The sequence below is a fragment of the Apteryx mantelli genome, chromosome 4 (assembly GCF_036417845.1).
Source record: "Apteryx mantelli isolate bAptMan1 chromosome 4, bAptMan1.hap1, whole genome shotgun sequence".
In the NCBI taxonomy this organism is placed as follows: Eukaryota; Metazoa; Chordata; class Aves; order Apterygiformes; family Apterygidae; genus Apteryx; species Apteryx mantelli.
The window spans coordinates 74,238,493-74,526,850 of NC_089981.1; the positions used below are offsets into that span (position 1 = coordinate 74,238,493).

The 288,358-nt window shown below is 38.0% G+C and overlaps 6 protein-coding genes and 1 long non-coding RNA gene across 19 annotated transcripts; 5 read left to right on the plus strand and 2 right to left on the minus strand.

The window, feature by feature from the left end:
* The first annotated feature begins 20,960 nt into the window (after positions 1-20,960).
* Positions 20,961-62,548, plus strand: BDKRB1 (bradykinin receptor B1). Of its 3 annotated transcripts, none has more exons than XM_013940726.2 (3): positions 20,969-21,030; positions 57,774-57,825; positions 60,606-62,548. In XM_013940726.2, exon 3 carries the CDS (start codon positions 60,616-60,618, stop codon positions 61,699-61,701), a length of 1,086 nt encoding a protein of 361 aa, XP_013796180.1. In that variant the 5' UTR covers positions 20,969-21,030; positions 57,774-57,825; positions 60,606-60,615; the 3' UTR covers positions 61,702-62,548. The 3 variants fall into 3 exon arrangements, 2 of the variants coding, with proteins under 2 accessions (XP_013796180.1, XP_013796181.1); XM_013940727.2 differs by lacking the exon at positions 20,969-21,030 and adding an exon at positions 55,344-56,187; XR_001292274.2 differs by lacking the exons at positions 57,774-57,825; positions 60,606-62,548 and adding an exon at positions 55,181-55,333 and having other exon boundaries at positions 20,961-21,030.
* BDKRB2 (bradykinin receptor B2) lies at positions 40,589-54,010 on the plus strand. The gene is made up of 2 exons (XM_013940725.2): positions 40,589-40,642; positions 51,123-54,010. Exon 2 carries the CDS (start codon positions 51,125-51,127, stop codon positions 52,268-52,270), a length of 1,146 nt encoding a protein of 381 aa, XP_013796179.1. The 5' UTR covers positions 40,589-40,642; positions 51,123-51,124; the 3' UTR covers positions 52,271-54,010.
* A 25,807-nt stretch (positions 62,549-88,355) lies between the features above and the next one.
* Positions 88,356-134,282, minus strand: ATG2B (autophagy related 2B). 5 transcript variants are annotated; one of them, XR_010883952.1, is made up of 43 exons: positions 134,121-134,282; positions 130,162-130,324; positions 127,752-127,904; positions 126,617-126,719; positions 125,165-125,327; positions 124,502-124,681; positions 123,069-123,165; positions 121,882-122,064; positions 121,079-121,233; positions 120,164-120,275; positions 119,745-120,006; positions 118,799-118,949; positions 118,195-118,287; positions 117,814-118,002; positions 116,884-117,157; positions 115,934-116,036; positions 115,205-115,397; positions 114,921-115,063; positions 113,819-113,976; positions 113,405-113,577; positions 112,902-113,052; positions 111,837-112,036; positions 110,854-110,934; positions 109,213-109,319; positions 108,805-108,897; positions 107,833-107,903; positions 106,741-106,817; positions 106,322-106,492; positions 105,683-105,824; positions 104,321-104,523; positions 103,105-103,331; positions 102,342-102,450; positions 100,592-100,786; positions 99,902-100,003; positions 98,245-98,323; positions 97,088-97,292; positions 96,043-96,112; positions 95,010-95,092; positions 94,364-94,485; positions 94,065-94,219; positions 92,898-93,047; positions 92,287-92,428; positions 91,978-92,062 (listed from the first exon to the last, which is right to left on the minus strand). XR_010883952.1 is itself a non-coding variant. In XM_067294935.1 (42 exons), the coding sequence occupies exons 1-42, from the start codon at positions 134,280-134,282 to the stop codon at positions 91,832-91,834; spliced, it is 6,231 nt and encodes a 2,076-aa protein (XP_067151036.1). In that variant the 3' UTR covers positions 88,356-91,831. The 5 variants fall into 5 exon arrangements, 4 of the variants coding, with proteins under 4 accessions (XP_067151036.1, XP_067151037.1, XP_067151035.1 ...); XM_067294935.1 differs by lacking the exon at positions 92,287-92,428 and having other exon boundaries at positions 88,356-92,062; positions 102,342-102,447; XM_067294936.1 differs by lacking the exon at positions 92,287-92,428 and having other exon boundaries at positions 88,356-92,062; positions 98,245-98,302.
* A 586-nt stretch (positions 134,283-134,868) lies between these two features.
* On the plus strand, positions 134,869-138,724 carry GSKIP (GSK3B interacting protein). Of its 3 annotated transcripts, none has more exons than XM_013940728.2 (3): positions 134,869-135,034; positions 135,946-136,204; positions 136,842-138,724. In XM_013940728.2, exons 2-3 carry the CDS (start codon positions 135,947-135,949, stop codon positions 137,001-137,003), a joined length of 420 nt encoding a protein of 139 aa, XP_013796182.1. In that variant the 5' UTR covers positions 134,869-135,034; position 135,946; the 3' UTR covers positions 137,004-138,724. The 3 variants fall into 3 exon arrangements, with proteins under 3 accessions (XP_013796182.1, XP_013796183.1, XP_067151039.1); XM_013940729.2 differs by having other exon boundaries at positions 134,869-135,013; XM_067294938.1 differs by lacking the exon at positions 134,869-135,034 and adding an exon at positions 135,047-135,065.
* A 994-nt stretch (positions 138,725-139,718) lies between these two features.
* Positions 139,719-166,336, plus strand: AK7 (adenylate kinase 7). Of its 2 annotated transcripts, XM_067294940.1 has the most exons (18): positions 139,719-139,798; positions 140,118-140,318; positions 141,387-141,495; positions 142,283-142,377; positions 143,123-143,233; positions 146,921-147,004; positions 147,602-147,690; positions 148,222-148,312; positions 150,715-150,792; positions 151,545-151,694; positions 153,258-153,386; positions 153,876-154,047; positions 155,557-155,685; positions 156,693-156,761; positions 158,576-158,773; positions 161,827-162,047; positions 164,613-164,771; positions 165,930-166,336. In XM_067294940.1, the coding sequence occupies exons 1-18, from the start codon at positions 139,721-139,723 to the stop codon at positions 165,978-165,980; spliced, it is 2,214 nt and encodes a 737-aa protein (XP_067151041.1). In that variant the 5' UTR covers positions 139,719-139,720; the 3' UTR covers positions 165,981-166,336. The 2 variants fall into 2 exon arrangements, with proteins under 2 accessions (XP_067151041.1, XP_067151042.1); XM_067294941.1 differs by lacking the exon at positions 161,827-162,047 and having other exon boundaries at positions 165,930-165,988.
* LOC136991761 (uncharacterized) lies at positions 160,094-168,235 on the minus strand. The gene is made up of 3 exons (XR_010883953.1): positions 168,183-168,235; positions 161,441-161,545; positions 160,094-160,211 (listed from the first exon to the last, which is right to left on the minus strand). It is a non-coding gene; the product is annotated as an uncharacterized lncRNA (long non-coding RNA).
* Positions 167,364-218,049, plus strand: PAPOLA (poly(A) polymerase alpha). 4 transcript variants are annotated; one of them, XR_001292275.2, is made up of 23 exons: positions 167,364-168,351; positions 178,820-178,990; positions 179,641-179,707; positions 181,271-181,352; positions 181,827-181,936; positions 183,851-183,904; positions 187,205-187,316; positions 188,670-188,759; positions 188,855-188,993; positions 190,496-190,568; positions 191,974-192,094; positions 193,055-193,139; positions 197,955-198,008; positions 198,804-198,923; positions 200,592-200,701; positions 204,802-204,923; positions 206,648-206,790; positions 208,135-208,235; positions 209,862-210,082; positions 210,479-210,544; positions 213,166-213,243; positions 215,380-215,590; positions 217,823-218,049. XR_001292275.2 is itself a non-coding variant. In XM_013940731.2 (22 exons), the coding sequence occupies exons 1-22, from the start codon at positions 168,344-168,346 to the stop codon at positions 215,473-215,475; spliced, it is 2,223 nt and encodes a 740-aa protein (XP_013796185.1). In that variant the 5' UTR covers positions 167,364-168,343; the 3' UTR covers positions 215,476-217,530. The 4 variants fall into 4 exon arrangements, 3 of the variants coding, with proteins under 3 accessions (XP_013796185.1, XP_013796187.1, XP_067151040.1); XM_013940731.2 differs by lacking the exon at positions 217,823-218,049 and having other exon boundaries at positions 215,380-217,530; XM_013940733.2 differs by lacking the exons at positions 215,380-215,590; positions 217,823-218,049 and adding an exon at positions 213,397-213,484.
* Positions 218,050-288,358: the final 70,309 nt, after the last annotated feature.

Sequence of the window (288,358 nt, forward strand, 5' to 3'; positions counted from 1 at the left end):
GAGAGCAATGTAGAAAGTTGTATCATCCAAGTATAATAAACAATGCATCCTTGAAGTCATACCTGCAGAGATAACGTACAAGACTAGTAGATTAACCTTTCTTGCAGAATTTCAAGCAAAAAGTCAGACATCTGATGCAAATAGTACTATCTGATCCATCAGACCCATAACATTTCTACAATATATACTCCACCCCATAAATTTATCTTTCTGTAAGGAAGATTGATGTAAATCAAAATAGCTTCAATTAATGGAGGATCTCCTCTTTATGACTTACTTAATTCCTTTTGATAATTGATTATACTTGCTTATTTTCTGCAAGTTAATTCTCATATCCCTAACTCATATCCCTAAGCAGATCTCTGTCCACCTTTCTTGGACGCAGATCACAGAGCCGTAGCCACAACTATCTTCCAGCTTTGGCATTGTAATTCATTCAGCACTAAGAACTCTCACTCACACACATTTCTGTTGCAATTGACTTTTTTAATAAATTACTCTTTCCTATCTAGTTGCATAGTGAATATGTAATAGTATAAACAGAAATCAGAGAAGTAACAGAAAAATAAAGCAGTTGCTCCACTGTAACTGGCCCTTCTGGTCAGCACCATCTAAACTAGACTATTGAAGCAATGGGAATGGAGGGACTTAAAGTAGGAAAAAAGTGTCATACTAACTCTACATTTTACTCCAAATCAGGAATTAAAATAATCTGCACTTTTCAATGTAGTTAAGGATGAATCTTAAAAGTCAGAATTTCAGTGGATCCATTTAAATATTAGTTTCCAGAACCATATAAATCCAGTTCCATTCCTGTAAAGCAGAGGAGAGGGGAGCTGTGGTTCTGAAATAAAGGATGAAAAGAGTTTCTGAAATACTGAGCTTACCTAAGCTTCAAATGGCCAGAACATCAGAAGATTACTACCTTAACATCTTATTTGCTATCCTAAATTAAAAGGATCCATAATCACTTATTTTGAAGCAAAACAAGCTATTTTGTCACAGAGAAATACATTCACAATACTAAATTAAGATGTAGCTTATTATTAATAATCAAGATGAAATAGTGTACTCAGCTTTTTCCCCAGTAATTTTGATTCAGTCAGAAAAAGTAGGAACTGACCCAAGAGCCAACTCTTTGAAAGACAAATTCAGGTCATTCAAACTTGCCCATCTGGAAGATTCTCTGAAATTAGTGCTTTGTGGATTCGGACTCATGGTCATCTTTTTCCCCAAATTTTTTTTGCAATAGCAAATGACATCACTGAACTTTTGTTTAGGTAGAACACGTGTGCAGCTCCTTTGCATGCTTAGGGCTATAATCAACAGAGAAGATATCAATCTGAGAAAGTTAATGTGGTTACCACATCAGCTACCTGCCCCTAATGCACGGGCGTATGAGCTGCTCAGTCATCTCATGAACCACTGAGCCTTTATATTCCATGGTTCCAGGCAGAAGCATCACTAATTTTGTTTTATGAGCTGCAGTAACTCAGGTTCTGACCAACAAGCAGCACAGATATACCTGCAGGACAGAGAACTGATGGGACAACACCATCTTCCCCAACTCAAACTAATTCATCTCTTTTCAGTCAGAGACCTAGAATAGGAAATACTGGATTTTTCTTTTCTTTAACCTCATCTCTTAATAGAGAAGAGGTGTATTTCAGATTCATTGTTGCTTTTGTTCCATTATATTTTGTCCATATGTTCCATTATATTTATATAATTTTGATTTTGTTCCATTGTTGATTTGCCCATTATATAGTTTTGAGATAGAAGTCAGAAAGGAGAAATACCTAGTTCTCTATACAGAAAGCTAAGAGTATATTTCTAGAATGAGCAGACCTCATGAATTTAAAATATATATTTAATAGCATTAACATTCAAATTAACATTTGCTTTCACACTGAAATTTGCAGACTCACTCTGAGGAAAGTTTGAGTCACTGCCTCTGCCAAGGGGCAAGAGGAAGCTTAAATTGCAAGTCACTGTCTGCAAGAGACAAAAATGATTGTGGCTTTTTGATCATGCAAAGCCTGGTCAGAAAGCCACTCTCAAACATACACAACTTGAACTTGCACTTTTTGTAACCAGCTGGTGCTCTATAGAACCAGGATGCTAGCTCCTATTTCTTAAAGCCACATATTCCCATGACACCAGAATATCAATACTAGATTAAAGTCTGAAGAGGGCTGAATATCTTTATACATGTACACAAGCTGCTCTAATGCTCTTTTTGGTTTTCAAGAGAAGGTTATGTCATCTACACAGACATGAGCACTAAGAATGAAAACTTCACCAGTCTTGCCTAAGGAAGAGGTTGATTGGTATGTTAATAGCTGCAACTAGATGAAAAAGCAAAGCCCAGTCTTGCAGTCTTTACTGAGAATGTGGTTTGAAATGGTAAAATTTGTGGTGGCACAACCAGCTGAAGATATGACCTCCCTTCACATTCCCATTGCCTTGCAGTGTAGTGTTAAGGCAATCAAAGGGACAGCAAATACTGTTTGGATGGTTCAAGTTGTGATACAGAGAGAGAATTAAAAAGATGCATCTATGTATGTTTTGTGGGGCCATTCAGGCAGATCTGTTCTGCTACAATGATTCAGGCAACCCACACACAGTTGTCCCTGAACAACCATGGGCAGCAGGGCTGTAGGGACAGGAACAAGCAGGAGGAGGTTTGGACAAGGTGGATGAGCAACTGTGTAAGCAACAGGACTGCCAAACACTTCACAATATGTCAAACCTAAGCCTCAGGCAGACCTGTCCCAGTCAGACAGGAGGACTGCGGAAGACACAGACCAGGGTCTGCTCATCACAAAATTTGGATTGGATTCAGCTTCTGTGCCATCTTGTTGGTAAGGGATTTTGCCTTAAAATGGCAGCCATGAATATATTCTGCTTTTTGTTCCCATGACATGCAGAGCCTTAGGCATAAAATGCTAATTTGAAAGATCCAAAATTTCATTAATACCATTAGCACATGGCTAAAATTATGATAATATAGAAAAAGGCACTTAAAGTCTCTCATATTCCTTAATAACCCAAAATAAGGATAGCAGTTAAAGGAAGTTATTATATACAGGACAATTAATTCCATCTCCAAATACCACTCACTTTATCTGTCATTTATTTCTCTGACCTTACTTGACTTAATGTTCTCTACTTGAGTGCTTCTCAATGAACTGAAGATAGATTTGCATACTCAGCTATACGAAAAATAAAATTGATGTTGTTTCACATTAATATTTTATTCTGTACTATTTTTTTTAAATCCTTGTTTTATTAGATGACGCCATCCCAGAAAAGGATGTTGTCGTAAGACTTAGAGGAATGGAGGGGAATGAGAAGGAAGATTCTCTGCCCCTGCTGCCAAACCCAAAGCAGACAACACAAAGCAGACATCCAGAGGAAAGACATCTAATCAGTGATCTCATGGAAGGAAAGGCTAGAAGAACATTTCAGCTGTTTTACATTCAGCCTTGTAGCAGAGGCCATTCAACAGGTACATCGTGTCTCTAGCGCAGCCAACAAGTTAAATGGACGATGAACATCAAACCGTTACAAGCAAGAGAAGTCTGTGCAATTAGATTTGTTCCAAGCTGATATATGCCATCCTCTTTCCTAAAACTGTGTTTTATAAAGCCTTTCAAAGGCTTGTGTACTGAGTCTAAAATAAACTTGAGTTCAAGGTGATATTATTAGCTAGTATTCTATCTCTATGGCTGTATCAAGCCACAAAAAGCAGTGTACTGGAACACAAACAACTGTCTGCACTCACACACATTGTTTTTTTTGTCTTCCAGTCACAGTGGGATATGCCAACATTTAGTGGCAGAGGCTTTTGTGAGCATGAAAACCAAGGGACCTTATTAAAAAGTGGGAAAAAAGCCTTTTTGTTACTGCCAGGAAATCTGTCTGGCCTCAAGTAGGGAGTAAGTCTGAACTCAAAAGTGGGGAGGATACTTGACAGAGATGAGGAGAGAGGGAAAAGATTAGAAATACTGCAGGGTCTGCATAGAGGAGAAACAAAATTCAGGTCCACAGAAAGCCTCCTTTGACTAAATTTGGCTGTTCATTATTGTAAAAATATCTTCAAAGCAGCCACTGCAACTGAATTTCCTGGAGATAAAATACACCATTTGAAGGCTCGCAAAGGTGTTGATTCTTAAGAATTCTTCTATCAGTTGAAGATGGGGGTAAATGCAGATCACTTGCCAATTCATAAATAATTCAAGAGGATTTTCATTCCTCCATGCTTCTTTCTGCCTTCAGCTCAGCATTAGGCTGGGTTTGTTATATTGCTATAGATCTCTCCTCCTTAGAAGGGTGAATCAGTTTATTAAACTGAGACCTACAGAAGCCAGGAGAATTCCTTCCCCTCCCCCCTCAGAAGCGCTTGGTAGGTTCCAGATACCCCAAGAGTACTTTGCAAATTGTGTAAGAGTGGTTCTGTGGCCATGATCCAGGTAATGCAACTACTCTCATTTGTACCAAGAACTGATTTTCTATCACTTCCAAAATCACCATAGCCTTAAAAAAAGAAAAGTCTACAAATTGTTGTGAAGACCTAGAAGAATAGAGATGATTTAGTGCAAACTATCTGGGGGAGAGAGGAAGCTAAGCAGAGAAGGCATCATAATGGTGTTTAGACAAATATCTTCATCTAGGAAGCAAACAACTATGCACTTTATTTTCAGAGCAATCTTCCAGGCTGTTCAGCTTCACCTCTGTTTTGCATGACAGAAGCTACAGCCAGTTTGGGAACAACTGTTCTGCTGAGGTTTTCAGTGGGATACCATGAAATCCCATATTAAATGATAGGGACATGACAATAACCGTACTTGGGGAAAAACATAAAATAATGGATACCATAGTGGCAGGTGTAACCTAAGAGAACCCTACTATCCCCAATGATAAAACTAACCTCCTTTAATAGTGCAAGATCAGGCCTGCAGCACTGTTCTTCCACCTCCCCAAGCTGACTTTTACTCCACTGGCAGTTCATTTCTCCCCAGGGAGTACAGACGTTGCTGTGAAAAGAAATCTGATCTTCAATTTCAGTAAAAAGGATTCCTCACTCCTTAAATAAGTGAAGAAAATATACCTGGACAGGAGACATCAGTGTTTGAGGAAGCAGTGGCAATAGTTAAAAACATTGTTACTTCTAAAGGCATCCCTTAAACCCAACAAAAATGCTGACAATCTGGTTAGCATCTACCACTCGTATCCAGGTCCTTATCATAGCTTACAAAACTCTTACAAATGTCCCCCATATATATTTTGTATCTAAATGCTTGTGTTTCCCTGTAACAGCTGGTACAACAGGTTATATTTTAACCTTTACCTTACAGAGAAGCCATTGTGCAAGATGACAGCATTTTTATAGTTAGAGGAAATGCTCTTATTTTAGTGATACTGAAAGATGCTTGAAAAAGAGTGTATTGTAGCCCCAGGTAATGTCAGACCACATTCCTCAGTTATAGTTTGAACTCTTCTAGAGCAGACAGCAGCTGAAATGGGAAATATAATATCTCAGAATGAACTTATTTTCTACTTGAAAGAGGATGCTGAAGAATTCACTTACAGCGCCTTTTAGTCTGTATGTTAGAACAGAAGTACTGATTTTTTTGCTCCAGTCAAGGTTGAAATTCAACTAATGAATTCTCCAACTGTTTCTCCTGGTATCTGAAGGAACAGAACACGTGCTTTATTACCATTACTCTTAATTTCAACATTATCAGCTAATGGAAGTGCACTCCAGGATCAGCCCAAAGTGCTTAGACATTGGTTCTAATTTTAGGTCAAGAAACCTAAGTCCTATTCAGCCTTACAAAGCTCAAAATAAACCAAAAGTCTTTGAAGAGTCATGTCCACAGGACCTCCAGAGATCATCTGGACAGTCTTCCTTCCTCACAACACAATAGATTGCACATTTTTCCCAGGAAGCCTTCATCGCCATAGGAAGAAGTACATCTATTTCAGTACTTCACTCTCCATAGTATTAGAAGAATTTTTCTAATGTCCAACCTAGATCTCCCTTGCTTCTATTTATATCCATGATTTATTGATAGTCTACAATAGGGAGACCTTCCCGTGTCTTTTTGCAGCATCTTCTTACTTATGTGTAATATAAGGCCTTATTTGTGAGGCTCTATTTTCCCCTCAGGCTTCTCCTCTTAAAACTGAAGAACTCCAGTTCCTTCAGTCTTGCTGAGCAGGCCATTTTTTCTAGATCCCTGGTCATTACCACTGCTTTTCTCTTGCTAGTTATTCAATTGATCCACATTTGTCTTGAAATGCAGCACACAGAACTAGACACTACTTTGCTTCAAGCTTTACCACTACCTGAATGATGAAATAATCCTTCTGTACATGCCTTTCAAGGTATACTTTCCTTATTATGCTCCTGGATATTCACATCAGAACGTGGTCATCTCATGTTTCCCTTGTAAACCACTATACTCTCTCTCTTTGTATTAAAAAGCGGCTTGCTAAACAGAAAAAATTGGCTGCCCAGCTGTAGCTCCCTATCCTTGTCGCTCCTTGAAAAGATGGGCTCTAATTCAGTCTGTGAAAATCAGTTTGAATAACGTGCCTTTCTTCCAACATACTGAGGGGTATTTCCCTGTTCTGCATTTTTTGCTAATGTGTATATGCATATGGTCTCTTTCATCAAAGTTATTACAAAGCATTGATTAGAACTGAGTGCAGAACAAAGCCCTGGAGAATCTGCTCAGCTCATCCTTCCATTTTGAGTGTGACCTGTTCATAACTCTTCAAAGTACATTATAGTAGTTTCATTCAGACAGATCATGTCTCCCTAGCTTGCTTATGAGAACATCACACAAGACAGTCAGAAGCCTTATAGTCAAGGACTACATTGCTACTTCTTTCTGCAGGATGTGCTACTTTGTCATAGAAGAAAATAAAATTGGTTCAAGGCAGGCCTTATCAAGGTTCTTGATAAATCCACACGGGCTATTCTTTTCCATAGATTATTAAGGAGATAGTCTTATTGAGCAAACCATACTCAAATTCACAGGGCAAAGGGAACCCTACTGTCTTCCAGAGGATCTTTATTTCCTGAGCCTTTCCTCCTTACTCTCAAGAATGTCACCTCTCAATCAGGAATAAATCTAACCCAAGACTTTAAAGGGAATACGCAGACTGAGAAACACTGTGCCTACAAGAAAAATCTGAGCACGATATTTCAGTTTGGATTGCATTCAGCTGATACTGCTCTTAGATAATTCAGTGGAAATGGGTGAGAGAGGAATTATCCTGATTTAGACTCATGTCAAAAAGATATACACCAGATTATACCGGATCTGGAAAGTATTAAGTTTTTTCTAATTAAACAGCACATCGACACTCATTTCCCCCACAAGAGAAACACAACTAGCTTAGTATCCCACAGTTATCAGTAGCTATCAGTGCTAAGAGCATTCCCACTGATTTCAGTAAAAGCTGTTGTATTAGCTTAAAAAAAGCTACCATGGAACTCATTAGGAACCATTCAGTTTCTATTTATATTTGACAGAATCATGTGAATGCTGAAACAGGGACACAGGAGGGAGAGAGGAAGAGGAGAAAGTTGAGAAATGCTGGAAAGAGCATGGAAGTCACCAGTGATAGGAGGAAAACTAAGCACTCAGAGTAAAGGCTGGGCCTGAGATGCCATCATGAAGAGCTGAAGAGAAATCAACCTTCAGAAAGGAACTCGAACTGCAACTCTGAAAAAAATGGAGGTAATGTCAGAGAACTAAGTAGAGAAACTGCAGTATTTAAAGTCATGAAAACTGGGGGGGATATATTGTATGTCAGTGTTTTATAACATCTTTACAAATGTCAAGAATCAGCTAAAGTTCCTTTAAATGTGCACAGGCAGCACGCTTCCTACATATGCTTAATACTCCAGGATTCTGTATGAGGTACTCAATTTACTTACAAAAAGCAATGGGAAGGAAAAGCAAGCAAAAATAAAGGAAAGAATGCCTCAGGAACGTTTCTTTTACCCAGAGGATTGGTTGAACTAATTTTCAAGGGGGAAAACATGCACACACCACAAAAAAAAAGGAAAAAAATAAAGTAACATGGTAAAGTAAGAGACTAAGAAAATTCCAGCTAAGAATCAGGTTTCAAGCCTGTTTGAGGGCTCTGATAGCTTCCTTTGTGAGCAAGGAGCTGGGCTTCCTGGCCTGCCTAATGCATTCCATCCTATGTGATACGTTGGTGCCTGGCCACTTCTACTGTCATCCAGAGAGTTCAGTGCTTTCTGAAGTTGTTTTCTCCATGTCAGGAGAATCCTAGGGACAGGGTAAGAAAGGAAGGGGAAGACATCTCTGCTACAGATCTTTATCACTGGTGAACTTCAGAGACAAGGAGCGTGCTTTCACCTGGAAAGCAAGAAGGCAGCACAAGAAAGACACCTCAAGCCCTGTCTCACTGGGGTGCATAAGCCCTGTGGTGGCCAGGGCAGCTTGGGCCCCTTCCACAACAAACGGCCTGGAGCAAGACAACAATTGTTCCTTCACAGTTAAACACACGTAGCCAAGGTCTTCCTTACCCACGCACTATCATCTGGGTACACACCTTGGTCAGTGCAGATTTTACCTTTAAGGCCCAAAAGCATTGAGAGCCAGCTATAATTGCACCACAGTGAGTCCCTGGCTTCTGATCGGAAGACAAATGGCCCTCCTTCAGCCCAGGTATTATCTAAGCCCTCCTCTAAATTTGGGAAGTAGAGGCAGATGGGCAGCAATCCCAGGTTGTTTAAACAAGCTATGACCAAGGAGGTATTAATAAGGCAGCCAAAGAGTTGTATTTGTTTTAGGATTACATTAGATTCAAATCCCTCATTTTGTGGGAGTGCTTCCATACCATCAGTAACAAGTATGAGGGTTATCATTCCTCCCACTATCCTTATCATTTGGAACGAATTCATTTTATGCAGGATTCCCTCAGGATGAATTCAGCCTTTTGGGGTAATACTTTCTCAGTTAGGGGTTAGCAATCTGGGAAATAATAAGCAGTACTACCAGTTTCAGTCCTGCCAGTAGGATTCATAGTTTTGGGCTTCGCTCACAGATCCTGTGAAAATTAGAATAGTATGTGTTGGCAGGGTGAGTCCAGACGGGTTACCCCTTAATGACTGGGATATATCCATCTCGAGCTAATACAGTGGTTTGCTCCCTTGATGTCCAAGGCCTCCCAAGCAAGTGGGCCCTGAGGTTTAGTAAGCATCATGGGTATGGTGCCTATATGTGGAAGTTCAACCTAGACAGATTGTCCTGGTTGTAAGGCTATGGGGTATGTCTTGGGAGGTGATGGTTGTGAGCCATAGGGTGCAGTGGGCATAAAGACTTGTGTTACTGGGCTCCCATAATGTCCTTGCCTGTTATTCAAACAGTAAATTGTTTCCCATACCGTTTTCCCCAATCTGGTTGATGTACTTCCAATATACATTTGAGCAGGCCATCGTCTTGCTCTATCAGACTGTTGGCCTGTGGGTAATAAGGTGTATGAAGCATCCATTGGGTCCCTTGCTCCTTTGCCCAATTCTGTACTACTGTGACAGTAAAATGACTACCGTTATCGCTTTGAACGTTCTCAGGCATTGGTAAGCTCAAGAACCACCCCAAAAGGCCCTTCAGTGTGTTTTCTCCATTTGCAGAGGAGCATGGATATACCTTTAGTAAGCCAGACATGACTTCTACTCTGGTTAGGATATATTTCCACCCCGTGGCTGTACGAGGTAGGGGCCCCATGTAATCAGTTTGCCAGGTGGACCACAGGGACTTCCCTGTTTTCAAGTGCAGCACTGGTTGGAAAGCTGCACTTCCTGCTTTCAATCTTAATCTACATTGCGGGCACTCGGTGCCTCCAGCTGCCATCTGGCATCTTAACTGGCCACACTGGGAATTTATACAGGGAATGGGTTTGGAAGATGATCCCTCTCTGTAATAGATCCTGTATTACACTGTGGACCCCTCTCCTGGCTGCAGCAGATAGAGGGTATTGGCACACACGAGTGATTTTAGAATCTGGCAGAGGAGGGGCAATCCTCAACAGCCTGATTGGCCTTGCTGTCCTCCTCCCAGCCTATCTGCTGGGGTCTCCCAAATGCCCAGGTACTACCATCTGGGAGTAACCACTGTCTGCCATTCAACACATCAAATCCCAAGACATTGTCCCTGCTCTCAGTGACAGCCCGCTAGCACAGCGTTGTTTGCTTCTCATCGGGGAGGCGCAGATAAGCTCTTGCTACCAGGCATACCTCGCTTCCACCGGTGTATCCAAGCAGTCGGACTTGGTGCCCCATGGCGACTCCTGCACTCTTTGCTGCCACCTTTGAGAGGGTGGACATCTGAGCCCCTGTGTCAATAAGGAACTTGGTTGGGATTTGATAAGTCTTTAACAGAAGGTAGCTGTGGGGTCCTTCCACAGGGTCCCACTGGAAGGCCTCTATTCTCCGGACAGAATACCTGTCTGGGGCCCACTAGTTTTTTGCTTCTACAGCCTTTAGCTCCTCCCACAGACGAGAGAAGGAGTTATTGGTGCACAGAGGTGTGGTGGGAGTAGTGCCCTCCTGTTTCCTTTCCCCTTTATCTGATCTTGTTTCCTGCCCTGCAGGGGACACATGCCAAAAGGCATCTATTAGATTAACAATTGTCCCTGTCATCTGCTGGTGTAAAGCAGCTCTAGGTATACCTAACTGCAGCGCCGTGTGCCATAGCCGATTTCTTCTTTCCCTTTCTGCCTGCAGGGTGGACTTCCCTTCCACCTCAACCGCGGTTCTGACCACTTTCCTTATCTGGTGAGTGCCAGGGCCCTCCAGGGGCAGGGCCAGGATGGTGGCATGGGCTCATCCCATCCCATTTCTTATCCATGGGTGACCACTCGGTGCAAGAGATCAGCCAACATGAGTATGCGGAGGGGCTGTTGCTGCTGCTGCAGGTCCTGAATTGTCCTATTATGCTGTCTGCCCTGTCAGGTGCGCTCCATCTCCTCCCACTGTCGAATTAAGTATGCCTTCAAGGTATGTGGCACCCCCCTTATCAATGGCTTTAGGTACCCCGGGTCCACTGGCTATGATATAGGCGAGTGGCCTAGCCATCCCCATTCCCCAATTGCTTGTAGACAGGTGGCCTCATTTACTGCCTCAGTCAATCCCATTAAGGTGTGGACAGGGATCACTAATGCCCCCCCCCCGCTCACAGGGATCAATTCCTCCTGCCCAAAAGGCAGCCTGGGAAGTCAGGGAATGAAGGTGACCCCCATCAGAGCAGGGTTGTCAGGAGGGCCTTCCGTGAGGAAAATTCCTGGTCCCCAGAATCCTTCTGCCTCCATCCTGTCCAACATTATCCTATCTCATCCCAGTTTGTTTATTCTTATTACTCACTCTGTCTCCATTTCTCCAGGTTTCCGACAGAATTTTTCCTGGAGACTTGCTAGCGACAAGGGGTCAAATGGGGTGGTACGAGTAGACTCCCGCTGGCTGCCTCTTTGGGGTTCTGTAGTGATTTCATGTTTTACTATGGTGACGGTCGAGTGAAGAGTTAACAGGACTGAAGTTTGTCAATTGATATGCAAAAGAACTGATATGCACAAGAACTGCTGTGCGCAAAGCTGTTGAACAGAGGAGTTAACAGGACTAAAGAAGTCTACCAACCGATATGCACAAGGATTGATATGTGCAAGGCTGCGGACCGTGAGTATTCCCCCCCCCTCCCCTTTTCCTGGGACACTGGGTTAGGGTAAGTCCTCGAGGTTGAGAGTCCTCTCACTAGGAGAGTGAACAAACTAGCTTTCAAGTAGGGATAAGCAGTGCTTCCAATTAATAGCGCAGTAATCAACGGTTTCAGGTTATCCTTTCTATATTAGTAACTGATGGTTTTGTGTTATCCTTTCTAAATTAGTAATCGCATTATTTTAATGGATGTTACTAATCCAAGAACTTGTGTGAGGAAATAAACTTTTTATTATTATTATTATATTACTGTCTCAGTCATTGCTATCGAACCTTCATAGCGTGACAGTGCGACATATGGGGGCTATCCTTTTTATCAACAGATCATCTTCCCTGTCTCCTTCCCCATTCTCCACAGGGGGAGGGGTGGGGGGTGTTTGATCATTATCTGGATCAAGCCAGGTGTCCCCATCCCAGGTTTCTGGGTCAGTGAGCACTTGGCATATTTTGACAGGGTCAAAAGTTTTAGACTGCCTTGTCAGCATCACCTCAAACATCTCCTCTACTGCCCTCCTTTTATCTTTTTCAACCTTCAATTGTTCATTGGTGCAATCGTTTTCTATCTGCAGTAGCAGACATCGCTGTTTTGGGGCCTGCATTTCATTTTGGAGGGTAGCTAGTTTTTTATCTCATTGTTCCCTGTAAGCATAAGCTGCCTCCAAACAAGCCCCCAGGATTTTTAGAATTACACCTTTATTTCAGCCATCCTTACTCTTACCCCTAGCTAAGTCTAGTTGCCTTTCCACATCCCCCCAATCATACCAATGATTGTGAACCCATTCGGGTGAGAACTGGGGGGATTCCTCCACTCCATGCCTCTGTAAGCAGGTTGCTATGAGGTCACTAGCCATCATCCTGCCAAATACGCCATATTGTTGCGGAGGAGGGGTAGGGGGATGATCATCATCATCTCTGGGTTTATTGCAAACAGATTTATTGAAGATGGCTATACAGTGTAGTCATAGCAAGAGAACCTTACTGCACCTTTGTTATTGCCCGAGTCTCAGTTTCTTACCACTCCAATGGTTTCTTGTCAGAGGTTCTCTCAACTCCCGGAGAGTAACCCTGAGAGGCATCCCAGCTCAAGGGGAGATTCACCGCTGTGCAGCCCGCTGTCATGCAGGAGAGCTCAGTGGGCTCCAGGCTGCAGCACTATTTATGGACACGGAGTTTGACTCATGGTCATACAATATTTGGTGTGGAGATGTACCTTTTTTTGCTGACCTCATGCTGTGTTGCAGAAAAGATACCCCTTTTTGCTGATCTCATGCCCATTTCTGGCCTCACCAATTGCAAACAGTATTGCCTAGTTCCTCCTGGTCAGCCCTGGGTGCTGTCAGTTATTGCGGTCAGCTGGGACCCAAGATCTTGGGGGGGGGGGGGGGTAAGTTGCACTCTACTACATCCAGCCTTCTCCTCTTAATCCCTACCAGTTGGTGGAGAGGAAAAAAAAAAAAAAAAGAGAGAGAGAGAGAGAAGAAAAAAAGCACAAAACCCACAAAAGCAACTATTTGGTTTGTATATCTAATTAATTCCCTAAAATAAATAAATAAAAAAAACCACCACACACACACAATATTTCAAGTAACATATAGGGGTACATTTTGTTTCCAGCTGTTTACAAAGAATATAGGATAAAATACTTTTCTGTGCCTACTCAGAGTACTGACTTTCAGGATAAAGGACTATAGTGTTTTATCACATGTGAAGGATATGGCTTAAAACTCCTGCTCTGCTGGCTCAGTCTTACTCTTAAGTCAGCCTAGCTGTGGAGATACTTGTAACAGAAACATTAAGGTTGGCATGAGTGAAGTATAAATGGAAAGACATGCTTGTGGAAGCAGCTCAGAAGTCAATAGACAGGGTACAGTTAACTGCCATAAAACTGGTAAACATTGAAGAATGCTGTGATCTTGGTACAAACAGCACAGAGATGACTCATCAGCTGAAGGCCTGTGCTTTGATAGCAAGGGGATAGCAACAAAGTTATAGCCCAATGGCAATGCTATTTACCTTCCTGTTATTCCAACAGGAAGACGAACTGTAGCCAGAAGATACCCAAAAAGAGAAAGCAAAAAAAAAAACAGGCAGTAACTTTGCCTTCTGACAGGTGAAGCAAACAGAGTTCTGAAATGAAAGATCATGCCATAATAACTGTTGACTCTTACATGTATAAATGGCATGTACAAACCTAGATCACCACTATCAAACAGGAGGAACCCAGAAGCTGCAGCAGAGGCTCAGTAGCCAGCCTCCATGTCACACATGTAATCCCAATCAGACTACTCCAGCACACATACCTAGCTATCTGAGTATGAGAGGACAGAGCCAGCTTACCTAGAAATAAAAACAATTTTCCCCTTCTCTACAATCTCACACAGAGTTTTGTTACACCACTTCATACAACCCAATGGACTTGTGTCCCTTTCCCTCCCTCCCCTCACCCAGAAGAAAGTAAACATGTGGAAGGAAGGAAGTCAAGTATGTTATTCCAGGGAATACCTAGCATTGAGAATACTGTTGGCATCCAAAAAAAGGGTTCATACATATTGCCAGCTGTAATAGGAATTAGTCGCTGCCAGTCATTTGGCACTATAAAAGAGTTAAAAAACAAAACAAACAAACAAACCAAAGACCGCACCCCCCCTCCAAAAAAAAAGGCAAGAGTTTTCACACTCAAATGCTAGCACTACTTGGAGCTATTATTCTTGAATTTAGTTACTATAGACATCAAATCTTTGCATTTCATAACTTTAGAGTGAGATATTTTAGATTTTGCTATATAATAGTGAACATAACTGTTTAACCCATTTTGCATCACTAATGCATTGCCCCAGGAAAGGTGTAAGCCATTCTCTAGTTCCCTGCATACAGCACCCAGGCCTGCCTGCAGTAATGAACAATTACTGTTCTTAAGCCGCTTGTCACCACCCTGCTACCAGAAATCATCTTCCCCTTCAATTTTCTCGTTCAAGAAAGTGCCCAGTCCTCCCATCCTCCACTCTTGATTTTAGCAGAAATCAGTAAGATACTTACAGGAAAGCATCTTTGTATCCATTTTCAACTCCTCCACTAAGCAAACAATATCGAAAATGCTATAAAAAAAAAATCAGATCCATCCCTTCCCCTACAATTCATGGTTTGTATTAACACTTGGTAGGTGTGTCAATAAACCCAATACAACAGATACCTCTAGGGGAGAGAGTAAAAACCCAAACAAACAAAAAAACCCAAACACACACGTACACCACACTTCACCTTGTGGGACAAGCATGGGGGAGAATCCCAATACCACATTTTGCACTGTAATTTCTCTCCATACTTAAAATAAAAAAAAGTCTCTCCTCTTATATAGGAAGTTCACAAGGTCATGAATTACTTTTTCACCAGGAGATATAATGTATTTTAAAGCAAAACAAGAATAAAAATGTCAATGTTTTTTCACCTGTAAAAGCCCAAAGAAATACATTCAGAGGCTAGCTTTAGCAGCTCCTGTCTGTAGTCTGTCTGTCTTGAACTGTAGCATATTTCATACTTCAAGCTTTTGACTGTGCCATTCAGATGCAGCTCCTAAGAAAGGGATAGTAAGAGTTGCCGCATTCTTTCATCACCTGATGGATCAGTGCATGGCACTGCAGAGAAGTTCAGGAGCTTGCACTGATCAGGAGGCAAATGGCCTCCTACTGTCCACCTGTCAGCTTTCAGCATAATTTCAAAGCCTCAGGAAGGGAATAAATACTTTCCTGCTAAGCAGCATTTCCTCTGCCTCCCACCAAGCAGTAACTACCAGGTAGTGCTATTTAATTCCTTGTAGTTGCAATGATTTGTGTTGATGGAAAAATTTGCTACCACAAATCTGGCAAAATGATGCTACAAAGGTAGACAACAGTACATACATACTGATAAGAGCAAAAGAAAAATAAATCAAGGAAAGGCACGTGGAAAATTTTACACAGACAAGTTGCCAGCTAATTTACAGTATATACTATAAGCATATCAACATCCCTTAAAGTGCAGATAAGTTTGTGTTATAATATTGCACCTAAATATGAATTTCCCTCAAGTTCAGCATGTATGGATCTGTATAATGAATGCCTGTAAGGATTGCCTTGGGGGAAACTGTGTTATCTTACCAGGGTTGTGGTTCATCGGATCTGGGGAGTCAGCAGAGCTTTCATATAAAAGATGCAAGACCCAGACATAAGCAGAATATATTGTCTCCTGAGGTCTATGGCCACTTCTGACTGAAAACCCATTAGCTTTTAAAATATAAACAGTCCAATCACCACAGCATCCCAACTGGAATCACAGCAGTCTGTTTTGGCAGGTTTTCATAGAAACATTACTTTTTGAGTTTGTGCAGGACTTTCTTCATTCCACCATTTAAGCATATGAGGAATAGACTCTCTCATCTACCCATCAACATCTGCAGGGAAAATAGGCTGAAAGGAGTCACAGAGGACATGAGTGTCTTCTCATCCTCCCCCCTGCCAAACTCTATTATACTCACTCCTGTGCCACATTGCTTCAGTCTTGTCTCTTCTCCTTGCAAACAGCAGATCACACAGCTACTCTCCCTACACTCATATTTGGGGCATTAGTAACCAGTGCTATTGGCTTATCATAACAATTCTTACAGATACTCCACATCAGTTATCTTAAACAGGTATTGTACAGTTGCACTGCATACACATACACCAAATAGACCATGATTCCTGTGTCCACATTATGCCTCTATTAATTAAACTGAATGGACCAGTACAAAGCAGCTAAAAATGAGCAGACTGGCTTCAATTCTCTGAGGAGTTCAGGGAAAGAGCAGCACACATTGGCCTTTTTCAACAAACACCAGTGTGACTGCAAATGTGCATGGAGATTAAAAGTCTCCTTACTCTACAGTTGAAAGTGAAATAGTGTTGAACTTCAGCAGTTAACTTGGGGGATGTTCAATCCAAAGTAAAAGACATGAGAAAAAGAATATTTTTACAACACACATCATAGCCTGTACACTTGCAGAGTTGGATACAGAGAGCGATGTACCTCCTTAGTTAAGTTCTGTTAGTGCTTCCTTGTAGGAAATACTGTCCAGGATACAGAGGAACTCATAAGTCTTAGAGTTTCTGATAAGACTGAAATAAATAAATAAATAAAATCTGATTTTAGTGAGAAAAAATATGTTTCCTTCCTGAATGGAGGAGGTCAATCTGAGGCACATCTGAAACTGTTTACAGGAAAGTTTCAGTAACTGTGAGGATAGCTGCACTGAAAGAAAAAAATGAAACAGTAATCTTTTTCCCAGTGCTAAGCGATTATAATCAATTCTGCCTACTGTCTCAAAAGAAAGGGGGGGGGGGGACATTTAACTCAAAACAGCAGAAAAGCACAACCTAAGCTGTAACATCCTGCTGTGATGTATGTCAGAGCTAATCCTTTGCACTAGCATGCAAGTGCACTCTCTTGAGAAGCTTGGCTTTTGGTCAGATAGAGCTGTTTAGGAAGGGGGAAAAGACATGCAATGCTAACACTGTTTCTGAATACTGTGAAAAGCTATAAAGTCACCAATCAGTAAGGAGATATGCCAGGCATTACTGTGGGGGTAAATCCACATAACAGGCGCTTGCTTGGGGAACCACAGGGGAAGGCGTTAGACTGCCAGCTCCTTGTGAAAATAATAAGCCCTTCGCTGTACGCATTACCAAATTGTGATCAATGCCAGGGAAGAAGCAGAGCCAAGAGTTACAATCACAACTATATTCCCTCCAATACTTCTGGGCAGACAGAAAAAACGCACTACTTCTGCATCTTAAAGATAGACATTCTCATCCCAATAGCATTGCCTGTTACAGCATGCACTGACTTATAAGAGATGTGGGAAAGCAGGATCCCTTGCCTCCTTGGTTCAATCTAGTTTCATTTGCTTGGGCTCATCCACTGCAGGTTCAGTCTCTGTCTACCCAAACAAAAACAGTTTTTCTCCTAAAAGAGCACCACAGCATGGAGTGCCTTTATGGAATTAACCTTTCCTCCGTATATCCTCACAAAGGGGTAGTTTGAGATTCATTCCACTACTTCCAAAGGTGAATGCTGCCCCTCTCACAGCACAGAGGAGGTTTAATTCTGACTGTGTACCTGTATGATATCATGTATAGAGGATCAGCTTTTAAAACAAAAGGGTGTTTCTCTGGTAAGTAAGCTGCAAACACTTCCAGCAGTATTGTCTTTGTTTCTCTGTTGATATTCTGTGCACCTGTAGTCACCTTTCATCTCATTAGAAGGCTTTTAAAATAAGACTGGGGTACAGACCTTATACACCTTCCTCTGAACGCTGATTAAGTCAACCTTTCCCCTCCCCCCCCCCCCAAAATGTACTAAGCTTCTTTAATTGTAGGAGGGAAAGAGTATGTCTATATGCATTAAAGAATAAGGATTTAAAATAAACAGAACACTCCTTTTTCAAATGACCAGAAATACTTTGAAGACAAAAAAACTGTTCTTATCATTCCAGAAAAATGTACTTGACCAAAAGGGAGGGTTGCTTACACTAGAAGGCACGCCAAGCAGCTTATACACAGACATGATGCATAAAACCTCACTGCTAGCAAAGAGCCATCTAAATACAATTTAAGAAGTTCACGCTCAGTCCAGGGCAAAGAAGAGGAACTTAATCAGTGTCCTATGTACAGGAGATACCTGTATTGCTTCAGTCACTGCTTTTAATGATTAAATCTTTGGCAAAACACTGAGTTTGGAAGGGAAATCAGATGCACAGACTTAGCTCCAAGTAAAGCTTTTGCCAGGAGTCTGACCAGTGCAGTGTGCACACACATGAGTACACTGAAACTTCAAGATCTGCTGGAACAGATGTTCTGCATCTGACCACAGCTTCTCTTACTTCCATAGTTAAGAGCATAAAGGCCAGCCCAGTTCAGAGGGGGATTCCTGCTCAAACACCAGCACTCAGAATTATAGGTCCTCCTCAAAACTCACAGAGGACTACCTCCTCCATTTGCTCAAACCAGGGATGCAAAGACAGCCAAAGATCTGTAAGTAAGGCAGGGAAAAACAAAATACACTTGAAAAAAAGGTCAGCAACTAATCAGCAATATTGCTAGGCAAGATTTTCTCCTCCAGTAAGTACTGGAGGAAGAACAGTCCTGAATAATTACCAAGGCAGCCTATTCCCCCATTTACTCTTTACTCACTTTTTGTTGTCCTGAATTAACAGAGTACGATATTCAGATATGTTCTCTGCCAGCTTCCTGGAGAAATGTTAACTGAGCAGCAATTCTCCCATGTAACCCAGCTCGAAGTGATTAAACCTTTCATGATTAGATATTATGGCTCTCAGCTGTGACCTCCTGCAGCCATCCAGACAAGCGTTCTCTCCAAAACTAAAATATGGTAGGGGAGAAAATGGGAAATTTCGCTCATCTGTTTGAGCCCAAGCTATTTCAGCTTTATGCTAAAATATTAAAGATTGTATGTTTTATCACCTTGATACTTAAATTTGAAGAGAATATTGATTGAAGTATTGCAAATGCCTGGATAATTGAACTGCAGATGAAGCTTGGCTTTTGCATTTATTACTTGCCTCACATCCCTGAACTAGTAATTGTTCATCCTTTGCAGGGTGAGGAACCTCTCTAAAGCTCTGGAGACGATCATATGCATTCATGTGACTGTAACCCCTTTCAGCAACAAGTGTCCATAGCAGGTTACCTACTTGCAACACCTGCTTCAGCACCCTGAAAAGACTGCAGAACATTCCTCAACTGCTCTTTGAGAAGCTGTTTGCATTCCTCAGGTTTAACTGAGTAGATCATGCCAGAGTTGGGTCTTATCACCCTACTACAAATGAGTTAGCAGAGTCCCTCCTACAAATAAGTAAAAGTCATTTAAAAATTAAAGCAGAATTTTGCTGCAAGGTATTTGCAAAATTGTGTTAATGCTTAGACTAGATTCATATTCAAACATGAAAGAAATCCCAGAGAGAGTTCTAAAATGTTTCCAACACACTAGGTTTTATTCAGGTAGAGAAGGATTAAAAAAAAAAAGAAAGAGAAAGGAAAGCATTAGGACCAATGATTTAACTAGTAGCAGTAAAGAAAGAAAATATACTGAGCAGCTATTACAACAGTTTCAGAAAAAGAAAAGGAAAATGACTGGAAAGCAAAGTAGTTATGCCTGTTGGGAAAGCTGAAAGTGAAAACACTGCTCTAGAACTACAGATGAAGAACCAATGGAAAGCAGGGGCCAAACACTTTTTCTAGTAGACACCACTGATCACGGTATAGAGCATTTATAACATGAATAGCTCCAAATGTTTTCTTGCATCTTTTATTTTCAGAATTAGTATTTTGAGTGTGTATCTGAGAGGAGAGTCTGTTCTCTGTTCGTTTCTCCTTTGAACGCAGATGTATCCCTTGTGTGGGATGCTGCAACCATGGCTGCCATTTCAGATTTCAGTTTAATTGAATAAATATTAGAGGAAAAACAGTGATTTCTCCTTTACAAACAGTGTAAAATGAGTTCTCTGTTTGTTATTTTCTCAAATCCAGAAAAAAATTATTGTGGTATAAAAAATGGCTCTGTTCTTTGGGTATAATTCTGTTTTATATAGGTATCTGGTCCAAGACCTTGGAGAAACTTTGGTCTTATTTAAGCGATACCTCAAACTCGTGTTAGTTCTCAGCAGACTGAGTGGACAGAGACTTCTGCCAAGGAAGAGCAACACTCTGTCTTGCAGAAATATAAACAGTAGATTTCTCACATGAAAGACAAATATTTAAGATTGTAAATGAGGTATTTGATCTGCGCTATTTTAAAGATCCAAGTCCCGCAAGAAGCTGACTCACTTAATTCTTGATAGTGTCTAACAACAGTAAAAAAATCACCATCACCAAAATAAGAATCAAGGTTCTGTGTGAGTGCTTGTATATGTTTCTGAAGGCTCTTGTGCAAACACACATGATTGTTTATATGCATACTGTGGCACATCAATATTTTAACTTGATTTGTATTATCACCCATAGTCAAACATCAGTGATCTTATACTGGATATAGCAAACAAGCTTTGCTTTTGAAATAAAGTATAGTAAGAGAGAAATCCAGGAACATGATGTCATCAACAGGGGGATGAGTCTGTTCTCTTCAGGGAGGGGCAGAAAAGCAGAAGTTAGACTCATTCATACAACAGAAAGGGCTTGGCTGTTCACTAGGAAGTATTGCACTTCACTCACTTGTACCTGCTCTGTGGTGTATTTGCAATCAAGGTATGTGTTTCTGCATCTCTTTAATATGAAAAGTTCTCTTTATTTAAATTCAGTACAGTTTGTTGCTTTTAGGAAAAAACTTCTTGAATTCTTAATATATTCCTCGTTCAGTTACAAAAGAGCTGATGTTATTAATATTCCAGGAACAAGAAGGAATAGAATAATTGCTGCTAATGTAGTTTTGTAACTTGGCAGGTTTTGCAGAGGTGTAGCATTTACAGAAAAATGCTTTATTTGAAGGTATCCAACATGCCAAAGACACAAGGCTTTTCACCTGCCCCAAGGACTATCCAGTGTAGGGGCTATCGAGGGCAATGATCTGTTCTGTCAGAAAGCTATTTAATCTCTTTCATTGCACCCTGGGCGCCCTGTCCTTTATCTCACAAAAGAACTGAAAGTGCAAACAGCTAACTTCGTTTTCAGTTCAGAAATTACCTATCAAGTAGTAGAGAAAAAACAGAGGCAATTCTTTCCTGTATTTCTGAGTATGTCTCATTTTCTCTGTGTTTATCATTTTGATTGTAAACTTTGTGGGGCAGGAAGTGTGCTTATATGTATACCTTACACTGCTAACCTGTCTTGTCTGTACTGACTGAATGACAAAGATGAAGCCTTTAAAATTATGTCTTATGTAACAAAGAAAAGTTTAGGCTGACCTTTAAACATCATTATCAGTTCCCTTCTAACATCTGTATCTAAATGACAAAGTACAGTAGGAACATGATTTATAAGATGTTGATAAAAATAAAGAAGACCTTAGAACTGGAATTGTAATTAGGATAATATAGCTGAAAGACCAAAGGCTGAAATATATGCTGTACAAATTTAGCCACTCATTTTCCATTACTCAGTATACTTAGCAGCAGTCTTATCATTATAATAATAAAAAGTTATACAGCAGTATGACATGAAAAGTGTTCAAATAGTTTGTCGTTAGAATCCCTGTTTTTATTTTATTGTAAGCAATCTTACAGACACCAACTCCTAAGATTATATTTTTATCTTGAACAGTTGCACATATTCTCTTAAAGAAGCTAGAAGACAGCTGGCTAGAAAGATATCTGTTTCTAGAGCAGACTGTCTAAGATGGAAGTATCAGGATATTGAGTAATATCAGTCATATGATTTTTATCTTGTCTGTTGTTCTCTGAAAATGTGCAAGAGTTGCAAATGTGCAAGAGCAGAGAGAGAAAAATTTGAAGAGAATCATCTTTGCATCTAAGAATCATTCATAGACTTCCAAATATATTTTTCTTCACAGTTGTTAGGTATGAATAGCACAAACACAAAGAGAAGAGACAAATGTACCTAACTATGTATTTGGAATATCCAAAACAGAGACACCTCCAGAAAATCTTTGTCAGGTTTTCTACTGAGCCCCATACATGCCAGAACAGGACTGAGGGAGTTAGTCAGAGTTACCTGAACATTTTGTACTGACAATCCCACTAACAAACTTTCTTAATGAGTTAGAGTTTCCTGAATTAAGGATATCATTCCACTGGGACATAGCTTTAAAAAATTCTCAGAGCTATGTAATACTTGAAGTCTTTTTTCAGGCAGAAGACAGGAGGAATTTAGGAAAAGTTTTAGGACACTGACTAGGAAGAGTCTAAATTTCACTGTTTAAGAATCAGTCAGTCAGTTAAGTCAGTCTCTGATGGTCTCTTTTTAATGGAAAGAAGGGGACAAAAGGCGCTTAGGAACCCAAATCCCACTGCTTTCAAAGTCACAGTAGGAATAAAAATCTTACTGCAAGTGCAGCAAAATTGGTCAAAGAATAGAGTTTTGGTTATAAAAGAAATGCCCTCTCAGTAACCAAGTCAGCAACAAAAGTACACCCAAATTCATTAGAAACATTAATCAATATAAAGTTTTTTAAAAAATGAAAATAAATATTTTCTGTCAAAATGTCATTTAGCTAAAAACTCAAATTTTCATTAAAAGTTACATATAAGCCAGCCTTGTTCCACTGTCACTCACGGTTTTTTTAAAAGCTCTATCTCAACCCTCTATACTTTTGAACATTTTCCTTGGTTTTCTAAAGGCTGATCTTTCTTCCTCCTTGCATTTAGCATACTTCAATTTTTACACACATAAGAGATGAAAAGTTTTATCTCTGCCTAGCTGATACATAACTGTAAACTAACACAGCACTAAATCTTTTCTTAGCCAAATTTTTATAACCAGAGGAACTCTAGGTTAACAGGCTGTTACTAAAGAATCAAATCCTACAGTGAAGTCTTTGGGTGCTGACTCACAAACACAGCTAACTGCAGCTAGATGGCGGAATCGGCTTCTGCCCTCAGCAAGGTACCCCTCTCTCTGAATTTGCTGATCCCCTGTATAGCCTGGTGTATTCAGTCAAACCACATCTGATTTTAGGGTACCTTGACACACACGAGGAGCAAAGAAGACTGCTGGGAGATAATAACCATTTCAGCCATTCCTTGTTAGACCCCAGCATTAATGAGGCTATGATTTCCTAGAGCAAACTCTTTGGCGACAATAGGGGTTTATAATACTGTTGCTCTTTCTCTGCTTCCCACTTCTCCCCCCACTCACTTGCAATGATGCTGCTTGTGCCAATGCACCATGTTGCAGATCAGGGAAAGGTTAAATGTAATGTGGAAAGAAAGTTTGCTTAAAGTGCACCTATTTTTTGAGTTCATGAATAGGGTGGTCATACAAACAGCTGCAGTGGCACCAGGAAAGGAGTTGCCACGATGCAAAAATGGTAACACATGGCAGGGGCAGACTGGGCAGAGATGAGACAGTAATATTTTAAACTGGTATTGCCACACAGGATTTCAAATTGTGAGACTAAAAGACACACAGCACAGCTACGAGAATATCCATCCCTTGGTGAACCTTGCACTGAGAAGTGGTGTAATTTGTCCATGCGGGTAAAGCAAAGCAGGAGACAAGCTTATGATCTCAATTGCACTCAGCTCTCAAGGAGCCATGCTGCTCTGTGCAGATGTTGGTATGCCGTTCCCCCTTTCCCTAGGTGAGGAGTTTTTAATAATATAGCACCACAAAGTGGCAGGCGGGCAAGCAGAGGGGTTAAGAGTGTGTGCAGCTGTTTGGTTAATTCAGCCACACAGGCTGCCTGCACTTACTCTGTCAGTGCCGAGTAAGCAAAGGAGAAAGGAACATTTAACAACTAACTGCCCTTGGGTAGTTCAGAAGGGAGCAAGACATCCTGCTTAGGCTGTTGTGGAACCAGACTAACACTGGCTGCTCTCTGTCTCTTACTGGCTCTGGTGCTTTTCAGGTCCAAGCCTGAAATCACACCAATCTAGCAAGCAACCAACCTGGCAAAAAAGTGAATACCATGCAGCATAAGGGTACAGTTTCTAACCAAACTCTGGGCAGTCTAAGCCTAAGTGCTTCCCAAGTGAACCATCCCACACCTCACCAATCCTTGACTGTATTTTTCCTTCTCCCTCACTGACTTTGACACTTGTACAAGATCCAGTCAGAGATCTAAACTCCCTGATTCAGCTTCCTGTGAGATCAGGTGAGAACCCATAAAAAGGAAACTGCAAGAACTGATGGCCAGGAATGGAGGGAAGAGAAAGCAACCCTGTACTGTGACAGCCCTCAGATAGGTAGGCATAACTGCAATGGGAAAACAAGGAGGATAGGAGCAATCCAGAAAGAATACTGTAAACAGCCTCTGCCTGCTTCTGTCTTCACACAGATGAAGACAAAGTTTCCTTGCACCCACTAGTGACCATCACAGTGGTGATATATCATTTGCTTAGCAGTAGTAGTAGTACACTGGGTCTGAGGATCCCAGGTCATGGTCCAATACCCCACTGTAAGCCCCAAACAACTGAGGAGTTAAATATTGGAGAACAGACACCAGTGGGATATGGACCAGACAAACACAGGAGTAATGTTGCCTGCTGAAAGCATGCTATCTTCATTCTGATGATAAGCAAACTCCAAAGCATTCAGACATTGCAGCAGAGTTGCTACATCAGAAATGTAGCTAAAATGCATGAGGTTTCTTGGCAGAGAAGGTGTTTCCTAAAAGTATGCATTCCCTTGGAGTGACAGATTTGACTTACTTCCCCTGCTGTGCTATTTACTCTCTTACCCCCCATATGTTAACTCCTCAACTGGATTCTACAAGGTTGGACTTGTTTTTGTGATCTCTCCAAACAAATCTGATCATTAAGGTTTGCAGACCCACCAGTGATGAGCTTTGCACATTAAGGTATGCAGATATGGTGATAGTGTTGCAAATAAAGGTAGGCTTCAGGTTATGGTTAATTCTAGAGAATGGAGCTGTCAAAGCACAGAAAACAGTTTCTCTCAATCACATTATCTGAGACAAGTAAACTCTGCAAAAGAGAGCGCAAACTACAGTTAGACAGCAAGGTCTTTTTGATATTCACACAACTGTACCTGTGTGTCAAGAGGCAGAACTAGCCATAGGTGTTTTTCCTTCTGCAGTTTTTCTGCTTTGGCAGAAGGGAGCACACTGGGGGCATGGTCTTTGGGACCTGCATCCTTGCGTCTCTGGAGGTGCTCTGTTTCTTTGCCATGGCTGTGTGATTTCCTATCAGCTAACCGACTCACTGAAAGGCTGCCGCACTGAAGTGCCATGGGGCACAAAATAAGGGCAGCAGGTTACCCTCCAGAAGGGTGATTTGAACCCTTTTCCCACACACATGCAGCAAAGCAACAGCCCAAGCCACTTCTTGATGCAAATGATAAACTACCTACAGATAAGGGGCAGGCCAGTAAACTGGAAGTGTTTCCTCAGGTCTTCTGAGCATTTTTACGAAAAAGCAACTGTGAAGTCTTCACAATTCAAAGGTAGAACCTGATTCTTAAACATGAAGTGAGAAGACAGAAACATCGCTGCATGTCACTCTGTTTTAGATCAGCTCCATAAGCACCTCTCATCTCCTTCTCCAGTAGTCTTCCCCTATCCCAGGCTATATTCTACACTTCCTGTATTATACTTGGCTTCTGCTTAGATTATAAGCTCTTTGAGGCAAAGCCTTTCTTTATGCTTGCACAACTTTTGCACGTTGAGCCTCACTGAAGCCTCTGGTCATCAGTGTAAGACAGACAGTATGGTAATACCTGCAGAGCTGTACTCCAGGTCCTAGCTGGTAGACTGGGACAAACAGCAAGCCAAGAAAACAGCCAACTGAAGGGAAATAAAAAGTGATAGAATTAACCACACAGGATAGATCCTCAGCTGAAGTGAACGGTCACAATGACATCAACATCAGCAGAGTAATAACTTATAGCAGATGAGGTCTTACAGATGTGTTAGTAGAGATGAGCAATTAGCTTACTGGTAATCTGCTTACTGATCATGATAGGGTAGCCACATCCTTTTCTAGCTTGAATCCTGGTCCAGGAACCAGAAGGCTGGACCTGTGAAATGCTTGTTTTCCTAGCTGTGAAATCAGGATGCAGACTGCTATATCACCGGAACACTTCTTTTACTCTGTTCCTAGCCAGGCAGGTCAGAAATCTATGCAGTGTTAAGGGTGTGCCCTTAACTATCATCACAGGTAAACTTTGCTGTGGGGTACAAAATAAGATCCAAGACAGATTTAACTTCTATAACTGTACAACTTGAGCTTGATGCTGAATTTCATCCAATAATTCTTACAACCAATATAACAAATGTCATCATGCTATTTATTATAATGGTCTGATCTTAAAAATCTGTGATATCTGAGCTCAAGGATAGAAGCTTTTTCCTTTACACTGAGCCATATAAATCAAACCCTTCAGACACGATGTTCGTACTCTGGAGAGCCCTTCCACATGTTCCTCGTGCAGGATCATGCTTTATCCTGCTCCAGTTAGCTCACAGATGGCTGTTCTCCTTGGCATCACCCAGAAAGTTGTGCTGCACAGTGCTGCCTGCTGCTTCCAGGGTTGGGCACTGGAAACACACAAACCACTTTCTCTCAGAGTAAACAGCAAAAGGGCAGGCACACAGTTTGTGGCACTAAAAGTGACCAGGAAATGTTTGCTTTGTGGAAGTTCTCTCTTCTCTCTCTCAATACACACATATACAGACACACGCAAAGATACAGATTTATCAGCATCTTGTCAGAGAAGTAAAATACATGTTCATCTGCACAATCATGCTATACATGGAGCCCTGTTCTACCCATTTTCATATTACCCCCTGAGATGGGGTGATCCAACAAGGGGCTTCCACCTTCTCTACTATCTACCACTTACTTTCTGGTCTCCACATTTTAACTTGTACAAAGAGATCAAAGATAATTTTCATCAGGCATTTCTGATGTCTCCATCTATTAGGATCAAGACTGCTTTGTTTGTTTATTTCTTCTCCTTTGCTTAGGCAAAGAAGGATTTTTTTTTTTCTATTCTAATCAATGCTGAAATTTCCAAGTCATGAGGATCTGGGACACGAGGACATGAGGATCTGCCTCATGGGCAGATAAACAAGCAAAAGCAGTTAGCTTCTCACAGGCCTTCATTCCTTGTAGAGATTTATAGTAAGTAACAGAGTCAAGTAATTAAGCTGGACTAGCAGTGGTTTAAAACTTAAGCGCTTTACAAACAGTCCTATTCTTGTTTTTTCTGGGTGAGTTTCAAGTTCATTTTCAAAGTGATACTATTCCAACCTGGTTAAATGAATCAAACATGAAGGTGGTTCCTGAATGGCTGGCATATTTTTCACAGATTTTAATTTATAATATATGCATTAAAAAAAATGGAGCATGTTCAGGAATGTTGCATAAGACAACTGTGTGCTCTCACCTTCTACTTACATCATTTCTTTGAAGAGACTTTTTTTTTTCATTAAAAGAGTCACCTTATAGCCAAGAAATCCCCACCAGCTGGCTCAGCAAAAGAAACATTTCCCAGAAGTAAAAGGAAGGAGAAGTAATAAAGTGAAGACAGTCTTCTGTAGGTGCTTCCTGCAATGTTTTAGAAACAGCCTTTTTCGGAAATGCAAGAAGGCAGCAATCTGTTTTCTTCCCCAACAGACTTAGTCTATAAATTGCCATGTGAAACATGAGCTCGTAACTGTACAGTTAAAGACATTTGAGATTTTATTGTGCTATACTTTGCATCATGTATCACTATAGATAGGTTTACTGCATAAGCAGTTTCCACCATATGTTTTTGTCTGTTTTAAAAGGAATTAAATGAAACATATGCATAAGTTTGGGGTTAGGATGAATGAATTCTGGTCAGATAACTAAAAAATTAAAGAAAGGCTTGACTTTAAATACCAGATTCAAACATTTAAAATTTTGGACTGCTTTGATGCTAAATAAAATAAGGATCAAAACTGTGTTAAAGATCTATGTTTTATAACAGTTTGAATGAAAATCCCAGGTAAAACTCTCATAACTTTGGTATATTCCTGACACAGAATATTCTTTGTTTTGTATCCTTTTGGGGAAATTAAAACCCTCTTCATTCCTTCTGTCCTTTCTCCCTTCCTTCCTTTTTTCCTTCCTAGTAGCAGCATTTCTCCTCTATTTGTTTTCCTTAGCAGCACTGTGTTTTGTTCCAGAACTCCTATCTGCTCATTTTCTCCTTGCTTGTTCCTGTCCTGACACTCTGCCACAAGCCTTTCTTCCTGCTACAGAAAACTGTCACATGCAATACTATACAGTGCTTTATGTTCTACCATCATTATAAAAGCCATGGTACACAAGTTCAAAGGTGACATGATTAACTTATATCAGGACATTTTTCAAAATTATCAAGGCTGGTCAGAAGACAGTGTTTTGGTTTCTCAAAAAAATTTGGAAGGGCAGAAGGAAGCAGTGAAATGTATAATTTAATTCCCATCAGGAATTAAAGAATCTTGAAATCTTTTCTGAAAACAAGAAACTAAAACACAGAAGTCACGCACAAAAGAAATCTGTCTGGGAATGGGTATCACAGAACAAGGACTTTGAATCAGACATCTTCCTCCTTAAGCAAGTGACTGAGGGATAAGTTGTAGAGAGTTGGTATCTTTCATTCTCTCCTTTTTGGAGCTGCTCCACTTTGTAAAGATAACTATTTAGTTGGCCAGACAGAGCAAGAGCGAATCAAGAACTTGAATCTGGGTTTCATGCTAAGCTGTTGCCTATTTGTCAGTATGTCTCCTCCTTTGTTGAGGATCAGAAATTACATCTTTAAAACCTTTCCTATTAAATTGCCCAAATCTTTTTTGAAAAATCTTTCTCATTAAAAAGATGAATCGGTTTCTCCAGAAAGTTTCAGTTTCAACAGTCATTTTAATAGGAAAAGAAAATCATCCTCCTCCAACATTTACTAAAAAATTTTTCTACATGGCTGCAATAGTATGTGGTGTGATGTACCAGCAAATGTGATCCATTAACCGTTATCACTGTACAGCAAACAGGCAGCAAAGCCACCCAGCAGCAACTCAACACCATTCAGTGACTGCTCAGTCTTTGAAGAGTCCTTGTTTTTTGTTAGCTTTGGGTACAATCATTCTTTGAAGGAGCTGTGGCATATACTAAGGGAGTCTATCTCTCTCACCATCTTTTTGTGTTGGCACTGAGATTCTGGAAAGAGCAGACTGCCATATCTTATTGGTGACCACCAGTGCTCAAAACCCACGGATACAGAGCAAAAAACAAATTGTCTGCAGAACACACTCCAGATCCCAGCAAGGCTCTGATATCTGTTGCCAGCAAAGGGGTGGTGACTAATTAACAGTTTAATTTCAAAACATTGGCAAAGCATGGGTGGGAAAAATAAAATCATAATCCAACCACTGAAGGCTGCAAATCAAACTTCTTTCATCACACCACTCTTCAGCTGGAGAGGTATCCTGAATCTTCCAGACCATTCAGTGCTGAAATCTGCATGAATGTTTGTACAATTCAGTTAATCACCAAATCCATACCAGCACGTATTCAAATTCTTTACTCGATTCTGCCAATAGGAATACAGTTAAATTCCACTTAAAAGCCATTGTCATTGGTGTTGTCCTAGGTTTTCACAAGAAAAACTAGACGGCATTTGGATATATACCCATTACCTGCTGTGGCTATCAAGGTAATTGCAACACAGTCTGAAGTCCACTATAATTACTCAGAAACACCTGATTTCAAATACATAGGTATATCTGTTTTTTGACAGTAAGGAGCCCTCCTCTCCAATGTACAGTCTGTAGTAATTTTTAATCCTGATTTCTGAAAACTGACCTCTTTCCCATTGCAAATGCTTACTATGTTGGCTAAGTCAGGAGCAAAGACATAAAAATAATATGAAATGACTGTTCCAGCTGCTCAAGGAACATTGTAACAGGCTGTTATGGTTATTAGCCTAGGTTATTAGCCTAGGAAGGGCAAGGAAAAATGGTTTTCTGAAGTTTATCATTGAAGAAGTCAAATAAGTTCTAGACTAGGCTTCTTCCTAAGAAGGGAGTTCACCAGTGGTTGCACTGCTATACCCTGCATTTAGGAACACTCAAGAGGGTATGAAATTAAAAAATAAAAATACCCAACTTTCTTAGTAAAGACCACCTGCTATTTAGGCAATAAGTATCTTATGCTTGTATTGCCTTCCATGACACAAATCAGTGATGCTGGAGCTCATTCACTAGGGTATTCCACGAGGAAAGCCAGGCTTTACAGGAGACTGAAATATGATTGAGTTTATAGGTTGATGTAGATTTTGGGATGGGTATACAGCTGTTGTCTAAGACTCTCTTAAGAAGAAGCCCATGTGGTAGAGATGCTAAACAGAATATCCTGGATAAATTCTATCATCTCCTCCAAATTTTACCTGCATTCTACCTAATGCTGTAATTTGAATTGAACATTATATAGTTAATTTCTAGCCTATTCTGCTGTCAGAGCCCAATAATGTACTATTTGGGCCCAGTAAAGCACATTTACTCAGTGAAGTTGTCCGTATACCCCTTTGGTGGAAGGCATTAAGGGAATGCCAGGCATTATTACTATTTTATAGAGAGGACACATGCCTGTGATGCCCTCAGAAGTCTGCCTGCACTAAGGAATCCTCTGCTTGCACAGAGCCATAAGTGTACAGCTGAGTAACAGAAAAAGTAGCTGTGGCTGAAACATTTCCAGCCACGTGGGGATGATTATTTGTAGTTGGGGACAGAGTATTACAGTTTCAAATATCCTTTAGTTGCTATAATGTGCAACAAAGCCTGAATCAACTCCAAAGTAAAATAATCAGTCGCCTGTATGATAAAAACTGATGAAAAAAGTGGCTATCAAGGAAATGACTACTAGAGTTTAGTCACAGCAACCAGTCAGCCATACATACTATGAGCTTCCAGTCTTTGCTATCAGGGACTTTCAGGCTTTCCTCATAAAGCCACAGTTGTGAAAGCCAGTGGTGAAAATGTGAAGCAAATACTGTGTTATTTTAGCTGCTCCTGATAGCAGTGTAAGCATGATAGTGGTCGGAGGCAATGGAGATGGCAAATCCCTACCCTTTCTCTAAATGGCTGCTACAATGTTCCCAAGGTGCTAGAACCAAAGTGCTTTCCGGGCACAGAGCCAGTTCATCTGAAAGGCAAATCTCTCCAAAAAGTATTTAATACACAAACAGAGCAACACTGGCAAATGCTGTTTGGCCATTAGACCTTTACATTCTGCCTAGTCATGAGAACTGTAAAGCTGCTACCCAGGGAAAAGGGGTGTATTTCAGCTAAGAGAAAGGAGTGGCTAAACTGAACTGAACAGGTCTGGTGCACTTAAAGAGTAACGTGACAAACACGGGAGTGTATCAGTGAGTGATTTTTTTTTAAGTGAAGTTTGTATACTACTGAACAACTCTACTGTGCTTCTACTATAACAAGGCAAATAAAGCAACTTCAGTTGCTACATCTTCTTGGGGAACATAATTGCTTCAAAACTTACATTTTTTCCTCCACATCTGTTGCTCTAATTATTAATATCGTCTAGTGCTTTCTGCAGGATATTCCTATTGTTCTCTGTAATGAAGATATCAAGCTATTCATGTCACTGGCATACTTCATCAGTGCTCTCCTATTCTTCATACTGAAATCAACTATGTAAATATTTAATTAAATGAACCCCAAGACCAGTTCTGAGAAACACCCCTAGTAACAGTTCCTCCAGCCCACCTCTCAAGAACTGCCTTTAACCAATTGAAAATTCATATATTTCTTTTCCAACTTAGCTATTTTCAACATGGCACTTGAGATAGTTCTGATCTATCTGGTTTTCAGGAAAGGCTTTTTTTTAAAGCGGGAAATGCTTACTTTAACAAAGAAATATAATCTAGCTGCACAAGCTACACTTGGTAAAATCACTAGCATTTTATTTCTTTATCACATTTATTTTATTTCTTATCACTGGCCTCCAGGTATTGTCTACCATTGTCTACATTGATGTATTGCATTGTTCATTGTCATCAGACCTGCCGTTTCACATGACATCAGATTTCTGCAAAGGATATTAACCAGGTCTCAAAACATTAGTGCATTAAGCTCTTTGAATTTTGCAGTGCTGATGCAGTAAACAAGTCCCTTGTCGTACAACAGAGCATTCCTGCAGGTCCTGCAGGGCTTAGGGAAGGGGCTGCAACCTCCTTTGTCTCTATTTCAACCTGGTAAATCTACATGTCACTTCACAAAAATCAGGAATTTTATAACCTCTCATTTGTTTTCTTAGTTCAGTTTAACTATGAAAGTTTTGATCATTCCACTTGAGGTTATTTTCAGTCATCAGACCTACAATATCCTCACCACGTCCTCAAGATAAAATAATACCATCCTTTGTTTTCTTTCTGATGCTTTGATGGAAAATTTTTTTTGCCTATACTATCTGGGAATATCTGGGTGTTTCTTCATGTACCTCTGAGCATATTGCATATACATATAGCAAATATTTAAGAAACATCTCACACAGCAATACAATTTCTAGCAGTATTTATCTATCTAATTACATGAGTGATCTCTTTCTCTCTCAGCCAGTCTAGCAGAATGGTTTTCACTGACAGCCTTCCTAAACACAAGCTGAATTCTTTTTATTTTTACATTCCTCCTTAGTTCACATCTGATAACAAAAAGACAAATGTTTTGTTTGTATCTCTTTTATAAGCAACATACACCATTCAATGTGTGTTTCACTCCTTACTACAATCTGATGTTTCTGTTATGCCTATAATATGTAACAATCTCCCATCCATCATCACAAATGTTACTTCCTCCATTTTATTAGGCTTGTGTAGTAGTATAAAACATTTGTTTCTTTCCAAGAATTAGACTCCAGTTAGATGGCGATTTGATTCTGCTTTAGTGACATGTTTCCCAGGAATGCTCTGTAGATGGACACTGTAAGCGCTGCAGCAGAGATAAGGAAGATGAAGGATTTCAGCCCTGGGACCAGACTTAGACTTTCCCAGCAGCCACTGTCACATGAGAGGGAGCCCTGTGTGGTTCCTGGTGGCAAAGCATGTTGGTCTCACTCTAAGCAATGTTTCTGTTTCTTCTCTCCTTATACAAATGGGCAGTTACATCACTATAGATGAGCAGACAGCGAGGTGGTTTGAGAACTGGCTGAAAGGCAGAGCTCGGAGAGTTGTGCTCAGTGGTGCAGTCTAGTTGGAGGCCTGTAGCTAGCGGTGTCCCCCAGGGGTCAGTACTGGGTCCAGCCCTGTTCAACTTATTCATCAATGACCTGGATGAAGGGACAGAGTGCACCCTCAGCAAGTTTGCTGATGATATGAAACTGGGAGGAGTGGCCAATACACCAGAGGGCTGTGCTGCCATTCAGAGGGACCTCAACAGGCTGGACAGATGGGCAGAGAGGAACCTCATGAAGTTCAACAAAGGCAAGTGTAAAGTCCTTCACCTAGGGAGGAATAACCCCATACACCAGTACAGGCTGGGGGCTGACCTGCCAGAAAGCAGCTCTGTGGTGAAGGACCTGGGAGTGCTGGTGGACACCAAGTTAAGCATGAGGCAGCAATGTGCCCTTGTGGCCAAGAAGGCCAATGGTATCCTGGGTTGCATTAGGAAGAGCATTGCCAGCAGGTCGAGGGAGGTGAGCCTCCCCCTCTACTCAGCCCTGGTGAGGCCACATCTGGAGTACTGTGTCCAGTTCTGGGCTCCCCAGTACAAGAGAGACATGGAGCTACTGCAGAGAGTACAGCAGAGGGCTGCTAAGATGATTAGGGGACTGGAGTATCTCTCTTATGAGGAAAGGCTGAGAGAGCTGGGCCTGTTCAGCCTGAAGAAGAGAACACTGAGAGGGGATCTCATCAATGTGTATAAGTATCTGAAGGGAGGGTGTCAAGAGGATGGGACCAGACTCTTTTCAGTGGTGCCCAGCAATAGGACGAGAGGCAATGGGCACAAATTGAAACACAAGAAGTTCCATCTGAACGTGATGAAAAACTTCTTTACTGTGAGGGTGACAGAGCACTGGAACAGGCTACCCAGAGAGGTTGTGGAGTCTCCTTCTTTGGAGATATTCAAAACCCGCCTGGACACGATCCTGTGCAATGTGCTCTAGGTGACCCTGCTTGAGCAGGGGGGCTGGACTAGATGATCTCCAGAGGTCCCTTCCAACCTCAACCCTTCTGTGATTCTGTGATATTTCCAAGACAACGCAATGGGGGAGATATCATCAAACTTAAGCAGCAAGCCAGCTAGGCTCAGGAATAAATTATATTAATATATGATCATTTCCACAGCAACAGAACTAATGTTGAGTGCAAGTTCTTTGGGGATGAAAAATGTGAGCAAAATATTATCTGATTATTGCCCTTATTGGCAGAAGCCCTTTTAGCTAACGATAGAAACTAGTGATCTTTGTGAGTCTTAGCAGACGATACCAAGCTTTGGGTTTATTTCACCCACACTACAAACCCAGTCCATTATTCTTTTTTACATCTTTCCACTTAGCAATAAGCAGGGCCCTAGACAGCACTCTCTCCAGCAGACATCTCTCCCTTACCCTCTACCTGTGTGACCTGCTAATGTGCAACGGCATCTGACCTACATCTGCCATCTCTTCCTCTCCATTTTCCTCAGCATCTCCTCTGCCTGTGCCTTTGAGAAAGGGAACCACTCAGCCTCAAAGCTGGTCTGAATGGGAATCTTAAACCAGTACATTTGGAGATGTGTCTCACCCTGGCATTGTTTGAAATGCCAGCCTAGCAAAGTGTAGCAGCTTTCCCACTTACATTATTGAGGCAAGCTAGCACTGCCTTCAAAGGTACCAAAGAACTTGAGAAACAGAGGAAACAAGGTTGATGCCACCTGCAGAGTTCAACCCTCTACTCTGCACCTTACCAAGTATGAAATACAACAACAACAAAAAAATCATTCTAGACAACACATTAAGATCAAGTGAGCAAGAAATCAAAGAACAGAAATCAGCCCTGGAAGCAGAGAGATGAATCCTAAGCTCAAGGATTTGCTACAGGCTGGTCAGCCTCGCCTCGACCCCTGGGAAGGTGATGGAGCAACTAATCCTGGAAACTAGACTCTTCTGCCCAGTGACAGGACAAGAGGCAATGGGCACATACTGCAGCACAGGAAATCCATTTGAACATAAGAAAACAATTCTTTACTGTGATGGTGGTTGAACACTGGAACAGGTTGCCCAGAGAGCTTGTGGAGTCTCCATCCATGGAGATATTAAAAACCCAACTGGACATGATCCTGGGCAACCTGCTCTAGGTGACCCTGCTTTGGGCGGGGGGTTGGATCAGATGACCTCCAGAGGTCCCTTCCAACCCCAACTATTCTTTGCTTCTGTGACTTGAACATTGCAACAAGTAATTCAGTATGCACTAGGAGAGAGAGAAGGAGCTAAAAGATTGACATTGTAAGTCTAGCAACTGTTGGTATTTTTGCAAATGGAAGAATCAGATTCATGCCCCTGCTTCAACAATTATTTAAGTATTTACACTCATTTGAAGTGGCTTCATCAAGAGAAAAGGTCTTGATGCACATTATTCAATGACCTTGTGGCTTCTTAATATCCTGGCACCTAGATCACTTGAGTTCCAGACCTTGCTCCGAGTTAGACAGAGCATAGACTTAGAAAGAAGTCTGTCACCTGCCCAGTGACTACAAAAAGATGAACAAATCTGGCTTGTGCCTGATTAACACTTAGAGTTAAGAGCTTCATATACTTCATTCCTTCCTAAGAGTATAGCATGTTGAGAAAGCTGGGGATGGAGAAAAAGTAACTCAGTAAATCAGAACAGCTTAAACCTTCTCAAAGGCATTTGAACTTGTCTGCAGCAGATCTGAAAATGTGCTGGGAGAGGAAGGATGGAAGTGACCATTTCTGTTTTCAGAATAGTTTGGTAGTTCTTGTATTTATCTTCCTTCTATGCTCACAAAATACAATGGTAAAAGTTGCTGAACAAGTACAGAAAGTTCTTCTACTGTGTTTGTTAATCCATTATGTATGAAAGAGAAATGAAAAGCTGCACAGCATTAACAAAAAGGAAATCTCTAGGAAAACAAAACACAAACCCAGTTATTCATGTCTAAATTTAAACACAGAGAAGTGTTGCAGTAACATATCACCATGTACAGGACATCTATGTATCATATTTTCATTTCTTGATGACTCCACAGTTACAGACTTCATGTAGTTTTACTGCCAAACACTTTCAGATTTTAGCAGCAGGTTTACTGTGAAAAAACCTGATGGATTCATCCTAATATTTCATTCCTTTGTCCAAACTGTATCTTGCCATGATGTGCCTCAAAACAGCCCTAGAAGTGCATTCAAAGGATTCTTGACTATTCTTGACTATTAATTTGCTTATACTCTCCCCTGTGGTTTAGGTCCCTTTTTATTTTAATGAAACCCTGATGCAGCCTCTCTCTGCAAGAGGAATGTTCTCACTCAGTTTATCACCAGTGGCAATGCTTTTTTGGAATACTTTTTGAGACTCAGGATTCCCATACAAGAAGGGTTACACTGCTCCAGAGAACAGCTCTATAAGCTAACACATACAACAGGACCACGACTAAATCTTTACAGTACCTTGCTAGTCATCAGCAAACCCAAACTCTTGTAGCTCTTGTGCTCATCACTAACTGGGAATAAATCATGTAGACTCATGACAGCTCATCTGAGAAATTTTCACATGAACAAGAGATCTGGAGGCTGAATCCACTTGCATTTGTAAATTACTCCCAGTGAAATTACTGCTAGTGAATAATACTATAATGCATCACATTTATAAGTATTACAATAGGAATGATATTTCATCAGAGCTGTGTGGCAGTACATTTCTAACTAAATATATGTTTTCTCTCCTCCATACTTCAGAGAAGGGGGAGGAAATATTTCAACAAGGAAAAAGATTAATTTTAAAAGTTATTTCTCACTAAATATTTCCAGCTTATATTGCTTTTGAGATAGTTATGAAAGGCTAAAATAAGGATGGGCTTTGAGTCAGCCCTGAGGAATAGAGTGTTCTCTGGAAGAGAAGGAAGGTGCTATAAACATGCAGATTTTTAAATGAATGTATAGAGGTACAATTTTTTTTCCTGTTATTTTGCCTATAAGTAATAACTTTTGTGAGAAGAAACACAAAACAGGAAAACCAAAAACCTTTGCCTTTAGCTCATCTGCTTTAGCTGTTGCCAAGATACCAGAGCTTTACATAGCATTCTCATCCTCCCAAGAGACAAGAAACAGGAATTATCCTTAAAAACAGCACTAAGCCAACTAAGCACTAGGCTCCAATATATTGAGCACTGCATCAGACTCTTATTAATTTCAAATACTGACCCAAGCCTTTTCTATTTTTCAAACACTTAAAAAGCAGAAGATCATATTTCAACCATTTCTTCTGGAACAAATCAGTAGCTTCTCTTTTTTAGCTCTTAAAACCTGGACTGTTTTAACAGGAGAATCTTTTACGTATCTTCATTTGCTATAATTCTGCATTTCATTTTACAGCTATAATGCTCTCTTTTATAGCCCCTATAATGCTCTATTAAAGCCAAAGATTTGCTAGTTTCACAGTGGAGTTACGCCCTCTACCCTCCAATCCTAATGCTAACATCAAGGGACAGAGGTGCTCCAGCAGTGTCTGGGCGTGTTTCAGACACTCCAGAGTATCTTGCTTGACTACAGAAGATGGCATCTCTCAGAGGTCCTGTATCATATACCAGCCCCATGCAGACATCTCAGATACCCTGCAGTTTCCAAAATGTCCATATTCAAGCCTCCCAAACACCTGGCTGTTGCTCACAGATTTTTTCTCTCCTCCTTATATATGCACTGAATATCAGTCCATCAGGATTTCTAGTGAGAAGAGAGGCAAAACTCCCCATCGCTACGCCTGACCAAGCTGTCCATTAACTTCTTAGATTTCTAATTAATTTTCTGTATGTCCTTCCTGCTTCATTGAATTAATCTCTCTGCTTAAGTCTTCCAGAGCTTTCTCTCTCTCTCTCTGGGCTTTTCTTTCTTTTCTAGCCACCTAAACAGATAACTGAAGTAAAGGTTGGAAAGGTATTTGGAACAGCACGTATTTTTATATTATAAAAATATATACCTTTTAATCATGGCTCCAAGAGCCCACTGAATCATACAGCAGTCTAGAAGCAGAAGACATAACCCAGCACATCTCAGCTGCCAGCATTGGCCCCTCAGCCGCTCACTGTGCAGACTCTGCTCTATTGGCACTCAGGTTCCCTCCTGCCCCCCACTGAAAATCTCAGCTACTACAAGTCAACTTTTCTCCATTTATTTCTATGATTTGGATGAGCTGATGTTGTGTTCTGACACATGAAAAAATGATTTTGGCAAAAACCAATTCCCACAGTGCTTTCAGCAAAATCTCCAGGAGCTGTCTAGGGAAACAGTGAACAAGGACTCCTTGTTACCCAGTGCCCAATTCTGCTTTCTTTTTTAGCATAAATCCAACTGAAAACTTGAATTCTTAGCATGAGAAGCACAAATTAAGGATTTTAGGATAATTCAGGTTGGAAGGGACCTTGGCACGTCTCTAGTCCAACCTCCCACTCAACGTGGGGTCAGCTCTCAGGGGAGCAGACCAGGTTACTCAGGGCTTTATCCAGTTGGATCTTTAAAACCACCAAGGATGCAAGCAAAGGGTAGAAGGTTAGACTATGACCTATTCAATTCTGCCTTGGAATCTGAGCCAGAAACTGTTACAAAGTCCATGCTTTGGGGGCTGGTGCACAATTATTATATGGAATACCATTGTTCAGATTCCCTTCCTGCCCCCACTTTTAAAAAATGATAAAGAAAGTTTATGAAAATCAAACATAAACAAACTCCAGTTTATTTTTAGTTCAAATAGATTGACACTGAATGGTTTAGTGGCTGGAGAAATTTGAAAATTCTGCCTCAAATGTTAAAAATTACTATTTCCCAGTTCAGATGAAATAGAATTATTGTACTAAAACTCTCTGCTCTTTCAGAATGGCAGCAACATCAAGCTTTGGTGACATTTGCATCATTTTGGACTGCATTGTTAGTAGAACAGTTTGTAAAGTATTGTTGGCATCAAATCAGAGAATGAACATGGACAGTGACCCAAACACCACCACCAAATCTGGAATAAATCTAAACTTGCAGTGTTCATAATGAGACTGGCATTTTTCCATGTACAATTATATTGTGTTCTGTACTTCCTTGTGGTCCAGTTCATATTTTCCTCCTCTTACCAGCTCTCATAGCAGTTCAGCAGTTCTGTTCTGCTCTTTTCCATCTCAGCTATAATTACTTTGCCCATAGATAATATCTTTTATTGGAAAAATTGTCACAGTTATTGAATGGGATATATAAACAGCTTTGAAAGACAATATCCCAAGTTAATTGGGTATATAAAGTATAAGATTTTACAGGAGGAGTATAATACTGGAAAGTCTAAATTGAGTGCTTCCCAGATTTCCTCTTGGGATTAATATATTATGCAAAGAGCCTTATTGCACTTGATTGGGTTAGTGCTCTTTCCACATCTTTCTTTGGGGGATTGCAGTAGACATTATCAGAATTGAGTGGCCTTCCTCTCCCTGTCCCTCAGGAAAATTTAGGAGCCTGTTCTTAGACTCACCATTATTGAAATAACTTCTTCAACAGAACAATTTTTTTTCCATTTTCCTTAACATAAGTGAAGTAAGTGCACTTAATGATTACTGCAGTATAATGGATGTCATTCCATGGTGCACTTCAAGATTACACATGAAAGGGTCTCTAAAAATTCCGCTTTTAAGAGGCAATAACTCTGCATCTTTTCTTTCTTGCTTACTTTTTTGACAAATTAGGGAACTGATTTGGGTTAAAAATAACCTGGTTTTTTTGCAAAGTTATTTTTATCCCAGCCAAGTTCCTGGATCTGGCTCAACATGAAGCCTCATGAATTTGAACAATGTAACTGCGAGGGCAGCCGCAGGGTGGAAAGGAACAGTGAAGGATGAATGAAGAACAGGAACCGTTCAAGCTAACATTACCACAAAAAGTATCCACTGATCTACAGCCTCAAATGTAGTAAAGCCAGGTAGAGATTTATTATACAAATTGGAAATTAAAAATGAAACTCATTGGCTCAGTAAAAAGCAGAGAAGAAATATTCCTTGTGATCACAGCAAGAGAAGAAACTGAAGGTAAGAAACATTTTACAAATGTTTCAGGCACTCCTCTAGCTCTCCAAAATAATGAATGCCCCCTCAGTAAAACAGGATTAAAAGGATATTCTGAGTAATTTTCAGAGTACATTTCAGAGGTATCACAAGAGCCACATAATGCTACCTTTTGATATTAAGTCCTAGTCAGAAAAAGATATAAATGAGACCCTTTCTAAAGGCAATGAGAGGGGTACAAACAGTCCCACTGGACTTGGATTAGATCGAAACAAGATACTGCACTGGGAACAGATGACAAAGGTGCTTTTTTGCAGAAGTAAAAGTTGAAAGAAAAGCAGGATGAAATAAAAGCTTTGAAAATAAGCCTTACAGATCAGGAGCAGCATTTATGAGAATGTTTTGCCTGTAATTTTGTTGACACCAAATTCCAAAAATAAGAGTCCACCACAGAAGACGACCTGAATCTTCCATCACACCTTTGGGTTCCTGCTGACCAAAGCTTCTAGTACGCTGTCCTGTCACACGGGCTTCAGTTGTGCTAGCCCTCTAGGTGTGGAATTAGAGGAGAAAATGTGCATTGAGAATATTTTGTTGTAACTTCATACTCAATGAAAAACAAAAACAGCTCCCTTTTCCCCACAAACACACATCCTGGAGCCAGAATTTCTAGAGCTCTTATGCTTTTTCTCCAAATAAAACCTATCTCTCCTTGGTCAGCGAATACCTGTCAAATGGTCACAAATCAGGCAATTTAAGGGAAGTTCTTTAGCCTCTTAACAATTTCTTTAGTCACTCAGTTCTGCATTGCAGGCTCCTGAGAAAGCAGAAGCCATATGTACATAGAGTCAGCAGGAAACAGGCTTTCTTGCTTGCACAGTGCTGCACAGAACCACCCTTACCTACATCAGCTTTTAAAGTTGTGTTATTTCTCATTTCACTCACAGCAGATCTGTCAGGCAGATACTTGTTTTTCTTCTTATGGCTTTGACAGCCTCTCTGTTTCATTTACTGTAGTTTTTTATATTAGCATGAAAGAAGCAAGGCTGCTAGACTAATAGGAACCACCAAGGGACACTTGCCTGCCTGAGCTGGGCTCAGAGATGTTCAGGAGGACGCATCCGCACAAAAATACATAGTATCAAAGCAGTCTTGGCTCAGCACAGGAAGAGGGATTTAGAGGACAGACTGTTGGACCTTGGCCTCCATGTTTTATTTATTTCTGTAGCTGATCTGTCTTATAACAATGCACCGTTTCTAAAGCCTGATGTGTCAGAAGTGAGCCGGTGCCCCTCTCAGTTTGCAGCCACTCACTTGAAATCCTATTTGTCCTCCTACCCTTTCTGCTCCTCTACCTTCAACAGCCAGCTGTACTGGCAAGCCAGCTATATGTATCTGAAAACACATTTGGCCACTGAAGGCGTACAAAATGAACCAGGTAAATATAAAGTACTATTAAGGATGCTACAGACTTCTGTTTAGGCTTCAGCCAGGCATCAGATCTAGCCTTCACAAGGCCATCTCCTGTTAAGAAATCCCTGAAATAAATGAAATACTAAACTGATGTCTAAGTAATCCTGAATGATCATATATCATAAAAACCCATCATGTGGAGTAGAAGGCAAACGGGGCCTCGGGATGCACAAATCACTGAAGAGGTTGTGCTTATGCTGGTAGCTTCCTTTCACAGCAGTATTGACAAGAAGCCCTGCAAAACCAGAGCTAGCATCTATTTCTGACATGGGTGTCACTTTGCTCAGGTTACAGTCACCTTTGTCACATATCCCAAACAGATAGCCACTTTTGGGACTGGGGATGAGCACAATCACAAGAGAGCATCATTTGCATCTTTACCTTTGCCGAGATGCCTAATGTGCTAAGAGAGCAGCTTCTCAGGCTGATTTATGATTGGTATTGTCTCACTCCTTGCCTGTCTCTACCTCTGCTTTCCTGGGCAGCTTGTTGGTTCATGTGTTAAAGTACCTGCTCTCTAGGCAGGCATTAGCTTTTGTTTTAAGCCTGTATCACTGAAATGATGTCCTGGTCCAGGCACCAGGCTGCTAAGCACTACCACAAAATAGGTAATAAGCAATTGTTCCCAGCATATGGGAGAGCAAGGAATAGATGTTTAGGGGAATAGAAGAGGCAAAAATGGACCCTATGCAATCTCACAAAGATTTTAGTTTCCTGGCAGAGGAGAGAAATCATAAAACCTTACCTGAAGTGGCCTTTATGAACCCTGACATTGAGTAATCATTAGGATTTTCCTTTTTATTTCAGGGAATACAAACAACCAGGAGGCAGGAGTAGCCCTCCACAATAGCATGTGTCCATGTGCTGTTGTCCAGATGATGCCATTTTATTTGAATAAATGCCATTCCTCTGAGTTCAATGCATGTATCCAATAAATGCTGAATTAAATTCATCCAGGAAAAAAAGGGAAATCAGATGTATCCTATAAAAACACAAAGATGATTGTAACTGTAATGGTTTCAGTGTAAAGACTCTAGAGGCCTTAGTGAGATGCCGGCAGCAAAACCCTATCCTGGCATGTCTGGCATTTTAAACAGTCAGAAGGAATAAATTGATGAGTAAGTCTCAACCTCTTTTTATCTCTGATAAAGTTCTCCCACAGACATGTCTCTTCTTTTACTTACCTGAAAGCTAAGAAGCAGTAATTTATGTACAAGATCATTTAGATGTTGTTTCATTAAGCAAACAAAGCTAGAATAGTAGTAAAAATATTTATATTTCAGGTTTTTCCATTAAAAAAGTTGTTCTCTACTACTTATGCTGATGCAGTTAAACAAGATCTAGAACAACTAAGAGCTCCCAAACACAAGTGTGTGGATATATATTGCTGCTGAACAAAACAGTCTTTGAGTTGGGCATCAAGGTTTCTGATGAGAGGAAAGCTTATTTTATTTTCTTGGGGGGCGGGGTGTCAAAATTTTTCTTGAATAAAATGGAATTAAGTCTTCCTTCATGCTGCCAAAAGTTTTCCGGTGGATGAGAAGAACACTTGCACTGCTCAGAGAAATACACATTTCTCAAGAGGCAGAACATCCAGAGTCTGTGATACACCAGCATAGTGGTTCCCTGCCCTAGCTCCAAGGACAAAGCATGATACTGGCTAATTGTCCCTGCCAAGAGAAAATGCGTATAAATGTACATAACTCTTAACTGTATCCAAGAAGATATGCATTTTTCTCCGCACAGTGCTGCTATACATGATCACAGTAAGTGGATGCCCAGCAGTCCCTGCACTGCACTCTATGTCTCTGTGGGGGCAGGCACAATTTTAAATTCCTCTGAGCAGCTTCAGCAGCACTCCCTTGCTCTAGGGAGAGATTTGGCAACAGATTGCACCAGCTGCTGAACTCTGGGGCCCCAGCATGCAGGAAGAGGTGCTAAGGATCACAGGCAGGATTACTTCCAAGTCCTATAAATGTGTTAGGGTTTTGTTAGAATGGATGTTTTTTTCTTAATTCAACTTTCCTAGTCAGAAATACTTGAGCATGTACCCAGTAGCACTTAAATGGTAACTGTAACGTAATAGGTACATGGTAGATTCATTTTGTATATAAACCAGTACACCAAGACCTGTAAAACACAGGCTCACTGCCTCAGATACATCCCAGTCACACCACACACTCTGCACATTTGCTGGAGAAAGAAAATGAATGGTTGTCTGGACTTCCAGAGTCCAGAGAAATCCTGGGGGAATGACCAAATCTTCAGATTCTTCCCAAACAGAATTTTAGGTCTTAAAATAGAGAAACTCAGACATGGAGGCCTCAGATCCATTGACTTAACTGTGTAGGGATAGGGGGACACTTACAAAAGACTCACTGCTGGATCGTGATCCCAAAAAGTATAAAGGAAACTGGAAAGTATTTATGACTGTATGAAATGCTGATTAACTAGGCAGGCTCATGACACTAGCAGCAGCTGGCAAGTGCTCACACCAAGATACATGACAGAATTGTAACTGTATGGCTGCTCTGCCTGTCAGGTGGATTTGAGCTGTGTCTACCCCCGCTGATGGCATAAGAAGGGTTATTTATCATAGGAGAGGGTAATTTAGACCTGGAGTCATGGAGACCTGCATTGACTCACTTCAGTCCTAAGATCCCAGCTGATATCATCAGTGTAATTCAACCACGCATATCAGGATGTGGCTATAATTTACAAAGTAGGAGAGAGTGTAAACTAGCAAACTCTGAAATATTACATCATGCTCATAATTCCAGTACTTTTGCAGTCTGAAGCACTGTTGCAGGCAAAGTCTTGGCTCAGGGAATTTTTATGCAATTTATTGCCAGTTAACACAAACTTCTGATCACTGATTTGGGTCCTGAGAAAAAAAAATAGCATAAACAATCAAACACTTAAAACACTTTTCCCCCCCTTCCCCAGGCTTAGCTTAAGCCAATCACCTCTCCTTTCCCCTTTCTTGTCTCAAATACTCTTGTTTTTGCCACAGGTTACACTCAGACCATCCTGATTCCTGACAGATTGTGCAGGAGGTTGGGGTCATGTGATAATGATTTCTGTGCTTATCAGTTTCTTTCTGCCACTCAATGCTTCCTACTGGTTTTCCTCTGCCTGTCTGGGCTTCTTGGTATCCCCGCTCCAGCATGGGTCCTCCACAGGCCACAATCCCTTCAGTTTACCTGCTCCAGTGTGGATCCTTCATGGGCAGCAGTCCTTTCAGGGGTGTCCTTGTCTCAGTGTGAGTCGCCCACAGGCCACAGTGTCTTCAGGGGTGTCCCTCCCTTGGCACAGAGAGCCTGCTTCCAAAAGCATGTCTCCAGCTGTGTTTCCAATGGTGTGCCTTCAGCAGCCCAGTTCCATGAGCATCTCCAGTCTCTCACGGCTGTCGCTCTTAAATCTGCCTGCACCAAGGCACCATGAACTCCCCACTAAGCTGCAGTGTTGGTGGGTGATGGGCTGCTCGCACCGGTCAGAGGCAGCTGGAAATGGTTGTGACTGGTTCCCTCAAAGGTCTGCACTGCAGCTCCCTGCCACTTAAACCCTGCAATTTATGCCCAATATATTCCACCCTCCACCTCTGCAATATACATATTTCAGAACTGTTTTAATACACATCCATTATAAACTCTACTTTCAATATCATCACAGTCTTAATGTACATTCATTATAAACTCTACCCGTAGTCCCTGCAAACCAGACTTTAGGGGTTAACATCATAACAATGTCTGCCTACAGTTATTAAAATTCTACTCTTTGACCCTGCAAACCACATCACAGGGGTTAACATAGTAACAATTTGAACATCCAGCTATTACAGACTCCACGCCCTGCCCCAAGGACTAAATTATCAGAGTTAATATTACAGCAATCTCAGCATATACTTATTACAAACTTCACACCTTGTTCCTGCAAAACACATAACCAAGAAGGACACAATGGCTTGAATATATTCACTACAAGCTCCATCTCTTGGTCCCGCAGACTAGATTATCAGAGTTAACATCGTAGTAATCTAAATATTTATTACATAGTTCAGGCCTTGTCCCTGTAAAATACATAACCAAGACCATCATAACAGTTTAAGTTATTTACTACACCTTAACATATGACCAAAAGATTAGCACAGGACAAGCAAAGACTAACACCACTATTGGAGGTACCAGTAAGTTCATGAGTCCAGTAGCTGCTGGGCTTCAGCCAGACTCAAAATGGGTTGTGAACAATATTCATTTGATGCAGTGTGGGCATTTCCCTATTTGGGGAGTAAAACCAAATGGATTAGCTTTCCTGGAGCTTGCTCCACATCCTACTAACAATTCTCTGACCTTTCCTTTGCGCTTGCATTCCATAGCTCACAACCCTAGATCTCTGTTGGGCTTTCTGTCCCACTTCATCATATCCTCCCCCTTTTCCTTCAAGAACATCCAGAAGTCCTAGCATGTAAGGCTATAGCATGGAGACTTTTCATCCTCCCCTGACACTTTTTCTGAAGTTGACCATACTACTGGACTCTTGGCATTATTCTTGGCCATGCTGCTAATCTCACACCTGTCTTCTGGCATGCTCCCCCCAGTATGATACATAGAGGTCACTCCTGGGTCAACAGGATGTCCCAGCAGCTTATCAGGCGATACCGGCAGGGCATAAATAACTGTGCCTAGCCATCAGAGCTTTTGGGCCATGGCATCAGTGATCACCACCTTGTCAGGGGCCCTCTCCCTGTGCTTATAAACACAGTCCATCAGCACAGACAACTGCAGTCGATTATCCCCTTCTTCCCAGTCCCCCCACAGGGGTATCTTTTTTGCAGCACTGGCAAGATCAGGCCATTGCTCCACATATCCCTCCATCAGTCGATCCCAAAGACCTTCTCCATTGTGTAGGGCAGTGTTTATAAGTGGTATAGGCCCCAAACTCCCCAGATCTTGGCTCTCCCAAGCCACAGACTTTAACTCGCTTGCTCTCGCCCCCCAGCACTTCTGTAGCCACTGCCAGGCCATCTCCCCGCGGCAGCGGCTCTAAGTGTCCCGCGTTTCTGTAATTTGCTCTAAGCAAAGGCCCGCCAAGTGGCCACGCTGGGGGAGCGGCAGGTCTGCTTAGCCACCATAACCAGGGCTGCCTGAAAGGACTGTTTTACCTCACCATCAGAGTGCTCAGTTTCCCGCCCCCCAGGTGTCAGGGAACCCCTCCAAGGCGGTCACCCTGGGCTCCATGGCTGCCCCACAGCAGCCCTGGCGGCTCAGCATGCTGCTTGCAATTTGACCACTTCAGTGCTACCAGCTGCTGACCAGGGGCCTCCTTTTTGCCCCCAGCACTTGTTAACACCTCTTCTAGCAGGCCACTGCTCTGACAGAGACCATCAGCCCGACTCCCTAACCCTGCTAAGCAGCCCGGGTCTCTGCACAGCCCCAGCGAAGCAGCTCGCTCTTCTCCAGCCACAGCCCCGCTGCAGCTCCCGTGTTGCCCATGGTGTGCCTTCAGCAGCGCATCCCCACGAGCGTCTCCAGCCCCTAGCAGCTGCCGCCTTTTCTTAAATTTGCCTGCGCCACGTGCCGCAGGCTCCTGCAGGGCTGCAGCGCTGGCTGGCAGTGGGCTGCTCGCGCCAGCCGGAGCCGGCTGCAACTGGCTGCAACCGGCGCAGGGCAGGTCATGGCCGCCTCCCACACAGGGCGCCAGGCAGCAGGGCCCCTGCCGCCCACATTCTGCCTGTTATACCCAACATTGGTACATAAAAAAAGTATTTTGGAACAGCAGAAAAGATGATGACTGTCAAGGTTTTCATGTCCTGGTGCAGGAGGAGGTAACTAATAGCAGGAGAGGTGAATGCCAGGCCGTTCAGTCTGCAACGGGAGTCGCCTCTCCTTCCTGAACAGTAATGACGGATTGCTTCAGCTGGGCAGTATCTAAATCAGAAATGTCACACAGACTCTTTTTAAGAGCCCAGTTTTACATGTTAGGCCTGCCTTGCACTGCACAGAAGGTATTTATAGAGCGTGTGTGAACAGGTCACCTTTAGTTTCACTGAATTTTGATAATAAGCTACTGGCAGTGAGACATCTCTCCTTTTTCTATATCATGTCTGTGTGAATCATAATTTATTCTGTAAGCACAGGGTTTAAACAAGTTTCCTGTGCTACTGAGAAGAACACCAAACACAGCATTTAAATACATTGTGTAAACTGGTCAGGAAATACTCCTTAGCGCATTTTACCTTATTCACTGCCCCACTTCTGCCAATGCTTTAGAGAAGAGCTGGAGCAAAGGACCAAGGAGGCAGGTCGCCAGGAACGCCACTGCACTGCACCGGCTCACATCCTGACTGCACCCCTGCATGCCGTAATAGAAAAAAAAAATGTTTTAAAGCATTGTCTTTCTAGGGATTTCCGTTCTAAAACAATAATCTAAAAGAGATGAATTGTAGGAAAAATATCGTAAATCACTGGCCAGTTTCTGAGCTATTTTCTGTAAAATTAATGTCTGGCTATTGTTTTTCTGTTAGTCATAATTATGAGGGAAAGGCATAGAAACTGCCAATTATGTCATAACCTTTATGACCACTCTTTGAATTACTAATGAATGGCTTTTAAATATGTACATATGTCCAACCCCAAAGCATAAAATAAAGCAATTTTACGTCTTGCTGCAAGTTCACATCATGCTACCAGCAGAAGAAACAACTTCTGTTAATTGCATCTCCCTACAGAACTTTTATTCTCAAATGTCCTTTTTTGATCATCCATCAGTATTTTGCTTCCTATGTGTATTTACAGCACAAAGGGCCAACAGACACAGAAAGAGAGAATTTAAACAGCTGTTTGTAATTTGATCCACATCTGGAGGATAATGAAGGATAAGGAGGTGATAAGGAACTGCCAATATGAGCTCATCAAGAATACAGTTGTACCAAACTCTTCCAATCTGGCCTAATGGATAAAGCGGAAACAATCGATGAGGCATATCTGGGTGCCAGTGAGGCTTCTGGTATTGTCCTATATTCCAGTGTGCTGAAATATGAACAAATAAAATCACAGAAAAATGCACTAGCTGTAGCTGCTCGGCCTGGAAGAGTACAGACAAAGATAAGATCTCTATCCAAGTCATTTACAACCTATAATAGTTACTCACAACTGGAAGATGAAAAGAGGATATACATTAGATTATTGCCGATGTTAAACAGTAAGCACTGAAGGTGGTGTTTGCTTCCCACACAGAACAAATAAATCCATGTGCACTAGACCTAAAAGCTTCAGACACCAGTGTCACCAAAAGCATAGGTCGCTGGAGGGGCATCTACACTATGTAATGCTGCATAATATGTAGGCTCTACCAACCCATTCTCCGATGCTTTTTGAAAACATTCAGAGATCAAAAGACACCTGTGTCTCAAGACTGAGGTGGTTCTAACAGTGATGAGATTAACAAAGAGGCAGGAAAGATGCTAGAGGATGGAGATTATTTCTGCTGTTAGAGATGGGCTTCAAAAGTTCTATTTTTGAAAGGATGAACTTGGAGAATGAGAACATTTTGATTGATGCCTAGTTTATGCAGATACTGTCCTTTGGCTGCTCAAGTTACGAAGAACTGGAAATGCACATTGCTGACATTTTGTTTTGTTCTCATTAATTAATTTTAAAGTTGGCTTATCTTTCAGGATTTTCAGTCCCACTTGCCCATTTTATTCAGTTGACCTGTCCTGCCTGACATGTATGTTATAAATTCTGTGGAATAGAGAGAGAGAGAGTCTCCTTTGTTATTGCCTTTACTGTACTTAGTGCAAAGTGGTCTTTATCTTTGCCTTTGATTCCCAAGCACTACAGGGCTTAATGAATAATAAATACACAAAATACGACCATCATTTAATTGTGCATCCAGCAGCCGAATGTCTATGTACATACCCAGCATTGATACATCTCAACCAGCAAATGCAGTAACCAGTATACAAATGAGAACTCCATCCTTCCAGGAATAACAAATGTGTCCCCTTTTACTGCCAATTTACCCTGAAGGTAACACCCTGAAGGTGAACACTCAGCTTCTGTTTCATCTCAATAACCCTTAAGCACATATCTAACATATAAGCCCTTAAATAGCTTCCTGTAAGACCCTAAGCTGTTCTGACCCGTACAGTTATTTACAGTGTAGCGCCAGGTTTTCAGATTGTGCTCTCACAGCCAAATTAGCCCACTGCAACCTGACTGCAAGACAAGTCCTTGCTTACATGATAGCCACCATCTTTACCAACCCAGCCACTGTGGATCTTGTTAAAACTAAGTGCCCTTACCGAGGTGGTACCATTCATAACCTCTGTGACTTGCCTGCAGAAAGAGATTGTAATGCATATACAGAAGTACACAAGTGATTTCAATGAGAAGTTGAGAAAGCCACACTGCTTGCAAATACAGGTTTTTGCTTCTGCAGCTTTCTCAGTGCAAACTAGAACTGTAAACTAAATGGCTGCTTTGATAGTCATAACATTTTGGGAAAATAGTGTTGTGTGAGGAGGAAACAGCACTGAATTCCACCAAATTCTTGCTTTACAAGACAGCATGTGAAATGTTGATGACATGCCACAAACCTATCACCTTACAAATAGCAACAGAGACTCAAAAGGTACAAAAGTCCTTTAGGAGACTATGACTGTTGATGCACAAAGATAAGAAAATAACCATCAACCTTCTCAAAAGATTAAAAAAAACCTTGCTGTAACTTGGTTCTAGGGAATAAAGGCCTGTAAATGTTCTCTTCCAGTTTCAGTTCTGTTTAATATAGACAGTATCTGCTGTTGCTTCAGCCCTCTGTTTCATCCCCTTGAAATTGGCCCACAGAGTCCATATTGGTTCACTCTGTCAAACCCTCTGCAAGCATACAGAGTGTCTATGAGAGAGCAAACCATGGAATTGTAAACCTGTTCAAAGTTAGGCTTTTGGGGGCAGCTTGTCTTATTGTATCTTCTGCAGCAAAAAGCTAGATGCAGCAATTTCATTTCACCTTTTTTTTCTCTGCACAGAAATGGTTTCCATCACAACAGAAAATGTTACTCAACTTTACAACATTATGACCACCCAGGAACTCAGAATCAATCTTGCAGATTTCCATAATACTTCAGGAGTGTATCAAATGAATGGATCTGAATGCATCAATTTGGACGCTTGGAACTGGCTACACACTTCACAGCCTGGATTCCTCTGGTTTATATTTATTCTGGGAGCAATAGAAAATGTCTTTGTCCTCAGCGTCCTGTGTTTTCACAAGAGTCGCTGCACAGTAGCTGAAATTTACTTAGCAAACATGTCACTTGCTGACCTAATGTTAGTCTGTGTTTTGCCTTTCTGGGCCATTAATATTTCTAATAAGTTTGAATGGCCTTTTGGCCTATTCCTGTGTAAAACTGTCAACGCAATTAGTTACATGAACTTTTATTCTAGCATTTATTTTCTGACACTAGTAAGCATCGACCGCTATCTGGCCTTGGTGAAAACCATGTCTCTTGGGCGGATGCGACGAACTGCCTGTGCCAAATGGAATTGTTTCATAGTCTGGATGTGTGCGTTGCTCATATGTTTGCCTACAATGATGTTCCGAAATTTACAGTATTTCAAAGAATACAACATCACGGCCTGTTCTCTCCAGTATCCAGCCACCTACTGGCAGCCTGCAAACAACTGCTTGCTTAATATTGTGGGCTTTGTGATCCCACTCTGTGTAACTACCTATTGCACCATTCAAATCATCAAAGCCTTACGAAGTAGTGAGTTACAAAAACTCAAGTTAATCCAGACAGAGAGGAGAGCCACTATGCTGGTCCTTGCTGTGCTTTTGCTGTTTATTATTTGCTGGCTTCCATTCCAGATCAGCACATTCATCGACACAGTGTCTCACCTAGCAGGCACTTTCAAATGCCTTGAAAACATCAATGAAATAGTGACCCAGGTAGCAACATACTGTGCCTTTAGCAACAGCTGCTTGAACCCAGTTCTGTATGCCATTGTAGGGAAGCACTTCCAGAGGAAGGCTGCGGAATTCTATAAGGACTTGTTCCCAAAGAGGTGCAGAAAATCACAGTCTGTGCAGATGGAAAACTCCCTGGACACTTTAAGAACTTCTTTTTCCAGTGAATGCCCAAGGAAAAAGTCTGTTTTCCCATTACCACGATAGCACAGTTCATTCATTACAGAAAAAAACTTCTAACATTTGAGCCTCCACTAATATCCATCTGCTTTGGCTCCTCAGCATAAATGTGTGGTAGCATTCATCATTTGTGGGGAACCAACAGTCTGATCTTAATGCAAACTCCATTTAGACACCTGCTTCTACTGCTATTGGACTTTTGTCATGGTCGCAGCATACATTGTGGCATATTTACATTTTCATGACTGAATTATATTGGCTGTCTTCATTGTTTGAAATGTTTATATTTCTAATGAACATAAGTGCCTGAATGCACATACAGTTCTCTGAATAGAGTCCCAGGATAGGAGCTATTGTCAGGATTGTGTGACTACTTATGGTACCCATACAGCTTGTATGACTACATTTTTGACAGAAGGGACTCATATTTAAATAAGTTTCTGGGACTCTTGTAGGAATATTATTCAAACTGATTTTTAGGAGTTGCCATCTTCCATGCCATTTCCTTTCTCTGCTGAGTCATCTAGAACAATTTTATTTGACTGACAAACTGTGCCTTTTTGCAACTGCTCTGCCTCTGCCAAGCAGAGGTTTATGTCAGCTTTTATGTATGGAATGTAACTTAATAAAGGTAGTGGAAGGAAGGCTGCAGCTAGCTTCCTGAAGCTAACTGAGTTTTCTTGGTAGCAGGAGAGTGTTTACCCCTTCTGCAAAGTTGCTGCATTTACTATGAAGAGCTCTCTTTGGGTGAGTGAATGTTGCTTACGTTCATACCCATACTTCAACTCAGAGCCTTGTTCTTTTAATACTGACAAATGATAATTAATGTTTGTAATGCTATTTAATGGAAACATAAATGCTCAGCACAAGTGGTATAACCTCACAAGAAGAAGAAATTGAGGATATGAAGGAAAGCATCATCTATCTGCCCTAGAAATCTAACTGAAGATAATAGGAGTTTTGAATGTTTGGAGTATGTAAGTGTAGCCTCTTTAGCCTCTCATATTGGCTAAGTTTTCTCTGTAGAATTAACTTGAGTGATATTAATAAAAAATACATCTTCCCAAATTAGACTGGATTTATAATCTAAATTATTTCTACACAGAAGATAAGCTGATAGTGCACCAAATTGTCAATATGCATTTTTACCTCTAGGAACCTTGTTCTAAACCTGACTTGGAGAAGATCTAACAACTACTGAAATTAACAGAGCCTTTCCTTTCTTTTCAAGGCACTGAAGACTAGAGCCTTAAAATTCCCAAGGGAAATAGAGTTTAGTGACATAATTAAACTATGACTGCTACTATGAGTGGTTTTTATCCATCAGAGCTTGAATGGAACAGTAAATCTAAAGGGAAAGTTGTATTAAATCTTAAAATATTTAAACCAAGAAAATACTTGAAAGTGTGCAAATGTGCTATGAAAACTGGGATTTAGATGATTGTAGATTATTTATAGTCAATTTCTATAGATTTTCTTTAATCATCCAATATAATTGTGTCATAAATACTTCTTTGTTCTTTCTATATATTGTCCAAGACACTTATAATAAAATACATCAAGGCTTTCTGTTATCTTCAGTGTTATCAGTATTGTCTTATACATGAGCATGCTGCTCGCTCAACCTTTAAATGAAAGGAATTCCATATTCGGTAGTTATTCGGGCAATGGAAGAAATGTTGAGTGTTTGGTACTGAGGAGTAAAATATTTAAGTGTTATGACATATCAAGAATATGACATTAATTTAAATCATGTAAATATATAGAGACACATTATTTTACTATATGGTAAGTATTTACGATAGAAAATAAACAACTTAAATGAAATTTGTTGACATTTTCTTCTTTAGCATGTATCCTTTCACTCTGGAATGACTGATCTGAAAAGCAACTGGTGCAGATAATTTCTTTCACTTCCTGTTGTACCATAGGAAAGTGAGCTGAAACAACAGAATTGTGTTTGTTGTGGACAGGACAGCATTGCTCTTTCTTAGTCAGGAGGTCTGTGGAAAAGTCAGAAACTCAATTCAAGTCTTCCAAATCCCCAAGCAGTACTATAGCCATTGGATCATTCTTTCTTTCCATTCTTCCATCAACACATTGTGGGTTTCTGGGCTATACTGGCACCTTCCACATTTTTCTGTTTCTGCCTCCATAAAATGTAGTTAATAGGGCTTGATTATTACTGCACTGCGATGCTACCAAGGTCAGCTCATTAGGAATTGTAAATCATTTCACTCGAGTTTAAGCTCTCCTTAGCAAACTCTGTCTACAGCAGATATAAAGAAATCTAGTCAAGCTAAACAAGGAACTTTATATCACAAGGTTGCATCAAAAAACGTTTTTTCCAGCTTCCAGAACAAATGGTTTGTCATAGCAAATAAGTGGGTTGATTTAGAGACCATGTCATTAAGGAAAATCAGTCTGTTAAATTCATGTTGTCCCCAAAAGATAATTTGTTCAGATCAGTGCACTAAAGGTTCCAATTTATGCTAAGAGGAATAGGATTTTTAATGGTTGGACTGTTGGACTGAGAACCAGAACTCCTGAGATGTTTTTGATTTCTACCATTTGTCTACTATGTAATGTGTTATGTCTGTCTTGATCAATCTATTTGGTTAATCTTTATTATCAGAGAGGCCCAGTGAGCATTTGTAAATCCCTATGCACCCTTAAAGAATGTGTATTTTTTACAGGAAAGTCAACACAGACAAGATGACTGAAGATCATATAAGCTTAAACCATAAACTAATGTGCTGTGAGTATCCCAGGTTGAAGGCAACAATATACAGAGGCATTTTAATTATGTATACACAGGAAAACCCTTTTAACTGTTCACTGTAATACAGATACTTTTAAACCTGATCCTGCACTTTCCTTTCATCTGTGCAAAGTGTAAAACATTACCAAATCATTCTATGCTTTTTGTGGGTTTAGATGAAGACCCAAGTTCACAGCATCACGGCATAGTTGGGGTTGGAAGGGAACTCTGAAGATCATCTGGTCCAACCACCCCTGCTCCAGTGGGGTCACCTAAAGCAGGTTGCCCAGGACCACAGCTGGTGGGTTTTGAATATCTCCAAGGATGGACACTCCACAACCTCTCTGGGCAACCTGTTCCAATGTTCAACAACCGTCATAGTGAAGAAGTATTTTCTTGTGTTCAAGTGGAATTTCCTTTATTTCAGTTTGCACCCATTGCCTCTCGTTCTGTCATTGGGCACCACTGAGAAGAGTCTGGCCGCTTCGTCTTTACACCTTCCAATCAGATATTTATAAACATTGATAAGTTGCAAAGAAATAGTGAATTAAACCCACTCTTTTATGAAGTTAAAGCTCATTATACAGACTTGTTCTAAGATCTTTATGAGTCAGGAGCTATAACTGAACCAATTCATTTCACAGTCTCTCCCAGATGAATAGATTCCCCATTTTGAATATCTCTCCACCTCTGAAAAAAGTTCTAAAGAAGACAATGAAAAATGGAAAAGAAGAGATTATTTTTGCAGAGAGGAGGAGGGAAGGGATTTACAAACCAACACTTTGATCCCATTTTGAAGGGATGAGTTTCATAAGACTGTGTTTTTTATGAGTTAGATTTGAGACACAGCTGCAGTTTGCAATTCAGAAAATGTGAATGAATGTGGATGTTGGCTGCTTTTAAAGATTCATGTCTAAGCAAGGCTGAATTCCAGACATCTTGTTATTGCTCAAATGTCCTTCTTTATGAAAAAATAACTTAAACACAGAAATGAACTAGCGTAAGCAAAAAGGAAGTTAGGGAAGGTCTGTGACGAAGATCTCCTGTTGCATTGCGCTTACCTTAGTGAGTCATAGTGTGGGCTGTGATGTTTAGAGATTGATCCTGTCTGGGTTATTAGGATCCCTCAGGTCACATGCGATTCAAAAAATAACATGTTTCAGGTCATCACCAAAAAAAAAAGGTTTGTAACATTTTTCAGAAATCAAGAAGTCAAAAATACTCATTTGTAACTTCATTTGAGAGGTATTTTTAATAATGCTTTGATTATTTAATAAAATGATATTTAATAAATGTTGAAATAAGATGTAATTTAAATTTAAAAAAAAAGCATGTATACATTTTAAATCTTCAAATCGTTTGTTTTTTTTGCGTTTTTTCAAAAATGATGGTGTTCAGTCAGAACAATTTTTCAAGTTTGTGTCAGTTTTGCCAGTATTTGCATTGACCTAACTTAGAATCTTTTCAAAGAAAGAAATAGGCTTGAGATAAAAGTATTTATCATGGTGACAGTGAAGTTCATAATACGATATCACAGTGAAGCCAACATGGTCATGTCATGGCTCACTTGTCAAACAAGAATGGACACTGTGAAATGAGAATTCAGAGAGATAGTGCATTCATTGGCTAAGTAGGCAATGGGAAGAATGTTTTAATGTAAGTAAATTACATTCCAGTCCCCTGATAATTTCCCACTGTTCTTTAACAAATAGTTGAAAAGTCCTATAGTTTACACATATGTACTTAAGAGAGATTTGGATTTCAAAATCTGGGAGACATCAGATCTGGTATTTTTTGTATATATTGCTCTAATCAGAGGACAGTCAGAATGAACAAAGATAAAACTGAGTTTTGAAAAAACTAGTCTCAGACTATAAGCTCCAAGAAGGTAATCAGACAAAACCAAGATTAATTATGGCTGCAGGTCTGAGAAAATACAGCAGTCATTGTGCACTACTGAGGAGTAATGTACACAGAGATTCATACACAGGACAGCAACAGCAGGGTGCAAAGGACATCAGTTTTCAAAGTTGGTGGAAAGGCTGGTTTTAGTGGGTACAAGCTTCAGCAGCCCTTCCCAAACACCTGTTTTGAGATTGCTGGACTATTATTCCTGTAATAAATAAGTACAAACTGATTTCCATTTTGCTCTGGTGAGCCTCAAGCACAAGCTTTGGCAACAGTACTACTCCTTGCACACCCTCGCTTCTCCTAGAGATGCCTCATGTGCTCTCCTCTTGTGGTGGGAGCTGAAGTGGTCTGCTTTAACCCCAGCTCCTCAGCGTGAGACACCACGTATGCAGGACCACCTTCACTTCAAAACTGTCACTGGCCCAGGCTGGTAGAGAGAAGAGCTCCCATCACTGCAGAAAGCTAGTACAAAGTTTGGTTTTGTGTGCATTGGCACTGAGAGGGTGATTCAGAGCTGCATGAAGTTGTCATTGTTGCAGATAATAGTTAACCACACAAAGGAACTTAGAATTGCCAAGGACCTTACTGCAGACCTTTAATTAATGGACATGTGAAGGGGAATGATATGGTATGTGGTTTATATAACTTCACCACAAGAATGAATTATTTCACATGCTTTGGAAATTACTACAGCTGACATTTGGAAAAGTAAGGGGAGGGGAAAAAAAACACTTAGGGCTTTCTTCCAAAATATAACATCATGCATGGCCAAGAAAATGCTCAGACAGCACTCAGAAAGTTGTGCCTCAGGATGCATATTTGAATTCCATTACTAACCACTGTCTTGCTGTTTACCAGCTGTTTCTGAACTTGAAGTTTCACCTGAACTACCAGGAAGGACAAGGAGTAGGTATGTCTATCTGTTTTTAATATTTTACCTTTATTAAAAGTATTTCACATACTTTTTATACAAAAAAATCTTTTGTTTTCTCAGTTCTCATATGCACAGTTTCTATGCACAGTGTTTCTCTTTCTCTTTCACTGCGCAACTGACTTTGAACTTCAGGATGAATTTTCTTAGTGTGCAAAAATATCACTGTATTATATTATTGATTAAATATTGATATGATTAAATATCACCATATTATGGTTCAATTTATTTAATTTCTGTATAGTAGAATATGCTGGTCTGATGATTATAAAATTTTCTCCTTCAAAGTAATTTTTGCTTTTAAGATTGTTCCCAAAGCTCAGACTATATCTGCTTAGTGTTTCCAAAACACATGATCCTAACAGGGAACTATGCCTTAATAGTAATAATGGTAACAGACTCATTGTACATGCAAATTTATCAGAACTGAGTTCAAAGTAGGCAAAAGAAGCATCATTATTTGCATAAAAGCTGACTACATTGTGCTAAGTACATCAACTGAAAACCATTCAAGCAGCTAATTGTCCATTAGCACTAAATACTTAAAAATACTTACAGAAGAAAATAGCCTTTGAAGAAGAAAGGACCTAAACAACTGAATATGCATTGCATTTGCTGTCAACAAGGCATCTGGAGCAGTAAGTTTAAAAAAGTATTGTGGCTTGTGGTAGTGCTAGGTCATTGGCTAATACACTTTTGAAAAGGCTTTCCCGATAATACAAACTCTACAGAAACTGCATGTACCTTGCAATTACTAACTGAATGGGAAGTCAGAATTGCCATCGGTCAAAATCTAAATTGTACTGGAAAGGAAATGTTCCTGAAGTTTTTAGATTAGCCCATGATGAATGAATTTGTGGCTCCAGCCCACAGACAACATAATGTGCACAAAATGACTGGCACAAACTGATACCAAGAAGCGATCTGAAAATGGGCAAGGATAATAAGCACTTCTTTTTCCTCCATATTTAGTAAAAGAAAAAGATTTGTTTACAGAAAGAAATGCTTCACTGGTACCTTTCTTCCACGTTATTTCTGACATATAATATTGTTAGAGATTTTTTTCCACTACTATCACACCTTAACCAGCCTCCTGCTATGACAAGGGTTAGATTCCTGCCCTCTCATAAATAGCCTTTCTGATGCTAATCAGTCATTTACTTTTTCTCTGGCTGTCTTCTCTGCAGTTTTAGATCCTCCAAAGTTCTCTTAGATTGCATGAGACCATCAGTAAACTAGCTAACATTCAGACTGTTGATGGGGAACATGTTAAAAGCCACAGAGCTGTGTTAACTTGAACTGTAACCCAGTTCCTGACAAGGCAGCCAGCTTGAGTTTATAAACTCAGCTAAAACTTTGCTGCTGACTTAATTCTACAATAGTGAAAAATGTTCTGTGTATTAGGTACCAAATTGCTTGAAGTGGAATATTACTACTCTAATTCCCAGAGGCCTCACAAAGATAAGTACATTAGGGACTGCAAGCTACTCAGACACAGATGTCACTAAGGTGGTACATATAAGTTAAAGGGATGAAGAACAGCCCTAAGTGCTCTCTTCAGAAACTCTATCCTTAGCTATCTCCATGGTGTAAAAATACAGAAGCAGAAAGAGCAATTTAAATAGCTGTAGCAGGAAGTTAACATCCAGGTTGGCTGATTGCAACATGCTGCTTTTTTAAGTGCATTCTTTTTTATAATTAACATGCTCCACTTGCATATGAAACACTGAAATGCTAAATGTCACCACAGGATCAGTAATGTCTTGCCTACCGTAACAGGTCCAAGACTAGATGCCTATAAAAACTAAGATCCAGATACTATGGTCATGCATGAGAGCACCAGGAGACTAAAGTCACAGTAGGAGGCAACTCTCTGGTAACTGAATGGAATTTCACAGGGGAATAATGTTTTACCGATGCTTTCATTACTGCACAAGCTCCCACTTAGCTACCAGATAGAAATAAAGGTATTGCCATTGCTAATGAAGGTCTAAATGCTATGGAGTCTGGGGCTGCCTCTCTCCAGCTGAACTCAGATGAAGTTTTTGAACAGGAGCTTCCTCCGTACAGACAGGAGAAGTGTGCTGTGAATTTAGAGCTGCGAAGGCCTTCCTTTCAGCTCAGTTTTATGCTGAATTTTAGGAACAGTCACAGGCAGAAGAGGGTGTTTTATTACTGCAACAACTGACATCTGAGGGCAATGAGCTGTCTAATCTAACAGTATTTTTGAACCCAAAGTTTGGGAAGAGAGGAACTGATAGAGAACAACAGAATGTGAAGTTAACCAAACAAATGATGCATACAGAGAATGAGCAGCATTCCCATCCCTAGGAAAACTAGCATCATCCTGCTAAAGTTATACTCAGCCCAGGAAATAAGAGTAAGAGAAAAGGCAGGGAAGGGTGCAGAGCTTGCTTTGTGTGACCAGCATGACTCCCACTGTTCTCAGGGAACTGGAATTCCACTCTGTTTCTGTCATTAGTCTGGGAGAGAAATGCAGATCAACTTATATTAAATTGGCACTTACCTTCCTCTGTGCCACTTTAAACAATGTCATTAAAGAGAGGAAATTTCATGGGATGTAGAGGAAGTTTCATTTTTGTCAGTATAGGGAACAGTTCTGACCTTTATATGCATGAATCATGGATATATCCAGCCTATAAAAATCAGTGAGCCATTAAATGTTTGCTACAGCACTGATAGGAGACAGTTTTTAGAATTCTATGCCTTATTTCAAAGAGGTCTCCTTTTCATTTCAGAATAAAGAAAATGGCTGAAAGTCATCTACTGAACATTCCCTCCTCAAACCAGAGTGAAAATGAGAGCGACTCAGTTATTTGCCCAGAGTTAGATGACTGGTGGAAAATCGTATACTCTATAGTACCCACATATATAGACACCATCTGTGTTATTGGCATGCTTGGAAATGCACTTGTTCTCTTCATTTATTCATTATACAAGGGCTCCCTAAAGATAGCTGAAATCTACCTTATTAACTTAGCTGTTGCTGACCTTATCTTCCTCATGTGCCTCCCTTTCTGGGCAGAGAACATCAGGAATGAATTTAACTGGCCATTTGGCAATTTCCTTTGTCGTAGCACCAGTGCAGCCACCAGCCTAAACATGTACACCAGCATTTACTCGCTCGTGGCAGTGAGCTTGGATCGCTATTTGACTTTTGTTCATACCTTGAGCAACAGAGCGATACGAAACAAAACTGTGGCTAAAGGGATCTGCTTGCTCATCTGGGTCTTTGGAATACTTGTCAGCATCCCAACCTTTGCATTTCGGACTGTGAAACACTTTCCCCAGTGGAATATCTCAGCATGCGCTTTAGACTTCCCCACCCCATTATGGATAACAGCTGAGCGTCTGGTATTCAACATAGTGGGATTTGCACTGCCGTCTACTGCAATCGTCTTCCTTAATTTTTGCATCATTCACTCCCTACGAGAAAACAGCAGAGAACAAAGAGCACTCAGAACAAAGAGTTGCAAGGACCACAGAGACACTAAAGCTACCATGTTGATCTTCATAGTGGTGCTGATGTTTCTTTTGTGTTGGACTCCTTTCCATCTTTTTACATTCCTTGATATATTATTCCAGATGGAAGTGGTCAAAGGCTGCATCTGGGAAGAACTGGTCAACTTTGGCCAGCAATTTACTTCTGCCCTGGCTATCACCAACAGTTGCATTAACCCTGTGATTTATGTCTTTGTTGGGAAATATTTCAGGCAAAAGGTTTTGCAAGTTTTTTCACAGTTTATTCCCTGTAGGTTTTCTTTGAGCTGGGTATCATTAAAAGAAAAGTCACCATATTTCAACTTGTTCCCAGTCAGGAGTAGCTTAACCTAATGATTCTCTGTTCCATATTAATTTTGATATTACAGCTTACTTTAAATGGCATTAAAATAAATATGAATTGCACTGATACGGCATTCAGACTAAGCTAATTATTTATTAAAATATATCACTTGACTGCTTATTTGTCCTTTGGTTTGCTTTTCTTTTTCTGTGCTACCCATACAAATGCATAACATGTGATACCAGAATGTCATAGCAAATAATCTAACCTGTCTCATCAATTTTCAGTGACTTGAAAAAAAACCTCTTTGACCAGGTGTCAGAAGTATGTTTTATTTACAGAAACCTGTAAACCGATTAAGCGTTCTACTGCATTGTGTCTATGACGACAACTACTGTATCACTGATAACACTATATATAAAATTGTGGTATACATATTTCAGGGCAAATATGAGATTAATCCTCAGCTGTCACTGCATTTGAGCAATTGTAGAACAGCTCCAGTTACTTTTAACAGTATTTTTCATGGTTTGTATTATTACTGTAACATATGGAATATTTGAAGAACTGTTTTTGCATTTTAAATATATTTGGTGAATGAATATTGTACAAGACAATGTAAAACAAAGAAAGTGTGCACAGGCTGTAAAAAAAAAAAAGCAAAACAACCCAATATCCTTCTCAAAATCTGACTTTTTGCGGGGGGTCCAGCAAAATGTTACTCACAACTCATCAAGTAGGCAAGGATTCTTTTCATTTTCTGTATATGAAAACACCAGAGATGGTCATTCATACTGTATTATTTTGGTATATTTTTCTTTTGAGGCAAATCCCACATTTATATACATTTATGTTCTTATGAATCAAAATTACTAAACTGCATAACATTTCATTTTACCATAGACTTGTTCTTTTTTATGTTCATTGGCTCTGCTGTCTTTTTCACTTTGGTTTTCAGTTCCTTCGGGCAAGAGCCCACATACTCTAATCACATAGTTCTGTGATTAGAAATCCTTACTGCTTCTAGGATATAAACTCTGTTATTATTAGTGGTAATAATAATGGGGATATAATAATAATATACCAGACAGGAGATGAAGAAGAAGGAAACTTCTTTTTCATCACAGTTACAGTTGTAGAATAGACTTAAGATAACTGAGATATCTCTTCCTATAACTGTAAAAGTATGTGCATATAAAGACAATATTATTATATTAAAAAGGGATATACTCATAGTGTCAATTCAAAGGAAAAAGGTCTGTTCACCCAGACAGATGCTGAGTGCAGAAAGGGGCATACAAGCACATCATTTTTATAACCGTTTATTTAATTAGTTATTATAAAGCCCATTCAGTCTTGTACACTGTATGTAACAGTGTACTGTAACACTGTACACTGTACTGTAATCACTGTAACACTGCTACATTTTCAGTGATTCTTTTTATTACTGCTATGTTCATTATGGAATTAATCTTTTTTTAATTATAAAAATTTGCTCATTCAACTCCCATTCCAATAAGCTTGGTGTTCATCTTTAATGATTCCCATTAAATTTTTGAATCTGAACACTGGAAACCTTTTGAAGAGTTAAAAGTCTGTCTTCCTACTATGCTGGGTTAAAAATGAAGGATGAGTTAAGGGATCAGGGAGGAAGAATCATTCATAAGTGTATTGTTTTCACTTCCTCTGTGAGAGGCTTTTTTCAAATAAATGTCAGGGCATTAGCAATCACAACAGTATGTGAAATCCAGTGAATCATCTGAGATTAAGAACTTGATTCCAGACTATTTTAGTTAGCATGTTGCTCACTGCACTTTTTCAATACATCCCTGACTGAAACCATTACTCAAAAAACTTCCAGAGATATTTTCTGAAAAGGAGCAAAAGCTGAAATTATGAAAAAAAACTGTATAAACAGAAGTGCCATTTTCTCACCATGCATGGGGACCTTAAAAGGGAAAAGCATCTTGTCTTCTCTGACTGACTGTTGTCCATATTAACTGAATGGAGAAACACTTCTTGAATGCTGTGATGCATTTAGGGCATAAGCTAATAGCCACTGAAATCAATAGAAAGCCTCCCATTTACTTCAGTTGGAATGTGACAAGGGTTTTCATGAAAGTGTTGTTTGTATTTCATATATGCCGCAACCATCAGAAAAAAATGTTTGTAAGTATGGCTTTAAACAGTATTTAACAGGGTATCACAAATCAGTGGATTTACTGTAAAATAGGAATGTAAACAAAGAGAAGTGTTTTTCATCCATAAAGCAAAAGCAAAAATTTATCAGCTTCTCTCATTAGGGATTGATTGGGCTGTGTTAATACAGAAAAATAGAGAATAAATGCAGTTTAGTCCACAACAAATGTAAAATTCTAAATTTAAGAAGAAATAATCTACTGCACAGAATCAGGATGCTGAGTGAGAGACTAATAGCAATTCAGCAGAAAAGTTGATTAGAAGTTGAATGCAACCCAAGAGTGCCATGTTGTTTCCGCCTTCAAGGTGTATATGACAAGAGGAAATGAACTTAAATGATAGCAAGGGAGACTGGGCATGACCGATTGCCTAGGGGAGAATCCAGAACCTCAGCAGTGGAGACCTCTGAGATCACATTAGTCAAGCATCATGAGGAATGATGTAAGCATAGTCGATCCTGCCTCAGCACAGGGGGATTTTCAGTTATGATATACATCCCTTCACTAACTCTTCCTCTTGTGGTTAATAAATAAAGGTTCCTTGTTTGCATATTCAGGGCTCCTTACCTATCATCTTTCATTCAATACTGAAACATCAGCTCTGATTGCTAGTCAACCAGTACTGCAAGACTCCATTGCCCACGGGTTGTTCTTTCCAAATAAGCACCCTTTTTATCTTCTCTCGTGCTATTCCTCACACTCCCCATGAACACTGGGAAGTTCTTATCAATAGAACATTCTACTGCTGCAATATTAAGCTTTTGTAGGCAAGATCCCAACACACTGAAAGCTTGCGGGTTATAATTTAACTTACTCTCCTCACCCACCTACACTGAGCTAGTGAAGTATGTTTTATGTTTCAGTCATAAGTTCTCTAGGGCTAGGACTACCTCTGTTCAGACCTTGCCTAACACAATGCAGTCTTAGTTTACAATACAGCCCTAATAGCACTAGAGTAATAAAATGGCATTTAGAATTCACTGAAATACATATCAAGAAATTATAGCCTGGACCTGAATTCACAGTATCAAAACTTTTTGATAAGCTGCTTCAACTTTATCAAACTTGAACTGTAGAGGTAGTTATCATACAACATTCTGCCTAAAAAAAAAAAAAGAAGAAAAAAAAATAGAAACACAAAAAGACAAAGCCAGCTAAAGCTGAAGCTAGAAGAGAAGACATTGATCATTAAGAGAGCTATAGCCACATGGGCTCGCAGCTTGCTAGGAGTCATCTTCATGGGAGGAGAGCTGTTTGTCATCCCTCTGAAAACCATACCAAATCAAGTCCAACTGGAGACTCTTAGATAGAAGAAAACAGCCTGCACTCAGTACAGACCTGCTGGAGCTTTCAGCAGCCTGATGCTCCCATCTTCACGGAGATGCTCAAACCTGCCACAGTTGTCTGGGACAGGGCTGCACAAGTAACCTGGTCCAGAGCAGCGGGACCTGTTTCACTGCCTGTGGGTGGCTTTGGGCTGAGGAGAGCAGACATCAGGGAACCTGCTTGCTAATGGTCCTAGGGAGCTTGTTGGTGCCAAACTGACAGCAGGAAAGGGGTGCTGCTTTGTCTGAAAGGAGCAGGAGACAGAAGCTGTGCTGGACCTCAGGACAAGAAATAGACTGGGGAAAGGGGCTGTGACTGGTATTTAACAGTGAAGAGGGAAACACCGGATTGGGAACTGGGAGTCAAGAAACAGAGGAAGAGCAGCGACCGAAGGGAAAGGAGAAAGTGGCTACCAGTGTCTCTGCTTGGCCAGTTCCCAGTGCAAGAGTAGGTGGAGGAGCAGAGAGGACCAGGTGGTCAAAAGAAAGAGCTGAGGGAGGAGAGGAGGCAGGACCTGGCTCTACCAAGAGACAGAGTAGGAATCAGCATGTGTGGGAAGGAGAAACGGCTTTGACAAGAAACTGGGAAAGAGCTGGGACCTGCTGGGCAAGGAAGACAGAGCAGATTGTGAAAGGGGGAAGGACAGACAGATGCCTCAGTATGAGACTTGGGAATATTTTATTCTCTTAAAAAAAAAACCTGCAGAAATCAGACACCAACTTCTTTAAAAGAATCTTGAGGTTGCCAAATCAAGCATTCAAGGGCCAAGAAATGTTTGACCTAAGGCTGTCCCTGCAATCTCAGTGTGGCCTCCTTCAGTACATCAGTTATAATTCAGTTTTATACGACCAAGCTTTGAATTTCCAACATTGCAGTTTAATCACTTTTGAGGTAGCTTTGTGTGACTCTGTCTTATGTGGGAGAGAAATGCACTTACATAAACCAAAAAGTACCCTCAAGAAACTAAACCATTTTGTCTTGCATATTATTAAATACAAACAATAGTATTGATAAGAGCAGAACCATATATCACATCATGAATTCTTACAGAAAGAAATCTTTGAAACAATATATAATTAAACTGAAGAACGTATTGCAGTGAGATGGCATAGAGACAAATGAGTCTAGTAATCATAACTGAAAGAATTAGAAGAGATTCTAAAATAATAGTAATTAGGAAGAATATTGTCATCAGCTGAAATGTAGGACTGAATCTCCACCTCTCCTTGTAGCACAGAAGGATGCCTGACAAACAGTAGAAACCACCCTTGGTCCCTGGCAAAAAGCGGTCAACCCAGAGAAGAGTAAGGCAGGGCTTTAGGACAGAAGGAGGTCAGCAGAACTGGAGATCCAACAAAATCCTACTCTTTCAACTCAGGAATAGCTGAAAACACGTGCTCTGAGGCTGGACCGTGCAAGAGTAATTAATTTTATTCTAAAGGGATTTGAAGCTTGAGGGCAAAACAAGCCCATCTGAAGAGCATGCCAGCTTATTTAGCTTATTTATTCTGTTGTTTTAGCTGGTCTGTTCTTGTGATTTTCAGCAGCTGCTGCTCATTGGTGAGCCTGTAACTTCACACATGCCTAGGAGTCAAATCCTGACTACAGTTCCCAGCCTACTGGGCTTGATGAGGTATTTCCCTCCTCTTTCCCTAACCCTAGTACAACAGAGAATTCTTACAACTAGCATGTTTATTTGTGATTGAGAATGACCATGTAGTCACAGAGTAACACGCCCTAATTTAATTACCTCCAGAACACATTGGATTGCAAATACACCTTCATACTAAACAGGAGAAAATGTTGGCAAAGCTCTGCTCCAGGGCAGGAGTGACCATCTCCCCTTTTCTTTGTTGCTGTTGCAAAAAAGGGATGCAGTCATGCTGGATGAGTTCACTCTACAGCTGCTCAAAACAAGCCAGGATTTGACCCTTCCATGACTTTCTTGTTGGTTGCTAAGCATGTCTGGAGCAAACCCGATTGCCTCTTGGGGACAACCCGTGGGCAGCAATGCCTCATCCTACCTTGTAAGGGTCTTCTTTAGAGCCTGGCCCTCAGCTTCAAGCATAGCAGAAGAATCTTGTCTGCACAGACTACTTTGGTTGTGCTGTTGTCACCAATATAATAACTGCCTTGTGCCATCATGTAGCATTAAATGATATAATTAAACTCCATAAAAAGGAATTGGTGAATTCAAAACTTCCTGCTTTTAAAGCATGTATGTGGCTCGTTGCAGTGAATGCTACAGGCAGAACATCCTATGAAGCCATAGCTCAAGAAAGTCCTCTTCTATCATCTTAGTCTTGTTCATTCCAGCAAAATCTTCACTGTCTTTTAGCTATATTTTCTTCTAGAACCTGAGGTTTATTTTCGATTATCACCCTAATTTACAGCTACAGCTGGCAGAGAGGTTCTCTTCTGGGAAGTAATTCAGACATGCAAAGGTTCACATTTGGTTTCATGCCTTGCTATTTATTTCTTTAAACTCTCACATAGCAAATCCCCAACCACATAGTAAGAATGAAACCAGCCATCTTACTTTCCCTCGGGAGGAGATGGGACCAGTCTCACATCCATCACACAAGACTAACTCCACAGGTGAACTGCAGGGTCCAGATCCTGAAAGAACTCTTCTAATTGTCATAGTGCCATTTTAATGTATGGACAAATGGACATGTCAGATGACTATGGAGTGAGAGGAGCTCATCATTCAGCACTTAGAGAAGGATAAGCAGAAATATTTAATCCATACCCTCAAGCACGCCTTGTCTGAGTGGCAGATTTTTTTCTGTGAATAAGAAGTTAGAGGCCCAAATCTCATATAAATGAAAGTAAGTTGAAGTTAATGGAGCTATACCTATTTGTACCAGCCAAAGGGCCAGCCCTGGGCAGAGATAGCAACTCTGAGTGCCTATATCATTATCCCTTTTCAAAGCTGCTACAATTCTTCCAAAGTCAAGGGAGTTACTTTGGTGTAAAGCCAGTGTAACAGAGGTGAGGCTTTATCTCTGTATCTTTTTCTTCTATGCTTTTTTTAGCTATACAGGTTCTGATAAAAATCCCTTTCATGTTGCAAAACTGCTAGTGCCCACTGTAGAAGTTATGGGGAGTAATGAGGATTTGCTTTTTGAGGGACGAATCATGAAGAGACCAGGATCAGTCTCTGATGGTAAACTCAGAAGCTCATTAATCTCAGTTTTGAGAAAGAGAGGTGACTTACAATAAAAATCCAAGATTTGATACTAAATTAAAAAAATGGAGAATCAGCTGAGACTTTCTTAAAAAAAGTAGGAACATTTTAAAGATCAGGCTGTCTGTTCTACAAAACATTAGTCAGTCCTCCAAGAGTCACAAGAAGCACTGAGCCTCTGAGTGAGGCCTGTTGCCAACTTTGCTTAACTCTTATCTGCTGGCTGGATACCAGCTTCCTGGCGTGGATGCCAGTAATTTATAATGCAAATCACACACAGCAAGAACATAAAATCTCTCTGACATTGCAAGTGTTAGTCAGACAATGAGTGAAAATGCGTTTGATGGGAATTAACTCTCTACAAATACCCTTATGTTTTAGGCACTGCTGCAGAAAAACAGAAATGTACTGGAAGACCCAAAATTATTTGTGGGATGAAGTTGAGATGTTCAAGAGTTTTGTCTCCTTCTGTCCTCAGGCGTTTGGATGTAAAAGGCTACAAAGCAACACTGGGTTGGCTAAATACAGAAATCTGTGACTGCGAGAAAACTGCTTTGTGTGGCATCATCAAATATATACCCAGGCAAACTTTCTTCTTCTTAGGGCTATGAGAGAAAAGGAATACCCTCTTTTTTGTTTGGCAGGTACTTCCCAACTGTTAAATAATAACCCAGCACTCTCAAGCAACCACCTGTAATGGCAGAGGCTGCCTTTGCCATATAAGCAGAAGAGACCATTTAACAATGGCAGAAAATTATTAACATGACAAACTGAATAGCAGGTGTATGTGAACATATGTAGGGTGCCATTTGCTAATAGTAGCAAAATCCCTACAGCCAGTCCTGGGGACCCTCCTCATAACTTGCCAATAAAGGAGTGAGAGAAGCAAATTCAAGCTAATGGGAAAATACCTACTAGAATCAAGCTTCAGGAAAGAAAAGGTCTCTCCTTTTATTAAGGGACTTCTAGCTGTGTATCCTAGAACTGAAGTTTTCACCTCCTAAACTTCAGGACAATTCTTTGCTGAATTGCCACTGCAGATCAAGAGTGACATTACAGGTGCTCAGTGAGGCAATAGAGACACGCACACACTTTCTTTGCACACAATCTTGTTCGCACCAAGGCTTAGTATCTTTTCTTAGGCCTCTACAGTACATTCACTTTAGTAGCCCAAAGAAACAAGTTAGTGGCCTAACTACCAATTGCGCAAACAGTATTTCAACTCCCCAGAACCACAGAGCAGCAGCTCAGAGCCTGGCAGTACCTACACAGCCCTTTGACCTTCAGCAACAGCTCTGCTACTTAAATCCAGTTTACAATGAAGGCTTCCTTCCAGTAGTATGGTCAAAGGTACTCAGATGACTAGGGCACAGGTGCGGAGTTTTCTGAGACAGTTTCAGTTCTCACCTCTGCTACAGACTTTGCTTAATCTTGGAGAAACCCATAGTTTCCATAATTATTTCTAAAATAGCCTTGCTAAACTGAACATCTGAGTGCTTTGATTTTCAGAGGCCTCTCAGGAACCTGCACTTCTCAGGTGCCAATAATTCATGTTACCTGCTCAAGGCACACTGCATTCAGGCAGCTTAGAAAACCCATTTGCCCTGGAAATCAACAGTGTCAGAAAGAATCCAAGGAGCGTGAAAGAAATAATATCAGGCAGAAAAGAGGCCAAGCTCTCACCGTAAGGGCAGATGGGATGGATGGAAACCTAGGATCTAACTGCAGATGTGTGCATTGTATGCTTCTGTAAGCTCTGTGTACAGCCTCGGTTAGCCCTTAAGAATATCAGCAAGGTCACCCCAGAGGTGGCCCCTAACTCAGCCAGTATAGCCAAAAAGGTACTTTGGTTTTGAGGCTCTGTGAACAGCACCATACACACATGACACAACAGTGTCAATGCAGCCAGTAACTTTCAGCTCACCATCAACATAATGAGGCTTACAAATTTCACAGGAGTCTTGTGACACCTAAAAATAAAATAGGCATATGATATTCAGATACTGCAATAACAGAATTATCAAGTACTTTATATAGACTATAAAAGCCAAGATCCTACTACCTCTTGTATATGGGCATACAGGACTTACTTTAACTGTGGAGTCCTTGACCAAGGCTTCCCCACAACATGTTTTGCTGGTTTGCTGATGTGTCTTCAGAGGTGGCTGTATTTCTATTGTTTTCCTTCTCATGCACTGGATGCAAAGCATTAATAGGTTTGCATTTATTAGTAAAATATTAGCCAAATAATAGAAACATTCATAGGTTTTACTGTGAAAATAATCATTTGCTTGGAACAGCAGGTCACAAAACTAGTTACTTTAAAATTAAAATCTTATCTCTAACCCTCCTGTCTTTCACTCTATAGCAAAAATCAAATATCCTTTAAGTATGCTGTACATTATCCAAATAATAACAAGTACTCTGAACAACACATGGTTTCCCTGAAAAACTACACAGAAGTATCACTAATCACTTTAAAAAGGGTAATCCACATAGCAAGCGTGTAAACCAAGGGTCTGGTTTCAGTAGAATAAAATTAGATGTGTGATTTTGGACCTGCACTGTTCTTCCTGCCTTGCTCTGCTCCCTCCCAGCTCTATTTCACTTCCCGGCATTCTACACAGCCCATCCTGTTTATTCTGATGAGACTTGAAGGGTCTGGAAGAGTTATTTTTGGATACTGTCCCAGGCTTTTAGGATAGTGATGTGAAACATAGCTCCTTCATGCACTGGGTTCTTTGTCTATTCTTTTTCAAATTATAACTGTTCAATTTAATATCAGTAGAGAGACCATGTCCCCTCATTTTAGTGAAGCACTTCCTTTTCCAGTTCAATATATTCTGCTCTCATGCGTGGGACAACACTGCATCAGGTCATGTCGTGGGAGACATACCCGGTCACAGGTGGCGGTGGCCAGCAGTGGTAGATGATGGCAGAGCTTTATGCCTTTCAGCAGGGCTCCTCGATCCAGCCCCACAACCTCTCTCCTAGCCCGTAATCAGAAGCATCATGCACAGCCAGCCACGTTTGGCACATGACAGGCCAGAGCAGGAGACACCCTGAAATTCTGCAGTAAGGTGCTAGTCTAGTGGCAGAGAGCTGGGAGCCAGGAACCTGTACAAAACAAATGTCACAGACTGGCCAAGACATCTTCCTCTTAGGAAACATGAGAAGTATCTTTCAGGACACCCAAAATGACTTCTTTTCATCACAAAAGCCAACCGGGAAATGTCTTTGTTTGCCCAAGGTTATTGTTATATGAAGTGACATTTTCTGTACATCTATCAAGAAACAAGAGAGTAAGATGCATGCAGTACTCTGAACTTTATCTGGTATGAGGAAAAAGGTTTAACAGCGCAGATGCTATGAGACCCACTTAGAGTAAGGTTAATGACATTTACTGAACGTTAGTGACAAACTTACTCCATAACGGTAGGTTACTGTCATCTATGTTGAGAAACAGGAATGTGTGTTGTCAGAAGCTGCCAGCAAAAACAACAGTTTGTATTAGAAAAAGTGCAATAGAAGTATTCAGCAGTTAGAATGTCTTAGTCACTCTAACTGAAGTAATTTTTGTACTTTTATGAAAGGTTTTGGTGTAACAATTTTTAAATATAGACACATCTTCCAAGTGTTTTAGAAATTCTCATTTCAAGGAAAATAGGTATCAGATTGCATATAGGGCAAATGGAACAATAAACAGTTCTTCTAATTAATATTCAGACACTTCTGGGACCATCGCATAGGTATGTGTGGAATGTTTATAAATACATACAAGGTGATAGATCCTTCTCCTTGATCCAGAGAACAAAAACATCAGTTTCACAGAACTGTCATTCCTTAACTGTTTTATTTTGTTACTGAGTTGCATGCTATACCTTAATAATGCATGCTATAAAGAACCAAATAATTGCTTTCCTTTTCCTTGGCTAATCTCTTATTTGTACAATTTTAAATATTATTAATGCGAAAGGTTATTTTTGAGAGATACTTTTCGTATTCAGCTCATCCAAATAAATTATTCAGTTCTATACTTATTTAGGTGATAGAACAAGCTACAGCATGAGGAAAAATCCTCTGGCACAGCAAGGAAACCAGATGATCAGCTACATCCAGAAATAAAGCAGCGGTGAAGATATAGAGCAGATTAATGAAATTCTTCATCATATGCTCCTAATTTTACACATGTAATCCCAAAGTTGCATATGCTGTAAGCACAGCACCTAGGAAGGTCAGATTTATTACTGACAACAAAGGTGACAGGGATCAAAATCATGCAGTTCAGTGTTTGAGCAACAGTATGTATATCATGGAAGGGAAGGCTGTGCCAGTTAAGTGAGTCTTAGCTTGGCTGTTGGTGGTGGGAAAATCACTCATGTCAACATGGGCTGCTCCATCTAACACTAGGTCAACCACTGTCTCCTTTGTGAAAGAAGCTAAGGAAATAAATGACAAGAGTCAGAAAACCAGAGATGTCTTCTCTTTTCAATCTGGGTACTGAAAGAGAGGGAAGGAAAAAGACTCTGTGGCCATAATTATATACAGTCATGTAATTAAAAATGACCATCACATCACAAACACATTAAGGGAGGTGAACAAAGGTTGCGCAGACAATGGAGGTTGTTGCATTTGCTTGCTTTGCACCATCTGATTTTGCAGTGTTAATTGCATTATTTTACTATATAAAGTTTCTGTAAGTATATATATATAAACACAGAGCTAAAACTATGATGCCTTTTAGTGATTCTTTAATTATCCATTTCTTTTTCTAAAAGAATATGGAGCAAAACTATAGTGCTATTTTAGACATATTTTCTAATTCATGAGGTTTTAGATACATCAAGTTACTGTTTGTAATAATCTAGCACATTAATTCTTCCTCCCTCCACATATACATTACAGTAAAAATACAACATTTTTCTTCTGGCAGATTTGCTTGCAGTAATTTCTAATGTTACTGACTGCAATTACTGTCTGATACTGAGTTATACGAAGATTTATTGGTTTGATTAGAGTTGTGCGAACTCTGTTTCTAGAGAGGCATTTTATTTTAAAAATACAGCTGTTTTTAGCTCATCAAATGTCTGTAGACTGAACACACTTTTTTTTAAGCGTTCGTTGTTTGCAATTATCTAGCAAATGATTTGTATTGCAGCATACTAAGGAATGGTTAGCCCTACAATCTTGCTACAAGTGGTTTCAGCTGATAATTTTTGCTGTGTGCCAAGGCCCCATCCAAGGTCCCTACTTTCATTTATCCTCTAGGACCAAGGAAACACTCCGACCTCCTAAGAACAGCCTCACACACACTTTTGATGGAAACAGTCTCCCCCAGGAGCACTCAGGACACTTCTTTGTTTCGTAGACAAAGTTTTGCTGACAAAAATATTTGTGAGAAGGGGATATAGTAAAGAAAAAGTGGCTCCTTTGCTCCCCACGAGACAGAGCTTTCCTGGATTAGCAGAAGTCCCTGAAGCTGCTCTGCCTCCATGGCTGTCGGACACTCTTGCCAAGTTTCATCTGCCTGACCTCCTTGAAAAAACAGTGCTCTCCTCTATCCTCCCTGGGTCTACAGGCAGGGAGATTAATTCAGAACTTTTATTCAAAGTCGGTTACTGCAGCAGCACATCTCCAGCTGGGGGAGACCTCCCCTATGCACTACTAAGAAAAATACACACACAGCACTGCATTGCATCCCAAAGTGCCCACAGCATGGTTTTACCAGCAGCTGTTATCCTGGACTATTAAATTATGCATGTTTGTTAGGGGGTTTTGTTCAAATGCATCTCTCTTCTGTTTCAAGAAGAGGCTATATCTCATTTTCTGCTTGCTGCTATGTACAGCTTACAGTGCTGTTTGCCAGGCATGTCTCAGAAAGACTAATGATGTTTACAGTGCTTCATACACATTTGACACACCATTTTTGTTATATTCATGTCTAGCATTTAGATCATCGCATCGGATGGCCTTCTCTGAGCAGAAAAAGAGAAATAATTACTAGTGAAATGACTGGTAAAGCATCATAAAGCCTCACAAATGGCTAATTTCTCTATCCCTTTTAAATTAATAGTTAAAATTTATACAATTATAATTATACAATTATAATTTATAATACATGTAACAGAATTACAAAATATATCGCAGTATGTCTCTTGTGATGGAGTCTGGGCCATTGCTGCAGAAGTCTGTGTGAGGAGCATTGATTCATATCAATTTTGGACCTATGTGAGCTGACGAGCTAACACCATACTGTGCGCACAGCCACACATGCTTTTCCTGGGAAGACTGTGGGAGCTGTATCACATGTCTCCCTCCTGCCCAACCCTCCTAAACATTAGCGCTGCCCAGTATAGCTCATGTTCACTGAATCAACTGGTGCAGCACCTCTGACATAGGTTCCCCAATCCCAATTCTTTGCACAGCTTCATACAAATTACAACACACAACATGTTATGGCAGTGACTCTACCAGCTGAGATTAGATACTACTAGTACAATACACCATAACACCACAGGACAAGCCAGGTCCCAAGCTACATACCTGCTGATGAAAACCATCACCAGAGCTGCCTGTCTCAGCAGTGAAACCACCAACAGATTATGTATGGAACACTCCATTAGCATTAATACACCTGAAGGAGAAATGAAGGGCCAGTAATGGCCACATGAAGCTGAAACTTGCTGAACTGTTCCAACCATTGACAGCTTCACTGTCCTTGAGGACCTACATCAGGAAAGGATATTGAAGCATCAGATGGCTCCTAACATGACCTAACTTGTTAGACAGTCCTTTTCAGAGAGGTAAACAAACCCCACCTGCTCAAACATCTCTCATTTGGGTTGGAAGAGGATTGAAGGCAAGACTAAGAAGTTTTGCTGAAAGGTAAGGGTTAAAATACAGAGGCAGTTGTTGGGGCTGGATAGAAACACACTAGGGAAACACAGGGTACATATTTTTCTTTAATACTAGAAGAAAAGCTCCTGCTCCTCCTTTTCTCTGGGTATTGCAGTTCCTTTCCTGTTCCAATCTATTTTGGTTGCTTCAATTGTTCTGGAGGACTTGGCCTAGTAAGCCAGTAAACACCTGCACTCCACCTCTAGAGATGAAAAACGTCTATATTGCCATCCTCTTTAACTCTTTTTCTGCCTCCTGAGAAACTTCTGGCATCACCCATGAATAGAGGACAGAGCTCTGTTAAAACACAGAAATAAAAATTCATAGCAGAGGTCTGTGATTCAAAGCACAGTGCATTATCTCACAGGTAGTTACTTACTAACCCTTTTAAAGGCATGCTAGTGCTTTTAACTGTCACATGCTGCCCAGTAAACTTACCTAATATTTGTGGATGTCCAGAGATCTTCAACAAATGGCCACCACATATCAAAGGCAGCAAGCATGAGACACTTTGGAGTTGCTTTATATGGGCTGATTAATGGCATGGAGTTTGTGTGGTCAAACTGGCATATCTGCAAAAAGTTAGTTTCACTCCTGATGGAAAACAGACACAATGATGTGTCGATGATGACACATTAAATCCTCTGTATCCAAAATACATCAAAGCTTCTGTGCGCGTGCAGATCAGTGGCACACCACCTATTTTTGTGGACAGGACTCAGGGCTGAAATACAAAAGCATGCATGGATTTTCAGTAAGGCAGATTTATCAGTGAGAGCAGCTTCAAATGCATGTGCTGGGCGTGTGAGCCAAGATCCTCTTCTCACTTGTTGGGAATACACCAGATCTCGTTCGCTGGGAAAGGGTTAATTCTGAATCACACAGTGCTGATCCAGTGTGGGTAAACTGTGCTCTTATTTATCAGAAATTGTGTGACTTTACCTTCTCTTATGCAGTTCTGGTAAGGTGATTGTATTTCATGCCCATTTCTTTCCATGGATGTGGCAGTCAAGATGATATTGCTCTGTGACAGCAAGATATTGTTCAACGTTGTGCTGAAATTCAACCAACTGAAGCAAGATGACTTGAATGAATTCCAAGTAACCAAGGATATTGCCTTCCCAAGAGTGAAGTGACAATGTTGTCAACTCCTTGGAAAAGGAGGAATACACATCATTCATCAGCAACATTTGAGCTGCTTCAGGGATGACATTAGTGTACCACAAATGAACCTCAGCAGAAAGCCTGTATTATATATATGAGATGTGCATCTGAGGCCTCAAGAGATGAGACAGAGAGAAGCAGAAAGAGTGAGTGCCTGAGTGTACATGAGAGAGGAGCCAGGGGGATTGAGAACTGCTAAGGACACACACAAGCTCACATGGTGACAAAAAAGGATCATTGTCCTTCCTGCAGATACACATGCAGAAATGCTGTTGCCAAGAGAGAGAGAGGTAAGAAGGCCTATCAACAGCTGAACATGCTCCAAAGGATATTTATGCAGAATTCTGCGGTAACCTAAACTGTTTAGTATGACTTTGGCTAAGTGCATATTTTGTGTAAGGCAAATGCTTCAGATTGTTTAGTTTAAATACTTCAAAGTATTTTCTCCCTGTTCACAGCTGGAAGATGAAGGAAATACACTTCCAAATACAGTGTTAGTAATCTGAGATTTCAGCATCCTGTTTTATAACAACTCTGTAGCTGCATGCAGATTGCTTCCAAACAGTGTGCACCAAAGGATAAAGTTTGTATTTAACCAATTCTTATATATGCACTGGGTCACAAGTAGAGACAAAAAAGTGAAAAAAATTAACCACAAATGGGCATATATGGCACCGTCACTGAGAGGGGGGTTTGAAGCCAACACTGCTTAGAATTTTTAGTTATACCACAAAGAGCAATTTCAATTGACAAAAGCTGAGAAAGGCACACTGCCAAAGTAGAGTACAGATGTTTTGTTAGTGTACTGTCCTAGGACACAGAGAACTCTGTTTCTGCTCTGTTGGGGTAGAGGAGGAGAGATGTGAGTCTGCCATGTCCTAGGCTTCTGTTCTAACCAGTGAGCTAGCAGGTAGAAGAGCCCTTTCCTTGGGCTCTCCCTTCTTGCTTTCTCTGGCTCTTTTTTATGAGCCATGCTCTGTGATCCAGCTACAGGTGTCCCGTGATTCCCAGCAGAATTTAAGACTGGTGTCTCCACCCAAAAGTTTGGCTCTGCCAAGGACTGAGTGATTCTGCCAGTCCAGTGACAGAGTTGCAATGTCTGTGGGATTTTAACAACAGAAGTTTAAGGACACATACAATTAGACAGTAAAGCAATGAAAATAACTGACAGTGGTGCATACATGTTGAGGAACCTAATTGCCTAACTGCCAATTTATTCTTGTTGTTAATCTGTTCTCTAGCCAATACAATTGTTTTAATTTTGTTCACCTCAGTAGTAGGTAACGCATAGTCCATTCAAGACAATTGGACCAGATCCTCAGATGGTGGCAAACAGCTTTGCTCAGGTCACTTATCTGGAATGTGTTTTGCACCATTTTGGGAGCTTTTGCTCTGTTACAGAATGAGCCTGAGGCTGAATGTCATATCATTTTTAAAGCATTCTTGGCAGAAGCACAAATTCACCAAAAAGCAAGGTAATATCACAATAACATTTCTTCCCAAGAGCTATTTTCCATTAAATGACTTCTCCAGGGACAGTCTCCTACAGACTCACCTCTAACTACAGATGCTGTAAGATGTAAGCATGGGTGACTACAAGGCTACAGGGGCAGTCTTCAAAACTATGGATCCCTTATCTGTAGTGCGGCTATTCTGGATTTACACTTATGTGAGTGAGGAGAACATGAAGCACATAGCTTGGATATTAACTGAAGAATTCTTGCTGCCTTGTCCTTTTGTGTACTACATTTTTAATATGTATCACCTTTGTTGCTTGGTTACTCTCAAACCTTCCAGTGAACTTTTTAAAAATACATTTATTGCTTTGCCTGAGGAGTCTCTACACAAAAAAAATCAGTCAAAGAACCAGTGCTTGGCATGGATGCTGGCTGTTTCAAGCACCATGCAGAACTCACTGACCTGCTCATCACTCCCCAAGCTCTTAGCTACCACATTTCCTGGGTAAGAACAACAGACAGACTCATGGCAAACCTGACTCCCTCCTGTCTAAAACTGCCTCAGAATGATTCCAAAGTGTATGTGATGATGAAAGACCAGTTATGCCTTCAAAATTGTTTATGTTTACATGAATAAGTAAATAAACCATGGAGCAGGAGCTCTGGGATTAAACACCATGAATCAGTGACAACACAATGCTGGGGGGGGACTTTCTCCTCCATTTCCACTGTAAGCTGCTGACAAGTCCACCAAAAGGTCTTTTAGAAGTGCATATGCAAGCATATGCAAATTATTCCAACATAATAACCTCTGCAAAACTCAACACTGCAAAATTGATGCAAGAAATAGATTTACTTGGTGTGAAACTGCTTTTGATAAGTGTTTTCACTATCTGCTAGATACAGGATGGTGGTAGCTATCTGACTAACTTCCATGTGACTCAAGTGTGCACAGGAGATGCTCCTCCAGGGGAGTGCCATCACAACTACTTTTACCTCCATGTGACATTGTGTGGATTGCAAGCCCTCGTCTAAATGCTGACCCAGTACTCTTGGATGGCCAGAAGCTGAGCACTGACCTCATGTTTGGAAGAGCTGGAAGTTTTTACATGTGGCATCAAGGTTAAGGCACCTTTGGGAACTGGAGAAGTAAGCTGTTGTGTAGAGAAAGCCTTTTTCTCACCTCATGGCTGAAGGGAACTAGGAGAGTTCTCTTTGGCAGGTGCAGAATCTCATCCTTAAAATACTCACAAAATGTGGGTTCATAAACAAAAGGATTGATTTACTGTCTGAAATATTTGAGAGTAAAAAGTTAAAGCTTGAGACTTCTGTATTATATGCTTAGTCTTGACTGAAGGGGGAGTGAGCATGGAGAGCAATAAAAAGAAATTTTATAAATAAAGAGCATTCTGTCCAGGAAAGGAAAGGTCCACGATGTAGAAAAAAAAATCACAGGAGCATAAAAGGATGGATGCTACATCATTTTTCTATTAAGTCACAGAGTGACACACATTGTATGCCACATAATTCTGAAACAAGCCAGGACCAGATCCCAGGTGGCACAAGTAGAAGTTGTTTGTTTGTTTTTTACTAGTGTATTGTTCTACTTTGCACCCATTAAAGATAGCGAATGAACAGAACTGTCTCATTTATAACTCATGGCATGTGGACAACCAGGACTTCTCTACCTTATATGCTTTGTCAGTGTAAATCAAAATCATCTCTCAGGAGTGTGCTCATAAGGTTAATAGTTTGGGCAGTCAAAATTCACTCATACTGGGTGTAGAAGAACAGCAACTGCTAAACCAACACATGTTCAGAGCTTGGGGTTATTACTGTTCCTTTTTCTGATGTTTTAGCACTTCTGATGCAGGCAAGCAGGATTCAATTCCCTGCTCGGTCACAAATTTTGTCCATAGCCTTGGCAAGACGGTCATCTTCAAAAATGACTGGCACCCTCCCTTCTGGATTCAGCATGCTTGCAGCAGGATGCCTCCTCTCCTGAGCTCCAGAGCCCAGGCCCTGAGCCTCCCCATGGGCTCCTGTCTGTGTTACATGATGAAGGACCTCCCTTAAAGGGAGCTGATGGGCCCCAGCACAGAGCCACATGCCTGAGGGTCATCCAGGGACGTAGCAGAGGTGACTGTTACTGAAGAGTTATTTGTGTTGTGGGGTATAACTGCAGCAGGGTAAAGTACAAAGAACAGGCGAGCTCTGCTCTGAACTGCAAGTTAAGATACATGTCATCAAGTGACATGTGCTTTGTTCAGCAAGTGCCAAAAATCACTACTGATACTCAGCCCTTCTTCCCTCGCTCCTCCACCCTTGCCCAGGCCATGAACAGAGACCAGACCCTCATGGCCTGCCCCAAAGACCATCTTTCCTAGTCTCCTGTAGTCCCCTAGAAGCTGTGCGTCCTGGCCTAGTTGACCAGACACCTCAAACGGAGCCTGTCTGGCTGCCTGGACCATAAGACAAAGAATACCTAGAAGATCTCATCCAAGACGGTTGTACCTCTACAACAAAAATATTCTACCTTAGAAACCAGCTAGAAACCCTTTGCCAAAGAAGAACCTGGATGAAAATCATGCTTGACTTCACCCATGTCTCTGGGAACCTGCTTCTCAGTGGCTGAGGAAATATGTTTGCCTTCCTAGGAACTAGCTGCAGTCTTATTTGACAGCTTTGAAGGGAGTAACGAGAGCCAGCAGACGCTTGTGTAGTGCTGGCAGGTAGGACGTGCTGGGTCTGGCTGGCGATCTCTCAGGTTCTGGTGCAGCTGGTTGCCAAGGAGGCTCAGGTTGTTTCAGAGTTCAACCAGGAATGTCGGAGCAGAGGCTGTGAGCAGCTGTAGGAAAGGCAAGTCGTCTAGCAGCATTTCAGGGATCACTGCTACCTTGTCCTATGCAGTTTTGCCTTCATTGTTTCAAGAGTGAGGCAAGCGCTGGAGCTTGGATAGGACGGTGCAGGGTTTCTCTCCACGATTTCTCCATGATTAGGGAGAAATACATGTACAGCATGCCCTGCTCATGGTGAGCAGTAATAATGAGGACTTTGCTGTATTGCTGGTAGATCACCAAAAATCTTGACTCCAGATTAAGAGTGCTCCAAAGCAGCACTCTCCTCCAGTCCCCATGATCACTTCTCAGTTAACACAGCAGATGTAGGCAGGAAATTGGGCTAGAGGAGTCATAGCAGGAGAGTATACACAGAGTTTTTGTACTCTAGACTAACAACTGGCTTGTTTCTTTTTAAGGGATGATGAACTATTGCTGGCTCTGTAACCGTGCAGTGGAGGTCATGTAAGATATGTAAAGTCTCAGCTGGAGGCACTCATTACAACTCAGGCACTCATCACACCTCAGGCACTCATCACACCTGTCTTTTTTCATATTTGGAGCAAAGAAGTTAGGACTGTCTGAAGGAATTACAGTCTAGAACAAGCGGTACAGAAAAGAGGAAGTAAAAGGGGCTTGGGTCATTAATCTGCAACTGAAGAGACTAGGTTAAGGTATTCTACAAATTTCTGGTATGATCTTGGCCAAACTCTTTAAAAACAGCTATAAAACTCCTGCTCAAGCACTGTCTGAAGAGGGTATTTGTTTAGGAATTTTTGCCAGTAGAAATGTAGCTAAATACCTCTCTGTTTTCAGGTACACCAAGAGTTGCCTGCAATCTGAAGAGGTTGACAACAGGTTTACATCTGTTTCTAATCTACCATTTTCCCATCAACCTCAGTGCTGATCATTACCTGGCATATGTCTGAATGTGTGGACCACAAAACATGCCTAAAGAGGCCTTCTTATGCAAAACTTCAATGCTCAGAGTACTCACATTCTCTTATCATCCCAAAACAGTAAGGCACTCGTTATTAGTGCGAGGGAAGCCATAATGGTGAGAGGAATTTTATTATTGCCATTTAACTTAAGGGAAGCTGAGGCAGAGAGAGATGAACTAAATCCTCAAAGCTTCTCAGGCCCATTACCATAAATGAAATACTCTGCCCCATGACTGGTGTTTCAAATCCTCATAAAACCCTTGGGGAGAGAGGGCACATGCACGCACGCACACACACACAGGAGGAAGAAACCTCTTAAACAAACTGTCTGAACTTAAGGGAGCACATGTGAACATCTGTTTTGGCAGTGCTGAAGCCTAGCTAGATTTTCTTTCTGGAAAGAAACTCCACAGAAGCAGCGAAGCTCTTGGCCAAGAAACAGTTGCTGAGCAACCTCTCCTGGTAGAAGTGAATTACTGCTTTTCTGGAAGAACTAGGGTTTAAAGTGTTTAACTCCTGCTAAGGTCACTGCAACAAAGTTTTGCTCTTTATCACCTTACCTTGCTGCCTGTGATAATCTTACTGAATTTACAAATACACTATAACAATTCATCTATTATACAGATTGATGAGTAAGATCTAAGAGCGTCTTTTCAAAAAATCTTGTATCTGAGAAGATGCATCATCCCCTTGCTTTAAGCAGTCTGTGACCTAGAACGTGTCATTAGTTGTCACATGTACTTCTGTGAATTTTATCTATTTGCATGGAATTTGAAGTCCCTTTTCAACCAAGTACTCAAGCACTTAAGCATATTCTCCCTTATTAGGAAAAACACTTAAGCATGCATATTACTTCAACTTCTGTTTAATTGTTCTGCTGAGCCTAACCATCATGCAAGATTGCCCAGAATTAAGCCTTATGGACACTTAAAAGCTTGAAATTTTAACTATGTAGAAATAATTATAGCATACAAAATGCACCTGCTAAATTAAATCTGGTTTAGTAAAGCAAATTGAGACCAGCTCTGCCCGTATTTTAATGTTACTATATCTTTGCACATATCCACACTATGCTTTGAGCTACTAGTAAAATCTGAAGTTTAGACCAATTAAACAGGTGTCACAAGTGACGTAAAAACTGCACCAATACCATCTCACCAACACAGTTCAGTATTACTTATCCCAGCACAAATACAGATGCAGCCAGAATAGAACACTACACCTTTCTCCAGATTAAGAACTGAAAAAAGAAACAGAAAGCACAGACTTGGTGTAATGTTTCCTTTTAGAGTAGGCATTGCCATGCAGGACTCCCCTGACAGCAAGACCACACCAGCTGTTCGGTGAACAACAGACTGTTCTCTCACTAGACAGAAAGCTGGTAAGCGGGAAAAATCTTTCCTCATCCTTTTCCACCATTTTCCCCGGCTGAATCTCCTCTGCAGGGAACTGTAGGGGAAGAGGAGGCATCCTCACAGCAGAAGGAAAAAAAGAAGCTGTGTCCTGAGTCATGCAGCTAAAAGGCTTCAAGCGGACGTGTTCCATTCATGGACAGTATAATGTCTCCTAAAGTTAACATGGTACTACATTGTCACAGTTTAAGTCATTTGACTGTAGTATAATTTTTCAATTGTCAAATACTCTTAATGCAGTTTTCAGGGTCTCTTCATTATAAATAATTATTTTTAGCATTGCAATAACAGGCTATTATCAAATATTCTTTGGGGGATCACAGGCCACGTAGAAATATATGTCCTTTCCAAACACGCCTTTAATCGTTTTCTCTGTTGAAAATATATTGTTGGTGGTTAATGTAACTTTTGTTATATTAAGATGCAAGATGTGTGACTCTTGGAAAACAGCACTCTTTAATTTGCTGTCATGGTCAATGCTCTCTGTGAACAGTTAATACTAAGACACTTGTTATTTACTTTTTTAGCAGCCACTTTATTTTTTGCAGTATATCCTACCAGTATGATCTGTTTCTTCTGAAGACTGTCTTAATCCTAGCAGTTCATCACGAACAAATGAGAAACTTCCCTTATGAAATCAGAAAGTTTGGGGAATTTATTGCTCCACCCCCAAAATATTTTCTTTAACCATTCCAGAAAGCACAATGCCTACTGATCTTTCACATGTATCTCAACTTGCTGGAATATTACTATCATAGTCATAATTACAATGCATGTAAGGATGTAAATTTGCCCAGCTAAAAATACATATGGTAATACCTAAAACAACGCTTAGCATCAATGACAGATCATGATTTGTCTGGCACCTTCTGTGTCCTGGGCCAGTAGAGCTTACATACACAGGCAGTTTTTAAGCCACAATAGATCTGCGGGATGAAGCTTCATGTATATAAGATAATGTAAGCTGCAGGTTTTTAAGTAGAGAAGAGCTATTCTGAAAATAAATTTCAACTTACATTTTTGCATTCTGGTGGCAGCTGACCCATTTTGAAACCACTTTCTAGAGAAATTTAGGATTTGGGAATGTCTTATGATTGCAAATTCTTCCTGCTTGAAGTCAAATACACTGGACTTGATCTTAGACAGAAAAGTGATCTGAGGAATGAAACAGCTTTCAGCAAAGAGAACAGATTCAGTCATGCAGAAGTCCCCTTGGAGACTAGCAATATTTTGTCAGCCACTCCCAGTTCTTTGCCTTACTCTGGACAGGTTCTTCAGTTTTCGAGCAGTAAAGGATTTGAAGGAGTCTTCTATTTCAGTTCTCCTCAAACTCTCACTTTACCCTTGTTATAAATGCATAGGGGAAAAAGTCCCTTTTCTCTTTTCTGCTATACACTCCTAGAGCTTTCTTCAGTAGCTAAGAACACCGGAGAAATGCAAGAGCAATAAAACATACTAATGCCAATGCATGGTAGGCCTGCCATCTCCCTAGCATGGATACCAGTGCAAGACCAGACTTCCAGCATCACATCATGCTTTAGCAGGCTAAAACCAGGATGTTTATTTTATGCATGCAATCCAGCAGACATACAAAAACTCAGAAGGCCAACAGATTTTTTTTGACAAAAATAAAACAAAACTAAAGAAAATGTTCCTTCAGAAGGGGCTGTACAGTGAAAACAAGGTTACTGAGCCGCTGTTCTGCTTAGATTTCTCTGAAGATCAGTTCAGACCTTCCCCAACTCACATCACAAGTGATTGAAATAATGTACCCTGTCTTAGTAAAGGACAGGGGGCAATCCAGCAAAGAGCTGGTTACTTGTGATCTGAAACCAGGAAGCTGCATAATCAGAAATCAGTTAAGATACTTATCTCTTCTGGAGAAAGGTACAGACTCTCAATCATTTGAGGTCCTTATAGCAAGACTGAAGTTTTTCTGAAGTCAAATACAGGCTCTGTGAATCACCACTTGAATAACAGGATGAAATGTAACAGCTATGATACATTTAAAGACAAATGAGCTGATCCAGTGGACCTACATGAATTTCTACTCTTAAAATGCAAGAACATTTTTTTTCCAAGTCTTCAATATTTAATCTGGAAAATCTACCTCTCCTTTTTTCCCATTTGCATGGCAAGCTTAAATCCAAGCAACTGCCCCTGTGATAGCTGTATTGATCAAGTAATACAGACAGAAGGGTGGTCATTTATCAGCAAAGCTCAGAGGTGGCAGAAATAAAAATACTGCTCATCTTTATTCATCATCCTTACTGATCTTTGCTGCATCTTCCTAAACAGCTGTTAAAAACTTATTCTAAGGCTTCACACTTAATAGGAAGCAGCATCAGTAAAAATTCAGGCAGAGGACAGCAAACAAAAATGGTTATGATGAAAATAGCATTTGAAAGCCTTCTCTCTTAATGTCAGTGTGGATCTTTGCATTAAGTGATAGGAGAAGCTTAAGGCAATGATGTAGAGACATTAACGGTTAATGTAGTGGGACATGCTCCTTTGTAATTGCCTTCTGTCATTTCTGCAGTGTCCATGGGATATTTCAGAGAGACAGGGCCCAGTTTATATTTCCATGTCACTGGATCTTCTCAAACTTAGAGGTCTTTTTTTTTTGAAAGAATTGTAAAACTACATTGCATTAACACAGAATTTACTTGGAGGGGCATCACCTCTGGTCTGAAAAAGAAAAAAGGAGCTACATGGTATTAAGTTACAGCTCTTCAGAAAGAGGAACAGTAAAAACACAAAGCAATGCTCTGAGACAATACTTCCAGTTGGTGTGAGTGAAATTCAGCTATCAAGTAAGAGGGTTTGCCTCCAATGAAATCGGTATAATTGCCCTTCCCCATTTACATCCACTGAATTTGGCCTGCTGACTATTTTAACAGAGGAAAATAAGTACTCAGAGGCAGAAGTGAAATAGTGTGAATAGCTAATGTTGCTCCCGGTTGATATGTCACACTGGTGGCTTCCCATAAACTGTCAGTTAGTCGGAGTGCCATCAGCTATGAAGTCTTAGTCTACTCTGCTCTTGGGACTAACCTGGAGACATCCAGGCAGGAACCTGCCTTGGTATCATGAAGGGAAATAGATCTTCTTTGACATTTTCCTGGGGTTGCAATTCCAGCTAGTTCCATCCTGTATGATCACCCTAGAGCGCATTTGAGCAAAATGAGGCCTGGTATTCTGACAGTGTGATAGAATTTGGGGTAAGACACAAGCTTGAATTATGTTAGACTAAAAATAAGTAATCAGACACACTTACCAGTAGTTTTTACAGAATCACTTTCTTAAAATTGACAGATGAGACCCAAAAGCCTGTGAAGCACAGACTGCAAATCAGAGGAACTTGTAAGTTCATCACTTTCAGTCTATGAAAGAAAGCATCTGGAACAAGTGAATTAACTTTTTCTAATTTTTCATACTTTTTTGTGATGATCAGTGACCAATTCCTAGCTGTTCCCTATTTCTTATCTGTGGTCCATATTTTCCCTCAAAATATGTTAAAATATCCTTGATCACTTTTAAGAGCAATGTTTAGAAAAGCTTAGAGTAAATTTGTTTACCTTGCTTGAAAACAGACAACAACAACAAAAAAAACCTTCCTGCTCTTTCATTCTGCTAATAAAGAACTTCCTTAAACTAAGATAAATTTAAGAGTTTTCAAATCCAAACAATGAAATTGAAAGTTAATTTACATGAGGTCTTACTAAAAAGGTCTTTCTCCATAAAAAAGCCACAGGGGAAGTCAGCTTCTATCTTAAATGAAGGGCTGCTGTTTGTCAGAATAGTTTTCTAAGCATTATATGGCTTATAAGTTTTATGTATGCACAGGTTATTTCAGACAGATCTAATTCATACCTCATTTTTCAGAAGCAAAACACAATAGAAAATTATTTACATCTGTCCTACCTCTTTCATCATTTGGGGATCTGGCATGGTCACTAGTGTTTAATACTACTGAGTCTGGCATTCTAAGATCTCTTTTCAGATTCTTGTAACTAAACGCCTGTGAAGCAGGCACCATAAAAGTAGCCCGATGGGAATTACGCATTTTGTATTCTCCACAGGGTTTAGAAGTTAATAAATCTCCACTGAATGTGGAGATAAAAAATAAATACTAATTATTTGCTAAAGGTGGCAGGGGCCTTATGAGAACAGTATGTGATCATATAGCTAAAGAGCATTTTGCTAATGCACAATGGGAGCAGATTAAAGTTATATAAGCAAAATTAATTTACTTCCTGGCTTGTGACCTCTGTGCATCTTTAAAGGTTTTTTTTGTTCTTGTTTCTTTCAAATATAGAACCTTCTGTTTCTTTTTTGAGGTACAGCCGTATAGTCAGGCAGGTAACAAGCTTTAACAACAACTTCTGCTGTTTTGGGAGGGTGTTTTCTGTACTAATTATATTCACAGGTAGAGAAAAACAACTCAAGGAATGGATTAAGATATTTATTCATGTATTGTTACAAATTTGCAGTTTTTCCATTAAACATATTTAACAGGACAACCTACTTGCATTGAGGCATTTCAGCATTTTAATAAGCTAAAATATACATGTTTGGTGCCATATAAATTATGGTCTAAAAATAACTTTCAAACACATATTGAGGGGACAAGAACTTTAAGCAAAATAACTCAAGTTGAAATAGTCAATTTCCTTCAACAGTGGTTTCTATTATTTCATAAGATTATAGTCTTTACACTAGCAAACTATGTACAAACAATACCACAAAACTACTGTAACTGCAAAAATGTAAAAAAATTACACAAACATGTACACAAAGAGCTGTTCTTCCTTTTGAGCTACCCTACTTTTAAGAAATCCAGTATAAATGCATGATTAGTATTTAGGTACTTAATTTTTAGTGTCTCATTTTTTAAATTGTAAACAAGATTCAGCACATAGAGCAACTTAAAACAGTTGTCATAAGCTTAAAACGTGAGGCCTGGAGACTATGTGCAATACAGATCCAAACTGAGTTAAATACCCACATCTTTTTTGAAAATGCTTATATTGCTGTGAGATTTAGGATATTTAAAAGTATTTAACTATTCTACAATGACTGCTGGATTTCACTGTTTTACAAATATGTACAGTTCTAAGTAAAGTTAATCATATTTGCAGATATACAGATCATGTTCAGTAAAAATGGAATTTTGCTTCTTCATCACAAAACAAAAAGCTGTTAAATGGTTAAGAAACCCTTCTTGGTGACTAAATTGAACAGCTGTAAATGAAAGCTAACAATGGATAATTGCAACTAGCCATTTAATGAGAAAAATAAAACAAAAGAGACACATCCATTAAGCATGTACGAACCCACTGGTGACTGACCTAAAGCTAATCATCAGGCAAATACAGAATATACTGCATTGCTAAGAAGTTGTGGTATTTAGGAACTGTCAACTGCTATTTGAAAGAAAATGGAAGCTGCCTTTAAATGGAAGTGATGATTTGTTGCTCTCGGTCACTGGTGAGATTTTTCTGAAGTGGGGCTTTTTTGTTTTTGTTTTAAAAGATGACTGTCTTCTTTCAGGTACTTCCAGGGCACTCGTCGCTACAATATTTGAAGTATCACAATGCTTAAGAAAATGCCAGATGACAGTTCTGAGCCTGTCTATCTGGAGAGTATCAGGCTAAGAAGTAGTAGCAGTAGTAGTATTGGTCAGTTCAACGTTACAGAATTAGCATGTTGAACATGAACTGTGCCTGTTCACACCCTCTCAAATTATGAAAAGTGCTAATACCTATAAGAGTTTATTTCAGTGGAAAATTCAAGTACAACAATTGTTTTGCAGATCTCCTCATGCTAAGAGAGACCTACAGCAATGTATCCATAGGCTTCCACAACACAGATATCTGTACTCACTGCAAATACGTCCAGAGGCAAACCTCATTCTGTATATTTTGTTAAGTACCTCAAAACTCTCACAGTATTGAGCAGAACATTTGATGAATCCCCTTTTCATACACAATATATACATCTCGATTTAAAACAAGCTGTTCCATACATGACACATTTTAAAAACAAGGTCCTAATGTAAAGGTTAAGGGGGTTTTGTTTTGTTTTTTTTAAACATTTCAAACACTGCAAGCTGATGTTACACCTGAAAAACAATGCAGAATTTATGTCCAAAAAATTAAGAAACTGCTTGTAAAAATAAAATGTTAGGAAAAAAATTAAAGTCAATTTCACTGAACAGGCTCAATAAAGTGCAAGAAGCAAATGCAAGGACTTAAATAGTGAAAAGTGAAGTTTAATGATTTGTACAATTTGTATGGTTGACTCTGAAAGACAGTCTATAAAAGTGTCTTACCTTGACAACATGCCTTTGTATAAAAATATCTTCTAACAGCAGTGCTGTACAATCAGATCATGACAAAATAGAAAATGAACTCTGAACTGCCACTTCTCCTTTTCAGCAATGTCAAAAAAGGTTTATATAGGAATTAAATATGCAGATTTATGCTATTACAATATACTCCAATTAACTGGACAAACTGGGCCAGCCGAAATGATGCAGTATGGTAACAGCAAATGAAAATGATGCATTGCTACTTACTTGCATTGGCTCATCACCACTTCTTGAGAAGGCATTCAGGAAGTGCCAAGTTACAAACCTGGAACTCACTCCTTTGTGAAATGCTCATCTTTTATCTCTTAATGTCAAGGAATAATTACTGGAGAGAAGTGTGAGCTGCAGAAAATATTGTTAAATCAGAAAATATTTCACGTCATTAAATCTGCAGGTATGTGTTCTCTCAATGGCATCTCCTTCTGCTTACAACACGATGCTTAACTGAGATAACCAGTTCTTCAGTGTACCACAACTAAGAAGATTCCAGTGAATGAAAATAAACCTTGTAGTACCACGTGCCACCTAATGCAAGAACTTGTTTGTAAAACTGGAATTTTGTTTTATGAAAAATAAAAATCAGACCGCAATAGCCTTTCCAGTAGAGGGGATACTTTCAAATTATTTAGTTACCCTCCAGCTAGATTCTTTGGTGTCCAGGAATAGCTATTTTAATATCAGGATGAGCAGGCAGTAACTCTGTCTCCATGTGCTCCTGTCGTTCTGTAATACTAGTCAGTGAAGTTTCTGCTGCCAGCAGGTATTTAAATTTAAAAACAAACAAAAAAACCCAACCTACCTCCTTATCACCCCTAGAGATTCAAGTCGGATTAAAAGCATCCAATGTCCCTCTTCGCAGTACAGATCTGGACATAGCGTATTTGAAGGGCTTTACTTATTACAAGCACAGGACCAGTACAAACTGATGTTTCAGCTAGTCACCAAAACTCTTAAGGTCTTGTAATTCAGAATGAATAAAAAAACTACAAAATAGCCTTTACTTTTTGTCCTCCAGATTTTGCTGGTACAAGGAAAGAAAGTTTAAGAATAAATTAACTCATAGCATAGCTAGTGCCTTTCATTGCTCAGAAACTGTGCAATGTCATTTGCTTAATAAAGCTCTGTGGCAATCCCGGTCAGAAATTAAACTGAAAACAATGTCAGTATCAACTTTGATTTTTGGAGGTTTTTTTCTTTTTACATCCTCTCACCCATCCCCAACCCAAATTAAATGACCCCAAATACTCATGGTCAAATAACTGACAATACAAAATTTAAATTACAAATATTTTGTGCTGTGAGAGCAGCATGAACAACACTTTGCAACAATGTGATCATTAAATAAAAGCAGATTATTAAAATATAGTCTTTATAGACTTCTAACTATGAAATTATGAAATAATTCTTTTTACTTTATTTAGGATTCTTCATTCTTAGAAAGAACTTTTGGCTACAGTAGTATGTAACTGGTAATTTTCTGAGGAATAGTTATTTTTAGCATATTAATCAGTGTAACTGAAGACAAAAGTGTTTTTACATATAATGAGTAGCTTAAACAAATTTAAGATACACTTCTCCCTTCTGTAGGATCTTCATCAAATGATGCTCTTTTCAGTAATTTGTGTAAACTTCTAAACCACATAAAGGATAATGCACATTACATTTTATTCACACTATAAAAAAGCACAATATACAGGTCATATCCTTTAAAGTGCAACACAATAGAACATTTCTGCAACATTCAGGTTCTTCAGAGACCCACAAAAGTAGGAATTTGATATTTAGGAACAAATTCTGTTCATTGGTGTATCAACACTGAATCTAAATTCTGAGGGTTATCAAGCTTGCCGTTGCTGTAAATGCCACGCTAAAAGCAATGCTTATGACCACTAAAGAATATTATCTGCTTTCATATTACATAGCCTTCATATCTCATGTCCAAAATGAAAGCTTTTATTGTTTTGTCAGTGAAGAGCATCTATAGAGCCCTTTATTAAAGACAGTTCTTTGATTATTCTGAAAAAAATATCTTTAAAGTATGCTTAGTTTCACCATACAGGCCACTGCTTCGGATGTTAAATCTACCATGAAAAATATGGTAAATGGAACAGAGCAAGCATGTCTCTGAGTTGGCAGCGCATGCTTTGCTATGTTTGGCACTATCTACCAAATGTATTGGTAACACACAGCATAAGCAAGTATCAATTTGTTTTTCACTTCATAAATATTTTTGGTTGGATGTTTTGCTATTAAACAGTTGAAAACCTTGTTTGTTCCTGAGATGAGCATAACAAAACAAAGGGAGCTCCATCAAAAGCTGCCAACAGGACATGACTTTCTGCATTTCCAGCCTTGCTACCTGTCTGCTGAGCCACATTTATAATCTCAGTCTTCCCCGAGGCGCCATTTCTGAGACTCTTCTTGACGCACATCTGGCCTGATCTGGTTTCTCATTCCACCTAAAACATTTGAGGTTGCCTCTGTTGCAACAATAAAAGGTTTCACCACAGTTGGTGGAATTTGGCGGAGGACTCCTCCTACTGCTCCAGTTACTCCTCTGTTTTCATGCTCACGAGCAGCAGTTTCATAGATGGTTTGGGCTGTGTCCGTAATCCCCTTTGAAAAATTAACAGAAGTTAGCCACACAGAAAAAACAAAACCAACCTCTCCTTTAAGGAGAGGCAACCTTTCCTTTTAATGGTAATTTAAATTGCTCAGCAATAATAACCTTTGCAATTTGTATCAGAAATGTACAATTATAATTGGATAAATCTAACTTAGTACTTCTAATGAAGCCTAAAATAACAGTTTTATGAACTTAAGGAAAAAAATTAACTCACGTAACTTCTGGTGGCACTCCTTGTGAGTAAGGGAAAAAGCTGTGGTCTATTGTGGCTATTCCAAAATGGCAGAGTTCATTGAAGACTCCCCACCTGAGATCTAACTTCCTAGTGTCAGGCGCAGCTAACTAAAACTACAATACTAAAAGTACAATACACACACAAGTTAGCACTCTAACTTTTAATACACTGTCATGATAAAGACACAGAACTTTCACTTATTTACATTAGTATTACGTTTAAGCTCTAACAACCACAAAATACAGCAGTAATTATAGTAAAGAATCGGTTTTACATATCTCAAAATAACAGCAAACCCACATACTGCTAAATTTTTGGATGCCTGGTAGCACCACGCACAACTAAAGAACACTAAAGTCCTATTCACTCTTATCTGCATAACATCTTGGCTTATTTCTGCTTCTTGGATTTTTCCATGCAAATTTTCCGTTGTTTTAAGATTACCTATGAAGACAGTCTTTCTAAAAAAAATAAACCCTTCTTCATTTGGTACTAAAAATTTCTTAGCTTAAGCTAACACTTGACATTTTATTTGCTTCCTTATGAGGTATAACTTAAGTTTGGTTAAGAACAATGACATTTGCACTCACCTCTTTTACTACACTATATGCTTTGGCCACACCTTCCCGTAGGTCTACTGGTTGATGAGCTAAACGATGGCGAGGGAATCGTTTGATCTTTTTTGTTTCAGTAAAACTTGGCCCTGGAGATACCATGTCATACGCAGTTTCTGCAGCTGCCTGAAGATAGAGAGCAGATGCAAAATAACAGTAGTTTTACTATAGCATCAGATCACATTTCTAAACTATTCATAGGGTGACATAATTGAAATAAAAGTACTGTTAATTCTACAAATAATATTGATTTACATCAGTTTGAGCCTTTGCACAAGAACTTCTGGGATGAGTACAACTGTAACTATACATTAAGTTCCACAGTGAATGAAACCATGAATGCTGTGCATCTTGATATTTTTTTCCCCTATAATTGCTAAAACTTCAAAGGCATCCTCTGATCCATATGAAAAGCTCAAGATAAAAATCAAAACATTTAAAGAATAGTATATTTTTCTTACAAATACATAAACAAATACGTAATTTCACTCACACCAATACCACAACTGTTTTTGACCATATTAGTTCAAATTTAAGCACACATACAGCGTTTGCAAAATTAGGTGGTAAAACTGTATTTTCATTAGGTATTTTACTTTAAAGAATATAAAGCTATCATCTCTTTAAATCAAGATTACTTCAGGATTAAAACCAGAAAGCTTTATAGACTTCTAGTGTATTATCATGATTACTATTGTTTTTAAGCACAGACAAGCCAATCTTATCAGAAAATTTTCAGAACCTATTACTGGAAAATACAAATGAGCCAAGAACTCGTCTTCCTTCATGTCAGTGACTTTTTTCAGTGCAGCTGAGTATTTTAATGTTAAACTGTACAGAAAAATATCTGTAATGAAAACAGTGACAATAAAATGGGGAAAACACAGACAAAAACATTATAAAAAAACATTTAACAGTCTGGATGTTGGGCAAGATTTTAAACACAATTTTCTAGACATTATATTTGATTCTCACCTCACAGACTGCCTGAAATTTTGCCGATTCTCTGGTTTCCTATTTGTATAGCATTCTTTACACAGGATCCCAAGTTTAAATGTAGCATTAAGATACTAGCTTAATATAAAGCACTTTACTACTAAAAGTTCTCATTTTATGTCTAATTCTAGAAGCAATATACTACACCTGTATAGTTTGAACCATTCTGTTTGTTAGCTCCAATGCTGCCATTGCAGTGGAGGTACCAAAAGAAGCCGCTCCTCTTTGAAAGCCCCTTACAATACGGCCATCCTTTCGGTACTGCTCTATTGGTAACCACACCAAGTCTTTCAGACCTTGAACTGCAAATGAACACAGAATGCCATATTTAGCAAGTTCTTTTGAATAACAGTATGCCTTGAGAAGAAGTAAAAATAAAAGTTGACTCTGTCAATTTTTTATAAAAAGTGCCACGTGTATCTGTATAGAAATAAGAATTAACTTACCTAACTGCACTAGTGAATGCATTGGCCCTACTCCTCCCAAAATTCCTGGTAGCTGGTTTTTTTTTATATCATTAATCCATTCACTGATGGCATAAGAGAACAATTTATCCACACCTAACAAACTGAAATAGAGTGATCAATATTTATAAAAAAGAATTCATTTAATTCTTTATTCATTGAAATCAAAAAAGTCATTTAAACAAAAGGGAAGCTGGTTTTGAGTGTCATATTCTGTTGCTCTTAGCTAATCCAACTGTTTCATGTGTATGTGCCTCATAAAAGAAGAGTTTAAGACTGCACGATGGCATACAGCTTCATAGGAAGCAACCATACAACTAAAATTAAGAGTTTAGCACCGAGATTAGCACATATATTACATACTGAAAACAGATGATTTTCTTGAACTCTGTACATTCACAGACATTTCTTAATTCCAGTTTTTGTCACATTCAAAGAACAAATGCCCATAAATTACATTAGGCCTATTCAAAATGAAATACTGGTTACAAAAATTATTAGAAAGTGTCTTGAATTTTGCAAGTGCACCTAATGAGAGATTTTGCATTTTGCTTGCTGTATTCAGTTATTCACCATAGACGGGCCCAATGTGCAGTACTGATGTTATTCTACAATTTGATAAACTTACCCATGTCTGTAACAAAGTCTCTTCAACTTTAATTCCGAACAGTTTAATTGAGCAAGCCCAATGAGAATCCCTGCTAATGTCCCCTGTAAATGAAATATTTTGTTATAAGAAGAGTTTATTCACTCTGGGCAGTCTGTAATTGGAAATAATTTCATCATCTCAAATCTTTTGCATGTATTTTTATTTGTCTAAACTGAACCCCTCCCAGTCTCCTACATGACACTAATTACAGCACTATGAATTATGTTACCTGAAAACTTGTAAAAGACAAAATCTGGCTTATTCAGCTACTCTAAGAAAAATCTTTCAGTACAGGAAGGTTTACTCAGAAGTATGAAGATGTAACAAGTCATGTAAACCTAGCTCTGGCATTTCTGTGCTCCAGGCATCATAAAGCAGCTATTTCATGCTACAATTTCTTTGGCAGCAATGCCAATTCAAGGAGTTCCCACCTCTACTTGTCCATATTTTTTTACTCTTGTGCTGTAAAAGGTTACAAACTTGGTTGTGCAAACAGAATATTTGACATCTGCTCTGCAAACTGGATTTAGTAACTAACCCGTATTAAAAATAAACACGAGAAATTTTTTGATCTGTACCAGATTCTGAAGCCCCTATATTGCTGAACTGCAGGTGAAGGAAACAGAAAGGAAAAAAAAAAAAAAAAAGGAATGCTTTATCCTGGCATTAAATGACAAAGAAAATGCAACACACAATTAAGGCATCAGGCAGTGATATCATCCTTTGAGAGTCATCACAGCTGTGCAAAAAGACTTCCAGCCAGTCACTGAGTTGATAAACATGACTTTCAAGTCTCATTTTGAGTACAAATTAATCATATCTGGAGGATCTGTCCCCGGGTTTCAAATTAAGAATGAAACAAGACTAAGCTTTATTGGAATTTTAAGAAAGAAATGCTCTGCATTTCTCAAGGGTACATCAATAATGAGTAGGGAACATAAAATATATCCCAACTCAGGGGGAAAAAAAAAAAATTTTTTTCCCCTCTACAATATCAGTATTATAAACAAACCTGATCCATTGATACATGTTTGCCATGGTAATCAAGCCGTATTGGAACTTCTGACGTAAACCGAAATTCTCTGGAATACACAAAAGAAATTTTATGATGAGGAATGTAAACAGGAAATAAATTGATCCTTTCAAAAATAAATTCATGGTTTCCTATCCTCCCATACCCTTTTCTGTAAACCACAGTTCCTCTAGCTACCACGCTAGTGTTTAAGTACTTTAGAGCAAGCGTAAAAAACAACGGCAAATTGAGCTTTCTTGGTTTATTAATTTCAGATCAAGGTTAGCATATATAATAAATGTAGCTGCCCTGCAAAAGTAGTACTATTCCTGTAGATGAACATCTTCCTTCAGTTTTTCTTAAGTGAAATCCATGTTGTGAAAAAGAAAAAAAAAAGAAGAAAAAAAAAAGAAAAAAGAAAAGGCTGAAGTATTTCTGTGGACAAAATTTAGCCCTGCAACTGGAACTTATTAAAAAATTCTGCTAGTGATATATGTGATAAAATAAAATCACAGTCATTCTCTCACAGTTTGGTTCTGCAGTGCTTACAAAAGTATCTGTTATAAGTATCTATCATTTGAATACATGAAAAAAATTTCTGCATAACAAGATGCAATCTCTACAGTCACTTTTTGGTCAGAAGTGTATTCAGAACTTTTCTTACCATACTTTAATTTCATAAGTTTTCCATGATATCATTTTTGTTCATATACTTTCATCGCTGGTTATATTAGATCTAATTTAGATTTTCAGATCCGCAGTACAAATACCGGTCTTTTTATTTATTTGTAAAACATCATACTTATTCTGTAGATAGGAGAGCTTTAATAGCATTTTATTCTCTTGTGCACAGTAGTGCACAAAAGTTAATAAATTCATTAGTTACCTTCCAGTGACACAAACAAGTATATTTGATTTCCATAATCAGTAAATAAACAAAAAGACACATCTTGTCCATACGTTCTGAATTGCTTATCATGACACTTTCTGAAAGCATTCAGCAGAATAGCTGTGCTTCTCTGGAAATCTTGCAACTAAAATTTACCTGAAAAATACTGGCTGATCACTGTACGATGTCATTTCTTGTAAGAAATGATGATCATCTCCATTAACCACATCCATAGAATCAATGCTACCATTTTCATTTGTTTGCTTGTGCAATGAGAAAGAAATGACTGGTCTTGGGTCCTTAAGGCTGCTGACATGTCTAGGCAAACTGCAGGTAACTTCAGCACCAGGAGACTTCTTAACTAAGATAAAAAGAAGTTATACACAATAAACAGCCTGATATCTTTCACAGCGATTACAAAAAAGCTGGATTTATAAAATTATCTTAGTATTATTAAGTTTTAATGCTAACTAATAGGAATTACTACCAGGACTATTAATAACATTCTCTTAGTGTGACAATATTTTAATTATTATTATTTATTATTACAAGAAGCTTAATTTGAGATTTATGGTAAAAAGCCACTGCTTTTTACTTAAAAGCCTTCATGAAATGTTCTGAAGTTCAAGAAAAATTCTGCCAGCTCTAATTATGCATTGGCATAAATAATCCACTTTAACAGGAGCATTGCAAAGTACTTCATAGCCTATGTATTTCAGGATGCTGTCTCAACAGAAGTAGGTAAAGTATAGGTGCTAACAAATTCACAGATATAATCAGTAGAGAAGTACACTTTTCAATATAAATACATTTTTTTCAAATCAAACTTGGTGCAGTTGAATGAAAGTACTGCTTTAACAAATTACGTATACTGTACTGCTTATTTATAAACTTGAGCTATATTCCTTCTCTAGGCATTACACTTAAATTAAAGCAATTAGACAAACATACCCCTTTATGCAAAAAGGCAGCAAATGTTTTTGTTCTACCTAATTATAGCTCCTAGTATTATATACACACATTCTGCAAATTTTTCAGAATTTCTCATTAAATAAGCTCCAATTTTGGTGAAACAAAATTTGCCACATCGTGTACCTGAATTCCAGGTGTTGAAGATCTTTGCCAGTATTAATAAAATACAAAACCATAAAACACTTCCAGAATCTCTGTGTTCTAACAAATAAATTATTAATGTTGAATTTTGATCACTAACTGCTATTATAAACGCACATGAGGTTCACCTACGTGCACTTATACATATGCACACATATTAAAGGAGAAAGAAGAAGCTCTCTCCTATTATCTCATCATACCTTCAGGATCTGGAGTCACTAAAAGTTCAACTTCTGTAGAGAGGCTAGTGAAAAAATCCTTCAGGAAAAACAAGGCATCCTAATGTCAAAAATACAATACAATCAGCTTAAAAAAAGAAATATCACCAAATTTCTAAAAAAAAATTACCCACAATTCCAAGTCTTATATTTCTATATGGATATGAGTCATAATGCATTTCTTTATTTTGATCCTTTCTGATCCTCTAACGATTGCAGAAGTCATTTAGGAATCTAGGACAGAAACTAGAAAGAACCTATTGGTCATTGCCCCCTGCTATATATGATCTGATTCGTAAGCTATTGAGCCGTCTTAAAACTTCAGCTTGTTTTTCCATCATCTCTGCTCCCATTTGGCCCAGTGTTTTAATGGCTATAAACTCACTCCTAATTTCCAACCAAAAGGTATTCAAGACCAGTTTATACTCATTTGTACTAATACTGCCAATGCAGACAAATCATTCCAGATCAGATCTCACCAGTGTTTCATTAAAAGTTATTAACACTTCTCTGCCACTACTTAATTTCTTGTCTGCTACATCCCATTTTCTTTTTTGACAGATGTATCACAGTGGTGCCTTATTCATTCTATGACTAATGATGTCTGGGCTTCTTTTTCCGTTTTTGGTTCCAACTGATAAGCGGACAGCTTAAGAAGCAATAACAAGAATTTTTAACATAAGTGCATGCAGCCCTGTGCTTCCAAGAAAAGTGTGGTTAGTTTTGCAGAAGTTACAAAGGTTACTTCTTTTTATGGTTTAAAACCCAAAGGATTTAGAAAAGTTATAAAGAGGGAACATGCATTGTCACAAGATGGCAGTATTTCCATGCTACTATTCTATATGAAATTATTACAAACCATACAGAGAAATATTTTCTAATAGTACAGTGAAAAGCTGGTATCTAATGTCTGTTGCAGGAAACAGGAGGTAGGTATAGTACTCCTAATTGTGCTTTTGAACACCACATCTCTTTGCAGAAAGTAAATGAAGCAAGAAATGTCTCTACAAAGAGTAATAATTGCACTTTAAATTTGAATGTCCAGGAATACCTAGTTTCCTTAACAATAAACAGAAAAAAAAAGAGAAAAGAAAAAAAAAAAATTGTTGCTTGAGTACACGAAAAATACTTTGCACAAAGTGCTTGCTAAAGAAACAAAGACAAACAATTTCTCCCATTTCTGCTCCTCAGGCCACTGCAGTCAATAGCAAGACCAAAAGCTTAACAGCATGGAATAGACACATGAAGTATAAGTGCCCCTGACTAAAATATTGCCAACAGCTTCTGGGTTAATGATTAACTTTTTTCAGTTAACACCACCAAAACCAATTCACTAACAAGCAAACCAAGATTGTTCAAGTATAAGCATATGCTTTGAAAAAGTTACCATTTCAATAAGTATAGAGGTCATCAGAAATCTCAGAAGATGAACTGGCATTTTTGAGAGAACAGCCAGCTCTATAGATATGCTTAGTTTAAAAAAAAAAAAAAAAAAGTCTAATCACTGTAATAGCTGGAGCACAAGGTAAGTTCTAACATGGACATAAACAAAGAGAAGCAAACAGAGATCCAAAGATACGTGTGGCTGATCATAAATAAAAAATGTCAAACCTAGAAAACAACCATTGGCACAACCTACCTGGTCAATATTGAGGCGAAGCGGCATTAGTGAAACACGTAAACAACATTCCTGTGGGGATCTGCCAGACTCTGGACGGACATGCAAAACTTTAACTGTTAACTGAAGAACATCAACAAGTTAAATAAAAAGTAGCAACATTCACAATCATTAAATCTCAGAACACTAGCTAGGACAAACCTTTACTGCAAACCCTCTGTCCTGCTAATAGGATTCCACTTGCCAATTACAAAGCTAGTGTTAAACTGAAGTAATCTTTAAGGATGTTATAAAAAGATCATTGAAATAAGAAAACTCTAAAAAGCAAAATTACTAAACTCTTTATAGAACGTGTATGACTATAGTATACTTTAAGACTACATTTCTATTGAAAAGTTTAAGCATACACATACAAACAGATGTGTTCCAAACCAAAACCAGAATACTAGCAAAGTATTCCTGCACATCTACATTTTAAAATTGACAGAATCTCAAAAACATTAATACCTGACATACTAATATTCAAACTGCCTTTTTAATTAATTTTAATATCTACTAGAAGTCCAGAAAATAACTAGCAAGGAGTAATATCACATCAATATTCCATGACTTCACGTTCCTTCTTCTGAAAGATCAAGAAATGCATACAACTCTCAACGATAGCATCCAATCACAATAAATACAGTAAATTAACATATTTCATAACTGTACCATGTTTGAATGTGCTTTTCTAGGCATCTCCTTACTACAGTAGAGATAGAGAAATTTATTCATTTGTGATGTAGCTAAGCGATCTCTAATCTCCAGGTCTTGAACAATAAAAACCTGCCGTGACACTGGCTGCTCCAATAGACTGGATTCACTTTCTGGCCCGCTTGAGGGGTATACCTCATGCTGGAATTTCACCTTTGTAAAAGAGAAGAAAAACAGCGTGATCAGCTTCAGTGATAAAACAAGCTTTAACAATACAATACTACTAAAAAAAAATATAGGGACTTTCAAGTTTATTCCATGATTTTAACTTTACAGGAATAATAATAAGGCTTCTGAAAAGTAATCAGATTTTTGCACACCAGTCCCTGTTTGTGGGCATACTCATATTGTGGGATGGAAATTCAAGCTAGAACAAAGAGTCAGTGTGAAATAGAGAGTCCATATTAGAATGAAAAGCAAAACCAGTTCTGCTTTTTTCCTCTCAATTTGGTTGCAACTTTTCTTCTTTCTTGCATCATGCTGAAGCCTGTACCAGGGAATCAAGCAATTCTTGAATCCTGCACCTAATATTCTTAAGAAAGTAATGTTTCTGTTCTCTACCAAATAGCCTTCTCATGTTGCTACTTGCAATCTTACTTTCCTTTTTCTTTATTCACATTAGCTCATAGAAATTCTAATACTTTAATTCTAAATAATTCTAAATTCTCCTTTTTTCCCCATCTCTTGATGCAATTCTCATTTCCAGAGACCTGTGTTTACCTACATATCATTCCCTGCCTTAACAACTTCCATAGCATTCTTGTCTGCAGTGTAATGGAATAGAGCACACATAGCAAACAGAACAGTGGCCTCCATTGGCCAGATACTAAGATCTTAAGAAATACTGTATTACTATGGAATTTTCACATGGAATATTAAACTCTTCTACCCTTTTTATCATAGTATCATTTCTGTCTAGAAAAAGCTAAAGAATTATCAAAATTTTCTGGCAATTTTTAACTGTTAATGGGCTGAATTTTAAGCTCTAAAAACATGTACAGAATATAAAAGGCATTTAGTTTTATGTAATCCCTTTCAAGTTTATATAAGTGATTGAGCAAATTTTATTTTAAAAAGGTTCTGTTACTGATCCATTAAATATGAAGACTGGTTAACCCCTTGTCAATATTCTGCACAGAGACAGAATCAACTTAGCTTCTATGCTAGATCTAAGCACAGGATTAAAAACCATCAGCAACATAATCATGCCCAAAGGACATTAAATAATGTTACTGGAAACCATAAAAATGACGATATTGTGAAATAACTGGGTATTATTTAATATCCAGTTATCAGCTGGCATACTGAATGTCTCAACAGATATACATCCCAGTTATTTTCCTAAATCAGTTTATTTCATAATAGCTGTATCAATTCAAAGTAGAACTAAAGTCACAAGAAAACAGAGAAGCAGTCGTAAAAAAAAGGTCAAACCAAAAAACCAAAAACAAAACCATTAAGAATATTATAATAAACATCCTTCCTCTTTAGAAAGATGTTTGTTCATCAGGTAAGCAATCCTGTTCTAGGAGAACAAATAAATTATTTGTTAAATCAATTTTAAATTCACCATCTTCAACATGATTGCTTAAATGCACATACTAATGAAAGCAAGTCTTTTCAATTCTAAAGGAAAGCTGATATCAAACTGATATATAAAGCTATTCACAAATGAAGAGTCATGGCTGAAGACTTTTCTATCATTCACCTTGCTTAACTGAATTTCCATTAGGAAGTCTGGGTTTCTTCCTCTTCCCCCATATACTGTACTCCGTCCATGCCTTGTTGGTGTATGAGAAGGAGAACTATGGGGACTACTGGAGGGAGAAAAACAAACATAAAGGTACATTTTCCTAGTTTAAATTTAAAGACAGCTCATTTGTAATTCTAACTGTAAAAGCATGCATGCTTCAGTGAATTTTGCTTAGTGTTATAATGGTTAAAAGAGAAAGCAGAAAATACTGAAAGTTGTGTTACTGTTAGCCAAAAAATACTTTTTCTCTGCTCAAGTTATGCATATTTGAGCAGAATTCTAGGTTTGTTTCCCACCAAATTAATTTTCATAAAACATTTCCTTAATTTTGACCATGATAACATTAATTCCTCTTTAGCTTACATAATATCTCAAAACGAGACTCCAGCTATTACGGTGATAGTCTCTTATGTCCCTTAAGCCCCGGTCTGCTAAGGAAAATTCTCAGAGAATACACTTCATTTTCAACATAACCTTAAAAAGCAAACATATTCCTTCATCCCCCAAAACACCAAAACCACTTCTGTTCATTCAGGTTAGGAGATGGGAAAAAAATATACTATGGTATCTAGAACTAAACTGAATGGAACATTCCTTGCGGAGAGGGAGGCATGGACGGAGGGAAGAATTATGAGGTTAATGTCACCACTCAATCTCAAATCCAAGGAAAATTAGGTATCTTACATGTCCTGATCTACAGAACTATCCAAACACTCACATGAAACTTTTAGCTGGAGATGATGGTGGCGCAGTTCCAAAATCCTTTCCACCGTAAAGATGCCAAATAAGAGATATTTCCTTCACGACATAGCGTACCAAAGGAACAGGAAAATGAAGGGGAGCTTTGCTTGTATCTGTTTTTTTAATAGGTTGGCTGAAATGATTTTCCTTTATGATAATTGCATCATTAACCATTACTTTTACTATTGGTTCTTCCTCTTTCACCTAGTGAAAAAAAAAAAATTTTGAGAAGTTAAAAGTTCTTTATCAGATGTGTAATTCAACATGAAAAGAAAACAAAACTATTCTGTACTCTGTCTTTTGAAATTAATACTTAAATACTGAAATTAATAATTAATATAGGCACAATACCTGTTCTCAGTTTAGGAATGAATCTTCTAAGGTAAGCTTAAGACAAATGCACATAAAAATAAACTAGAAACTGAAAAGAAGTTTAAAAAAAAATCATCTGAACTGCAAAAGAATTAGAAAATAACATAGTAGAGCCAGAGCTACCATATTAGCATTTTTGGAAGTAAACAAGCTCGAAGATAACCAGGCAAATATGGCTTCTCATCAGGAATCCAGAACTGCCTGTGTCTATTAAGAGGAAGGCAACTAGAGATATTATGAAGAACATGAACATCTGCTATTTTCAAAGAGTTTGCCTATAGTTCTCTCAATCTTTTCATGCAGTGGAGAAATGGTGGTGTAAAGTAACACATAAGCTTTTCTCTGAGCTTTGGTAAGGATCTCAGGCCCATAAAAGCAATGAAAGCTTAGATTATATGAGAAATGAATAAAAGATTAAAATATGTGCAAAGCTATTATTTTGATAAACACTGTATTTCTTCTTGCAACCTTTTCTAATTGTGCCATTATTACAGGTCAAAATGACAATATTAAACCGTGAATAAAATGTAGAAAAACTGCAAATATACTCTAAAGTAACAGTCACATCAGAGAAGAATTACATAATGCAGAGACAGAAAAATTATATATATTCTAAAATACCTACATTCATGCCTAATAATAACAATACATGAAGTACTTTCCAAATAGAAAGATTACTTTTCTGTTACTTTTCCCACTGATAAGAATATCACTAAGCAATCAAGAAAAAGCTATGAAATCTAAATGGTACACATCTTGCATAAGCTTTTCTCTAATTCAGTTTACATATGGGTATCACAGTAATTCTCAAAGCTTCTTACAGCGACAGAAACTTTGGGTGCAAAAAGAATGCAGAAGTCATCGCTTTCAGTGGGAACATCTCCCACTGTCTCACTTATCAGGTGATGAGTGAATGAAGCGTAAGTGGGACTTGACTCTTGTGAGACATTTCCACTTTCATCTGGAAACAGGAAGAGATCTGAACAAGACGGCTCCTGAGTTTGAGAGCTATCGTCCAAAACTCCTGGGAGATGAAGGAGCAAGGGAGGGGGAAAAAAAAAAAGTTTTAGTGAAAAAAATCTTTACAAAATATGAAAATAAGAACAAAATAACAGAATATTTAATGAAAATATGTTACTTAAAACTGATTACATCATAAAGAGAATATGCTTATTATATGCTGAATCAATTCCTACTATGAAGTACAGTTTTCAAAAATTTATCTATTGTATGATTGAAAGCAATTACAACAGTCGTAACTTGCTACTAGTAGAGATGAGCTGACAAAAACCAAGAAAAACTATTTGTAAAAAACCCCGCAGGTATAAAACAGCTTTTTGTGTCCAAGTTTCTCATTCATGTAGTAAGACCGCAATACTATAACTTTCAATACTACAGTGAAAACTCATCTTCCACCATTAGAAAGAGACTAGACATCAAAAAAAAAAAAAAAAAAAAAAAAAAAAAAAAAAAGAGATTATCACTGTTTGCAATTCAAAATTCATTTCCAATTTACTTTGGATTCAGCTCTAAACATGATGCAGAAGCTACAATCCTGTGATGAAATCAAATACCTTGTTCTTTCTGCTAATTAAAAGATTGCCTCAGCTCTAAATTCTTTCTGTGACTCAGCTGAACTGTTCCATCCTCCTGGATTACCTTCATATGCAGAATAGAGCTCTTCGATTCTTCCACACTGCAGCATGCCCTATCAATTTACACCTGGTGGTGACTCATTCTTAGAGAATTTTGGGTATTGACAGAGACCCACAAAGTCAAAATCCTTCCCTATTGTTTTCAGTATCTTGGTTATGCATATCTGACCAGAACCTTAAATTACTTTTGCAATATTATTACTACAGGTAAGAATCTCATACTTGTTAGTCAGAAGATTTCAAGACATTAAAGGTGTGCTCCCACTCTTGCTACAGTATCTCAACATATGCAAAACTTTCGATCTCACTTTCCTTTCTTAAAGGTTATATTAGTATTTGTCCAATGTACAGAAGATGTTAAGATAGCTGTGTAGGTATAGTCTTAATACTTAGTATTTTCTCATTTTTCTAATGCTTTCTTTCCCATCAATAGTTTTATTATTAACAGATACTAATATTTTTTACTTAACTTAATAAAGCTAAGGTATCCTTTTTTTAAGGGTACTTATGTCCCCAGAGGAGCCTTACCATTAGACTCTGGCTTCATGGGAGAAGCAGTCTGATGAGGCTCAATTTCTTCCATAGCATCACTCATCAAATCCCGTAAAATCTGTTGCTCTGATTCAGCAAGGACTGGTCCTTGGGAAGATGGTTGGCTAAAGGTATCTACCTATAAGATAAGAATTATACATAGTTACATCTTAAAGACAACTGCAATATGTTGAACATGATTTTGCTAAAATGGCTTGATACGCAACCATTAAAGTGCAAGGAGTAATACCCTAACTTTATAAACAACAAATTGAACTGAAAGTATGCACTAGGTGACCCATAAAATAGCTTAGAACATTGTGGTTCAGGGTATTTAGATCATCAGAATGCTTAACTAAGAGCACGTGGACAGCTCATGTATGTCTTAGAATTTCTTCTTTTAGATAAGAATGAAGTACAATAGGTAAACAGCACAAAATATTTTAAACACCAAGTACTGACCAAGGCAGAAAAAAAGGTAATATTTTACTCTCAAATATATTTTAAGCTATACACAATCAGTTCACTTCTTTGCAGCAATTCTCATATTATTTGGAAATAGAATCTGGACATCAGAGCTAAAATATTTGACTAGGAAATGTACAGTTAAGTTGACGGTATTTTGCCATTTTATACCTTCATTTTTGGCTTGCTGACTCCAGATTTAATCTCTGTCTTAGCAGGTGGATGTAAATCACCATAACTTGCAATATATTGTATAAGATTCATTAGTGCAGCACATGAATCAGAGCAGGTACGAATATGGATTACATCACTGGAACAGTGCAGCTCAAAACGTGGTTTAGTCTAGATAGCAACAATAACAAGACAGGAATATGTTTAAAACCAATCTGAGATTCAATAAAAATAGCAATATATACACAGATACTTTTAAATTAATTTATTTAACTAGTCAAAAGAGACTTTAAAAAAATAGTATAGGTAAACTGAACCCCCCTCCCCACTTGATTCTAAGCATAATAAAATCATTTTCAAATCACAATTTTGTCATGAAGATTTTACATTTTATTTTAATTGTGATTGCAGATACTTACTCTTTCCCCATCAGAACCAGATTTTACTGCTGTAATGGTTAATTCCAGCAGTCCCATATCCATAACACGAACATAATCTGAAAGTCAATGGGTAATTAAAAAAAAAAAAGAAAGATAAATACTTAAGAACAAACATAATCCTTACTGTATATTTTGGGTCATGAAACCATTAGAAATACTATGAGCAAAAAAGGTGGGTTTTTTGGTCAACACTTTCTATATTTCTGCATTTTTTTCTATTATCAGAATTACTCTTGGAGTTCAAGTTTCAGCTACTCAAAATAAGAACAGAAATCTTCAGTCCAATGTATCACTCTCATGGCCACCACCTGGGTACAGTGGAATCTTTAATGCATTTATCTTCATCCTATCCATATGAAATAGAGAAACATAGCAACACAGAAGTTCAGTGACTAAGCATCCTAGGAATGTTTTAGTTGAAGGGCCACTTGGACATTTGTACATTGTACAAACTCTTCAGTGCCATGAGTAACTTATTTCCCCTCTTCCATATTTAAACAAAGTAGGCACATCTTTACACTGTCCTTCACTAAGGATCTCTTATCTAAGCAAAATATACACATTTGTCACCACAGGGTTTACTTATTTCTACAATATAATTGTTAAATATCAGTTCAAGTTCCTTAATCTTAAAAGGTGTTACTATATGAATGAGAGCAAAACAGTTGATATCTTTCTGAAAAGGGTACCCAGAATTCCACGCCACGTAACACTCTCCAGGTTAAACCATTCAGAACTCATTCTATGAGATCTCTTTTCTATGGAGATTTCTCTCTGTCTCAACTCAAGATTTTCAAAAATGCACTTTTTTCAATCACCCAACACGCAGCTGTGGTAACAACATGAAGGACTGTCAGGTTTCTGTTTTCTGACATGCTGCTGCATCTACAAATCAAAACTGCAATACTTACATGTTTTCACCAACATTACATTACTCATTCATATTCAACTTCTGCTTATTATTTTCTTTAATAAGCTTCATATATATACTGAGTATTCTGGCAATTTTGCTTCTTTAGGCTCTGTAAGAAATTCAACAATGGATCACAGTTACATCTACAACATCCTTACCTCTATGAAGGTTCACCATAACAGTGTTGCACTTGTCAGACAGATGCAAAGCAGCTTCATCTAAAATTATCCTTAAAAAGAAAAAAAAAAATGAGAGAGAGAGAGAGAAACAGACAGACAAAGAGAAACAAACATGTTAAGGAAACAATGTGCAACTTACTAGGCAAAATAGAAAATATTTAGCTGATTTAGAAAAAATATTTTAAAATTCATGCATTACATGTACATGTATTACAATTACATATTTATATTATATATATTTAAAAGCTTTTGGGAATATATGTATTTATATTTGCTATATATTTAAATACATTTCAAACATATTTTAAATTCAAGCTCTTCACGTTAACCTTTCATAACTCCCAAATCTGTAAGATAATTGTAGAGTATGGATCTAACTATCTTAACTACAATCACTAAATAAATTTTATTTGCATTTTAATTTATCCATTTGATCCTTATTTGAGTAACAAATAATGGTTTTGGTATATAGAATCAGACTAACTTTTTTTTTTTTAAACAAAATAGCAGAGACATTTGTTTTCAATATACAAGGCCATCTATAAGGTTTTAGCAATAGAAACAAACAATTTGGGAAATGTTTCAAATCAGTACAGGTATAACAGAATGAATATTTAACTGAAATTTTAAGAAAAATTACATGCAATATTTCCTTATTTAATATACTATCTCAATATAGTATAGATGTCCTCTAGTATAGGACATCTTACAACTGTATTAAAGGCTGCAGAGTTGCTAGTTGTTACTAAAAGCAATCCAACATCAAAGCAATCCAATAATAATGTATTTAACCTAATAAAATAGAAAGATTACACATAAACAAAATACATTTCAAAGAGTCAAACAAATTTGATCATTTACACAATGTGTTTGATTTCTAAATTAAAAAAGTAGACAGGCATTACAAGTTTTACAGGAGCTTCCCTGTTCCACAAGCACTTAAAATTGTACCTGAGAGTAGAAGAGGATTTATCTACTGCAACACTGCTGGAAATGCTGAAAGTTTCAACAGTAAGTAGAGATCTGACTGGCAAAAACAAGGGCCTAAAAACAAGCAGGGTCAGGGGAGAAAAAAAAAAAAAGAAATTTTTATATATCTATATCTATCTATTTATATATATCAGTATTTTGTGCATATTTCAGAAGTGCAAAAAAAGTCTTAGAGGTTGCCTACTTAGAATTCCCCAACCCTAGGCTAGTGCTTATCCTACTTTAAATAACATAGTTTCCTTACAGTTTAAGGTAAGTACTTTTCCCAAACAAGCCTAAATAAATATTCACAATATGCAAACTGGAGCATTCCTAAAGAATAAATACATGGTTGCAGTATCAAGTGTTATACGCTCGGATTTTATTTACCTGTAATCAAGAGCACAACTCCACAGATGTACATGAAAAGTTGTAATTGTAGCTGGAGGATTATATCCCAAAACAGGCTCATCAGAAATATTCAGAAAATATAAAATCTAAAAGTCACAAACATATTATTATAATCCTTCAGTATGTGTTAATCTAACAAGCAATTATAAATTATAAAAAAGAAATTCCTTAACATCAAAATGCTTGATTGGTAGGTATTTAAAGGTGCTTCCAAGTATGTGAATACAGGAAAGCATCAAATGTAAACGGCAAAAAATACAAGAGCCAAACAGCATACTCAGAAAAATATGGAAAGGACCTAGCCACAGAACCTTAAGTGGCTAACTATTTCTAAAGCATTTCACAAACACAGTCTCATTCATCATTCTTTGCCATCATTATGGTAGTGTTAAGAATATTTTCTTTGTCTATCAGTAGCCTACTTTGTATAAAATAAATTCCTATTCCTCTTTACTTTTTCTTTGAGAAACATCATCTTTAAATCTCTCTCAACTCAGTTACAGTGCAAAAAATAAAAGTTTGTCTTTAACCATTATCCCAAGCATAGCGCATACCAACACTGTTAGTCTTTTCAATCCTCTCCTCTATCTAATCCTTTGACTAATTTTTTTTTTTTCCCCAAAGAGATACCCAAATGCATTTCAGGCAAGGTTCTCAACTCAGCTTGAGAGAAAATTCACTCTGCAATAGCAATACAATATGTAAAGTAGGCTATGAAAAGACATAAGAACACCATGCAGAGAAGAAAGGAGTGACACTGCTGAGCCCAAAGCGCTAGGTTCCCATAGCTCAGCTCCACACAGACATACTATAAAAATGTATGTAAAAACATGCATACCATATATATTGGAGCAGGACAGCTTGAATGACAGGGTTTACAGTCTGTAATTCAGCATGGTGTACACGCAAATACACACAACTATATTGCTACTCTGCTAATGGCATGTCTTAACTCATACACCTCTATCCACAGCTTCCAGTTCTAGGTTCTCTAGTCCTGCCTGCTACACTATACCTCTGAAGAGAGTTATATTGATGTGTGTGGATTAAGTCTGAGATTTTCATTACAAACTTTTCTGTAATCAGCTGCTTATTAATTCCCCAAAGTCTTCTTTTCCATTAATGCTATACTCACAATCTAAAACAGGAAACTGATGGGGAGAAACTAGGACTTGAGGAATGAAGTAAGCAGATGGGAGAAATGCAGAAATAGAGAAACCCCATCAAAGCTGCAAGTGGTTGTTTTAAGTCAAGGGTTATCTAAGTACTTGGATAAAGAGAAGGGCAAGAAAACAATGAGCATTAGGCTATGGAGATTTCCTATCTGAACTCAACTTTTTAAACTTCCTCAAGTGGCCCTGGCAGAGATTTAGGATGATGAGATGAACTGCAGCAAATGAATACACAAATTAAAATCGGAGAACAAATCTACAGTCTATCAGTGCTATCCAAGAGAGACAAGAAAAAAAAAAAAAAGTAAAAAATAACACTTACAAGAACAGAGTAGGATAATGGCTAACGCCAAGATTTTTCACTATGTTAAGTTTGATATTTAAAGCAAATATCAAAGCAATGACACTGAAGTTAAAGATGTAGTTGAGAAAACTGTAGCAACCTGACCTGTTCGTGCCAGCTTAAACCTGAAGGCAGTACTCTGTGCTGAAGGGTAGCTCCTCTTAGTCCAACAGCAACTAGAAATTCCTGTACAAGAAAGTTGCACAAATTAACTTACATTAAATACATATAACTATTTGAGATCTAGAATATGAAACAGTCTTGCTTCTGTTCCAGAATCTCCCAACTGTCTAGAAATGAAGAAAGGACTGTGCCAGGTTTAGAAACTCGGAAGACAGCCTTTCCTGAACAAAAACTCTGGCTAATACAGTCTGTTACTTGTTGTAACAGGAGAGTTTAGAAATGACGACCAGTTTTGTGGTGGTGGTAGGAAGGTCATCTGTTCACTCATGCTGGGATTCTCCAGGAATTACCAGGAGTACAGACCTAACATAGTCCTTTATTATGCTGTTCAAACCTGAGTTCATTGAGCCACTAAAATGCTGTGTTAGTCTGCAGATTCCTTCTCTAGACAACTCCACTAATCCATTTGTCACCACTAAGCCAGCTAACAGCTCATCTTTTAGCCACGCTAATGAATGCTACTGTCAAAGCCAAACGAACCACTCTTATTGCCAGAGTGCAGCTCCAAGTAAGGAAACAAAGGCTGTGCATTTATGACACTACCAGTGAGTTGAACAAAAAGCTTTTAACTCTTTATTCCTGCCTGGTTTGGCACCAGATTAAAACTCAGCTGAACAAAAACAAGTTTGAGTGAGAAAAAGGCCAACCGGCCAACAAGTACATTCATTAAAGAAATAAAATGTGATCAACATAGTGAAGCATTGAAAGAGTTAGTAAGTTATGCTGATACTTCCAATCCATCCAAAAGAATCTGATTTTAATAGCAAATTATAGTTTAAGAAAGAGAGTAGCTCTGATTTCATGGTTTCTTTACCTACGATCTTTGTAACTCCACACTTAGTGTTTCCAGACAAACTGAGATAAGCCCAAACAAATTATAAAAGCAAAAATTTGAAAACACAAACCTTTGTATTGCTCTCTAATTTATCTGACTGTATTTTGACTGCAACAGTCAGCATATTCAAACAGTCCGCTCCCACACCATCCGAAGTAGTCCTACTAAGACCATCTTCTTCGGAAAAACAAATGGTTGGTTCTAACCAATGGGGACGTATTGTGCTGGGCAGTCGTACTTCAGATGAAGGGACAATCCCATCTACCAAACCTGCAGAGAGATTTTAGCATGAATTACCTAGTGCTTCAAAGCTGTTAGCAATTTAAGAAATGCTAAGGACAATCCTTTTCATTCTTAATGTCTCTAAAATGATTTTCATTACCACCAATTAATGTTAGTCATGCACACTTACAACTACAAATTGGGAAGGGGAGGTTACAGGTGATCTCATATTTAGAACCACAGTTCTACACAAAATGTTGAATGTAACTTTATTTTTTTACTTTTCTAACAAAAGTTGAAACAAAGGACAGGGGTCTTCCCTAGGTTACATAGAGAGTTAGTAGTATGTCTCTTTTTTTTCATTTTATGAGATGGTGCAAGATTAACCTCTAAACACACAATAATTAAGCCCCACACAAAGTCCACTGACTACCACTGAATCAAAAACATTTGAAGAGAAAAAAGTTTTGAAGTTTAACTATGGTAGAATCATCAGCCATACAGACTACATAGCTTAGAATCTTCACCTGCTGACTACAATTAGCAGCCTGAATTTCACTGCTGCAGACTATGCTGCACCATTTTAAATCAAATAACCACTAAGATATAAGAAGTGAGTACTTTTGCAACAGAGAGCAGACCATAGCTAAATTGTCAGAGGACCACAAAATCTTTAAAGACCAGCAGTTGCCAGGGTTACAGACCTGCAAATTTAAGTTGAAGAGTTAACTAAGAAAACATAGTTATCAAATAAGTTGTATTACTGTAGCATATAGGGGCATTAGCCATGAACTACAGCTCTATTGTGCCAAATGATGTACTATCAGAACAAAAAGACAGCATTTCTCCTAAAGAACTGCAATCTTATCTCATCTCAAATTCATCCTGAAAGCCATCTTAATCCTGTCCCTACCTTGATGATATAAATTGAGGCTGCTAGAATGAAGACAAATGTAGTGTCTATCTTCAAAGCCTTCGTATTTAGTCACACTGAAAAGTGAACCACTGTTGAATTCTAACCAGAATTCACCGTATTTTCCTTCCAGTATATTTCCATCATCTTTCTGAAGGAAGAATAGGAAAGACAAAATGATTATTTGCTGAGTTTGTGCAATTAAAGATAGTCTAAAATAACATGACATTCACTACCAAACACATATTTCCCTGCTTGTGTTTATTCTCATGTTAAACAAAGTAAGCAGAATTGCTAAAATATTAATTATGTGGCATTATAGTCTAATTACATTATAGTACAGTAGTATCAAGATTACAGAATTATTCTAATGTTCTTGTAAACATTTGCTCCCTCCAAAAAACAGTATATACACCATGAAGGGGTCCCACAGCCAAAACAACAGTATAATTTTGACACACTATGCTTGATTTTGCATATTATTTTCAGCCCCAGTATCTCACCTTTACATCTGTGAATATTGAAACTAATCCATGAGTAACATTTAACAGAACAGAGAGAAAGCTTTGTGAGTTCTTATTCTGAGAGTCAAGCTTTTTCCTTCTGCGTGAACGATAGTTTGGATCAACTGTGGAATAATACTGTAGTGTTTCCTCCTCAGATCCACTCTCATCATCTATTAGATAAAATGGCAAACACAACTTTGTTACCAGTGCACATATTATGCCAATAACTCACTGTTTTTTCCATCTGTAATATGATTCAATTTCAAACTTATATTTTAATTAATACAACAGTCTTGGAATACGTAAATTCTTTCTTATAAATTTGCAAATTCTTTCCACTATCAGCTTAATCGTTTCAGTCAATTATGCTTTGTACCACTATAATTCTAGATGATTTATTAAGTGTATTACCATAATGAACTGCAGATTTAAACTGACTAAAGCTGTCTTTACTGAAAGTATTGATGAGCTGGCTGGCCACAGATAGTCCAACACCATAAGAAAGGTTTTCAAAAGTTTCTACAGGAGATGGAGCTGTGGGTTCCCACAACAATAAATCATTGCTGATCCTAGAAAGAAATACATTATTATTATTACATAAAATATATGATTATATTCCCATTTAATGCATGGTCAATCAAGCAGTATTTCCATCACAGATTTCATATATTACAGGTAAACAAGGAAGAGAAAAGATTCAAGAGCACGAGAAAGAATAACATATTAATGAATAAAAGCACTAAATAATGAAATTTTTTTTATCCATAATTATGATATGCACAAAGTCCAGCATTTGACACTGCCATAAAACTCCTCTATTAGTAGGTGCATATTATCTCAGTAGGTTGGGGAAAAAAAAAAAGTATCTATTGCATCAGTTTTCAAGCAAAATGGCAGAAAACATTCTAGTTTTTTTTTTATTTCAAGTGAGTGTCAGCTTTGTCACCTTTTTCAACTACATCTCTGTATATATGTGTATGAAAGATATATATATGTATATGCGCCTATCTATCTGTATGTATGATTTGATACGAAATATGAAGTAGAATTTGATATGAAACATCTTTCATATAGCTAATTTATAACTTGTAGTCTTACTGTTTTAGATAAAGAATCAATGAGTAAAAGAAAGGAAAAAAAATGAATCCAACCATTTTTGAAGTATGATGACCTATTTATAAAGGAAAATTCACGTAGATAAGAGCAAACTAAACATTGTATACAAAGGTCTGAATAGGTGCTTTCTCCGAAAGCAATGGACTATTTAACTTTCTCCTCTGTTCATGAAATCTGCCAAAGTGCCTTTTGCAGCTGGCTGATAAAGCACAGATCAGATCTAAGTTAGTATGAGAGATATTACTGAGTCTTATAATTTATACAGCACTTTATATTCTTAGAAAACTACACTAATGAGTTACTGCTACAGCTACTCATTCAATAGCTTTTATCAACAATGAATACAGAACTAGAAGTACATACAGGTCATGATAACCAAGCAAAGAATCATACTTGCCTATTGTAAAGTTTTTCATAAAAGCTTTTGTTTGGTAATGTTAAGTGAATGTTTGGTAACATGAGTTCCAGTACATAATGAGAATTGCTAATTGTTTTATCCTGAAACTCAGTCATTTCAACTACATCTCCTGGCATCACCATCTGAAAGGGGAAAAAAGAAAAAAAGAAAAAAAAAAACTTAAGTAAAAAATATTTTGGGGTCAGACGATGCATATAAGGTAGGGAGAATATATTGATTCAATCTACAATGAGCCCAAAAGCAGTAAGAGAACTTTACAGTACCTCTTCATTTTCAAACATGACCCTACGAGAAGAAAAAGGAGAAGGCTCTGGTCTTCTAAAATCACACACATCCTTCAAAGAATGAGACCCTCCTTCTTCTTCCTCCTGAAAGTTACCATCTCCTTCTTCCTCCTCTGCTGCTATCCTTTCCAGGATCGAGTGCACAGCTAGAGGGTTTATTTTCAATACAATCCTGATATTGGAGAAATTATGCAGAATAAGCCATTAGAGAATTTTTATACATGGTACACTGCTACATCTCCTCTATCTTTACCAGCTAGCCAGTAAATACATGCATAAAGCCAGCCAAAGACCTGGGAGACATAACATCTTTTATTAGACAAAGTGATACCATCATGAAAAAACAAACAAACAAATGAATACTTTTAGGCACAAAGGGACATGGAAAAAGAATTGCCAGGCCAGAAAGTTAAGTCTCCAAAAGCAGACTAAATAAAAAGTTTCAAGTCTATAATCACCTACCTACCTTTCACAAAAATTTCCCTCAAACCTGCCCAAAAACCATTATCCATTAAAACGGTCTTGCATTATTACAAATGGGGAGGTTTCACCAATTCTTGGATTCTTTTCAATAAATGCACATTCTTTCTTTGCCATTGATTTTTAAAACATTTATGCCATAGGTTGCATTAAAATTAGAAAAATAACAGTACTACACACAGCTTCCCCCCCCCCAATCTATGATGAAAAAATGGAACATTACTTTACCGAGGCCAGTCAAAGTTGTCTGATGATGTCATATCTCCATCTATGCCACCAGATACTTGAAAAAACTTTATCGGTGCCTCTGCTTTATCTTCTTCAAATGAACCTGAGTAAAAAAGGATAACAGAAAAAATTATCAGAAGAAAGAGCTGCTAACTTCATGTTTCCCATTCCTCAGGGTGGAGTTCAACAAGCTAATTGTAAACACTGCTAGTAAGATACTTATATTGTGAATTTTGTTTTCTTTTACAATAAAAATAGATATTTAATTTTTAGAAATCAAAATGCTTTCACACTATCTTCTAGCTAGCAGGAGTTAGAAAACCAGATGTTTCTAATGCATAGATATCTGCATTTACATTTATAGCATCACTACATTATGTCAGATACTTGAAAACTACAAGAAATGGGAAACAAATCAACACAGGTGGTCTCAAATACAGACCAGTCTGACAGATTTATTACTTTGAAAGTTATTAGAGGCATAAAAATATTAAAGTTTTCTACACGACAGTCATTTAGGAAATCATTATTCAGTTTATTTCTAGACTAGAATGGGATTGCTAATTTGCATAATTGTAATCTCTCCCTATAATCTATAAAATATATATCTAACACTGTGACAGAAATTCCAGAGACATTCTAAATCAAAACAAACTGGTATAACAATAACAGAAAAAAAACAGAAATATTAACTCAAGTTTCAAAAACAAGAAAGCAAGCACTACACCTATATACATTAACCTAATCTCCCTGGAGTATTACTTTGACTTATGTTGATATTAAGTACAGAACGCTAAACTGCGGCAAGAGAGATCTATGCTCCAAAACGCAAATGGAAAGAGATTCCCTCAAGAGGAAAGACATTTCAATGAATTCATATGAGAAGACTTCTGTCTCAACTAAGTAATCGCTGGGAAAAACCAAAAAGAATATAACTTTAATATTCTTACCAGTTAGCTCTTTAAAGGTGAGTTCTAATTTAACTTGTTCTGGAGTTGACCCTCCTATAAACTCAGTCTTAAATTCCATATCTGTAAATTCAAGATGAAGAATCTCCTTCTGAAGTGATTTCTTAAACCAAGGTCCTCTTTCCTGATCTGATCGTAAGTCAGGTATCGGGAAGCGAACAGAGAGATTTAATGCTGGGGCAGTGACTTGAACTGAAACTCTACAGTTTGCAGGAGTATGTGAATCATCCAGAAAAACTTCAGTAAATGCTTTATGCTGGGGGGGGGGGGGGGGGGGGAAGAAAGAGAAAATAGCATTAAAAATTACTATGGGGAAAGCTTTTGACAATAAAAAAGGTTCATTTTTCACATGTCGAAACACAGATACTAGGACCAATTATTTTTATTTTTTAGGATACAATTCTATTATTGGTACTGTTAAGATTTTATTTAGTTAAATGTTAAGTATTTAAAAGAAAGGCTAGAAATCTTTCAAAAGTGGCTATCTCCGATTCTGTGCTTCTTTCTCAAATTAGAGAGTAGGAGCACCAAACAATACTCAGCAGCAGTTATGCACTAACATGTCTTAGATGAAAAAAATCTTATTGCTGAGAAGCCAGGAACTACTACCATGAGTATTTTCCTTTCTCAGTAAGTCATGGCTTCCAGCTCCTGTCACTGATATGTGTCATTCAAAAACCTCCCTGACTGTAGCTTATTGCTGACTGTCTTTGAAAAGAATCAAACTTTCAGGATAAAGCCATACTGATAATTTTTCATGTTTTATAAAATTTTTAAATAAAGAACATTCACTGATGTCTGAAATCTATCTAAAGTAAGTTTTAGAGACCAGTTTTTCCTGTCATCAATCAATGATACTTCCTACCTGCAAAAATTCTGCATGCATATTAACCAATTTCATTTCTAACTTACCAGACTAATGTGTTTGTTGTAAGAAGTGTACATATGAGATGCCATCATCTCCACCGTAGTTAGTTTCTGTGGTTGAAGTAAAGAATTTAATCTGTCTACAATACTAATATCCAGTTCACAAAACACTGGGCTTAACTTTATTTGTAACTCTGCTTTTTGTGGAACAGAACTTAGTCTCCCTTGACTTCCCTGAAAAAAAAAAGGGGGGGGGGGGAATAAGGAAAAAAAGCAGTGAAATCCTCAAAAACAATATAGTGAAATAAATTTTAAGAACGATTGTTAAGGGCTTTCAGTTTTACAGAAAGTTATCTCTTCCATTAGTATCAACAAAATTACATAGGATGCTACACAGAAACTTAGTGTTTTTATCTCCCACCTTACCTGAGGTCCTCTGTTATCTGAGTGCTTATAATGAAGCTGAAGGCATGGCATAGCATGAGAATCATTTTCTTCTTCAGAATGAAATGTCAGCAGCTATAGAATAAAATAGAGATAAAAAGAATTAATGGGTAAGGAGGAAGTAGTAGCCACAGGCAAAGACATTTATGACATTTTACCTAGACTAGACAGAAGGTAATCGTACAGTCAAGTTAAACAACAGAGCCCTGGTCCAACTGCTAGTCAGTCTAATTGGTCAGCCATTTTACTGGACCACTCTGATCATCGAAAGTGTTGGAACTGTAATCATCACCTGGAGAAATCTTTCCATTGTTTAACTCCATGGGTTTGTTTTTAGAAAATATTTAGTCTAATACGACACTGTGTTAAGTGTATTTACAACAGAAGTACACTATTTAAGTTTGACACTGTTTGTGTCAGGTAATGATACCAGCCTGGTTCACTATCTGAGCCTGCAATCAAAATATTAAGTCGCATCTTAAAACCATATGGTTACTGAAGCTCATAACTATTTAAAAGTCTTAGCATTTTCAACTATACAATTAAAATTTATTTTCTGGAAAACTCTCCTGTATTTTTTACATACCTCTGTATAGTGAGGCTGAATGGAATGAGAGTCAGTAGAGAAAAGGCATTCCAGGAACTCCATTTCCCCAATGGATAAATCAGTACTAAAACTTCGAGAGGCAGACCTTTGTCTTTGCTCATAAGAGACTTTGATGCCAGTACCTATAAATCTGTCACAAAAAGTAAAAATTTAAATAAAATTGCTACAATTTCTTCAATAATAATAATAAAAAAAAGATTTTCTAATTATAGTAGATTCTAGCACTGGCAACAAAGATAAAGGAACACACTAATGAGGTATATTCAACAACAGACAGTGTAGAGGAATTTATAGTCTACTTTATACATCTAACTTCAGGTGCAATTCACCTAAAGCTGGGCATCTAACATTCTTATATGAACCATGAAAGAGTCAAATTCCTCAAAAAATCTAGATTATATGCATAAAGTAAAAAAGATATATGCCCCTGTAAATATGCTATAGCATGCACTGTACTGGGACAGCACAAACTCCTGGAAAAACTTTTTCCTATCTTTTTTTAATCTTTCTCACGCTTACTTCATATCCCTACTGATACCCTATTTTGCATTAAATAAAAACCTAAGCTCCTCCAGAAAGAAACCCTTTTGTTGCCATAAAAATGGTCCTATAAAATACAGATATTTCTAAAGAAATCCTTCACTTTATGGTCCTGAGTCTGCAGATTTGTGTGGTCAAAACTGCCCTGATTTGATCCATCTATACTAGAAAGACTTAGGCTGAGTTTTATGCTTATCCATTTTTCTTTTCTAAAACAGTTTTGGTCAGCAAGTTTCAAAATTCAAGACTTCTGAAATTAACAAAAAAGTCTAATGCAGTTCAAAGTATTAAGTGACACAATTCCAATGGAAATGAACTTAATTTATTCAAGCTTATTCAAAAGATATTTTTTCTTTATTAGATTTATTAAGAAGCAAAGTTATACCTAAGGTGATCATGAGAACAAGCTTCTGCAAATACTTCTCGGAAGGACAGAAAATCTTCTGTTGAAAACTTAACTGGCTCAATCTTTTCTATTCGGGTAAAGAAATCCCGAGCCATTGGTGTCAATGGGTTAAGATTCAGTGAACTTTCAGGTGGGGGTAAAGGGTCAATATGAAGTACAGACACTGAGAAAGTTCCCACTGCCAGTCTAAAAAGAAGCTCAGGCCTGGATTCATCCACTGAAACAGATCTGGATGGAATAGCTGAAATACAAAATTAAGTTCAAGTAATTTTTCAGTAATAACACATATATAACATCATCTCACTTGTGATTTTCATTTCTTTTCACCAAGTTGTTGAACAACAATTTATTTCCAGAATTATCTAGGGATCACAACGCAAAACAGCATTTTAACTTACACGTCCTTCTTAAGGAAGCCTGGTGAACCATGTTGGCTGTAAGTGAAGAACCTCTTGGTGGTTGTAGTTCTTGTTTGTTACGATCAAGAAAATCACCCCAAGTTGACTGAAGCTAAAAGAAAAATATGTATGATCTTAAATTTGCAAAATAGATGTTTACAAACATGAGCTCTAACATAAAAATAAGGTAAAAAAACAAAACAAAGACAACAGCACGTGAACAATCAACAGCATGCCATTTCATGGCATGTTACCACTGAATTACATGATGTAGACATGCTTTACTTTGGGCTACATTGTAATTCTATGATAACCTTACGCACATATTTTTAAAGCAAAATAAAGTTGCTCTCTCAGTAGGGATGGGCTCTCTTGTTTCTCTGTGGAAAGCACAACTGTTCTACAGTTTTCATTAAGCAAAACACTTGGCACATAATAGATTTGGGAAAGATGGAGATGTTAACAGAATAACTTTTTGTTGTTTGAGGGATAAAGTAATACACAATTTTGTACTTTTTAGTGTCACTCACTTTGTAGTCTTTATTAAGAAATCCCCAAACGTCAAACATGCAGCTATAGAAAAAGTCAAAGGTTCTTTCATAAATATGCTATATAAGCATCAAGGCATTTGAAAACAAATGCATTCTACTTCTTGTCTTGGTAGCCAAACAGATAAGAAACTTTCCAACGCAGTATTCCCTTGCAACTATGGAAATGATCAGCTACAAACACCTGTAAACCCTTAGGGCAGTTATAGAATGATTTTAGACCTATAAATACACATAGAAAGATGCTAGACAACACAATTGTTGCAGAATTTTGCAATAGCTCTTGATATTGCAAAGGATACTTGTGCAACAGTTTCAGAGAAAAATGCTTATTCCAAAAAGGTTTTAAATGTACTTAATACTATACCACTGTAGTGCTCAGTGGAGATCCTGCTGGTGTAGTTGTATATGTACTGGTTAGAGACAAGTCTAGATCCATAGTTGGAGGGTCTCCAAGAGGTGGAAGGGAGGAAAGGCTGTGAGACATGTCCATTTCAGCCATTGAGAAGAAAACTTCTTCTTCTAATGAGAACCATAGATATCAAAATGTGAGTTGTTTTCTAAAGAAAAACATTAACTACAGTTTTAACATAAATTTATTTGTAACTTCAGAAATCTAATTGCTGGACAGAACACTAATCAGCTAAATTTATTATTTTCACTAGTTCCAAGTTCTCTCACACCAAAGCTGGCAGTATGTAAGAATATGAATACAAAAACACTAAAAACCTATTAGATACTAAAAACTTATCAAATGCTCCATTTTCATGTTCAAGTTGGCATAAATTCATATACTCGCCATTTTCACGTAAAGATCAGTAAAGAAATTACGGAAACAAGAATATAAAAAGCAGAGCAATAAAACTATCATTCTATATTTAATTTTCTTAATCATGCATTCAAAAAGATGTTATTGCATGTGTATTTACCCTGCTGTACATTAACATACAGGTTACTGAACAGTTTTAACAAAACACTGAATCTAGTCTAAACTGATACCTAAAGTAGGCCTTACATTTTTATTTAGAAGTTTAATTAATGTCAGATAATGGATTATTCTATGTCAAACTTCTTTTGATACTTTAGTCAGAAAGATTAAAAGCTGAACAATCAATTTGTACAGTCTTAACAACAGGTTGTTTGTTATGCTGCATCATCTTTGATACTTGCCACGACTTGAAGGCGTTCTGGCAGTCTCTGTCTCGTAGAAGCTTTGCTCAGATGATGCTCCTGCAGATAAAGACTCTTTTCTTAAATAACGTTTCAACTCCATCTGAATCCGATACTCATCTTCCTGTTGCATTGGTCGGTTCTTCCTATCTTTATTTGACAATTCTATCCTGCTTAGGCTCTCTGAATTCAAAAAAAGGACACAAAACCCACTGTTATTTCCTTACCAATATCACATGGAAATTCAACAATGAATCTAAAATATAACCACCTACAAAAAATGTATATGAACATTGTATATATCCATCTCCTTTGTTGTTTTAGAGATTACTCTCTCTGTAACATTACTTCTAAGTCTCAAGAGAATCTTTTAAGGTCATCTACGCAGATGTATTTACAAATGACATCAGCATATATTTCTTTTCTAGGCTGGCTTTAGAGACTAGTGGACACAATTTCGAGAAGGTGTTTCTAATAAGAAATTATCAAAATTCCAGGCTCTAACATGACACAAAATGGGAAAATGTTTTAACACTCTTCCAGTTATATTAAAACTATGAACAAAACTGGTAAAACAAATAGATTAGCATCCTTAGAAGAATATCAAGCATCTACCTTAGGACATGACAAATATTTTCAAAAAATATTAACTATCTATCCAAATAATGAATGTTATTACGCTAGGTAACAAGAAAAAATACACCTCATCCTGCAGTAGTAACTACAGCTGGTGATTATTTAGAAAATATGGACAAACTCACTCAATCACTATTTTATATGTTTTCTGTGCCTTTCTCAACAGCACAAGGCAGAGAAGAAACTAGACTGCTAGGCCTCTCTGGTCAAACAGAAGCTACAAGAATCAAAATTGTTTTGACCTCCTGACCTTTTCCAACTTCCCTTTCCTCATTTTTTCTATCTCTTGTCCTATTCTATGTTCACTTTCCAAGCCTTTTTTACTACCTAGATTTTCATTACAAACATGTACAGTGTGCAAGTGAAACTAGTAACTGGCTGATAGCCCAAATCAGAGCAGCTGCAAAGTATTTTGCTAAAAGCAGATATAAATTAATAGTAAATTTACCACAACAAATATTTTTTTTCCTATTCAAAGAACTTGTTTGCCTGCAAATTTTCTTTGCAGTTCACCTAAATACTTATTTAATATTTAGAGAATGTGCACTTGCCTGGTCCAGCAATAGCTGCTACCATGTCCAAGAGAAGATGTACCTGCCTTGGTGACAGAAATAGATGCACAGAATCTATTTGTCCATCTACATCCAACTTTAAAAAAGAAAAAAAAATATATTTTCATGAACACTTAAAGAAATTTTCTTTAAAACTCTCCAATCAACAATTAGTTGCTGGTGTACAGCTTCACTGATATAAAGCAGCTGAATCCCTAATCTTTCCTTTTTCACTGTTTCTGTTATCTGTTCTAAGCTTCTTTTACATGAACTACAGATTTTGTTATTGTAAAGGATACAACCATTCCTGCAATATCCTCACCTTCTTCTAAACACCAACAGCTTGAAATTTAACTGTATATTGCTTCCAATTTGGAGATTTTGGTAGCTTGGCAGGATAACTGCAGATAAGCCACTGATAGTTAATTTGCTTATACTAAATACACAGTTGCCTAAAAGGAAAATTGAAGATGACCACTATGCTGCTAGCAGTTTTGATTCTTTAATAATTCCAGAAGTAAGCAACAGTATAAAGTCAGTATTATATACTAAATACAAAATATTGAAATCAGCACCCTCTGAAGGAGGCCTTAAAATTTGCAAGGATTCTCTTCAGAACTTTCTTCTTAAACAGTGGAATGTTTATAGAAGTCTAATCATTTTGATACGGTATACAAAAAAGCAAACCACTTTTCATCCTTTAAGAGCAGTTTAAGCTAAATTTATCTTAAGGACTTGAACAGATTTTTTTTTTCAATAGTAGAGTCCTGTATGCCCAGATGTTCATCCATTCATAATTATTACTCATGAAAAAACAGGCATGCTGGGGAATGCATTTATATGAAAATTAGTTTTTGCATATATCATATATAGACCTTAAGGGAATGTTTATCTAAAAAGGGAAAAGTAAATGCCCAATTAGTTATGTGCACATTGTCTCCTACTGTCTTTTCCTTTCTTTAGGAAAAGTGGAAGGAGAATCAAATTATTTAAGTGTATCATACTTGACACGAATTGATACACTGTCTTTTGCAGTTTATATGCTTGCAACACATATTCTAATCAAAGGTGTTCCAAAACAGTTTACTTTCCAGATCTAAAAAAGGTTAACTTCTCCATTTATTTATAAGTACGCAAATCCCCTGCCCATGATGTACTTGTTAACAGAGGAAATTTGTACACTTTTTCCTACATTTTGTGCTATTTCCTAGGAATTCCATAACCTTGTACAGCCAGTGTAAAGACGTCTTAACACATACATATTTGTTTTGAATGCAGAGAATCTTTAGTTTTCCTAGAAAACTAGGAAATTTAATAATAAAATATCTGTCCCCTTAAGAATATTAAAGCTTTTTCTTTACGCAGTTAAAAAAAAAAAAAAAATCCTACATGACTGTATTAATTTAGTTAAAGGCCGGGAAAGGATGACTAACCTTAGCTCCAGGAAGTACTTCATTTTGCTTTAATGTTAGGCTCAACTCCATTCTGCCAATCAGCTTACTGATCTGTACAGGGTCGGAAGGAGTAATTTCTGGCAAGTTTCGTGTTAATTGTGGATGGGGCTCATAAGTGATCTTTGGGTTCCAGCTAGGTGAAAGCTTTGGTTCAGTTGCCTTAAAATGTTAAGGAGAAAGGAATAAGAATGCATTCCATTTCTTGTCAAGAAACTTAAAACATACATTTCAAATAAGTTTATCACAGAAATGATAGTTTTACTCAAATATAAATTTGACAGGAATACTAAGAAACAGATTAATAACCATGAAAGAAGCAAGGCACATACAATCTGAAAGATCAGGCCTTTGCAAAAAAGTGATGCAAGTTTCCACAGAACACTGAATTATAGAGGACTTCCATGCATTAAAGTTGCAATCAGATTCCAGTACAATACATCTTAAGTTTAGGTCAGTCCTAAAGTCACCATTTCTTCCCTCTCCGCCTCAAAATCAACAGGAACTGATTATGAAAAGTTATCAAACACAGATCTAACTATAAGTTCAATTCCTGTATCCTTCACCATGAGCCTAATATATGTGTGTAACAATATATTCTATCGCTGATCACTTTACATTCTTACACAACGTATTTAGTTTTACCAGCTGTGTAGCTGAACACACTGGGGAGGACTTTGCTGATGCAGGAAACTCATCCCAGAAGAAAGAGACACCTGAGAGTTGCAGTAACTTGTGAGCAAAGGCTGTGGGCTGATGCACATTAATTCCAGAGCATTCATCAGCAGTTTCATCGCAGTACATAGTTCTGGGAGACAAAAGCAAGGAAATAAAGATGGCAGGAACAGCATGCAAATTTTTACCTTTATTGTGACATTTGGCTTCTGATCTAAGTTTTTACATGCTCTTTTTCTTCAGACTGTTTATAATGCCATTGACTGTCCTGAAAGGAGAAACCACCAGTCTCTGGGAATGGGTGGAAATCTTGATTTTTTACAGGACACCATATGACAATTGCAATATGCCACCAGTGTGAATACACCCCAGTTCTTATGTCTAATTTGATCACGAACTGAAGGAGTCTGACCTACACTACTATTCATGTTTCCATTAGGACATACACAACTCTTGCTTCAGAATGTAAGTTTTTGGAAAATCTACCATCTAATATTTTTATGATGCTTAAAAGCACCACTTCAACACTGTCAAAATGAAATATTTTTACATTAGAATACTGAGGAATAGCATAAACAGTTAAATCTGAAAAAGATTCAAGTCTCCACATAATAGGATTTACAGGAGAAAAACACATCTACTTTTCCATAAATAAAATATATTAAACATCTGAAAAACAACATGCTATTTAACAGCTTGTTTCAGTCTAGTTTTTAAAGTACAGAAAGGGAGAAAGGTTTTGGGAAGGAATTTCCATAAGAAAATTAAGTTTTTCTTCTCTCCTGAACTGAACACACAGCTTGAAACTTATAAATGTTTACTTAAAAACAAATATATTTCATTAGTATTGCTCAGTAAGAATCAGTTTTATTTATCCGTAGCACATTGAAAACAAAAGTATGTTTACACTATCCCATCGGTAAAAGGAATACTTTAAGAACACGTACAGTGTTGAAGTTCAAAGTATTTACAGAATATACACAGGCTCTTCTGGAAGCTCACGGAAGACCTAAAATCCTACAGTTTTTAATTTTTCAGGACTGTTCAAGTGTGTTCAAGGTATACAAGAGGAATTTCTAAGATATTAAATGCCTTTTGAGTAAGGGGTGGCCTGATTTGGCAATAATATTTACTGGCTTTTGAATATTTGAGAATTTGTGTTCATTAACCATCTTTGGAAAATCTGGAACTCTTCTGAAGAACCTGATGATTAAATATCTTTAACTTAAACTTTTTAAGTGGAAGTTGAAGGGAGACAGTGTTCACTGGCATCATAAGAAAAGGAAGTCTTAAGGGGGATGCTCAAGAGCTAGGGTCTAATTATATATTAAGAATGTGTGTCAATGTGTATAATCCATATATTGTACATAAAGAGGCAAAAATGCCCTAAAAAAAGATAATAATTCTAAAAGAAACATTTACCTTTCAATTCGGATTTCAAGTGCAGTTCCACTTTTAGAGTTTTCCGGCACATGTTCAATTCGCAAAACAGTATCTAAAAATGTAACTTTCACTCTTCTTAGAACTTAATGAGGAAACAGAAAGATACCGCACAGGCAGTAAAGTCAAGTTACTCAGTGATGACTTCCATAAACAAAATGAAAGATTGTTTTCAGTTGGGGGAGATCTCAAAATGTATTTCAGTGGAAATTTCAGTAGAAATTTATATTCAGTGGAAACAGTTAAGTTTAATAGCATAACAAGACTTCAAATGACAACGTAAGTTCCTATTAAATGTCTACTATGTATATCCATACCATTCAACGGAGCTTTCATGCATAGATATTCGAGGAAGTCAAAGCTCAGATTAAGTTGTTTATACAGCACCGTGTGAATGATCCTCAGAGAAAGTACCTGCTTCATTGTGTCACCATGTCCAAGTTCATAAACTTTGGTGTAACATCACATTGCTTTGGCTGGCTACTTCTATTTCTAGATCTGATTTTAAATGTTTTCCTTAGTTCAGATATTTCAGCACTATGCTCCCCATCACATCATGCGGTATTGAGCCTTTAGTTTATTCCACTTAAATTAAACAAAACCAACAAAACAAGATGAACCATTAAGTTGCTAAAGTGCATCTAATAATACGGTGAGATTATTAAGAAGCATATGTCATAGCAGGTCAGCTTTGTGTAAAAACAGCCCCAAAACCTGTTGTTTTCCTCTTAACAGCATCACCAATAAGAACAGTCTAAGTTTACATGATGAACTAAATTGGCACAGCCAAAACTATGGCATCTTGCCAGCCATTCAAACACAGATGTATCTGGATTTCTTCTGGTGTAAACATATGCCAATTTGGCTCCAAAGAAGGTTTCATTCTGTACACCGAGGAAAGAATATTTCTATTTTTATACATATGTGGGCTTTTTTCCCCCCTTTGAAAACAGGAACAATTATCCTGCCTTCCTGTTTAAATTTTACAAGGCATGGTAACAAATGAAAATTTGTGAGAGAAGTTATGGCAAATGAGATCCAATTTTGTAAGACTGAGGCACAGTATAAGCAGATTTAATTTAACATGTTCATTCAAGCCTGCACAATAAACTCATACCTGTTTCAATAGTTTCTGCAAATTTCTCAAGTCCTTCAAAAGGCTGGGACCCTTCTCCTTGTTCATCTGTCAATTTTTGGCTAAGACACTCTTTTGCGAGTTGCATACTACTGGTCATAAAACTTGACCAATACATAGGCTCAGACCCAGATGCTGTAGAATGAGAGAAGTCTTAATATATTTGACTGTGAGCATTTAAAAAAATAAAGACAAAATCAACTAAATAATACATTTGGCACATTTAGAAAAGAGTTTCAACAGCTAAATAAGAAATCATACATAAAAATGATTTTAGTTACATTGTCTCTTTATAGGCTCAACGATTATGAAATAGCTTTAATCTGCTTAGACTGTATTGATAAGATTCTGATATTTGAAAATTCAGTACAAACAAAATAAAAACAGGGTTCAGCATAACCAACCTTCAGCACTTAAATGAAGTGCTTAAAGGCTTACATGAATCCATTTCTAAAGATACTTTAATTACACCAGTAAGATTTTGCAGGCAAAATCAGAGAAGTGAAATCAAAGAAATAACTTTGTTTTTTAAGAGTTATTTTAAGGTGTCTTATTCCCTTTGAAATAAATCCTAGACTGGGAAAGAATAAGCAAGATGTTAGATGTGCTCTTACTAAGGAACACACCTTAACTAAACCTAACTTAGATCTTAAGTAAAACACGTTTTAAATATCTAACAGTGATCTGAGGTAATAACTTTAAAACAATTCATTAGCAATATGAGAGCACAACACATATTAAGATGGACACATTTTTTCTCTGCATGACTTTTAAAGCAGTCTACCACCCTAACTTTAAATTCTAGTCTAAACTAACAAAGTTTTATATTTTTATGATTCAGTTAAATGGTAGAGATCAAGTTTACATTTATTAGCTGCCAGATTAACTTAATTGAAAGTACACTCCTATACAAAGCCTATTGTGAGTCCATACTATAAATCTAGAAAGGAAGAGGTAATCAGCTTCAAATATAACACTCTGGTACAAACAAACAAAAGTAAGACTAGCACAAATACAGAAGTTTCAAATAGACTAAAAGTTTCAATTTATCATTCAGGTCTAGAAACATCTATGTGGCTATAAAAGCTTGATAAAATCAGCATTGTATTTTTTCTACTGTATTACACAGCACTTTGATGCAAAGACAACTACATGGATGCAAGTGAATAAATAAAGCTTTCTTCTAATAGGGGAAGAACAGGGGAAAGCATGATCAATGAAAAGTACTACCTGAAACTCTAAGAAATGGTGGTAACATTTACAAGTGGAATAAGTAGCATGACAAGCTAATAAACAAACATGCAGATTTCCAACTCCTTTTTGCTTCAACAACAAACTGTAGGTCACTCTACCTATTCAATCATTGATACCACCACTCTTTGAAAAGAATAATCTTACATCAGAAAGCAAGTTTGCTCAAGATTCAGTTCCAGTTAAACAAATAAGAATGAAGTGCAGAGTAAATATAAGCAACTGTGATTTTATTAGAACTACTTAAAAATTACTTGAAAAGGGAAGGAAGATAGGATTTATGCAATTTTTCACATCTTTATAACGTATTAAAAACAAAATATTTTCTTCCATTATCTCTACACTATAAAAAAGAAAACAAATCTAAGTCCTTTAGACATCCATTCAAAAATTTCCACCCATTAAGAATAACCTAAGGTCCCATATGTGATATAATAATACATCTTAACAGAATATTCGAAGGTTTGATAGTGAAAATTTACCACCAGAACAGTCTAATCTAGATCAGCATTATATGGACGCAAACAAGCTAGAAGAGCTCAGACAATCCTCTCAACATTATTATCAAAGGTAATAAGTATTTACTGTACTTAAAAGCCATCATTTTAGAACATGGGAGCAATTAAAATGTAATAGGTGTTGTCCAAATATACAAAAAGATGTACCTTCTACCCTAAAGTTGCTGAAGAAAACCAAAACCTCACTACAACTCCCCTCATAATCTCACATTATTGTGTTATCCTACAGCCATATAACAGCCAAGGGCCACAGCTACTAACACTGACTTAACAGCATTTGGCATTCTATACCCACAAAACCTGGCTAACAAAAACTTCCTTCCACACAAAACTTTAAAGTATTATTTTCACTTCAATATGTCTGAAACAGTTTGGAAGAAGAGATACCGTAGCAGGAATTTTATAAACTTTTTAAGTTATTTAGTAGAACACCACCCAACTGAGGAACACTTGAGTGTTTTTTCGTTTTTTTGTTTTGTTTTGTTTTTTTACATTCTCTGCTGATGTACATAAGTTAAAGGATACTTTAAATAAGGCAGAAGAACTATCTAAAGCAAGCATAGCCTTTTACCTTTGAAAAACCGTAAAGAATCTCCCTATGAAAAATGAAAAAATAAGCATACCAAGCCTTGGTCTTGGCCTGAAGACCATCTCTAATCCTTTCACTTCTAAAGCACAGTTATCCTGCAGCAATGACCCCCATGGAACAGATAAAGAAATCGACTGGATAAAGCCATCTGTGACTTCCAGAGGTGCATCTGCAGACTCCAGGATTTCATTCAGACACTAAAAGAAGAGAATCAAAAAAGTCACTTACATAATTTTGAGTACTATAATAACAAATGGAACATACAGAAGACATCAGAAAAGGAATTACACTCAGAGAATCAATAAACTGGTCATTTCTCAGTATTTTGATTCTGTCATAATTTGTTTCATACTAATTACTGAGCTTTTAATATAATACAGATTCATCTGTGGATAGCTGTATAATCTGTCCTTTTGCAGTATATCAAATTCTATTATCTTACTGTAATAAATACCGCAGTAGTGGCACAAGCCAATCTATCCTTTTCCTGGTTCTTGAAGAAAGTTGAAAACGGCTGACAGAGTAAAAATGCAAGAAGTACCTGGTTTCTGTGGCAAAAGTATTTCACTGGATGTAATGTAATGCTCATTTTACATTTCTCTGTGACAATAGAATCAAATAATCCCTTTTCACTGTATTTCATGCATGCCATTTCTAAATCAGATTTTAATGACTTCAAAGTAATAAGCTTTGAAGTGCTGAATGACTTCAGCACTAATAAGAAAAAGTAAAAATCAGAACTCAGTTGCCAGACCAGTATTCTATAGACACTGTTCCAATACTAGAACTCTTTACAGTAACATTATAAATAAAGCTACAAACAATCAAGTTGCTCTAAGAAACACACAGTGTGAAGTGAAATGGATGAGAAAAATGGAACACTGGTTCTGAAGAGGTAATGTAGAATTTTTTTTAATTTTATTTATTTATACATTTTCCAGAACCTTTTTAGTTCTGGAAAAGATTCTCAGAAAAGATTCTATTTTTGCACTGTATTGTTTTCACAACAACTTCACAGAGTCCAAGCAGCCCATTTTCCAAGCAAACGTATTCTTCCTATTAAAAGATCATATACTTGGAAAAAAAAAATCCCTGTAATTTGTGTTCCTAATCAAAAGTTCAATAATTTCCATTTCAACTAAATAAGAACTTTCTATGCTGTTCAAACAACATAAAATCAATCGCATACCAAATTTGGTGAGTGTAATTTTGTAATGTAGACAAGACCCTGATCAAGACTGGTTTTGATATTAGGAACTAGTGCTCAATAAGCAAGAAGTATGGTTTTGACTTTACCATTTTGATTAGAGCCACTAATTTTACTTGAAAAAACTCATAACTTCAACAACAAAAGTTTAAAAAATATCAATTTAAAAGTTATTTTACAAGTCATTTATAATTATTTTTAAAAATTTATTACAATTATAAGGAATCTTTTAAAAAGAAAATGAAGAAGAAAATTTTAGAAACAGAGGAAAATGCAACTCTTCTGTCTCCAGTTATAATTGTCCCATCATGTTAACGTGTAGCTCTTGCTTAGAGTCTTAATAACTTTGCTTTTAGTATTTTTTTTTATTGTACGTTTGTCTTTTCTAGTTTCTGTTCCAAAGTCCATACAAGCAATATAAATGACACTATCCTTAAAGAAACAGAATCTGAAACAGCTTCATGATAAAATTATTTGAGAATGAAATAACAGACTAAGATTCAGTGACATTTAAACTGTATTTTGATTTAAGTGTAATAATTACAGATATGGCAATAGCATCTGATAAGGCAAAAAAAATGACAGCAAGAAAACTGGGATATTAGAAAATATCATAGATTTATTTAAATTACTTTAACCTCTACAAATTAATTTTTCTTTAAAAGGAAGTAAGTTGATTCTCAAAACTGATTTTTAATAAATCTGAATAAATCAGACCTCTTTTTGCCACCAACATACATGGAAATAGAAATTTAACTATTTTACTGTATTTCTTACTATTTTAAAATAAAAACTTACTGTCTAAAAGCAAAAGTTTCAAATGTTCTATAGCTAAATTAATTCAAAGACAATCCTGCCGTCACTATAAAGTAATGATTAGAGCATTCTAAGTGAAATTTTAAAACTGAGGCACTGTCTTCACATCAGGACTTGTTCCCACATCTTTGACTGAAAGCCTCCAGTTGGAATCACAGTAATATTGTCAATAGTACCTACAGTACTATTTGATGTACACTGAAATTCAAACACAAACATCATGGGTTACATTTTGTTTTTTTTAAATAGTTCAGGTCCCAGAAGACAAAGAGGTTACATGTGAATACCTGAGGCCATTAAAGTATCTCTATAATCTGTAAACACATGTACAACACTGGCTAAAATATCTACAATACTCTGATGAACAAAGATGAACAAAGTATCCACAGAATGAATAAGATAATGTGCAAAACTATAGCCATCCTGGTGATTCATATAAAATAAGCTTACAATGACTAGGGGAAAAAAAAAGGAGCTGTAATACTTCCGCAACATCTGCTTTTGCAATCTGTCATATGTGAGAAAGTCACGTGCAAAGAGTTTCTAACGAGTCATAAATTGTTTACAAGCCAGAGAGAAAAATGCTGATCTCCAAATAGGGAAGGTAACCTAAGCAGTACTGTATATACATTTAATCACTGAGTATACATATTTAACTTCATTTAGTACTGTTCATAACTGCTACTGTTCCAGAGTGTTTACATTTTAAATAATGCCAGTTTGTTTAGTGAAAATTGCTCTGATATCCACTAGAGGGCACTGCAATTCTATTAAAGCATAACAGCCTTTCTTGCTTCCCTTACAGAAAATAAGCTGCAGAGCCAGGGGAACACGCAGACACACATACAATGTTGAGTATTTCTGCAAATGTCTTTCCACTGCCACTCTCAAATACGTTTTCAAAGAAACAACTGGTAAAACATTATTTGCAAATATCAGATATTCACATGTATTTTAAAATCTACGCAGCATAGCCTCATACCAGAATACAGTATAGTAAAAAACGCGTTCTGAAAATAGTTTGTAAAGCAGTAAGCTTGTATAGCTAGTTAATCATCTCTGCTACCCGGGAAGTCAATGACTGACACATACAAGTACATACAGCTCCTTATGACTGTAGCTCGCCTGGCAGGTAGAATTCAATAACATTGGTAATTCAGTCAAAAAAACCTTACAAAATACTTACAAACATGGACACAACTCCTTGGATTACTACAACAGACTACCTGTATGTACCTGTAAATGTGTGTGTATATATATACATATATATACACACACATATGTATATACACATATATAAAAGCATACAGTTTGGGACTGAAAAAAACTTCAATTGGTTCAAAATGCGACAGTCCACCTTCTATGCAAACTCCAGTTAAGCTGCAGCTTTCCACGTCTTGTCAACAAGTACTTTCATCATTTCAAGACTAGGGCAAAACATTTAGAAATCTATGTGAACCACGTTCAGCATAACACTATTCAAAAGAATCAACATGGCTCTAGGCTGAAGAATAAACATACTCAGGGTAAGGATAACTTTATGCTTTTATCATCTGTATTAGCCATCAGTAAACATGCTTCCCAGATACTACAGCAGCAATTTCTAGTAGTCCTGGCAATAGCAGCTCTTTTTTCTCCCTGAAACATCAGTAGTTCTTACCTTTTAGTTAAAGGGCAATATGCATTTTTGTTTCCTTTTCTTGTATTTCTCAGAATTAAAAATAACAACAAAGTCAAAATGTGGCTAGAAAAAAAAAACTTATCTGCAATAAATGCCCAGTTTTAATTTTTCCACTGTGCTCACATAACAGAGACGAGTTCCCTGGATAAAATGCTAATTACGGCTTTAACTTTTTTGCATAAAGGAGGCTGGGTAATGAAAATAAAGTGGGTGGCAGCCGGGGGCAGGGAATCAGCTGGTCCCTCAGACGCAGCAGGAGCCGAGGGGGTGAAGCGCCAGCATCTCTTACCCACTTATCCAGCGGGACCTGCGCCAAGGAGCCGGTGCCCTGGTACAGATCCAGGCTGAGCTGCTCCAGGCTGAGCTTCTCCTGCAAGAAGTGGCCCAGGTACCGCTGCAGCAGGTACCTGCAGGCCCTCTTCTTGATGGACTCCGAGAACGGCCACGGCATGGCGGCGGCGCGCCGGGGGCCGCGGGCCGGCGGCGGGCCGGGGCCGGGCTGGCCCCTGCGGCGGGCGAAGCAGGGGAGGTGAGCGGCAGCCGCCGGGCCCAGCTCAGGGCCGGCTACCGCGGGGGCTTCCCGGCCGGCAGCGAGGCGGCGCCCCCGCCGCCGCTCACACGCCGCCTCCCCTCAGGGCGAAGAGCCGGTGACAGGTAGCGCCATCCTCACTCGGCCACCGTCGCCGCCATCTTCTCGGCGCCCCGCGGGCGCGGAGGGGCCGCCGCGGCCGCGCTGTGCCAGAGGGAGGGGCAAGGGCGGGCGGGCGCGCGCGAGGGCCCCGTCGCCGCCGGCGCGCGCAGGAGCAGCCTGTTTGTCTCCTTCCTCCCGCCGCCGAGCGCCGTCACCGGCACCGTGACGTCCGAGCGGAAGTGGCCTCCGGGCGGAGGAGGCGGGGGCGGAAGTGGCCTCAGCGGGTGGGCGGAGGGAAGGGTGGCGCCGCGGCGGGGGTCGCCTCAGCTGCTGGGCGGCGCCACGGCGGAGGGAGGAGGCGGCGGGGGGGGACCGCGGGGCTCGCCGGGGGAGCGGGGCTGTCCCTGGCTGCCCGCAGGACTGGGCGGGGCCGCTTCCGGAGCTGATCGAAGTCTGGCGGCGGGGCTTTGGCTGCCGTCGCCGCGGCTGGTAGGCCGTGCCGCCGCGGGGCCGGCGTGCGCCCTGTCTCTTCTGGTGGTAATTAAATCGAGGTGATTCACTTCGAGTTGGAGGTTAGGCAGCTCTGCAACCAGCCTTCCTGCGGTATTCGGTTTCTCTGGAATTCGTTGTGTGGGTGCGGGGTGGGTTAGTTAGCAAGTGATGAGTTTCACGCTGTAGAGTGACTTGCGCGTTGTGGATCGTTCGCGTTCGCTGCTGGCAGCAGTACTGAGCTACCGAGGCGCTGAGGGCAGCGTCGTTAGTGGCTTTCCGCGCTGGCCTGAGCCTGGGTTCCCCATGGCCGTAAGTTACCTCGGACCTCAGGCAGCGTCGATACCCGAGAGGCTCACGTTGGGACCACTGTGGTAACTCTTACAGAGCCTGTCCCTTTCTGTTAACGGTTGCGTACGAAAGGTAGCTATATACGCTTCTGAAATGTGTTGACAATTGTGTATGAGAGAATTGTTCTTTAGTGAGGGTAAACAAAAGACTGTTGTTCCTAATCTGTCCTTATAATGTGTGATAACCCATTAGATTAGTTCACAAACTCATGTATACAGTCTTTTTTAAATTCACCAGTAATAGCTTTTTGTTTTCAACAGCTATTGAATTCAGTTTTTTCAGGTATAACTTGTTTTCCTAATGCATTCTGGATCAGCAAAGTGCAGAATTAATTACTACTGAATCATAATAGATTCTTATACAACAGAAGGCGAGTTGCTTGTGCATGAAGAACACACAGACTTCTGTGATACTGCTTTTATGTGCTGATGTCACCTTCTTAAACTGTTGTTCTGAACGTTTTGGTGTAGACTTCTCTGGACTGTCATCCTATGAGTCTCAAAGATCACTGTGTCCATATTTTCCTTTGTTTTGGACAATGATAAAACATGAGATATATCTTAAATAGACATATTTATAGTGTTAATGTTGTATATAGAGTGTAGTGGTAATATAAATCTAAAAAAGATGTTTCTATATGCAGAATGGAGACTGATTACAATCCTATGGAGATGCCCAATAATATGGGCTTTGAAGAGGATTCTGATTATAGAGACTTCGAAGGAACAGATGTGAAAGATATGAGACTAGAAGCAGAAGCTGTTGTGAATGATGTTCTATTTGCTGTCAGCAACATGTTTGTCTCAAAAACCCTTCCATGTGCAGAGGATGTGGCATATATCAATGTGGAGACCAGGGAAAGGAACAAATACTGCCTGGAGCTCACAGAAGCAGGACTTAGGGTAAAATAATTTGTGTACAATTTGTAAAGTCTCTTTGTTTTACAGTAATCATTGTTCAAAAGGCTTTTAGAAAAATACTTAAGTGGCACCAAAGCAGCCTGTGTATTTCTCTTGTACTTTTATGAAAACCTGTTCCACATGTATTCTCCTAGAAAGTGGAACTTTAACTAGTTATTTCAAACAAAGCAAGAGGGGAGGAGGCTGGAAAACCAGGTATTTATTTGAAGTACTCACAAGATGAAGACTGAAGCTGCTAGCAGACAAATGTGTTGCAGGCAACTTCAGTATTTGGGTTTCTCGGCTACCTAAATAAGTCAGTGATACTCTATGTATGTAACTCCTTTTTGCACCATTTATATTACTTGTACAGATACTTGGATGTTAGATTTCTTTTCAAAGGTCAAAATGATAGACTTTACTAATATCTGAGTTTTGGACAAAAAGGATTTGAAACTGCCTAAATACTATATTATTATTATTAAGCCCCATAGTAGAAAGCACAGATTGCAATTTAATTCAAGTATCTTTTGTCCTTACATTACTGTACTACCCTGACTGGCAAAGTTAAACTTTGTGATTTCTCTGTGACAAGGTGATCTTAATCACAAGGATGTAACCATTGGTTTCTTTGTTGCAGGTAGTAGCTTATGCTTTTGATCAGACCGATGACAGTTTGCAAACTCCATACCATGAAACTGTCTACTCCTTATTGGACTCTCTCAGCCCTGCATATCGAGAGTTTTTCGGAAATGCATTACTGCGAAGACTAGAAGCTTTGAAGAAGGATAGTCAGTCATGATTCATCCTGAAGTGAGGAAGTTTTAATGCTAAAAGGAATCTTTAGTATAAGGTACTGAAGTCTTTCTTACAAATATAGTCACAAACATCTCTTAAGCTTTGTTTCTTGCATTAATATCTAATTCATTGTAGTATTGATACATAATACTTTGCTTCAGTGGGTTTGTTAGCTCAAAAGGCCGTAAAAGTCACTCAGTAAATTGTAAAAACTTTCTTGTTTTCTTTCTGTTGTAAGTAAAAAACTTATTTCCTAAAACATTCAGAAAATGTGGTCTCTTTTCGAAGTATTATTATCCAAAATTCTTGAAAGTGTCTTAGTGAGAACTCTTTAGGGACTGAATGTTGTGTGTGCAAGTAGTCATCTTTCTTTTTGTGCTTGCTGATTATTTTCAAATCTGCATTTTAAAATAGAAGTTAACTACTTGCTTTACCCAATTAATGGGAACTACTTTTCTGCACAGAATAGAATTTCAGCGTGTTTTGCTGTGCATAAATTGGAAAATTGTTTGCTTCAGTAACAAGAAGGATGATTCTTGAACACTTGAGTGTTGCTTATATAGTGATGGTGAGTTAAAAACAAGTCTCACTATTACTTGATCTGTCCTTGTCTGTGACAACTAGAAAACTCCAAATAGTAACAAGATGTACTGTTAATATATGAATGTATTGTCTGAATTGCAAATGAACTAAGCACAGAAGTAAATTAGGGTTTAAGGGGCTACATTTTCTTAAAGATGATGATATATATGTATGTACGCATGCTATATTTTAACTGTTGGGAGGCTTGGAAGACATTTTAGCCTGTTTACTATTCTGAATGTGTGTTTACATGATGTACAGGATATACCCAAGAGTATTTTTGCTTCAGCCTTTACTTTCTATAATACAGTTCTTCAGCACTCCCATGCTTTCCCCTTTTCTCCCTCCAATGTACAGCATTCTCTTCTAATGAATACTAAGTAAACACTGTAATGTTAATTGTGTTGTATTGGTTTGCAACCAAAGGCTGTATGAAATTTATATGACTAATACCAAACTGGAAGATGTAACTTGTATTTTCTACTTAAAATTGGTACAAATCTCGTTATAAATCTATTGTACTGCTTTAACTTTTCAAGTGTGTATTGACTGGTAGACATTTTAAAAATTACAGTTGGCTAGCAATACCAGTACTATTGAACTAACATTCTGTGATGGTCATACTTTTTGTATTCTTGTATTATTCAGTATTTGTGCATCTTTATTTAAATAATTCTGCTTTTATTCTGTGCTCTTAGCTCCCTGGATTTGTGCTTAGAGGTGGATCATCAGCTCTTGTAAACTCACAAGTTCTACTGACTTCAGTGGAGCTATATTGATTTATACCAGCTGAGGGTTAGTCATGTTATTTGGAGAAGTCGAATAGAGCGTTTATAATAGCTTTGGGATAGTGATATTATAACTATGACTGGCAGGACAACTTGTAGTCAGAGCTTCTGTTTTCTAGAGCTTAATTTAATATTTATTTCATTATCTTTTTAGGTTGAAATTCCTATGTTAATCTTCTGTCCTAGAGTGTGCTTTCATGCTCTATAATTGTTCATAGGCTCTCTTTTGCACACAGGTCTGTGGCACGTGGTTAGTCCTCTGTGAGGAGAATGTACTTTACCGAATTTATATTTGAATATTTTCCCTTGCAACTAATTTACTTGTTCAATTTCAATGACTAAAGCATTAAATAAATGCACCAGTGTGTTGTAGTTTTCTTGGGGGGAGGGGAGTGAACAAACCAAGGTCTATATCTCCATAAACACAGCTTCAATATCAGCTAATTAACAAGTATTTGAAAAGCATCTTTGGCTGCAGACTCACAACTACTGAAACTTCATGGTAGAAAATAAGGTAGGTAATTGTAAAGAGGGAATTGGAGAGGAAACATCAGATGTATAGGTGGAAAAATGTCAAAGGTAATGATATGTTGCTGGAATTTTTTTGAGACACTTTTAAAATGCTGTGTCATTTCAAGCGCTTATTATAAACCTTAGCCGAGAAATGATTTCAAAACGTGTTTTGTAGATGTTAACAGACAACAGAAGTTTTTTCTGATATAATACACTGCAGGGTAACTAGCTCAAAAGTGGGAAAGCCATGTCATCCTACAATTTCTCATTCTGGGTTTACTAGTATGAAGAAAATACACTTATATGTAGGAATTGCTGCCTCTGTGGAGCTTCTTTAAAGTGCTGACAACCAGACATATTCTATTGATCTCCTTAGACTGTGATTTGTTTTCATGATCTGAACCAGCTGCTCAGCTTGATTTAGCTGTTAATCCATAAATTGCACCTTTCCTGATGATAAGATTATGCATTATTACTAGAAGAAAAACCATCAAAACATGTTATTGGTTATTAGGTAATCGATCACTGGTAATTTGCTAAAAAGCCTAGACGCCTGCCTTTCACTCGTGATTGATCTCGACTCAGCTGAGGAGGAGGAGGAGGATGAAGCGGCCGCGCAGACCGCGCATCTGCTCCGCGCGGGGCGGAGGCGGCAGCGGCGCAGCACGCACCCGCCTGTTGCTGCTGCCGCGCTTAGGTCCAAACCCGCGTTTGCTGCCCCCGTGAGCGCGAGCAGCTTGGCGGCGGCGGCGGCGGGGCCCTGCGGCGGGGCGGGGCGGGCGGCGCCGCTCGGGCCCGGCCCGGTCGCTTAGCGACGGCCGCGTCCCCGGCGCGGGCCATGGCGGCGGCGCCCGCGCGCAGCCAGCGCGTCTTCCTCAACCACCTGGACTCGTACTGCGGCCGCGGCGTCGGCGAGGTGGCGGCGGCGCCCGCTCCCCGCCTCGGGGGCTGCGGGGCGAGGGCGGGGGGGCCCGGCGCGGCCCGGCTGCGCCTGGGGGCGGCGGGAGCGGTGCGGCCGCGGGGGGGGCGCGGCGGCGGCCGGGTGGTGCCGCGGAGAAGGCCCAGCCGGGGGCGAGGAGCGGGGCCGCAAACCGGGTCGGACACCGCTGCTGGAGCCTCAGCAGCAGCAGGAGGCTCGGGGCGAGCGGGCGGCGTGTCCGCGCCTCCCCGGGGCCGAGGGGTCCGCGCGTGGCTCGGCGCACACGAGCGCACAGAGCGCGTCTCGTGTGTTGCAGTACTTATCCAAATGTGTCGTTGGGGCATCGCTTGAAGACGTGGGAGAGGAGGAGGAGGAGGAGGAGGATGAAAATGCGTCCGATGCCGAGGTTCCTAACTTGAAAGGAGGCCAAAGGCCAAAGGAGGGAGTCTACCAAATAGTGGGAACGCTTTCCAAAGCAGGGAGCAATAAACCGTCTTTTGCAGAGGAAACCTATGCAGTAAGTGATAGTCTTATTATTTCAGGTCACCATCGGACAACATCAGAAATACTGCAAGTCATTTAAAATGACCCGTGTTAATGGTCTCTTGTTGCTGCAGGAAGCTTTATACATGTATTTTATTACCTCTGCTTCCTGCACAGTCATCTACTCCCTGTTGGGTCTGATCCAGCAAATGTTAAAATTAAGGGACTCCATGGACTTAAAATAGATTAAAAAATTGACCAGTTTGGACAGGACATCATCTACCCCATGAGCCGCAAGCCTGCTTTCTTTTTCCCTAAAAACACACACATCAGGTATCTCTCTCATCTCTCCTATGTATTTTAGCATCATTTTAAGCATATTGGTGCTGGGACCAAATTCAGTATCTTCCCTTCCTAACTACACTGAAAACACTACTTTCACTAGTGACTAATTGTTCTGAATACCTACGTCTTTGTACAAAGATACATTCAAAGTTTAGTTAACTAAAGGGGGAATCTCTTCAAACATTTGAAAATTTTGATATGAACTTCTATATAGCTGAGTTGTTCAATCAGAAAATCATGGCTAGTAGTATTTAATCTTAATTGCTGCTCTCATGCAGAGCATTTGTTGGAGGGACGCAGACAACATCCTATCATACTGCATATCATACTTTTGTTGAATGAAGATTATTTTTTATTTTGCAAAGAAGCTGACATTTTTCTGACCTTCTCCATTCTGCCAGCTGATCGATGTTAAAAATACCTACAAAAAACATGGATATCTTTTTGATACTCACAATTGCTCTGAAGATATAAATCCTAAAATTCCACTTAAAATTTTATCTCTTTTTGAACTATATTAATGTATGTTGTAGATTAGATGTTTCAATATTAAACTTATACATCGGCCTTACTTTTATCTGACTGACATAGTTCGATATCAGTCTTATAAATTATTCTAACATCCTCTTCAGAAGTCTACGTGTGAGAAAACTACGTTCTATCAGTAAGTTAAACTTAAAAAGAAAAGGAATTTTGTATAAATTTTCTTTTTTTCTTTCTTTTTTTAATGAAGGATTCTAACTGTTTTTTTCCACAGGTCTCTTCTCGAAAAGAACTTTTAAGTCACTTGCTTGAGTGCGAGGTCATTTTATATAATATCACTGAGGATGCAAATCAAATTGAAGAAGCAACATGGGCTGCCTCTGGTTAGTACAGCCATCAGCTGAATAGAAAGTTGGTTGCTATACAGCCATCAGAATTTACTGTAGATGTATAATGAAATAATCTGGTATTTATAGTTTAATATAAAACAAGGTTCCTTGATGGAGATATGCTGCATGAATTTTTCAATTACTTAGCAAGGGACCTTGGAAGGCACTCTAGAATACATAAGTTTGAGAAGCTGTCATAGAATGGTCCAACACTCTTAAGTGACATATCTGTGTAGGCAGTTATTTCCATTAATAACTATCCACTGCCATCTTATCTATATGAATCAGAAAGTGGGTAGAAAATTTGCTCCTGTGATATTCAAATAATGTTTCAATATTTTATATTTTAACTATATTTTGACTCAAAACTGCAGTGAAAACCAGTGTTAATAAACTATTTTCCTCTAAACTAAAATAAGGAGACTTTCTCTAGAGTTCTGTGGTTTATTCTGTTTCGATGGAAAAAAAACCAAAATGCTTATTTTCTTTCAGTATCTCAGCAGTCAATAGAGATGAATCATTTCCTGGTATAGATTGTTTTCTTTTTTCCCCTCCTGTTAATGTAATTCTTTATTGGCATATCATTATTTGTTTATTTATTTTCTTTATTTACTTATTACATTCATTTTATACCAAGCCAAGTAAGGAGTATTTGATTAAAAAGTGGATATCATGTAGAAGATTATAATATAGCTGCCTATATGGGACCTTTATATAAAGCAAAAATACTGTTTGAGTAATACAGTTTACAATAAAAATATCCTTTTCTTTTATTAAACAGCACTACGTACAGAGATGCAGCATTTTGAGACACTGAAGATATTCATCCTCATTTCAACAGTAATGAGCTGGGCAAAAAGCAAACCCCTTGACCCAGTAAGCAATAAAAAAACACTTCTTTTTCACTGAATGCTTTCTATTAAATGTATGCAATTAAACTGTTTCAGTATGCATCTCCATACTAGCAAATAAGGTTCAGCAAGTCTGTTTTACTTGTGGTCCTTGCACCTGAACCACTGCTTGCTGCCAAAATTGATAAATTTACTCCACTAGTCAGAGAGCTTCAGGCACTGGACCACAAAGAGTGGGGAGGCTTACGTGCAAACATCAGGGACTGTTTGGCAAGAGACAAGACCTATGCTAACCACAATATGTGCTGTCTTTCAGTCATACAAAATCCTGAATTTACTGTATTTTTAGTGAAATACATACTTTAACCAGTGTATATATGGATAAATGCATATATCTGTATATATAGATGTGGGATTATCACCAGGAATCATGTGGTGATTCCTGTACATCACTTTGTAGCATGTTATTGCAATTCTTGAATTTAAAGTATTATGTAAATTGTGCACGTAAATGTTATCTGTAGCCATTTTCAAAGTTTTTCATGTTTATATAATGCTATATGTAATATAAACTTCCATGTTTTTTAAAATATAAGAAGTTCTTTAAAAAGTTTGCTGAGAAAATATCAAACTATTGATGTTTTCAAAATGATAAAGTATTAAGAATTTCAAATTAAAAAAAAACAGAATTTTGTTTAACTTTTTAACCATTTTGGCCTTTAAAAATTGTTGTTTAAGGGATGCATAACATTCATGTTTTTCCTTCCTAGGAGGATTCAGAAATTGCTTTTACTGATGAAGATTATCGCAGAAGAAAATCTCATCCTAACTTTATGGATCACATAAATGCTGAAAAACTTGTTCTCAAACTTGGAAAAATTGTATGTAAAGGATTTGCTTAAGTACAGGTTGTTGGGTCTTTTTACTTAGTTCATTATCTTAATAACAGAAGTTACCAACAATTTTAATAAATTTTAAGGGTATGTTATTCTCTTGATGAATGCAAATAACACGTTATTAATATCGAGTACAAAGAAGGCAATAATGTCTTCTGAAACATAAGTGTCCACATAATGCAAATCTCTACCTTCCAAATTCTGTCTTTTTTCCTTAGGTAGTGATTAAATGATGCTTACCTCATTTAAAAAAAAAAAAAAAAAATTGTTTCAGTAGTTGTATCAGAGAAAACTGAAGTTGGAGCCTGTTTGGGGAAAGAAGGCTCAAGGATGAAAGAACGTAGAGGAAAGTGATATTAGCATAGTTTTAAAGAAAAGTGGCATCTGTCTTGAAATATTAGCATGTTATGTGTCTCATTGAAATACTTAGATGATGTTCTGGCAAATACTTTCGTAATTTGGGCTGCACCTAGCATGTTCCTGGATAGATCAAGCGCATGGAGCAGAGAGCTTGTTGATTTTAATCCACCCTTGTAAATCATTTTAAAATTGTGACCAAAGAGCTGACCCAGAATAACTAGAGTGAATATTATCACTTTATATGTGTTTTATATTCATTTCCTTCACCTTCATTTGTCTCTGCCTGATTAGACTATTAATCTTCTTAGAGAACAGACCTCTGTGCATTTAGGAGTTATTATTAAATAAATAACAACAGTGGCTCAGATCCTGCTTCACGGCTTGAGAAAATTGGCACTGTTGTCTCTAGAGTCTGTGGAGGTTAGGAAGGAGAACTGGAGACAAGGAAATATGCTGTGTAATGAAGGCATTTGGTTACTCTCTTTGTGTGCTAGCAGTCTTCCATAGTGAGGTGTAGGTAAAAATGAGATAATTCAGCATCCATAACAGAAATTTATATGACTAATTATACAGGAAAAGAGAAGATTATTTTTGCTCTGAATTGAATATACAAATTGTTGTCTTATGCCCTGCTGAGGAAAGAGCACTAGAAATTGTATTCTGTTCTTACATGGGTTTAACAGTACAGAACACCAGCAAAATTTGTATTACAACTTGAAAAAAAAAGAGTGGTAAACTACTGTTACTTTTCCTGCACTAACGTGGAGGTTGAAGATTGTGGAATAACTCATACTTGTAATATTAGAAACATGAAAATTGCAACAAGGTCCACTGAACTTGGTAATGAGTTCTGCTGCCAATAGCACATAGAGGAACCATTGGCTCAATTTGTTTGAGTATGCTTAAGTACTGAATCACTACATAACCAAGCTAATAAAGGTATTCATATACAATTAGCTTTTAAATGTTTGCAGTTGCTGAATGTCTGTTAAGAAGACAATGTACTACTACAGATTGTTCCACTAAGTACTGCCATTTGAGTATTTTGAAGATATGCCTCTTGTAGGCCTTCCAGATAGAGCCCTTTTTCCTCCAGGGCCTGCATCAACGGGTATCGTTGACCCTGGTTAGTTCCTGGAAGTATTTTGGAACAGGAAGTCTCTTAAGCATCTGTTCTCAGCAGATCAGAATTATCACACTCCGTTGATAGCTGAAGATTTCTGGATTACAGTTCTTACTAATACCTAAATTCAGTGGCATCTGGAGAATGTGCCATTTATGAAAGAAAGGTCCTTGATTGGCAGTGTAACCACTGTCCTGCAAAGAGCTCAGCAGAAAATGCTAGGATTCAGCAGCCAGGTCAGTCATACAGACAAGATCTTGCCCCTAAGAATGGAAGGGTTTCTTAGCCCTTTCCTTACCTCCATTTGGAGCGCGTTCCAACAGCTTAGGCAAGACTTCACCCCTCTCAGTTAGGATATCTCCCACCTATATTTTTCTTTAAATTCAGCAGGAGTTGTGAGCTGAAATTCTTTGCTTTTACCACAACCTTTACCTGTGTGGCTGGGGATCCAGGCTGTGTAGCTTTTCTCTGGGAGAAGCCACTGTCTGCAAGGTCCTGCTGAACTCAAAACTCTGCAGGAACATTACCCCAGATAGAACATCTCTCCATTTCCCAGCTGTGTGTTCAGTGCTGCCCCAGTTCCTGAGTCCGTGAGTTTTGACCTATTTCCCACCTCAATCATTTTACTAGGGAAAAAAAAAAAACCACCAAAACTCCAAAACTTATTATAATGGCTAGAATGTGACATCTAGTGGCTTTAATGAATATTACACAGAAGCTTGAAGGTCTTTACCAATGACCTGGACCTGTGTTGAAAGTTTGTGTTTCAGTGAGCTATAGCAGAGGATGCCAAACTGGTTTGTATTCCGCAAATGGCACAAAACTTACTGCAAAGGCATATGCTAGGAAAATCCTGCTTGTTACCTTCTCTTTAGAGGAGATGGCAAATGGCCTCTCCTGTGCTTTCACAAGAGGCAGTTTTTTCCTTCCAGGAGATGGAACTTACAGCATGTCTCCTCCTGGGGCATGTGTATAGTCCACAAAGCTGGGAGTTGCTGCTCTCTGGGTACAACCAGTTACTTTCTGTCATAGTATCACACAAGAAAACTAAGTTCTGGAACCCTTTTGCCAACTGTGATCTCTTGTGATTTTAATCTGTTTTACACAATTACTAAAAAACTGTTGCATTCAACTGAGTTGAGATGCAGTTTTTATTACAAAGTTTAATTTTGTAGGTAGATGCATAAAAACGCATACACAGATACAAATACATTGCTGTATAACATGACATCCCTTCATATAATACTTTGCTTCCATAATCAAAGATTGGCTGACAGAGTTCTTAGTTTTAAGTTTCTGAAATACTTTAAAGATGATATCAAAAGATGCTTCTTCTTTTTTTTTTTTCTTCACAAAAAATAGATATCAAATCTGGGCATTTACTGCCTCTTGTGGTAAATGCAGGTTAATTAGTGTTATGTAGATAAGATATTATCTAGGATCTTTACAACATGAAAATTGCTTAATGATTTTGTTTCAGTTTTAAATATTTCAGAATGACTGGTCCTAATTTAAAAGATTCACTTCAAAGTTTTCATCATTAAGCTGATTTTAAAAGTGTTTATATTCTATGTACAGCCATCTTCAACACTGATCTAAGCGGTAACATTTTACATAAACACGAGAGACAAATTTATGACAGGATTTGCATAATGATCAGCAAAAAATTTGGAGGTTGATCATGATCTGTGTTTAGGAAGACACTGATACAGTCCACTTATTTTGTTTAAAATTATATCTCAAAATGAATGTAAAGTGATTATAAAAGTATGAACCAGCATTTCCCACATCTTCAGAAAGTCAAATACAAGTATAATGGCAATAAAGAAAAGCTTCAAGGGTTTTCAGAATTATTTTCCCTGAAATTAGAATATTGAAGCACAAGTTATCCTGTATGCTTCATTGAATTACATAACTTATTTCCAATTTCTCAACTCTTAAGATTTTTTTAGAATATCTGTTCAAATGTAGACAGATCAGTTCTGATAGCAACATTCCTTTTGAGGAAATATTAGTAATATGACATATAACTAAAAGTTATGTAAAATTTGATCTGGCTTCAATCCTTAAGTGATATAATTTAAGCACTTCCTATATAGGACTCGAGTACTGAAGTTTCAGGGTAAGCCACTGTCCGATTTACAATACCATATTTTTATAAAAACTTTCTTGTTGATTTTATTTCACAGAACAAACATAAATTTTCAACTTATGTTGTTGCTTCAGGACTTCTTTATGGAGCTGGAGAAGGAATCTTGCATTACTTTTTTAAGGTAGACATCCAAGATAATTTTGAAGGTTAATTTAATTTCTAAGGGTAAACTGCAATGGAATGGAATGCATTTCTAATAGCTTTGGTATCATAAACTTAATGCTTCTATGAACAGAACTGATAATTTGTTCCCTTAGAAATGTGTTCTAGCTGTAGTGAAAGTTATTTCCACTTTTTTTGATCTAAACTCTTTTTAGTTTTTCCCTAGTTTTTGAACAGTATCCCAGTATGCACTGTGTAGTTAGAATATGTCTGCTATATTAATGGTCTGCAAGAACTGGGAAAAATGTCTGTCTTTTCAATATTGTATTCTTTTTTTTTTCCCAAGCATTTTTTTTATTTGGGATACAAAGTACTAAAAACAACCTTTTTTCAAGACCAAGGAGTATTGTTTAAAAAAAGATTCTTGTTTTTATCAGCTGTCAGTCAGCGTTTCTCAGAACTGTTTTCTTTACTACAGCTTCCATTAATCATTCAAGAAACTGAATATTAAAATCCTGAATACTTAGGTTTGCCAAGCACACAAATATTCCTTTTTTTCAGCTCTAGTTAAAAGTAATCTTTTCCTTCTCACTTCATACCCCATTTGTATTTTCAGATGGCTTGGCTTAGTGAGACTCCTGCAATACCTGTTTTTGGAGATGGAAACAATATTATTCCAACCATTCATGTTCTTGATTTAGCAGCGTAAGTAGATAAAGTTTCACCTGAAAAATGATTGATTCCCAGCTAGGTAACAAAACTAAATCTGCCAGGAGAGCAGTGAGGCTTTTAGATAACGGGTTTTTAAAACACTATTTGATTCTTCTGGTTGAGTCAAAGAGAGATTTCAGTTTCTTTAGTACTAGGTAGGCCTCCTGGAAATTTTATCTGACTTGCACTGGTGCTGTGCTTTTAAGAAATTACTAGCAATACTGAAACTAGAACATAGTATCAGTTAACTGGTGCAGAAGTTGATCATGGGCTCTGCAGTAGCTTAATTAATATTTTCTAAAGATGTTGCTTTTTATTCTCGGGACTTTTGGCCAAGCAGAATATCTAGTTGTGCTTCTTATGACGGAAAATATATATGAAAATGTCATGTTCTGAAAAGTTCTCCAAGACCCTACGTATCCTTTGTCTTTGGACTGTTTCTGAAACATGTTTAATGATAAAAGCCCAATCTGCCAATCTGCTTCCCTAACTATTGTTACTTTGACTGTACTTGCTATGTTTTAGGGTGTTACAAAACATAGCAGACCATAGGCCAAAGACTCACTACATAGTTGCAGTAGATGAATCTATGCACACTCTTAAAGAATTAATAAAGGTAAGAGATTTAATTATTTTTTCAGATATTTGTAAGGTTTTGAAAGCTATACATAGTAGATGTCTCTGGGCCTTCCTGAATTATCCTGTATAACAAATGATAGAAAAAATATTTTGAAATTCTGTAAGACTCTGTCCTTTAAACAAAATGCATTATTTGGACCTGATTCTGCAAAGCTTTTGGCTTTTGGCAAAAGTCTCGGTAACTTCAGTAGAAGAGTTACCTAAGAAAGCTCTGCTGAATTAGATATTGTTATGGGATTCACAGTACTGCAATTAGATGTTCAAAGTCTTTTAAAATGTTTTTCCCTTGATTTGGTAGGAAGATATTCAGATTATTTCTGAACTTTATTTCAAGATGCTTGGAAAAACAAAATATCTTCCAATTTGTTTAAGTGACCATAAAGCAATTAGTCAACATTCCTTTGGAAGAAACAAAGGTCAAAATATTCAGTGCAGTTGTGGTCAACCATAAGAACACAAAAAAAATATATAATATGCACCTGTTACATAAAAATAAGCATAAAAGAGGCTAAAAATATTAAATCCTTAGAGGAGGGTAGAGGCTATTGAAAGTTACATTATTAGAAGTGCAGGGCTTGCATGCTACCCATAAAGGAAAGCTTGAGAAAGAGAAAATGAAAATTGCCATGGTTAAACTGTAGGCTGAGTGAAACAAGGTGGCAGCCTTCAAAAAGTTGTACTTATGTCCGGATGAAGAAAATAGAAAGGATCATAAAACCTGGCAGGAAACCTGGCAGGAACAAAACCTGGCAGGAAACAAAAAAATGAAGATTAACTGTCAAAAAAGAATCAAACTGAATAGTCTGTCTTCAAACACTTCAGGAACCAGTAGCCTGCCAGAAAATCTATAAGGCCAGTAGATGGTTATGGTATAAAAGAAGCACTTAGAAAAGAAGAGGCGATAGCAGAGATGCTTTGTATTAATGTGTGTGGATAAGAATTTGGAAACATCTTGATGTTTCAGGATCTCTTTATGGTTGACTCATCAGAGGATCTGTATAAAACTGAAGTGACTGTAAAAAAGGTTATAGAATGAATTGACAAAGTGAACACTAACAAATCACTAGAATCTCATGGTATTCACCAAAGAGTTATGAAATAACTTAATTGCTAATTCGCGTGTACAACCTCCTGCTTAGCATTGTCCTGGCACTTGAAGACTGATGCATGATAAATTTGATGCCAATATAAGAAAGATTCCTGAAAGGTTTGGGGAATTACAGGCCAGTATGCGTAATACCACTGGCCAATAACCGGGTACGTTATTAGAAACAGTAATAAGTAAATGCATTAAAGGACACCCAGATACAATTGATCTGTTTGGGAAGAGTCAATGTGGCTTTTGTTAAGGAAAAACCTACTTTGGAAACCTACTGAAGTTCTTTGAAGTGACCAGCAAATATGAACAAGGATGAGTGAGCTGATGTAATCTACTTGAATTTCTCAAAGGCTTTCAAAACAGTGCTTCACCAAAAGCAGCTGAGAAGCTGCTGGGCACCCTAGGAAAAGAGAGTGGGTCTTTTCATGAGTATGTGATTGTTTAAAAGATATGAAATAGAGGGCAGTAGTAAATGGACATTTCTTGTAGTGACAGGAAGTTATCAGTAGAGAGTTCTGCGGAGAGCTACCTTGGCTGGGAGCTGTACCAGCCCAGGGGAAGACTGGAGAAGTACGTGGGAGAGAAATAGCTTGAGAGTTACTAAGTACACAGCAGCCATTTCTAGTTTAGGAATTTTCTGAGATGAAAATAGCTAAAGGCTAGGAGAGTATTAGGAAGGAGTATCATATGTGCTTTTTGTGTTCTTACTTTTGTTTAGACATCCACTAACAGCCACTATTGGAGACAGAACCCTGGGATATTTGTAGATTTGATCTGGTCCTGTAAAGCCATTCTTATGTTTTTATGAAATCTAGTCATTTTTTTTAGAGTTATTGTTAAAGGGCTGTAGGAATAACTAACAACTTATCTATCTACAGATGCAATGAAAATACTAATATGGAGAGTTATTGGTGTTGTTCCATTGACCTTGAAACCTATCCTGATTCTCAACAGAATTAAATGTTTCAAGAATCTGAAATGGAAGTGCTGGGAAATAAAATAGGTCTCTGCTTAGATCTTAGCAGTAGGAAGTCATATATGGATTTAAGAGCTTTGGAACACTTGGGGGTTTTAATACAGAGGGCTTGATATATAGCAAAACAGAGGTATTTAATACTAATATTAAAGTTAATATCGTAATGTTGGTGTTCCAAATCAGTATACTGATTTTTCAGGTATAGTGTAAAGTAAAATTTAAAACACAGATATTTCCAGAAATCCTGTTCACTTTTTTCAAAGAATCTGAATTTATGTATGTATTATACTTTTTTTCTTGATAGTGTATCAGCAAAAATGCTGGACCTGGAAAAATTGAGATGATTCCAAGAGAAAATGCATTCTTGAGCAAAGAGTTAACAGTTAGTATTTTTTTTTCTTTTATTACTTAAGGAAGGGATATAATCTTAAAGTATGGTAACATGAAATGTATTATTTCCTTATTTATTTCAGTACAAAAATATAACCCTAAAACATGGCTAAAAAAGTATCTACAGTATGTTTAAACTTACAAAATAAATAAACTGAAAGTTTAACCATCCTAGAACAGAGAATTTTGTGGAGTTACAGCCTGATTTAGAAAAGCAGAGAAACATTGATGTCACTGCTGCATTGAGCATACAGGAGCACTCTTACAAAACCTACACAAAATCATAAAAACAAACAAAAATTTTAATAATGAGGTGCTACTAAGGCTGATGAACACAACACATGTAAATTATGTTATATTCATGTATTTATCTGGAATAAACTGTTCACGGAGGCAGAAGAAAGAGACTCCTGCCAGTTTTAAGATGATACTTGATAGATTTATGAAAAAGATTGTTTCCTGCAATAATATGGAACCTCTGTATAGTGCAGAATAATTGCTCAGTGGTTACTATTCCAATAGTTGATGAGAATACTTAAATATAAATGCACATTGAAAGATCTTTAAATTTTTAAAAAAGCTTAGCATTTCTGGTTTGCTTTGTGCAAAAACCTTCTTCTCCTATGCTTTTATTCTTTCTGTTCTCTCCAGTCCATCCCAGTCTTCAGTTTAAGGTAACCAACATTGCCCTTTTAACATGCATAGCTTAAGTCTGTAAAACAAAATGTACTTTTGCTCCTTCAGCAATCACATTTGGATATGTTGCTTGTGAACCTACGAATGGAGGCTATGTTTCTGAAAGACAATTTCAACATTAAGTGGGTAGCTCAGAGAGGATTGGTGGAGAACATTGAAGAAATCCTCAAAGAATACAAGGAAAGTCGAGGATTACTGGTAATGGTTTGGCATATGCTATTTTAAAGTGTTTTCCTCTTTTTCAAACAGAAGTGATTATATAAACATATACTTTTACTTCTTTAAGTGACAACACTTGGGAGACTGATAGAGAAGCAAAGTAAGTGGACATATAAACTGAAAATTACATTGAAGTTTAAAGAGAATACTAGTTAAAACTGTCAGCTACAATTTTCTTTCTGTTTGGCCTAAAACTGAAACCCTGTAAGTGAAAATAAGCTTTCCAATGGAGAAGCTGCTGCTCTGGAACTAGTTTCTGTATGCAATATACATGACATCCCTGGTATATTTTGTTTTTAAAATGCAATAAGTATATCTTTTTATTTAAGCTTTTTTATATAATAGATTCAGTAGTTAGGAGAGTATTTTGTGTCCCTCGTTATACTTAGTGAATCAAGATATTCAACTGCCATATAACTGTCATTTTACCCCCCTCCATTTTGTAATGACCTGAACAACTCTGCTGTTTTCTGTTACCTGAATACAGAACTTCTAAATATTTAGCTGTATAGGGAAATAGTTATTTAAAGTTACAGAAAAATGCTTGCATTCATACAACTGTTGTTTGCCTTTGGTATGATAAAGCTGTTTAGTGTCTAAATCTTGTTAAAACTTTGATGGGTTCAGGAAGTGTAAAACAAAATACAACTTATATTGTTTGTTGAAAGTCATTCACTGAAAGTATCTGCATACATCAGAAAGGATTTTCAGGTCTGAGTTTGGGTTAAACTGCTCTATCTGTGTGTGTATGTGTGTATGTATGTAATTCAAAAAGTTCAACACAAACTATAGGCATGCCAAGCAGGAGGCAGAAGGCTGGCTAGACCTTTGTTTGCTAGACCACCACTCTATCGAAGTTTCAGAGTTTGCACTGTCAGACTTCCTGAATTAGGATAGCAAGTTTATCATGTATGGTTTTGAGTTACGTTGTTGCATGATATATTTACTAAATATATACATAGTGGTTACAGTTATTCAACCTCTGTCAGGATAATAGGCTGAATCTTTGTTAAACAGAAAGTGGAGAAATCGTTAGTAACTTGGAATTATGATGGGGCTGAAATTTTTAAAGTTAAAATAACCACTGTGATGACCCCGACTCTGCCTGAGTTGGGGAATGGAGCTATTGCATTTGCATAGTAAAATATCTGCCACGTCATTCCAAAATCCACTGCAGCTTGAGGTTTAAGATGTCTTATTTTGTTCTGTTTATGGAGTTATGTTTTGTCCCTTTTGATCATTCATACCCTAATAGCGCCACCATAAGTTAGTCTGTGAGTTTAGTAAGTAGAACTACACTATTTCTTCAAAGGTGAAATTGTACCATTAAGTTAAATAACTGTGTAACTCAAAGTCAGTGGAAGATATAGGAGATATTCAAGGACATGATAAATACTTAGTGTAAAATAAACTAAAATGTATTTTCAGCTTTAATTATTTAAGGATAATTATTCCTATTAGTTATAGGGAAAAGAATGTTCCTTTTAAATAAAATGATCCATTTTGTTTGAATGATGTTAAATTTTTATCTTTCTTTTGCAGCCTTTCAAAATTTACATTCACGGTCCTCCTGGAGTTGGGAAATCTACCATTGCTGAAAACCTCTGCAAGCACTACAAGCTACATCACATTAAAATAAAAGATGTGATTTCTGAAGCAATAGCAAACCTGGTGTGTTGCTAACTGTTTTCTAGTATTGTTATTATTTTAGTGTCTGTGATTTTAAAATGTTGGGCATTATTTTAAAATTAATTAGAATTCCATGATTTAGCAGTTTAAGAATGACCATAGGAAACAACCATATCCAACACAATGTATTGAGAAGTGAGAATACACTAATTATTTTGTAAGTTTGGGTATGGCTGTTGACATAACTCGCTTTCTCAGTTTTCTGACCTAAAAAAAAACTAAATAGTTTTAGTAATCTACTTTAGAATGGAAAGATCTTTTGACATACTATCACCTCTGGGGGATGCGCTCAGGTCTTTTTAGTGATTGCAAGTTGCTCACTACTTTACTGTACAGGAACATATTTGAAATTAAGATATAGAATGGAGTGGGGTTTTTTTGTTGGGGGGGGAGTGGTCCTTTTATTATATCTGTGTATAAAATGAAACTCAGCCATAATATTTCTGAGTCTGTTCATATTGTTGTCTTCAGGAGAAAATTGTGGCTCCCAAAGAAGTAGAAGCAGACGATGTGGAAGAAGAGGGAGATGATGATGAAGAGGAGGGTGAAAATGTAGAAGAAGCACAAGAGTTATTAGATGGAATCAAAGAAAGCATGGAGCAGAATGGGAGTAGGAAACACCAAGTACTAAAATGGGATTTAGGTAACTAGTGCAACCCTATACAAATAGCAAATAATGCAACAAATTTGTCCCTTGGAACTTGTAGATCCTTTTAAAAGCAAGAATCATGCCTACTCCATTTGTATTTACCTTATTAAAAATTCAAATACAATTGTGAAATTATACAACTATATTGAAATGTGTGTGGCTGTACATGTATAAAAAATATCTTAATCAATTCAGCTATTAAAAGCTATATATTTAAATACTGTGGTGGTTTTTTAATGGTAGATGTTTTATCTGTCTACTTTTTTGTACATTTTATATAATTATTTTTAAACTATAAATTGACAAATAAGTAACAACTGAGTATTCAGAATCTTTAGATTCTTGTCCAGTTCTTTTTCTAAATTACATCATCTTCTCATAACTAAGAACACAATTAATGTAATATGAAGTAAAAAGTTAGTGAAATATTTCTTAATCATAACTGCAAAGCAGAAAAATATTCCAGTGAGAAAAGCAGTTAGTATGCAGTCATATGAGATTGTTTTTAAATTCTTTATACCTCATTTTGGACATCTCCAATGAGTAAATAGCAATTATTCAAGAATCGTAAAGTCTGCAGATTGAAAAAGTGCCATAAAAATTGCCATTACTCAAAAGTACTACTTATCCTCTATGTATGAACCAAAGTCATGGGTTTTTGACTTAGTCTTAACATTTTCATTGAGGGATACCCCTTAAAATGCATTCTATCACTACAGTTTTACCTGATCAGGATCAGATGTATCTGCAAAGCAGTGTACTTGTAACTCATCCAAAGATTTCAGTAATGAGATCTATGGCAACATCTTTTCTGCATGCTTTGCTTTATTGTTTAAAATAATAATGTCTTTTGAAATTGTAAAGTACTTTGATGATTACAATGTTTTATAAATATTTAATTAAGACTTTCAAAAGCTGAAGAATAATAAAGTAGGAAACTGGAGTCAATGGTTACAAGAGGAGGAAAAATCAGGGCAGACCAAGCTTTTTTTGTCACACATTTGCTCAACAATGTAGGCCAAATTAATAGACCACCTCGTACCTCAGTCTATTCATCTGAAAGTGAAACCTGTAAATCCTATTTCACATTTGTGTTGCAAGGCTATTCTTAAGTCTTATTGTTTATTGTAGATATAAAACATGATTGCTTTGTCACATTTTTTTTCTCTCTCTATAAATGCCTCCTTGCTTCTTCTATTAAAATCTGAAGAAAGTTTAAAAATGCTTGGGACCCTATTGCGTTATTCTAAAATATCTAGTTCAGTTTTTAGTATCCTTAGAGTTCTAATATTTATGTCCTTGTAAACACTAATAAGTTTAATTTATACCTACACACTACGTAGATCTCTGGCAACATGTAACATACAAATAGTTACTCAAAATGTATAATTATTTTTAGAGCCTAAATAAAAGCTTCTCTGATAAATTAATGAAAAGGTTAGTAAAATTTCAGATATCTCTTTTCTATAAACCATGTACCTATTAACTGTCTTTGTGTTTTAGGTCATCTAGATGATCAGTATGTTATTAAATTCACAAAGGATAAGCTTAAAACTATGCCTTGTAGAAATCAGGGATATGTTTTGGATGGGTTCCCAGAAACCTATGACCAGGCAAAAGATCTTTTTAATTGTAAGTACTGCTGGTCTTGTTTTTGCTACTGTTAATGTTGTCATTATCATTATATTTCTCATTGCCATATTAGTTGTTTATCAACACGGCAATAATTGCTGTGCATGACACACAAAATACTTGTTCTCACAAGCTGCTCAAAATTTAAAAAGGATTGCAACAAATGTTTTTTTTAATTTAAGCAAGATATTTTTCAGGCTATCTTTGCTGGCAAAGTAATAAGTAAATGTATGAATATGGCAGACACTGTATTGTTTTGTGTTGGACTACTCCACCTAAGCATGCTTCTAAGGCAGAATTTATTCATGATATGCAAGGGCTGCTTAACAAGGAGATCCAGCCAGTATGCCGATGCACATTCTGTGTGGGTATCTCAGCTTCAGTGGATAGGAGTTCAGTGGAGCTCTGCAACACACACAGTCAGTAATTTAGTCTTCAGACTCTGAGCAAGCGTTGTCTATGCATTAGGACCAAGTATTATCTACATATGTAAATTACAGCATGAGGTTTAAAGAAAACAAAAATCAGTCCTGTTTATCTTAATATGTTAGGTTGTAAATTACCATGTTCAGCTGATGCTCTTCAGGCACCTGAGCTGACTATTCAGCTGGAGAAGAGCAGACTGCTTGGAGGCAGAAACCATTTTAACCATACTTCTGCAAACTGTTTCTACTCTGTATTCGGAGCCCTGACTCTGTCTTTAGCAGAAGAATTTATGGGACAGGAGGAGAGACCAGGGTCAGAACAATGCTACGGACACATTTTTAAATTGCATATGTATGCATATACTTCTGCTGTATAGGTGAATAAATATTAGTGTCCCATAGGAGAATTTTGTGGTGACTGGCAGCATTAATGACCTCTCTAAATCAGGGTCCAGTTTAGATTAATTACAAAACAGTATAATTTGAACATATGCAAAATTATATTTGTGCTGGGCACCTTTTTAGCAAATGCAATGATATTATTGATTCAAATGACAATGTCAATTTATTCTTTTGTTTTAGTGGAAGATGAAGATGAGGAAGAGGAAATTAAAGGCAAAATACCTAAATGTGATAAATTAATCACACCTGGTAAGTTTGACAGATTTTTATAAACAGAGGAGTTTTCAAATTATTGCTACCACCAACGAGAAGTCTGAAATACCGCTCCATCTGTTCACATTTTATTTAACATAAAAGAAATATCTAATTCATGTTATGCTGCTGCCCTTTTATTTGAAAGTGAACAATTAGTCAAAAGGAGGGTTTTGGTTTGGTTTGTGGGTGCCTTTTTTTCTTGCTTTCTTTTTGTGAAGATGGCACATCAAATGCTTGCTTATAACAATAGTAGTGGCTGCCTTTGTTGTGATTACAGCAACTATTAATGGAACAAACATGAGCCCCTGAACTTGGCATATTAAAAAGACATGTTTATCTTTAGCCCTTTTTAGAGTTCCTTGTACTTCTTAATATGATATCTTGAAAGACGTTACCAAATTGATTTTAATACATCAGTTAAACTGGGAATTAAAAAAGGATGGGTTTGATCTATGCAGAAATTACTGCTTCCTGGTGTTTTCACTCTTTTTGATTTCTTTGGAAGTTTTGATTATGTTTGAACAATACATTTGGCATATTTTGCATTATAAGATGCATACACTTAAGCATTGTAAAGGTTGAATTTCTAAAATGCTTAGTGTTCTTTGCAGCATGGTAATTTAACGGCTTCAGTGGAAGTGAAGAAAATCCAGAACTTTCTGAAAAATTCCTTAGTGAATGGGACTTATAGCACTTATGTGAATGGGACAAAGGTTTGATTCAAAAAGACAACTTCTAATAAGATTTTGACCACTTATGAATTTCTGGAGTAAATAATTTCTTTTGTTCATAAACAGTGGCACTTTTAGTCAGCATTTTGAAGTAGAAAATGTGAATTATTATAATGGGTTGCAGAAATACCACTTTGTCTCCCATAACAGACTTCAGGCATGGGATCTGTTTTAAGAAGACACCTTCTCAACCTTGGAGAAAACTTGTTTTAGAAAACTGAATGAGCTGAAAATAATTTTTTTCTTTTTCTTTTTTCTTTTTTTTTGGGGGGGGCATTTTGGGGGGCGAGGGCTGTCTGTAATTGAGTCTGTAAATTTCTCACTGGCGTCAGAAGAATGATTTCCTGATTATTTTTTTTTCCTGTTAAATTAACAGGTTTCAATAGCATTAATGATATTAGACAGAAACACAAGGAAAATATTGTTACAAAATTATATGAGTTAATATTTAACAAAGCACAAATTCTTTTGATTTTTTTGAGTTGATAAAATAGAGCAAGATTAAGCCTAATTAAACTATAAATATGAGACTTTTGAAGTATAGTAGGGAGATACAGTTTTTACGTATCCTTGAAAGCTTTCTGTTGTTCCTTTCTACCAGCGTACTACAAATATAACTGATGCTAAATTTTATGGCATGTGGCATAGTGTGCTTAAAGCACTGTTTGAATTTATTTTAATTTACTTTAATTCAACAGAGATACCTTTGTTTATAAGATTAAAAATCATAGTATAGGGTGATCAAATTTTTGACAAATGAGTTGTTAAATTTTCCAGTGTCACTTGCTACTTTGGCTGCACTAAAGAAGAAGAGTCTTGCTGATACTGCTGAGAAAGAATTTGGTGAAACTGGAACATGCAACTCCTTTCTGGACATGTCTCCTCTTAATAAATACTGGTGGTTTGCTCTAAATGGAGACGTTGAATATAAGGCATTTTGTAATGAACTTCTGTATAAAGATATATACAATTTACATCTACTTATGTTAATTTATGGTTTAAAATAGGTAATAAGGAGGAAAAATAATAGTATATGGCACAGAAATTAATTCTCAGAAAATATGTTCTTCTTCACAGAATTTGTTATTTCTTTGACTGCACCTGATGAATTCCTTAAAAACAGAATAATGAATCTCCCGGAGAGTGTTGTTGCTGGAACTCATTATACTCAGGACCAGTTCCTGAGATCTCTTAATCTCTTCAGAGAGTTAAACACAGAAGATGAGACTGTTCTCAACTATTTTGATGAACTTGAAATACATCCTCAGATTATTGGTATGAAATAATTTTTAAAAATTACATACGCTCTTTAGAAATAATGTAGTAAATGTACATACATATGCAATATTTCTAATTAATAATATTAATATTGATATTAATTAATAATAAATATTCAATAAGCATTTAAGAATATCTGCAGAAATATCTGTATGCCCTTAAAAATTCTGAGTCATTCTCATTGGTTCAAACAGTTAACCTGTTTTAAAAATTTGCATTTTAATTGTAGGCTAAATAACCAAAATGATTTTCTGACATAGGTTGCAGACTTCTGCACTGGCATCCTTCTGTATTGTTGTGATAGTATATTTCATGGTATTTCAATGTTGAAATTGCTTATACTTTTTTAATTTAGATTTATCCTCAGGTGCCATGATACTATGTGGGAAATTTGTAATAGATGAAGTACGAAAGAAAATGATTAGTGACTTAGGGCAGAAGTTTTGTACTGCTCCTGTTTTGTACTATACCTCTATGTAGGAAAAAATTTCTTTCTTACGCATTCTCCAAGAAATCCTGATCTGTCTGTTCATTCAAAACAGTCTGTACATTCAAGACAATGAGAACAGGGTGACAGCACTCTTTAGAAAATTCTTTTTAGGCTATGGAGAGGAGGGAAAAAAAAAAAAGGAAAGAAGGGGAGAACAGGGGGAAAACCCTGGAACTAGAATCAAATTGGAGATATTAAGAATGTCCCTGTTTGAGATGGGTTATGAGAAGTTAATTATGGAACAGCCTGAATGATAATTGAGTTTCTCTTCTTCTTTATGTAATGCCAGTCATTATAGAGATTATCTTGAGAATAATACCGTACTTGTGTTGTAAGGAAATATACTTGTGGACAAAAATGGTGTGTTAATATGATGATTTTAGGTTTAGAATTCTTCCTAAATTACGCTTCTGTCTTTCCCCTTCCAAGTATCTAGGTGCATATTATACCTCTGCCGAGTGATTTTTATATTCTGTCCTGCTTATTCTCTCATGCAGTTTTCCACTAAATTCTATTTTACCATCTTTCAATTTACAGAAGGAAGGAGATGATAGGATGTAAATATTAGTTTGGCTCTGCTCTCTTCAGCTGATGCTATTGTTTTTCGTATCGGATTTAATACCAGATTTAAACAGAGACTTGACTGTTTTCTCAGTCATATCCTGAAGGAAGTTGGCTGGGTTTACTGACTTCAGCAGGGATTGGTTGAAGAATTGTGCTTGATTCTTTAAATATTGATTTGAATTAATCAAAACTTACTTCCATATTAATTTGGGAAAATCATAACATATGGTCATATGAATTGCTTTTTTATTATTTTTTCTGAGTCTGAAATACAATTAGTACAAAGAAGTGGGCTTCAAGATTCTGGAAACCCTTATTTTCTATAGTGACTCACTACATGAATTCTGTAAGTCAGTTTTCTTTGTGTCTTGTTTTTCTCATCTGCAAATCGAAAACAGTCACACAAGCATGTTAGATCATCTACAAAAAGGCATGTTAAAATTATAATGGTACTTTGCTTTGAAAATTTAATTTATGAACTCCTTTTTTGGTGGTGGTTCCTCTCGATTAGGATCAGTGCTAACCCTATTTTTATTTAAAGACATTTATCTTTGTAGATATGCAATTAATTATGATTACTGTAACATTTGCATTGAAATCTTGCTCGGCCATCTGAGAAAAGACTGCAGTCTTTGAGAGCTCAAATTCAGTGCAGACAGAGTTCTAAGTACCTTAAATGATTAGAAAATAGTCATTTAAAGTATTTCTAAGAACTCATTAGTGCAAAATAGTTTGCAATGTAATTCATATATCCAGTTGCAGCTAAAATTACAGAAATAATGGACTGCTTGACATAGAAAATTTAAAATTATTTTAATTTGGAATACTTCAGGAATGTAATTCCTGATTTTTTGATAGAAGAAACTAAAAAAGAAACTTTATCATGTAGAGTTATGTTATCTTCCTGCCTTGGATAATTAGCAGATTTTGGACCTCAGGTCCAAATCACAACTGCATCATCTCCTGGAACAATGGCATTAGTAATGGACTCCTACGTTCTGTCAGAATTAGTGCTTAGAAAGACATGAGAAGCATCCTTTGCCAATGGCTTTCAAAATAACTTCATAAAGCAGAGGAATGTATACTAAGGACTATTAGATTCTAGTCTAAATTCTGTATTCTAGTTGTTCTGCTTTTTCCTCTTTCTCTGCTTGCTCTCCTTAGCCATTTCTGTGCCTTTACACCCCCAATCCCTTACCATCTTTACCTCTGTATTTTTAATCTCTGTATGCCTGAAATTCCCTCTTTTCTTCCTTTCCATGTACATTTCTATACCCCTTCTGCCAGATGCCTCCACACGAAATACACACAGAGCCCAGAAAGCCCTGGAGACAGTCTCCATTTTTCTGAGTGTTTTTGCAAGTCTGATCCCCAAATAGCCTCCAAAGTTAAAAGCGAGAAGTAATGAAATGAAAGAGATCTTGCTCAGACCCTATGCCCCTAGGTGAAGCTACAGATTGGCTTTGTAGGTATAACATAGTAAGAGTTTAACTAGAGATAGGTCTACATTCAAAAACAGTGTATGAATGAACTTTGGAGAGTTTGTTGCCAAATTCTATCAGTCTGTTGTGCAACCTGTGGGGCAGAGAGGGTGGGATTCAGAAGCTTACAGTTTCGTAAGTTTGGATGATCTGACATAAGACTGGCTGAAGTAACATCTCAGATGCTTCGATGACCTCATTTTCAAGTTTCAAAACTTAGGCAAGCTGCAACTGCTGAGCAAAACAGTTTAAAAAAATCATTTAAATACATTTCTCTGTAACATCATCTTGAAAAGACAAATTATTTTAGCTGAAACTATTAAAGAAACTCAGGCATAGAAAATTTATTTTATACAGCAAAAAATTGGCAGTTATAGACACTTGAAAACAACACCTTATAATGGAAAATTCAAACAACGTGGACACCATATATTGTTAGGTCTTGCAGTTGTTCACCGATGATAACTGATACTTGACAAAAGCCCTGAAAATTTCTCTCTTGTATTGTTTAAAAGATGTAGCCAAATTTGAAGATCCTGAGAACAGAATTATTGTAAAAGATATCATTAAAGAAATTGGGGAACCTCGGAATTATGGTTTGACAGATGAAGAAAAGGAAAAATTAGAACGCAAAGCAGCTGAGGAACGTCTTGCCAAAGAAGCTGAAGAAGCAGCTGAGCGAGAGCGTAAAGAAGCTGAGGAAAGGGCTGAAAGGAAGGAAAAATGGGAAGAGTGGGTAGGTTAATACATATTTCTGGGAAACCATTATTATTTGTGTGATTTAAAAAGTAGAAGCAAAGGGGCTTCCAGCAATCTGTTAGGCTTGGAAATGTGGCATATGCTGCTATACTTGGAAAATGTGGCATATACTCTCTAGTTCCTTATATCGTACTTCGAATTTGGCTCACAATACCTTTATGATGAGGCCCTAATTAAAGAACATAGTCTTTATTCAATTACAGACATAGTATTGTTTGCATGTTTATATCAGCATATGTTTAAACTAACTTTTCTGATCCTCCTTTTCTTATTGCTGTGTTATAGCTCTTTTATTTTACCATTTATAAATATCTGCTATAATCCACTGTAAATTTTTTACAGTGATGACTTTCCATAACCAATCTTCTAGGAATTTTGCACTTTGTTCACTTTATTTCTATGGAGCTGACAAAGTCTTATTTATCATCCTTATTACTTCATTGAGAAATATTCAGGATGTTAGGTATGCACAGTGCTTAAACCCTAGTCTATGAAAGTAGACTAGATCAGTGAGATGTCTGACTTTGTCCTCTGTTTCTAACAAAGGCTGTATCATCTGTTGAGAGGAATGATTAAAAAAAAAAAAAGTTTAAAGGTTTCCATATAAATTCCAGTAGTTAGAGGCTGGAAAATGCCCTGAAGCATGTGAATGATATTTCTTCTGGTATTCCTGGGTTGGTCTTTAAATATGTACTATTATAATTTGATATATTTTCTATATATAGTTGTCAAATAATTTATAGAAAGTCTAAATTCAAGTAAGAGGTGCTTTTGCTCATATTTCCTTGACATACTCCATCCTCTGTTTTAGCAAATTGTCTTTAGCCATTGAAGATGCCTTTCAAAAAAAGACTTTTAACTCCACATTGTCTGATCACTATTCCAGTTTGCACTGGAGCTCTCTGCACTCCCAGCCTGCAGGAGAAACAAGGTTAAGAGCTAAGCAGGTTTTTAGTGAGGAATACCTGATGCAGTCTGAAGGATGCTTTCTGTTTGCTAATACTTTAATAAATACTTAGTATTTAGGGTACCTCACTTCACGGGATTTGCACCTGATGCTTTTTTTTTGTATTTACTTTGCCACACTTAAGGGCATTTTAGGTAAATAACCTGAAACGCACACTACAGTAACTTCCTTGCTCTCACCCAAAGTCAGGCTGCTTCCCCAGAAGGCAGCTCTTCTGTTGTCTCCTTTTAGAGATATTTAAAACAAATTGATCATTCTGAGGAGGAACTCTTTTCTTACATTTGAATGTGCATACCCTGCACATAATACCCTGAAATTGCTCACTTTTAAACAAGCTTTTATGTTGCTCTGCTGTGGGCTTGTAAATACAAGAGTTAAGTTTTCTTTGTTATCTCTATGCTTATTTTCAGCTTCATTCAAGATTAAATAGCATTTTGTGCTCTCCAGAAAGATTGTCTGAAAGGCTAGCAAGGATAGTTAACACATTTTTATCTACATTCAATTCAAAGCCATCTGACTTTAAGGAAAGCAAACTGCACATTATTTGAAGCTAAAGTAGGTGTTTAGATAAAATGTGCACTTAAATAGGCAGGTACTCAGGAAATCTAAGCAACTATTCATTTACCCTTGAGATTGTAGATTAGCTACAGTCTCTGGGTAGAGTGACCAAAGACCAGATGATTTATTGAATATCGCTCCTGGATTGAATGAATCAGGTAAATCAGTTTTATTGGAACATGGCTTTTGTATCATCCTTGAGTACAGAAGAGCAGTCTTCAGAGTTTTCTTCAGAGTCTCTTCTGCTTGTTGTATCTATCTATGACTCAGGCTACTGTTGAATACAATGAGAGAAGAGAGTACAATAAATGTTTGAGTAATCTTCTGGCTAAAACTATTGCAAGTACAGATGCTATTAAGTGCTATTAAATAGAAGGCTAACTCAAGGATTTTTTTTCCCCTACTTTCTGAGTGTAATCATTGTATTGGATTTGACCAGAATACAAGAATAATTTTAGCTGATGTAAACAGATGTAATTCACTGGCTTTTTAGTGTATTGAGCTCTCCTCCCCTCAAAAACAACATAAATGAAAGCCTAAAAAAAGAGAATTTTGAGGCATTTTGCAGTTATTTAGAGAGTCAAGGCTCTTCTCAGAATTAAAACACTCTCCTGCCCCCAGTTCAAAGAACCGTCAAGAAATTATCTGCATTTGCAATAACAGTAATTTTTGAAGTGATACATACTAGTGTTTTCCAGTAATTTTGCCAAATATCTTATAGAAATAGGAGCATGTAAAACAGAATAACCTTTCCTTTAGGTGTTAAAGAGAGTAATAAAATAATTTTACTAGATACATTATTTCAGCTTTCATCATGCTCAGTTCACTTTCCTCAGCATGCCCTATGATCCAAATTTAAAAAGGAGTTCATAATTGTGCTGTTAAATGTGGGTTTTAAAGATTTATCCGTGGTTTCTAACTCCTATTATTTCTCTAGGCCACCATTATTATTTAGTCAAGTGCTATTTGGTAAATGCTATACATTTTCTTCTTTATTCTTTTGTTCATTATTTGTAGAACAAACGTCTGGCGGAAGTGAAGAGACAAGAAGAAGAGTTACTGGAGGCCCAGTCCGTTCCATTACGAAACTATTTAATGAAACATGTCATGCCCACACTTACGCAAGGTTTGAATGAATGCTGTAAGATCAGGCCAGATGATCCAGTCGATTTTCTGGTAAGGTGATTACATTTTTTTTTCTTAAATATCTTTGAAAAAGCTTAATGGAAATATTCACTTAGACCCAAAGAATCTTTGATAACATAAGGACTTAGATTCTTTTTCTCATTTTCATAATTACAGTTCATTAGTGGTTAGTACCTACAATTCAGGAGAGCAATAATTACTGTTAAAATCAAAGAATACTGTAGCTACTCTTTATGAGATGGTTTGACACTTTGTTACCACTAAGGGGATCATCTAATTTTACTATGCAGTAACAGGAGAGAAGAATTACTATTAGAACTGGTCCTGGTGTGTGAGCTCTCTCCCTGCCCTTCTTATGTACCCTGCCAATTCTGCAGTGACATAGGGGCCTGCAGAAAGAGGGACATCAGTTTCCACACTGCTTATACAGTTCTAGGCACAACACTACCTGTAATCGTAATGATCAAAGAAAGTTCTTTCATAATCCCTTTCACAATACACAGATAAGCTCAAGAGTAAATCCATAGAATTGCAGAGTAATTCAGGTTGCAAGGTACCTCAAGTTTAGTTCAACCTTCTGCTCAAAGCAGGGTCTACAGTGAATTCAGATGAAAACTTGGCCACCATTATTACTGTACTGCTATTCTTACTCAGTTTCCTAGGAAATATATTAACAAGTAATCTGTGTTATAATGAAAAGAAACATTTTTATTAGCTAAACAAAAGCTTAAAATGAATGCATCAGTATTATGTGCCATTTTAAGCAGGAAGAAATGTTTAATTGTTTTAACATTGATGACTGATGAGTGATAACTACCTGTAGTGGTAGGAGGATAAGATCTTCCCTATTGATTACATAACTTGTAAGAACTCTATTATCTACTCTTTTGGGTCCAGAAATCAGGCCCTAGGGTACTCCCACCTAGGATTTTCCATGGAGTGCAAATGCTGTCCTATTAGCCCATGGTAGAGATGGGGTCACTGCTGCCAAGGGGGAGAACATGGTAGGTAGTAGTTGTGGGGAAGAGGTTTCGCTAACGTCTCTGTCAGAGATTACATCTTAGAGCCATTTAATATTTTCTGTGATTTTGTTTAAAGCAATGTTATCCACTGTTTTTGTTAGTTTGTGTGCATTTTTAAATTGGGCACTTGAAAAGATATGTAACTTTGAAAATCTTCTGTTTATAGGCAGAGTATCTCTTCAAGAACAATCCTGAAATCGAATCAGATAAACAGTAAATCCTGACAGCTGTAGATACTGTGAAATAGAAAGGCAGAACATTCCTAATGCATTTTACCATAAAAATACTTAGTTTTTGAAATGTTTTTGTTTAGGCTTATTATATAATCTTCATTTTTATTTCTCATACTGTATTACTATGTTGTATTCGTTCTTTAATGTTTCTTCTACAAGAGCAGTGTTTACTACACATCTTAATACATTTGTGCATCTGTATGTCATTTATTTATTTGAAACTGTGATCCATAAGAATCCATTATGTCTCCAAAACTTTCTTCCTGGTTTATTTCAGTTACACCATCTAGCTAAGCAGGATATTCTTGCCCTGATCCATAGTGGAAGTAGGCAACTTGACTGAGAAAAACTTTTCCTCCAAAAAAGAAAGGTTGTTTTTACTGAAAATGGAAATAAATAGAAGCAGCAAGTTCTCTTACTTCCTTTGCTCATTAAACGAGAGGCTTACATCACTAAGAACACGTTCAGTCCTGCAGCAGTTTCAACAAAAATAAGCAAATGAGAATTTTTTACAGGGCATCTTCTCTTTGCCCATCAGCTAACAACAGACAAAAAGCCATGATGCAACACAGGCCTCTTGTGTTGTACTAATGACTGGCTGGATGAATGTTTTCCCAGTAAAATCCGTAAATCTTAAGTTTTTCTTTGGTACCGTAGAAATTGGTGCAATTCTCATGACATTTACTATTTCTTCATCATTCAAGTTTAATACATGTTTTTCATAGATTCTTGAAAAAGCATCTGGAGTTTCTAGCTTGGTCACAGGGACTTTTCCAACTACAGTTTGGCTGCCATTCCCTTTTCTTATTGATTTCATACGCCTTTCAGAGAAACTGCTGGTAAAACTATGCTGACTGAGCTGAAACCGATATTATATTTGGTGTAAAACGAATATGTAAATACAGTATTTTGCCAAAACAAAAAGCAAGGACTGTTGGGAAGAGGAGGGAAAAAAACCCTAAAAAAATGGTGACAAAAACATTTTAGCTATTTTTTTAATATAAGAATTATTAATGCTCTGTGTGCTTACCTAGACATTTCACTATTTTTACAGAAAACTAGTCTCATCTTGGCTGTCTTTACAGTCATACAGCCATGTCTTTGATGAGAGCCAGGAACAGCACTCAGAACCATCACCTCTTATTGTTTTAAAAAAAAGGGGGGGGGGAGATCTACAATTGTTATATGCTGTCAAGCCACGTTACCGTTTATCTTATGAGCCATTGGGAGATGAATTTGTAATTTGAAAGACTTATTTTTCGATACAAAGACAAAAAAAATAGGACATCTTAAAAAAAGGGAGACAAAATAGTTTTTTTGCTATAATACATTTACTTTTCTAAGAAGAGATTTTCTTGCAGAAACATGTGAAGAGCTGGTGATTTTTCCCTTTAACTTCTTCTGAAAGCTATGCCATCGATTGCAGGCAGAGCTTCTGAAAACTGTTACTAGAAAAGCGTGTTTTTGCTCTGTGCGGGCGGTGAAAGCGAAAACACGTCTGACGGAGGTGAATACGAACAGAGAGATGCAAACCCTAGTACTGCAGCTCAGCGCAAAGCAGCGGGGGCCACCAGGCCGCTCCGGCCCGCTTCAGCGCGGTGCCGCCGCCCGGGCCGCGAGCGCTCTACAGAGCTTTTTGCTGCTCGTTGGGGTAACGAGGAGTCGTGTTCCCCCCCGCCGCATTAGTTTCCATGGCAATTAAAGGCCGCGCTTACGCCCGCCTGGAAACCCCCCGGTGCCCGTGCAGGTGGTGAGCTAGGCCGAATCCCTGCGGGAGCCCGAGCAGCAGCCCCGCGCCCCCCTCAGCCCCAGCCGCCTCCGGCCTTGCCCGGCGCGAACCCGACAGCGCCAGAGCCAGGCGCCGCCTCGTCTCGCCGGGCGCATGCGCCGCCGCGCAGCCGTTAGTGCTTTGTTTTCAAACCCGGGCTCGCTCCCCCCAGCCGGAACTACGGCTCCCAGGATGCTCCCCGGCCTCGTGGCCGCTGGGCATGCGCGGGCGAGCTAGCGTGCGCGGCGTGCGGGGGTGGCCGCGCCGCTGCGTAAGTCCCCCCCTGTTCTAGAAGGTTGCTGTGGTAGCGCCCGGGCGCCATGTTAGAAGGCCGGAGGGGAAGAGGAAAGTGAAGCGGCGGCGGCCGGGCCTAGCGAACGGCTCTCTCTTCCCTCTAAGGTCCGACCCTGGCTCGTACCATGATCACGATCCCCGCTTCCTGGCGGGAGGAGTGACCGGTCCGGAGGCAGCAGCGGTGGGGGAGGACGAAGAAGAAGAGGAGGAGGGAGAAGGGGAAGACGCGGTGGTGGTGGCGGTGGCGGCGGCGGCGGCGGAGGAGGAGGAGGAGCCGGAGAGACGATGCCGTTGTAAGTTGGAAACCTTGTAGAGCGTCTTAAAAGCCTCTGCCTTGTTACTCCTTAGCGCTCCCCTCGTAGCGCCCTGTGCTCCCTCTTCGCTGGGGCCCTTTCTCCTCGCTCTCGCCCTTCCCCCTCTCTCGTGCTTCCCCCCCCCCGGCCTTGGGCTCTTCCGGTGCCGCAGTGTGAGGGGCTGTGGGGCCGCTGCTCGCCGCCCAGTCCGCGAGGAGCGGCTTTCTTTCTTCTTCCCTCATAGCTGCGACCTCAGAAGGAGATACTGAGGTGCCTCGTACGTTATTGTTGTTGTCGCTTTCTCCTTCGCTGTCTTTTAGCAGCGAGCGCGAGGGGCTGCGCGGCCGCGGTGCGGATATCCGTGTTGGCGGAGCGGGGGCAGACTTGGCCCCAGCGCGAACTCGAGCCGTATCAAGCGGGAAGGTACCGCATATCTATCTTCGTCTTGCCTTCCACCTGGCCGCAAAAGATGAAGCTTCCCCCCCCCCCCTTCTCTCAAAGATGTCGCCGAACCCTCTCCCCCAGTTGCTGTGTGAACGGCTTTTCCTCGTTCCGTGGGGGGAGAGGCGCGGGGGCCGGTTCTAACATGCGATCCGAGCTGAGTCTGCTGTCTTTGCAAGATTCAGTCAGCCAGTCCTCGGTGACTCCGAAATGCCAAGCCGCTTAGCGGCCCTCGCTTCCAGCCCGTGCGAGGAGCGCCCCCTGGCCGGTAGTAACGAATGGCGGTCGCCGTTCCCCCGCACCGCCATTCGCCGCCGGGAAGCTGGGGGGCTTTTCCTCTGAAAAAGTAGGCCTTGTCCTTTTGACCTGCCGTGCTGTAACCGCTCTCGTAGTCTTGAGGGACGAAGCGGGACGTAACTTAATCTCTGTTTCTTCGCTGGTCGTTTTTTTATTCTTAACGTTTGGAAGGTCCAGATTGAGACAACAGAACTTCCCAGTCCCTCAGTTCCATAATTCATAATGTTTGTACTTTATCTTAAATTAAGTCGAGAAAACCAGCGATGGACAGGTGGTTAAGTGGCTATTAGGAATAAGATGTGTTGTTGTTCTAGGCCTTTTGGGGTATTCAAGGAGAAATACAAAAACTTGGAGTTACTGTGTTAACTATAGTTTTAAATACGTAGGGTTTATGTAAAGAACAGCCCTGTTTTCCTGTTGTGCTTGTTTTATAGAGTCTAAAAACACTTTTGTATTAGTCATGGTGCAAATAAGACAAACAGTTCAGCTGAGTGGGGAAAATATAGAGTGGATGAGCGCAGAAGGAAAAATAGTTATGCTGAGGCTTTGTAACGAGATTGCAGTGTCTTTATAGATAAGTTTTGCTGCTGTTCATTATAACAGTGAAAAATTCCCAGAACCTTAACTATGGAGTTGGCTAGGCTTTTTTGCTCCAGGAAGATGGGAGGGTGTTTATACTTTCTGCTTTCATTCTTGCTTATTTTGTTGTAACTACATAAATACCAAATGCTTAATAATAATATTTCAAATCTGGGCTACTTTTAATGAATGAATTGGACTACTAGTTGCCTTCAACTTTGAAGAGCTTAAGAATGACTTTGAAATTTTTCTTGCTGTAGGAATTCATGATAAACTTTAAAAACTCTAATAATATTACTTAAGTGTATTGGCATTATTCTAAAATATTGCTTTTTTCAGCACAAACACTAATTAGCAGCCATACTGATAGAAAAGGTTATTCTAATGAGGAAAGTGGTAAAGTTTTCTCAAATTCTGCGTTTGTTCTATTGTTTGTGCATTTGTGGGGTGGTTGACTTCATATTACTCAGTCAAGGCTTTAAAGCAAGCATTGCAATGCTAGTAATATTTTATTCCTTGTCTGTGAAGTGGTACCTCTGATTTAAGTTTAGTGAGTATTTAATGTTTAGAATATTTAAAAACTTAGTGCTTTTCTGGCTTCCTTCCACTCAATGCTTTTTGATGTTAATCTTCTGACTGGAGGGTGGAACAACCTTATTCATGTTGTCACTGCCACAACTTTCAGGATGAGGAGCAAAATATATCTGTACTTTTTTCCCCTTGTCTTTTGGGGGAGCCTTTAGAATTCGTTTTTTTAGGGTAGTGTCTACAATTGACAGGCCTACTCAGAGCTCATCTCACACCCAACCAGAGATTAGAATCATCACTCTCTACTTCAAAAGTATTATTTCAGAGTTCTCAAGAAGCAGTTCTGTGTATCAAGTATAGCAGTTCTGATGCTGTGTATGTGTGCGTGTGTGAGAGTGTGTGTATTTTTCTTAGCAGTATGGTACAAAACTATAAAAACAGGGACACTGTTTTTTACAAGGCACTTAAATAGCAAGAGAATAAACTCAGGTTCTGGTGATGCTGATAGCTGGCATTTGCATAAGCCTTTTAATGTTTAATAAAAATATTTGTTTTCTAGGATTTATATGGGCATTTTTTATGATTCTTAGTAACCTCTTGTGAAGAGGTAGCAGCTGCTTAAAGGAAAAGCCTTTAACTTTTAATTGTTTAAAAAACTTATTGGAAATGAAAGTAGTTATTCCCTCTGTTGTAAAAATATATACCAGTGAACTGTTAGGTAAAGAACACTTGTTCCTGTGCATTGTCTGAAACATAACAGTAAAATGCCAGGGAGCAATGAAGCTTACTAAGCTGTTAATATGTTTCAGCTAGGGCTACACTGTATGCAGAAAGGTTACTGACTCAATGAAGCAGCAGCTATGTTTTTGTGAATTGATGAGGCACCCTTTTTACATAACTTGGGTCTTCTGACCCTCCATGTAGAGAAATAACAATAAGAATCTGTTTCTTGTTAAACTGCTGTTAAACATTATTATGCAGCTTGTCAGCTGAACTTCTGTATCTGCTGAAATCACTGCAAAAGACTTCTCTTTATCAAAAGTGGAAGAATGCATGGAGTCATATATGTGAACCGTTAAAACTGCCATAAGTGCTATAAAAGTTTAAGTACTGTCGGTATTGATTACTTCCACATTAGAATTTTGGAGTGTTGTTAGTGAAGTTTCTCAAGCTTTACTGTAGACAGTCTTATCCTCACGTCTGTTTGGAAGTAAGACTTTGTTTTATTTCACTGAGCTTTGTTTTAGACAAATACAAAAATTGTTGTTTTGTTGGCTTTTAATTAGTGATTGTTAATTTGTATGTCAGAAGAAAGATGAGGCTAAACATGGGACTGGGAGTGAATTAAGTGCATGTTTCTGAACAGACTGAGCTCAGGTTTTTACAGACTACATTTTAGAAGGAATTAAATATACTGAAGGAATTAAATATATTCATAACTCTACAAAGGGACTGAACCTGCTTCAGAAGAACTTAATTTAAAAGGCAAAGTCTTAATTTAAAGGGATAACTGTATTAATCAAGAAGAAAACAAAACCTGTACTGAGGATTAATTTTTGAGATGTAGTACAGAGGAACTGCACTGCAAGTATGTAGTTTCTGCAGTAGCTTTCTGTCTGCTAATGTCACTCCAAAAAAAGACCAAGTTGATACTTATTAACATGGAGGTACTGCAAAGAACTTGTAAAACCCACATGTTTGTTGAGCAAAATTCACCTCTGAGGCAAATTAATCTCTTTGCAATGAAATGCTTCATCTGATTTTAAGTTCTCTGTTTAATATTTCTAATATCTTTTGAAACCTCTACTTCTTTTCTTAAATTGCTACCTATGAAATATTTTGTCTCCAAAATAATAGTAGACCTTATTTTGATTCAAGTGCTGCAGAGTTCAGTAGAAGTTTCTGCTATTTAAACTTGAGCAACTTCTTCTGAAACTGTTGTTTGCAAGAATGTTATGAGTGGTGTGTGTTTCTGGACAGGCTGTTTTCACTCTTCTATTGTGCAAAGACTGTCCCAAACTGAAAAGCTAGAGAGAACTCAAGAATGAATTAAAGGTTAATGGAATCTGTATGAAAGTTCTTCCTTCCACTATAGTTCAGAACCTCTTCTTCCGTATTTTTGTTGCTTGTCATTGCTTCAATACCCATGTTCAAATCTTTTTTCGGATATCTTCAAAACCTCATTCTGAAAGCTTCTTCATAGGTGATCTAAACGATCCAGCAGTTTTCTGCTAGATATTCAAACTTTTTATTCAGGAAGGACAGCTGGGTTGTCTTAACCACTTAAAATAATGTTCCCCTTTAATTTGCACAGACCTCATTCAGATTTCCTGTCTATATTTCTTTCGTATAGGGTGAGGGCATCACCATTAAGCCAGAAACTTTCATCTTTATGTAAAATTGCCAAACTCAGCCCTTACTGGAAGAGACTTAAAAATGTAGACAAGATGCTTCTTCTGAAATCTGACATAGTAGAGCTTGAGCTATGCGAATTTAGCTCCAATTGATCAACTAGATGGTGTGTTTATCAGTTTTGCTTCAGGGATCTGAATGTCTTACACAAGTGAAAAAGAAAGACTGGATTTATCGATATAGTCAATGGAGGCAAATGTATAGTCACTTCCCTTTGAAGGAGTGTACATGCCTGGAAACTTTTCAGCCCTCTTATGTGTCTTTATTTATTTCTTCCCCTTTTGCACGCTGTTGTGAAACACCTTTACCAATGGCTACACTGCCACAGTTTATTCTTAATTCCATATGTATTGATAACCATATTAGGAGGTACGCCCTACCAAAACTTGGGATTCTGAAGGAAAAAGATCTTTTAGCTATACTGCTGTTAACATAATACAGACTAGAATTTCATGTGCAGTGTTTATATGAAAAGTTACGTTATAGGTGCATTTCATTAAGAATTGAGATTAATTCATGTTTGAGATGAAATTTTGGATCATAACATTTCAGAATTAAGCCACTATAGCTGTCACCCAATTTGCAGATGGTTTAAACTATCAGCCTATGCTCCTCAGTTCTCAAGGATAAATCTGAGCAACAACAATAGCATGTTAAATTTAATTGTACATCTTTTTATGCAACTTTTGTTTTATTCTGAGCTATTGATAGACAGCTCATATTCACAGGAGAGAAAGTTCAAGATCTTAATGCATATATTTGGATGACTAGAACCAAACAGGAAAAAAAGCCCCAAACTGTTTCTTATTCTTCTTGGTGTTTAAAAAAAAAAAAAAAAAGCCTAGTCTAAAATAATTAAAAAAAGGCTTAAGCATGCTTTAAGTTGCCTATCAGACCCTGACAAGGTCTACTAAATCTGTCGCTGCTGTTGTTAGGATTGACTAATTGGAATGGGATTTTCTGTTGCTGTTTAATGTTCTTTGCTTTTTGTTAATGCTTAACTACAATGACTAACAAATTTTACCCCCCCCCCCCCTTTTAGGGCTTTGACTTCTCTATCCTTTTAGCTATAACTAGCATTGGCACTTACCTGTTGGTTCCCTCTGAATAAATTTGGTAATTTAAACCAAGGTATTCCAAAGGTGGTGGTATAGTGTGTTACAGGTTAAAACTAAAATGTCCACATACCCTTTCAAGGGGAGAGATTTTGGAGTAGAGGGTGATCTTTATGGTTTCATAAACAAGTAAAACATCAGAATGCTGTATGTGATCATCAGTGTTTTCTGGCTAAAATGTGAGATGTAAATGCAATGTTAAAGGTGGAAGATGGAATGCAATGTTAAAGTTAGTTTTCAATGATTTATTTTTCACTTAAAAAGCAGATAGCAAAAACTCTACTTGAAATTTCTTGGCTTTATGTGAGACTGTGCGGGGGAAGAGGATATACCTGTAAATACTTGCTTGCTCTGCAGTAATTTTGAAGATTTACTGCCACTTAAATGCATGAATATTGGGTACTTAGCACTTAGTTTATTTACTCCTTAAGTGAGTTAATATTAACTTTCTTTGCCTAGTATCATTTGTTTCTATAACTTAACAAAGGCATTCTTCAAGTAGCTTTCAGTGTGCTAAGTAAAACTTAGAATAGGCTGAACTTCAGTGGATGTAAACATTTGAGCTTCAGTTTAAATGTTTTTAGCCTAAAATATGTTAGTATTGAAAAGGATGTAGGTAATGTTGAAGTGTAAGCTTCGTTGCATCTACTGGACTTCTAAAGTCTTCTAGAAGGCAGTTATCCTGAGACTGTTACATACTGTTCTGCTAAAAATGTCCTTATTTAATGTTTCTCAGAGATAAAAACATCAGTGGTTAGAGAAAAATGCTACATAGTATATATTATGGAGGGCAGATTCACAGCTATAACAGCTCTGGAAAATAAGAGATTTTTTTTCCACTACATTCTAGAGGAGTGTCTACGAATACTAGAGTTCGTTCTTGTGAGTTTGGTAAGAGTATAAATCTGTCTAAAAGGGTTTGTGTGATGAGTATTAATCTATGCAGTGCCTAGATGCAAGTAATTTATCCAGCTTGAGAACAAAAAAGTAGAGACAGCACTGCCTAGATTTGTATGTGTACTTATGATTTATATTTTTGCTCTTTGCAGATGGCTAAACCATTTTCTGTGTCTTTAGATTGATCCATTACTGTCTCTGCTGCTAAATCTTGAAAAAGGCTAGTACCTAATGTCCAAAAGACTTAATTTGATCACCAACTGGAGTGCACAGACTTCTTGAACCTCATGCCTTGTGTTGGTTGTGTATTATTTGCATGAAGAATATGCTCCTGTGGGATTGTTCCATTATACATGTACACAAAGTCACTTAATGATATTCATAGTTCTGTTACATATCATTATCAATCAGTTAATGTTGAATGTAGGGTAGGAGATGTTTGGACCTACTGCCCAACTGTCTGTTGGTACAGGGACACCAGAGGTATCTGACTCCTAAGCTGGACTAATCTTGTGCAAAACAGAAGCAGAAAGTTTGAAAAGGGATGCTCTCCTTAGTCTTAAGAACTTGTAGTATTGAATCCTGAGCCTTGAAATGCAGGTGAAACCTTTGTGTAGGGCAGTCCTTTGTTGCTGACAGCATCCTAGTTTCATTTTTATAAAATACATTAACATAAAAGCAGTAACTAAATGTTTTTTGTGTATAACAGTCCCCAGAGATGTACATTGACTAGTTTGTTTGAAGCTGTCCTTTCTGTGAATGGTTTCAAAACTTGTTACACACCCCATGACTGTGATCTGATGCTGTAGAGGCTTGAAGATACTGCTGGTTTAAGGAAATCATGTCCACATGTTGCTTTGCTAAGACAAACCTGCACATCGGGCTTCCAAGGTTTTGCTGTGAACCAGATCAGGGAAGCAATCTAATGTTGGCTGTTCTTTATGTATTGTAATTTTGGGAGCAAGCAAAAGGATTTTTTTTTTCCTTTAAGTTGCTGGTTCTCTAAAAGGTTAATGGTGTGGGCCTACAAGCAGATATCAGTAAAACTGAAGAGGACTGAGTAGGAAGGAACAGGTAAAAGACAAAGGGCTTGGTCAGCAATACTGACTTCAGGAGTCTGCTTCACTGGGTCAGGGCTTGAGTGATGTTTTAGAAATCTAGAAACAACTTCTATCAAGCTGAATTTTGTTTACTATTTCAAGGAAGCCTGTTATCTGTGTCAAATTTGATATAGTTTCTAGTTATGGATATGTGAAACTTACAGTGAAACCATTTGGGAACTTTTACAGAAATAAAGCTAAAATAATGATTGCTTTAGCTTATTGCTTTAAAATTATGTAACCTGGAAAACCTTAATTTGAAAAAAAAAATTAACAATAGTTAAATTTACAGTTTCCCCCCTCTTCTACCTATCTACTTTATGGTATAAATAAACATCCCTTGGATATGATAAATATTTTTAAATGTAGTAAGACGTTGTTTTATGACTGCTTTTTTGTAACAGCTAAGTGTCTAAAGTTCACTGCTTGAGCTGCAGTTTGTGTTGCTGTTCCTAAAAATAATTTTTGAAAAAAGAAAAATTGTATTTAATAGTTTTCTTTGCCATTAATTAGTCTCTGTTCTATACAATTCGTCTGAACAGCTTTTTTAAATGCTTTCACTCACACATCAAGTCCTAAAGTTTATACGATTTGTTCAGTTACTGTCAACTTCTTCATTAGCTGATAAAACCTCCCCTTAAGCTGAAGGAAGCTGTGTCAAATCATGTTCTCAGAAATGATTAATTGGGTTTTGATTTTATGTACAGTGGTTTTCTTTATTTTTTTTATTTTTTATTTATTTATTTATTTTTTTTAGAAACTCTTTCCTGCTTTGCTTTTTTCACTTTTGTTAATGGGTAGTTGCACAGGGACAAATAGGCTTGAACTTTCTTGGTAAGAAGCTTGCATTGCTGCTGAGTTCTTGATTGCAAATTTTATATGTATATTTTAAGATTCAGTCCTCATGGAAATGAAGAATTAAATCCTGAGGAGGAAAATTTCAGAAAAACTTTCCCTATGGAAGTGAAAATAAAGCTGTGCTGTAGGATTCTCCTCCTTCCCCCAAATATGTAGTCAGGCTGAAAAATTGATTCTTTTCTAGTATGGTAGAAATGGACTTCTTGCATAAATGTGAAGGACTAATAACAACAGTAGTGTTTATGCTTACAAGGAATGAAACCTTTACATAAGCTATCAACTTGAATTTTTCATGCATGAGAATCTTTTAGCCACTAGTTCTATGAAAATTGAAGGAGACTAAACTGATGTTTTACCTTTTGCCCTAGTAAAATGAATAATTGCATTCAGAAAGAGACATTAACACCACTTTTTCTGGTTTTACCTGAATTAAAAATATTAAAGATATTAATTACGTCTGGTATGAAATATAATCATTACTTCATGCTGATGAATGGGAACAATCTTATGTAGGAAGATTATAACTTTTAAGTACTGAAGATTAAAATTTTTACATAAATATTGCCTCAACTTTCAGGTAATGCTTGTTTCTGAATTGCTTGCTTCTGTTGTCTGAAAGGTTTTTGAATAGCTGTTGCTATAACAGTCACATTTGAGTTGCTTATTTTGATGAGAGGTCATAATGTTTCTGTTGGTATCTCAAGAGTTGGTTAACTTATCTAAGTTGCTTTCATATTTTTTATGAAAAGAAGTTTTTCAATATGCTTAAGAACAGTGGTTTGTCTATTTTAAAAATCAAGGGTGGGAGACTAACATTCCTAGTTTAGAGAAAAGTTGTCAAAATAGATCAGCAAAACTTGTGCTTAATGCTGAAATAACCCATAGAACTATTTTAATACTGATTTGTGTAGTGCATTTTTCTACATCTGTGAAATATATCACTAGCAAGACTGAATGTTCTTAAAGGTAAAATTTGTCTAGTTTACATGTTAAAATTAAGTATATCATTTGTTCTAAAATGCTGAATATGTTTAAAAATGGTTTTTAATAGCTAACTACTTTTGCTGTTATCAATTCACAAAAGTTTTAATTAAGAGATATAGACGCAGTAATCACTGAATCCAGACACTTTATATTATACAGGAGCGTGTTCAGTTTTGAAATATTCGGCCTACTAGCCTTAAAGCTGAAGTGGTTCTGAAAATAAGGCTGTGTTCAATTATGAAGATCAGAGATGTATACCTGTTATTAAAAACCATATGATTGTTCGTGTACCCAAGATGCTGATGTAGGAAACCTATAATTAGGTTCATAGTATGATGCTACCTTCACATCTGTGTTTCTGCTAAATTTCTTTTGCTTACTTTCCTGCCCTCTCCTACCACCTTCAAATATGGGAGAATTGACCTATTATTCTTATGCTTGAGGTGTGGCTCCATAAGTACTTGTCTAGCTTGAAAAGTGCAAAACAAGAGGTCTAATAATTGGACTGTGTCTTAATGAACTATGTCGTTGCAGACTTAACCCATTGCAATGGGTTGACTTTACTCTAGGTTTATTTTCCTTTTTAGAGAAATACTTATATATGAATTAAAATGTCATGTTAAGGAAAAAATGCAATTTATAAAATAGTTTCCAGATGCAGTAAACCTACCTAAGATAGGCTAAAGATACCTAACGTGAACTATTCCTTGAACTTAAATGATGGTAGGGACACTGCTTGCATCTGTGGTACTTGTGCAAGGCAAAGTCTAAGAAACAAAGTCTGAAATTCCTTCCCCCTGCCCCCTCATCCCCCATATAGCAAGAATATATCTAATGATGGCATGCATGTGAATTGTTAAAGCAAGTTTGCAGCTTGGATTGAGCTGATGTTTTTCCTCCACCATTCTGATACACAAGCCCACAAAGAAGTCAGCTTAAAGGTAACTGTATGGTGCTGTTGAGCTCAAAATGTGCTAAAGCCTCCTTATGTCTGTGAATGTTTTGAGAGTTAAGTCAGCTGATGTAAAAAATCATGCATCATAGTGACTTCTCACCTTGCAACCAATTTTTAGAGATGGAGGAAAAGTAATTCTGTTGCTGTCGTTAGTATGAAGAGTTAACACAAATTGGTCTGGGATGTGGCTGCTAAAAGTAGGCTTATTTTTTTTCCGGGCTATGTGTTTCTATCTGCTAATCTGATGGGAATAAATAAAGTTATATTTTGTTTCTCTTGGTAACTCTATCCACCTTTATTAGTCCTGTTACAACCCAGGGATCACAAACACAGCAGCTACAGAAGCATTATGGCATTACCTCACCGATCAGTTTAGCTGCCCCCAAGGAGTTTGACTGCATGCTCACCCAGAAATTAATTGAAACCCTAAAACCCTATGGTGTATTTGAAGAGGAAGAGGAACTGCAACGCAGGTGAGTAAACGTTCTAATGCTGATTTTCTCATATCTTGAGGTTCATGTAGCTGATTACTTAACCTCAAGCATGTTTGTTCTTTCAAGTGTTTTTTTAAAATGGCTAGTGAGATATGAAACTTGAACCTTATTCCCTTAACAGGAATACCTCAAAATGTAGAATGGATCAAATCTTTAAATTTAGGAGGCTGGCTTGCATGATTTCTTTTTTCTTTTTTTTCTTTTTTCCTTCCCCCCCCCCCCCTTCAAAACTACTTAGTTGTAGTGACCCTTGCTTTTAGGGATTTTTCCTTATTCTTAAGCTTTCTAGAATTTTTTGCTTTCAGTACTGCTTCTCAGTATTCTTTCAGGTCCATGCATTTTATGAATACAGGTTTTGTTTTGAAAATGAATAGAATTCATATACCTAAAATATGAGCAGGCCTTGCGTGCCTGTATTTTTTTCTGAGCTTAAATGACTTGAACATCTTTAGGTAAAGGGGAAAGTAGCGGGAATGTTGTAAGAGTGACTGTGTGTGTGTATATATATAATGAGCTATAATTATATCTGTAATGTTATTCTAGTCGACTCATAATGCTGATCAACATCTGGTAAATAACACTAGTTTGCTATAACCTCATTATATGTGATTCTGATGTTTTATCAATAGGATTCTAATTCTGGGGAAATTAAATAACCTGGTAAAGGAATGGATACGAGAAATCAGTGAAAGCAAGGTATGGATGTATTTTACATAAAAATACTCATGTTAAGACTTTTGTAGAAAGATAATTATAATCCTAGTTTAAACATGATGCATCTTAGATTTGGGAAGATCTGTTCAAACTGGAAAAACAAATGCAACTGTTATGTGACTTCTTTTATTTCCAGGCAACATTGTCCATTTAGAGTTGTTATGCGGTTAAACTAATAAATATTGGGAAAATTTGTGGGAGTTGTAATACTTATTTTTCAATACTTCTCTCATCTCCCTAGGTAGAAATACCATTTTTGTAAGTATATTTATGTATAATCCTGCGTTAATAGTATGCCTGCTTTGGCTATGTGAACCAGTGCTAGATCTTAAAATGTATTTCTTGCAGCTTTGAGATATATAGGGTCTTTTTCTTCACTTTGAATATTCAGTTTTAGATGTTCTTATCCTGTAATGTTGCTTTGTTAGACTGTAATAATGATAGTATCGTATTGGATTAAAAAAAAAAATTTTTTTTTCATTGAAATCAAGCCAGGTTATATAGGTCTCTTCCTCCTTCCCCCCCCCCTTTTTTCTTCTTTTCCTAGAGGAATACAAACTTGTAAAAGTTAAGATGGAAGTGGCTTTTTTAGCCCCCCACCCCCCAAAAAGTATTTTGCTTTGAGTATGTTCAAGTTTATATTTCTTCTGTATACTTCTCTTGTGAAATAGGCATTTATACATTTTTCAAAGCTATTTAAGAAAGCTGTATACATGTAGGTTCTTGAAAGTAAAATAGCAAGAGGAACTTGCCTGGTATAAGATCTGAAGCCACTTAAGTTCCTACAGTATATATCATGGAATAACAGATTATCAGTTTAATTACATCTTTTACTGAATGACTGTTAATATAGAGCTTCAAACTGTAATGTATCGCATCCTGTTTTAAAAGGGTAACTGTCTTTGGCCGCACTGCTGTAGGTTCAGGAGTTCTTTAAAGATAAAAATGTAGGAATTTTAGTAACCTTACACTAATAAAGATACCTAAACAATTCTATGAAAGAATAAGCACCTCTCTGAAAACCAAACTTTTATCTAAAGGAGCATAGTATCTTGTAAGTGTCTTTGGTTCAAAGTCGTTTAATAAACACTGATATGATAAATAGTATTTTTCTGTAGATTTAAAATGGAATCCATCATTAATTTCTCAGTCAGTTTAAAAGCCTGAGTACTGAGCAAAATGTTTAATGTCCATAGTATCTCTAAAGTGTTGCTCCTGAATAGTAGAACCATTAGAACAAATACCAAATTTGAGGCAGTAATGCGTAATGTAGCCGTAATATTACAAATAGTTCCCAAGTGGCAAACATGCTTCTCTTTCCTTTAAATACTACTTATATCAGTGACCTTAAAAACCTTAAACCTTAAAGCTGTTCATCAAAGACAGTATATTTATACAAAGAGCAGACTCCTACTCAGAATGGTGTTAATTTTTCTAACTTAATATCAATTTTCTAAAATGTTTTTGGTTTTCGTTTTCTCAAAAGTTGTGTGTTTCATTATACTTTGCTAAGGTGAAATAACCAGCTTTATTTGCTCCATTTAGAATCTTCCACAGTCTGTAATAGAAAATGTTGGAGGAAAAATTTTTACCTTTGGATCGTATAGATTAGGGGTTCATACAAAAGGTAAAATTTACTTTTATTATAAGAACTCTAATGATATATCTGTAAATGCCATGCTTAACTAACAAAATCTTGCTTTGATTTTTGAGGTATTGTTAGATTTTTACGTCAAACATCTCTGTTCTTCCTTCGTTCTAAATAAAACTGTTTGTGTCATGTTATGTTTGCAAAATAGATAGCAAATGAAAATTAATTTTAAATAGAGAAAGGTGTATACTTGGCTTCTCAGGTTTTGTTGAAAATTGTTATAAATGTTTAACAGCTGAAGGAAGAATGTGTGTATATATATGTCCAGTATGCTTAATGGCTATGAAAATATTTTTCATTTGGTTTGGCTTGGAATGACTTTTCATTGGACATAACTGTAGGAAGAGCAAATAATTTTTTCTGTTTGATTGCAAAAACATTTCTGACTATTGCTGGCATTTTATGTCTGTGAAGTGTGAATAACCTAATTGTGCTGATAAACACTTTTAGGTGCTGATATCGATGCCCTGTGTGTTGCACCAAGACATGTTGAAAGAAGTGATTTTTTCACGTCATTTTATGAAAAACTGAAACAACAAGAAGAAGTAAAAGATCTGAGGGTATGCGAATTGTCTGATACAGCTGAAGTAATGATGCTTAAACATTCATAGTGGAAAAATGATGCATTAAAATAGGCAAAAATAACTTTTACTGCTAAGGCTTGCACCGAGTTGTCAGTTAACCTAGAGCAAGGCCTATCACCATATTTGAAAATAAATTGAGATTCTTCTAAGTCTTCTCTGTTCCTGCTTACTAGATAACACCAGTTCCAAAATCTGGATGGCAGAATAATCTCTTAAGTATGCATTAGCGCTGGTAGATTTCGGCTCGCTGTCTGTAGCAGCAGACAGATGTAAATGCAAGTGTTTGGTCCTGATCCTTTTCAAGATAACTTGTGTGTTTTTAATTAAGGTTTTAAAAACAGTAGGATAACAAAATACTGTATAATTTTATGCTTATATAAACCAGTACTGTGATACTAACAAAACATTCTATTTTGGCTGTCAACTGTGCATCTGAAAATGAAGGTAACCTTTTTTATTTTTTGCAAGTGTCTCATTATTGCATGCTTGTACAAGATGTTTAACATGTAAAGATGAAATTTTCCCTCTTAAGAGTGGAAGAGATGCTGGTATACAGTATTCTGTTTTCATTATAACTGAATGACAAGCCTTTCTAGGTCAGCTAGTGAGAAATTTAAACTCAGCATTAGCTTGGAATAAAGTTTCTCTTCTTTTCTTTCTTTTTAGATGAAGGTTATTACTGGCAAATGTTAAACTCTAGTTTGGTTTAGTCCTGTTTTGTCACAAAATAAATAGACTCTCTCTGCAGCATTCTCTCGCTCTATGTATTCCCTAGCTGGTAACAGTGTAGTGCAAGCATCTGGTCATGATGCTACATGCACTGAAGCAATTGTGTTGAATGCATCAGAACCTTTTTATAAAGTAATTTTCAGTTTTCTAATCCTACTATAACCTTTTTTGGTGATGAGTCAAGCTTATGTAGTTGATGTAGCACAAAGGTAGATTAGAACATGCACGCTATTGAATCTGCAGTGATGCCAATAACCTTTAGGTCAGGGTGTTATAACATTTTAAATCATGCCAGCTAAGTCTAAGAAAACTTGTCTACCTCCATCTTTGGGGAACCTGGACTTTCAACATGAGTTGCTTTAGTGAGTGAATTTGGGAGACTTGCTAGCTTCGTATCTTGTTTAGGATCCACCCTGTCAACCAGTAGGCTAAGATTAAATGTGTAGGGGAGCATTGTTTTCTCTTTTCAAGAACTGGAAGACACTCTTAACCTCTGGCAGTTCCTAGATTTTCTTACTGGGAAAGTATATAAGGCTGTCATAATGCTCTCTGCTCTTACAAAAGCAGTGTTCTGCAGATTTGGCATGTTCAGGTGCTCAGTTGAGAAAGGTTACAGGCTTAACATCAATTAATGAGCGTGTTTAGGAAAGATGCTGGAACTTTGGGAACTGGTGACTTGCAGCTGGATTAGATGAAGTCAGAGTGCATAGTCGTCATACAGTTGTCTCCTTGTTAGTTGTCCAAAAAAATACTCACTGTGGAAACAATAGAAATAAGAGGCCTCTAGAATACCCACAGGTTGGCCTCGGAGTATTCAGAAATGCTATGGGGAGTAAAAGATGTCTGATGATGTCCTACAGTGACAGAGGAGGAGAGTTGGACCTTGAGGTAATATTGTCAGAGCTAGTCAGTATGAGTTTGGGCTATAATTAACATCTAGGCAGCTGTAACGCATAGTACATAAAAGCATAGAAATTAAGTCCTTACTGCATAAATCTTCAATGGTGAAGAAAAACATCGGTGAGGAAAAAAAACTGAGCTCAAAAAATAGGAAAGCATCAACACAAACAGTGTTTCATTGTGATTGTTTAGACCTGCTAAGCTATTGCTTGTAAATGTTATTCTCTATGCTGAAAATAAAATGTAACTTTTTTTCCCCAGGCTGTTGAAGAAGCTTTTGTCCCAGTTATTAAACTTTGTTTTGATGGAATAGAGGTAAAGATCTCTTTATTTTGTTTTGGTAGAACATGGTTGAAACAAAGCTTTCAAGATCTCAGTCACTTTAATGGCGTTTACATTAGTGAATATTACATAAGTCACAATCCTAAGTTCATATTTACATCCTTTTGACGAGTTGTATTTATCTGCAGTTGTGTAATTTAAAGTGAGACTTCAAGTATATCAAGACAGACTTGTTTCAGTCTTAAAGTTGTGCATAGAATATTTTTTTTGTTCTTTTTTAGGCACTGTTACCCACTTGTGGTGATTATTTATCATTTAATAGAAATTACATTCAGAAGTCCTGAATAATGCGAACATTGGTACTTTGTAGGGTAGGTCAGTAAACTAATGTGGCTTAAATCATTTTTGGCTGTTAATGACTAACTCTCCAGACCTTAAATTCAGATTTGCTTCAAAACTTTGTATTACAGGAAGTTCAGATCTTTGTTCAGGTCTCAAAAATCTGCTGCTGAAGGGAAGCTGGGTAGTCCCTTCATCCTGACCTTTTCAGACTTCTGTTTAGGTCTGACCAAAGCCACTGTTCTGGTCTGTCAGTTTCTCTCCAGTTTATCTGTTGCCTGGTGGTCAAGCTCTCCCGGAGTGGATGTGTTCATGCTGCTTAATGGAGAAGGCAGGAAAGGAGAGAAGAATGCCAAAGTTGTTTTGTTAGCACATTTCCCTTGGAAAATTGCAAGGTTCTTTGTTCTGTGGGTGTCTGCATACAGTTACTGTTCAGCAGTGAATTTAATCAGGATTTTTCAATTTCCAAAATTATACAAAATAAACTCACTTAACTTGAGTTTTTTACTTTTAAAGTTTTTTCAAACTAGTGGTTAAGAAAATATGAACGCTGCTTTCAAAAGATACTCTGTTAATCTTCTTTTTCAGACCATTTTATAATCAACCTGTCAGCTTCTCTTGGTGACGAGACAAAACATACTTGCTCTTCACACACACAGTTATCATTCTTACCTGGTTTATGTTAACCACTGGCTGGTGGATTTAAGGAAACTACTTCACAGTGGGAAAGAATTTTCAGGTTAATCTTCTGACATGTGATAGTTTGCACAGTAGCCATACTTAGCTGTAGTTTTTACTCAAGACTGCAGTTTCTTCTCTCTCAGTTTGAGTTGCATCTCTGCCTTGCAATTGTAACAGTCCTTAGTGAGGGCACTGGCAACATTTGTTTTGAGTCTCAGCAAGGAGATGATTGCCCCTCTCTCCTCCCCCTTTTCTAGCTTTACTTATTTGTATTTTCTTTGATATTTATTGCTGCTTAAGCAGGAAGATGTGTTTGCTCCAAATTAGAGAGAGATGGTACTATATAGTAAGCTAGCCTGTGAATTTGCATACGTGTCAGCCACTTTATTACTGTCCATGTACAGTTGGGTATTAGGAACTCCAGTTATTCTGGAGTATTTATTAATTGTTTACAGAGCTTAGGTATTCATTCTAAATATTGAAACTTGCTGTAGATACCTTCTTTTTAATTCATTTGCATTAAAGCCACGGTGTTTATGTAGGTTTTTTTGTTGTTGTTGTTTAATGGAATTCAAAATTCAAGCCTAAACAGGGAAACAAAAAGACTCTCTGCTATAGGAGTAGTAGTATCTTGTTCCAGTATAGTAATTTATCATGGGCCCTGGTGGCTTAGGTTTAGGACTGGAGACTTAACCTATGCTGCTGACAAAGCATGAAAGAATTCTAGTCTCTAACACTGACTTATCCCAACACTTGCAGCTGTTGTTAGATCATGGTTTCTGATGATTGTGTCTATGCCCAGCTTTTAAGTACTAAAAGGTGGAGAGTGTGTTTGTGTGGTTTAGTGTTTTCTTAATCCAGGCAAGAGGTGCCATGTGTTATTCTATAAAGAAAACACTAATTAGAGGAAAAGGGCTTTAGCTTAGTGGTGATTCTGTCAGTTAAACTTAGAAGTTTCTTCCACTACCAGTTTCTCCTATATGATTTTGTGTTCTTGTTTAAAATTGAATTTGTTTTTTTGTAGAAGACTGAGCTTTTTCAAAAAATGACAAAGATGGGCTGATTTGAAAAATCCTTTTATTGTCAGTAAACTTTAAATCTTTAGAGATGCTTGTTTTTCTAGAGGTCAGAATAGGATTTCAAGCTGAAGCTCATTTTGAACTTAATTACACTGAAAGCAGTATTTTCAGCTTAATTAGAAACTTCTTCTTTTAGTGTACCTTCTTGTTAAGAACAGCTGTTACAAACTTTAAAATCTGCAGTGCCCTGAATACTTTAGAGTACTTCTCCAAATAAGTTTGTTTGCTTTCAATCATTTTAAGAGATGGGTACAATGTTTTAAGTATTTACTAAAAATTCTTAATTTTAAAGTATCTTTAGCTTCATTTTTATATGTATACGTTATGTCACTAGGATGGTTTTGTTCTTGGTGCAGTAGCACTAGCTATTTCATCTTGTAGGTGAAGCAGTATCAGTCTATGATGATTAAAAACCTAATATGATGAAGGTGGCTTGTTGCCTAACAGACCAAAGGCTGATTTGCTCTTTACATGCTCGTCATACTGACTGATATCTGATCTCAGACTGTAACAGCAAACTGACTTCCCCAGTATGCGTATGCCCTTTTTGCATAGGGAACAGCGTAAACTTCTGCTTCTGTACTGGATAGTCTCTTAGATGCTCTTGATTTAGAAAAGCTGTGATGATGAGTTACTGCAGAAGTAACAGCAAAGAAAGTGGGCTTTATTTCACCACTTAAAATTTTATACACTTGCTCAGTAGATTGCTGGGTTTTCAGAAATTTGTTTTCTGTATTTAAATATCTAGAGTTTTCATACTGTTTATATATAGAGATAATTAGTTGCATGTGTGCTTTACAATGTTAGATGGAAAAGGTCTCTACCACTCTTTCTGTATTTCAGTGGTTGTTTTGAGAATATTTAAACTAGCTTATGCATTCATCTCTTATTCTGACAATATAGTAGGCTTTTGCATCCTGAACCTAGAAGTGGTGCTTGTCCATAAAGAATTTTTATTACACTAATAAGAATGGACATAGTTTTTATATATGGTGTGGTTCCTTGCTGATCATAACCCAGTATATATTTCATTCTCTTGGAAGAGGCATCATAAGATAGGTGAAGCATCTGAAAGTGTTCCTTTTAATGTCTGGGAAGGGAGTCGGAGCATGTTGCTTAAAAAGAGACCAACTGTATTAGAAATAGTACTGGTTTTACAATTAGTAAACCTGATTAAAATCAGTTATAGAACAGTAACTTGACAGAAGAAAAATCAACTTTTTTTTTTTTTTAGATTGATATTTTGTTCGCAAGATTAGCACTGCAAACTATTCCTGAGGACTTAGACCTCCGAGATGATAGTCTGCTTAAAAATTTAGATATTAGATGCATACGAAGTCTTAACGGTATGTATGTACAGTTTTGCATATAAACTTCTTTGTCAAGTCTTTCAATAAGTACCCTAGATCATTTGATACAGGGGTTTGGTGGTGGACTTTACTGAAAATATAGTGACTTGGTATCTGGAACTGTAGTTATAGCCAGCTTTATATATCACTTTGGAGAGAGAGGTTTTTTTCCTGTTGCTCAAATTTTTATAAAGTTTCTTCTTTTAACTGGGTGAATTCAGTAAATTGGGTGATTCAGTGCCCTCTAGAAACTAATGGGACTGTGGGACTTGTGTGGAGCATTATCTGCTTTAAAGATGTACGTATGTTTTATCATTTGTGTATGTTTTAATATGTATAAACAATTATGGGATTATTTCAGTGATAAATTGGAGATATCAAAACACTGCCAGGTTCAGGCCAGCTCTTTAATATTTGTGAGCTTGTATAACTGTTTTCTATAATACTGAAACTTTAAAAATTTGTTACCAATGTGGGGGAGGGCAGGGGCTTCAGAGTATATGCAACTCAGGGGGAGCTCAAGATATCATTAGCTTCTGTTATGAGCTGAAATTTTGATTATCTCAAGTGATATTGGACATGCATAAACTAAATTTGATAAGAGTGGGGGGAAGACTACCACAGCAACTTCCATTTTGTTGTGAAATTAATATTTGTGCAGTCTTTAGAATTCATATTTGCCTTTCACTTTTGTGTAGCTTCTTTGAAAGGAATTCCTGGTCTTAGAGCTGGTTGTAAGAAAATAGCAGTATCTGCAACCATTTATTAACCCAATTCTTGATTAAAAATCTGTCAAGCAGGTAACATTGTCATCTATAATGTTGTTCTTAAGCCTTGCAATATCCCATCAAAATAATGATATAATTTATATATTTAAAGACTGTTCTTGTTAGACTATTCTTTTTACAAATTAAAACAAAGCTTTGATTTATGACTTCCAGGTTTTCTGTAGGTCCATGAAGGCTCATAAGCTTTAATTGGCTGCATGTTCTGTGATGTACTGCATCAAGTTCCATAGCAGTAGAATTTAGAAATTGTCCTTTTCTAAAACAGCTTGTGCTGTATCTCAGTAGTTTATTAATAACAGAAAACTGGGTAGCAATGTAAAGTCATAGCTGTAAATATGTGAATTGTCCTCCTGAGTGCTTCTGTAAAACAGGTTAGCGGGGAGGGGACACAAAGACAACAACAAAAACGTGAAAATGTTTTCAAATTCAAAACAACAGTCATCAAAATACAAAGTGAGTTTCCAAGATGTTGATCAAAAGTTTGATGGCTTTGAAGGTGGGGGGAGGGCAAGGGAGTGAAAAACTTGAGGTGGTAAGGATAATAGATGCTTTCTTTTGGCAGGTTGCCGGGTAACCGATGAAATTCTGCATCTAGTACCAAACATTGACAACTTCAGGTTAACACTGAGAGCTATCAAACTGTGGGCAAAACGTAAGCAGTTTTATTCCAGAATTTTTGAAGCTTTCATTAACCTTTATGGTTACTGATAACTCTCTCCTTTTGTCTTTTTCCTTCTCAATCCACAGGCCACAACATCTATTCCAATATACTAGGTTTCCTTGGTGGTGTTTCCTGGGCTATGCTAGTAGCAAGAACTTGCCAGCTTTATCCAAATGCAATAGCATCAACTCTTGTACATAAATTTTTCTTGGTATTTTCTAAATGGTATGTTGTTTTTTTTTAATTTAGATTACACTAAAATAAAATTGTTTTGTAGACACTAAATTTTAGTCCTGTTTTTATGGTATTTTTTCAGCTGTTATCAGGTTAAGTTGGTAGTTGAACATTGTCTACTCTTGGTGCCAGAGCTTGGGGCTTTTCAATAAAAGTCATTCAACATGCTTGGTTCTTGAAGTATCCAAAACAACAATACTCAGTTTTTAATTAGAATGCTCTTAAATACTTGTTGAAATGCAACCTTATGTTTCAGATAAGCCCCTTATATAGTGCTAAATAAGAGCATATGCCCAAAAAGTTAGTCATTTAGCACTCAGATACTTGGATGATTGGAAATGGAGGTATGTCAGCATCTGTTTTAGGCACATAGCTTAAATGCAGTTCAGGAGGACCAGAGGCAGAAGTCTGTTTTCTTTATTTTCTCAGTGTGGAAAGAGAGAGGGGAAAGTGTTTCTGGATTAAATGTGGTTTCATACTCGTGAGCTATTTCACTCAGATTATTTGAATAACTTTGGAAACAGTGGGAGCATTCCAGGTAAATGTGGAGTGAACTGGAAAAATGTACTTTGCAGATTACCACTGAATACTATTTTCCTTAGATCGTCTCTGGACACCTATATTCTTCATGAGGTGTTGACAGGTTTTTAGAATCTTTGCACCAAGTTTTTGCTTTTCTTCAAGTACAGTATCTTCCTTCTTACAATTAAGATAATTACTGCAGTTTCACTGAGTCTTAAATCGATTGACTTTATAGCCTTCTTTGAGGGCCAAAGTGTTTATTAGTATCTTACAAAACAAAGCTATTATAGGAAAGTTGGTTGCAAATGCCATTTAATGTATTCCTTATACTGTTGTCAGTTTTGTATGAGATTTCTACAAATTCATAATTGTGCGAACCATACAAACACCAAAAGATTGAACTGACTTTATATAAGAAATACTTCTATAGGAAGATAACCTTTCATTCATGGGAGTGGAGGCATCTTGAAGAATGGAAGTGTTGCTTTTTTTTGTTCATTTGTTTCATTCAGCATGATTTCTTTTCATGATTTGCATTGGAAAAAAAATTTAATTTAGTGCATGTGCTTTGTAATGATGCTGGCTGTTGCTTCTGTAGTTTGACCATGAGACAGCTAGCATGAAGGTAGATGCAATGTTAATCTTCATAAAGGAATTTGTCTTTGTTAGGTGTGTAATTCAGGAGTCTATAGGAGTTTGCTTTAGTTGCCTAAACCACTGGTGATAAAGTTTCGACTCCAAGACATCAGAACATTGAATTTACTTTGCCTTTGAGAAGTTAATTATAGCCGTATTACAGTTCTGGACTACAGATTATTTGAAGGATTACAGCTAGAGCAGCTTAGTCTTGAGGAAATGATACTTTACCATAAGTGCCGAGTGAAGAAGGGTCACATTCAAAAAGTATTGTTTGTTGAACATAAATGGTTTTATCCAATAGTCTTATTCAGTGCTACAATCTTTTTAAACAGGGAATGGCCAAATCCAGTGCTATTGAAACAGCCAGAAGAATGCAATCTTAATTTGCCTGTATGGGACCCAAGGGTTAGTGTATTATTTTTTCCCCTATAAGTGACACTGTACAATAAATTCAGTTGCTTAAAGATTCCCAGGTGAACTTGGGTTTATTAAACTTAATATTTTGATACTATGTTTTCTTTATAGTAACCTCTAATTCCCCTGAGTGTGGAACAAATTTAGCTTAATTCTGTAAACTGGCCACTTAAAGCACACTTACTGAAAAATGTACTTTTTACTTCAACTTTTGCAATAAGTGAGCTTAATAGATACTCAGATTAATTAGGTATATGCCTTAAAGCAATACACTCTTGAAAAATTGCTTCTTTATAACAGTTCACTTACTGTCTGACTTGCAATCTGTTATTTTGTAAGTGTATTGAATTTGCTGCAATACAAAAGTCTCAACTGAATATGGCTCAGTTCTATATGGTTGTTTGTATAGTAATGTATCTTTTCATCTTGGACCAAAGAAGATCATAACTTGATTTGTAAGTTGTTTTGTATAGTATTTATAATATTGACATCACTGTCTTTGTAGCACTTCCTTGGATGTGAATGCCATTCAAGCAGACAAAATAACAGCCTCCAGCAGGCACATGGTTCATATCCTCAGGTTTCAATAGGGCATAGTGTCAATGGCTCTGTTTTGTTGATTTTAGTACTTGGTGCTCAGCTAATCTTTTTTGAGGGATGAATGCAAGCACCAGAGACTGAGTTGCACAAGCTTTGTTTTTTTTCAAATCTGCTTTTCTGGTTGACGGAAATCTACATTTAAATAATGTGAGACAAAGATGAAAACAGTATTCTTAAGTCACGCTGTTATCCTTGGGATAAGAGTTTGAAGTCAGTGTATGATGTGAACTGTTTGTGCTGTAGTAGCTAAACAAAATGTGATAAGTTAAGGACAAGGTTTCATCCTTAACTTTCACTTATGGCCTATGAAAGACAAAATTATTACCCTAATGTTATTTAAATGTAACTTTTTCCCTGTGCTGTTCCCTCATTGTTTCCCATATGCTGTTTTAATAAAGGATATGTTAATGCAAGTGCTGCTTTCCTCAGGTTTCCCAGAGCCTCTCATGTTAGACTGGCTCGTCGTTTTCAGTTGTGTTACAGGACTAAAGCAAAAACATGTTTCACAGGGTCTCAAGACAGCTATTTCTCTGAAGGTGCTCATGTGGTGATAAGGTATCCTTGTTTTGATGTGCTCAGAAGCTAATTTCTATTAAAGAGAGAAATTGTCCTGTTCAGTTGGTATTTCTAAATCCAGAGATACCAGCATCTTGAGCTTGATATAATGCTAAATTTACTTGATCTTCAAACTAAGATGTCATTAGAACTTGAGACTCACTTTAGCAAAGGGAGAAATCCAAATTTATTAACTCATGTGTGTGCTTGAAGAAAACTGATTGGCTGTTGTTATATATAGGTAAATCCCAGTGATAGGTACCATCTTATGCCTATAATTACACCAGCATACCCACAGCAGAACTCTACCTACAATGTGTCCGTTTCTACACGGATGGTCATGGTTGAGGAATTTAAACAAGGTAAGTATTATCTTATGCTCTCTATATTAATGTATTCAAAAGGATTTAAAGTAGTTCTATTGTGGATACCCTTGTTTTGAGGGGGGAGGTGGGAGGATGTTAAGTAACTTTTTGACTTGAGAATACTTTCTAAAGCAGGTAGAACTTAGCCAATCTGTTATGCTTCTTTTAGCTGTAAGTACCAAATTCCCTAGAGGACTGCTGTAAGTTTGTCATTTACTCCTATAAATTGAGGATAACTTATTAGAATCCCTTGTGCTCTGAAAATGAGAGCTACAACTGAAAATCTTTTTTTCTTTAGTCTTCTTCTACTGGCTTTAGATTCTGTTTTGCCACATGGAAGACTAGTGTAATAGTCCCATTTGATGCCAGGTACTAGTCCTAATATATGACAATCGGCTTGCTCAGAGATAAGTGCTCCAGACTCGTTCAAGTAAACTACTTAATAGTTACAATAGATGTGAGAAGACATTGTCAAAGCAAGGAGAGGACTTGATACAGAGAGCAACTACTATAAGCTCTCAGAGACAATGTAGTAGCTCATTGTCTCATTTCCTTGCCCTGTCATACAATGCCTTACACCAGAGATGATTCAAGTACTGTAAGAAAAATCTCTACCTTCTTTGGACTGAGCAGGTTTACTCTATGGTGTACCTAAAAGGTTAAATTGAGTTGTGCTGCACTGCAGAGCAAAATTTTATTAAATCATCAATCTGATCAGTTAACTTAAGCTTCTAAACAAATTATTTTATTGAAGTTCTTTTTAATAATTAATAATATGATCTGAGTAACTAATGACCACTTTAAGAAAAAAGGTAAGAATGGAATATAAACCTTGTTGATAAACTCTTTTGAGGAAGGGGGAGAATAATGTGTAATAATCTTAGTTCATAAGCTGTTTTACTCTGGATAATAAGCTGTATTTAAAAAAAAAAGTTTAAATTTTTTTTTATAATTTAGGTCTTGCTATCACAGATGAAATTTTGCTGAGTAAGGCAGAGTGGTCCAAACTTTTTGAAGCTCCAAACTTCTTTCAAAAGTACAAGTATGTATTTTATGGCATGGCAGAATGTTTAAGTTTTATTAGTTAAAATATCTAACGATGCTCTGTGGCACAGGAATTTACGTTCACGTCCATTAGACTTCCAGAAAAATGTTGTGAGGATTTTTTTATATAGAGAAGGAGTGAGCACTTTTGTCCTTTCTCTTAGAAAATTAGTAGGTTCATCAGATACTTGTCTTCAGTGTGTAACTCAGAAACCTGTTAGTCTGTGACTAGATATCTAGAATGTCACTAGTTAACTCTAAATTGGTATGCTACCAATATAATTGAAGGCCTGTCAGCTGGTTTGACTAACAGAAATGTTTTTTATTGGTGTCAGTAAGCATTCTAAAAATGGGTCTTACCTCCCAGGAAACAAGATATTAAAAGAACTAACTCTGCAGGTCAATATTTAAGATGAATACCTACTTGAAACTGTGTGCTTTCTTCTGTCAATATAGTCAACAGTTCACTCTGATAATAAAACATACTTTTTACAGCTGTGTTGACTAACTGCCAGATGTACTAGTTATTACTAGATTTTTTTCATTAAAGCTTAAGGCTTTCGGCTCTTTATTAATACTTTACGCCTAGCTTCTTTAATTTTGTAATGTCTCTGCATTAAGGTAAATGCTCTCAAGTTCATACTTCTTACGTATTTTAGGGTTTCTAGTATTATGCTTGTGGGGCAGAAGCTTGTTAAATGTATATATTGACTTGCTGAAAGTTGTATTTTTATAATAAATATGGATTATTAAAATATGGACTACATCTTCTTTGCCCTCAGTTGAAATTTTGGAGACCCATTTTTCTTGAATCAAGATCGAGTATATTTTACACTTGTTTCTGTGTTGGGTGGTTGGTTGGTTATGTACTAATCTAAACAAGATTGAAATATACAGTTCCCCCATTAAAAAAGACTGCTGACCTTCATAATGTGTCTGTGTTTTGTTTCTATACCTTTTGCATGATAAAAGCTTTAAAACATTTGGATGGCTTTTATGTTGTACCTTGGAGATTAAATTTGAAAACTCTTAAAAGGGCACCTTAAAATTGTTCATTCCCCCCCCCCCCCCGAAGTTAAAAGTGGGCTGCAGACAAATCAGTTTCTGCTCAAGAGGCTGCTAATACCTTCCCTACTACATTTTCTTTCAAGTTTTGAAAGAAACAATAGGAAGCATTAAATGTCATTTGAAATAATCTCCATTTTAATGTAGTTTTATGCGTACCAGCTTTAGCCGTTTCATCAGTACAGCAATAAAAGCTTCTTTTGCCAGCATTGAATATCCAGGTTTTGTACATTTTGCTTTTGTTTTTTTCAACTGTAGAATGGTATTATGGAGCCTGCTAATTATTTAAAATAAACAAGATTTCATCTGTTACGCCTTAGTAAGTCAATTTAAAAGTTTGGTTAATAACTTTCCACATAATAAAATAATTATATGCAGTCATCAGTATGGAATAAATGTGGCTCTTCGTGGTCAAATATCCATCTGAGAGTTAGGTGTTTTTCTCTTCCCTGTCTTCTTCCCTCTCCCCCATTCACCCTGGTGTTTAAATTATAGGTATCATGAACTTGTTTGTGCTGAGATACAAAGCAGTGTATAGTGCTCTACCAGATAAGAAAAAATCCAATCCTTGCTCTGAGACATTTACCTTTTTTAAAACATTTCTCCCCGAATGCATTGCTTTAGTATTCTGTATCAGTGTTAATGGCAATTAACTTCACTAAACATCCATGATGATCATAAATGCTTTTGCTTTGTTAGCCCAGTTTAAAATAAGCAGACTTCAAAGATGTGTGACTAAAGAAATCTGGAGGCTACTGCATGCCTGCATGGCTGGAACAGATTAGAAAGAGGGAAATCTGTGGGTGTGTTTTTCCTTTTAAATGTCAACAATTATTTGAAGTTAGGAAGTTGCAGTATGTGCCATCTGCACTTCATGTGGTTTTAGATTTTCAGATGGGGGGAAATGGGCAACAAAGGACATACGCTCATACACTTGCTGGGTATAGCATTTTGCAAGAAAATGGCAAGAATAATTTCAGACTGATAGAACATCAGCATGCAGTGTTACATAAGACTGAAGTGGCTAGAGCTTTTTTAAAACCAAGTGAAATGTGGTTATCAGAAAAAAAAACATTCCATTAAATGAATTGTAGCATATTGATTCTTTTTTGTAAAGATAAATATCCTACTGAAAAGATGTAAATAGAATCTAAACATACCTTTTACCAGGTATTTTAAACAGTTGCCTGAATATGACTTTAACTAAAGCAGTGGTTAACTTAAAGTAGGAAGCCTGGAAAGCCTTATGAAGAAAACCTGGAATAAATGTGTCCAGGTGTTCTCAGTTTTGAGTAATATCTTCCTTTATGCCCTCTTTAAAAATACTTCGGGTTTTTGTAGGTACAGTTGTTAATAGCGTAAGGTAATTCCCAAATAGCTGCATTCAGTTTTTTTCATAAAAACTTAATGATGATAGGGAGTGTGAGGTGGGAGGGAAGAAGCACTGGGTTTCTAAAAAAGAATGCTATATACCTCAAAATGATACCATGCATCTCAAAGTAATGATAATCACAGTTAGGAAGTAGAACCTTAACAATAGGAGGTTTTCCCTGTCTTTATGATAAAGTAATGGATACTACTGAATTGGACATACTCTCTGTCTATAAAATTGGAATTAAAGACTCAGTAAAAAATCTTGTCTCTGTAGAACTTAGTGGTGGGGTTTTGGACCCTAAAAAAGAAGTGTCTTAAATTTAACATCAATTTAATGCTCTTACTGAAAATGCAATAGACTTCCAGTCACTAATTCCCCCGTAGCACTGTTTCGTAAATTCTTGTGTGTGGCGGAGTGCCATCATACCTTTTTTCCTTTTCTTTTTCAATTTATATGCCATAACTAGCAGTACCTGAGCAAAAATGGAAAATCAATTAAATTCATAAATATGACTTATTTACTTTGTCTAGGCATTAATAAAGCATTGAAGCATCCTTCACCAACTAGTTGAGGCTTAGACTTTGGAGTTGTTCTCTAGTAGTGTTTGTTTGAAAGAGCTGCTTTTGACATGTAACTGGAAAATGAGTTTCTCCAAATACTTGCAGATTTGTCTGGTTTCAGTTCATGCGTGGTTAAAAACAACAGCAAACTTAAGTTGCCTTTCCCACTGAATGAAACACATTTTGCATGTGTGTGGTACATATGATGTAGGAATCTTATGGCTAACAGTTGCATATCTAGTGCTCATTAGAAGAAGTTGATGTTAGAAATGAGTGACTTCTTGCACAGTTAGAGTTTGAGGAAAAGGACCTTTTTCTCTCTTTCAAGGTTCTTGCATCGTTGCTGAATTCCAACTGAATTGGCAGAATATGTGCGTGTTTCCAGAGAGATATAATATTCTGGAAAAATCTGTTATACTTCTGCTTTATCTCATTTTTCTAAGCAATACTTCTGAGATTTTAGGAGTATAAATAATTCAGTGATCATGTATTACAAGTAACTAAAAGGAGCATATTTTAAATAAGATGATAGGAAAAACTTAACATTTTATTATGCATTTAATACTGTCAAAATAGAAAAATCAATGGATAATATGCCATATTTAGAAGGGGGATAAAAAGTCTCTTCAGATATCTTCTTTCTGCTCCTTGTTAGCTCCTTTACTTTAGCTGACTTAATTCAAATGAGTATAGCACTTAAACATTCTTTTCTTCCCCCTACTTCTACATTAAAAAAAAAAAAGTGGAAATGTATAGTTACCAATTTGATCAGTTGATTTTGATTTACTGTTACAATTTGAAGGCCTGTAGCATCAGAAGACCCTTTTTGCATCTTAGTATTTCACTATCATAGGCCTCCTTGCTTTCCTTTCCCTGAAGTCAATGTACTAAGGTTTAATCCCTGGTGTTATCGGTCTTACTAATTAAATCCTATTCTGAAAAGACCTAAATAAACCATTATTTTTAGGCATAGTTATTATTATTATAGATGTTAAAATGATGTTAAAATTGACTTCCCAGCTAAACTTCTGAAAAATCCTGGCTATAGGCATGTAGTAAGTTTCTTTCCAAGATTATGAACTCAAGTTTAAAAAAAAAAAACAAAACTGATCCCTGTAGTCATCTCCCATTCCACCATCCTTGGACTCCTTTGTTTAAAATAACATTCCAATTTTGTATACCATTTGTTTGGGATTTATTTGCAGTGGATAATACACTAATTATCCTAGAATATAATTGAAAGCTTCAGGATTATCATCAGAGGAAATATTCCTTGTGAAGTTTCAGACAAGCGTCTAAACACTGTTTTAAAATGTGGGTATTCAATTTTTGTAAACTACAATTAATACTATTATTTTTGACTTTGGTAAATGAATATATGTTAACCGCTCATCTAACTCTTCAGAAATAATGTTGTGACTAAGAGAAATGACATCTGTACAGGTGCTTGTGAACAGTTTTTTTTTACTTGCAATGAATCTCTGCAGTAGGCAGCTAAAGCCCTGTTCTCATTAGGTTTTGAAATTTCTGTACTGTTGTTCAACTGCTGTTGTTACCCCCCCACCCACTAGTATTAAAGTGTAGTTGCTAGTGTCCCTCATCTGAAACATCTTGAGGTCTGTTAGTCACGTGCTTGGGGACTGTTTAACAACCCCTTTGTCTACTTAATTACTTAATTTTATTATAGGGTATGTACTTAAGCTAATAATCTGTGGTTTGCAATGTAGAAGTTATTGAGAAGTTTTAATATTAAACTTTGAATGTCTAGTTTTAGAAGCATAAATAGAATAGCATATTGTCTTTATCTCCAAAGGCATTATATTGTACTTCTAGCAAGCGCACCGACAGAAAAACAGCGACTAGAATGGTGAGTATAATGCTTGCTATTTAAAAACAGACAAAAAAACCTGTCAACCTGGAGGCAAGGGACTGTATAATATACCCTTTAACAAAACAAAGTGGAGCTTCAGTGTATCCAAATTAAGTGGATGAAGAGATACTTTTTCTGAAAAACAGTAAAAATGAAGAACTGGGGAGAGAAAGCTGTTGATTGCATTGTGTTCTTCACAGCACTATCATGTTCACTTTAAACTTCTTAGTTCCTTAAGTCTTATGCACCTTTTTTTGGTAAGAAAGACAGTTTGAGTAGGTATGTTTTCAATCTCTAGAACCATTGTTTCTCAAAAAAAAAAAAAAAAAAGCCTCTTTTCCCTGTTTCCACTCTCCTCCTCATTTTTTTTAAGGCAGTTCTAAGATTGTCAGGTATTGGGAATTTCGCCTTTTAATGTTCGTCACCTAAAGCCAGAAGAATATTGGAGAAATAGGTGGGAGTGTTTTGTTGACTGGCTAGTCAGGAGTTGATGGAAGAGATTTTTTCTCCTTCTTACTGATGCATGATCTCTTGCTATTGAACTTTATTTGTAAAACCAGGCTGTTAAGAGTTAATCAGGGAATTCTTAAGCTTCCTTTGCATTAGTTTTTTTTAACGAGTTCACTTGGTTTATTGATTTGAATTAATCTGTCTTGTATAGTGTGCTAGTTCATTTTCTCAAGTATTAGCATAAGCAGAATGCTGAGGATTTTATCCTCCTTGATACATGAAGTTAGATACTTCTGTTATTTCGTATTAACAAAAACTTGCTGTTAAATGACATTTATGCAGGGTGGGCTTGGTGGAATCAAAAATTCGTATTCTAGTTGGAAACTTGGAGAAGAATGAATTCATTACACTGGCTCATGTGAATCCACAGTCATTCCCAGCACCCAAGGAGAATCCTGACAAGTAAGCAAAATTACTGTTTTCTCTTGTAGTAGTTGAAGGACTTAGCTAAAATACAAATTCATTAATCAATAAAATAAAAGTTTTTATAAAACTTTGAGTAGATGAATTTTTAATGACAGTATCTAATGGTGTATAGTTTTAAGCTGTTCTAAAGTACTTTGTTCTGTGTAAAAAATGTTTCTAAGCCAGAAAAGTTCTAATGAGATAATATGCAATTAGAACAGTGTTAGCAAAAATATAACGTTTTGCCAATAATACCAACTCTTTGGTAGCTACTGGTACTGGACTACTGCTGTTTGAGGACCTAGTATCTGATGGTAACATTTTTATTACAAGGCAGTACTGAGAACATCAGGCACAGTGTTGAATGATTTAACTAGACTTAATATTATTAAATAATGGTAGTTGGGAGGCATATCACTTAAACTTGGTAATGACTAATGGTAGAATTCCTGGGGATCTGGAAACAGTGGAGAGAACACCAGGCACCTCAAATTGTCTGATATGCTAATGGTTTCTGGACTCTCTGTTTTCTAGACTGTTTGGAGGTGTGTGTCCTAAAAACTCTCCCTTCGAGACTTTATTTTCTGGATTGAATGTTTTAATGAACTTGTGAGAAATCATGTTTTTGTATGAGGTGTAAGAAGGAGGAAGAATTTCTGTTGGGAATATGTAAAAAGCCTTGTTCACATTCCACACAGCCTGTTCCAGACATGAGCTAGGTGGATGTGACTGTATGCTGCTCTTTTCTTTTTTTAAAGTTAAGTGCATAAATTGCATATATGTTCCAAGTAACAGTGGACAACGCAGGCAGGACATCTTCACCATTTTAGTGGGTAAAGAGGAAGTTAAAATCATGTTCATGTTGCTGTGCTTGCATAATCAAGGATTTTGATTAGCACTTGTTTCAGAGGACTGTTGCTGGCAATGTTTTTAATGAAAAGTTACTTTCCAAATGTAAATAGTGTAGATACCTTCACCTGCCTGCCTAAATTTGTTCTTTAATTGATTGATAAATTGGCTTGTTCTGAAATAGTCTTAGAGGGAAAAGATTTTTAAATGTTAAATGTCATGAGCTGCTATGGTAATAGAATCTTTTCATTAGACTCTTTGATAGAATATAATAGTTCATTTTCCATGTATGTTGCGTGAAGATGAGCTTTTAAGGGGAGGCTGTTCTTACCTGAAAACTGCAATTTGCGGTCAGACTTAAAGCTAAAAAATTTGGAGGTTGAAGACAAGCTTAGGTGGAAAAAATCAAAATTGTTTTGTCAATGGATGGATTAGATCCTGATTTATTTCAGGGTCAGGTGTTGAAAATCCATCTCCTGACAAACCTACTTCCTTTCAGTTGTAATGGCTAGTTGTACTCCTAAAAGGGAGAGAATCTGCATAGAAGCACACATGAATGAAGTCACTAACTGATAATTGTAGTTCTTTATGTTTGTTGGAAATAGTTTGTTAGTGTTTCATAACTTTTCTGTATTTCAAATAAAAAGTGAATGCCATTAAGTCAGCTTTGGCTTCTGTTTTTCTATGCCTAGCTCCCCACTAGCTAGTGCTAGTGGAACTAAAACGTAAAACTATTGTCTATTGCAGCAAATACCTTACTAGATTATTCAGTTCTTTGGTCAGAATTACATGACTGTCTTATATAAAACTTTTCAGGGAAGAATACCGTACAATGTGGGTGATTGGATTGGTGTTCAAGAAAACTGAAAATTCTGAAAACTTAAGTGTCGATCTTACTTACGACATTCAGTCTTTTACAGACACAGGTGAGTTTTGGTTTTTAGATGTTTAGATATTAATAAATTTTTTGAATGATATCACTTGTCTGTTTCATAATCTAGTCTCTGTCTGAGCAGTAGAATTGTACCTGGACAAAGACTAGCAAGATTTGGTGAAGGAGTTTAGGGTGTTATTTACTTGAAATACAGTTTTACTGACCTTTAATGCTTCTAGACACTTCAAGTTAAACAGTTTTAATGAAAACAAACTGGAAATTATTGAAGTAATACACACAAGTCTTTCAAATCTCACTCTAAATGGTAAATTATAGTGTGATCTTTGTTATTAAATAGGTAATTTTGTTATATGCAATCAACCTAGCCTAATCTCCTTTTGACAATATGTTTTAGTCTAATTATTTTTACATTTGGTGAAATTTCAAATCTAGTGGATAAAAGTTAGGTATCTAGTAGATTTAGAATGAAATGCTTTTTAATCTATGACAGTTAATTCAGTAAAGGGTTTTCATACTAACTTGTAAGTTAATTCAGTAGCTTGTACTTGGTGTTGTTGGGTGTGAAAGTAAAACCTTGGGTGTTGTGTTTTTTTGGTTTTTTTTTTCTCTCTTTCTCTCTCAATTTGTTCCCTTTTGATTTGCCAAAATCATTTAGAATATGCATAAGAAATTTGGAAGCAAAGAATTGGTAACAGCTGGAGGCTAAGACTAAGAAAGGATTAATATTTGCAATATTTTTTAAAAACAATAGTTAATGCTTAAGTATTACATGCTTAGGAAGTTAAGGGAGTAGGTTCAGGTACTACCTAATGTACCCTGTCTCTAGATTTCTAAGACTCAGTGAGTCTGAAAGTGAGGAAACTGTACATTTCTTATATGTTATGCTGAATATGGTTGTTTGTTTGTTTTTAACAGTGCCAAGATTTGAAAGAGCTTTGTCTCATATAGCTGCCTTTTTTCATTCAAGGGGATATTTTCCTGAGATAGCTGGAATAGCCCATTTCATTAAACGTGGTGAAAGTGAACTTACACACATCCTAATTTTTGAGAATTTGCTTGAGGATTAGCAAGTGGTTTAACTGTATGGCTGCCGCGTTGGGGAACGGGAGGGGGGAGAAGGGGACCTATGTATTACAGTTTTTTTCAGTTTTTTAACAGTTTATAAATTGATTTTGATAATGTACTTGACAGACTACAAATTTTTATATGAAAATCGTGCTACAACTTTCACTTAAAATTTTGAATCTGATTTACTTATACTAGCTTCAAATCAGAAATTTATCTAAATATACGCAATTTTAAATGGAGTAACATTTCACCAAAATAATCTTAATATATAGATATATAGGTATATGACATAAAGATTTCTGTTTAATTTGTAAACAAAATTCCAAAGCAGCCAAGTGTCAAACAATTTCTATTTTTTTGTCATTTCAGATTAAAGTAGTTATTCTTTCATTGTTTTTAATCACATAGTAATATGGTTTTAGTTGTGTATTTTAGTAAGTAACTATTTGAATTAAGATTTTTTTTTCCTCTCATTTGTACTGACAGATGAAAAGACTTAATTTGAATGATCATGATGTTCAAAGGTTATGTTCTTGTAAGCCTTGTAAACAGGGTGGGATTTTTATATCTTAATGATGCTGATTCCACATGCTTTTAACAAAAAATGTTCATTATTGAAATAGTTGAGTCTTTAGGCTTTAATGAAGACTAATTTGAGAAGGATCTCAGATGAAGAAAATGTCAGTTAAGAACTCCAGCAGTCATTTTCTTGCTGCATTTTTTCCATTGCCATTGAGTTTTGCATAAACTTTAGGGAAGAGATGCTTTCCAATGTGCAATAGAACTTTCCAGTTCAGAGATTGTTTTTGTGGACCTTCTCACTTACATCTGTGAGAGATAACTGGTTAATTATATATCTAGCTTGAAAACTTAAGGATTCAATTTTTGAATCTGAAATTAACTGCAGTAAATACTTAAGGTTTTCACAAGTATCCTGCAGCTCTTTTATTCCTCCTCCTTGCTGTTGGATTATAGGAAAAGGCTCAGATTTTTCTGCATCTTCTGAATTCCTAAATCAGCTTCTGCCTTCTGTTTCCAGTGTAGCTTAATTGTCTGCCCCCCCGCCCGGCTCCAGTGCAGAATCCTTCAAGCTTAGGCTTGCTACCTTAAGTTACCGACTGGTCATTTTATATGTGTAGTTGACTTGCAGACAGAAGTAATTATTCTGAAAATGTGTCTATATATACAGTTAGTTGAGCCCTTGCTGCTCTTACCCTCTCCCTATTACTTTTTTCCTACTCCTACATTAAATCTCAGCCCTTCAATAAGTATGCATATCAAATGTGTTGATGGAGATAAAGAAATACTGAATATGGTGCCTAAAGAAGAATTAAAATTTAAATATGAAATTTTCAAACATTATCTTCTGAAGTTCACTAAGTTCTTTCTCCTTCTCCTCCTGCCCAGTTCTATTTAGAATGCAGGTGACCTGTGTGATAAAAATGGGACTATCTGCATTTTAGAAAAAACTAAGAGTTGCTTAAGAAGTGAATTTATACCAGAAAGTTAGCTTTGTTCAGGGAGTTTTAATGACCAATACATACATTCATTGTGTAGCTAGTTACTGTACTTTCTAAAATCAATGACCTGAATATTTCTCTTTTTCATACCTTGTGACTGTTTTAAGAGACTCATTCTGAAAACGAGATCTGATATGCTTGGAACAACTACAGGGGTGATAGACAATTACTTTTTGCAGCTCTGATAAGAAATTCCTAATGTTAACTTTGCTCTTCCTAGAGCTTAAAATTACATTGTATTTTCAGCAAATGTGTTGTGTTGCTTTGGTTTGAGTCATTCACTTGTGGTTAGTTAACCTGTGCAATGGTGCTGGACCTTGAGAACTTGAACAGATTAACATAATTACGTTCTGGGGGAGCTCTGTCATAATTGTAGTGGTTAAAGAAAGCTGCATTCATCCAGCTTTCTAGTAAAAAGAAGAGTTGGAAATTGAGCATTTGTTTATTCATGACATATTATCTTGAAACTTCAAGATTTATAGACACTTTCTAAAGCTCTAGGGGGTACTGTTTGTTTTGTTTTTTTTTCCCGCCTCCATTCACTGGCTTAGTTTTGCAGTATGACTGCTTGAGCAGAAAATGTGTTTGCTCTGTCTTTGGAGTAGATCCTAAGATTCTATCAGAACTAGCTGAAGTGTTTTCAAGAATGAAATTAGAGTGAAATAGCATGCTTTTTAGCAGGAGGAAAAAGGGGACGAAAACCTCTTCACCTCCTATTTGTTCGATGAGATTTCTCCCTCTGTTTACAGAATAAACAGTGAATAAGGGAGATATCTCTTTGTTTTTAAGATCTGCAGAACGCTTTTGTTATTCATACATCTGCCACAGCTTTGTTTGATGTTGTATAGCAAGTCAGCGCAAAAGACGACCAAGTAACTTTTCATGTTTAAATGGCTTTACTTTAAACTCAAAATGTCAGCTTGCGGTGCTGTTTCTTTTCCAGCACTAACCATGTTGACTCACTAGAAGCAAGTGTTCTGAAGTGATGAAGAGAAACAGTAGACATAATTAAAAAAAAAAAAAAAAAACTTAAATCACTTCTGTGTAGAGACTTAATGATATCTAAGTTGCCAGAATAATTTGTAATATATTAGCTGGCACATTCAACTTCTGAATTAGAACCCATTTGTGTAGGAGCTGCATAGAAAAAAACTGAATCTACAGTGAAGGAAATTGTTTTATGTAAATACTGTAATTCTTATGAGGAAATCTTACTTCTGTCTCTAGTCTACTCAAGATGAAATGAGGAACTAGCTTCAGCTCTGATACTGTTAAGACCTTTTAACAATATAGTTGAGAGAAAACTGCATGTTTTCATGAAGTTTTCTTGGAAAAGAAATAGTGTTTCCAAGTAATATAGTGGTGGTTGTGCTATCAGTGCTTGGAGAGTAGACAATTCACTATTTTCCTCCAGAATGAGGAAAAACTATGCTTGTTCCTGAGAGTGATAAATATTCTGAAGTGCAAATCATTTCTTCCTGCACTAGTAAGTGCACTTTGCAAAGTGCTTCAGTGATGTCTTAATGTTCTCCTAATTGTGTAGTTTATAGGCAAGCAATAAACAGCAAGATGTTTGAGATGGATATGAAGATTGCTGCAAGGCATGTGAAACGTAAGCAACTTCACCAACTGCTACCTAATCACGTGCTTCAGAAGAAGAAAAAGGTAAACTTTAATAATATTTGAGAGCACTAAAAATGCCATTGAGTAATGATTCCACTGTTATTTGATTTGTAAATCAAAAAAATAGAAACATTTTGAAAACTTAGCTTTACCTGTATAAGCAATATGATCTCATAGACTATGGTATATATGTACCAGATGTGCTAAATGTAATGCTGGATTTCCCAGAGCGTCAACACCACGGAGTTTAATATCATCTTTGGTCCTATTTTATTCACTCTAAGATCACTTGCTGAAATTTATCATCTTCTGTTGGCATTCCTAAACTAAATGGATTTAAATCAATTTAAGAATGAGATTTTAAAGCTGTCTTGTTATTGTATCATGGAAGTCACCTAAAGGAAGCATCTGTAACAATACCAATGTAATTATCAGTCAAGCAAGTCTTGTTATCTTCAAATTTTTCCTCTTAAGTTACTCTTGTTCAGATTTTTCTGTAGGTTTCCTAAAGATAAAATCTCATGTCATTGAATAGAAGCGAAGCAGGATGTTGGACTTGTTGCTACCTTCTGTGTCTAAGACAATGATCTGTTGCTTTAACTGAAGCTGAATATTTTGAGGATAATTTGACTGAAAGTGTTCTCCAACCTGCAGTGTGGCAGTTTTCAGAATTATCTATCCTTTTAGTTAAAAAAAGTAAAAGATTTAAGTGACAGCTGACGTCTGAAAATTGCTTATTGCCCATCCAGAGTTTTTTCGCTCAACATGTGGCATACCTGTGCAACCATACACGAGAAAAACAGAAAAATTTTTTAATAAGGCTGTTTGATTGGATGTGATTTACTTTCAGTGGGGACAGGAGAGAGGGAGTAGAGTCTTGGATTTAACAATTTGGTCTTTATTTAGAAGTTCCTACCTATTTATATCAACTTAATCTGAAAGCTACGCCACCATTATATATTCTGTTTTAGGTATATCTGAATAACATGCTTTATTATTAAAGCTGTTTTAAAGAGTGTTGAAAGCTTTTTTTAAAGATTAGAAAATCTTCTATCGAAACCAACTATAAACTTATTCAGCACATTTCAGAGAATAATGCAAATATTTAGTAACACATCTCTTTAAGCAGTACTATGCCATAGGAGGGTTTTTCTCCTCCGCTAATGTTCTGATTATTCAACTGTGTATGTTCAAATTGGCCTCTAAATTCTCTGTATTAACTGTGATCTTTCAAAATCTAACCTTTGGTGTATTTCAGTATTACTTTGAAGTTAATAACAGCAGTATCTCTCAGCTCAGAAAAGCAAAGAAACTTGAATAAAGGTGAAAATGCAGTCACTAAATACAAGAAAAAACAGTCTTATGGTTTTGAACATCATTGATGTTTCAGATAAATTTTGACCTTAATTGCAAACATGAAAATGTAAATGCTTGTACATTTAACAGGACAGTTGATTATTTGTATAAAAAAAGATTTGAAAATTATCCATTCCTATTTTGCATACTTGTTCATTTTGAAATGCTCCTATTTTCAAGTTTCTTCTAAAAATGTACTTACATAAGCACATTTTAGGCGCAATTACATGCTTAGGTTGTGGTGGAAGCTCATTATGGTTAAATTTTGGGTGTCTCCCCGCCCCCCCCCCCCCCCAATAAATGAAACAGCTAACACTTAGTGTAACTGAAATATTCTTTCATTTGCGTCTCAGTTGATTTTTAAGCCCTTAATGAGATTAACAAACAATTTTTTGTCTTGTGGATTACAGCATTCAACAGAAGGAGTCAGGTTGACAGCTCTGAATGACAGCAGCCTAGACTTGTCTATGGACAGTGATAACAGCACGTCTGTGCCTTCGCCTACTAGTGCTATGAAGACGAGTCCATTGAACAGTTCAGGAAGTTCTCAGGGGTAATGATGACTTTCAGTCTTAATTTTAATGTTGCTTTCTGTTCCTGAATATTACTTGTGTTAAAAGCATAGAAAGTACTGTGTGCGTGAGATAATGCTGTTACATCAAGGTGTAAATGTACGACTCAAACTTGCAGACATTTGTATTTCCAGTTTGAACACTAGAGCAGGACTAACGGGGGGTAGGGTAGGGAGCATGGTGTTGGACTTCAGATGAGGAGTTACAAGGCTGGGTAAAGACAGGAGCTTAAAATCAGGTGAAATAAAAACTTTGTGGGGACTGCAGTAGGAGGCTGTGAGAGGTAGTGAGCAGAAAAATGAGGTGTGAAAGATGGAGAGTTGCATAAGTTTTGGATGAAAATGTGAGACAGGGAAGTATAGGCTTTCTGCCTCAAATCAGTAGTGCTGCTGCTATTACTGATGGTAACTGCAAATTAAGCTTAGGAACATAATTTTCCGTTATATTTTCAAAGTGTACATATTAATATTTATCTTAATCCTAACTTTCTGGTTTTTAAGTATTTATCAAAACTTCAATTTGCTTATGTATATTGTATTTCTAAGCTCTCTTCCTCTATGATTCTCATGTTCCTCTATTTGATAAACAAAGAAGTCAATAACATCAGTTTCCTGCAGCTGTTCGGTAGTGGATGTGTATTATTAGATGTGTAGGATAAAATACTTAAGTAGTGAACTTATCTTATTCCTTTTGATCCATGCTCTTTCAGTTAGTCTTTCTTGGTAAATGGTTTCCAACACTTGGAAAGCTCTAACCATGCTATTAAAATAAGTCTGTATAATTATTAAGCATGATATCTAGGATATCACATTTGAAGTGAAACTTGACATGGATTGTTTTTAAAGACTTAATACTTCTCTGATTTTGTCATGTGAAATTCCAGTTCTTTACTCAGGACTAAAGTTAAAGTAGTAATGGTGTGTGTAAATTAAAAACAAACTTTTTATTCTAGTCCTTCTACAGTGGTTTTGTTCCATTCTTCAAGAAAACTAACTGCTGCATTTCCCTCTGCACCTGATTTGTGCAGACATTACCTCAGTTTTTGCCTTTTTTAATGCAATTTCATACTGGTTTAAAAAGCTTTCTCTGAAGTGATTCAGACTAAATACGTGGAGTGTTTTTCATAGTGCAAGTTTGATGGTAATTTGCCAAATGCTCTATTGTGTTTTCACAACTTAAAATACTATGTTATAGCACGCACTGCAATTTAAGTGAACTAAAACTCAGCTAAAGTAACTGGCCACACGTATGTTGTGGTGAAAGGCAGATTGTATAATCCTGTAGGCACACTTACATTCAACACTTTGTCATCTTTCTCTTTTTAGCAGAAGCAGTCCTGCGCCAGCTGTAACAGCAGCATCTGTGACCAACATACAGGCTTCTGAAGTCACTGTGCCACAAACAAATTCCAGTGAAAGCTCAGGGGGTAAGGAAGACAGCATAGTATGTTGTTTCTATTGTGTTTTTTTTTTTTTTGGTAAAGTTTACAGAGAAGCAGTTTTTCTTTCAATTTGAGACTTTCACGCGCATATGCTGTAACATTTGCTCCTTGTTTTACAGATTAACTACTTTAGAACTCAGGATATTTTGGTAGAAATCTAAAAATAATTATTTTGTAAAGCAATTTTTATTTATTCTGTATTCTTCTGTACTGATGTTTGTCATTCACAAGAGTAGTAAAGGTTTTCTATGACCTGAGACGGATGATGTCTGTAGCTCAGTTGGTCTGGTGAGAAAAAGATGTCCACTCTCTAAAGCTGGAAGAGCTATTTTTGGATTACTTCTACTCCATTTGTAGTTAAACCCAAGAGGCAGTTCTGCACTGTCTATTATCCATGCTCCCATGTTGCTGCTATTCCTATTTCACTAAAATGATTCTAGGATTGAAGAAGATTCAGATGGAAGCAGAACACATGCTCCTTAATGGTATCTTTTCAAATATGTCCAGCTACATTTGCTTTATCTTCCATATTTTCTACCTGAAAAAGTAAAACTCAGTTAATATTGCTGCAAGTAATTGCCTTTTTAATGAAAGAACAAAGGCACCTGGTGCAAGTCTTCACTTACTGCTATGGAGTTAGCTGTTGTCGTCTTTTTTTGTTGGAACTTCAGCCGTAAAGAGGGGAGCAAGTCAGAAATTGATCGCAGAGACCAATTGCTTAGCCTTTAAAGATGAGATCTCTCATATTCCTGTCTTAGACGTGTAGGATGGTGGAGTCTTACTGTTTTCTGTTTTTTAATCATAAATCACAGTGTATCAGTGTGAATAAATTTGTTTTTGAGCACTAAATGAAACTTAAATGGCATAACTGTTTCTGGATTTGGAAGCATATCAGCTGTTCATCTTTGTTTTTGGATGAAACAGAAGCAATCACCTAGTAGTTATTAATGAAAAACTTCTGCAATATAATTTTTTTCTCATCCTGAGGGTCTCCCTGTGTGCAGGGTCTCTCTGGGTGCACTTACTTGTTTGAGGTAGGCAACTGATGAGGTAAAGCTTTGTCATATGGAGCATTTTTCAAATGGGTATATGGAATGTCAGATCTTAATATCTGGTGCTCTGTAATGACTTCATATCTCTAGGGGCTTTCTCTGATGCTGAGAAACAGTAAAATTCAGGTTTAAAGTTGACAAAGAGAATGTCAGATTTCTCTTGTGTTTGATTAAGGTGCTGTATGCCCATACATATATGACTCAATACAGAGATAGTAAAACTTCTTTGGGTATCAAGAACAATATGGCTATATTAGCACAGAGCTCCATCTGAGCTAGTGTACCCTGCTGTTTAGCAAGGCTGATTAGACCAACTGAAATGTCACTGACATGGCTACCGTGCTTCTGGTACATGAATTTTCTCTCACAATGAGCTTGAAACTAAACTATGCTGTGTATGCATTTTGTTCCAGATGTGGTGCTTATACCATTAGCTTACCCATTATGCCTACTTGGTAACAGTGGTTTCAAAGAGAGACCAAAAATACCAGTGACTGAACTGAAATGTCTGAGTTCGAAACTAATTTTGCTGAAACTTCTTAAATTATCTTACCCATAGGTACTTCAAATGAAAGCATTCCTCAAACTGCCACGCAACCAGCCATTTCTCCACCACCAAAGCCTACAATCTCTAGAGTTCTTTCCTCAACGCATCTATTAAATCCATCTCCAAGAACTTCAGGAAATGTTGCAACAAAAACACCTAGCCCTGTCACAGCAGTGAAAAGGACATCATCTCCCCATAAAGAAGAGTCTCCCAAGAAAATAAAAATTGAAGAGGTATTTAAGACTTTGAGATCATAACATACCAATGTCCAAAATATCGAACACTTATTTCTCCTGCAGAGAGCTGATTCTCGTATTCTAGGATTCAAGTATCTGGTTTATATTCCCTACTTGGATTGTGTAGGTTCTTTATGTATTCAGTTTGCTTAGGTGTTGGTATCATTTTTGTTATGCTGGTATTTGTCATATGTGACACACTTATTGGATTAGCACAAATGTTTAGGTTCTAAGTTCTGGTATTCTTAAAAGCAGATTTTTTTGCATTATGAGACTGTAAGCCCTTCAGCTGATCCTGTCTGTAGAAACACTTTGACCTCTTACTTTCATGTTTTTTTTCTTTTTTTAATACTGTATTTTTATAAAAAGTTTCTGGTTTTTTTTGCATTTCAGCAGGATGAAATAAGTGAAGATACTAGCTGTATAGATGTGGATGAGCATGAAAAAATGGAAACTAAGGTATGTGTGACTAGATCATATAGTTTTGTTTAGATTAATTAAGACTTTTGAAAATTACTATGCATTTCCCTAGGCAGCGTAACTGATAGTGTTTGTAGATATGGTATAGGCTGTCCATTAAACATGTCAAAAGCATATGTTGTTTTTCAAAGCAGCTGTTAATATTAATGAATTGCAGTACATTACTCACTGTCAGGCTAAGCTGAGCCTCAGTACACTGTCACATAGGACAGTGATTTCTTTGGTCATTCACAGTGTTATGCATAGCAGAAACCTAATAATTTTTTTAGTCAAATTTAATTGGAGTAGGGATGTGTCTGTGTGCCTTGCTTTAGCTGCAGCCCAAACCTGATGAGCTTTATTCGTTTAAAGAGCACTTCTATGCATTCCATTGGATTTTTTTTGAATGTTAGACTGAGAATCTTAAAATCACGTGTGAACTTGTTCACTTTTTTATCTATAAAGCTTTCGAATGATGGTGATGGTGTTTGAAGTCCTTTCTGATAGAGAAATTATTTTATGCGATTCGGTAAACTCTTGGTGACCTTCAGAGATTCAAGCATGTTCCTCCAGTATTTTGTAATTTAGGAGACAATTTTTCTGCTTACCAGTGAGTAGAAAGGGTGACAGGCTTTGTTTAGCCATATGATAGCAGCTCTCTACTTGAACTGACACTGTTTTTATGGGGTGCGTTTTGCTATCCTTGGAATACTCTGGAAAATGCATTGAGAAATTGAGGTATCTATTAGAACACCCAAGTGCTTTGATTTATAGTGTTTCCACACTCTTGAATGAAGAATTGTAATTTGTTATATAGTCGTCTTGAAATCTCTTTGAACTCAAGATAGGTGAAGACAGAAATGCATTTAATTCTAACATCCAAAATAGATCCTCTGGTTACAGATCTTTATAGTAAAAGATATAGGTAATCCTGTTAGGATTTAGAGAGGAGACTGACTTTTAAAGCTATCTCCTTAATTAGGCTGTTTCTTTCCATACATATTAACATAAACATATTTTGTCTTCATTGAAGTGGAAGCCTTTTATTACAGTAATGGTCTTACTATATGGTACCAGACAAACTAACAGGTGGTTGTCATTAGAAGGAGAATGTCCCTCTCTCCAGCTTCAGCCATGCAGTCCCACTCTTTTACTTGAAAAGCTGACTGACACTTATCTGGTCATCCAGAAAGCTGATTCAACTCATTAAATTGACAGGAAAACTGTTGCAGTGAAAAGGTGGAGAGGATTTTTTCCCAGGTTAATGAGCTGAGTTAGTTTGTATATGGTCAGACAACTGCCAGCACTGGCACAAGGGGAACAAGCAGGACTGAGACCTCCTTTCTGGTGATAATGAACTAACTGCTCACCTCAGACAAGCAGTGAAACCCTACCCTTGAAACAGGTGTGATCTTGTCCACCTGATTGTTTAAATACCTCTTTACATTATGGAGGAGAAAGTCTGCTCCTCTGCAGCCCTTTGGTACTTAACCCACTGATAATCCCACTGTTTGTTACGACTCCTGAGCAAAACATTTCCCCCCCCCCCCCCCCCGGGTTGTTGAGCTGAACTTGCTCACTTGTTTGTGCAGAAGGGGATGGGGGCAGAGGACTGGGAGAAGAAAAAAGTAGATAGGACCCTCACCCTTTTTGAGCAGGCAAATGTTAGATTGGCTCATTTCTTGTGAAACCTCATCCTCTCTATGCATGTCCTTGAAATAAGATGTTTTCTGTTTAACCTTATATTCTATATCAATTTGTACATTAACAAATGTATGTAATGTAAACTTCAAAAAAGCCATGTACTTGCTCATTAGTAACTCTCTAGAAAGGAAGGTGATTTTTGACTTTTTGGGTAAGAGTGGACTTTGAGTGATTAACTTCTCCTCTTGCTCCCTCTTCTCCAAACAATTTTTTTAGAGTATTGTAACAAATCCACAATCCTTTTGATTTTGAAGACTGTATCAGAGAGATGAAGATGAGGTCGTGTGTAGAGACTTAGGATATTTGGGCACCTATGGTCTTTAGAGAATTTTGGAGCTGTGTGAAAATTACTTACTGAGTGATGAAGTTGATGTTCTGGGAGTAACTGTCCCACTGTGGTCACAGAGATAGTTTGTCCCAGTCTTCATCTTCAGCTGTTTGTGAAATTGGTTCAGTGACTTAAGCTTAGTTCCTTAGTGTTAAAATAGTTTGCTTAATACTATATTTGTTATAAATTCAACTGCTTTTCCACTTCTCCGTAACATTTCACGTGGTCTTCCTTGATACTACACTTTTGTCTTTTATGAGTTGAACCATGTATAAGGTTTTCCAAATGTATTCTGCATAATAAACATTTATGTTTAAACAAGTGACAAATAAAAAGTGATGTTGCTTGTGTTGATGTCAAATTCCCAATTTGCAGAACATCCTCAGTGTGATGACTTCTGTGTTGTATGAGAATCGGTAGTGATGCAGCCAGCCATGCTTGCCTTTTTTGATATGCTCTATCTGTGCAACTTAAGGCATTCTGCTTAATGGAGTTCTGCATAAATAGCTGCATAACTGGAGCCTGCAACACTGTGTAGCCTTCAGAAGGGTATAAGCAAGTCATTTAGTTGAGGCTTTTGGTTTTCTAGGAGCAACTTGAGACAGAAGTGAATGTTACTTCTCAACCAGAACCTCTTCAGACAACGACTTCTCTGCAAGCTCCTCAGGTACTGGCTTTAAAAACAATGCATCTATGTGTGTGCTAGTCTGTGGTGACAATATTGAAATTAAAATGATCCAAGTGTTAAAAAACGTACAATTTTTAATATCCATTGTATGGAAAGTTGCTTGTTGTTACTGTCACAATTTTTGTGTTTTAGATGGTCTTTGATCTTATTGAATGTGCATTGTAGCTAAACATGTATGGCTTGCCATACAAACTGACTGAAGCCGGATTCGCTCTTCTGAATTGTGCCTTCAAAGTAAGGGGCTCAGTTTATTCCTTTGTGCTTTGCACATCACAGAATAATCCTTTCTAACAAGGAAACAAATGCTTTAAATAGCTGCTGTTCAAAAATGTCCTGGTAGAGGTTAAGAATGTCTGAAGCATAACTTCAGATTCTGATATTTGGTGTATTAGCCAGCTACGTTGCTTCACTGTAGATTTTATGAGTGGAAGGAGCATTGGAAAAAACTTAAGAATTCCATGGTATTCACTCTATATTTTTGTTTCTAATATTGTAACAACTTTTCCAGAATGTCTTTTGACTTTACTAGCATTTCTAAGCTTCTCTTGTTGCTCTACTGATTGAAGTTTGATTTTTTTGATCACAAAGCATTTTATGCACACTTTACCCATGAAGTGTTGTTTAGCAAGTATACTGATTGAAAAAGGAGATATATTGCAATAGTACTAATCGTATTTGTTATCAAGCATTTTGAACTATGTGAGCAGTATCAAATGCAGGTACTAAAATTGTTTGGCTGAAACACTAAATGTTACACAGGCACTCTAAACTGCTTCAGGGAAATTAGTTTCTTTATAGATCACTTAGTGTACCAAGTTTATTTCTGCTAGTTGTTGAGGGATGATTATATAAAGTTTTGTATTTTTACAAATTGAGTGATCATTGCTGTAGCAAAGGTAATCTGGAAACCAATTTAGTGGGCCTCTTCTGTCATTTTTCAATATTTTCATTGGCTTTATTTAGAACACATTCCTGCTCATATTGGAATAAATAGAAATAATATTAAACAGCAGGTCAGTATGAACCAGAGAGTGGGCTACTGGCAGGAGGAGAGCGGTGGGGAATAGCTGGGGAAGGATCAGGATTGTTTAAGCTATTTGGCAGTGAATCCTTGTTTCTTTGGACTTTGCTATGGTATCAGTGAGTGCTAACGCAGTTGACTTTTTAAATGAAAATTTGAAGCAGTGATTTTAACGCAGTTTTACCCATGTATCAAATGTACTTTATGTAAATTTTGAACATCTATAACATAAGGAAACTTTCTAATGAATCATGGGAAGCAATGCTTAATAACTGGACTATTATGATATAATGGATACTCGAAATAATATGCTGAAGTGGAGTAGAAGTACTTAAGAAGAAAAAAGAAGGGGGGAAAAAAGAAGAGAGACTGACCAGTGTAGAAATACAGGCTTCTTCGACATGTGAAAAATGAATGAATCATACTGAATCTAGAGTGTTTCTTTTTTATTTTGCTTCAGTTATAGCTTTGCTGAATGAATTCTAATTCTTTTAAGTGGGACAAAGCTGTTCAGATTATTGTCAAGGTAAAATTCTTATCGCAGTTGTCTAGTACTGTTTTAGAGTTCTTCATGCCTCTTCTTTGTAAAGCATTGAGAAAAATGGGAAATTTGGCTGTAAAGAGCTTTTAAATAGTATGAAATGAGAATGTATGAAAACGCATCCTTTCGCATTGGGGACAGTTTTTCATCGTTCATCCACAAGAGACATGGGGCTTAACACTGAGTTATTCAAAGCAATCTTTAAATACTAAAGATACAGATCAGATGGTATCGCCTATCAAGCACCCCTGTTTTGTGGATATTATGCTTTATTTACAGGTTATTAGTAGGTCCAGCTTAATTTCTTGCACTTGTGGAAAAGAGAAATAGGTGCTATGAAGAGACAGTTGTATAGATTTTCCTTAATGACTGTGTAGGCAAAGGAAATGTCTACATCTCTACTTACAATTTGTAATTATCCTAATTTTGGTGTATTCTTAAATATTCTCTCAATTATTTTGTCATTGTTGAATTTGAGTGCTGGTTACTAAAATATTTTTCTTTTGATTTTTGTGAGATTAAAATACAGCTAAACAACTTCTCTTCTTTTCAGAAAACATCCAGTACAGACCTTTCAGATATCCCTGCTCTCCCTGCAAATCCTATTCCTGTTATCAAGAATTCAATAAAATTGAGATTGAATCGGTAAAAACAACCTCAGGGGTCCATAAACAGTATCTGCCAACTCAACCTGTTGTCTTCTAATGCTAGAAAAAAAGGAGAACGAAGGGTGCAAGACTAGAACATGATCGCAATGGATTTAGGTATATTTTGTGCACTTCCCTTTCTGGGCTAAAATCACCACTTGATTGGAAGTCCAGGTTAGTATGTGAAGCCAGGAGTACTATTAATGTGTTAGCAACAGTTGCATTAAATATTTCGAAGGATTACTGCCTTTAAAAACATGAACACTATTTGTAGCCATATTTGACATTCTGATTAAATTTATGTTCGATGCATTGTTTCAAAATTTGAGATAAAACTGGCATAAGAATCCCTTAAATGCACTTTTATGTACTTTTTTTATTGGAGTATGACTAATTTTAGATCTTCAGCTGATACACTTTCATTTTATTGAAGAATCTCTTCAATACTAGTAATTTGCAAATTGGATGACTTTCTATGGTATACTATGCATTGAAAACGGTGTATAGCATATCTAGTTCAACTGCCATCAAGCAGCAGTAAGCCTTTAAAATTAAATGTCAAATCTTGAGGTTATAAGACATATGTTGAGAAGATAATTGGGAAGGTTTTGGTATTGGTGGGACATGATTAAGATGTGGTCTACTTTTATTTATAGGATTATTTTAAGGTGCATACAGATCAGCAATCAAACAGCAGATAAACTTTCCTTTGAGCTAATCAATCTCCTTATACCCTTTTTGATCCCTTTACTATATTTCTTGGGAAAAGCTTTTGCGTTTAGTGTTTTTTTGTTTTGTTTTGTTTTTTTGCAGCTTGTATGCACAATATAGGACAAACAAGCCAGAACCCTTAATTTTTTTTTTTTCCTACTTACCTTATCACAATACCTTGTGGCTTGTAGGCACAAATTCAAAATTTTGTCCCATGACTAAAATGTTTAAGAAAATAGTGTGCCTGTGAAAACTAATACCCATCTTGATGGCCTTTGAATCACTAAATATAAGATGATTTTTGTACACTCCATAAAAGTCCTGTATGCATTAAAAAGCTTCAAATTTTAAATAAAGACAAAAAGATTTTTCCCCAAGAATTTTAACCTTTTTATTTTAGATGGCTCATCAGAAATAGTTTTACATACTGAACAACATTGAACTTTTAAAAATCATATTTCTTGTAAGCACTTGACATCTAGTAAGCTCTCTTACTCCTATCTTTTGTTCTGTAGTCCTATCAAAAAGATTAGTAACAACTTTTTCTTTTAAAAGAACTGAATCTCTCATGGCAAAGAACATCAGTATTTGAGGAATGTGAGGGGTATCAGCAGTAATACCAGATGTAGATAACAAACTTCATGTTACTGTTACTTAGTCTGAAATAAGTGGGATGTCAAATCATACTTCTCATATTTTGATTAGCATGTTTTATGAACTCCCTTCTCCCATTGTGCTCCATCCTATTACATGTGCATCTTTCATGTTAAAATTAAATTACTTACACTCTTCCCCTTATCCTTCTAAATTAATTTTCCAAAGTCAGAGTGTAGCTTATCTTTTACTTAGGCTGTGCAGTAACTGAAGGGTTTTTTTTTGCCATTTGTCTAAGATGTCTAGTAAACAATACTTCTCTTTTCCTTGGCCTGTGCAGCCTGCTGTCGTCCACCCCCAAAGAAGGTTATATTAACAGTTGAAGTGTACAAGGTGTCTGTGTATTTTGTGTAGCTATGGAGTTTAGATCGAAATTGCCAGGCACAAATTTAGTCTTGTCATTTTGTTTACACATCGGAAAATCTTTTTCATTTTATTAAACGTTTCATGTAACTGCACCCAAGTTTTGCCAAGCTGGAAACTTGGAATCTTTTTCTGTATAGTGACTTTTTAATTCTAGTTTTCATAACCTGGAGATCAGACTGTTGCTTTCGCATGATGTACGTAGTGTCTCATGACTGGAGTTTGCTTTGTTTTATAGTATCTGTACTCCTTGTATTTTTCAAGAGCTATTTTGTAAACAGATGATGTATTTCTCCATTGAAAACACAATAAAAAACAGCACAATCCCATAGTTGCCTGATTTTTCTGAATGCACAAAACTTCTTTTACTCTTAATTCAAACTTGTCTGTTAGATTTTCTGCTAATATAAAACACAATACCACCTAAAGAAATAAATACTGCATAAAAGAATATTCTGTAAATAAACCTGATGTTGGATTTGGGAAGTAACAGGATGCTAAGTTTTAGTCTGTTAAAGGGAAAGATTGTGTGTTGTATGGTGGGTTTGAGTTTTTGGGTCTGGAGATGGAATTTATTGACAAACACATTTTAAGAGCATCTTTTCCCTGTCTCCTGATTAGGACTCCATTTCAAAATCTTGAACTCTTTAACGGCTGACAAAACTAGAAGAAATGCATGCGTAAACAAGCTGGAGCTGTACTGTTGTCTCTAAAAGTTTGAACTCAACTTTATTTAAAACACTAACTGTAACAGTCTTGGCATCTTACACTTGCTTTCCTTGCAAGTCACTCTCTGTTCCTTATGTCAGCAGATGGCACTATTTCTCTTCTTGTCAAATAGTTTAAGCTTGCCCTGAAATAAAAGTAAAAATTACAAATAGCTGTGCATCATTTGATTGATCTTCGTATCAGCATGAGCCCAATCCTGCCTATTGCTTGATGTGAGTAACTTTAATGAGTAGCCTGATTTTTGACTACAGTTTCTTTAACTGCTAGAACCACTGATGATTGTGGTCTTCATATTATAATTACCCTGCCTAAACCTTTGTGATGTGTATATTTTTTTCACAGCATGCAATTGCTTGTCTTATTTAAAACAAATTCATCATCTTTATATCTTACCCACTCCTTCTCCCTTTCCTCTCAGCTGATGTTATTTATGGCTTTAATTCCTCTTATTTTTTCAGACCAATAAAAGTCTGCTAGTAGTAGAAATAGATTCCTGGTCAGTGTATCTAAATCTACTGGCAATAGGGTTGTGTTTCTGAGTTACCTGTCATAGACATCTAGAAGTAAGTTCACGGACTCAAAGATCTGCAAACAAGAAGTTGAAAACTGCTGTTGTAGAGAAAATATTCAACATTAATATTCTGTGACTCTAATGGTTTTAGATATACTGGGTATCCTGATTTGAATTAGACTTTTGAGTTGATGACTTTTAACTAAACTTGTGCTTCTCTGCTGTGGGTAGTGAGTGTCATTGCAATGTCTTAGTGTTGTGGGGGTTTTTTTGGGTGGGGGGGAGGAGGGGTTGTTCTGGGATCATTTTGTTGTTCTAGAAACTCTAAAACTTCTAGCTGAGTAAGTAATGAGAAGAAAAAGGTATCAGTTGCTTAGTAAATGTATCAATACAAATATCAATTTTATTCAACAATACAAAATTAAGACTGAATACTTCAGCTTCTAGAATAACCAAAACTAATTCAATATAGCAAGAATATGTTACGCTTTACTGAAGCTGGAATCTATACTTAAATACCAAAAAAACTATGGGGTGAAGAGGAAGCAGAGTGATTATTTTGCTCATAATACATATTTTTTGGAAGTTGCGTGAATTCTTACAAAAGGCATTCCACATGTTAAAGGGATCCTGGCAGCCCTTGTATAACTCTGAAAACCCTAGACGAGTAGCTTTGTTGTGCTTCATCGCTGGCATCATGGCAGCTGAATGGAACTTACCCATCATTTGTCACTTAAATGCACAAGTCTTGAGGGTGCGCTCATGAACACTACATGCATTCATTAGGTGTGTATGCTGTAGGCTTACTTTTTAAACATCTCAGTGTTCATATTGGGAAAACATCAGTAATGATACTTTTTTTAGTTTACTTTAATAATCTTAGCAGAATTAAGGATCTGTTCAATAGAAACAAAGCATCTTGGATTTGCTGATAGAGGCAGATGCAGTCTGATACATTTACAAAGTTAAAAGTAATAATTTGAAATATCTACAAACATCAAACACCTGCTACTGTCATCACCAAAAGAATGCAAACTTTGATATCAAACTTCAGAGTGTTCTATTTTATTATGAAGAAGATAATACGGTGAGCCACTGCTGGATGTCCCATCTGTTTTTTGGATATTTAAACTCTTTTTTTCTTTTTTTTTTTTCCTTTAATGAAGTTTAGGCATATTTGTATTGTTCTGACTAAATTCTGGAATGCTATCTTTAGAAAAGTTTTTCTGCACTTAGTATGGGGATGTTCTCATTCTTGGTTTATTTAAAACATTTCACCAGAATACTGAGATAATAAAAAATATTGATGTCATTAAAGAAAAAAAAAAAGCTGAATGGTAACTGTGACCTGGTTAATTCTTTAAGTTTTTACCTGGTAAGCTGTAAAGATACTGCATTTAGAAAAGTCAAATTTAAGTTTCCTAATGGTTAAAAAAAAAAAAAAAAAAGCTGTGTTTTAATGGTATAATGCAGATATTATCAAACTTTGTTTTGCAGTAAATTACTGTTTTTTAAATAAGAATTTGAATTCAGACAAGTAATAGAAAAGGATAAAAAGGCAAATCACTATTGATGCAGGGCTATAAAAATTCCAACTTGTCGGCTAAGTAAGCTGCATGTGAATTTTTTCTTTTAACTTAAGAAAATAGCCAATGCATTTAAACTGCCCCATAATAACAATGGCCCACAAAGATACTGGACAGCTTACTAGTGGAGATGTCTCTTTGTCTGTCTTATTTGCAAGCTAGCACATTTATTTTATGAATGCATTTTATGTTTGTCGTCTTAAAAATAAATTTCCTCAAGACTACTTAAATATTGTATATATTTAAAAATCTACACATCAATCAAAACTTTTCATTTCATTTAAGGTTATTTTGGTGATGTTTGCTCCACCAATAATAACATAAAGGCTATAAAATACACTTTTTAGGGGGCATAAATGATGAATTATTAAAGTTGAATGGAATCTTAGATCACGTACCCTTCATTGAGAGGGCTATTCACGTTGAGCTGGGGGGAAAAAAAAGGCTTTTTAGAGGGGGTTGGGTGGGGGGGTTGATGTTTGAGGAATAATTCCCCCCCACACACACAAAATAGCGAAGCTTGATTCATCTTTATCATTTCTATTTAGAAAGGTACTTCTTTAAAAAGCAGCTATGAGTTTAGAGCTGCAGCTTCGGCTTCAAATTTATTAAAATTTTGCCCTGTATGGTGTCTGATGCTGTGTGCCTTCCAGAAATCTGGCATGCGCATTGTCCTTGTTTGCATTCTCAGTCTGCAGCGGAGCTGTTAATAAAGAGATTGATGATAAAGTTGTTGAAAAGAGACAGTTGGACAGGACTGCTCGCCATGAGTGACAGAGGGCACGCTCTGCCTTCGCAGCCAAGAACGCTGCCCCCAGCAGAGCGCTGGCCATGCCTGGACGCTGTGCCAAGGCTGTTCAGCGCGTGAGGAGAGCGGTCTGCAGCTTATGAGAGCTTATATCTCTGAAAGTGAGATTTTCTTAATTTAGGATCTTTGTGCAATTTTTAATTTAATGGCATCTGGAGATCAACTGCAGTTTCAGTGGTAATATAAAAGCTACTGTAATTAAGAAGCTTTAAAATGTTTTGTGAATGATCTGCTAGGACTTTAAAAAATATTTCATCTTATTCTGGTTCAACAAAGTGAAATAGAGATCTCTTGTTCTTAAAATTAACATTTTTGGCTTTTATGGGGAATAAATGTATTATTCATGTATTCAATCTAGATATTAGCTTCTGTAGGATTCTCCCTGCCAAGATGTCATAAACTTGATTCAGCTCAATCACATGGTTGGAATAAGAGAAGCCCAGAATGATGGATGGAAGCATTCATTGTCTCAGCCACAGTTTATCATGTGTAATTTTTATCCATTGCAATGTAGGAAACGACAACGCTAATGTAATGTTTGGTAGTTTAGGCTATCTGTTCATGCAGTATATTCGAATTCTTAGTGATTATTCCTACTGTTCTTAGTCCAGAAAAGCATGTGGATTTTCTATACACTAATGATCAATTTGACCACTAAATGCAATATGTCATCTAGGAATTTTTTTTTTTCCAGTAGTATGTAGTATCTGTTGTTAGAAGATGCAGAAAAGATTTTCACAACCTTTTTCAAGAGTAGTAACTTTGAACCTGGGTTATTGAAACTGCTTTTTATGTTTTGATTTTTAATATGTTTGCAGGAGGAAACATTTTTTTTTGGCTTGATCACATGCTTTATAGGTGGCAGTAGATCATTTTTTTGTGGAACAGCACAGAATTTTTCCAGTGCTATTCCCCCAGGACATTCTGATTCCTAAATTTTTTAGGATGGTGCAAATGCAGCTGAGCTTTTAATTTGGTCAAAATATATATTAGTTTCCTAATGAATCCACAAGCTAATACTTTCTTTCTTTCTCAGAGTTAATAAATAAAAGTTCAAGGAAAGGGCTCCTGTTATATGAGCTTTGATGGGCTCATTTGCAGTAGTTGACATAGGTACAAAAAGTTTCTTCTTAAATTTTACATCTTGATTGAAACTAATTAAAACACTCACTCACTCTGCTTTTTAGAGGTTGTTACATGAAAATACATTCTGGAGATTATCAAGTCTCTCAATGAATTTATTGTGATTATAGTAACCTAAGAAGTTCTTTTTAATGTAGGCATATAGGCTTACTTTTGCTTTTACACTTGCTTTGAGGGTCTAGGAACTAGTTCGTATTTTCAGTAGTGTAGCTCTGAATAAGATCTGTCTAGCCAGAAGCACGCTAGTTGTTTTGTCTTTGCAGATAAAGTCAAAATGGCAAGTTGTATCTAGTACCATTAGGATTTTTTTTAGCATTAGGAATACTTTTGCATTTAATTTACTGTAGGCTGTATTTTTAAAAATGCATGGAAGTTGCACTTTGAGTTATTATAATGACCACAGAGTTGCTTTCCTTTCTGGCCCATTAGTTTTTCAAAGATAACCTGAACATTTGTTGTGAAAGCAAGTTTCTAGTTTTTGCTTAAAACTGATATCTCTAATCTTTTACTACTATTTAATGTTTTAGTGTGCTAGATTTTTAGATTACCTCAAATTACTTATTTTTACTGTCAGCATCTTTTGTTAAGTGTAAAACTGAATCCAGAATGACTAGCCCTAAAAACAAACAAACAAAAATCTGGCAGAACTGTGGATATGAGTCATCCTTTCTTGGACATTCCGCCAACATCGCAAGTCAGTTTATAGCAAAATGCAGGCACCAGTGCTGCCTTTTGCTGTAGCAGCTCATTCCGGTGCTATAGGATGTTTCCTGTTACAAAATAGTCCTAGTATTTTAGTCCCTTTGAAAGTAAGGGGGTCCTATTGGTCATATTATATCAAAGATGCTTCAATTTGGTTATATGAGGAAAAAATAATATATGTAAACAAAAAAAAACACCATAGTTCATTGCTATGATGTGAAGCAGTTTGTTACAATGACTGGCTCGCAGCAGTCAGACTCTAATCTTGACTTGCTTGGGTATGTATGACCTTGACTGGATTATTGACTCTTCTTTGCTTCAGTCTTCTTGTATGTGAAATGAGATCAGTGATTATCGGATGTTTCACAAATATTGGTTGAGAATTTGAGAACATTTTGGAATTTTCGTATAGAAGATGCTTTAAAATTATTCTTTTTTTTTCAACTGTAAACATGAATTATGCACCACTTGAGACTCATAGGGTAGTTTTTGAATCTGTTTTGTATTAGATATGTTTTCTTTAGATCTTGCTGTAAATTAGCTGTAAGGACATCATCTGAAAGAGGAAGGTACCTACAAATGCTATTAGAACAGTGTTCCAGTGGAAGGAAAACAAAACTGGGCAACGTGGTGCTGTTTTTATCTGGAACCATAGACGTTGCATGAGTCTGTTCATTTGGGTTCTTCACAACAGTGAGAGTTAGGGTTTTAATTTTTAAGGGCAAATTACTTTTGAAGAAAACTTACCTACTTTTGTTTCTGCTGCTTAAAAAAAAAAAAGTCCTGATTTTCTTTTAGAAGGCCTGAAAACTCTAGATGAACAGCATATTAGTTTTACAAAGCAGCAGAAAGTGCATTACTCCTGCACTGCTTACAGTATTGCACAGAAATGTTACCTTGGTTTACAGAAGTTAGTCTAAGCAACTAGTGGAAGCTCAAGTTTACCACCATTTTGAGGGGCAGCCTGTATAACACTGAAGAATAAAAACTAGAAGTAACCAGGAGACCCCTGTATTTGCCACTTTGACAATAGTCCTAGGCTGACTTATTTCATGCTATTTAAAAAAAAAAAAAAAAACATCTATACTTACACTGGTGAATAGTGTGATCCCAGTGATCCTGTTTTCCTTCAGATCTTTTCAACAGCTTCCAGTATTTCCTAGTTAACCTCCAACTCTCTTCTAAATAGTCCTGTTATTTTAAACATTCCTCCTTGTACTTCTTTCTACCTGGAATAACTAAACTGAGGAAGCAAAAACTAAACCTAAGTGGGAGAATGTTACATTAATACCTGCTACATGTTTTGATATTCAAGACTTTTATCTTTCATTATCTGATCTGAGGTCCTGGTTCACTCAGCTTCTAAGGCTTGCCCTAGTTTCTGCTTTAGCTGTGTTTTTGTTGGCCCCTGAGCACGTTGATCTTATCCCTCTGCCTTCCCACACAAGCACACTTAAACTGTTGTTTCTGGGAGATGGGTTGCAATTAAAAACCATGAATACAAAAGAAGCTGTGCTGGGGTTGGGGCGTGTGGGGATGGGGTGAGGGGTGACATGGTATCATGAAGCTTCAGCTTGCCTGGTCCTATCTGAAGTAGGACACTTGACTTCTTAAGTGAAGTTGTGTTGCAATATCTTTGGCACTTCATCTTTTCTGTGAGCAATTGTAAGCCAAGGCTACTTATCATCAGGTCGGGGGAAGAAAATATGGGAACAGTGTCCTCCGGTGAGCATCTGGTCAGCCAGGGAATAGAATTTGCTCAGGATCTTGGAGTCGTTTCTAATTCCCTAGTGAAAAGGTTAATAGCAGTGGCCTAGATGCTATGACACTAAGATCCTTGGGGAGAAAGGAGTTTCTTATTTATTTAGGTGTTGGTTATGTGCTCGCAGATATTAAATTCAAGCTCTTCCTCATAAAACAGTCAAGGGAAGATGCTTCCCAGTGCCCACTGGTCAAAAAATTACAGTATATAAAAATGTTAACTCAAATCCTATGTATATGTTGTTAACTGCCACTGGGAATTTTTCTATAGTGTATAGAACCACTCTGGAGAATGGACTTTTTATGTGTTGGACTCAAAGTGTAATATATATCTTTCTAATAGTTCTTTTAAAGCTTTCTAACTATTTTCAGACCTATAAACTGTGGTGATTGGTTCTGTACATAGTGGAATATGTATGAGACCTTATTTAAACAGCCGTGTATATTTCCACTGATTAAACTAAAAACTGAAATATGGGTGATACAGACAGGAGAAGCCATTTGTCCAAATGACTCTTGGCACCTGTCCATTTTTTCTCATTGGCATTATCATATTTTGGACTTATATAAGCACCTTTCAACTGATGATCTTGAAGCTTTTGCAAACATTAGTTAAGCCTCTTGATGCCCCTGTGAGCTAAGTGAATTCAACAGATTCACTTTAGATGGGTGAATGAAGCCACAGAATAGTTGTCTTGCCCAAGGTCATTTAGTGATTCAGTAGCGGAGCTAGGAATTAGAAAACTAGCTGCCTGACTCCCCTTTCTAATTGCTAGATCTAAATCATATTCTTCCAGATAACTGCAAATGACAGCCAAACTTTCACAAAGGGAACGACTGAAACAACAAGCAATTGCGGTTCATATTCCAACAATGAACGTAGCTTTTCTATAATTCTGAACGGTTACCAGTCTTCGCAAAAATAATTTTGCTTCATGCAACCAACCCAGTAAAATAATTAAAAAACAACAAAAACCAAAGCTCTACCCCCCCGCCCCAACACTACAACCTAAAACTACAGTTTTATCCATTTTATTTTTCCTTTCTGTACCTGCTGTTATCTTTTCATGGTTAACTTACCTGTGTTGGACCCAAGAAAAGGCTATGCAACACTTTACATATATTCCAATCAGGAAAGTGATTAGCAGAAGTATGCACTAGGGATGAGGAAACATAAGAAAGAACACATCAGAATTTTACAGAATGTATCTTGTGACTGCACACATTTTTGTTGCCAGGTTGAAAAATGGAGAAAGCAGGCTTGCTGTTTGCAGTATGTGAAATGTGTATATGTATAGAATGGTACCTGTTGTAAGAGCCTTTCCTTTTTATGGTACCTTCATGCAGGACATTATTCTTGCCTTAAGAAAAGGAAAAGGATTTTTTCTCTTCTATTTTTTGTAGTATATGAAGTGTTTTAGAGGTTTTTTAGGACATGATGGTGCCAGACCCAATGTCTCTGGTGTTGATTCTCCTTGCTACTAGTCAAATAGTTAACCCTGCTAGTTAGTTTAATGATAACCTAATTGATTTTTTTTTTTCTTTCTGCATCAGTGTCAAATGCCTTTATTAAACTAAGGGCTCACTAACGATTTCCTTTAATCTTGTGTTTCTAAGCAGACGGTTGAAGACACTGTGTTTCTGAAGGCACTTCTTGCAATGCAAACTGTACCTTTCCCAGGGGTATCTCCAAGAAGTTACAAATTAAGTCTTCCTGCAGAAGTTAGACTTTATATGCATTATACCAGTCCACATATACACACCACTAAATTGTACTGAAATTTGATGGGAAGTGGCAAAGATTTTTGTGGTAAGGAAAAGAAAAATTGGAGGCTGCTGTGGGGAGGACGGAGAGAGACTGCAAGGGTGAATATGTGAAGACAACTCAACAACCATTTTATTTCCCAAACTGATGATTCTCCTGCTTATAGGTTTTGCCTATTCTTGATGCAAGAAGAAGGACACAGCTCGAGTCTGGAGTTGAGAAGTAGATGAAAGATGATTACTTTGTCCAAGAACTGATCACAAACAGTTCTGACTTCAGGTGTCTTCATTTTCATGAAGGTTTGGTTAGAGGATATGAAATAATACTGTATGAATGTTTGTGGTATATCATGCCCAGTATTTTTCAGTTACTTTTTACATGTGGTAGTATACACCTATATAGATTGATACCCAGGTAAATAGAGTTGTTTCTAGTCTGGCAATCAAATAGTACACAGAATACTGCACAGTAATGTTAGAAAGCTCAATAACATCCTGAACAAACTCAGTCTGATTTGATCTTATAATACCTTGCTTTTCTCAGAAGTGCGTACTGAGATTGTGGTGCCCTTGTTTAGTGGGGGAAAAAGAATTAATCCAAACCAGAATCAGAAAGCACATTGCAGGAGCAATCTTGCAGAGATTCAAATTTCAAAATTTTGCATGTTTTGAATGTTTAAATTCAAAACATTGAGTAAATTGAGTGTAGGAAGGCTATAATACATTCTTGTTTGATTCAAGTTAATAGACTGGAGCTGACTTTCTAATATTTTTAAGATGCAAAGCTAATGAGTATACATACTAGTCTAACTTTAAAAATTCCTATTTGAAGTTCTAAGTACATGCACAAACATCTATGAAATATATCTAATGTTTGTCTGTATCTCACTTAAAAACTTTTTTTTCTTAAAATGACCTGTTTAATCAAATCTACATAAAAGAAAAAGCTTTCTCTATCAAGCTGTCATATATGTGACTCTAATTTGTTAGGGAAAATCCTGAAAAAGAGATGAATTTTGTGCCATGATCTGAAGCTCAGTGGACATAGACCCTGTCAAATTTGGATGGTAGACAAGTAACTTCTTAAGATGAAGGATGGCTTGTATGAAAAACTCTACCCTCAATAGCCTCTCTTCTAAATCACTGAGATATGATGCACTTTCCTTTTTTGATGAGAAATCCCACCACTTACAACTTGTCAGGGTGCCGTTAATTAATTTGCCTTGCTTCCTGCTGGCTGCACTGAAGCTGAACTCGAACGACCAGTAGCAGGAAGAAGTTTTGCTAGTGTGCGAACAATGATGCTGCACAGCCCTGATGATGCACAATGTGCTGGGTTAGGTCGCATCCTATGGATAGGATCAGGATGTTGGAATACGTCTGAGTGCACATATACTTCGTTGTAACAGCTCCGTACACAATTAGTATTGCTATGCACTCCCTCCTTCAGTGCGTTGCATCTCATTAGCAGTCTTTTTCCATGGAGTGTAAGAAACTCCTTTTGACCAGGGCACGATGTTTACTTCCAAACCTGTGTATAGCTGGCATAAATCCCTTCAGGCTGTGGTCAGAGCTGGAAGTTGGCTATTAATACAGACTTGTTCTTTGTCATGGTATAGACTTAGAGAAAAGAAGAAGCAGGTGCCCTCCTGGCATTTTTATAAAGAGTCATTCATGAATACAAGATAGTGCATTTTGCATATTAGCGTGAGTGCCAATATAAACCCAGCTGTGTGCAAAATAAAGTGAAATATGTATTTCAAAAACTAGGCCACAGCTTTTCTATGGTGCAATCTGAAAGCATTTGAATCAACTTTGCATATGCATAGCCGTTTCTTTTAAAATGATATTTTTCTTAATTTTTTTCTTTAAATGTGGTGATTTTGTAACACTTTTCCCAAGGTGATAAGACAATAATGTGGGCAAGAGCTGAGGAAAATATGGACAGGTGCCACAAAACGCATCTTAAAAATGCACCTCTGTGGCAACTCTCCATCTTCTTCTCTGGTCGCAAGCTGGAGCCTTCCTTTTGTGTGGAGCTCGGATTGTCGTGTTCCGCCTATGACTGTTTCTGAGAAGGCCATCAGTGCCTTTTCTTGGGACTTTGGTGCGCTTTAGACCAAGCTCTGTGAAGCTAAAAGCTTTTGGCAATAAAGAAGTGCCCAGTTTTTGTAGCCAGTTAATGATTAAATTCAAGATGTGTTTGTTGACTGCAGTGAAGGCAACGCTTATTTTCCAGGACTTGTAGGTGGTGCGTGTTTGAGAGATGTTACAAGCTTTTCCTTGCACCAAATCCCAGTCAGTACTTTTTTCTAAAGAGAACAGAAATTGGCTTCTCGTTGCCTGGTCCTGTGATCCCCTCCTCCATTGTGAGCAGAAAGAGGTGAAAGGGGGAATATAGTGAAGGAAAGTTTCTGCCTTGGTCTGTCAGGGTTAGTTTGCCCCTGCCCTAAGCTGGAAAGCTGGAGCACAAGCTGCTCACAGGATCATTTGTGTAGTGAATTTGAGTCTCTGCTGCCCATTCCCTGCTGTGGGAGCTGCGCTTTCAGACTGTAATTCTTGCATGTGCGTCCAAGGGCTGCCCCGAAGGGCGCTCCTGTCTTGAGAAAGCCCGTGGGAAGGCGATGTGGCCTGCGGTTTAGCCTCCCGCAGGGACCCCGCGCCAATGCCAGCCGGAGGTTGCGGCAGGCATCGCCCCTGCTCCTCCTCTGTCAGTCACCGGCCTCTTCAGCACAGTCCGGCGACAAGCCGGATCGTCACCGAGGAGCTGGTGGCCCGGCCTGCCCTGAGAGCCCGCCTGTGGGTTACAGCGAAAACGCTCTCCTTTCCTGAATGAGGACGTTCGGGTATGTATTAAATTACCTACTGGGGTCATGGAGGGCACATCGGTGCTGCAGCAGGAAGCTCTTCACCACGACCTATGCTTCCAAGTTTTGCAGTCTAACCAGTAGATGACACTACCTACTTTTTTGTGCGCTTCTCTTAAATCCTGTAATGGATCCATCTGCATTCATATGCAGTTAAAAATTCTGATCTGATGGCAATTCATTTTTCTGCAATGAATTGTGACTGACAGAGTGGTGGTAACAAAAGCAGAGGAGTTTGGAGCTGCATGTGTGCACTTGTGAAATGAATATGTGGGGGTTCGAGATGCACGGATGATAGAAATTAATCTACGTAGAACTATATCTGATCTGTTTTGATCTATGGTTAGCAGTGTTTTGTTTTAGTAGGAGTCCTTGGTTTTTGCTAACAGGTGCTTGGCTTTAATAATATTCTTTCACTGTTTGGTTCTGGTAGATTTAATAGCATAGTGGCTAAATTGAATTTAGATAGCTTATCCTGTATATGTTTAGAGATAAGAAGTTCATTTAGGGATTAGGGAATGCTTCTTGTATATGCACCATTAAGCATAGCACATCTGCTACTGAACTAGCAATCAGCAGAATATTGACAAAAGTTATAAAGAAATCTTTTTGTTCATTTGAACACACGTTTATACGCAAGCTTCTAGATGCTTACGTGATGAAAGAAGTAGCTGCTAGAGCTGTAAAGTAAATCCAAATTCATACTGTGCCTGGGCAAAAGCAGCATACTGATCTTGGTTAAAATCTGTTGCAGTGAAAGTGGGGCGAATGAATAGGTAGTAAGAAAGAAGTAGGCCTCTCTTACAGCAAAGGAACTGATTTACCTTTTAGCTGCAATTTTTGCTTTTAAGGGAGAAAGAGAGTTTCTCTTCTGGTAGATGGGAAGAAGCTGAATAACAATAAATTGTGAGAATAGCAAAACTAAAATACAGCCTTTCGTACATTATTTATTTTAACCCCAGAGTTAGGCCTCTAAAAGTAACCTTTAGAGCTGTATTCGAAACACAACACCCTGTTTTTTCTTAAGAAAACTAAATGCTTTAGTTAATGAGGAAATAGATAACTGAGTGAAAACCCACTGTTCTGGATCATCTGGAAGAGAGGGGAGCGGAGGGACCGCAATTACTGATGCTCATCAGCTTGTAACCAAAACCAAGGAGGGAGCAGTGAAAGGGGAAGGGGAGTCTTCAAAATCATCAGGTTACCTAGTCCTTATTCATACCAAATATTGCTTTATATTGCAATAAATTTGCAATATTGCAATACTGCTCTATATTACAATATCACTTTATATTGCAATAAACAGAAAAGTCATTAAACCTTTGTAATGTGGAGATGAGCCATTCAGAGATGCGGGTGGTTCTTTTGAAATGTCTGCTGTAGAGGAGATCTGCGTGCGTGTATACGCATGGGCAGCTATACTCCCACCAAGCAGTTCAGGGAAGCTTTTCTAGGCTATTTATATACTTTATGGCAGGCTGTTTCCCTTATAAGAGGAAAAGCTGATTCACGCTGGTGTGGAAGCTGATTGTGCTGCCAATGGGAGAGGCAAATTTTAGGTACATGCGGATAATTAAGCAGGAGATATGTATGGCTGTAACAACATGATTCAAAAATATGGATTTTTTTTTTCTAAATGACGTGTTTGCGTGCTAGTGTGCAGGGCTCAACTGCAGGTGTCACTGTTAGATCTAAAATAATGGTTTCTTCTTTGGCTATTGCTGTCACAATAGAATCTTTTTCCTACCAAAGTCACACTTGTGATAGTAATGTAAAATGTAGAGAATGTGCAGGAAAATGTCATCAATTCATGCTGTATGTGTGTGCACACGTGTGCTTATATGGGTACTGAAATACATTTTTTAGGTGTCTATCTGTACATTATATGCCCCCCAGGAGCTAACTCAGAATCTTTACAATAAGCTCAAACATCTCTACAAATTAGACTTACAATGTTTTGAAATCTTCCCATGCTTTGGGATGGGTATTTAACTTCCACTGACCCTTAGCAAAGTGATGATGCAGTCTCTAATACAGCTGTAGAATATATAAGTGTTAACATGGGGATTTGATAGTGAGCATCTGAAATTGTTTAGTGATTTGCAGTAGCCCAGTAATTCCACTCTCCGCAAATGATTTTGCTTTTTATTTATTATTATTTTTTTAATATTATCTGGCACTTACTGTGGCAAATAGGCCTGATTTTGTCTGTGATAGTTTATCAGATAATGAGTAAAATGCTGCATGTTTGCGCTCGTGCACTCTCTAATTTTTTTTAAGAAAGAAGAGGGAATAAGAAAGAATTGAAAAGAGAAATTTAAAAATCCTTTCTTATGGCTAAAAATTATAAAAAGATCTTCCCCTATGCCTAATTTGAAACTACAACATATTGTTTTGAAAGTGAACAAAAAATACGATTCTGAATATATTTTGGAGTAGCACTCCATAAGCTTTTTAAACAAGAAATTTTAAGAGAAATGCAATATTCTCATTTAAGTACCAATCTTCACAGCCTGTTCTTTCCCACCTGGATACCATGCCTTCAAAGCTGGTAGTCTGGTATATGACAGTGATTAGCTCACTATATTAACATTTATGGTGCTCTGTGGATTTTCTTTTGGTGATAGCGTTTCCTAAGTATTTATGCAATTTTATAAAGTATATCCCTAGTCTAGATTGCTTTATTTCTCTTATTTTATTCCCAGTTTTCACTACTTTTTTTTAAATGTTGTGCTATGCACCTTCGTGAGGTGTCTTTTTTGTTGCTTTTCTTTTTTTTTACTCAAATCCTTTCAAATGCTTTTGGTAAAACAAATCATGAGATTGAAAAATACTCTTTCCTCAAACTAGACAATAGTTTGTTTCACTTGTGTGTATAAATGTATATATTTCTAAATAAGCTCACTCTAATTGAATCCTGAATGTTGTGGAGGGATTTATCTCCCTCTTCTTAATTTTTCTCAAAACCTAGAAATGAGAAAATATTTTGAGGTGGGAGGAAAGGGAGGGGGAATAGAAAAATAAAGCAACAAATTTTTGAATAAGAATGACCCATGTACTGTGACCGGAGGGCAAATGCAAATGTCTGTTTTCAAACACAGACTCGTGAATTCTTATTAGGGGTTCGTGACTGTGCCTCCAAGCACATCATTACATATTCATAAGTGTGAGGAAAATAGACTCCTTCCACATTCAGGTGTGTTCAACTAAATGCTGCCCCTTTAATCTTAAAGAACAGCTCATTTGGTCTATTTTCTTCAGTTCACAAAGTGTTAAGGGAGTATGAGATAAAAGATGCACACACACAAAAAGAAAAAGAAGCAGCAATATTCCACAAAGATCTTTTTAGTGTCAACTTAAATGCACACAAATAGCAGATGATGATCTCTTTTATTGGACTAACATTTATCCAGTAATATCCACACACTTTTAAAACCATTGAGACCTCCTCTTCAGGTGTTCATTTGAATAGAAATAGCTGAATGAGTGTTTTTATAATTGATCCCCTGAGTACTGAATGTCTAGTGCTGCATAACCAACATTTTCCCATTGCTGATTTTTTTTTCCAAATTGCTACTCTGCAAAATTAGGATTTTGTATAGTTTTGATAAGAAAATTAACCTTCCAAATGCCAGATCCCCTTAATGTAACTTAGGAAATAGTGTGAAGGTGCAAATGAAACTCTTGTTCTCAAAGGGGCTGTTATGCGGAAGAGAAAAAAAAAAAATCTTTTATTTCATAAAATTATGCAGAAACAAGAGCTTCTCCCCACCCCCAAAGGTTAAAAGTTGTTTGTGTTGCCTGAATTTCTTATACCCCATCCCTTAGATAGGAAGCTGTCATCTTTAGAGTGTGCTTAGTGAAATGCCCTTGCTTTCAGTAGCAGCACAAAAACTTTGCAGTACTTGTTTCTTATTGTTTGAGTTTTACACTGGCTGGAAAAATCTCATATTTTCAAATTTTTATCTTTAAAGTCACCTTTATATGACTTTTCTTGCAACATATATTGTGTGCCATAAGGACTAAATTTTCCAGACACACATTCAGGTACAGTGTATATTTCTTTCTAGAATGCTTTAGATTTTTTTTATTTTTTTAAATAGGAAGAGACACCCAGATAATGCTTGCAATTTTGGACATGGAGTTTAAAACCCGATCTTGCTATTGTTGTGAAGATACAGAGCAGCCGAAGTTTAACAGCATGCACTACAGGTGGCTGTTCCTTCAGTAGCCCCTTGAAGGAAATGGAATTCCTAATTGATATGAAATCATTTTGCAGCAGCAACACCTGAATAGTAGAGAGAAAGGGAAGAAGATATGATAATGACTGTGTGATAAAACTGGTTACAATTTGTGTGCCATAGTAAACACTCATGAGTATAAAGAAAATACTAGCTAGCCACTAGAGATATCCACTTATGTTCATGATACAACCACTACAAACTCCAGTTCTATCAAACTAGCATCAAGCACAAGATCCATCTTTAATTAATTTAATCCTGTAGAGCTGAGACTCATTTTATTTGTGACTGTGCAGAGAGAAATTACACTTCCATACTTGCCTTGAACTTCAACCTTATCCTTCCCTATCAGTCATACTGAATAACACAAAAGCACATGCTCTGAAATTCATGTCCTGTTCCCCCCACCCCCCAAAGATTATTCAGATCTTCCTACTTGTGGCTCACTCAAGAAAAAAAGCACAGAAAATGCCTCCTCCCGCTTCTCCTTCCTTAGGAGAAAAAGTGATTTCTTTTGCAGAGGGGAAACAGATTATTAAATTAAAATTCTTTCTGATGATGAGCAAGAGAGATGTAAATTCTATAATAAGAAAGAAAGATTTTTTTCCTATCTTTGGTACATGGATGTCCAAACCATGCCCTCCCTTACATCCATACCTAAGGGATATAAGGCAGTTAGGGTATTTTGCCATTTTTTCCTTTAAAAGTGTGCTTTGTGGAAATTGCATGTTTTGCATGTGCTAATACAATCTGGCGACCTTCCATTTCAGTAACATGATCCAGACACGGTGGGTGCCGCTGTGTGACCGAGGAGGCCGTTGTGCCTGGCCAGCATCTGCTGATAAGGGCACCTAGTGCTGAAGTGCTCCTCGCGGCAGGTTCATTTCCCGAGTTTAGCTCTTCTACATGAAGCAGCAGCACAAAAATTCTTTCAAACTTTTTTATAGAACAAGAGCAGAACTATGATCCATCCTGGAGGAAGCAGCCAGTGGTGAGTGCTTCACGAACCCTTAAAATAGGACAATTTCTAGGGCAGGAGTGCTGCTTCTCACCCTGAATGATCAGACTCGGTGTGAAGTTGTGGTATCACTGCATAAGGCACGTGTCAAAGTTTGTAGCATCTTTGGCCATGAAAACATGTGGATTAGAGAAAACTGCATGTGTGTTTTGGTGGAGTATCTTTAAGGTGAAGAAAGCTCCAGCTTTCATGCAAGCCTGTAACTCTAGGCCTAGCCATGGTGGTTCTCACATACGCAGATGTAGGGAAGGAAGTTCCTCATCTCCCATTTAAAAACAAAACAGTATCTCTTGCTTTTTCATTGTGAAAATCAGGAAAACCTAAAGCAGTGTAAGACCTAAACTCCAGATTCAGAAAAAACTGTTGGGTTTTCCTTTAGCAGCAGACTTCTGGGGCAAAGGCACATATGGCCTTCCAGAAGAGGCCTTTTGCTTTGGGACATGTCCCAGCAAGAGGTTTGCTTTCTTCCAGATTCTTAGGCCAGCCCTGTATGCAGGAGAAAGTGTGGCCAGAAATAATTTTTGCATGGCAATTACACACACAAAAGATTCTCTCTGGAAAAATGCTCAACTCCTTTCTTTTTTTCTTTTTTTTTTTTTTGAACCACACACTCAAAAAGTAGACATAAAGTTTTAATTGGGTTTAAAATGGGAAATGTATCAAATGAAGGACATGGAAAATTCTAGTTCTGAAGTCTACATGGGGGAGAACCTGGAGCCTCTCCAATCTCTCTGTCTCTAACTCTCTCTGTAATTAATTGTGCCACTGGCCTTTCTTACCACAGCCAGCCTCATTTCCTGTTTTGGTAGATAAAACTTTAATGATATCAGAGCTAATTTTGATTTACAGGCTAAACACTGAAAAAATCTGTAGAAAGAACTTTGTAGAAAGCATAGTCATCATCACGCTTTAGATTTCCTCCTAATCTCTTTGTCATCTGTCAATCTTAAAACACTCTGGTTTGTTGTTCTTAATAGTGATCCTGACCTAAGCACACTCATTTATAAGTCTGAGAATCTCTGCTTTAAAAAACAAAAAAGAAGAAAATACTGATAATTTGCATGTATACTGTAATGTTGCAATTACACTTGAAGCATTTCCCACCCATTAAATTTCATATTAAACCTGGAACTATCTCCAGTTTACTGACATAGAAGTGCAGAGAATACAGGCGAACTCTTCCAGTTGACCTAATAATTTGTGAATCATTCTGTTTCTTTGTTTGTTTTTTAACTGCCAAACTGAGACAAATCTGAGGCAAAATTTCCACACACTGTGCAGTTTTGTTACTTCCAGTTGCATCTGTGCGTGCTCTGACTTCTGAAATACAAGGCCCACAATGTCTTGGTGCAAGACACAGATCAAGACAAACTGAGCCACGGCTCTTTCTCTCCCAGTCTTGCCCACATGAGCTTTTTCCTTCCTTCCTTTGGAAGATTACTGTCATGCTTGCTTCCTCTTTTTTCCCTTCAGTACTTCTATTTTCTCTGATACACAAGAGAGAATCAAATGTCAAGAATTTTCTCATCTTAGTAAGTGGGATTTCTGTGATCTGAGCCTGTTGCCAGTCCCCCATTCAGCATAGCCAAGTTCCTGTGTTTTATCACCAGCTTTATCAACAAGGCCTTTATTAATTCTTCAGCAAAACATGGTCTTTATTGTTATTTTTTCCTATTTAAGGTCAGTCCAATAGTTCAGTTCACTAGAATGAAGGACTGCCGCTTTGGCCCCGGATTTCAAAGTTTCAGCATCTTGTTGCCTTTTACCAGTTTTGGCTTGCATTAACTCATTCTGCTGCCTTTTGACTCCCTTTATTTTCCTTTTATAGTTTTTACTTCACTGCTTGAGTTTCTACCTCATCTTTGGGGCCTTTTACTCTGGTTTGGAAGAAAGGATGGGTCTTCTCTATGAATATTTCCTGGGCCAGGCCATCCGCCTCTGAATTGCCCCTTACTGTGTGTGAACAAGGGAGTTATTTTCCACCCTCTTCCCTATTACAAAGTCACTTCTGGCTCTTGATTCCACCTTCCTTTGCTTCTATCTTGGATTTATCTTTCTTATAGGCTAATAATGATAATACTTACCTGCTTCTCAGGGGTGTTGTGAGGGTTAATTAGTTAATGAGCTCCAAAGACAAAAAGTGCAGCATCATTGCTAAATATTATTGTTGTTTTTATCCTGTATAGATTGAACTCATCAATATCAGTATTCCAATTATAAAACTCATCCTACCATTTTTCAGTTATGCCCAGTAGATCATATTATCCATCACTCACTCTACTTTCTTGTTCCTCTGGTTTATTTACCTCTTTCTACTTTTGAGAATAGACATATATGGCCTGTATGTTCTTGTAAATAAAAGATTCACCTTTTATTTCAGAATGTTCCTGTCTTTTTCAATATTAATAATTAGAGTCCACAGAGGACTCCAAGCAAAATAAGGGTCTCTGCTCCTTTATCTAAAGTACACTCTCCTTTGAAATCTGTTGCATTACCTGCTCAAGAGTATCCTCAGCAGAAAGGCTGTGGGAAGTCAAATAACCAGCTAGTCTCCAGTACCTTTGTTTTGTTAAGATCATGGGTGTGAGCTCCATCTTTTGCCTTCTTTTAGCAGTTATTAGTTATCTTTGTTTTTTGAGAAATCTCCCTTTGCTCCTGTGGATTGCAGTGGCTTGGCTGAGTAAAATGAGAAGTAGGAATTTCCCAGATTCCTCAGCTCATCAAGAAACTCTTCTTGCAACGCTGCTATCATGGCAGTTAGGAAATAGTGTGCCCTGTTGTTTCCTCTAAGTGAGCTGGAGATATGCCCAACTGTACTCTTTGCAGCTGAGTCATCAGGCTGTACCACTGCTTTTTTTTTGTTTTATTTTGTTTTGTTTGTTATCTTTTTCCCTCTTGCTCATGGTTTATCTTCTGTCTTTGGATGCTGCTCAGTCTCGATATTCTCTAAAACACACTGAAAAAATGTCTTCTGGAGTGTAGACTTGTGATGTGATGACTGTTGCAGAAAAAATGTTCCTCAACATTAACTTATATGAGTTTGCTTGCTACAGATAGCAGAACACTAAAGCCAGGGCCACCATGCTGCACACATGGCAGGGAGGTGAGAGCTGCTCTGGTTTGGGCACAAGGTTTCCTTTAGCTATGGTGTATGGTTTCTGGTACAGCAAGCAAAGACTGTGAGCAATTCCAAGATTTTAATTTCTGCATTAAGGCAAATCTGGATCTCTCTTGAAATTTATAAAAGCAAAGTAATTCCCACAACCCTGAACATATTGCTGGGAGGGGGCACAAATTTGGAGGGATTGAGTGCACACATTGTCAATTTGCATCCCAGGCAAGTGCCCTCAGATCAGAACTACAGAACCAGTCTCAGCCACTCTCTCTTGTTCTTATTGGAGCTGTTCTGCTTTGTACAAATAATTCATTATTCATTGGGCCTGAGAGAGGGAGGTGTCTAAAACACTGCTTGCAGTAAGGGAAGGCCATGGTTGAACCAAACTGCTTGCAAAAGAGATTTTCTAAATTCAACAAGCCCCCTCAGACATTTTAACTCTTCTGTCTCATGTCTAGACCTTGAGAAACATAATCTTTCTTTGGAGAGGTGTTGTCAGATCAAGCAGAAATAATGCTGGCTGAGCTTAAACAGCAACCATATTTGATATTTTCTGCTGATTGAGCTGTCCAGTTGACTGTAAAGGGCTGACAGCAGAGAGAGCCCTGGTCTGAGCAGAGCAGCTCCCAGGCCAGCTGGTGAGGGAATGGGTCTGCGCCAGGTAATTATTGCCTAGTGCAGAGGTCGAAAGCCTCAGAGAGGCTGATGTACTAATGAAACACAAATGGGACATCTGTGTTCAGGAGTTCAGCAAAGCAAGGAAAACAGAGCTTTGCCAGGAATATATGTACTACTGAAAGCAAACTCATTTCCTTGAGCTAAGGGAAATCCACTGAAGAGTAAAGGCACAAGAAAGCTTTTTGCGGCAGACTTTGTCTGCATGATAACTTAAAGCCTTCTAGTGATTGCTGTAGACACCACAGCATTAGAGAGGGGCAATGGGTGCACCTGAACGGTGTGTTCCAAGGTAACATGAGGATGCTGAGGAGGTTTGAGAGAGGTAATAAAACAAGAGCTGAGCTAAACAAGAGGTTACTGGGAGACTGCTCATTTTCCAGACATGCTTGGTGCTAGCTCTGAAAAAGCAATATGGTACTGGGGACAGCTGGGTGGGTTGTTACTTTTAAATGGCTGTAGTTATAGATACAAATGTCAGTATGGTTAATGAACCCAGGGTCTGATCTTTTTGTCCCTAACATAGCAGTGCCATCAGAGCTGGGTTGCAAACATTTCCCTGTTTACCACTTTGTTATTTTTCTTTTGGAGAGGCATTGTCAGATCGAAGTGGACATATAAATATATATATATATTTGTAAAAAAAAAAAAATTATATATATATATAAATAAATATAAATATAAGAGATTACTCCCTGCAAAATAACCATCAGGGAGGTCAGGGTACTGACAATACTGAAATAGCACTGTCGTAGTCACGTCTAAGCAGAGACTTAGGCCACATTATCAGCTAAAGGGATTTAAATTTAGATTAGATTAGACATTTAGATTTAGATATTTAGACTGAACATCAAGAACAGCGTCTCAGACTGGCCAGGAATTTCAGAACAGACTTCAGCAGTTCCTTAAAGGTATACCAGTCAACCCAAGTTTGGTCATGTTAGGGGATGTTAATTTACTCCTCCTGGAGTTTCAGGATAGTTGGGTAAAGGGGAGAGGATGTGAGGCAGGGAGCCGAAATTCACCTTTTTGGCTGGGAAACAAAGTTTAATTGTGGTATGCTTCAGGTCTCTGAGAACTTCACCAAGGTGGGGCACTGAGGATGTGCTTTGAGGTCCATGTCCTTGGTGCAGCCAAAGGCGTACGCATACCTGTCCGGTTATTAACCACAGTACCGAGCTGGGAGGGAAGCACTGGGGCCCTGGGAAGACTTGTGCTGGCCATGATGACGCTTGTGGGATGAAAGGCCCCAGGTGCTGCTCAGGGTTAAGAGGAAGTAGGTGAAGGGAACAAGCTGGGCTTGAAACACTGGTTCTTGTGAGAGCAGCCAGTTAAGCAGGAAAGGAAAGCTGGCCTTATCCCTGCCTCTTTTCAGCTTTCCCCTCATCCAGTAAATTAGTAGTGAGGAAGGAAAAAATTTAACTTCTTATCCAGAGTTGATATACCTGGGTATCTCTTAGCCACGGAGAGCCTTGCTATGTCTCCCTATGCAAAGTTAGCAAGGCGACCTTGAAGTTAGGTGTCCTTTCATGGAAAGAAAGGCTAATGTTTTTGATGTTTAGAGGTGGGTTAGTGTGCTCTCAGGTTGTCCCTGTGAAGGTGAGTGCAATGATTCTCTAATATTTCACTGCAGTGTCAGCACTGGGTATGAGCTGATGCTTGGTTTGAGACTTGAATCTAGGACCATCTGGTTTGGAGGCAAGAGTGTAAATGATAGCATGGAGGTCTTGACTATAAAATGTCATAAGAGAACTTTGCTCAAAAGCAGTCTGTAAAAAGAAATAACAGCAACAGTGGCATAAGGGGTTTCTTTTATACCTTCAGGGTTGCTGGCTCTGAATGTTATCACCACTTAATGCCCGTGAGTTACTTGGTGACCCACTCTGTATTTCATGCCTCCAAATATAGAGAAGGTATGCATATTTCCTGGATGATATAAAGGTTACAATTAACAATGGCAGGGCACAGGGTTTGTAGTACAAGAAATCTGAAGTGTCGTTGGTGGTACAGTGAGATTGCGTCAGGCTGTGACCTGGCCACATCGCTGTAGCTAGGCAGGGTGCTCTTGGAGAAGGCTCTCAGGGAAAACATCCAGTGGGTGTGGTGATTGACAGGAGGCAGGCTTTCCTTCCAGGATTGCCAATTTTTCCCCATCACAGTAAGGACTCTGTGGCTGACTTCTATGTGAGACGTAGTCAATGTCTTTAACACTGAGATCTGATGGTATTGCTTGTAAGAACAGTGTTTGCTGTGTCCTCCTACTAACCAACATTTTAGGTAATTATGTTCAGCATATCTAAAATTTTCTCCTGTTTTTCTACTTGTATATAGTATTCTTTGTCTTCTGTACTATACTGACTGCCGTGTTATGCTCATTTGCTTTGTTTGAATGTTGCAGGTCTTCAGCCACATTAGTGACTTCATTTCAGTGATGGGTGAATTATATGTATTTAAAATTAATAATCAGTTTGCTGAACATGATTTGGGATCCTCAGCTAAAGGTGCAATTTTTATGTCATCCATTATTATAAAAAAGCCCACCCACCTACACTTGGACAACCTAACAGGTCAAGTAACACTGTGTTCTGCCATTGCTTTTAGACCCAGCTTTAATTCCTTTTCCAGGATTCTCATATTACAAATTGTTGTAATTCAAAACTTTAAAATACATCACTGAGCAGAAACGATCATTTCCTAACCTATGTTAGCCTGCTCTCTCGCACACAGTGAACACTGACCACTGTAGCAAGCTTTTGGTTGCTACATTTATGTATGTATGCATATATCTGTGACTTGTCAAGAGAGGCTGTTGATAGGGACAAGTCAGTGGCTGTTGGACCAATTGGGAGCTTTTCCAAGTGAGCACTGGATTAATTACTGAATCTGAGGAAGAAGCATTAGGGAGAGGAAAGTGAAGTAATTTTTACTCATGAGAAGCAGCTTCTTTGTTGCTTCTGGGTCCAGAGTAAACTTGCAGGACTAAATGCAAAAAATATACTTGTCTATTGTTGTGCCTATGAAGTCTTAACCCACTTGTTTGAATTAGCTGTGTGGAAAAGAAGTGGTCACTTTGTGGATTTGTCCCAGTCCTGGCCAAGGAGGCCCTCCATTTGAGGTAGCAGGACAGAGAAATCTGGGCTGAGGAGCTCTAAGCGATAACGTTCCTAGTGAAACAGAGAGCAGGAAGTGCAGCATTATGTAGTGGAGCTCTGGCACTGGCCACCACTGGAAATAAAATCAAACCAAATTACTTTAAAATTAATTCCTCTAGAAAGCATGAAATATTAAACCTAGCTGAGAAAGGAGGTCACATGGTCTTTTCTGTCTTACTACTTTATTAATCAAATAAAAGGTGGTGAGCTGAAGTTCAGTTGGGTCCTTAGCATTATCTAGAAGAATTGCTGTCCTGTGGCACAAGGCATTACACTAGATTGCATGTTCATTCAAATACTGTTACTCGTGTCCTGCCTTCTAACTAATGACTTGAATTCTGGTAGCCCAATTTTAAACCAAATTCTAGACAATCTGTGCCTACACACATACAAACAGCTGCTGTCTAAATATTACTTCCTCCCTGTTAAGCTTTGTGGGACTCTGTGGGTATGAGCAATGGGAGACCAAAGTGTGGTCTGTGGTGTTATACAGTGAGGGATTACACTGGTCCCTTGACGGTGACAGGGACTGGTTGGAAATAGTGAGGTGAATTAGCAAGGTGACGCTGGAAGTACAGGTGTGAGCCCCAGGCAAAAGCCACAGCTGGCAGGTGTGTGGATCCTGGATGTGTGCTGTGGCTGCGATGTGTGTGCTGTGGCTGCAGCTAGCACATACGTGTAATAGGAGACTTGCTGCTCTGGAGATTGCTCATGTTGTTTTACATGGGCTCCTGGCCATTAGAAATGTGGGAATTTGAAATTGGCTGCTTATGTGGAATGTATTGCCTTGTTTGGCAGGGTTTAAACTGCTACCTACTCTCTCAGCTAAGCCTAAATCTGATGTAGAGACCAGCAGTTAGGAGATGAAATAGCTTTTTTATCTGCCTTATCTGTTACCCCTCCCTTTAGCTACTGTATCTAGATTTATCATTTTCTTAAATTTTCCTTCTAATATGCTCTTCTCATACCTGAAGACAAGAGGAAACCTCCCAGCTGGTCTTTGGGAGTCAGAATTATCTAAATTCTGTTAATCCAGATATCAGTGCAAATCTTTTTAAATTCTTCCTCAGAAGAAATGGTTAATCTGAAATATGTGGAGTCCTGCACCGTATTTCCAGCTGGGTGGCTTTGTTTAATCCACTCAGTGATTGTACAAAGCACAAATTAGGTCACTTAATACAAGGCAATGTAGATGAAGCTGGAATCATTTGGCCTAAAAGCTTTGGGGAAGATTATCAAAAGGAGCTAGAATTGGAGCCCAGACAGAATACAGTGAAAATCTGTCCAAGTTCTCTAGACTGTAACCTTCAATAGAGATTATAGTCAGTAGTTACCAGATAGAAAGTATCCCTTTAGAAAAAAGGCTGAGAAGAAGTGTCCCTTCTTTGGACCATTTGTCTAAGTACATAGTTGCTGGGGTGCCAGAAAAATGAAGATGTCTTAAAGACAAAAATCTATTGTCTAGCAAGAGAAAGATGCCTGTAGTGTCATTTGAAAAAAGGCAGCTTGGAGGTGTGAGAGCTCAGTTTGTAGGAAGGGGTGACTCTTCCCAGGTTCTCAGGCAGCAGTTCCTCTGCTGGATGAGGAAGATTCAGTCTAATCTGATCTCATCCTTATCACCCAACTGTTTAGTGTCACTCTGTTTGGTACCACAGAAAATCCCAATCAGCATTACTGAAAAAGGGACAGCAGGTGAGCGTTGGAAGCCACCAAAATCCATTGTTGCTCATATTGCTGGACCACTTTCAGAAAGGCTCCAGGCTTGGGCTGGATGTTACATCAAGAAGCTTGGGGTTGTTTTCACCGTGCTCTGTCCACATTTCGGAGGAGAACGTGCAGGGAATAACCACGTTTTAGGGTCAGCTGTAAATTTTCAAAATGGCCTTCCAGCAGGCCTCTTCCTCCATTATCTCCACATGTTTATCCGGGAGGTAATTGCCCAGCTGTCTCTGCAAAAGAGGCAGAGCCTCTCTGTAAAGAGGTGTTCGCCCTCCCCTCACGGCAATTCAGTTCCCTGGTGTTTTATTCAGAGCTGTTGCAGTCTCTCCCTCGCCAGCCGGCTCTGCGAGCCATCTGTGGTCTGCAGACCGTGGTCTGAGCACTAAATTAAACAAGTGCATTTTTGTTATCTTTGAGGGTACAGAGACGCTTCTACCTCCTGCCCATGCCTATGGGAGCAAGGATCCTGGATCCCCATGTAGCTGGTGCTCAGGCAGTGACCAGGAGGCCCTGCTTGGTGTCATTGTGTAGCATTGCAGGTGGTAGCACACAACACTGACACCCCTGCAGTGCTGCTGTGCAGTGGGACCGGTCAAGGTTGACATGATTTTCCTCTGGATGGCCATGTGAGGCTGGGCACGGTTCTTTTTGAAACCCATGAGGGATAAGTCACTAGGAGTTTCACTTCCCGGTATTCCCAGCCTCTCCAGACACAACAGAAAGGCACAACAGAGCTTTAGAAGGTGAAAGAGACTATTTAGTGTGTCTGATTTTTCTTTTTTATTATTTTTGGTTAAGACTTTTTTGTGGTGCTACATGAAACACAGAGGCCTTGTCCACGCTTCAGATGAGAACGTTCAGGAAATAACTAAGTCTGAGGAGGAAGAGAGAACCTCAGTGGTCTGGACACAAGGTTGATGCTCCGATACTTGGGTTTGTACACAAGCCCAGATACACTGGGCTGATGAAGGGCTTGGAGTAAGTCACAGCACATTTCTAGCCTGCCTGGTAAATGGGGATAACAACAGTGTCATTTATAAAACAGTTCAAAGTCTTTGGATGAGAAATGCTGTAGTCAAGTATTAAATGAGGAGAAAAACAAGAAACGCCCATTGTTTTTATTCATAAGTTTGCTGACAGTTTTGTGCTGTGGTCTTCAGCTTTCCTTCTAGCTCACACATACTATTAACAGACCAGAAAGAATATCGTTGCCCTGTGTCCAGACTTCCTAAATACTGCTCTCAGCCTGTCCAGACCCCCTGTGACTTTCTGTAGCTGTGGCAATACGTGCTGGATTGGAGAAAGGCCGTTTTGGTGTTTGAAGCAATCCCTGGCTCAGGTACCATCTTTCCTCCTTTCTTCCCTTCAGCCTTTCTCCATGGGGCTGCCCCAGCCACAGGGTGCCAAACACACAGGACAGGAAGAGAAAAGGGAGCAGCCTCCAGCCTGAGGGGTGGGAGAGGACAGCTGTCTTCCCCAGCTATTGCTACCAGGGTTGTGTCCCTATGACTCCCTTTGGGGCTAGGCTGCTCTTCCACCGGCCTGACTTCAGTGGACAAACAGACAAACAGATGCACTGCAGCCCTGTTAAACTGATAGAGCCGAGGAGCTGTCAAGAATGGGAGTGGGAGACTCAGAGGTAGACTGGAGGGGGCAAGGAGATGGTGTGCAGGTAAGCTGGGTTATGGCCAGAAAAAAGGAAGATATCTTTCTTAAGGAGAAGCCTTTTCCCATGAGGACAGTCCAGCTTTGCAACAGATTGCCCAGAAATGTCGTGCAGCCTCCATTCCTGGAGGTTTTCAAGACCTGACTGGAGAAAGCCCTGAACAGGGGCTCACAGCTGACCCTGCTTTGAGCAGGCTACAGACCTCGTGAGGCCCCTTCCAGCTGGAATTATCCCCTGATCCAAAGTTGTCTGACAAGCAGGTGTGTTACTGCTGCCCACTTGGCCTTTCCCTGGCTGGAGACAATGGTGGCGGCAGCTGGCAGGGCATCAGTGTTTGCTTTGTGACCTCTCTGCAGCAACGCCTTGCTCCCCTTGCTATGCTCTTGCCTATTAGAGGGTCAGGATATGACTTAATTTGGGGTTTTGAGATGACTAAAGAACAGGACCTGTGGAAGTATCATAGATGTTAACAATAGCAGGCCTGTTTCACAAATTCATGTAGAGTTGGGCATGATCAGATTTCTCTAAATGCTCTCAGTCATCTAGGGAAAGGTTTCATTTTTACACTATGTTGGGAGGTGCCGAGCTCTTTTGAAACTCTGGCTGTAAAAGTCACTGTGGGAACAGCAGGAAACCTCAAGCCTGAAGTGTGTGAGCAGGACCTGAGTCCTCCTGAAAGTCTGACATGGCTTTGGGTGTTGAGACCTTGAAAACATAACTCAGAGCTGTCCTGGAGCCTTGGCTTTTACAGCTGTGAAAATAGATATAAAAGGATACTGTACTGCCTGAACTGTCTTTCACATGCTCACTGCTGGCACAAGTCATCATTTAACAAGGACCACAAGGGAGAGCTGGGCGATACCACGTGAAAGCAGCCAGAGGCCAGCGTGAGAGCTGTCAGAGATGTTGAGGGCTCTGAGGATAAAGGAAACAGCCTAAACTCAGTTTTGTGCTCTGATTAGATAGTATAATACAGAACAGGCAAAAAATCATGCTCTAGTCCTAGAATAAATTCTATGTTTTCACTTAAAAGAAAAACAGAAAAAAACAAACAAAAATCCCCAAATAGGCTTTTAATCTTCATAAGTGCAGATGATCTGTACATTCCACAAAAAAGAGATGTAAAAAACACACACACACACACACCTTTTAACTAGTGAGCAATTTAAAGACTAATAGGATTCATCCATAATTACATAGTTAAGTAAAATTTATGTATGAAGGAATTAACTGATTTCCCTGAGGGCAATATAAACCATAGAGACAGTGCTCTCATTTAAAAGTACCATCTCAATGTTAAAATACTTTGTCATTCTTCTGTAGAGATGGTTAGGTGCTGTGAGAGCCACATGGAAGTTTATTTACTGATCTGCAGACAACTGATAACAGATCTCTGCTTTGTTTGGAATAGAAAACTTGAACAGCTTGTCTGCACCTCTCCACTCGGACATTAAATCAACATGGCTCTATTAGTGGCCCTAGGATGCCAGCTGAGCCATCTCTAAGCCTGTCACCGTGATGTCTTCATCTGTAACCAGAGCAGACGTGAGCTCCTGGCAGCTTCGGGAGGTGACAACAAATCCAATTAGCTCCTCTCCATGGCGCCACAATACTACTGTGAAACGGCCTGACAGGGAGGGTGGCTGCAATACCCCGCGCAGTGGGCCATATCCTTCGTATTCGGGGGGAAAAAAAAAAAGACAAAAACCCCACCAACACTTAATTGCCGAAGTGACTTTCCAGGCAACTGTTGGAACCTTGTACACAATCTGGTCAGAAATGTGAGCTATCCTAAAGGGCTGGATAGTGCACAGTCTGGGGAGGGCTTTGGGAAAGGGTAAAATACTCCAAGAAGATAATCGTGTGCCAGCACTGTTGTCCCCCTCCCTCACAAGGAAATTTTGATCTGGAAATCATGCAAAAGTCAGCCCCTTCCTGCTCCAGTCCCATGTTACGCAGGGACAGGGACTCTGGTGCCTGGCGGTGGTGCATGCTTGGTACCATCTCTCCTGGCGACTGTGTAAGCCAAAAGAGGGAAGCAAACTCCCAGCTCCAGACATAGTCTGTTGGAAGGGAAGGGGAGGGGGGGTCTGTTCAACAGATATAGGATTTGGAAGTAGACAATCTAGCAAAAGTCTTCTAGTGTCAAATGGGATGATGCTGCTCAGAAGCTGAGGCTGGGCTGTTTGAAGTTGAGTAATTGTATTTAAGCCCATCTCCCTTCCTCTTGAACTAGTTAGCTAGTAGGAAGGAATATTTTGCATGCTGATTTAAAGCTGCTGATCTCCCATGAGACACAAGACATTGTCATTTAATTCTTTTGGGCATCACTAATGTGATATTTTTGCATTTTCTGACCAATATTTGTATTTAACAGTGCAAGGAGAAGTAGGCTGGGGAAAAATAGAGACTGAATTTAGGATCCTGCTGAGTGAGAAAATAAATCTAGTTTCTTCTATTTTGTTCTCAAGGTCATAATTTAATAGAGGACATCAAAGAAACCTGAGCATCTCTGCTGCTGAAATGTAGTATATTTGAGATGCAAAAATGCTTCCCAGAGTTGGTGTTCAGGTCTCCAACCTCATTTATACAGGCAAATTCTGGCTAGGAAGAAATACAAGTTAGCATCCCAACCATCAGTCTCTTCCATTGTTGGATGCTATTAGGAATCACAGTAACCATACGCTGCTCTTAGTAGATGACAGAAGTTAGTAACTAGCTTGATTTCTCTCCTTTTGGTGGAGTGATCCCAGAGTTACATTAGGGTAAAGACTATTGTCACTCAGCTGAATTGGACACCTCTCTATATATTCTATTTTCTAAGTAGAGAAGTTTGCCTTTTTGCACATTGTGAGTTGTGTTAGGTGTAAAGTTAATGGAACTGGCTTACAGATGACTGTGCGGAGGTGGTGTTTGTGAAGCTGAAGGAAGGAACCAGTAAAATCATTGCATTGTTGCATTTTTTGAAAACTTGTTTGAATGGAGAATCTTCATTCCTCCAAGGAGAGTATGTGTTAAATCAAGACAGAAGACAGCATTAATTTGGATCCTAGATCTGCCTTGCCTGTACTAGAAGATGTTAAGAGTCATGGGGGGGCCAGTTCAGGGAAAAAAAAGACCTGCAGAAAAGGTGTGGGGGGGGATTCACAGTATTGCTATTTCCAGCAACTTAAATGCATAATTTTGAACCGGTTCCCCTGATGCCAACTTCTGTGCTTTAAAAAGTGCAGTGAGATCTGGGAATGTTTCAGCACCAGTCATGACTTCAGAGGTTGGATTTCTCTGGGGAGAGCATATTGCAGCAGTGTTTCCTCCCAGAGCCAAGCACACACCCCAGTCAATGGGTAGCAGTTGGCAGGCCACCCCTCCGCTGTCAAGAAGCCAGTTGTACTGTTGTCTCCTGCCACATCCCTGAGGAATACCTGTGGGCACTGGCAGCCACGCAGTTGACAAGAGAAAGGGAAAAAGGTGTAACTGGGATAAAAGGAAAGATTTTAAATTCCTTTCTTTCTTTTTTCTTTTTTTCTTTTAAACAGAAGCAGCTTGTTGCAAATATACATTGTTATAATCAAACTCATTCCAGATTAAATGGGCACAATATCTAGGCATGTGGCTGGTTTACAGAGCAACCAAATACTCAGTGAGCCTTGGAACTAATGGACTGGTTTTGGAAACCAATCGAGTGCTGCCAGGCCCAATTATTTTCAGCAACATCTTTCTGCTACCAAAATGTGGCACTGTGGACTTTGGCCTGCCTAGTAAATGCTGCTCTGCTGGCTCACTGACTGGCACCATCCAAACTGAAAGTCTTGAATTGAGCCTGCACAACAGAAAGAAAAGGTGCACTGATCATCAGCACAAAGCTTTGCCTCAACCAGCAATTAGCAGTGGTTAATTCTGAGTAATATTTTTAACTAATTTCCTACATGCTGTGTGTGTGACAGTTTCTGCTTGAAGGGAAGACTTGCCTCCTTTAGGGTCTAGAATGCAAACAGATGATGGGAGTTAAGGTCTTAGTTACCCCATCACAGTAACTGTGGATGCACATAGACTTGCATCCATGCAGCAGAGAGCAAAATTTCAGGGAGAAATACTCTGAAAATTTTCAGCATCTGGGATAAGTGTCAATACTCACAGTACAGCGCAGAGGCTCAAACCAGGATGTGAGACTGTAGAGCTGATTTACTGGGAAAATATTCACAGCACAGCTCACATCACACCCTGCTCATCTGGTCTTACTAGACCGCATACTTCACAGTCAGACCAGCTCTGTGGAAACAGCATGCTGACTATTATGGATCTTTTGCAGCGGATCAGATTGATGCAGTTCATGAGATGGCTATGGCTGAGAACTTGCATTATTCTGTGGCTTTGATGCAAGAATTTGTGTAGTTTTGCTAGTGACAGCTGAGTCTTGCTTTGCCATTTTGGGGAGACTGAAGGGCTGGCTATAAAATGAAACCTGAAGATTTCTAGTTCTGTATCAGGTATCACAGCACCTTTTGATGAAGCCTTGTCCCCCACCCCTTCCAAAGTTACATGATTCTGATGTACTTACGGACAACAGCAATCTGAGTATGAAGACCTGCTGCACCAGCATCCAAGGAGAGCTTGCATTGGCACATATTGGCAATGGGCAAAAGGCCATGCTTTTCTGCTGAGCTGCTAGTCTACCTTCTCCTAAAGTACAGCTTTTAGGATGGTTGTAAAGAAAAGGCTGGGCATAAAAAATGAGACACTCACTCAGGTGACTGGTCACTGAGAAAGGCACTGAGACTGCAGAGACTTGAAATACAGGGACAAGAGGAAGCCCAGATCTCTTCCATTAGGGAAGAGAGGAAGTTGGTAGAGCAACAGCAGAAAGACTCAAAGAGCAGGAAAGATGTGGAGAAGTTACTTTGAGTGGGCTAGGAATGGAGGAGATATCTAAATCGGCAACTGAAGGTGATGAAGGCGCAAGAAGAAGGAGGAGGCATGAGACTGTGTGCCTCTAAGGCAAATGTATCAGGGATGCACAAATGTGTTTTTCTTTTTCTGGAGGTTATCTGTCAGCTAATAACATTAGTTATATGCAGCCCTCCAGTGTACTTCCCTAGCACACCGACCCAAACTGAACATAAACACTTAAAACTATAACTTCTTGCTATTCTCTAGTTAGCAGTAAATACTGGCTACAATTATGTTTCCTGCCAAATCTTTTAATTCGATAGAACCTGTATCAAAGCAAAACATATGGCTTCAGTTATTGGGGAATTTGGGGGAAATTAGCTGTCTGGATTATCACAGGAGCTGATAAACAAGTTATGAGATGCATACTGTAGAAGAGAGGTTTGTGTGAGAAATGATGCCCTTAATTTGAGGACTGAAGATCTCCTCTTCTCTGGAAGTCTCTTGGATCCTGCTTTACAAAGATTTGACAGCAAAACTGTAGTTTTTTCTTGGAAAACCTACATCAGCTCTCACCAGCCAAAGACAAGATTTGCCCCATCTCAAAAGAGGAGTTCCTAAAGTCATTCTGCTCCTGTTTGTGGGATGTGGCCAGCTGTGACTGAAACTTGCTTGCTGATATCGCTGATAGACACACTGTGGATGATGACGTTTACATATTCAAGCCTCAGTTGTAATTGCAAAGCTGCTAATCAGAACAGTATGTCTGGCTGAGCATTCCCAACCCGTTTAAAGGTTGGAGAGGCATCTCATAAGAGCTGGCATTAGTCAAAAGCTCCCCTGGTAAACAGTGGATGGTCTGTTCTGATAGCCTGAGGGAGCACTTAGTTTAAATTAAATGGATTTTGTTGACTTATTTGCTTTGCAAGAAGTTTTTTAATGTGTCAGAGGTATCTGCCTCTGTTGAAAGCAGAGGGCAGTTTACATGGTCATATCGTCAGACCTAACCCCCCCCATATGATTTCCTCTCTTTAACTTGAATAGAAGCCAGCAGTTTTAGAAGTTACAGTTTTCAGGCTTTTGGACTCTTGTGCAGCTTTGGCTCCTGGAAACACTGGAATCTAAGTTTTTTTTTAAAAAAAGGTGTTCTGAAATGGGACTCTTGGAAAAGTGTAATGTTGTTATGAAGAAAATAGCCAGCAAAGATGGTCGCAGAGCCGAGACGATTTCCCCTTGGTTTTTGGCCAAACCCTCTAGTGCTTATGTAGCTGCCATCTGCCTCTTTCCTCTATGGTATTGCAACTCCTTACAGGCTTCAGGGCACCTCTAGGCAAAGAAATATAATTGCACCAAAAATCATTATTTGACTCACAACACTAAGTTTCACTCAGGACAACTTCACAAAATCTTGATTTTTCCTGCTCTCCTCTCCCCAGGCTTGTTTTCATCTTCCTACATGCCACCTTCCCCTGGCTTGTAATATCTATGTTGTTGAGTACTTGCATTACTCTAGTGCCCAGGAGTCCTGGTCATGGACTTAACTGTGTTAGGGCCTAATCACAATGTTAATGTTAACTTTCCTTAGCCAGCTAGCAGGGTAGGGAGAACATTGCACAGTAATCTTTTTCTGAGTGTTAAAGCTTATCCAAATTGATGTCCAAGACAAACTTACACTCTGAAAACTACCTGCCTGACTGGTGATGCACTTAGGATACGTGTGCTACTGCTTACAGATTTTATCCAAAGATTATTTAAGTAAGATGCATGAGTGGAGCAGAGGGCTTCATCTCCTGTTGAGGCCCTTGGCACTGGTTTAGAAGGTTTGTTCTTGCTTCCTCCCTCACCTTGGCCCAGAGAAACTAGAAATCTTTGCCCCAGGGCACAACTTCTTCAGAAGAGGGGAAGTGCCCCTGCCTGGAGCCCCAGGCCCTGGGCCTCCAGCACTTTGACAAGTGCTCCAGCTACAAAGTTATTTGCATGAAGGGTGGTGGCAGTTCTGGATGCTCTCTTTTGGCCCTGTTCCCTAAGAAACATACTGATGAAATCAGTGCAAATCCCTCCTGGAAGCTGCAAGGGAGCTGGTGCTGCTGGGCAATGCAGCTCATGAGTGATACCAGTCGCAATTGCCCAAGCAGAGTGTCATGTTCTTCTGGCAGCATCACATGTGTGTAGACAAGCACTGTCCCTTTGCCAGACTAACGGGACCTTTTGCATATTCTAAAACCAGGGAGTATTCACAGTGATAGCTGGGGAAGCAGTACCTGTCTTGCTCTTACATGTTTCCTAGAAGAAGTTGAATGTCAAAGCCCAGTGAGTTGGGTTTAGAGAGCCTCTCCTCCCACCCCAGGGGCTTTTCAGCTCCTGGCAGCTTTGGAAACATGCTCAATCAGGATTCATACTCAGGACTCTCACCTGGGGGTACATAGAATTTCTTCCAGACCAATGAGCCATTTTGTAGATGACTTTTAAACATGCAATGATTCTTTCGAATATCCTTAGCCAGAAGAATGGCTCAGAGGGTTATTGAATTTTTTTTTTTGAGTGCACAGTTCTTGTTTATTTGAATGCTGCATCAAAGCTGAGAGAAAAGGCCATTGTGCCTTTGATTGGATTGGCATTTTCTGCACCAGCATTGGCCAAAGGCGGTCCGTCCTCTTGCAGGCTCCCGCACGTGATGCAACAGGGAATGGGGGAGGGAGAAGAACTGACAGACAAGCAGACAGATCAAACACGACACTTCAAAGAGAAGAAAAAAAGCAAGAATGAAGCAATCCGGCATTACAGTCCCTCAATGCTATGAAACAAAGCAGACAACCCTCTACACATGGCCATTCCTGCCATCCAGAGACTGAGGCTGTATACATGAGATCTTACCAGAAGCACTAGGGAGTGGTCTCTAGTGACTACATGACCAGTTATTGCACTATCTGTGCTCAGACACTCTGAGGGGCTAATTAGTGCTTTTAATATGTAAATCAGGCCTGAACAGATTAAATCTGGGGGAAAAAAAAAAACAGCTGGTGAATATGTTGTTTTAATTATTGCTGTAAAGAAAATATGGATGTGGCTTAAGATGATGACAGAGAAGTCCATCTAATACTGGCACCTAAAGACATTGTCCTTGCTGATAGAAAACTAGTAGGAGGAACTTGGTGCTGGCCGGGAGCAGAAGAGGAGCGGCAGTAGCGTGTGCTGGGCCGGCAGAGCCCTGCCGGCTGCGTGCTCAGTCCCAGACTTGGATCCTCCAGGCCAACCACTAGAGTTTTCAAAATTGTCTTAACATGACTTCTATGTATGCATGTGCCCAAAGGCTCAGTCAGGATTTCATCTTGCTGGGCATTGTTTAAACACAGAAAAAGAGTTACTCCCTGCCCCAGAGAGAGTTTTAGTTTTTCTAGAATAATACGATCCCCAGTACATTGTAGAGACGAAAGCCTGTAATCTGTTCACCTCCAGACAAGCTCAAACCCCTTGTCACCCCACAGGGTGAGCTTGAACCCCTCTCTCCATCCCCAAGGAGATGGCTTGGCAAGGAACAAATATTGCATTTTCCTAGGCTGGGTTTGTCTGAAGGCAGTGGAGAAAGGGAGAAACTTAGCTAGGGTGGGTAGGAAAGAGAGATTAAGAAGAGCTGAAAGGGGGAATGAGGCAGACTGCATGGAAAGGGGCAGGCTGGATGATTATCTGCATTTGATATAAAAAGCTGAGCGCAGGAAAGAGGCCGTTAACTTTTGCTGAGTATCAGTGTCCACCGATACTGGAAAAAAATAATTTTCACAGCAAGCCTGGATTCCAGTCCTCGCTGCCAAGCACAAGTTGAGAGGAGGAAGTTTGCTTTCCAAGAAAAACTTTTCAGAAAGGAGGGCATCTGTATGCCTCAAAGGCCTCTTGCGTTATTCAAGTCAGAGCTGCCTTCCAACCCGCCTGAAGGAATTCAGAACAACTTTCCTCTGTGTCAGTTGCTGAGGCTCTTTCGCAGCCTCTAGTGAAGTGAACATTTTTCTATGGATCAATTTTTAGCTTCTGTTGGTATTGAAACTCTGAACTTTTTTCCACAGAGCAAGGGAATAGCAGGTAATTATGTTTTCTTTGAATATACATGCCCTTTTATCTGTGCCCTTCTGCCTGCCTGTCTGTCTCCCTATTTATCTGCGTATTGTAATTAAGGCCTGGGAGTTACAAGACAGACAAGTTCTTTTCCACGTTCTTTTCCTCTCTCCCCCTTCATTTTGCTAGTGTCTAGTATAGATTCATCTCTTGAAACAAGTGATTAAAAATGTCTTTTGTTGATATCCCAAAATACATATGGAAATACACACATGCATACACATCTGTCTCTATATATTTAGCCATAAGATTGTACATAACTATCCGTTAAGTCACATAGCAGGGTCCTGCAATAGAAGAATTCATCAGGTGCTCTTGCTCAACTGTAAGAATTAGGTTGACTAACTTGGGTTGCCTGTGATGCAGATATTCCGTCATTATAATTTTTCTAATGCTGTTTTAATAGAGCACAATTTACCCTTTTTCTCTAACTTTACTGTTTCCTGCTGGTCCTTCCTTCCCCCCAGTCCCTGCTGTTGCACTGTGATGCCCTAGATGGCAAACATCTGTCTCCAAGAACTCCCTTCCTTCCTCCCTGAGATTTTAACCCATTTAACACAGTGGCTGTGGGATGGGATCTTCCCAGTGTTACCTCCTCCCTTGTCAACCAGGAATGCCTTGAACAGAGCAAATCTGAGTGCACATTGCCCCGTGTTAACTTCACTGGTTAAATGTCAAACTCCTTGGAGGGATGGAGGGATTAAACACAGGATGCAGAGTCCTTTTTATGGCTAGCGTTCTGGCTAAAAAGCCAGAGTCACTGCTGGTGATTTTAAGACCTGACGACATCTTGGTATGGAGACTCTTATTTGTTTTGAGCTGAAAAAGGGAACTCTATGCCCATCCGTGCAGTCCAGGAGTACAGAATTATCATCAAATCCCTTCATTTCTTCAGAAAGACCTAGAAATACAAGTGGAATTGGCTTCTTGGTTTGAATTGAACTTGTTGGGACTTTGGAGCGAGAGCCATCATGTCATGAGGCTAAGATGTAATTTTTTAAAGGTCACTGAAGTATGACGTCCCTGGCTGAAGCTCTAGCCTCGTAGATCCCATCTCTTCAGTGCCACTATTGGCGACTGATTATGACCACATGAGCCTTCTTCAAACTTTGGGTAGTGTCTTCCTTCTAGTATTTTTCTTCTATTCAAATCAAAAGTCCAAACCACAGCCCAGTTCACAGAGATGCAATGATTCTTCTATGGTAAAATTAATATTCCTGTTTGGTCAGGCTATTTTCTCTAGCTAGGTCTTGCAGACTGGGAGAGCTCTTCATTTTTTGAACCATTAAGGAAGATAGTGTTTCCCCATCGACCTATTATTTTGTGTCCTCCTGCAACAACAGAACAGGCCAGGACTCTGCAAATGCATCCATCGCTGCTGCTTTCTGCCCTATTTCTTACAGACTAAGTCCAAGCAGAGAATTACTGGCCAGTTCCGTGGGAGATTGTTCTGATATTTACAACACCACAAAAGAAATCTCAGTTGTTTTTTGTCAAATTTTTGCATTCTTATAATTAATAAACAGATGCAATCTGCTGCAGCAGCCAGTTCTCAGTCATTTACCTGTAGCTAAAAATAATTGCTGAAAATGATATTTTGCTGATATTTCAAATCCACAGATGCAACAGAATTAATCTGCTGTAGACATTTTCCATTTTAGGGTTTGTATACACATATATAAAATATAACCACATCCATATTTATAAGTATGAAAATGAATACATTTTGTACCTAGAAATATTCCCCTGTACCTCTTGAGTTGTCATTGGGAAATACATCCAGGACTCAACAGTAAGCAATAAAAGCAGCAAAGGTGCTATCTTTAGGTTTGCTATCCCCACAGGTTCATTACGAGGTGGAGGAAAGCCCTGAACAGCTACAACTCCCTCCTGCTGTAAGCGACTGTCTATGAGCATCACAGCTAGGTTTTGCTGGTCATGCTGCAGGGCGCTCCTGCTCCATCTCCTGAACGCACGCTGGCTCGGGCACATGAGGGTGCTGAGCCCTACCCATCACTGGACTTCAGCGTTCAGTCTGACAAGCGCTCGACTCTCAAGATCTGATCGCCTAAAAATAATTAAGCGCATGCTTAACTCTAAGCACATGAATAGTCTGTCTCAAGGCCACCTTGCCCAGTATCTGGCCAAGCAGAGCAGGCAAGCCTGCACATGGAGTGATCATGCTGGCCTTCTTCTCCTTTAGGAGAAAGGTGCACCTCTGTTCTCCTGCTAGAATGATGCCCTCCCTAGATCATTAAAAGTGTGGTCAGCTAAAAGTTAGGGACAGTCTGGTGGGTAATCCTAAGGCAGAAAAATTGTGTCTGAGCATTTGCTTTTTCTCTCAAAATATTGTCACTACTAAGCTAGTCATTTCATTATACATAAACATAATTTTAATGAATGAGCAGATGCATTCAGCTGTCTAGGGCAATGTGATGTATATCTATATGTTTGGATAAATCTACATGCACACACACACTCACTGATAAGACATCTTTTCTTCTACACTGAGGGATGTATAATATTTCCTGGGAATTGTATTTTTTTTCTTGTGTTACAAACTATAGAAAGCATAACTCTATCTCTAACTGAGAACTATTTCATGCTCTAGCATAGCCAAGTGTCTGCAGACAGAGATAAGCTATGATTTCCCATTTTTCTCTACAAAATTAGTGAACTAAAAGCACAATAAAACCATCACCTCATGTCACCAGTGGGGATAGTGCAAGGCATTTAGTTAAAAAATAATAAAATAACAAATCTTAATGGGGGAAAAAATGAATAATTTGTGTGGAGGGGTATCTCCACAGATTTTTTTTTTAACTTGGAAATAGTTTTGAGAGAAAGAGAAATGTCTGAAATTAAGCAGAAGGATTTGCAAAAATTAATTCTGAAAAAAAAGGATGGCCGGTAACCAACAACAATTTGTAGTTGATATTTGCAACAAAACTGAAGAAAAGTAGTTAAGGTTCCTCTCTGGTCCTTTCCATTCAGTATTTTTAGATCACTGTTTACTGTCCTCAGAAAATGCCCTTGGTAACATGACTCTTTTGCAGGTAATGACTTACAGAGGGTCTCCTGGCGCTATTTTTCTGCTAAACAGATTTTAAGGCAAAAGCATCCCCAGTTAAATAGTTTTCTTTTTTATACATTTTTAAAACTTTTTTTTTTTTAATGTCAAGAACAAAACTGATTTTCTTCCCTGCTGGTGAGTTTTGCAGAATAATTAGGGAAAAATCTTACACCGGCATGAGAACATTTGCTCTTAGGAGGTAAACGTGTGGCTCCCCCCTGCTTTTTCCTAGCCTTTTACAGGCTCAACATGCTCCTAACTTTGCACAAAGCCCAGTCCGATGAACAAAGCCGGCAGACCAGCACCGTGACGTGGGATTAGCCCTTTCCACAGCCTTCCCACTGTGGATCCATGCACAGTTCCTGCATAAATGCCCCTTTTAAACTATATTAATGCAAAAGTTTTATTTGAAAGATGCCAGCTGTGGTCCTAGACCAGGTTTATTCATGTGGGACATTTACTGGGTCAACTTAATACTTGACTACTGCTTATTATCCCATCAGTCTTCAGGGACAACCCATGATCTAATTGCCCAGCATTTATGTTGCCTGGCAACTATAAATACAGAGTAATAATCCTTAAAGGGACAGTGTAGAATTTCATGCCCCTGCAGTGAAGTACACTTCATTTCCCAGAGCACCCTGTGTTTTTTAATTCAGTGAATAAAAATGTGTAATGAATAATTAATTATGTGCTTGGAGGCACAATAGCTGCCTACTTTTGAATATTCATCAGTGACATTATTAATTCACTAGAAATCCCAAGGAGCAGTGGGATAGGCTTTTAGCCTAGCTGGAGGACTTACAGATAATACTCTGCAACACGAACAAACTTTTTAAAGCAGGCTTTTCTTTTGGAGAGTTTTAAAAATTTAATTTACATCTTAATAAAATAATAAAAAAAAAAAGTTCAGTGCTGGATATAGCGGCGCAGCAGTGAGCAATAGCTGACCACAGCAAGAGCTCCCACGGGCTGGAGCCTGCTCCTCTGCGAACTGCCGTCGCGCCATCCTCTGCTTCGGGTCCTGGCATGCACCACAGTCGAGAAGACAAACTTTAGGAGCTGTCTGACTGTAAAGAAAATGTAGCTGGCCAGTCATCATTTTGAGTAATCTGGCAGGTGCTCTGATGGTAAACCCTCTTATTTGCCTGTCAAAAAAGTAAACATTGAAAATCTTGCCCGGGATAAAGAATTTGTTGTCAGGCTATGAAGAGGATTATTCTGCTATTGAATAAACCTGTGAGTCCTTTCCAGAGAAATGAGTGTGACTTTCCATGTCATCACGTTAGGTTAATGATGCCATTTCATTTGAAGCAGGGGATTTAGGCCAAATGAAAGCCAATGCTGCAGTGCAGAGACAAACCCCATCAATTACCTGGCAGAGAAGAAATGGAACAATTAGAAAGAAATCTAAGACTTTTTGTGAAGTTCTCCTTCTTCCCCCATCTGATTTGCAATGCCAATGCAGTTGCAGTGCAGTCTCTTTTCACCATTGATACCTAAGGCCAGATTCTGTGCTGACACAATTTCTTTGACTTGAGAGAGAATTTGATCCTTAGCGCTCTGGGCCAAACCTTGCAGAACCCTCTTCCCACAAATAGCCTACCTCAGGGTCTTGTTGGGAATTTTTCTTCTGAGGAATTTTTAGATGAAAATGTTGTTTCTGCAGAGATCAAAATTCATAGTTACAGTCGCCTAAACTCCTATAAGGCAATGGACTGTCAGAAGAAAATGTAGTTTAATCCTTGGGTCAGTCCAACAAACCTAAAATATCTGTCCAGAATCTTTCTTTTCCTCTAAGGGTTTTCACTCAGCTACAGTTCCTGCTGGCATATTTGCAGGCCTGGCCTTTTGTTTGTAATGGAATAAAACTTCTAAATCCTTTGAAAGGCAATTGGACTTGGGCTGCTCAATTACAGAGACATTTTTAAAAATGAGACCTGTAATCCACTGAGGTTCTTAATGGGAAGAAATCATTATGCCTAATTAAATTGAAAGTAGCTCCATTTGTGCTAAGCTGGCAAAAATGGAGCTTACTTGGAGTGTATGCTTGTAATAAGTTATAGTTAGACTACCTGTGGTATATAGGATCTTCTCTATATAGGAATGAAACCTAACATTTCATTGTTTTCAAAGTCTCATTCTTTTCCTTCCTTTGTTTTTGTTCTTCTCGTGGCATGTGATGAGCTGTGCTTGCTCTGTAATCCTGAAATTCAATAGCTTCTTCTTATTTCTTCCTTTTATTCCAACAGAGATCTCCAGCAACAGTAGCCGAGGCGATGCACCCAGTTTTGATTAATCTTGATTCTCCTCTGCAGAATTTGTTTAATCTCATAGTGATGGGAAACACCAATTACTCACATTGGCTATTGTAATGCAAAACTGACCAGCAATTTTAGCTGCTTGCTTTCTTGTGGGGGAAAAAATTTGTTTTTTTTTTTTTCTTTTTAAATACTAACACTGTTTAGTAACAATTTTAGATGCATGGAATATTCTTTTTTTTTGCCCCGTACAGCCTTGGTGTATACACCTTTAATAACAGAACTGATACTATCCAGCTTGGTCACAGGTTAAACAACAGCCATTTTCCTCAGCAATTCAAACTTTCATTACAATTTGTAATGCAGTAGAGCACTTGGGCTATGTAGTCATTTATTGCAGTGATTTGCATTAAAGAGGGTGTCATTGTATTACCTCTTAGCTTTGGTTGAGATTAGAAGTAATATCTACATTTATCTTTCACTCCTAGGAGTATAAAATTGTGCTAATAATAACAATAATAAAGCTAGTTCCTAAAAGCAAGCGAACTCTACACAGCTTTTTTCCTTCTTTTTTTTCATCTGCTCAAGTGGGGGAGTAGAAGAATCATGAATAATAAATATGGAGATAAGAGAACTGAAACTGGGAAATCAATTTACTGCAAAATATTTGCATATTTTATTAAAAGAAACTGTGCATAAACCCCACAACAGGGTGGAATGATTTATATTTTGATTTGATTTGTATACATTATACCTCTGGGAGAACTGATGCAACTTAGTCATCCCTGCAGGACCTTTTTGGTTAGGGTTTTTTGTTGTTGTTGTTGCTGTTTTGTTACAAATATCTTAGACAAGGGAGCAGTAGGTCCCCACTGGAAATTATAAGTCAGTTTGATGCTATATGATATTTCTGGAATCTCACACATTCAAGTATCCAGGAGTGCTCTTAGCAGAGTCCCTGTTCCCTTGAGGGGCTGCCTGCATCCAGCTTCACCCCAGGATTTCTCCAAAACTCTGTTTCAGGTTAGAAGACCTCCAGCTCTCACTCTGAAAGAAAGATACCTCAGTTGACCCAGACAGTACTTATAGGGCCTGGAATCATAAATGTAAAACATTAACATATACTACAGTGTTTATGTTCGGGTTAGCAAAATTTGAGTTGCCTGGTAACCTGTCTAATGTCATGATGCCTAAGTGCTGAATGTAAGTTCAAGATGTCCTGTTAAGGATATGTTGGGTGCAAAAGCAAATTACGGGCTAGCAGAAGAGCTGAGCGGCTGGGGTGTTGTGACTTCTGCTGCGTAGCCGGTCAGGCATAGTAGCCGAGACTTCTGGCTTTAAAATCAGCAAGCCCACAAGTCGGGAACAATTATATTGGGTTTTACCAATAAGCAGAATGTTAGAGTCACAAAAGGGAGTTGTGAAAATTACTCTGCTTTTCTAGCAAGAAAATATTGCCTGAATTGTTGCATGTCAGGTACTTGTTTCAGACGTAATAGCCCATCTGGCTGTTTGGATGTCTGGCTATTAAACTTTTGGGATTGGACAGCATGAAACTTTTTGACTAAGCATGGAAATCCTGTTACATCTGTCCTTCCAACAATAAAGTTGTCAGTGCAACATACTTTCAGGGGCTGAAATTTGACCTGAGGGGTAGTGAAGAATCAGGAATGCTGCTATTCCATCCCATCTTCTGTCCAGGGAAAACACCTGTATAATTTCTTCTGAAATGCCACTATACAGACTGGCATATGCTGGTATATTTTATGTGGGCATTTTAATATTTGATGAGGAGACAGAAAGGTCTCACCATGTTGAACTTTGGCCAGAAAAGCACGTTTTTCCATTACTAATTGTGATATGTACCTCTGTATGCATATATACATATATATATTTTCCAAGCATGTCTCATATATATAAATTTCAAAAAGTAGCTTAAACACACCCGGCCAAATTCCATTCATGTCCATGGAGTCAGGGAGCTCACATCAGGAAATGAGTGGTAATATTTCAAGAGCAGCTTGAGGTCTCATCTTTCAGTACCAGCAGTGACAATATTTCTAGTAGTTTCCAGGGGGTCGGAATTGAGACCAGTGAGAACAAGAAAATAATGCCAGGCTAATTTTTACCCTTTCTTGCTCAAGCTCTGCTGTTCATGGGGCTGCCTAAAGTTTGTGAATGTGCTCTTAGAAGTTTCTTGCTGAATATTGGATGTTTCACTGTTGGACTTCAGAGCAGTTTCTGTGTGCTTGCTCTATCAGTGAAAAATGATGTGGTCTTTGTCAAACATAAAAATCTGTTATGTCAGACATCTCATGTCGTATATGAGCAGTGAAGATTCTAACAGCTCTATAATTAATCCTTGCCATACATGCAGTTTGTTCAGTTTACTTCAGTTGACTCTTGAATGCAATTTGTATTGTCTGAAAGTTGTCCATGAAGTACTTACGCAAACAGGCACAGATGATTTGGTGAGGGGTATTTCATAAGTACATAATACAATCATCATCATCATTGTATATCTGAAAAATAAATTATATGTATGTATGTTTGATAAGCTGTGTAATTCATCATTTTCCTTAACCCTGATACATTTTATAGCACCTCTTGTTTCAATGGGACCTTTAAAGGTTAATATAGTCCTTCCCCCTGTGATAGGATTAGTTTCATGATTTAGTAATCCAGTCATCCAAATAAGTATTCTAATCTATAGTCATCTCTGTTTTTTCAGACCTTTTTAGCTTTACCTGCTCCCTCCATGTACAAAAAACATGTATATTTTCATGTATAAATAAGAGAGAAGTAACTAAGTCCTGGGCAATAACAGGGGGGCTACTTTAGTGAGATCAGGTCACCTAACCTGAGACTAGAGAGTGTTAATGAATCCCACGTGGTACCACAGAGTAATCCAAACCAGCAGGGGAAGCCGTACCTGCCTACATGGGAGTAGAAGGCTTCTGTCCTTTAGTGGCAGTATATCCTGTTATGTCCTATTGGGGGACACAAGGGGCTGGGCTGCGACTGTAGGGAGAGTGAACAAGGGATCAGCCAGAAAAAATGTCAGGCACAACTAAGCTTGGGACAAAAGTTTCACCTTAGTTTGACTGTTTTTTGTTTTTGCTGTTTTTTAAGTTGCCAGTGAGGCATGACACACAGCGATTTATGCAGGGTATGATTATGCTCTGTTCAAAGCAGGGTATCATTTGCTCGTACTCATTATTTTGTGTTGTGATTTCATTGATTAATGGTCTTTTTAATATCTCTTCACATGTCTATAAACCGCTTTTCCATCTCCCTTCCATTGGCTAAGCAAGGTCTATTTTTCTAACTTTTCAGCACAACAGCTGGTTGCCAAATCTTGTCCTCTTTTTTTCATTTTTGTTTTCTCCATGCTTGCTTTCCTCATTTTGTTTCATATTTTAAAAGGTAGGATACAGTCCTGTTCTCATGTTAAAGTCTAGACACGTATTTTTACTTGTATTTCATTTATGTCACGTAAAATACATTCCTCATAGGATCTACGTACATTAATCTTGCATAGGATGACTGGGCAAAACAAGTCAATCTTTGTGTGATATTTCTTCCTCGGTCTACGAGGAACAGTAGTTTCTAGATTCCCTTGTGTGCAAGTCCTGGATGGTCAGTGCTACAAACTGCTGAAGAAATCCTTGCTGCTTCTTGAGCTTCCCTTGTATCAAGGAAGTATTGAGCACCTCTCTGGATTTTGCCTAAAGTACTGAGCCGAATAGATTTTGCTTTCCCGGATTGTGCTGAGTTGAAATTTGTTCTCCTTTTACCTTTCACTTAAGGTAGAATTACATATTCAGTGGCTTATACCTAAATCCCCAGATATATGTACCTGTTCTCACATCATGTGAATGAAAAAAATCTGTGCTGTTGTACTGACATAACTGAGAGAAGAATTCAGGCCAGTGTTTCAAATCCGGGCAAAATAGGAAGCCCAGGAAATTCAACAAAATTTCTGTGTATGGCTCCGTAGTTTTATAGGCAGGGAGTAGCCAACTTGAGGTGTTCAAAAATAACATCAAACCTACCCAAATTTGGATATTTCCTTACAAATAACAACTTTTTAAAACTCCTCAGCATTTTCCAATCATCTCTGGTGACTCTTCATAACTTTGAAAATTTTCCCTTAAACTCAAGAAACCTAGAAACTTCTCGCTGACAAATGCCAAGCAGTTCAGAGAGCAGCCAAACTCGAGGCTGCTCTCCTGGCCTCGTGTCTTTGGTTTGGGATGTCCCAGGATAATGAGCCGTGAGCTCAGACCAAAGCTTCCCCACCAAAAATCATTTGTGATGTCTCTAACCTATGTGTATTTGCTTGTGTCTAATGTTGTAGATGAGATCAGTCAGCAGCGTTTTCCATAATGGGGCACTAATTTGAGTCTCTCTCCTCCATCTGATCAACTATTTCCACAAAACTCATTGGAGGTTAATATTGTTGATAGGATTTCTCAGGTAATTTTGCTTGAAACTGGCCGAGTTTGAATGTTACAAGAAGGAACTAGCATACACACACACATTTAGAGAACATGGTAACTCTCACTTCCATGGGAAATCAGACTAAGATAAAACCTATAATAACATTACCCCAGAAGCTGAGGCTAAAGTGGGGTTTAACAACAGAACTTAATGCATCAAAGCATTCATGAGCTAAATGTAGTCTTACCAGACCTTCCAGGAGATTTCTAGTATTTCCTGCTTAAAGTCATCTGAGGCAGTTGTATGATGATTTACTTGAATTATGTTATCATTTCTAATTCTGCTCTGAAAGCAAATAATAGTGAAAGTGAGCAGGAATTAGAGATAAATTACCAAGCATTTTCTCTTTTGGGTTGATTCATTGAAAGGTGTCTGAGGGTGAGAAGGCAAAATTCTTTAATCCTGTTACCTTTTCAAAGTAATACAGGAAAGGAAGCAGCACAGTCAACTTTTCCTAATCTTGAATGATGTAGGATCCATGTCTACACAGTTGTGCTTTGCTTGCGTTCCAAGCTATGTGGGTGCAAACAACCTGTGCTCCAGAAATTATATCGCTCTCTTGCCATGTCAGCATGCTTGAGGGAAAAATACGTTGCTCATCGCAGCTGATGCTCAACTGAAATTACTAGCTTGAACACTGTGTCACAGTACGTGGATTATAACATCTTGGACTTTGGCTTATGTCTGAAAATTTTGACTGGGCAGGATGAAGTCTGGTCTGTCTACACTCCTCTGGATGAACCAGGTCAGAGAATCCTAAGCCTTCCTTTATGACAAACTCAGACATGTGTGAACCAAAACTGAAATGAAAGCCAGCATTTTCTGCATATAGAACAAAAGTACATTTTTACTCTGAGTTTATGGTTTTATGAGAAACAGCCCACATAAGCAGGGAGCGTATATGTACAAGAGGAAAGAAGATACTGTTACAACTGTCCTGGACATCCAGGTGAAGTCTACTTCAAACTTGTGACAGAATTCACTTCAAATGGGTTTTCACATAGAGCTGGTGAAACTCATGACATACATTAATAGGAAACCTGTGGTGAGCAGGGACAGACTCTTGCTATGTGCCTGCATGGCGAGGTCCAGATGCTAATGGGTCGGTTGGGTTTGTTTTGTTCCTATTAGGACAAAAGTTCCACAGGACCACAGTCACCCTTACAGAGTTAGCATGGAAATGGTGGTTTGAATCCTCACTAACTACAGAAACTTAATGCAAAATTGCCTTTCCTTTGTGCCTGTACAGCTCCTCTCCCCTGCAGAGAGTGTCAGGCCCTGCTCTGCTGGTTAAAGCACATTTTGCTGCCTCTGGCATTTGTTCCTATCAGCAGCTATTGTGGACTGAACCCTCAACAACTTGCACAGAGAAGTCATGAAGCTAGCGTACATGGGTGGCCTGGATAACAGAGACGGGTTTCTTTCCTATGGCCTGAGTTTGGCTAACATGCCATTATTCCAGTGACAGTTATTTCTGATATAACCAGCACAAGGCAGAAAGTGAATAACTTGAGAAATGCTAGTGAAACTGTCAGAGAAATGGACCTCTGGAAAATGATCCTGAGAAATCAGGATAGCTCTGTTGCCAAAAGACATCCAAACCCTATAAATCTAACCACTAGCTGTTTAATATGCCCCAAAGGCCAACTATTTTGGATGCTTCTGAGTTTCAGCTCTGAGGATGATTTCAGAGCATGGGTGATGGCAGCTTGGAAATATTCTAACATTGAGAATTTTTTCTGGAAGTCACAGTAGCAAATTCCATATTTTTACTTTGAATTTGGTGCCTTGCAGCAGCACATCCATTTTCTGCTACTAATGAGCTGATGGCTTGAAAACTTACTCTCAGTTATAACACAGTTTTTGATTTCACAAAACTTCTCCAAATGCCTCCAGATAATTGTGTTTTCAATAACAAATCATTGAAGAAATTTTGGCTTGGCTAAATTTGCTCCGATTTGATTTAATTAATGTGTTTTAAAAGCACTATCCTGGGCAGCATGGACTACTGGTTCTCTTACTATTTGCAGAACCCTGCAGAGAGGATTGACCCAGAATTTACAGCCTGCTTTCACACCATCTTCCACATCACAATGCCATCATTTAAAATAATGGCATCTTTTTGCCTTCATACAAAACAATTTTTGCAGCTGTAAAGACTCTAACTAATAGGGATATTTTTATTATATATAAAGCAGAACTGAACACTGGTGGCATGTTCGGAAGGCTGACTGATTTACAGAGGCCAGCTTCTCCTACAGGTGTATTGCAAAGCTCCTGAGCTGGCTCTCACTTGTTCAGTCACAGGAATCTTTAAAATGATTTGTACCAAGATTGTCTATTCATTTTTGGGTTCCATGTTCTGCTCTGTCTCAGGTTTAGACTCCTGGAACTCTTACACATTTTTCCTTCTGCTACTGAAGAATCTGATGCCATTAAAACCTATCTTTTCTTCTCTTCCCAACCTGCTTACCCAACCCTTCCAAAATAAGTAATTCTGGTATGATCTAAAATAATGTTTTTTATAATCAATAGTGTATGGTCTGTAATTCTCCACTAGGACTGCAAGGGACATAGATGTCATAATGTGGAGTTCACAGATTAGCATTATCTGATAATGTATGTGATCTGCTGGACAATGAGGTATCACACTTTAGGGACATAAAATTTGCTTGCTAGAAGTAAAAAAGCCTTTGGTCTGGGGCATGGAGCTGTTATTTATAGCCTAATTTTAAACTGGGAAGCACTGCATTATTTTTCTGAATTACCAACAGTTGCAGAAATCTTAGCACAACAGTCTTCCTAAGACTTCCCAGATGTTTGATATTAAACAAACATTTGTCTTGAATATAAGATATTTCACTCCCTTCTGCACCTCCTCCTTAACATACTAGAGAAACGGCTGGAAAGAACAGCCACGGCTATAGTTTTATTTAGTTCTCTGAACACTGCTGTCCATAGTGTCAAAAACACACCAAAAAATAACCCTTGGAAAGGTTAATAGTGGCCTTTCCAGTGTCATATTCTACACTTTATGTGTTGTAGTAATTATTATCATTATAGCTGTAAGGATGTCTAGTTATCTTTCTTAATCACATACTATAAAAAGTGCTTCTGAACACATATCTATTATTTAATCAAAATTTCACTGTTATTGGCATTTATGCTCTGGAAGGGCTGTGTTTATTTTCTGTTTGCAAAGGAGAACAGTGCCTCCCAGAAGAAAGGGAGACCTCCATCCATGCCCACTTTAATCACTGTCATATCATGTGACAATCTGTACTATTAATATCAGAGACTGCTAATACATGTTATTATGTCCTGTTGCCTTGTACTTTTTGCACCCTAGGAAAGCACTTTCATTAACGGACTAAAAAAACTAGTGCGAAAACTGAACTGTCTTCCCAAGGCAGAGCCAAGTACAAGAGCTGTCCTGCTTGGGACAGCCTGAGATGGTTTCAGGAATATCTATATCTACTAGAGTCAGTCGTATACATCAGATGGCATCTATTTTCTATCTCATCTATTAACTGTATTTTTTCTCTGGTTCTCTGGAAAAAAGTGCTAATACCGTTCTTCTGGACAACATATCCTGGAAGCTGTGACCTGCTTGGGATCAGTAGCAGCTGCACCTCTGTTGCTTTTCACTGGCCAGGAACATGTCCAGAGTGCTGGAAGCTGCTACCATCAAGTTCAGACTAGTTGTTCTTCAACAGGTTCTGGTGATACACAATCCACCCACTGGTAAGATGTCATGCATCCTTTCAGATGTGGAATTATCAGCCGTGAACCATTGATTTTCAGATGAATTTGTCCATGGTCTTATTCATGAAGCTATTCATGAAACCTAATTATCACATACTCCACTCACAATCAAAAGCAGGTAAAAATCTCTTTCTGGAAAGTGGCAACACCAGATTCCTGTAGACCTGTGGAGCTGTGCATGGCAATTTGGCATTGGCAAATCCACATGGCTGTTATGGCAATACAGATCTGGGAGGTCATCATTCTCCTCCATCACACTACCCAAATGTCATCTCAGAATTTCAGAAGAACATCATGCCCAATTATGCCCACCTGTGCAATGGCACTGATGGGACACACGGCTTCATATGATGTTCCCCTACAAGAGCTTTGTGGTTCTAAGGCTAATTGTAAGGGATACCATTCATACTCCTCGCTCCCTGAGGTCACTGTGTATGATTTTGGCACTCTTATGTCAGCCATGATAGATGTGTACGCGATACTTCTGTCTTCTGTAATATTTCTGTTTCTTGATACACATGATACCCCTCCACTTGTTCAGTGGCACTGACGTCCATGGCATCAGACAAACTGTACATATTATTGGCAGTAGTGCTTGCCTCCTGCTGCCATCATGTATGCAGCATTATCTTGGTAACCACAGTAACGATGAGGAGTTAGTCACATTCCCAGCTCCCTCATGGTGTCCTTTGAAGGATCTCAGTCAGTTCAAGGACTTTTCATGATACCCAGAAGATCAGCTTGGCACTAGTGCAGAATATGTCATGATAATCATTATATGCTGCTGAGAAGCAGAATCCTTCTGGTTGAAATGACTACAGCCTCTCTGGACATGTTCCTGTGGTGGAAATGCTGCAGATGATATCATCTGTGCCTACATCAGTGCATCAATGTCCCCTTGAGTTATATGACCAGAGACCTAGAGTCATATTCCATGAGGTGGGCTTTTATTACGCTAGGTGCTGTACAAACACAGAATAAAGATTGCTTCAGTCTGAACAACACAGTAGCCTCAGATTAGGCACAGATCTGACACATATCAAAGAGACCTTGCTTATTAAGCCCATCTGGAAACCTCCTGACTATTCATATAAAAATTTATCAAGGAGTCCTTTTAGGATATGTCCTCGGGCTAATCGCTCAAAGAGACAAGATAGGCTATGTTCTTGCCTGGCCTCCAAGACAAATTAGACACAGAAAGAAACTCTGTGGCCAGGCCATGATCCACAGGCCCCATGTCCAGAGACCAACTTTGTAAGGGGTCCATGAGTTGTTGTACCTCATGTGCCTGTGCAGTAGGCTTAATGTGTCCAGCTGAAGGACAACTTTCAAACTGATCTTTGGATATGGGTGCTGTGAAACATGTCTTACGACTGTGCTGGCATGCGTGTCACTCTATCCACATCCTGGATGTGAGAGCCTTAGAGATCTCACAGAGACATACTGTGCATAAGATAGAGGGTTGCTGGAATGGGACATGAGACATGGTGTTGGTGGCCGTTCTTCACAGCCTTATTGCCACAGACTGGTGGAGTATTGAAGCAGAGTCTGAGGAGGAACACATCTACTTCATTCTATATATTACATTTCCATTCTAAACTCTTATATTCTTACCAGGATTAAGAATAGAGCAGTTTATTGTTAAGATTGTTTCATTGCCTATCCTTTAATCTTAATTTCATCTAAATCCTCAATTATTAAAATGAACTCACACATTTGTGGCAAGGTTGAATATTTTAACTTGAGTTGAAATACATGTTTGTTTGGTAGGTATAACATGAATTTTCTGATTTTCTGATTCAATTGTGTACAGTTTATTTACAGCCTCACTGAAGTCAAGAATTATTTCTGGCTGGGGGACATTTTTTGTTGTATGAAGACTCATAGAAACACATATGCTTGTGAGCCAATTTAGTGTGTTTAAAAAAACTCAAAGAAATATACTCTCTAATGCCAAACCCGATAGCAGTGTATGGGACACATCAGTGCTACTATCAATTCCATTTTGCTTAATATATCTCACCATGTGATTATTCTTAATTTGAAAATAGCCATCCACTACATTTTTCTATAATGAAAATGCACTTGCATCTTGTAGATATGCTAATAAATTTAACACAGAGGTACAGCCATTGATTATTCAACAACAAGATGAGCATATTTGCTGTAAAATGTATTTTTAAAGGTAATCTTGAATAGCTATTTCATAGCAACTAGGCTTTGCATTAATATGCTTGTCTAATGTCCCATTTAGATTCTTATATCCCAAATTAGTGATAAATCACCAATGGAAATTTGTATTTTACATTCCTAAAGTATCAAAATAAAATGTGACTTCAGCTGTATAGGATTAGAAATGCCTAGTGCCAGTTACAGGAAAAACTTTCGCAGACATCTCAGGAGGGGTCTTTTGCAATAAACCTTGTACCACACTCCATATAGGTCCTTGTCTGTGTTAGCAAAAGTGTCCAGTTTTTATGGTAGTAGGTAACAGGATGTGGGCACTGTTTAACTCAAGCCAAGACCAATGCATGTCTAACAGTGGTTCTAAATTCATGGGCTAGAGCCTGCTGTGAGCAAGTCCAAAAAATTGAAGAACCCTTCCTGAAGACACCCACCCAGATAGGGAGTCCTGCCTCTACTGTGAGCTGGGAACAGGACATGGGAGTCTGACATCTGTACCTGAACCAGCTCTTCCCAACATGGTACGCTTCGTTCTCTGATACAAAAGATATGGCTGCATCAGGAAACATTATGGAAGACATTTTATTGACATATTTTGAGTGATGGACATTTCATCATAGCCTGTGTAGCGGTGAAGTCTAGGACTTTTAAGTAGTTGGTGTTGCTGTCCCTTCCTCGTCATGTGGAGAGTTTTACAGGTAGGTTGGGTGAGTGGTTCTGGTTCAGCAGGATGCAGTATAGCCAGTTATTTGGAACATGGATAGAAAGAAAGATGCTTCATGACAATACTGAATGACAAAAAGAAAAGAAAGAAAGTGGGTTCTGCATGACATCCTCTGGGGAACTATGGGCCCTGTTCACGCTTCATCCAGAACTTGGACTTGGAACTTGAATTTTCCTCCATCTGTTTATAGCATTCAAATATAAATGTATTTATGCTCGTAAAAAACAGAACTAAAACATGGAACTTTCCTGCCACATTTGATTTCCTTCAAGGGGTTTCAAGACTAGTTGCCTAGATAAATATTCAAGTTCCAATGTCCTGTTCCAAAGCCAACCTGGTAGCAACAACTTCATGTTCTGAGGCAAAAAAGCTAGGAGGGACTGGGTTGTGTAAGGGACTGAAAACTGAAACGTGAACCACTTATTCAACTCCCACTGGCTCTGCTGTTGTCATTCCACTGGTTTCAGCATGTGTACACCAGGAAATGTGGGGTTATGGAAGGAGGGATCAAATGGGAACATGTCTTACAGAACAGAAATCACACATTCCTGGAACAAAAGTTGAGTTCAATTTATATTAAATGGAAACTACTTTTGAAAGGCGTGTTACCCATGTGAATATTTTATTCAATTCAGTGGCTAAATAGGGATTTAACAGAGTCATGGGATATTCTCAGCACTTACAAGGCTACCCTGTGCTGCAGCATGGGCAGTGGCATAAATGCCCAGGTTAATTGAGAGCATACTGGATTAGTAATCAGAATCAGCACAGCAACATCAGTGCTGCAGAGCAAACAAATGAGAGCGTCCTGATTTGGAAAAAAACAAAGTCCTAGAAATACCATCATTTTTCAAGAAGTGAGACTCAGTTCCCCAGCCAGCCGCACACATTTCCAACTTGTCTAAAAAGAACAGTGCAAAAGGAGATAATTAGCAATCAGTTTCATATGCGCATGTTGCCCTCCTTTCTGACTAGAAAAAGGGAGAAATAAGAAAGCTGGAGAACAGTGTTCCCCCCTCTGGTTCTATGATCCAGGAGAGAAAACAGAAAAAACACTTAATAAATTTATGCCATCTTTTCCCTCCATTGTTTCCCTAGCCAGTCTTTGGCACAACAGAAAGCACTCAGCCCTTTGATTGCTTTGTACACTTATCTCAAGCTTTCTTCTTTCCTGCTCCTCTCCCAGTGTTTCAAGCTATGCTTCCCAACTGTCAACATTTAAAATTCTTAATGATGCAACCTGAAGTTACTATGGTAACTAATGTCATTGCCTAGGTGGCTGTGATCATATAACGTGCATTGCCATTGAAATTTAAAATTATTTTCCATAAACCTAAGTAGGCCATGAAGAGAGTTCCACTGCATCCCATCCAATCCTCTGAAAAAAAACCCTAGCAGGCATTAGGTTAGGTGGTTATCACAATCTTTTGGAATATGGCTATGTACCTCATTAATGAATGCAATTAAACTTTTGCCTGTGACAAAGGGAATATTTTAGATGTTTACTTAGTGTCATCAGTACACTTTTGAACAGCTACATTCAGTGCAGCTAAGGTGTATTTACTTTCAAAAGCAAATGATTCTCTCTTAATATAAAAATACAGCTTTGTTTTCTATGTTAATCACTAGAATAGTCACCAAATGCTGATGACCTCACTCAGATTTTACTCAGGCAAACCTCCTAGCAAACTGGCAATACCTTTTGGAGTGAGGGATGAAAGTCAGCATTTTTAATAGTGATTTCTAGCTTGCAACTCAGTTCTGAAAGTGTTCAGATACCCTTGGGATGGGCACATTATTTAAAGCTGTTACACAGGGATTGAATTAGTTATGTTGTTTAAATTTCAGTCTGTGCTACTAAAATCAAGAGGAATATGGAGCCAAGCCCAAGGAAATTCTAGGAGTAGACTTGACTGGCAGAGACAAGAAGTAAAACAGTAATGAAAACATAGTGGTCTTTTTCTTCTTAAGGGGATTTCTTTCTGGCTCACATCTCAGTAACAGCAATCATTGCTTGATAAAGGAAAGCAGACCAGAACCAGCCAACTTTTCGAGCCCTGGGTTGCTTCTGCTGTCTGAGGAGAAGCAAAACTACTTGAAAGTTAGGATACAGTACTGGCAGGGACCCTGCAGGTCATCAGCAGGCCCACCATCACAGGCAGTGAAGTTGCATAATCCTCTTCTTAAATGTATCAAGCTTCATCAGAAAACTAATTGCCTGGGGGCTTTGCCCATGATTCTTCTACTGGAAAGTTATTCTAGAGCTGGTAGCTAGAAGTCACTCTAAGCAATTTCTTCCATGTTCTTTCTATATATTGTTGCTGGTTGTACATCTAGCCTTTTCTTGATGTAGCAAGGAGGACAGCTTTATATATAAAACTAAAACTGTTATTTCTCTTACTTCTAATGTCTAGTCCCTTACTGCTAATTTTCAGTCCTTTTCTCTGGTTTATATTGAAGCTATGGACATATGGATGGTTATTGCAAGCTAGAGAAAATCAGCCATTACTGGAAAGAGATAGAGATTTTGGTGAAAGAAAAAGATCCAATGATTTTGTGCCACCTTGTAGATATATCTGATTTTTCAGTGTCTGGAAAATAATTCCGGTATAATTTACAGATTATTATAGAATGTCTTGTAAAAAATTAGAGTTTACATCCAACTGAACTCACTACATGTGTGTACATGTGATTTCCTTGTTGCTGGAAATAGCACAAACTCTCTTTCTAAGGATTTTATAGTGTCACTATTCTCCCCTATGTCTTAGTAATTTGCAAACAATATGCAAGGAAATAAAGGCTCTTAAAGGCTTCATCAAATCTCTGGCTGCAGGTCTGTGAAGAGGTAAAAGTTTCAATGCTAGGAATAGGCTCTTTGGCCAAGGAAGATTTTCAGTCTTTCCAAAAGGTGATGGGGTTGTGGATTTGTCTGTTCTTTTTGTCTATCAGCAGCCAGATACTCATGACTCTGAGCACTCTCTCTTCTGCTGTCACAGATTTTTTTCTTGCCAGAATTATAGACACTCGATTCACAAATTAAAATTAGGACTTTAATGCATCTTGGCAATTTACCTTTTGTTGGATGGATTTTTTTCCTTATATTTGTGATTCCTGTTTGTTTCATGTGGTATTCTATATTGGAATACTAAATTATTGTGATATTTCAAGTTCTTTTTGCAGGCTGGCTTTGGCCAGCTCAAGATAATGACTACCAGGAATCTTAGGAGCATCTAGTACAAGATTAGAGCTCAGCAAGTTTTACATGAGCTGATAATTAAGTATCCACCCTATACCTAAGAAGCTGTTGAAGTTCAGCCATTGCTACCGCCATAATGCTTTACTTCTCCCTTCGTTTATTGAAGGGTGGTGAAGAAAAATAAGCTCTGAATGAGTCAGAGTAAGATTTTTTTTCTTTCCCTTTCAGCCTTTTCAGTCCCAAAGCCCAAGATGATGTATCAAACATTCCCTGAGGTAGAGAATCAGCTTGAATAGAAAGAGAATGCATCTCCATTCATTTTGAGTGTGAGTTCTCCAGTTCTTTCATATTAGGCATCCGTAATGCCTGCAGACAATAAACACAATTGCAGTAGTCTATATACTATCAAAGCGAGAGGCAAAGTTATTTACAGCATGTCAAGGTCTTTCTGTGACAATGTAAGAACACTTCGATAATAATAATATAGCACTTAGAAGTAATGATGTACTTATAAGTATGGATGAAGCACCTTTAATTTATTTGATAAAGTGAAAACTGAAGAGGGCAGCTTCATAGAAGCGTACACCTCTGGTCCTGACTTGCACTGAGTGTTTACTCTGAGAGTATGTGAACCCCTGCTGAAGCTTTGTCATTAACAAAAGAACTTTATAAATGCAGAAAACACTGAGATATAAAAGATTTTTTTCAAATAGAGAAAACCTGTCTGTGGGCAAATACAATATGCATGTTATCTGTGGGCAAAGTTTCTAGCATCCAGAGGTCAGCTCTCACCTTCCAGCACAAAGGGTGAGCCTTATCTTAGAAAAATGTCCCAAAAGCTTCTTTCCTTTAAGAGATGATCAGGATATGAAGCTTTTAGACTGGCATTATTATGGGTTTATATGAATATTTAGATTAAAAGTCACTATAGCATAGGAGGCAAATATTATCTATGACCAAGCCAGTCTGCCCTACCTTCTGAGAAATTCCTTGTGCATTACATGGATGTCACCTTTCCTACATGAACATAGGTTTTGAATTTGCCACAATTACAGTCATGTCCCAGGAGTTTAGACTGAAAAACACTTACTGTTTCCACATCCAGACTCTAATTTGTGCAAGGTGTTGGATCCCAAGGAGGGATCCTTCTCTGTTTTGAAATTGTTTCTATACAGTGGTTTTTCTCTAAACTCCTAGGTCTTCTAAAGTCAGCTAGAGTGGTTCTGATTTTAATGGTAAATCAATCTGTAAGAAGCAGTAAAAGGGACGTATTTTCATTTCTACAATACCATATGATAAAAACCCTTTCAACTATTCTGTCAAATTCAATATCAACTCAAATGCATCATTACATTTGTCATGTCATATATAGAAGAGGAGACCTGGAGGAAGGTTCCTGTTTGTGGAAACAGACCATGTGTATTTTCATAGCCAATGAAGATGTCTCCAAGAATGGTGATATTAAAAGCATGATGAGAGAAAATGTAACTCACCAGTGCTTGAAAGCCCTCCTGAGATCTGTAGAGGATGGCAATTGGCAAGGTTTGATCTCTCAGGCACCTACTCAGGCAACTCATTTAGTTCTAGAGGTCCCCATTTATAATCTCTGGGGTGTCTGTCCAGATATTGGCCATTGTAAGAGTAGAAAAATTGTAAAACAAATGCAATTTTTTGGCCATCCAACATAGCAAGGAAGAAGGTAGGTGAGGATAGAAGCCAAGGCATTGTTGGAAGAATCCCAGGATGTCTAGAAGTCTGAAGTACATGTATGTAGTAAAAATCTATTTTATATGGGAAAGCAGGAGAGGAAAGACTATGAATGGTATAGAATACTAGGTCAGCTTTAAATACACTGTTATCCATTCAGAGAACAACAACAACAACAAAAAAAACAGAATAAAACCAACAGCCTGAGCCCTTGATAACCCAATTTAGAGTTGTAGATATGATGTTCTCCCTCACAGCATTCATCCCAATAAAACAAAATGAAGATTGAAACATACTTGCAAGAAAGGGAAGCTTAGCAGTAATTAATATGAAGAGAAATGTCTTGTTTTGGGTCATTCATCAAAAGAACTAAGGATACATTTAATCAACACATACTGAGAATAAACAGTTAGTCTGGTTCCAACTTGAATATTATAAAGTGTTGCTTCAAAGAGAAACCATTTAAAGATGCAACATCTTCTTTTCAGAGACATTATTCCAAACCAATCTAATATGCTGCATATGAGTCAACCTTATAAAATGGGCAAACTGTGGAGAAATCTACAAAACACAATGATTTTTTTTTCATACACCTAGCTTATTCGGACCAAATCAAAGCATGCAATCTGCTGATAACTTGCTGTATTCCAATAGCTGCACCTCTTTAGTGACCTAATTTTCACAATGTTTCTCTTTTCCTTTTTACAAAGAAGTAACATCTAATCCTGGTAGCTGCAATAAAAACCTTCCAAACCTAACTCAATACAAACCTATCTGTTATGCTTCCCAGTGTACAAGTCAAAGCTCAGAACTGAGTCCAAGTGAAGCTAAAAAGAGGAAGTTTGATGAAAAGTTCATTTCTCCCTTCCCTGATTTACTCTCATATTTAATCCATTTTGTTTCCTTTGAACTCATGCTGATAAAGTCATACTGATATTTTCCTGCTTCTCCCTCCTTTCTCGTACACCCCACATTCTCCCTTTACACATCCTCTCTGAATAAGGAGACAGGCAGGTATATATACCATGTGTGCTCCTATATACTATTTTCTCGAGGGAAGTTAGGAGGGGTAACTTTTGCCCCATGCAATGCTGCAAGATTGCAATCCTTGCCAGCCAATGTGCAATTACAGAACAGGACTTGCCTGGCCTATTGCTCATAGAAGTGAGGAAGGCAAGCAGGCTGGTGACTCAGGTATGTGGAGTACAGGTCTCAATCTGGCAGCACTGAGTAGAGCTGAAATGTCTACATACCCTCCTGACCCCAAATACAGCTCCACTTTCATATGCACCACAGGTACAGCTGCACTGGAGAGAAAGCTGACTGAAATGTTACTGCTATAGCTGTGTCCTCTCCTTCTTTCCCCCCTCTCCACCCCAGACATGTACACATGGGGCAGTGGGGTAGCACTGCCCTGCCAGCACTACAGGGCAGGGCAGCGGCAGTCCACACTCACCTTGGTCAGGAAATCCAACTTGGGACAGCCTCAATTCATCTTCTTTTGCCAACCCAGCTTAGGTTTCTTGCAGCGAATTGCACTATGGGTTTCTCTAGACTGCAGGAGACAGCTTGACATCCGGCTTCATAGGGCAGGACAAACTCCCTTCCTCACCTTTCTCTGTGCCACCTGCTAATATCAGACCAATGCAGTGCTCTGATGTAGGGAGAAAAGAAAGAGGCAGAGAGGAGAGAGACACCATTAGAAAGGGAAAAAAAAACAGGAAAAGAGCAGGATGCTAAGAGAGGTGGGATAAGATGGGCTATCCCATAAGTCCCAGTTTCCTGGTGCTTTCCATCAACGTGTTTTCAAGCTGTCCCAGGATTTTTCTTATATGTTGTGCTCTTCTCATCGCTTTTCATTAATACCATGTCCCCCACTGACTGCCTTAGTGTCCCAGATATCCCGGCCTGACTTTTTCTGCAGCTAATTGATGTGGAGAACAGGTACCCACTGCCCCATACTTTCTGCTAAAGTTTTAGGAAGCTAAAGCTCTTCCTCCTTGGTGAAAAAATTTCACACATTGAGCTGTGCTAAAATTGTGAGTTCTGACAAATTTTCTCTGGGACAAACCTTGCTGTTTATTAAATTAGAACTATTAAGCAGCATTCCTGATTATTCCACAAATCCCTCTCCAAACCCTCCTTCACATGCTACTTATATATTTCTTTCTTTCTTTCTTCTTCCATCCCAATGTGTAAGAGGTCTTGGTAGAGACTTTTAAAACCCTTTTGAAGTCCAGAAGTTGGTAGTAACATTTTATTTCAAATTTTTTGATTGAGTCAACTAGGTCAGCACAAGTCATACGGACCATCGCCCACATATACACGAACATGCTGAGTCAATGGCAGAAGGTTGCACCTCACAACACGACTCCATTGTTATTTTAATTTTCTCTTTCCACAAGTGCTCTCCCACCATTTCCCTCCCACTGCAAGAAGCTTTGCTACAAAATGAACACAACTAACTGCGCCCAGGGCTGCTATACAAAGGAAAAGAAAAGCTGGGGGAAATTGCTACAACCTCTCATGTCTGCGGCAACTTTACTATGCCACTTGACACAGCTTGAGGGAAAACTAGAGATTTCACAAAAGGCAACATTTAAAAATAACTTCTTTTTTAACAATTAAATCTAAGTGTTTTTAAAAACTCAGCACTGACAATGTTTGTTTTCTTTTCTCCCCCTGCCCCCTGTTAAAGGGAGCTCTGTGAACAATGCACTTTTTTCTAAGTCATATACATTTCATGCATGCTTATTCAGAAAAACAAAACATACAGAAAACGACTTGGTCCAACCATGTCCAAAATCTTCAATTTATTCTCAAAACCAGACAGCTGCAGCAGTATGAAATATTTCTGAGTGGAGGAGTCTGAGGGATTAGAACAGGACTGGATATAATTCCAGAGGTTCCTTCTATCCAAGTAACTCTAATGCAAACGACACCATATACCAAATACTCGCCTGGTCTGACTTTCAGTGCCTTTGTTCTCCCTTCTTCCAAGCTGGTGTAACAACACTGCTCAACCAAAAGGCTCATAAAAGTCTCATAATCATGCAAGGCTCTCTGATGTCTTCAAAAGCAATGCACTGAGCAAGCAAAACAGTATTAAACCTGCAAATATAAAGGTTCTGAGCTCCTGGGATTACCTAATACTGAACTGGTATGATTTTGTTTGGCTTACTCCAGCTAATAATCGGCTAGATCCCAGATCTAGATTCTCTCCTGCTTTATGTCACATTGAGGACACCCAAAGCATTTTCACATCCTGCTCTACTTCAGTTGCTGTCTTGACAGAAGCTGTTACTAATACCTCATCTTTTAGGTATCAAAATTTCAGCACACACAGTCATTTGTGATGGCTGAGGAAGTAATTTGGAAGCTTAAAAGAAGCCTTTGGAGTTATGATCCAAAATGATCCAGACAGACCAATAGACAGAAATAGAAGTAAGCAGAGCTGGAGGCTCCAGGTCAGTCTGGGATCCTGGAGAATTCCTTTCTGGAAGAACAGACCCAGGACATGAGCTTGATTCACAAATGGCATTTCCACTTCATAACTAAGGATGATAGCCAGAAAGTCCTTCTCCAAACATGATGGGAGAGGATATGCTACAGAAATGGCTTTCCATGTCCCCTGTAGTTGAATATTTCTCCTCTGTTGGATCCTGGGAATATCAGATAAAACAAACCATGCAGGCAGTTACTAGAAATCAAGTTCATGCATGATTGTGATATGTTATCATTATTCACTCTGATCTGAGGAGGTAGCTACATCTGAGGTATGAAAGGACTTCCTGGGCAGAAGCCTAGTCACTGCAGGCACTGGTCTGAAACATCTGCAAATGAAGCATCTCGGATGGAGGGGACTTCATACACCTACTGATTTCTAAGTTTTGTGTTTGAGGCTGATTTATCCACTATCCTAATAGGAGTCACACAGTCCAGGCAACTTCATGCATGCACTAAAAGCTCTATTGAGTGGAATGCACCCTGGATTTGTAAAGCCAAGGTGTGACCCCTGTATACTGTAAGCTAAATGGCTGGTATAGAGACATGTAGGTAGGAAGGGATTATGGTTGACTGCAGAACCTGAAAAATGAACTCCCTGACCTTCATATTTTAAAAATTTGAATTCAGCACTAACGGGAATTTCCATGCATGCCAATGTTTTCTTTTTTAGAATCACAGTGGCTTATTTTTTTTTTAAAGCTTAATTGAGATATATGCATGAACTTAAATTGGCTTTAACAAAGCTTTTTTTTTCTGAGGATGTAAGATCGTTATCCCCCTATTACATACTTAGTAAATTATCTGATGTGTCTATGGGTATATGTCATTCAGATTATTAAAAAAAAATATGGTATGCTGCAAGCTTGAATAAAAATAGATTTTTCATCTCTTTTTGCAGTCGAATACTTTTGGAATTATTTTTTTCATGCAATATATTATTCACTTTAAATAAGAGACTTGGGCAGAGTTGTTAGTTTATACAGAGCTTTTCTATAGTGATGACCTTTGCTGACCCTCTGTGAAAGTTAAGCATTCAGTAACAACCAATAGAGATGATCTCTAAAAATAAACATCTGCATACAAAGAAGTTTAACCCTGGATACACAGATGGTTAAAAAAGACATTTTCAAGGGATAATTCATGACAGCCTAAGAGGAATCCACTATGGATGTAAATGACAGATTTCTGTTGTTGTAATGCTCCATACATTGTTTACAATAAATTGGTTATTCATCACAGATGACAATGAGGTCACTGGATTTATTTGAGAAAGTGGGAAATTTAGCATCTGAAAGACTTGAATTTTGTTTGCAGCTCTGCTGCGGGCCTCAAGGGCAAATTGGGGCAAGTCAGCTTGGTCTTTTGTGCCTATGTTTCTCCATCTCTAAAGCTGTGAAAAGGATACTCATCTCCTTTGTAAAGCATTCAGAGATTTGATGAAATGTGCTGTCTAGGAGCCAGGTATTATTATTGTTAATTTTGAAAGGATCAAAACTTGTGTACGCAAGTTGCAGGATTACTGTTGTGCTGTGTTTTAACTGGGTCACTGAGGAAGCAGCTTAGTCCATCATTTCAAACCTCTTGGTTACCTGGAAAATCATGGTGACTGCCTCTAGATATGTGTATGTGCTAAGGCCTCCATATTCCTGTTGAAGATTTCTCTGGAAAAAAAATGTGTCTGTGCCACGTCATGAAGCTCAGTGCTTCTGAGAGGTGTTGTACTTTTTCAGTGTGTGTTACAGCCCTGACTGGTTGCCAGCCCACAGGAATCCTTGGATATATGGAAAAAAAATTCATCTAACTCAATGAGTGTGTCCAAGGAGGTCTGAACAGAAAATAAAAGCTCTCTGCGGTGTGCATGCACATCTCTGTAAATCCAGACATTCACAAAGATAGAGAATATCATATGTTTTGGAGTTCTTCATTCTCCCCTGCCCTGCACAGTGGCTGGGTGGAGAACTCCGCATGTCCTGGTGGGACCAGAGCCTGGACGCTCTGCAGGCACTGTCTGACTGTGGCTTGGCGAACCCCTTCCATCAGTGGCAATGTCGCTTTATGGGTGTCTGATTACAGGTGCTTGTTCCCATCCTGGTGAATCACCTCAGCTGTATGCTGATTGAAAAAATGAGTGTTTTCAACCCAGATCAGTTCATTGAGCAGCTGGGTCTGACAGTTGACAAGAGCTCCAATGTTGTCACCTAGAAAAAAGGGCTGCGGACCTGTACTGCTGGATGTCTGGACTGAAAAGCAAGAGTAAAAAGCAAATAGTAAGAGTAAAAAAGCTTCCTGTTATCCGTGTCAGCTATCCAGATCAGGAACCAAATATGCAAACAGATTGTAGGAGAAACTTCTTAGAGCTGCCTTTTTTCTTCTCACAGACTTAGTATTGGAGAAAATTCAAAATTTAATGTCACTTTCTTAAGCCATAGTTGTTCTTTGCTACTTCTGATATAACATTAACTTAGTGATAGCAGATATTTTCTATTATTTTATTATGCTTGGTTCTTTTGTAAAAAAAATTTTTTAAGGCAGCTGCTATGTAATACAGATTTAAATATTTGTTTTCTGAATCAAAATGTCTCTACTTTGTGTTGAAACAAAAGTTTGATATTCTCTTATTTCCTTGCTGAAAGTGCCAAACTGTTTAATTTCAATGCAAACAGGAAACACATTCAAAACAAAATATAAGCAGATTGTCAGACTATTTCATTACAACCCAAAGAAAGGACATATTCATCTGGAAGATATTCAAATATTTTAAAAATATTTCAAATTTTACTATGTAGTGGTTAGGTTTAATTATTTTTACAATAAGCTAAAAACAATAAACCATAAAACACATTATGTTAATATTTTAAAAATTATTTCATGTCGTGACAGACCATAGCATAATGCAGCTTTGAGCTGTGTAAATGATATTATGCATTTCTGCTACTGCCATTTCCTAAAGTAATACAAAAATAATCTAAAAATGAAATGAAATATTACAATATTTTAAACAGGTACTTTCCAGAATTTTTGGAAACATCCTCAAAATATTTTTTTTCACAATAAGAACAAATTAAAAACATAGAAAATAAGGATTTCAGACAGCTCTGTGACTAATCACACCTTTCTCTTACACATGTTGGAGATAGATAGAAAAAAAAAGAGGCTGGGGTCTACTCCCCAGTATGTAGGTCAGTACAGATGAGATTGCCAGTAGCTACTGTAACTTGCTGCTAGTATCTGTCAGCTGCACATAGCTGTATCTTGCTTTGTCCCGAGTACCCAGAACAAGAAAGTGTGTGAAAGTATGACAGATGTAGACACGTGTGCAAATTGCCTGGTAGGTGGCTGAACCTTAAAGTCATAATCAGAGAAAATGGATGAGAAGGAAGAATTTGACTCATAACTGGAATGTATCTTATCAAGATTTATGTTTACAGGGAGGTGTCTCAGGTAACTGATTTAATCTAATGACAGTGAATGGTAATGACTGCTGCTTATTAGTGTAAATTTGGCTTAATAGGGAGGCATTCAGCAGGTGCCAACTAACTGCATGGTCAGTTGACTCTGTCAGGTCAAATTAGACTCAAATTATAGATTGTAAAAAATAAGTGTTTTTCTGATGCTAAGGCCAGCAGAAATGTTTTCTTTCTTTTTTAATTCAAAAGTAAATAAATATATAAACAAGCAGTTCTGAGCAGCATTTGCAATCACAACATTGGCTTTGCTAAGACTAAGGTTAACATTGGTTTATATTGAAAATGTCAGTGGGGCAGTATGAATTTTCTTGTAGTTTCCGCCAAGATGGCATAAGCTCATTTCTATGCTTACAGTTAATGTGATATCATGACTTCTACTCCTGTTCTACCTGCTATGAATGAGTCCAGCAGGGGCTGAAAGTTGGTCAGCAAGGAAACAATTACAGTGTCTGGTGTCTGTTGTTTTAAACCAGTTGCAGGCTGTGGAGATACTTAGAGCAGCCTAGAGCTGCTCTAAGGTCCAAGCTCTCGTAATGGTCATTATTTGCAAAGAACCAAGTGCTTTACGCAGAGCATGTATAAGAACAGAGCTAGGAACAAGTCTTCTGGTTCTGAGCACAGGTTTGACTCAGCCCCAGATCCTGTGATTCTGGGTTCACCTGTGTTATAGGTAAACGTGACAAATTGACAACCACTTGGGCCGGGATGCATAAATTCCAATTTAATAGAATAATTGAGCAAGTTACAAGTAAGCAAAACAGCGCTGGGCGACCGGGGAGTTTCCTGCTCCACCAACGGCGTGTGCAATCCCCCGCTCACAGTCCCCTTATATGCGGTTCTGGTTCCAGATATACGTAGCACTTCCTGTAACTTCTGCGGTTGCACCGGCTGTTGCTGGGGGGGGTCGGGATGAAGGCTGGGGTCTTCCTCTGCGTTGTGCGTGGTGCCCTTCAGGTCACGCGCATACATTTCACAATGCAATATCGCTCTGCTGGCTCAGTACAATCATTGTGGTGATAGCCCGTACTTAGCGCCTAGTTTCATCGTAAAATCACTTCCCGAGTTGATGTAACAAATTAGCACATATCACACCTGGTTATTGCTTGGACATGCTAACTATTGCATGGTCACACATATTGTCAGGCCCTTTCAAATTAATGAGGAGCTTAGGTAAGTAGACAGCTCAACCCTTCTTAAAAGGTAGTTTTTTAGGGGGGGAGGGGGCAGGAGGAAGGACAGGTTAGTAGCTGAAGAGCACTCTGAGTATTCTGTGAGTACTATATCTTAATAGAGGACACAGTGTTTGGAAGACAGTTTCACCTGGGAATTTTCCCCAAACCAGTTAAAACATGCAAAGGGAATCTCCTCATGAACATCTTAGGTTCGTTGGATAAAGGGAAAAAGTTCTTGCTTCTGAAACAATTCCACGGCAGAGTTGGTGCAAGCTCAAAGCTGGTGTCAACTCCACTGTCACTTCTGGTATTTCAGCAGCCAGGTAGGTACTGACAGAACATAAGAGGGTCCCTGGATTTAATAATTCAACAATTAGAATTGAAGTAGATTAGAGCTGAGAGAGTCTCTTGTCAAGAGTATGAATGTTATCCTTGACCAGTATTGCAAAGATTTAAACCACTTCTGCTCATAATAGTGATATAAAAACTGTGAAGCTAATGGACTGTGTGCATGAGCTGGGACAGGGGAGAATTTAAGAGGAAGGAAAGGAAAGATGAAGGGATAGAGGAAGAGAGAGGAGCAGGAAAAGGACAAAAAAAATTTAATGTATTACAGTTTTGTGTAAGGAAACAAGCCTTCTTTCCAGGCATGGAACAGTTTTAACCTTCATTTGCCGAAGTATACTTCATCAAGAAGTAGAGGAACTTCAATTTAATCTCTTTCAGTATAAATCGAAACACTTATTAGTAAAGGCACCAACATAAATGGCTATTTTACAGTAGCTCTAAAATCTGTGGATCAGATTTTACGCTTACCTACCCCACATAGATTGAGTCCACCTGCTGGGATAAATTCTTCGTGAAAAGATACTTGAAGGATAATAAATCCTCTTTCTTCTTCAGTGATGCATTAGGTGTAAGATGACTATAATTTCTCTTTGTAAGGATTCTTGCTCAAAGAAGAATTCCTACTTCCAGAAATGTATAAACAAAAGTGTAAGAAAAATTAGACCAAGAAATGAAAAAAGATGTAATCATAACAGCATTGTATATCTTTCTATTATTATGATTGTTCTTGGGAGAGAGAGTGAGAGAGCAAAAGAGAAGCAAACATCACTGCTAGCATCCAAAACTTACAGGAAATTAATAAAAACATCTGTATTTTTCTTATAATAGTGAAATTTTCCCTGCTGTTCTGAAAATAAGAAAAGAAGAACATAAAGGGACAGAACATCAGTTGGTGTAAATCATCATTGCTCCGTTAAAAAGACGAATTTGTCCCAGTAAGTTTACTAGGGAAGAAACATATTTACATTGAACTAGTTCTGGGCAATATTTGGAATGCAATTACAATACACATTTTGATGTTTTGTTTTTACTATGATTTCTGCAGCATTAATCACTGAGATGTTTGCAGAGCTCAGAAATCTTTCTAGTTTGAGCAGATGCTCATAATGATTAGGGTAATGTTTTCCAATTTTTGGTGCCTATCAGACACTCACTAATAAAGTGGGAGCTGAGCACTCCACAGAGTCTTGAAGGTTTTGTGGGTCTATGCCCACCTTTTCTGTGACCCCGGTGGCATGAGTGCTCCAAGGAGACAGTGGCAAGGGTATGATCTGGAGGCTGAAAGCCAAAACACATTTTCAGAGGCTTAGCTATGGTCAAGGACTTCTCTAGTTATTCAAGTCTCCATTGCATAAGCTGTTGAGTATAAACCCACACCAGATAATTTGGGTCTTTGATTGAAGAACTGAAAATTAAAGTATAGAATCAGATACCACTATGGCTAGAGATAGGTCAGCTGGGGAGCGGAAAGAAACAACGAAGCAATATCGCTGAGCATGTTCAGCAGAGGTGTCTGGCTCGTGGGAGCAGGACCATGGAAGATCACTAGGCAACAGATGGTTTGAAGAAATGCAGACTTCCCCTGACACTGGGTCCAACATGGACACTTGGCAACTCCTCCCTTCTCCCCTTCCATTCCTTTCCTACATGTATTTGAGAGAAATGGGAAAAAAATTAGCAGTGGAGAAAATGAGGAAAGAGGAAAGTTTTATTAGGTCACAGAGGATGAGTACTGAGGAGGCAGAGAGAAGAGAGAGCAGGGCAAACAAGGAATCTGAGCAGGCACCAAGATTTGGGCAGAGACCTAGGAGGCCAGGATAAAGTCAAAGGTGTCAAAGGTGATGACTGACTACTGTTGGGCTGCTTATAGCGAGGCAAGCAAAAGAGAAAATGTCAGGCAAAAATGCAAAGGCTCTAAAGAAAAGGTGATTAGCCTTCCTGCCAGGGTCTCTAAGCTCCCAGCTTCACAGAAAGGCAGAGATTGGTGATGCAGGCCCTTACCCTAATCAGCCCGCAGCTCTGTAGCGATGTGAAGAGGGAGAAAGGTCATGTCTTTGCCTGTCAGAACAATGCTCCTCAGCCTTGTCTGACCCTCCGTGTTACTTAGGTCAGCATTTGCTGCCTCGTTGAGCCAAAGGGACTTCCAGTTGCTGATGACTATCAGGGCTCCTGACAAATAAGCCCCTATTCGTAAGCAGATTCAACATCGAATATATGTGCAATAATCAGTTTTTCTCCTTGCCTAACACAAGTTCACAAAAGGCAAGGCAAGGGAACCAACTGGTTCATAGTCCACCTTTTGCTATTAGGAGAATTACTGACCACGGCAGACTGAACCCCAGCCCTATCTGTGCCAGCCTGAGTTTGTCTGGCTCTCCTGCTCTCATGCAGCAAACGCTTTTTGCTCTTTTTCCATGTACTGCCTTTTCACCTTGATTTCCAGTCTGGTTAGACATGGGCTTCTGAGATGATTCCTCCAGCAACTTTAGTGTTGCAATATATAGTTTTCCCCAGTTTTTTCAGCTATCGAGACAACTCCAGAATGAAAGATGCAAAAAAAGAATGAGTAACCATCACTGAAGGCTTGATAGAAAATCAAAACTGGAAAGGCCACAAATTCTCTACTTACAGTGCCAGTCACTCACAGGAGGGCTCCCTTTAGTCCTTGTACATGTGCTTTTAAAGCCCACAGACTTCTGGAAGGACATTATTTGCATGAATCACAGATGTCAGCATGAGCTGGCTGGTACCTCTAGTTCACCTGTAATTGTATTTTCACAGTGTGAAATGCAGGAAAATTCATCAGCAAACCTCCAAATGTTCATCTGGCCTTAAGAAAGCAGAGGGTGTGTTTTTGGAGGGTTTTCTTTTTTAGTACCAAGAGAAGGGGGAGTGTGTCCAGTTATACAGGCTGGGTAGGAACTTCGTGCTGGGGATGAAGTCAGTACTGTGCTGGACTGGAGTGACTGCGGATGCAGATTTGCTAGGAAATGAGATGGAGAATAAGGGGCCTTTTTGTGGGAATGAAAGGAGCTTCAGTGAGAGGTGAGTTCCAAGGGTGAACAATCCTTCCTCCTTTGTAATTCTCCTCTTTTAAGGGGCATTTTTCCTTTCAGCTGTTTGGGTTTCCCTGGATTATTTTCACAGATTGAGAAGAACTTTTGTGTGATGGTCTTGGTGTATAAAATTGAAATGTTTCTTAAGGAGGAGGAAAAGGCAGATGTGCTTCCTAAAATAGCTGTTCCTGTCAATATGTCGGATATTTAAAAACACTTGGATGCAAAGTTTTCCATTCTTGGGGATATATGCGAACCACTGAATTTAACTGTAATATGTCTCACTTTTCTGGGCTCTTTCCTTTAATCTCTGCGCCGTTTTATGATCTTTCTTTTTTCAGTGCTGCTGTTATTTTATTGAGAGTCCAAAATATTTTAGAGAATGCTAAATAGAAGTGTATTTTTTTGTTAAAATCATAATTTTTTTGACATAAATTCATTATATGAGTTGGGGGGGGACATATAACGGCTATACTTAAGAAGCTGTTAGTTACCTGCTCAGATAAACCCAGGAAATTTTGAAACATGGAGAGGGCATGGAAGTTGCTGGGTTTCATGATGGCCCCAACCTGAGAAAAAACATCGCAGAGCAAAATGCTTCAGTCATGAGGTCTTTAGGGAGGCTCTGTGTAGATTAAGGAGACAGCTTAAGTGGTTGCAAGATCAGGGTTACTGCTTGGAAGGAGGCACAGGGTTCACTTCTATCTAAAGACACTGCACCAAGTGGTTCTCTCAGCCACTCCTCTATAGTCTACCTGACTTCAATGGGATCTAAATATAGTAGGCTATAGGTTTACAGCCTATAGTCAAGGAAATCACTATTTCAGCCCTGACTGAGAAAGACGATTGTCAGCACAACAGAGAACAATTTTCTTTTCAGACTCCAACTCCAAAAATTAAAGTAAAACATCTCTGTTTACTTACAGTATTATATGAAGAGATTAAGAATGTTTTATTAGATTTTTTAAAAGACTATATCCTTCATTACTTATTTATCCAGAATAGCCCAAGTTATTTAAAATTTAGTCAGGGTCAGGAATAGATAGAGAAGTTTTGGCAAGAAATAAAAAGCAACAGAAAGTGTATAAGACCAAATACTGTACTGAACAGAGTGAGCTGCCACTGAGGGCAGTGAATCAAGAGTGATAATGTTCCACGAGGGAAGGAAGTGCTGAGTAGAGAGATAAAAATTGAAAATGGTGTCACAGGGTCAGGGTTATGCAACAAAATCAGAAAGCTTCTGTATGTGATAATAGCACAAATATATATATATATTTTTTCTCAAGTTGTTAAACTTCCTGGAATGGCAACTCAAGTCCCCAGTAAAACCTTAGTTTACTTAGATTTAAGATTGCCCAAATGAAAACTCTGCCAATACAGTGACAAAACACCAAGGGCCTGGTATTTCAAGTAAATCTCATTTGCATGCATTAAACTCTACCCCCAAACACACTTACTTCCCCAGACCATAAACACTTGAATTTGTCCCTATATTTACACACGTCCCTGAGGTACATGCATTAAGAGCCTAATGGTTGTAGGCACCCTAAGTAGCCAAGAGGAGAAAGATGCACACTGCTAGAGAGTGACTCAGATCTCCAGTGGCTGCTTTACGCTCTGGTGTGGCCTCTCCCTCTCCATTGCCTACCCAGGGTGAGCCTAGGCAGCCTTTGCTTAGGCACCTCAGTTAAAGTTAGATGGGTTGAATGTGGCTTTTAGTCCCACCTCTCCTGAAACCTCTCC

Excerpts from the sequence above, each read along its gene's own strand:
- BDKRB2 (XM_013940725.2), top strand. The coding sequence starts at position 51,125 with ATGGTTTCCATCACAACAGAAAATGTTACTCAACTTTACAACATTATG.
- BDKRB1 (XM_013940726.2), top strand. The coding sequence starts at position 60,616 with ATGGCTGAAAGTCATCTACTGAACATTCCCTCCTCAAACCAGAGTGAA.
- ATG2B (XM_067294934.1), bottom strand. The coding sequence starts at position 134,282 with ATGCCGTGGCCGTTCTCGGAGTCCATCAAGAAGAGGGCCTGCAGGTAC. Across the intron at positions 127,905-130,161 it reads CAGGCCAAGACCAAGGCTTG|CATCTGGGTCTGAGCCTATG; the intron begins GTATGCTTATTT and ends CTCATTCTACAG. Across the intron at positions 113,578-113,818 it reads TAAATCTGCAGTTCATTATG|ATGATGAGAGTGGATCTGAG; the intron begins GTAATACACTTA and ends TTTATCTAATAG.
- GSKIP (XM_013940728.2), top strand. The coding sequence starts at position 135,947 with ATGGAGACTGATTACAATCCTATGGAGATGCCCAATAATATGGGCTTT. Across the intron at positions 136,205-136,841 it reads TCACAGAAGCAGGACTTAGG|GTAGTAGCTTATGCTTTTGA; the intron begins GTAAAATAATTT and ends TCTTTGTTGCAG.
- AK7 (XM_067294940.1), top strand. The coding sequence starts at position 139,721 with ATGGCGGCGGCGCCCGCGCGCAGCCAGCGCGTCTTCCTCAACCACCTG. Across the intron at positions 148,313-150,714 it reads CTCTTAAAGAATTAATAAAG|TGTATCAGCAAAAATGCTGG; the intron begins GTAAGAGATTTA and ends TTTTCTTGATAG. Across the intron at positions 150,793-151,544 it reads TCTTGAGCAAAGAGTTAACA|CAATCACATTTGGATATGTT; the intron begins GTTAGTATTTTT and ends TTGCTCCTTCAG.
- PAPOLA (XM_013940731.2), top strand. Across the intron at positions 181,353-181,826 it reads ATTAGGGGTTCATACAAAAG|GTGCTGATATCGATGCCCTG; the intron begins GTAAAATTTACT and ends AAACACTTTTAG. Across the intron at positions 187,317-188,669 it reads ATGCATACGAAGTCTTAACG|GTTGCCGGGTAACCGATGAA; the intron begins GTATGTATGTAC and ends TTCTTTTGGCAG.